The following is a 288,358-nucleotide window of genomic DNA, read 5'->3' on the forward strand; positions in this document are numbered from 1 at the left end:
CCTTAAGGGCGGATAATGTAGGGCAGACTCCTAATGGGGGACCCTCCCCTAAACTGATTTCCCTCTTCTTAACAAGTTGTTCTACACCATCCCATGTGGACCAGTCAAAAAGATTAGCGGCGGGAAGCCAAGGGGCCACCCAAGTAAAGGTGTCCCAGGCTTTTTCCACCTGTGTATCAGACCACTCAAGGCCCCTACTCTTCAGCATGAGTCTAAGAGCTGAGAGCGCAGGGTCACCATGTGTGGTGTGTGTTTGCCCCATCTTTTCAGGGATGCCTTACCTCGGAACTCGCTTGGCCCGATCTGCCGGTACTTTAGGTTTCGAAACTGCCTCTTCACTTTGGCTGCGGTTCAGCCTTGAGGGGCCCGACGTTGGGCACCAGATGTCGGGGTCTTAAGCCCCCTTGCCCTTCTCGACCAGCGGCAAGGGAAGGGGACACTCCCCAACAAGGTCAGACCAGGATAGGTAGGGCCGGCTGACTGCCCGCTCCCAGCCCTCCAGGTGGAGGATAATCAGACGCATCAGGGAGACCCGTCACAGCAGGAAACTCGTTTATTGAGGAAGTCACACAGTTTTTATGCAGGGTGGGGGCTAGGCGGGAACCAATCAGCTTAAAAGTCAGCAAGGCAGGGGGGGTTCATGCAGGCGAGAGTCCCATTGGACTATATGGCAGGCACAAGCTGATCACGTTGGTGGAACTGTTGTTAACCAATCCCTGACGGTGGTCCGGTTTATCGTCATTAACCTTTGAAACCGCCTTTGAGCCTTGATCTTGCTCACTCGCCAGTGAGTAAGGAGTCAGCCTGAGTTAGTTAACGTGTCATTAGTCCCAACAGGAATCACAAATGGGGATTTTTTTTTTCCCCTCATAAACTGTATGTAGGGAATAGTATGTGTTTCTTGCTAGAATAAGATTAGAATAGTGTATTGCTATGGTGAAATAAAGGTTTTAGGTTTTTTGACCAATGAAAAGGCTCTCTTCTCATCTCAGAATAATAGGCAAACCCTAAGAAAGTCCCTAAACCAATTCATGCCTGGGGGAAAGCCAAGGCATACCCAGTTGAAATTTGAGTACTATGTTACAATGAAAAGAATTTATTCAGAGATCAGAATTGGATTGGTCAGCATTGGATTCTCCTAGGATTCCTAGGTTGAGCTCTCTATATTTTTTAAAAGGAATAATAATGCCTACCTTACATGGTGGCCATGAGGATCAAAACAGATATAATTTGTAAAAGTTCCTGGCAGTTAGTATGATGAGAATATAATAACTGCTGAAGATTTAAAAAACTGCCTAAATTCATAGTTTAGAATCCGTCTCTATTTTGAATTCACGATCACATACAAGAGGAAGTCTGACAGAAATTTCACTTACTGGTAAGTGTAAAGCACTTAAAATGCAAAATCATGTGAGTAGAATATGCCTTTGACTTCTCTGTTCTCTCTCTCTCTCTCTCTCTCTCTCTCTCTCTCTCTCTTTTTCCTCTTATCTCTCTTGAAGCAGTCCTCTCTGTGTGGATCCTGACACCCTCGGTTTTTTGTTTGTTTGTTTGTTTGTTTTGCGGTGCTGGGGATGGAACCCAGGACCTTGTGCTTGCAAGGCAAACACTCTACCAACTGAGCTATCTCCCCAGCCCCTGACACCCTCTTTTAAAGGGCAAGGGCACCATTATACCTAGGGAATTTCCATTGGAATTGCAACCCTAGTCCCAGAGAGGTAATAAATCACATCTGTAATGCTGGCCTTGCAAACTCAAATCCATGAGTGATGGAAAATGTGTAAGAAAAACGCAGAAGGATTCCCTAATTTCAACAAATGTGAAAAAAAGAACACATATGTATATGTGTTTAAGAGAGATCAGTGGTCGTTTTAAGATGTCTGCACTTCGCCATTTTTATTGTTTGCACTTCTTTGGTTGATATGTTTGTTGCAAATATTGTAGCTGCAAATCCGATAAGTACCCTTGTTTAGGCTAAATTGTTGCCACAATAAAACCACAGTTTTATTCTGAATTTCCTCTACTATTAATAAGATTATTTATATTAATCATATCATCTCTTAACCCACAGGCATCAAGATTGCTAAACAATCTCAAATATGACAGTAATGAAAAAGACTGTTCAGTGAGTATGGATTGCATTTATCATTGATTAATGCTAACAAAATAGTGATGCTACCTTAGACTAAAAAAACCAATAGACATTTAAATTTTAGACTTTTTAAAAGTGGAGAACAAATAGCAAGTGAATATGTTTCATATGGACAAATATCTGATTATCTTCTCTTTTAAATATTTAACCACTGTTCTTCAAAATGTCCTCTGGATTAATGAATGTTTTAAAGCAAGTTAAAAATATTTTTCTACATTCTACAAACATGAAGAATTTATAACAAGAAGGTTCACTGATTCTTGCATTTATATTGGTGTAGTAAAACTAATCACAAACCACATCGAAGATGAATTTTTAGGTGCATTAGTGACATAGAAAATTTGACCCCAAACACTCAATTCTTTTCAAAATTCCTATTCAGAAATATGACAGACTCAGCAGTCACAGCTTCGGGCACTATGACATCTGGAGTTACAGTGAATGATGAAATCATCAAAGATTTTAATGATATGAAGGTAAGGAAATCTTCTACACAAGAGGAGATCAAAAAAAGAAAGAAAGCAATTCTCTTCTGTTTAAGTAATGACAAAAGACAAATAATTGTAGAGGAAGCAAAGCAGATCTTGGTGGGTGACATTAGTGATACTGTAGAGGACCCCTACACATCTTTTGTGAAGTTGCTACCTCTGAGTGATTGCTGATCTGCTTTGTACAATGCCACATATGAAACAAAAGAGTCTAAGAAAGAAGACCTAGTATTTATATTCTGGGCTCCTGAAAGTGCACCCTTAAAAAGCAAGATGGTTTATGCTAGCTCTAAAGATGTCATTAAAAAGAAATTTACCGGTATTAAACACGAGAGGCAAGTGAATGACTTGGATGATATTAAGGACCAGTCAACACTTGGAGAGAAATTGGGAGGCAATGTAGTAGTTTCACTTGAAGGAAAACCGTTACAGTATGACCATCAAGTGCCATCTGGATCTTAAGGGGGTTTCATTTCTCCAGCTCAGTCTATTGGAATAGCATTAGGTGTTTTGTTTTGTTTTTCTGTTTTTGTTTTTTTCCCTTTCCACTGGGCCCTTCCAACACAGTGAATGAAGGAGATATCATTCATTTAAGCAGCCTGTCAGTGATTGCCATTAGACTCTAATACGGTTACTTTTATACAGAACCCAAGGAATGCCTTCCTATATTATTTTAGCAAAAACAACTGGTTATGCCTCCCTTGCAGCAAACCCTACAATAAATGTGATTGTCAATGTGAATAGTCTACAATACTGCAAAGGGTTAAACAGATTGAATGCCTTGAAAGTATTATCCACTGGTCAGATGGTGAACTTTTTTCAGTATTATTTATAGTTGCACTTGATTGTAGTTCTGTGAGGCGCTGGAGCACTCATACACCTCACCTGCCTTGGCAAGCCTTCTTTTGTGACATGGCAGCACGAATATAACACTATATATTAGAAGCACTTTTTTTTTAAATGCGTTTAATCCCCCAAAAGGAATGCCAATTACGTTTCATTAACTGTCATCGATTTATCCTAGTACCTCAATTTTCATTCCTATTACCTGCATGTCTTCTTAAATAACTGTTGCTAACCCCTTTCCATTGAGTGTACACTACTGAATACGTGTAGGTGTTTTATGTTTACCATGTGAGTCTTCCAACACCAAAGATATTTTGAATATCAGTCATGATGGCAATTTCTACATAAAAGAGCCTTAAATGGAACATTGTTTTGAGATCAAACTCCCCACCCTCACAAAAATGGCCATATTGCAATAAAAATTGTGGCATGTTACAGAACGTTACCTTCTTTTCCTTGGAAATTTTGCAAAATGTTATGTGGAACCACTTTTAGGGTAAATGTGTTAATTTGTGCACTGGTCATTTGAGAACTTTTTTGTACCACATTCATGCATGATACTTTCAAGATTTATTGGATTTCTTTGGTTTAAACAATATTCTATCCCTAAAGCCACCTAACATAAAATACCATTATTAAAGAGTGGTATTTTTATTAAAAAAAAAAATACAGACTCTATAAAGTGCCAATTGTCTCAAGTTTGTAAGACATAACTCACAATAATGATAACAACAGTAGATTCTATTAAGCAGTTACTAGGGATTAGGCCCTGTGCTAAGTATTTTGCAAACAGGATTTATTTAGTCTTCAAAGTTAGTAACATAAACAGTATAATTTTCCCCATTTTACCAGAGAGCACCCTGAGGCTTAGAGAGGTTAATCAACTTGCACAAATCTACAACTTGTAAATGGTGAAGCTAAGATTTGAACCCAGGCAGTCTACTTTCAAAGCACAGACCACAACTGCTCTATGGTAAAGCTAAAACTGTCAATAACTTGTGGATTTCATCATTTTTACTTAAAGTTTATTTCTTTTAAAATATGGTTTTTTTAATTTTTAAAAGACTTTTCATTTTATCATGTCATATCATTATTTTATATTAAGCAGTGAAGAAATGAAGTGTGATGAGTCAATATCTAGCATCGCTCACTACTTCATTTTTTTCCTGTGGCTGGAGGATGGCATAACAGTGTTTTGTGCTATGGTATAGTAGGAAAGTATGTGTGTGGTATAAATGAAATAAATCTTAGTAATACAATTTAAATCTCCTTGGATTCAGTTCTGGAAAGAAATACTAATGGCAACGAACAATAGAAGCAGGCTTGATGACAAGTCTAAGAAAATCTGAAGTTGAGTTTATAGCTCTGAGTTTCAGACCCTTAGAGGAAAAGTATTCCAGATTAAAATGATGAATGCAACTTTTCAGTTCTCAATTTTTTCCTTGTTACTGCCTACCACAGGCTCTTTATTAGAACAATATTTCTAGGCTAAAGATTAAAAAAAAAAAAAAACAGAACAGCTAGATGGTAGTGTTTTTTTAAACTAAATTCCGTCTGCTTCAGACAGGTAGATTTTTGTTAGCTGAGACTTTCAGAAAATTACCAAAATAACTGCTATGTAATTATAAGAATCTATTCCCTGACAACTTCAAATTGACCCAATCTGCTTTCTTCAAGTTCTAGTTCATTCTCAGGATTTTAAGATAAATATTTAGCAGTTGTCAATCTTTGAATGCAAAAGGTGTTCACTGTGGTTTTTACTGTCCTAGTGTTCATATTATTGAAAAAGAAAAGATAAGCCAAAAGATAGAGAAAAATGCTATCAATATCCATTCTAAAACAAGTGTCAGGGGCAGGGGAGACTCTTGATTGGCCTTCTGGGTTTGGTGGTTTTTCTTTGATAGAATCCACTTAACAAACATATAGATCTGGATATGAAAAGATTAGGCAACAAAGATGTCCTTTCTTTGACTTGAAACAGCAATACCATCTCTCCCACAAAATGTGTATTGGTTTGAAGACATGTTTTTATCAGCCAGGAACAGTGGTGCATGCCTATAATCCCAGCAATTGGGGAGGCTGAGGCAGGAGGATGGCAAGTTAGAGGTCAACTTGGGCATCTTAGTGAGAAAAGGGCTGGGAATGTAGCTCAGGGGTAGAGCACCCCTGAGTTCAATCCACAATACCCCAATACCAAAAAAAAAAAAAAAAATTTAAAGATATGATTTACTTAGAAACAGTAAATAAAAGTATTGCATCTTTGTATAACTAGACCAGTTTGAGAAATTTTATGTTTAGTAGCAGCAAAATATTCACTGGTTTAATAATTTTAATAACTTGGTAAAAAAAAAAAAAAAAACCCTATTCTATTTATTATTTGTGATGTTTGGGGAATAAACAGGCTGATAACTCTTTCACAACTTTAACACATATGCAATAGGACACTTTTAAGATTGGAACCCTATGAGATACTGAGGAAAGCATTCACTTCTCTCACACTTGAGGTCACAAATTTTTGCAAGTCAAAAATGTTGGGCATGCCAAAAACATCATTCTGCACACTACCAAATAAAAGAACACTGTTATTCTTACAAGGAAAGGTTTGACAAGACAGGAAATAGGCAGGGTCAGAGAAGTTTACTTAATACCGAGACTTATTTAACCATCATGAAGCCAAAATACAATGACTGTTAAAAAAATAAACAAATAGCTGTTACACAAAACAAAACCCCAGGATACATGGTCTCTACTGGAACTGATTATTCGATTTTTAGCAAATACAGGAAGTGGATAACCCCAGAGAACTCTCACAAAATTTCTAGAGACCTCTGTTTATGTTTGTCACATAACATTTCACAGAGATGAGGATCAAAACAGTTTTAACTTTGTAGGTAGAAATTTGAACAAATAACTGATCTTAAAATGTTGCAAATGACTTCATTAAAGGGCAAGTCATTTTAAGTCAAATTCTGCTAAAAATGAGAGAGGAGGAAGAAAGGAGAAAATGGAAGATAGGAAAAATCTAGCTGTTCATTACAATTTTCCATTTTTGTTTAAACACAGCAGGAGGGCAAAGCTGCTGGCTTCTCTTCATCCTTACAGATGCCAGGAGGGATTATGCAAACCCTGCAACCACCCAAATCTTATTTAAAGTTATAATCATTGTTCTCATGTAATGACTTTTGCCTGCTTTCACTCAAATATTGCTGCATCTTGTTTTCTGCCAGGTTGGACTCACTGGGAGTTGTCGATTTATAATTGCAGATAAACCATTAAAAAAAAAAAAATTCCTACCTTTTCAAAAAAGCAGACATCAAGTGACATCTAGTGGATGTCTGCATATTATTTTCTAAGGCCTCTAGGTAGCAATGTTTTCAATATATTGTCTTAATATTACTTATATTTTTGTTTCTCAGTTTAAGCCTCTGTCTCTGCCTAACAGAAAAACATCTGATAGAAGACTATCTAATAAAGATAGGAAAGTTGTCATTCTCTTTTCTACAAGAAAAAATTCTTTCCATTAGAATATGAAGAATAATCTCAAACTATCCTGGAAATAACAGCTCTCTCTCAGGTTATGTGCTGCAAAGGTCACAGTATATTCAACATTGGATTTTTAGGGGGCAATTATCAACAATGTAGATGGGTCTTAAGATGGCATTTCAAGTCATAAATTCTGTCTATAAACTTCAAGAACATTATGAATATGACAAATCTATATATAGTTCCATTATTGTCACTTATGTGCTCCCCCACTCCCACCCCAGAATGCAATGGGAGAATTATGCAAGTATGTATGTCTGTTTTGATAATTTTTGCTGGTTTCGCCACATGTTGTTAAAGAACAGAGCTACACAGAAATCAGTTGAAAACTTCATTGGGATTGGAACTGCTTAACACTTCTCTCCTTTAATGATTTAGTGTTTCTGAAAGACTTCCTAGAGAATAAATGCCTTTCATGGATGTCTAGAGACTGCATTTGTGAAAGAGACAGAAAGGGAAGTTATTGACTGAGAAATTGAAAGATGGTGTTTAAATTTAGTATTTTCTTTCCTTTCAAGGAAAGGAAACTTGGAATATGCAACTGTAACCCAAATGCCAGCTGTCTGGCTGTCCCCAGCCTTCTAGTCTTCTAGAGTCACTCTTTTTAATAACACACACCCTCCTGTATAAAGCATTCATCCAACTTCCTGTAGAAAAACTAGCATCCCCTCTTTCCCTCCCCTTTCTGAATCATTTCAAGGGTTCTCAGGAGCTCTGCTCACTGAACTCAGCTTTGTATCGAGTTTCATTCTATTGTCTTTTCTTCATTCACTTTGGCTTAAATGCAGACTTTTTTCCTTTTAATTCCCTCCAAAGTACCACTGACATAAAAGTACAGCAGTCGACTTGACTGAAGCGCAGCAAACAAGAGGGAAGTACGCCCCAGAGTTCAGCTGTAGATTACAATACTGTGTGTGAAGCAGTACAATTCTGGGATTTGCTTCAAAATAATTCACTGAGGGTTTTGGGTGGGAAAGTAGGTGCAGATTCCCAGAAAGAACAAAATGGCTGTGGGATGACAATTGTTGAAGCTGAGAGATGGGTACATAGGTTTCATTACACTACTCCTTCTACTTTAATATTTCCATAGTAAAAATTTGAAAGAAAAGGTTCCTCGGAGAATCCTGATGCAAGAAAATTCTCCCTGTTCCCTTTCCATAAGCCTCCTATCATGTTTTGGGACCCCCTTTCTCACACCAATGAGTCTGTTACGTGTCCCTGTCTCTCCTTCTTTTTAGGCTGCCCAGGCCCTTTAACTGGGACTTAACTCTAATGCTTGGTAGCCCATCAAAATGGCTTGCCAGGACCCTAAAAATAAAGAAACCCATTTTAATCCTAAGAGGAATTCTATCCCAGGTTTAGAAAATATTTCCTTCAGGTAAAAGTAATACAATAGCATCATACTTGACTTATATAGCCTTTTATTTTTTTAAAATACAAAAAAAAATTTTAGATGTTGATAGACTTTTATTTTAATCATTTATTTATATGTGGTGCTGAGAATCAAACCCAGTGCCTCACACATGCCAGGCAAGCGCTCTACCACTGAGCCACAACCCTAGCCCATATATGGTACTTTAAAATATTAGCTCTTTGCTGGGTGTGTGCCTATAATCCCAGTGACTCAGGAAGTTGAAGCAAAAAGATCGCAAGTTCAAATCCAGCCTCAGCAACTCAGGGAGACCTCAGCTACTTAGAGAGAGCCTATCTCAAAAAATAAAAAAGAACCAGGGAAGTAACTCAGTAGTAAAGAAGCCTGGGGTTAAATCCTCAGTGTCCGGGGTGGGGGATTATCTCTCTTTCTCCTACTATTTGTATTCAAGTACTAACAATTTATTCTTTTAAACATGGAATTTTATGCAGACAAAGTTTTAATGATTATAATCTATGCCTACAAATAAGTTTTGGGGGGAAACCTAGAGTAAAGAGTGGCAAAGGTGGAGAACATGAAGAATTACTGATTTTGGTGGCTCCTATGGTCTGGTGGCAGCAAGGGCTACTGGATTTCAACTCCCAGGCCCTGAGGACAGATTTCTTGACCATCACAACCAAGGAAGGATATGATAGAAGGTCAGTGGATACTCCTTTAGAACAAAGAAATTAACTTTTGATACCCATGCATTGGATCAGGACTTGTAAACTTGTGGATTTGACAAAGCACGAGCAGAAACAATTATAGTAGCAATAACCACTTTATCAAATGTCAGCCTGGATACTATCTGTAAAGAGATGGTCACTCAAGCTCAACAGGAAATAACAGTATAACAGCTAGTGGCTCATTTGGATTCCATCAGGAAAGAAATGGTCAGCCTAAAGAAAAGTGAATTTGCAAATCTGAAAGCACAGTATGAAAAAATAAAAATTAAATTAGACCAAGTTAAACAACAACTAATAAATGAAACAAGTAGAATCAGAGCAGATAATACATTGAACATCAACCTAGAAAGGAGAAGGGTAGCACATGTTTACAGATGAAGAAAGGCAACTTTTGGAAGCAACCACAAAATTTACCAGAAAAGATTCTCAAACTAAAAATGTTATTTCAGAAACCAGTAATAAAATTGACATTGAAATTGCTTCCTTAAAAACACTGATGGAGTCAAACTTGAGAGTTTGTTATCTTGCAGCCTGTGTTCACTTGCCAGGCAATAGCATTGGGATCTTAGATTCTGGAAGTACTACTAATGATCCTGCTGTTGGCTTTGTAGAACATTACACCAGGACAGAATGTCTTTGAACATTTTCAGTTGTAGCAGAAACTTACTAATATTCAAAGTATATATGGATTGAAGTGTTTTTAAGTATTTTATCTTTATTTTGTGTTTGTATTTTATGTTGAAAAGCTGTCACCCAAAACCTGATTTGAGATAGAAGGGCATTTTGTCCTTATCCTTTTGAAACTGAACTAAAGTTTTCTTGTATTTGCTTGAAGAACTTTGCAAATCAAATATAATTTTTTGGGCATGTGCTGCACATTTGAAAACTATTCCCTAGCCTACATGCTTACTGGATTTAACATCCCTGATGACTGCACGGTTAAATTTTTATATAAAATATTATTATAAAAATGTGGCAAAGGGGATTATTTTGCCTTCTAACAAAAGATGTTCAATGTAGACATTGTGCTGTACTTGAATAAAACTATCTTTAAAAAAATAAACCATTCCCCCCACTCTTCCTGTATTAGCCAATGGACTAAGCAACTTTCACAGCCCTGGCTCATCAAAGGGGACTTGGAAGTCCAGTGAATCTGGACTCCCAGAATGTCCTCGAGGAGAAAGAGGGAGGTGCAGCGGGTGGAGCCCACGTGATTAACCAGCCTCTCTCCTACAATCCCGACATCAACCGGCCCCTCTCCTTTAACTTAACTTTGTCTATTTTGGCCTTGAGAACACAGGATTTGCTTAGTGCAGCTCTAAAGTCAGCTGAGGTTAATGTTCAAACTCACCAAAAGATGAACTATGAAGAGAGGGAGTGAAGTTTTTGTAAGGCAAAAAATTTTGTTTTGAAATATGTGTAGGGAAATAATAAGACAATTCATTCTGAATGATTATGTTAACAATACCAAGGTGGAAATTATGTGTCATCCCGTTCCCAGTCCCAAGAGGGAAGAAAGAAATTCAGGGATTTGGGGGTGGGGAGGGAGAATAAACTGTGGCTTCTGCAGCCTCCAGCCAGATGCCTCTGAGCAAGGGACTCAAAGTGGATGTGTTACCATTGGCATGTGCCATTGTCCCCAAACACATGTGAGACAATGTCAGCACTTACTTCTGGCTCTAAATTGAAAAAACACTTCCTCTTTCTGCCAGCACCATTTTCCCTCCCACTCACCCCCCCCCCCCCCGCCCCGACTGACACAGTTTCCATTCCAAGGAGCCGGGTAATGATTCCAAGGAGACTGGGTAACATATTCCAGAGAAAGAGCTGGCGGACAGCGTGAGACCAGCAAGGGGATCAGTTTAGGCTGAAATGAATTAGGAAACATTCTTAACTTGGCCTTTGAAGTTTTTATTGCCTTATCATCAAATGGTTTCTCTTCTTTGGCTGTATATTGATTTTTCTGACTATGAAAAAGTGTTTCATCTCTTCTATGATAATCAAATACAGTCTCAGTCAACAGGCACCTTCCTTTTTCTGAAATGTTATTCCACTATTACAAAATTATCCCACACTACCCATTTGACAGAAACTTCATACAGCATTTTTTTTTTCTAAATTATTTTTCTATCATCTCCATTCCAAATGTTTCCATTTCAAACATGTAGCTGCAGGGAATTATGTCATTATTTGCCTTTGCTCTTGTCAAAAGCATATTTTCTGAGTGCTTACTGCCATTTGTTCTGATCTATGCTCCTATTTGTCAAAACACTACCTCTGAAATTGCCAACTTATTCTAAGATGCCAAAAAATATATATATTTCTTCTCAACTAAAAGTTAAGTCATTATAAATCCTACAGGGATTTCAGAATGAGGTATACTTGAGATTTTTATTCTCCTTGTAGTATAAAGTGTTAAACTTATGGCAGAATATTTTGTCAATTTGCTCTCTAACCCTTGACACATATAAAAATAGCCACAAAGTCACTTTTGTATGTATTTGCACAGTGTGTGATATGAAGGCCAACCTCACATTTCAGTGTTCATACCTCAGTGGAAAGTGGGATTAACATCTGTCACCGGTGGGGAGCAGTGTTAGATCCAGAACAAGAAATTCCCATCCTACAACTGCTGTGGTTTGATTGGCATCCTAACAAGAAGTGTATCTTAGCTTCTTTGCCTCAGGAAGTTCATTTGCAGTCTAACCATGTCTCAAATCATCCTAGACAGTTTCATCCATAACTTGGGCTTTGCAGTTGCTTGGTGTTATTCCCATCCACCTTTCCTTTGTTCCTTCCCTGTGTTGGTGATGACTTTATCTTATCAGACATTGCTTTAGTGCCAATATTCCTGGAGCTCAGCTCTGGTGTTCTTCATTCAAACCTTTCATGACTGGCCATTATTTACCTGGAAGTTTGGGCCCTGGAAATGCTTATCAGAATTCCCTACATGTTCTTTATAAATCTTGTTTTGCTTTTTTCTGAATGTACCATGTCCCTTTGTATTTTCGTAGCACATTGCATGCCGCACAGATGTCTATGCCATACTGCCCTACTAAATGTTAATCTTCTTAAGGATAATTGCTACCATTTAGTCATCAAGTATTCTTTGCCATGCACTAAGATACTTTTTATCCATCATCTCTAGATTTTTTAATAATGTAAGGTGAAATTATTGTCTATTTTTTCAGACGGACAGATTCAGAATATAAATGTTCTCAAGGTCATATGGCTAAGATGTGCCTCACATCAGGTAGACAAACACTAAATTGAATGAATGATGCTGGCACTTGCCTAGCATTTATAAACATGAATGATGCTTTTATCCCTCACTTTAAATAGCTGCCATCAGGTGGCAGTAGTTTACCATGGTCATCTGGTCTTTCATAGGATGCATGAGTGTTGGAAGGAACTCCAGATTATGACATATTTTCCTTATTCTGTTTAAAAAAATTAAGATGTGCAAAGTTATTCTATTTATTCAAGATCTGTTGGTTTAAAAAAAAAAAAAGGTAGAACTTGGATGTAAAACTTCCAAAGTTAAATGTGCCTTGTCAATCTATTTGTTTTCTTCAAAACAATTCATAGTTTTTAGTGACTGCACTTCAAGATGTAGCTATTAAGTTAGTGGGTCAGAAATAGACCCACATAAATTCAAATAATCTTTTAAAACCAAAGGACGAATAATCTTGCTGATAAGTGGATGATGATACATAATGGGGGGTGGGAGGGATTGTGTTAGGGTTAGTTAGGGTTAAGGAGGGGGGCAAGAATGGAGAAAGGAAGGACTGTACAGAGGGAAAAGAGGGGTGGGAGGGGTGGAGGGAAGGGAAAAATAACAGAATGAATCTAATAATATTACCCTATGTAAATTTGATCACACAAATGGTACGCCTTTACTCCATGTACAAACAGAGAAACAACATATATCTGATTTGTTTACAATTAAAAAAAAAATAAAGGAAAAAAAATAAAGGTATTGTGTTCATCTAAAAAAAAAAAAAATCTTTTAAAAAGGAGCAAAGACAACACAGTGGAGCAGACAGTCTTTTCGACAAATTTTTCTGGAAAAACTGGTCATCTGCATACCAAGAAAAAACAACCAAGACACAAACCTTACCAAAAAAACAAAACAAAACAAACAAAAAACACTCCATTCACAAAAAAGTAGATAACAGACTTTCATATAAAATACAAATCTATAAAACTTCTAAAAGTAATTGAAGTACTTGATGTCGTTGGTTATGGAAATGACTTCAAATAAATACTGAAATAATTTATTAAAAATAGAGAAAAGCTGGGCTTCATGAAAATTTTAAAAACTGCATTGTGAGAGACACTGTAAAGAGAATGAATAGCCACACTTAGAAATATTTGCAAAAGACATATCCCATAAAGAACTGTTATCTAAAATACACAAAGCACACAACACTCAATAAGAAAATTAGCAACTAGATTAAAAAAATTAGCCAAGGTTGGGGTTGTAGTTCAGTGATAGAGTGCTCACCTGGCATGTGTGAGGCACTGGGTTCCATTCTCAGCACCACATATAAATTAAAATTTTTTAAAAAATTAGCTCAAGATCTTAACAGATATCTCACCAAGATACACAGATGGCAAAGAGGTATATGAAAAGATGCTCCATATCATGTCATTAGGGAAATGAAAATTAAAACAATAACACTACATGCCTTATCAATAGCTAGAATCCAGAAAACTGACAGCACCAAGGCCTGATAAGAATGTCTGGTAGGAAAATAAAATGGTATAGCCTCTTTGGAAGATGGTTTGGCAGTTTCTTCCCAATATTAAACATACTCTTAACCAAGTAGCCCAGCAAACACACTCCTTAACACTTACTTGCAGGAGTTCAAAATGTATGCTCACACCCAAGTATGCATACGGATATTTATGGTAACTTTGTCCATAATTGCTAAAACTTGGGAACAACAAAGATGTCCTTTAATATGTGAATGAACACACTCTGGTAAATCCAGACAATGGGATATTATTTGGTGCTTAAAAGAAATAAGCTATTAAACCATGAAAAGAAACAGAAAATTTATTATGCATCTTATTAAGTGAAAGAAGCCAAGTTGGGGGTGTAGCTCAGTGATAGAATGCTTGGCTAGCAAGCATTAAGTCGTAGGTTCAAGTCCAAGTACTGAAGAAAGAGTGCCAAACTTAAAAGGCCACATACCCTTTAATTCCAACTACATGGCATTCTAAAAGATCAGGGGTTGCCAAGGGGCTGGTGGGGAGGTAGAACAAGAGCTGAATATGAAGAGAACAGATAACTTCTAGGGCAGTGAAAATATTCTGTATGGTACAATAAAGAATTTGTCCATGGAACATACATGAAGAGTGAACCCTAAGGTAGTTTACCTTGGGTAATAATTACGAGTCAATGTAGGGCCATCAATTTTAACAGATGTACCATTCTGATGAGATGCTGATAATGAGGAAACTATGTATGTGTGGAAGCAAAGGGGAATGTGGGAAATCTCTGTACCTTACTCTCAATTTTGCTGCAAACCTAAAATTGCTCTAAAAAGAAGTCTTTATAAAAGTTGGAGAATAAGTCATTATAACTGTCATTTAAGCAGACATTATAGAACATAACACTGAAAATGTAAGGAAAAAAAACCCTGAGACTTCTAAAATGATGAAAGATATCAATACACAAATTAACCTAAATGACTTCTCCAAAGTTAATACTAATCTACACCTTGGTACAATTGCACAAAACCAAAACATGTACAAAGACATACTTAAAACCAACCAGAAGGAACACTAATAAAATCTTGGTATTGAGCAATGGAAACAAGACTTAAAAATTCATGATTCCATTTATATAAAATTTAAAAGCAGTCACAAATGAAACTTGACTCAGGGGGCAAACTTTAAAGGAAATTAGTTTAAAATGTCACAAGAATGGTTAATTCTTAGAACTGTTACATAATTAAGGAATGCACTCCTAGCATGGTGGCCATATTCTGCTTGGTTACTTGGGTAACTATTACTTAGGTGTTCCAATTTTGTATTCACTATACTGTACACTTTACAAAATTTACAAAAATTAGTCTCCAAAGGTCCTGACTGTAATATATTCTTCCATGTTTTTATTGGAATACTTGTTTTAATCCGTTTAAGGGAAGTTCCATGAGTCTGCACCTATGCCACCACCATCTTATAGGTTAATACTAATCCTAACTCCAGTCCAAATCACATGACAAGACTTATTTTGTGTCTTTAAAATATAAGAATGTTTATTCTATTCCAAGGATCTTTTCTAGCCACCTACCACCAAATTTCTCCCATTCCCCAAATACAATTTTCTTCTTCAAACAAAACATCCTGGGTCCTACATCTGCATCCATGGACATGGTGCCTAGCCCAGAAGAGTTTCCTATCTGAGGATATTCTTTAAAGCATAATACCCAAATGGGAACATATTCTATATATGAACAAACTAGAGCAGGACTTTCATCAACCATATCTTCCTCTATTTTGTTAACCTCTACCACTTTAGAGATTAGATACTGCAAAGAATATGGGCTCGAAGTGAAAAGGACCTGAATTTTAACAGTGGTTATGGTCTGAATGTGTTCCCCAATTCACATGTTGAAAACTAATCTGCAGGACAAGTATTGGGAGGTGAGATGTAATGGGAGGTGTTCAGGTAATGAGGGATGCCTTATGCCTTCATGGATTAATGCCTTTATAGAGTTCATGGGAGTGGCCTCTTGCCACAGGACACAACATTCCTCTTCTCTGCAACATACAATTAAGTGCCATCTTGGAACCAAGAATGAACCTGCTGTAACCTGTCTTGGATTTCCTAACCTTCAGAACTATGGGCCAATAAATTTCCGTTCATTATAAATTAGCAAGTCTCAGGTTTGTTGTAATATCACAAAGCATAGTAAGCCAACAGTCACCATTAGCTGAAATGTTATGAGTTACTAAACCTGAGCCTATTTTTGTCATCTAAAAAAATGGGTTTTATCTCACAGATGTGCTGTACAAAAAAAAAAAAGTGGGGCTGGGGAGATAACTCGGGTGGTAGAGTGCTTGCCTTGCAAACATAAGGCCTTGGGTTCGATCCCCAGCACCGCAAAAAAAAAAAAAAAAAAAACAACCCGAGCTGTTATTAAGTGCTTAATAGTAGACCTTCTAATAAACAATTACTTACCTTAACATAACAGTGTAAATTAAGACAGTATCGCTAGTGAAATTAGCCAAATTTGTATATGCATGTATGAATATCACAATGAATCCACTATGTATAATTATAGTGCACCAAAAATCAAAAGAATTTTTAAAGACCCTATCTTAGTAACCACATGGTTCTTACTGAACTTGTACTGGTCAGGTTTCAGTTGTACATTAGAAAATATACTGGCTAGTTCAGCAGAAAAGGATTTATCTAAATTTTATTGACTCAAATAATTCAAATACATGTTCATGTAAATATGTAATTCAAACGATCATGATATTTACCCAACACATGTTGTCCTCTATCTATACAATTTTTTTGAATGCTGTCTATGTCTCAAAGAATTAATTATGACCCACAGATGAAAAATTACATTGCAGGGTATTAAATGGACTTAAAACCACCAAAAGAGCCAAAGAAACGTTCTCTGTCTTATGCTTCCAGGAACCAAGTTCCCAAAATTGTGGTCACTCCAGAAGTACTCAATCTGTATGACCCACACCCTCCAACAATGCTTGAGGAATCTCATAGTATCTGATCAACAAAATTTAAGCGACATCCAAAATGTTGGTGCAAAGAAGTCTGAGAAATACACGAAGGAAGGTACACTAACAGAAAGTTACAAGTTATGCTAATTCACATGATCAGCCTTATATCTCAGTGAAATGCTTATATATATTTACTCAAGTTATGTACTTGAAATAGAAAAACCCAGTGACCCAAGTATGTACACCTACACATTTATTTTATACCTATTAAATTGCATATTTTCTTAAATACAGCTACTTTAGTGAAAGAAACTCAGCAATACAACTAGCAAAATTTGCTTAATAGGATGAAATTCAGAGGAACAAATCAACTATAAATTCTCAAGTGATATTTCACTTTACAAACATAAATCCAGTCAACCCATGGCCATTTTATAAACCTCTGCCCAGTCAACCCAGAGACTACCTAAACTGAGAACTGAGAATTCTCTTCTTATCTTCACATATACTTTTAATATTAAAAAAAAAAAAAATCTGAAATTGGTGTACATATATTTGGTTTTTAAAAAAATTTTGAATTAGATCACCACAAAGCAGATTTACACATAACCATAAACTGCAGAAAATACACTAACAAAGGAACTCTTTAGCATAAGAAAATACACTTTTAGAAGCTAAACCTAACTTTACAAACATGCAAAATGCTAACACACTTTAAGCAGGAAAGTCTTTAGTTTTAAGAAAAAAGTAACATTTTCATTTTCTATACTTGACCTAAATTTTAATTCTGTCCAGTAGAACCAAAACCTCCTGAACCCCTTTCAGTGTCATTCAACACCTGAAAGAAAAACAGTAAGTCAGTTAATTTTATAGCCTCTTTCAGTTCTTCTATCCAGCCTCTAATGTAAAACTTTAAAGATTACAAAAATAAAGTTAAACTTTAAAAAGACTCCACAAATTAGAAAACTGGATATTTTTCCAAAAAGCTAATGATATTAAAATTTCACAATATATTAAATAATTTATTATCCAAAGTAATACTACATAACATCTACACCAAAAACATGCTAAGAGCTGGGTACAGTGGTGCATGCCTGTAATCCCAGCAACTCACGAGGCAGCGGAAGACCACAAGTTCAAGGCCACCTCAGCAAGATCCTAAACAACTTAGCAAGACTCTATCTCAAAACACAAAATAAAAAGGGTTGGCAATGTAGTTCAGTCATAGAGCACCCCTGGGTTCAATTCCTAGGATCAAAAAACAAAACAAGCAAACAAACAAACAACAACAACAAAAAAAAAAATCAAGAAATTCTAAAACTAAGATTTTTAAGTCAAATACACCAACTAGCCACAAATAGCTAGACCCTCTAAACTGTATCTTTTCTTCACTTGCAATGTTGTATCATTCAATATTAAGTATTAAGTATTATTAAGTATTAAGTATTTATAATACTTACTTGAACTTCTTCTATATCTGGATAAAAAATCCGTTCACAAATGAGTTGTGCTATTCGATCACCCTTTTTTACTTCAAAGAAAAAAAAAGTTTATTAGTGATATTTTATTTTTTATTCATGTACTCTTTATCTTGCCTTATTTGAGTCTAAGAAGAATATTATTGACAGAAACTCGAACACTCACATTTATGTGAATAAGTATATATCTTCAACATACCTTCAAACTTTTCTTTGCCAAAATTAAATAGCACAACACCAACATTTCCTCTGTAATCTTCATCTATGACACCAGCTGGAGGAAAGAAAAAATAATATCTTGATTTATGCTATCAAAACACTATGAGTGTAAGATTACCTCAAAATCATTTTTATGTAGCTCTGAGACTTCTAGCCTTTTAACTTCAGTAAGTGAACCTTGCTTTTGAGGCACACTATGTATGCCTCAAAAACAAAGAAATGGTATTACTAAAATGTAGATAAGAATTTAGAAAATGGTTCCTAATTTTCAATCTGTCACCCTTATCAAATGGTGACCATTTCCCACTTTAAGCAAAGAATAGCAATTACCATCACTAAATTAGTATAGGAGAAAATTATGATTTGGGCTTCAAAGACCTTTCCTGGGAGCAATTTCTCACTAATACTCATTGACATGTGACCAAGTCATAAATAAAAATGTCAAAAAACCTAAAAGCTCTACAGCAGAATAAGTTAATGCTTACACTGTTAAGCAGCAGTCTTAAAAACACTCCATTTTTACAAGAAAAAGGGAGCTGAACTTTTCAGTTCATATCCTTCCTCTCCTTTTAATCTGAACTACCATTCTTTCTCAAATCACAAGCTCTCAGGAGGTATTAGCTCATAGTTAATCGTAAGTACACTTATATGTACAATTAGTGTTTGAGATATAAAAACATGGACAGCAAATCTTCTCAGGAAAGTTGAGCCTGGATCCAGCCATGATCCAGAGAACTACACTGACCAGACTTGACAGCATGTCTTTGGGTAAAGAACTTAAAATGCTTCCATAAAGATAAATACAGATATTACAGGTGCACCAGGCCTTCTCATTTCTTTTTATATTGAAATCTAATTCACATATAAAACATTCATCCATTGAAAGTATATGATCCCAAAGTTCAGTGTATTCAATATTGTATAACCATTACTACAATTGATTTTAGAACATTATTATTACCCTAAAAGGAAACTTATTAGTAGCAGTAACCACTGTCTCCTGCCCCCTAACTTCCTAGGATATATACTAATTCTTTCTGCTGAACAGCTAGATAGGATTCATATGAAACTAACTGAATAAAGCTCCATTTTACATCTGACTTCTCTTTATTAATACTATAGCTCCACCCCAACCAAAAAAAAAAAAATCTTAGGAAGCAGGGAATAAAAATAGGAATTTAGCTTGATGGGTACAAAGACTGGTTGGCCATACCAATTATTTTAAGGTCAAATGAAAAAAAAAATTTAAGGATAAAGGTAATTCTAACTATATCCTTTCAATTTTCTCACATAGAAAAACAAATGGGGTGGGAAGCAAATTCTTAATTCTACTATGGGGAAAAATACTCAGAAAAACAAAGATTTTAGATTTTTCTAGTGGATTACAGAAGTTTAAACGTGTTTTATGAAGGAATTACTAGGGACAAGTAAAAATGAACTTCTTAAAAGGTTCCTGATGCAACATTTACAAACTTGAAGATAAGATTTTTAACACTAGTATAGAACTAGTATAAAAAGGGGCTGATTAAGAGTTAGAAAATGCCTTTTAAGAAGGTACTTAAAAATGGGCTGAAAAGCAGCAAAGGCAGTTCATCTCATGTCTAGACAGAAGGAAATGGTCTACTCATTTCTAGTGGTACAGCGACAAAATTTGATCAATTCAAAGAATATTAAATCCTAGTTTCTTTCCCCATGGCCAAATGACCATTTGGTAAGGGTGACAGACTGAAAATTAGGAACCATTTTCTAAATTCTTATCTACATTTTAGTAATACCATTTCTTTGTTTTTGAGGCATACATAGTGCCAAAGCAAGGTTCACTTATTGAAGTTAAAAGGCTAGAAGTCTCAGAGCTACATAAGAATGATTTTGAGGTAATCTTACACTCATAGTGTTTTGATAGCATAAATCAAGATATTATTTTTCTTTCCTCCAGCTGGTGTCATAGATGAAGATTATAGGGGAAATGTCATTCAGTCCTTAGTAATTATGAAAAGAACTGAAATAAAGATGGAACTCATCAACTTACCTTTTCCATTAAAAATACTAGACATCCTTTGAAATTTATGTGTATAAATCTGTCACTCTTTCAGATATATGTAACAGAAATACAGTACCATTGTTTCTACTGTAAACATTCTCTTACATCTCAGACATTCAGGTTGCTTTTACATTTTTGCTGTAATAAACAAAGCAGCCCTTGACAAATATCCCTGCATAATATAAATGCTTTTTATTCTCATCAAATAGGTTCTAAAAAGCATTTTCCTGGGTAAAAGAGTGTATATATCTTACACTTTAGAGGATATTGATAGGTAACTTTACATAAAAAGGTATAGCCAAACTTCCATCAATATTTGAGAATGCCCATTTCCAAAATCCTTGCCAGTATGATGGTAGCAGTTTTTAAATTCTGGCCAATTTGATCAGTAAAAAATGGTATCTTCTTGCTTTACTTTCAATTTCCCTGATGACCTGTGATGCTGGATTTCTTTCCTTCCATGTTTAGTGGACATTTGCAAGTCTTCTTCTATATTTTGGCTATATATTTTTTTCTCACATATTCTTGTATGAGTTGCATATATTTGTTGGCTTAAAAAAAAAAAAAAAAAAACAACTTTGTAATGTTTTCTACCATACAGTAACACTTTTTGGAAAGGGCCCTGCTGCATATCTGTAAAGCTGTGTTGTCAGTAGCACTCAAATAGTTAGGAGTCTTCAATTGTACAGGGTCAAGTGACTTACTAAGACTTTATGCTTAGAACAGGAAAATGAGAAAAGTCTTTAAGTGACTGAAAGAAATGAAATTGTTTAAAGTCAATGAAAATATGGCAGAAAAAGTCTTCAATTAAAAGTTGTTTTTAGTATGAATGCCAATGTTATACAAAATTTAATAGGTTCTAGTTCAATTACTGCACAATTGCCACTTGACTTTCAAGAAAAACAAGATTTATTCATTCTCTGCATAAAGGATAAGCATCAGGGATATTTCTTTTCATGAGAAAGCAGAAAGTATCTTGAAGTTATCGCTGGAAAAATCATGCATTGGAACTGGCAGAGTGATTAACTGACTTCAGGCACAAGTTTTATTGTGTCAAGACTTTGGCATGTCAGATGCTGGAACCTTTAGTGAAACTATCCACACCTTCCAGATGTGAATTTTCAACAGAATCCTGCATACTCAACTTTTCCCTTTGACCCTTACTTAGACTGGGATTTCTAACAATCTCTCTTCAGAAATAAAAATTCTTGCCAACTCTGATAAACTTGTGCCTAACAGGCATTTTTTTTCTTTTTTTGCAGTGTTGGGGATCGAACCCAGGGCTTTGTGCTTGCAAGACAAGCACTCTACCAACTGAGCTATCTCCCCAGCCCCTAACAGGCATTTTAAAGATATCTCTGCATCCAAGAACACATCACAATGTAATTTTATGAATAACACAATACCATTCACCAGGCAAATTGTGATTTTCTAATTATGTGAATTTTCTCCCAGAGGGTTGTTTTAAACAAAGTAAAAGTTGGTTAAGATGAAAAAGAAAAAAAAAAAAAAATTTCCACATTTAAAAAAAAAAAACAAACCTTGTTAAGTCCCTAGGAGAGAAATGATAACTTAGTTTAATACATGCCACATACTATATCATATGGTTTACAAAATCATTAATCCTCCAATTCCTCAGACAAGCACACCAATTTCTATTATACAGATGAGAAAACAGTCTCAGCTCGTATTTCTTCCAAAACAACCCTTTGGAATTTTCTTAAAAACATATACAGTCTTTTACATTCTTAAGTTAGATTATAATTATATCCCAAATGATATTTGAACTGACAGAAGTATTTTTGAAAGTCAAGTGTAATGTACTCCCAGGGAACCTTCAACTCTAGAGGGGGCTGTCAATAGCAATCCCTGGCTAAGTAAAATTCAGCTCCCGGAAGAACTACTTTTGGTTCTGTCTGGCCCCACAGCACCACCTAGTGACACCACAGGGATATACCAGGCCCTTCCAAAATGTTAAGCTGGGCTTCTTCATAAGCATAACTCCACACCCCTAACCCACAGGGGCAGGGAACAGTCAACTAATTCAAGAATTCAAGACTCTGATTAGTTGGTGAGAGGGATGAGGCAGACTAATCCAGCATTTAACTGCAATGGAAAGAATGCAGTGTTGGAATCAACACTGATAGTCTCATTTTAAAAATAAGACTCATCTTTGAGTTTGTTTCCTCATCTGCTTTAAACAAACTTCATAGAATGACTCTAAAAATGGTCATAGGAAAATCTAGAATACCCACTTATTTGAGGGCCAACAATGCTGCAAGTGAAGCCCTCACCACCTTATTAATGAAGATTAAAAAAAAGAACCAGGACCTGGGGATTGTATCAGCAGGGTATATAACATAGGAAGAGATTAAATTTTCTTATCGAGAAGGAGGTTCGAAATACTTTACCAAGGGTGCCTAGCAGAGGTCACTGAGGCTTCTTCATAACAGGGGCCACATGAGGACCATGGGAGACAGGATTAAGATTTTGTTATAAGGGAAATATATGCACAGAGGACCTTCCTGGGAAGAAATTTAAAGAGATAAAGAAGCAGTGTTTTCTCTTCTCAAGGGAAAGATTATTTTGATATATTTTGCCAAACATGGACAACCTCCCTTAAAGAGGTAAGAAAGTCCTTAGTAGACAGATCTATATTTCTAGAACCTTTTGTTTTAGAATTATTTAATACTTATTAATAATTAGTCAAGCAAACTATAATTGCTTAAAATAATCACAAAAGTTTCCTTTTGTATAGTCATTTTTGGACTAACTACAGATTATCACTAAACCAAGATAAAAATCCTTTGTCAGATAGTGCCTTGTTAGCCTTTTAGTAAAATAACATGAATTTTACATAATGAACATTTAAAATTTAAACATTCTCAAATAGTATCTGAAACTGTATAACTGCCTATTATTTCAGATATAAAATTTTTGAGGTGGGGCACCAGGGATTGAACAGAAGGGTGCTTAACCACCTAGCCACATTCCTGGCCCTTTTTATTTTCTGAGACAGGGTCTTCCTAAGTTGCTGAGGCTTTCCTTGAACTTGGAATCCTCCGGCCTCAGCCTCCAGGAATATGGAAATTTATAAAGAGAGGACACTAAAAATGCAATCTGTCATTTGAATACCTATTACCTTTTAAGCAAAGTATATGCACAATTTAAAAGTAAATGTTACCTCCTACATCTATGAAGTGTTTTGCAGCCAAGCCAGAACGTGGAGCTGAAAACAAGAAGGAAGTCATTGGTTATTTTAAGTGGGTAGGAGCAATACTGGACATAATATAATTGACACAATTTAAGCAAATCTATTTTATCTTTATCTTAGCCTTATTAGATAGTTCTGATTTAAAGAATATGCTTAATCATAATGCATTATCAAAGCTGGAAACACTAGTTTAGAAAATTCAGCAAGGTTTTACTTAAGAAACAACAACAAAAAAACCTTAAACACTTAAAGCAGTCCCACATGACTTTAGTCAATTGAGGATTTGTGGTATACACCTGGGAAATAACGGCTGGAATGAAGTGAAAGATGACCAACTGGGAGCAATCAGAATGCTTTTGCAAGAAGTTTGGCCACAAAGGGGGAAAAGAAGGACCGTAGCTGGCAGGGACAAAACACTGCGGAAGATGATTTTTAAGATGGGAAACCTGAGCATGTACAACGTTGATGGGAAGAAAGAGGAAGGAAAGATCAGAGGGAGGAAGAAGAGGGGAAGAAAATGGGAAAGGAAGGAAGAAATCTAACCAAATAGTAGCAGCACTTTGCCTAGAACTTAGGACTCCTACTCATGATTCAGATGCCAAAAGACGCGTTAAACACACGAACCACAGTTAAGATAAAAGGCCTTTTATCAGTTAAGTAAAAAGCCAAAAGCTAAACATTCAACTCCTGTGGTTTTCATTCTAAAGAATAAACCTTATAACTTGCTGACTTAAGCATTAGATCCCCAATCAATTATTCTATTATTTTATATCAGAATAATTTAAATCAGGTACTTTGTCAATAAATGCTACCTCTTCTGCCTTGACTTTTATTTCACTATTTCCTGACCATCATCCCTAAAAACTCCAAAATAGAGACAGTGATGCTAAAAGGGAACAGGAGAAAACTCATTGTGTTCTCTTAAGGGATGAAGTACCAGCAGTTCTCCCATGCATGGCCAACAAAGTAGTGTTAGTCTAATTCTCCCAGAGGAGGGGCTAACAGTTGTATATGCCCCTCTGTGTACTCTACAGTTATTTAAAAGTATTTTAGTGACAAACCCATTGATTTGCAGTCTATTTTGTTCTAGGTCCTTGGAATACAGCTTTCTCCCTCTAGAACACTAGTGTTCCTTACCTTAACCCCACGGGAGGATACGAAACAAGATAAGGGTATATGGGCTGACATACTCTTGAAGAAGTTCTACTCTTGTAATATAAAATGCCATGTGCCATCACCTTAAGTTCCTATTTTCTAATATAAGAGGTATTAGCAATTCTCATCGCAATATTCATAAGAAACCTAATATGCAATCTAAACCTTGAAGGAGGAAACGGCAGCACGCTACAAAAAGCTCCAAACAACAATCACCTACATTTTTAGTTTTTCTGGGAGGAGTTATGAAAAGAATCTTTTGGGCCAACGTGAGCCACCCAAAACACCAATAAGGCATCAGAAATAAGAGGATCAAAAAGACCAAAACAGGTATGTAAATAAAATTTTTCAAATGCTGTTTGCCACCAAAGATGGCACTTCACTACCCAAACACTAAGATTAAAGACCTTATCACAAAGGAAGGGTTTGACAAATAGTTACCTGTTTCTTGAATTACTTACCTATTCTTCCATAGCACCCAGAAGGAAGAGCTATCTGAATGTCTGTTTTCACAAGGGCTTTCTCCATAGGTGGTACTATATAATCATAGGCACTAAAATATATTCAAAGAAAACAACCAGTGTTTGTTTATTTTTGCAGTGCTGGGGATTGAACCCAGGGCCTTGTGCTTGCAAGACAAGCACTCTTATCAACCGAGCTACATCCCTAACCTGACAACCAGTATTTATTTATAAAATTGTTTTTACATTCTTTCCTTGTGATAATGCATATAGAATTGCCTTAAATATATTTCATAAAATAATTAGTACAATCTTCAGGCTCTACAACTAATGGTGAATATCCAATTCATTTCAAAAAAAGTTCACGAAGGTAAATGTTTTATTTATTAATAAAAAAGCCGGTGTAGATGAAATAATTGTGAATCTTATGGTGGTAGGATGATACGTTGGCAATGAAAATGTCTTCATCTCTGAACACAATCAATGGGAATCTAACAAAAAGTCAGACTTTAAATGGTGTAAACTTCACTAAAAACTGCAAGAGAAAAATAAAGAACCAAGAAAATGGGCAAATATGTTTACATGTATTAACTCATTTTATTCCCACTACAATTCTCTTTGTGATTGGGAAAAACCTGAAGAAATTTTTTATTTTTTGTTTTTTTTAGTTGTAGATGGACACAATACTTTTATTTATTTACTCGTTTTTATGTGGTGCTGAGAATCAAACCCAGTGCCTCAGACATGTTAGGCAAGTGCTCTACCACTGAACCATATTCCCAGTTCCTGCAGAAGAAAACTGTAGGACAAAATAAAGATGGTGGTAGAGAGGGCTGTATTGTATCAGATGTGCCTGGCTGTGTAATTCGAGTTCACCAAAGCTATGGCCACGAACTTCACTGAGAAGTAATCACACTAAATGGCCCCTGGAGATCAAGGGGTACTGATTCTCTAAGGTCCACCCAGCAAATGCTGCTACTGTCACGCCCTCTTTAAAAATAAAAAGATTTTACAATGAGCAAAACTGGAAGTTTCTCTGAAGAACTTAAGTCTTGCAAAGCAGTACTATATTTTTGCTTCTTTCACTGGAATTTCCTTTCCTTAAACCATTAAGCCTTAATTTATTAAAGACACCAGATATTTCCATGTCAAGCTCAGTATTACAAAAAGCTGCCTATGTTTATTAGGAGGATGCCTAAACTATCTTAAAATCTCCCTTAGAACTAACAATGCCTAGTCATGTACTTTGGAAGGGTTTAAGTGAACTACATCACTCTTTCATTAAAATCAAAAGACATACTATATCTCTTTTAGCCACGATAGTCTCACTTTTTTTTCTTTTCCATTAATATCTTCACAGTCCTTTCTCTCCTTCTCTAGTACCCATTACTTACACCAGTAATTCTCAAATTGTAATGACCTGGAATGCCTTAAAAATAAACCATATGCTTGGAATATAGTCATATAATGAACACCCCCTCCCTCCCGGCATCATTTTTCACCTTTCTTAATGGTTCCAAATACTGAACTTAGTAGCCAAATTAAATTACACTCAATTCAGTGTAAAAATCCGTCAATCACACTCAATCGCTTGGGTAAATCACTCTTAACTCCCTCATCTGTAAATCAGTAACACTCGTCTACTTCAGGACTATTTTGAGGATTAACTAAAAGAGCCTATGGGACCAAATTCTTAGTACAGATTTTTTTAAAAGTGCGGTACAAATGAAAGGTGATGGTATTACTGGCATTCCCGTTTTTTTCACACTCGTAACCCTTTCTCAAAGTCCCAGCCTTTAGGCTTCATGGACGTGTCAAGAACTAACCCTTAAAGTCAGAAGTGGCCTTCGTTAATCTTTTTTTAGATATTTCAATGGTACACTGGCCTCTCGGCGCCCATCTTGGCTTTTGAGCCCGCCATCACCCTCAACGAGTCACCACAGAAAGCCAAGATGGGCCCTGCTGAACACCAACCTTCCACTTGGAACAAGTAGCGCAAATGTCATAAAATAACGCCTTGGGCATTTTACAGAGAATTATTTACCATTCTGCACGCTTTGCCCAAACCCCTACCGAACTCATGCCTTTTTTAAAAAGCCAAAATTTTCAAAATGAAAAAAGGCAGAAAATCTACATTAACAAAAAAAAAAAAAGAGAGAGGAAAGAAAAAGAAACAAACGAAAGCTGTTTCTGTCATCTTTCCAGCGAACGTTTCAGGCTGGGGCAGAGAGGCTGAACTCCAGCTAAAGCGACCTGGAGCGCGAGCAGCACCTGGGAGGCCGGCCTTCTCTGCGAGGGTGGCGCAACCTCCCCCAGGGGGTCCCGAGTTTCCCAACTCACCTGTACAGGTCATAGCCCGCGGCCCGCTTGGACCCTCGGGTCGGGGCCGTGGCGTGCTCCGAGAGCCGGACAAAGCGGAGCCGCAAGCCGCCCTCCTCTGCAGGCCGGGCCCGCTTGCTGGGGGAGACGGCGGTTACTTCTTCAGAACAAGGCATGGCAGCACCGGAAGGCGAGCAAAGGTGAAGAGAGGAGAAAACAGGAGAGCGCAGGATTAGCACCCCCACTGGCAGCCAGCCAAACTCCGAACTTTCCCGCCAGCCGTCTCCTGCCCCGGCCCCGCCCCCCACCCGGACGAGACCACCGTTCTGGCGGGGGAATGAGGGATTCACATTTTAGGTTGGAAGCCCTTCTAGGAAAGCTAGCTTGAGATCGGAAACTACTGACCACTGTTAAACATTGCAAATTCAGAGCTCCGGGCCAAGGCAGGGGACAAGTTTCGATGGTCTCGCCCGTAAACGGCAGGAAGCCAACCTTCCTCCCCACGGACCCGAATAGACTCGCTCCCGAGGCGCGAGACCCGCGCACCATCCCACTTCCCCTCCGCCCGAGGCCTCAGGGCTTCCTCTGCGCTCCAGCTTTACGCACGCTCGCGGCACAGCCTGGGCCCAATCTCCCACGCCGTAATGAGCGTGCCCATCCCGCCCGCGTCCCAGGCCTCACTGGCTTCGGGGCACGCTGTGCTGGCGCTGGACAGCGGCTGGGGTGTCACGAGCCGGGTGGGGCCGAGGGGCGGGCCTGGCCCCAAGAGTCTTGCCGCCCCTGGCTGCTTGCTTCGTGCGTCTTTAAGCGCTAAGCGGCGCAAAGACGTAAAGAAATGGCAGCCGAGCGCGGGGCGCAGGAGGAGGGCCGTCATTCCCCGAGGCCGGCGCCTCCAGACGCGCGCCCGGCCGGCAGCTAATGTGCCTGTGAACTCGGAAGCAGTCCCCGCGCCGTCAGATGGCTCCCGCAGGGAGGCGGCGCGAAGGCTGGCGTAGCCAAGGCTGGCGTAGCCTGGCTCCGGGAGCGCGGGTCCCCAGCGTCGGGAGCCTCGCAGCTGCCTCTTCTGCCGCTGCCTCCCGACCTTGCCCCTTTTAGTTTTCCTGACATCCATTTTTCTTCTAAAACGTCATCCAGACACAGACCCATACCTGGGGTGGCGCCGCCCGCTGCCATTATTCCCCGCTTCAGATATCAGGGCCCACAGGGCGACGGAATCGCATCACCGTGCTGCGCCGCAGGCTATGGCCAATACCACGTGCAGAGTTCCTTGCAGCATCCAGAGTGCAAGACTCTATTGTTTACTCTTAAAGGGGGTAGGGGAGAGTCTTCAAGGATAACCGCAAGGACAACTCAGCCCTTGAACTCGGATTACAAGTGATCACAGAAACACCAGGGCGGGTGGGCGCGCCTGTAATCCCAGTGTCTGGGGAGGCTGAGCCAGGAGGATCACAAGTTTGAGGCTAGCCTCAGCAATTTAGCAAGACTGTCTCAAAAAGCAAAAAGTGCTAGAGGTATAGTTCAGTGGTGCAGTGCCCCTGGGTTCAATCCCCAGCACCAAAAGGAAAAGGAAGGAAAAACACCGAGGTGAACCCAGTGGCTAGAAGCTTAAGATCTTGGACCAAGGTGGTAGAATTTACAGTGAGGACTGATGAATACCTTTCTAGATAATTGTATACAGATTTTTCTGGGATGCAGGAATCTCCAGTTATCTCTGGAGCTGACACAAAAACCGGAAGACTAAATTGTTATGTGCTTTCATTTCAAAAATACATATAACTACCTGTAGTTTAGAGAAATGACAACTGAAAATGGTGGAGAACTGTTTAAGTTTTCTTGCTTGTTATGTCTTTCCTTACAGGCCCCACCTTAACTGGCTTCTCAAATCTTGTAATTCCTTTGGAGGAGGCTATGCAATATACTGTCTTCCTCTAAATATTCTGTTCCTTGAGAATTCCCCAAACTTATACCCATAGCAACAATCTGACTCCGACCTCCTCTTAAATCACCATCCTGCGTGCCTTTGTCCACAATGACTTTCTAACATTTCTAGACCCACCAGTCAACTGCCTCATTTTCTGCTTCATGTCTTTCAAATCTAAAGTTATCTCAGAGGCCATCTCTGAGAAACTGAAGTAGCTGCCCTTACTTTCCCTCATCACCACTGTAAGGTATAAAGCCACCTTTCTCTCCCGCTATAGGAACCACCTGTCAATCTGCCTTATGGCCGCCTCTCCCGTTAGAGGAACCCGGCCTCCTCCGTTGGAGGAATTTCCTGCTTACTTGCCATGATCTTCCTGCCGCCCACCTTACTGTTCTAATATGTCATTGGTCCATCAGTCAGTCTGTAATAATTCTCCTCCGTGATTGGTTCCTCCCAGCCGCAAAATTCCGATAACTGAGGAGAAACCCTGCAGAGCGTTTTTCTGGGAGTTATAGACAACCAAAATTGCCCCTAACATCTGGCCTAACAACCACTTTTATCACAGTCTTTTTTTCCTATTTACACTACTTATTGCTCTAATTTATAGTACTTTTTATCTTTTTTCTTTTTTCTTGGTCATCCTCTATTTGCTGTAGTAGACGTGAGCTTTATGAAAGCAGAGACTTTATGTCTTCATTCACCTTTGTATTCCTGGTGCATGGCTCAGAATGATGACTGATAAATATTTGTTCTATGAATGAATAATAGTGATATTGTCTAGCCCATTAGACCCCTGTATGTTTGATATTGCCATTTACCTGTGACGTCCTGCTTCCTCAGGTTTTGAAGTATAAGGCCAGAGAAGCACACCAAGGCAAGCATAGAGTAGAAAGTAAGCTTTATTAAAGAGAAGTAAGGGCTGGGGAGATAGCTCAGTTGGTAAAGTGCTCGCCTTGTAAGCTATAGGGCCCTGGGTTCGATTCCCCAGCACCAAAAAAGAAAAAAAAAATACAGACTTCTCCTGGGTGGGAGAAGGGGACCTAAAGGCAGAATCCACAGGATGAGCAAATCTTGTCCTTTTTATAGGTTTTTATTCTCCCATTCTTTCCCCCTTATCTCTTTCCTTCCTGCCTACACGATTAAGCCCGCCTGGTTTTGCATAAAGTGAGAAGCAATGGGCAGGGGGAGGGCCAAGGTGATTCAGGCAGGTAAGGGCCCAGGGGGCATTAATTAGCAGCTCCTTGCCTGTCATCCCTGACAAGGGCAGGTAAATTTGGTAATCAATAGGCTCTGCAGGTCTTTGACATTCCATTCTCCCAGGGCGGTCTCCCACTGCCAGAGGCAGATGGCTTTCATGGCCCCCATTTCCTCCATCAGACCCGATCCCCTATTTCTACACTAACTGCTTGTCCCCAATTCTGGCTTCATGTTATTACTGCATCTTGATTTTTCTATTCATTCCTTTCATTTTTAAGCAAAGGTTTTCTTTATGTAGTGCTTTTTCAAAACCTACAATAAAAAGACAGCTATTCTTGCCCTAACCCTCAACAACCATTACCCCAAGTCTCATTCCTTAGGACCAACTCTCCCAATTTTTTTGGCTTTTGCTACTGAAATTTACCTCCCGTTTCTAGATCATGTGTTCCTATATTTTTGAATAGCATAGAAATGACCTTCTGAGATGAGGATTTAGATCTCTAACATCCCTCTCTCCCCCCACACCCGTTCTGTCAATAGTTTTGTAATGTTTGAATAAGTCAACAGTTGGTATATACTTTAGCATAACCATAAACCAATCACTTCTAAGACAAGGTGATATGACTATTTTTTACACTTGCCACCTTAAGTTAATAATTGCCTTGTTTTTCCATTTGTTTTTGTTTGCCAGGTATATTTAACTTACTTATTTTTTTTTCAAATGCTATAGTGGATCCAATAGTTCAAATTTAAATTATATCACACCTCCAATATATCAAACAGGAGTGAGTTATGTCCTATGGTATATATTATATAACATTATCCCCTTTGTTAGTCAACTAGCATGTGTTCTCCTTGTATAATCTTCTCATGTTATTAGTGTTTTATCTTTCAGATTGAGAGTCCTATCCTTTTATGAATTCTTCGAAGTTCCATTTTCCCTTAAAGCCTCCCTTCATGCCTCTGTTCTCTTGTTCCAGTCTATGCTTGTGACTCTACAGTCTTGCTGAAACCTGTCACCCTGGGATTTCCCTTCACCCATCTCTTGTATTGGAACCTTGGTTTATGGATCTGATATCTTCCTCTTAGTTTATTCACTCTTTTGCAGAAGTATTTTGTCAAATAATTTTCTTATAAAGTTCACATGAGAGACAAATTGAGTCCTCACTTATCCTAAAATGTAATGATTGTAATAACTTCCTTTTCATGGTCCCAGTTCAAATTCTTACTTTATTCATAACACAACCAGGAGTGCTTTCATCCTATCTTATCTATGATAACACTATCTCATTCTTTAACTACCTAGCCTCATATTCCCATTGCATAATCTTCTCATGTATATGCATTTTTATCTTTTAGATTAAGGAGAGTCATATACTTCCATGAATTCTTCAAAACATCTACTTCAGTGTTTTACACACACACACACACACACACACACACACACACACACAAATTGGCTCATAATACCTAGCACCAAAATGAGGTTCTGCAATTTCACCTGTTAGTTGGGTACAGTGTTTATTTATTATTATCACTTTTCATGATAGGTTATTTTAGACAATGGACACAATCCAACTGGAAAAGTTAACAGGGGTTTGAGTAAGTAAGCATTTAATAGGACATCATAATGGAAATAATAGCTTGATATGAACATATACATTAAATTCAAGATGCAGCTAAGAACTAGACATGTTCCATAGTTTATTTTATGCCATTCTCTTTATCAGAATATAGTTATCATGCTGAGTGCAGTGGCCCATACCTATAATCCCAGCAGCTTGTGAGACCAAGGCAAGAGTATTGCAAGTTGGAGGCCAGCCTCAGCAACTTGGCCAGGACCTGTCTCAAAAAATAAAAAGGACTGTGGCTCACTAGTTAAGCACCCTGGGTTCCATCCCCAATACCAAAAAAAGAAAAAAAAAAAAAAATACAATTCAGTATTTTATAAACAAAATTCTATTTTCTACTGTTAGGTTTTTGTTGCTATGACAAAATACCTGAGAAAAACAACTTGGTTCACAATTTCAGAGGTTTTTAGTTCATATTTGGCTGACACCATTATTTCTGGGCCTGTGGTGAGGCAGAACATGGCAAAAGGGTGTGGCAGAGCAAAGGATCTCATCATATGGCAGCCAGGAAGCAAAGAGAATGGAAGGGGCTGGGGACAAGACATAGTTAGATATATCAACAAAGGCACACTCCCTAGGACCCACTCTCTTTCTCCAACTAGATTCTACTTCCTACAGTTTGTTCCACCTCCCAGTAGTCTATTCAGCGATGAATTCCTCATGGGAATAATCCATTGATGAGGTTAGAGCCCTCACTTACCTTTGCCATTATAGAGATTCTTCTCTTTACTTTTAAAAATAGTGGCCAGGCACAGAGGCGCATACCTGTGATCCCAGCGGCTTGGGAAGCTGAAGCAGGAGGATCCCAGTTCAAAGCCAGCCTCAGCAACTTAGTAAGACTCTGTCTCAAAATAAAAAATAAAAAGGCCAGGGATTTGGCTCAGTGGTTAAGCACCCTGGGTTCAATCCCTGGTGCAAAAAAAAAAAAAAAAAAAAAGATGTACATAGTGATAGTGATTTCTTTATGCCAGGCATATTCTAAAGGCTTCTATAATATTGATATCTAAGTACAGCAATAGGAAAAAGCAAATGTTATTATTATCCGCATTTTACTGATGAAGAAACCAAAGCATAGAGAGGTTAAGATCGCATATATAGCTCACAAGTAGAAATAGGTCAGGCATCAATTCAATTTCACATAATCGGTCTTTAGAGTCCTTACACTTATCCACTATGGTCTGTTGGTTTCTATGCGCCCTGTTGAGACCAGTAACTTAATACTGAGGCTCCTGCTGCCTGGGTTGTCTAGGTCTGGGAGAGATGTTTGTAGTAAATTAACCAGGCATTCTTACTTTCACAGTTAATCATGTCTTCCTTGAAACACTTCACTGGTCCACATTCTCTGGTTTTCCTCTCACTTCATTGGCTGCCTCTTCTCAGTTTCTTTTCTGACCTCTCTTCTCAAGATCTTATTGCTCAAAATAAAAATTCTTGGAAACTTGCTTACCTCCTCTTTCTTTCTGGTCTACTCTTATCTAAAAATAGTCTCCCCTTAGATACCAGCTGACACTTTGCCCTATTTGATTTTTCTTCACTGCATATATTGCTATATTAAATTACATAAGTATTACTTGTTAGTTGCATGTTTCTTCCCCTAGCATGAAAGCTCCATGACAGATTCAACTTTATCTTAATTTGGGTTCTTTTCAGATATTTATATCTATTTATCTTTTTACCCTTTCTTGCCTCATTTTAAACTTAATAAATATTTATTTCACTTTTTCCTTATATTTATTCATATGTCTTACTCTCTGGTTCTGTTAATTTGAAATAAATTAAAACACATATGCTTGATTTATCAGTGCCTAAAATCTAAAATTAATGTTTCTCCTAGATGACACTAGGATCATAGAATGCATTCACTCCACGAATCTTTCTTTTCTCATATGCTATTACTATAAGGATTTTAAGTGCATCTTTTAATCTCAGTAAGAATTACTATTATTGATACTTTTTATAGCCATTTGCAATAGTGTTTACCCACACTTTTATTTGTTTCTTTGCTCTTCTTTCTGCATCTCAGACCTCCATCTGGGACCACTGTGCTTCTACCCTAACGGTCTTTGGAGAGGTTCTCCAGGGGATGAGCTTTCCCAGTTTTTGAGGTTTGAGCAAAACTCCTGAACTCTTCCCTAGAGGGATTATATTCTTTGGCAACCATTCAGGAATGGAAGAGGTGAGAATGTTAATAGAAAATTGTCATTGTTTCCCTTAACTGCACAATTCTATATTTGATTTCAGAACATTCCAGCATAGGCCAAAACATCTCATTATGCCACATTTCACCCTTAGTAGAAATATGTGTACACCAAAAAAAGACAGAAGCCATAATTTGAGTTCTGGAACCAAAATTCAGAAAGTTCCTTTGTTTCAAGCACAGAGGCTTATATACCATGGGACAAAACACTAATCAGATGAGAAGCATGTTATTTTGTAAAAGGGCAATTACAATAGGGGAGATGGAAAGAACTAATAGTATATTTGCGGATCAATTTCAGTAGAAAGTACTTATGCATGCTGACTAACTGAAACTTCATTCTTTAAAAAATTTTTGGCCCAAAATATCATCAGAATGTCTTGTGTTTACCCAGCAGTATATATAGTCAAATTTATAGTAGGAGGTGAACTAAACTGATGTTTAATTTGTGAATCCCACAAGAATATTTCTGCCAAGCTCATGAGAAGAACATGAAGATCAGTTAAGTATTTGTATGATTTTGATTTCATAAGACCAGCACAAGGATCTTAGGTATAGAAGTAACTCAGTAGATTGACACTAATTTGAGAGGTGGTTAATAGGTGAGAAGCTAGAAGATGGTCAAACAGCCTAGAAGAGAATCAAAATGTGCATCTCTTACTACAAAACTGCTTTGGACTAACTCATAAGTTACTGCCTCAATGCACTACAATAGTTCAAGAGGATTAGGATACTTAACACACAAACTCAGAATGTATAGTTCTCTCTGAAACACTGAATACCCAATCTCACTTAACTAACATAATGATCATGAAAAGCTGACTTGAATTATGTCAGTGGGTAGAAACACTAGGAGACAAAATTTCTGTAATTATGGTCCAGAGATGGATTATTGTTATTTCATTAGAAAGCATTGAGTTTTTAAGAAGTAGATAAAATAAAAACAGATGGTTTAAGAGAGAGAAGCAAATAGGCAAATCATCTAGAAAGCTGGGTTAAATGCATGTGTATAAACTTTCTATTCAGAATCTCCAGGGCAATCTCTTGCCCACTCCTTATTTAGGACCATTGCTTTGGGAGATTTTTTTCCTAGAGAATTTGCTGGGCAACACATCATGGAAAGAATTCCTTCACATTTAAGCAATATTACTAGCTTTACTAAACCCATTATTCTGAATATTTTGATAGAGGCTCCATTAACTTAAACATAGGAGCAGGGTCAGGGCCTTTGTTCTTAGCAATACATTTGTGGTATGATTTTAATAAGAATAATGATAGGCCAGGGAGCATTCAGAATATCTGCTTATTTCTTAATTAAACTGAATGGAGATCATTAAAGCACATCACAAAAGATAACTCACAAACAATTAAATGGGACAGAAAGATGGAAAGTTACTGTAAAACATTAAGTGAAATTTTGAGTAATAATGTACTCGGTATATTTAACAGTTTTAAATGTAAGATTAGACAAAGGGGTGTGTTAACTTTTTTGTCACTATAACCAAAATACCTGACAAGAACAATTTAGAGGTGGAAGTTCATTTTGGCTCATAGTTTTAGAGGTTCAGTCCATGGTTGGCCAAGTCCATCATTTTGGGCCCTAGGTTGGGTAGAACATCATGGCAGAAGGGTGTGGTAGAGGAAAACTGCTCAGTTCATGGCAGCCAGAAAGCAGGCAGTGAGTCGGGGAGCCAGGGACAAAATACAATCTCTAGGGACACAACCCAGTGACCTTCCTTTAGCCATGCCCCTTTTGCCCATAGTTGCCACCCAGTAGTCCATTCAAATTATTAACCATCACATCAATCTGCCATCAAGGTTACAGCTCTCATAATCTAAACATTTTGACTCTGAACATTGCTACATTGAATGTTTTCAACACATAAAAATTTCAGGGGACACCTCATATCCAAACCATACAGGGGAGGAAGATAACATAGACTAAACTTGAAAAGACTTTTAAGAATAAGTCAGCTCTAGGTTTCCTTTGTCTTTTCTGGCTCATATGATCTCCTTTATATTATATGTCCCTTTCTCACCTTTGAAAAGCTCTAATTGGATTAGAAAATAAGCCATAATCTCTGGTTCAGAGATTAATTGGATGGTTTCATCTGATGAGAGTAGCAGAACTAGTTTCACACTAGCACATCAACTATTTTTATCAGTGGGGCTGTGTAATTAGCTGTGAGATTTTGCTAACTTGGCCTCCTAAATTGCTAGGATTGTAGGCATATGCCACCATGTGCAGTTTCCTGGAAACTTCTGTTGATCAGTCTCTCTGAGGAATCTTTTCAGGTCATCCTCAGTATTACTCATTCACCTTTCAGCCTGATCTTTGGCTCTTAAATTTCAAAATATGATGTTGGAAGCTCAGGCAATGTCCCTGTCTATAATTATATTAAACTAAAGCAAGGTAAATGTGAACCTGATGTCCAAAACAATGATGTGCTGGAAATCTGTATTGTAAATAAAGAGGACTAGGCTGCAATAAAGACTTGGTAAGTAGAAACACTTTCGCCCATTTTGTGAAAGTTCAGGAATTAAGATAATGCTTAAAATACTTAGTCATGTTTTAGTTAGCTTGGACTCCAACAAGAAAATACTGTAGATTGAGTTTAATAGCATAAGTTTATTTTCTCAGTTCTGGAGAGTAGAAGACTGAGTAGAGAGTACCATCATGTTAGGATTCTTTTGTTGTTGTTGTTATTGTTCTAATTAGTTGTACAGGATAGTAAAATGCATTTTGACATATCATACATAAATGGAGTATAATTTCTCATTCTTCTGGTTGTACATGATGCAGAATCACACCAGTCATGTAATCTACATATGCACATAAGGTAATAATGTGCAATTCATTCTACTATCCTTTCTACCCCTATACTCCCAAACTCTCTCTTCCCTCCCCTCTGTCTAATCCAAAGTACCTCTATTTTTCCCTGACACCACCCAACTTATTGTGAGTTGGCATCTGCACATCGGAGAAAATATTCGACCTTTGGTTCTTTGGAATTGGCTTATTTTGCTTAGCCTAATATTCTCCACCTCCATCCATTTACCTTCAAATGCCATAATTTCATTCTTCTTTAAGCCTGAGTAATATTCCATTGTGTATGTATACCACATTTTCTTTATCCATCCATCTGTTGAAGGGTACCATTGGTTCCATAATTTAGCTATTGTGAATTAAGCTGCTATAAACATTGATGTGACTGCGTCACTGAAGTATGCTGATTTTAAGTCCTTTGGGTATAAACCGGGGAGTGGGATAACTGGATCAAATGGTACTTCCATTCCAAGTTTTCTGAGGAATTTCCATACTGTTTTCCATAGTGGTTGCACCAATTGGCAGTCATACCAGCAATGTGTGAGTTTACCTTTTTCCCCCCACATCCTCACCAACATTTGTTGTTGCTTGTATTCTTGATAATTGCCATTCTAACTGGAATGAGATGAAATCTCAGTGTAGTTTTGATTTGCATTTCTCTAATTGCTAGACATGTTGAACATTTATCATTTATATGTTGATGGATTGTATTTCTTCTGTGAAGCGTCTGTTCAGTTCCTTAGCCCATTTATTGATTGGGTTAAGTGTTTTTTGGTGTTAAGTTTTTTGAGTTCTTTATATATCTTGGAGATTAATGCTCTATCTGAGATGCAGGTGGTCTGCACCTCATGTTAGGATTTGTGATGAGGGCTTTCTCCTGTCTTGCAGATGGCTACCTTCTCACTCTATCCTCATGTGAATATTCCTTGGATTAGGACCCTACTTTTATTATCTCATTTAAACTTAATTACCTCCCAAAGGCCCCATCTCAAATTCCATAGAATGTGATTTAGGACTGGGCTGGGGAGATAGCTCAGTTGGTAGAGTACTTGGCTTGCAAGTACGAGGCCCTGGGTTCAATCCCCAATACCACAAAAAAAAAAAAAAAAAAAAAAAAAAAATGTGAATTAGGACTTAAATGAATGAGTCTAGTAGGGTAAGAGGACAAACATTTAGTTCCTAACAGAAATAAAGATATTTTCCTTTAAAATATTCTTGGAAAATCAGTATGCATCCTTAATCAAGTGTCTTAATTATTTCTCAATGTAACACACGTTCTTTTGCAATATGTTCAGTTTGGGAATAAATTCCAGGATACCAAACATATTTCTGTAATGTGGACCTTCTTTAAAGAGCTTGAAATTTTTCCTAGGAAAACAACAAACACCTCTTTTGCCTCTGTTTTTGATCTAGGAGTGATAAGGAGAGTAGCAAGGGAAAGATAGGATCTTCTATTGGATTTCTCTGATATATTTTTTCTTTCCATTGTTTCCTGTCCCTTACTTTTAATATCTTTTCTTTATAAATCTCATCCTCTCTTACACTGAAGAATAAAGAGAAAGTAAAGGGGGAAAAAACCCAGGTTAAGAAAGGTACTTCAAAAGTATTACCCCTTTTACTTTGAGTCAGTTTATTAATGCAAGTGATTCATAAAATGCCGCATGGAATGTGGCCAAGCTAACATGATAAATTCTTTTGGAGTAACAATGTAAGTGCCTCTAAGCATTATATTTGTAAGGGATCCCATGGAAACCACGCCGGACACGGGAAATCACGTAAGGGAGTTTATTAAGCAAACAGGGTATCTCCCTGCAGGGTAAGAGAGAAAATGAGAGGAAAGAAAGAGAATGAGAAAGGGCGGGCGCTAGAGAGTGTGAAAACCAGGAGGATAGAGAAAGTGAGGAGAGACAGAAGGATGAGAAAAGATGGCGGGGTAGCTACAGTAAAGCAATTGAATTCCGCCAGGCTAACAGGGGACCAATATCGAAGAAGGACACTTGTAAGCTGACTGATGAACCAATAGCTAGCTAGGATGTTCACAGATTGACAAGTGGTTGGGAGGCGGGGAAAATGGCTGCAATAGAAAGGGCGGAGGAGCAGCTGTGTACATTACAGTATTTATGTATTCCTTGAAATAAAATATTAGTTCTTCAGAAGGTTATTAAGAAAGTTTCATACTCACAAAAGCTTGGGGCACATACCTGTGGTAATGATGGATTAACAGTTAAAGCAGTTTCTATATTGCAGGACATGTCAGAGTCTTAGGATTTGGCTATGTGCTCTGTAACATTTCCCAAACATATGTGACCACAGAACCATTTCTATTTTTTTAATGCCATATTAGTAGTCTTCTGCTTATAGTAAAAACCAACCTGAAACCAGCTTCATCAAGAAAGAACATTATTGGAGGAGCAGTGGGGTATACTGTTTACTCTGGTGGACCACCAAGCTTCAGGAAGAACAGGCAGCAACAGAAACCTTGCAATTAAGTTTTTGTTTGGTTTTTTGGTTTTTTTTTTTTTTTTTTTTTTTTTGTTCATTTGTTTGTTTTGTTTTTTATTTTACCTTGATGTTTGTTTTGTTTGTGGTCAAATTTAGCATCAAGTCTTACTTGTTCTTTCCATTTTTGTTTTTACTCTGCATTATCTTCCTTTTCATTTCTTCCAAACCTTCATTAAATATGCTGCATGCAGGGTTAGTGGTATTTTAGGCTATGAAAAGACAAAGCATAAAATGGTAATATGCTCTCCAAGGATTACACCCCCTCTGATTCTAGCCTAATGATGACAACACTGTACCACCAAACATCCTAGGATCCACTCAGCAACCAGCAGTTTGAGGGGGGATGGGTGTGATTCTGAAAAAAAACTAGCAGCAGTGGAAGATTAGACTTTAGGACAAATTGACACTCAAATTGGAGGAAAGAGAGTCATGGGGTGGGAAAGGCATTCATGTGGGACACACAGTGACTTCCTGCAGCTCTGTGTCATTAAAGGCTCCCTGGTGTGAAGGAGACAGAGTTTATCTGGTAGAGATAATGGGGGAGTTGGGTTGGTTTCTTGGTGAAAAAGGGTGTGGAGGTGAAGAGAAAGGTTTTCCCCTCTGTGAAAGAAGATTTAGGAGTGAGTCTAAGCATTAGTATTTGCACCACCCAGGGTGTGGGTATCAACAGGAACAAACCTATTTGTAGGTATTATGAATAAATTTTCCTGGCTGATTGGAAGGTTACTTCTAAGTACTAAAGTAGTTAATAGACCAGCTGAGTAGAGTAGGGTGAGATTAGGCAGGTCTTAAAAATTGGGCAGAGTTTATATTTGATGCTATAGGTCAAAACTTTTAAAGCATTGGAACCTATTCTTTACACCTTATTATATGTTAAAGAACATATGTAGAACAAATTAAAATAGAGTTCTTGCTATTAAAATGGAAGTAGGGTGCCCTGAACCTCCCATCTTCCCCTCTTGGCAGGTCCAGGGACACCACAGATCTTTTGATGTTCAGAGGTGCTGAGTTTGGGGGTGGGGAATGTCATATGGAGGCTCTCAAATAGGAGTGTAGAATGTAGTTTGAAGAGTTTGGTGGAATAACATTTTCTAAGATGACCCAGAGACTAGAAAGGCTGGAGAGATTGGAACATTTCCATTGTGCTAATCCAAGCTTGAGGGGTGAAAGCTTTAAATTTACCATTGCTTTATCAAATTACTGCAAGGTTGGTGGCTTAACACAATTTTTTTTTTTTTTTAATTTTATAGCTCTATAAGTTGTAAGTCTGACATAGAGTTCAATGGGCTAGAATACACGTGTTGGTAAGGCTGCCATCCCTCTAGAGGCTGTGAGGAGGAAGCCATCTTCTTTCCTTTCCAGCTGCTGGAGGCTGCCAAATTCCCTGCTGTGACCTCCTTTCTCCATCTTCAAAACCAGCAATAGCAGGTTGAGTACTCATGCTGCCACTGCCACCTCTCTAGTTCTCTGACCAGAGCTAGGGAAGGTTTTCCTCTTCTGTGGACTCATGTGGTTAGACACCCCTCCCTGTGCTGCCCCCACTCTGCCAGATTATCCATTATAATCTCCCCAACTCAAGAAAGTACCTTAACCACATCTGTAAAGACTTTTTTTGCCATGGGAGGTAGATAATATATTTGCAATGTCTGGTGATCCAAGTGTAGACCTCTTTGAGAACTTTTTTGTTGATGTTGTCTATCAGGACTTAGAACAGATATTTTTAGCTATGGGTAGGACTTGCCTTTTAGCTGGGTTGGTTGCCCAACAAGTTGGTTTGATATGGAATGGGATAGAAGAAGTGGAGGAAGACATTGAGATTGAGTATTAGTCATTTGAGTAATTTAACCCATTTTCAAGCATTGTAAGACATGTAAAGATCTCTCGGTCTGCTTGCTGCCTTTTGAGTAATGGCCCTGTATGAAAGCAGGAATCTGGGAATCTTTGGGAAGCTTCCAGATCTGGGATCAATAGGCCTTCATAAAAGCAGGTTTGGATTTTAAATGCCTCCAAAGCTTATGTGTTGAAAACTCAGTCACCAATGCAGCAGAGTTCAGAGATGGGAACTTTGGGGTTGATCAGATCCTGACAGGGCTATGTGACCTCATGGATGAATGAATCCATTTATAGTTTCATAACTTAATGGTTTTGAGGGAGGGACTTTGTTATAATTAAAACCCAAAAAACTTAAGAGTGTTCTCTCTCTATCCCTCCCTCTCTCTCCTGGCCACCAGGAAATGAGCAGCTTTCCTTTGTCACACACTTTCACCATGATGTTTTGCCTTGTCACAGATTTAAAAGCAACTAAACTAAGTAGCATGGAATGAAACAATGAAGCAAAACAAACCTTTCCTTCTTCAAGTTGATTTATCTCAGGTGTTTTGTCACAGTGACAGAAAGCCGATGGACACACCAGGGATGGGTTTATTTTCCTATCTTCCCTAGGAGCACTGGTGCCTCCCTGTTGGCATCTTCTTCCCCTTACATGCACCATTATAGTCAGTCCCACTTCTTGTCTGGAACAAATGGAATCAGGGAGCAAGGTATAGAGAATGGTTGTCGAAACACTGGGGCCACACTCTACATGGGTATGTACAGATAGTATACATCAGGCAGGGGCTTTTGGATGTGAAGACTGTGGCAATTATTCTGAACAGATTACAAGCAGGAGAGTCTCTCAGTATTCTGGGATGACTTCAGGAGAAAGGATGCCTAGTTAAGTCACTGACTTAGATAGTTTTGATCTCTTTATTTCTCAGACTCATTGGTTGCACCTGATTTCCTCCATGACATTAACCAACTATTGTGTGATTTCTCTCTGTTGGTAGCACCTGATTTTTCCAAATTAAAAAAAAAAAGACAGGAACAAAGAGGTTATGCTTTTCATCTATGTCTGTGTAAACAAATCCAGTAATTACCATAACTCAAATTGCAGCTGAAACTCTACATATTTTAACAAGCACACTGTTGCTCTTCTTGCTATAAATCTCTGCATATATCCTGGGAAGCTAATCCTGAATTAGGAAACAGAAAAACTGATTAAAATAAAATTGGGCCAAGTCCATGATTTTTGTATTCATTAGATTCAAAATTTCTGTGAGGAAATGTGCAATGCAAATTGAATTATGTTCCTGAGTAATAACAAAAAAGAAAAAAAAATAACAAGGGAAACTGAAACAATGGTAAAATATGGGTATCCATGCGGAGAGAGTTACGAATCAGGTTCACTGTGGTTTTTGTTGATTGTGATTTAATATTCTGTGAAACAACCTTTTCTTTCCAGTCTGCACAAACTTAATTCTCTTCAGTATAAAGTGAATGTTATCTGGTTTTCACATACCAACAATTCCTCAAATGTTATGCTTTTTCTCAAAGAAGTTTTTACTGAAGATAATATCATTAGCCCTTATAAGTGCTTTGATCACTATTTTCCCATCACCTTTAAGACAAAATAGTAGTTGTATATATTCAAGGAAAAGTCAGGAAGGCAAGAGGTCATTTTTTTTTTTTTTGTGCCTATTATAAGCAAGGTGTATTAGTCAGGGTTACATATATATACATATATGTACACACACACACACACACACACATACATATATACATATATATGATTATAAAAAGGTATTTATTAGATTGACTTCCCCAACCAGAAGCTGGATAGTCCCACCATGGCTCAATGACTGTCTGCAAGTTGAAGAGCTGGAGGAACCAGAAACAGCTCAGGCAAGAAGCAGGAATTTCAGAATAAGAGGGATCAGTGATGTAGCCCCAGTTGGAGACTGAAGGCCTGGAAAGTCCCTGGAGAGTCACTGGGCAGAGTCTGCTTTAGAAGAGTGAAGGAGCTGGAGTCTGAAGTCTTCAGGCAGATAGCAAAAGCAATCAAAGAACCAATGGAGCTTGTATCTGCGGCTGCTGCTGCTTTGTTCTTTCAACTTTTGTTCCACCCAAGCCCCAACTATGCTGCCGACACTTTGAGTGGGTCTCTGCCTCAGTTTGCTGTCCTACATGCTAATGTATTTCTAGAAACACCCTCATTGAGACACCTCTTAATCTTAGGCAACTCTTAATCCAATCAAGTTGACAATTCAGATTAACCATTATACAGGACTAAGTGAAATTGAGTATTAAGGAAATTATGTTGCCCTGTGCATGCTGTAATCCTAGCTACTTGGGAAACTGAGGCACAAGGATTGCAAGTTTGAGGCCAGTCTCCTTAACTGCAAAGATAATCATTTTACATAAATTTAATTTTCCAGATAACTGAAGTTTAGCCAAACTTTTCATGTGAGTCATGTGGACCAGAACTTTTTTGAGAATGCTTTGCACATATCCTTGCTTCTTCAACAGGTCATGCAGAACAAGATGGAGTTTCTCTGTTGTTAGCATATCCCTCACAAAGTGATGATGTCTTCAGCTCTGCTGAGGACATTGAATCTTTGCCTTCCCAATTTATGATCTCAGGCTGCTGCATTTTTGAAACCTGTATTCCTTTCAAAATGCTTTTGATGTTTTACTGCATTGTTTCTGGTGTCATTTATTGCTAGTTATAGTTCATTAAACGTTCTATTGACTGAAACCCTATATTCAGAATTTTGCACAAATCTTCTGTTTGAGAACCCTGTTCTAGTACTAGAGGATCCTGAAGTCCTTTTCAGTTTTAATTTATTTTTATAGTTCTAGATTTCCCAAGAAATGGCCATTATCTAGTGTACATAGACAATGGAACTTTTATTTGGACCCTTCATGAAACGTTTCTCGCTTGTTATCTGATTCCCAGCATGTTTCTTAGTAGCTGATATATGTTCTCCACAAACGTGAGATAGCATTTGTGGTAGGCAGGTTTCTAAGATGGCCTGGATGCCTCCACACCCTCACCTTTTTACCCTGTGTAAACATCTCCCCTAGAGTGGGCATAATCTGCCACTCTTATGATTAGGTTTCCTTTTTTCTTCTTTTTAAATGGGATTGAACCCAGGGATGCTTTACCACCAAGCCACATTCCAACTCTGTTTTTTCATTTTTATTTTGAGACAAGGTCTCAATAAGTTACTTAGAGCCTCACTGAAGGATATAGAAATTAACATTCCCCAAGAAAAGGGAAATGACAGTCCCCAGGGAGAAAAGGAGGACAGTGTGATCTGGGAGGGGAAGTGGGGAAGGCAAATAGGCTCTGGGTGCTGGATTTTTATCCCAGTAACAATGAGATTCAAGCTTTTACAACTGTTTTCCCGAGTTAGATTTTTAATCTGCACAACTAGTTTCCTGACTGCCCAGCCAGGCTGTCCCAAGTCTCTAATGATTAAGTCATACTAAATATTCTGTTATGATTAACTCACATTAAAATCTATAAAAAACAGACCCCGCTTGTAACCATTCACCATTTTCTCCCCTGAAAATGTGCCATTCTGCCTATGCTTAATAGACAACTTGCTGATCCATTTGAGTTCTGCTCTCATCTCTGTTTTTTGTGCTTACACTCATTAAGTAGCTGATTCTGGCTTTGAACTTGACATCCTCCTGCCTCAGCCTCCCAAGCTGCTGGGATTACAGGCCTGTACCACTGTGCCTTGTTCAATTAGTTTTCCTTATCTTAAAGAGTTTGAAGAGATTTTGCTGACAATTAAGATCTTTTTTTTTTTTTATTGTAAACAAATGGGATACATGTTGTTTCTCTGTACATGGCGTAAAGGCATACCATTTGTGTAATCATAAATTTACATAGGGTAATGTTGTTTGATTCATTCTGTTATTTTTTCCCTTCCCCCCACCACTCCCACCCCTCTTTTCCCTCTATAAAGTCCTTCCTTCCTCCATTCTTGCCCCCCTCCCTAACCCTAACTCTAACCCTAACACTAACCCCTCCCACCCCCCATTATGTGTCATCATCCACTTATTAGCGATATCATTCGTCCTTTGGTTTTTTGACAATTAAGATCTTTAATCAGTTGACATTAATATTAATTATAAAGGAAATTGACAGGGTGGCCTGATAGAATCAGAAAATCCCTTTAACCCAGGGTCTAGAGGTAAGATATTTTCTCCCTGATGGTGTTAAAAGAAGCAAGCTGTCATGAGTTCTATGGCAGCATGGAAATTAATTCAGCCACCAACTACTTGAGCCTGACAGAGGACACTGAGCCTCAAAGGAGATTGAAGCCCCAGCCAACATGTTGAGGGCAGTGTAGTGAGATCTGAGCCAAGAACTCAGTTAAGATATGCCTGGATTTATGACCTATGGAAACTATGAAATAATAAATGGGTGCTTCTTTAAACTGGCAAGTTTGTGATGATTTGTTATGCAGTAATAGAATGATAATATAGCATCCTACTTGGATTTTATGTTCAAAAGGATGAAAGAACACTCTATATTTGTATTGCTTGGATTCATACAACTCAATTATATTATTATTATTATTCCCACCTGTTATAGGTAATATCAGTTTTGAGTTCTATTTGACCCAGGAAATAAAACTCAGAAATATATTCAGATTATATTTGTTCATTCTTGAGCTTCAGAAAATAAAAAACACAATACAAGGCTAATGTTTGCAGAGCTATAGAAATAAATCTGACCCAACATTTCTCTTTGTCCTTTTCGTTACCCAAGAGAGCACCATATGCTTTTTTTTTTTTTTTTTTATTAAAAAGATTTTGTGGGCTGGGGAGATAGCTCAGTTGGTAGAGTGCTTGCCTTGCAAGCACAAGGCCCTGGGTTTGATCCCCAGTACTGCCAAAAAAAAAAAAAAAAAAAAAAAGAGAAAAAGATTTTGTGTTTAAAAACAACAACAACAACAACAACAACAACAACAAAACAGGAGCAGTTGTGGATGTCTGCAAACTCAGTGACTTTGGAGGCTGAAACAGGGGGATCACAAGTTTGAGACCAGCTCAGTAACTTAGTTGAGACCCTGTCTCAAAATAAAAAATAAAAAGGGTTGGGGATGTAGAGGTAGAGGGGCTCAATGGTAGAGGGGCTCTGGGTTCAATTCCTAGTACCAAAACTGAACAAAAGAAAAACAAACAACAACAACAACAACAACAAAAAACTAAGCCTGTCTGTGAGTTGTAGTTGGATTAACTTTTCTTTTTTTACTTACAATGGTTATTTTAGTTACTTATTTATTTTATCAATAAGAATAATAATGCTGGTGCAATATTTTATACTTTCAAGTGCATTATACTTTTTAAAGTTTATTATATATGACCTTCACAGTTTATTACCATTTCAAGTTAATAATTAAATACATCTGGGCAAGCAAGTAGTTTATTTATGGATTTAAATTTTAAACTATTATTTTGGAATAGTTATTTTGGTATATAATAAAAATTAAATCTTTCTCTTATCTTTCATTCACCTCCTTCAACTCGTTTCTAGAGTTAACCCTTCCTGATTTCTTGTGCATTCATCTAGAGCTATTTTACACATTTACAAATATTTATTCAATTAAATATGAGCAAACAAATGGTAACTCATGCTCACTAAGTGTAATGAATTAAATTAACTGATTTCCTAACAATAAAGTATATGTATTCCTAAAATTCTTATTTCTGACTATGGTGGAATATTGTTTGAATATGTTGGTAAAATCATGTTGCTAGTATTTTATTTTGGATTTTTCGGTGCTTATTCATACAAGAAATTGACTTATAATATCTAATTTTTGTGGTCTGTTATATTTTGGAATCAAGTTTGTGCTAGTTTTCAGAATTACAGAGAAATAGGAAGTGTTTTCTCTTGTCCTCCTTAGCAATGGCTTACACAGAATGGTAATGGTATTTTCTTTTAAAGAAGTCAACTGGAAAAAATCCTTTGGGTTAATACCTTTTCAGAGTTGCATCTTTGACAATCTTCATTTATTCTGGATACATGAAATTGATATGTTCTTTTTTTTTGCAGTGCTGGAGATGGAACCCAGGGATTTGTGCTTGCAATGTAAGCACTCTACCGACTGAGCTATCTCCCCAGCCCTGATATATTCTTTAGGACTAAAAAATTTAACAGACTAGACTTTTTTTTTTTAATTTATTTTTATTATAAACAAATGGTATACAATAAAAATTACATGTTGTTTCTGTTTGTACATACCATTTGTATAATCATACATTTACATAGGGTAATGATGTTTGATTCATTCTGTTATTTTTTCCTTCCCCCCCAACCCCTCCCACCCCTCTTTTCCCGCTATACAGTCCCTCCTTCCTCCATTCTTGCCCCCCCCTCCCCCATTATGTGTCCGCTTATCAGTGAGATCATTTGCCCTTTGGATTTTTGAGATTGGCTTATCTCACTTAGCATGATATTCTCCAATTTCATCCATTTGCCTGCAAATGCCATAATTTTATTATTCTTTATAGCTGAGTAATATTCCATTGTATATATATACCACACTTTCTTTATCCATTCATCAATTGAAGGACATCTAGGTTGGTTCCACATTCTGGCTATTGTGAATTGAGCAGCTATGAACATTGATGTGGCTGTATCTCTGTAGTATGCTGATTTTAAGTCCTTTGGGTATAGGCCGAGGAGTGGGATAACTGGGTCAAATGGTGGGTCCATTCCAAGTTTTCTAAAGAATCTCCACACTGCTTTCCAGAGTGGCTGCACTAATTTGCAGCCCCACCAGCAATGTATGAGTGTACCTTTTTCCCCACATCCTCGCCAACAGCTATTTTTGGTTGTATTCTTGATAATTGCCATTCTAATTGGGGTGAGATGGAATCTTAGTGTAGTTTTGATTTGCATTTCTCTTATTACTAAAGATGGTTAACATTTTTTCATATGTTTGTTGATTGCTTGTAGATCTTCTGTGAACCGTCTGTTCATATGCTTAGCCCATTTGTTGATTGGGTTATTTGAATTCTTCGTGTAGAGTTTTTTGAGTTCTTTATACATTCTGGAAATCAGTGCTCTATCTGAAGTATGAGTGGCAAAGATATTCTCCCACTCTCTAGGCTCTCTCTTCGCATTGCTGATAGTTTCCTTTGCTGAGAGAAAGCTATTCAGTTTGAATCTATCCCAGTTGTTGATTCTTGCTTTTATTTCTTGTGCTATGGGAGTCCTGTTAAGGAAGTCTGATCCTAAGCCAACAAGTTGAAGATCTGGACCTACTTTTTCTTCTATAAGATGTAGGGTCTCTGGTCTGATTCCAAGGTCCTTGATCCATTGTGAGTTGATTTTTGTGCAGGGTGAGAGATAGGGATTTAGTTTCATTCTGTTGCATATGGATTTCCAGTTTTCCCAGCACCTTTTGTTGAAGAGGCTATCTTTTCTCCATTGCATATTTTTGGCCCCTTTGTCTAGTATGAGAAAATTGTATTTATTTGGGTTTGTGTCCATGTCCTGTATTCTGTACCATTGATCTACCTATTTTGGTGCCAATACCATGCTGTTTTTGTTACCATTGCTTTGTAGTATAGTTGAAGTTCTGATATTGCGATACCCCCTGTTTCATTCTTCCTGCTAAGGATTGCTTTAGCTATTCTGGGTTTCTTATTCTTCCAGATGAATTTCATGATTGCTCGCTCTATTTCTGTAAGGTACACCATTGGGATTTTAATTGGAATTGCATTGAATCTGTATAGTACTTTTGGTAGTATGGCCATTTAGACAATATTAATTCTGCCTATCCAAGAACATGGGAGATCTTTCCATCTTCTAAGGTCTTCCTCAATTTCTTTCTTCAATGTTTTGAAGTTTTCATTGAATAGGTTTTTCACCTCTTTGGTTAGATTGATTCCCAAGTATTTTATTTTATTTTTTTGAGGCTATTGCAAATGGAGCTGTTTTCCTCATTTCCCTTTCAGCTGTTTCATCGCTTGTGTATAAAAATGCTTTAGATTTATGTGTGTTGATTTTATAGCCTACTATTTTGCTGAATTCATTGGTGAGGTCTAGAAGTTTTCTGGAGGAGGTTTTGGATTCTCTGAATATAGAATCATGTCATCAGCAAATAGTGACAGCTTAAGTTCATCTTTTCCTATTCATATCCCTTTTATTTCTTTGGTCTGCCTAATTGCCCTGGCTAGAGTTTCGAGGACAATGTTGAATAGAAGTGGTGAAAGAGGATATCCCTGTCTTGTTCCCGTTTTTAAAGGGAATGGTTTCAGTTTTTCTCCATTAAGAATGATGTTGGCCATGGGCTTAGCATAAATAGCCTTTACAAAGTTCAGTTATGTTCCTACTATCCCTATTTTTTCTAGTGTTTTGAGCATGAAGGGGTGTTGTATTTTGTCGAACGCTTCTTCTGCGTCAATTGAAATAACCATATGATTCTTATTCTTAAGTCTATTGACATGATGGATTACATTTATTGATTTACGGATGTTAAACCATCCTTGCATTCCAGGGATGAACCCCACTTGATCGTGGTGCACAATTTTCTTAATATGTTTTTGGACACGGTTTGCCAATATTTTCTTAAGGATCTTTGCATCTATATTCATCAAGGATATTGATCTAAAATTTTCTTTCCTTGATGTGTCTTTTCCTGGTTTGGGTATGAGGGTGATATTAGCTTCATAGAATGAGTTCAGTAGGGTACTCTCCTTTTCTATTTTCTGGAATACTTTGAGAAGTATTGGAATGAGTTCTTCTTTGAAGATCTTGTAGAACTTGGCTGAGAATCCATCTGGTCCTGGGCTTTTCTTGGATGGTAGATTTTTAATGCCTTCTATTTCATTGCATGATATTGATCTGTTTAAATTGTGTATGTCCACCTGCTTCAGTTTGGGAGGAGCGTATGTCTCTAGAAATTTGTCAATGTCTTCGGTAGTTTCTATTTTGTTGGAATACAGATTTTCAAAGTAGCTTCTCATTATGTTCTGTATCTCAGTGGTGTCTGTTGTGATATTTCCTTTCTCATCATGAATTTTAGTAATTTGAGTTTTCTCTCTCCTTCTCTTTGTTAGTGTGGCTAAGGGTTTGTCTATTTTGTTTACTTTCTCAAAGAACCAACTTTTTGTTTTGTCAATTTTTTGAATTGTTTCTTTTGTTTCAATTTCATTGATTTCAGCTCTGATTTTAATTATTTCCTGTCTTCTACTACTTTTGCTGTTATTCTGTTCTTCTTTTTCTAGGGCTTTGAGCTGTAATGTTAGGTCATTTAGTTGTTGACTTTTCATTCTTTTCTGGAATGCGCTCCGTGCAATGAATTTTCCTCTTAGTATGCTTTCATAGTGTCCCAGAGATTTTGATATGTTGTATCGTTGTTCTCATTGACTCTAAGAATTTTTTTCTCCTCCCTGGTGTTTTTTGTTATCCATGTTTCATTCAATAGCATATTATTTAGTCTCCAGGTGTTGGAGTAATTTCTGTTTTTTATTTTGACATTGATTTCTATTCTCAGTCCATTATGATCTGATAGAACTCAAGGCAGTATCTCTATTTTTTTGCATTTCCTAAGGGCTGCTTTGTGGCATAACATATGGTCTATTTTCGAGAAGGTTCCATGTGCCACTGAGAAGAAAGTGAATCCGCTCGTTGATGGATGGAATATTCTATATATGTCTATTAATTCTAGGTTCTTGATTGTGTTATTGAGTTCTATGGTTTCTTTGTTTGGATTTTTTTGGAAGATCTATCTAGTGGTGACAGCGGTGCATTAAAGTCACCCAGAATTATTGTGTTGTGGTCTATGTGATTCCTGAAATTGAGAAGGATTTGTTTGATGTACAGGGATGCACCATTGTTTGGGGCATAAATATTTACTATCTTTCTTCCTGATTTATGGTTCCCTTAAGCAGTATGAAATGTCCTTCTTTATCCCTTCTGACTAACTTTGGCTTGAAGTCCACTTTATCTGATATAAGGATGGAAACCCCGGCTTTTTTACTGAGTCCATGTGCATGGTAGGTTTTTTCCCATCCTTTCACCTTTAGTCTGTGGATGTCTTTTTCTATGAGAATGAGTCTCTTGCAGGCAGCATATTGTTGGGTCTTTCTTTTTAATCCATCTGCCAGTATATGTCTTTTGATTGATGAGTTTAGGCCATTAACGTTCAGGGTTATAATTGAGATATGATTTGTATTCCCAGTCATTTGGCTTATTTTTTGTTTTTAAGTTGGCTTGGTTTCTCCTTTGAGTGGTTTTTCTCTAAGGTAGTTCCTCCCTTTGCTGACCTCCATTGTTGTTTTTCATTTCCTCCTCATGGAATATCTTGCTGAGAACATTGTGTAGCGCAGGCTTTCTATTTGTAAATTCTTTTAACTTTTGTTTATCATGGAAGGATTTTATTTCACCTTCAAATCTGAAGGTAAGTTTTGTTGGGTATAAGATGCTTGGTTGGCAACCATGTTCTTTCAGAGCTTGAAATACATTGTTCCAGGCCCTTCTAGCTTTTAGAGTCTGGGTTGAGAAGTCGACTGCTATCAGTATTGCTCTCCCCCTATATGTAATCTGATGCTTTTCTCTCGCGGCCTTCAAAATCGTATTTTTATTTTGAATGTTAGGCATTTTCATTATAATGTGCCTTGGTGTGGATCTGTTGTGATTTTGTGCATTTGGTGTTCTGAAAGCCTCTTGTATTTGATTTTCCATTTCATTCTTCAGGTTTAGAAAATTTTCTGATATTATTTCATTGAATAGGTTGTTCATTCCTTTGGTTTGTATCTCTGTGCCTTCCTCAATCCCAGTAATTCTTAAATTTGGTCTTATCATGATGTCCCATAGTTCTTGGAGATTCTGTTCATGATTTCTTACCATCTTCTCTGTTTGGGCAACTTTATTTTCAAGATTAAATATTTTATCTTCATTGTCTGAGGTTCTGTCTTCCAAGTGGTCTAGCGTTTTGGTGATGCTTTCCATTGAGTTTTTTATTTGGTTTATTGTTTCCTTCATTTCAAGGATTTCTGTTTGTTTGATTTTTTTTTTTTTTTTTTTGAGAATCTCTATCTCTTTGTTGAAATGATCTTTTGCTTCCTGCAGTTGCTCTTTCAGCTTATTGGTATTATCGTTCATTGCCTGCATTTGCTCTCTTTTCTCATCCTTTGCTTCGCGAATCATTTTAATCATATATAATCTGAAGTCCTTTTCTGACATTTCTTCCAACATACTGTCATTGGATTCTATTATTATAGAATCTAGATTTGTTTGGATCATTTTCTTCCCTTGTTTTTTCATGTTGTTCATGTATCTTCCCCTCTAGCAGTGCAGATCTGTGGTATTGCAGATTTCCCCCTATAGGTTTATTGTGGACCTATAGGTTTCCAAAACCCTTTCTTTAAGGGGAGATCAATATTAGCAGTGCCCAATTCAGACACTATGCAATCCTAAACCAAATGGCCCCTATGAGGACAATAACAAAATTGTCATAATAAATAGAATGAGTTGAAATATTATCTTCAGTAAAACAAACAGATTTGCAATAAGGTCTGCAGTTTCTAATGGAGGACAAAGAGGATGCAGAGAGATGTAGAATGTGGCTGTTAATGGAATAAGAAAAAAATATACAGAAGTTCTAGATGATAGAAAGGGTGAGAGTGTAATCAAAAGAAATTGAATGTTCCATGCAAAAAAGGGAGAAAGAGACTCTGAGGGAACAGGTAAACAAAAGGAAAAGAGAGCAAGAAAAGTAAAGAAATAAAAACTTAAATTTTTTCAATAAGGAGAAAAAAGAAAATCTACAGTATAACAGTCATATATTAATGAAACCTCCCAGAGTTCAGTAGCCTGATGCATGAGAGGTACCTGACAATGAGCTTCAAGCCTCCAGCAGGTGTCTCAGGATGGATTTTGCCCCACCTAAAGATCGGAGCTCTGGCTTCCAGGATTATCCAAGATGGCCGCTCTGGCTTCAAAATGTGTTGGCAAATGGGGAGCTGCTGCTCAGGGTGTGGACGTGGTCAGCAGGAGGTCCTGGAGATGGGATGCAATTGGTCAGGCAGGGGTCCTGGAGGTTGGGTGTGTTTGGTGTGGTTGTGGGATCCTGGAGGCCGGTTGCAATCAGTTGGTCTGGGGTCCCGGTGATAGGGTGCAGTCAGTTGGTCTGGGGGTCCTGGCGGCAGGGAGCAGTCAGTCAATGTGAGGGCCCCAGAGGCAGGGAGTGATTGGTCGGGCTGAGGGATCCTGGAGATGGTGCTCAGTCAGTCTGGCCAGGGGTCCTACGGGGCCTGGCTGTTGTCTGAAAATGGCGGCAGCCACGTGTAATCAAACTGCATGTACTGTAACAGTGAACTTCCAGGCAACAAGCAGGCAGCTGGTGCTCCACTGGCGGTTGGCGATCAGTTTGCTGACTGTTGTGGGACGATCGGGAGGTGAACCTCATATGTTGGGTGATGGATAGGTGTAAGGCAGGCGATGGACAGGCTAGAGGCAGGCAAATGGCAGATGATAGGCGCTTGACAGTGAGCAATCTGCACCCAAAAAAGGCGTCGATATGCTGGCAGACTGCAGGTGATCACAGCAGACAAATGGGGTAAACAGCAGGGGATCCATAAGCAGCAAAAACTGCCTTACCAGGAAACAGATATCCTTTGCTTGAAACCGGAGTTATGGAGCAACAAGGAACGCAGCCTCCCTCTAGTCCGCCATCTTGGATCTCCCAGACTAGACTTTTTAAGAACATACTTTTCCAATGTTGTACCATAGGCCCTTGCTCATTTGTAAATTTGTAACTTATGTTTTATTCTTTTACATGTCTAAATCTAAACAGTTTATTTGATGCCATTCCTTTACAAATTCTTTTAATTTGATGCCTTTATAATTATGTCAAAATGAATCCTGTTGTTATGTATCACTAAAAACAACCTATTTTCTTTCTTTTTTTAAGCAACAGTAAGAAATAGCAATGGATTTGTCATCATCCTTACTGTTATTGTCTTTTCTGGGGGAAAAAATAATGAAAAAAAAAAAAGTCTACTTGGGTGCACGACTTTAATCCCAGCAACTCGGCAGGCTGAGAAATGAGGATTGTGAGACCCTAAGTAACTTAACAAGACATGTCTTAAAATTTTTTAAAGTAAAAAAATTTTTGAAAAGAGCTGGGAAGATGGCTCATTGGTTAAGCACCCCTGGGTTCAATCCCTGGTACCAAAAAAAAAAAAAAAAAAGGTCTAATGTTAAGTATTTGTGCTATTAATACACATTATATTATATACTGCTAACAACCCTAAAGGGTAGGCTCTCTTAAAATCCACATTTTACACTGGGCACAGTGGCACATGCCTGTAATCCCAGCAACTCAGGAGGCTGAAGCAGGAGGGTCACTAGTTCAAAGCCAGCCTCAGCAACTTTGTGAGGTGCAAAGCAACTCAGTAAGACTCTGTCTCTAAATAAAATACAAAAAAGATCTGGAGATGTGGCTCATTGGTTAAGCACCCCTGAGTTCCATCCCCAGTACCGAGGGGCAGGGGGATCCCATTTTACATGTGAGAAAACTGATTCTTAAGGAGGCTAAACAATGATCCCCCCACTCGTATGAGGGGGAACTGAAATTCAACTCTCTCTCTCTCTTTGACCCCGGAGTTTGAGCTCTTAATTTTACTACCCTGATTTTCTTCATCAATGTATTCTTCCTGTTTTCCTTCAGTGACTTTGTGCAGTTTTTAATTCTTGAGTTGAATGTTAACTTTTTAAAATTATTGATTAATAAATCTATTTATAGTGTAAATTTACCTCTTGAGTCCTATTTCATCAGCATAAAATGTTTCACAATACGGAATTCTCAATGTTATTTTTTGCTAAGTAGTCTAAAACTGCATTATTATTTCTTTTTTTGACCTGAGTTATTTACAATTTTCTTTCCCCAATGAGTTTTTGGGACATTATTGTTTATAGATCTGTAAATAATGTCAGTTTTATTGTATCATAACAAAAATGTGATATTTACTATTTCTACATTTTGGAATTTACTGAGTTTTTCTTCATTACCTAACATATAATTTGTTATTATAAGCATTCTGTAGATTTCTAAAAGATGATGTATTTTCTATGGTGAGCACTATGGTACCCATTAAATCCATTTTTAATATAGTTTAAATTGTTCCTATATTTGATCTGTCAAAGATGGTGATATAGGTGAACTGTTTCCTAAGAAAATTGACTTTCTATAACTCCCCTTTTATTTCCAATAATTCTTGTGTTATTTATGTGAATACTATGCTATTTGTTTACATAAAGTTCCACTATTTTTATAGTTGCATCATGGCTGTATATATTTTATGAGTATAAAATGATACTCTTCTGTCCCTCCTAATTCCTTTAGTCTTAAACTTTGAAATTAATATTGCCAATTATATTCTTTTTGTTAGAATGTTAATAGGCATTTTTGGTTACATTTTTGCTTTTAGCTTTTTGCTTCCCCACTTCCAAATGTGGGCTTTTAAACCTTTTTGATATTCAATTTTTATATGGTGGTTACAGATAGAGTTTGATTTTATTTTCTATTAAATTTGGGAGTCTATTAATGAGAATGGTTAATGTATTCACATTTTGTTTCTTCTCTTGTATGATACTATCCTATTATATGACTTTCTTTAAATGAGAATTTTCAAAATACTTTTCTCTTTTGGATTACCTTCCCCAGTTTTCATGCTCTTTGTGTACTGGAATTTACACATAGTGGGTTTTGTTTGTTTGTTTTCCCGGTGCTGCTGCCAAAGGCACCCATGAGATGCTCTACTGAAACACTCAGGTCTGCTTCAAGCATCCACCAAGCACACCAGGTGTCCTGACTTGGAAGCGCTTTCTGAGCACTCCCAGTATCTGACTCAAGGGAGCCCCAAGAGGTGCTGCATTCTGTCCTGCGCTCTACTCTCACCTCTGGCTTCAAACAGGGGGAGGGATTAATGGCATAGCCCCAGGATCTTCTGCAGGTATTCCCTAAGATTTTTTTTCCCTTGGGAGCATTATTTGTAAACTGATCTTTGATATCTTCCACCATTTCCTCCCACATAAACTATATTTGATTGTGTTTCTAAAAATGTTACAACATGGATGGCATCCTTCCTTACTTTCCTACCATGATGAGGATTTTTCCAGTTTTTATGTGTCTTTGGTCATTTCAGGGGAGATTCAATAGGTGATGGGGAAAGACATTCCTTTACGTGTGTGGTGTGTGTGTGTGTGTGTGTGTGTGTGTGTGTGTATGCATGTGCGAACACGCAGGCATTTCTGCAAAGGTCATCCTGCATTTAGGGTGTCTGTAGGGCATTTAGGGAGAAGCACCAAGGAAATTAGTGATTAAATATATGGACCTGAGACTTAGAACAGATCTAAGGTCGAAAGATAAATTCGAGACAGAAACACATGATGGAAATCAAATCACAGAAATGGGAGGGAATGCTTAGAGCAGTTCTAAAATCTTGCAGATCATCAGAATATACAGAACACTTGATTTCATTCCTGGAGATTCTTTTTCTTTTTTCTTTCTTTTCCCTCCCTCCCTTCCTTTCTTTTTCTCCCATTCTGAGATTGAACCCAGGACCTCCGTTTGAATATTAAGGGAAGGACTCATAGGACAATTCTCCCATCATTGTTAGCACAAAAAGACCAGGGTGGACACAGACTTCAGCAATCAGCTCAGCTATTTATTCAGGAACGAAGTTTCACACAGGAACAGGGGATGCAGGGATGAAATGCCGATGGTGGACCCACTTTTCTGGTGGAAAATGAGCCATTGAACAAAGAAAAGAACTGGGTTTATATAGGTTATTTTTGAGGGGTGATCTAGTGAGCATATGGATTTGGGCACTTAGGAAACAGGTTTGTGAGAATTTGAAAATTTGTTCTTACTGGACAATATTTTACTTGGAGAATAATGGAGGGTCTGAGGTCAGAATTCAGTGTTTATCTCTTTCCTTTCAGGGTCCCATTGTACTGTCACTGGGAAAGGATTTATTTGGGGAAGGATCAATACTTTGGCTTCCTTTCTAGGGATTGTTTTGTCATTGGGAAAGAATGCACTGAGAAAGATATCAGTGTATGACTTTCTTTTTCATTCTATTTTCTTAGGCTTCCCTGTTTGGAGTCTTCTTCATTTTCCATATCTAATAATCATGGCCCTATTTATCTATCTATCTACCTATTTATTTATTTTGTGATGTTGGGGATTGAACCCAGGGCCTTGCGCTTGCAAGGCAAGTATTCTACCAACTGAGTTATATCCTCAGCCCATGGCCCTATTTATTTAAGTAAGTTTTATGAGTATATGACAATAGATATGTTGTGGGGATGGAGGAAACATTATCAACAGAAAAAGTGATGCAAATTTTGAAAAGTCGTGAGCAAAGAGGGGATGCTGATGAGAAACTATACGAAGTGCAGGGACAGAGAGACGTTGGACAACAGTTGGGACATTGAATGTTGCATGCAATTGTAGAACTTTTTTCCTCTCTTGCTTAGAAACTCGAATATAGACATGGAGATGATGGGTGGTTGGGTTTATAGTGTTGGATAAAGCAAAGGACAATGGCAGGGACACTAACAGTTTTAAAAATCTGCTGCTATCTGAGCATAGCCCCTTTTCAGTTTTCTGCTTTTACCTGTTCCCAATGTAGTGGCTCTTGATCTCAAACTTTCTCATCCCTTCCTGCCATCTAACCCACGTAACCTGTCCCTGGAACTCAAGGGATATCACTTCAGTCACTCTCTAGCTAATAGTCCTCAGAAAATTAAATAATTAAAGTCATACCACTGATAAATGGAGACCAAGATTTGAACTCAGGTTCATCTTTTTTTTTTTTAAAGACTACCATAATGATATAGTCCCTTTGACAGGCGTGGTGATGTACCAGTGCCCCCATCTTGTTTCACGAAGGGCTTGTTGCCCCTGAAGCTAGGAGAGCTATCAGCAGACAGACTTCAGCTCTCAGGCTTCAGCCTAGCTCAAGGCCACACCCCTTGGGTATGGACCCCATATCCAGAATGACTGATCAGTGGGGAAGTACAAAGGCCTGGTGCCCTCTGCTCTTCTGGGAACTACTCTAAAGGGTCATTCTAGTTCCAGAGCTCCTGGTGAGGTTGTCATTGCACCTGTAGCAGCTCACCATTTCCCTCCTCTGCCCTTCCAGCTTCTGCCCTTTCTCTCCCACAGGCATCGATCCCCAGGGTACTATGCACAGAGAACGTCTGCATCTCAGAGTCAGTTTCCAGGGGAACCCAGCCTGCAACAGTTCAACAAAGAAACAGGAGCCAGAATTTCCTGCCACAGAAGCTGTATTACTTCTCATCTTTCCTAGAGACCCTCTCAAGGATTTCAGAGAATGTCAGGCCCAGAAGATTCAGGCCCCTTTAACTGGTGGGTTTCAGGTAGATAGGGTTCAAAAGAGAGGGTTAATTTAGGGCTAAGTGAAACGGCCCTGGATTTGTGATAGGGATACCCAGCTCTTTGACCATCTTCATTTTCTTCTAGTCATGCTTCTGAGCAGGACGTCTGGGTTTGACAACCCTAATCTTGAATCCCAGCACTGAGAAACCTGCAGGCAAGGCCACTGATGATAGGTTTAGGCTCATATCTGATATACCATTGTATGGTGATGTTAGTGACAGAGAAGTAAAAACATGACCTAGGCCAAAGCAAATGAATTGCACTGCTTTTATTTCAGGTTCATTTCCCCCATATGTTTTCTCAGAACAAACAGTCAATATATGTTAGGAAAAAACCAAACCATTCATCAGAAAAACAATTTTTATTGGTTTGCCAATGTGATTAAATACTGTAGATAAACTAATAAAAATGAAAAAATCAGTAACCATATACTCCAAATTTTGCAAGTTTCTCCACTCACATTTTAATTATTCCTTTAAATACATGCAATCACTATAGAAAGTAACTAAATATATGATTCTGAATATATTTAATAATGGTTTGAAAATTTGTGATACTTAGTTTTCAGTTAGACATCTATAGATTTCATCTGTACTAACCACTTAATTAGAAGAAAATATGTAAAGTTACATCATCGTGGAAATTTCAAAATGTTTAGCAGGGAGAATAATTAATATTTATATGTTAAGAATAGGATATAATTAATTTAATTGGGATATATGTTGCTTTCAAATCTAGTTAATATACTTGAGCCAGCAGCAATTTCAAGCCGTATGTTATCAATAATCACTCAGATCACGCTAAGTATATTATCTGTTACATTAAATAAACCTTATTTAGGTAACCGCTTTAAACATTTTGTAGACTCAAGTACTTCTTAAAGTTTCCAGTTATTGATTTTTAAATCTTCTTTGTAGGCATAAGCCTCTCAGGAGGCCAAGCATAATCACGCCTCCTACCCAGTTGGTCTTTTCCTCTGATAACCACCCATGGTCACTGTACCAGCCTGTCAATAAGCATTTATGAAGAACCTGCTGTGGAACTGAGGCCTCTACCAGGACCTAGCACAAACTGCATTAGAAACAAAAGATTAAGTTTGCCTGGAGGAGCTTACAACCAAATTGGTAGTTTTCATGACCATAAGTCAGCACGGATTTGATTAATTTCTTGTTCATCAACAGGAATGACAAAAATGTTTTTCTTGGAGTAGTATTAACTGAGTAGGGTCTGGGGAAGCTCTCATTAACTAATAATGAGAAGAAAAAGACAAAATTTATGTAAAATCTGGTAGGACAGTGTTCAGAGGTTTGTATATCCATAGATCAGATGTTATAACAAAGTACTGGAACATGTCTCTTAATTATTCATACATTAAGTTAAAATGTATTCTCATCTTTCATGTTTTAAGAGTAAAATGTCAGAACATTTTTGTGATTTCCTCTAACCAGTAAGACAGGAGGGAGATTCTTTGTGAGTATTTCCAACCAAGCCATATACAACAAATCCGATATAGAACCTTTTCTTGCCACTGGAAGGCTCCTGGCAGCAGAAGAAAAATTAAAAATGAAAGTGAAAATTACTACAGATGGTAATATCATTAGCGCTTCTGAACTGTTTAATAACTAACGACCTACAAATTTTATTATTTCTCCCCAAATTTTTCAAATATAGATATTAAAGTGATATATTTTTTAGATAACACAAATATCTATAAAGAAGTAAAATAGACATAGACATTGTAAAGACAAATTAAAAGTATAAATTCTCAATTTTCTTTGAATAGAGTATTTGATCGACCCATACTCACCCACGCCTCTGGTGGACATGACTTTCCCCCAATAGTTTAAAGCTCCTATATTTGGGCGATAGCTTAGAAAATAGCTATTAAAACTCTACTACCCAGTTCAGGAGATCATTCTATGGTGTCTTAGATCACTTGAATCATCCTCCAGTCTAGACCATGCTTAAAGACATTTGTTTTCATATTTAGGACTCAGTTCATAAGGTAACAATGAAATAGTTAGATGTTTTCTCATGTTTAGCTAACAATCTTTAATTAAATTAATATTAATATTTTTAGTAGGCCCAGTCCTGACATTTGTAAAACCAAAGGGTAAAAAGTGAAAATGGAAAAACCAACTACCTTTTTATTGCAGTGGCCTCTTGCCATACTTCAGGGAGCCCACGAGTCTGCCATGGACATGTGGTGGCTCGGGAACACCCACCCAGGAAAGATGCCTGTGAGCCTTGGTGGTCAATTTGAGGCTGTTGCCAGGGAATTCCAGGGTCTCAGGTTTCTAGAGCATAGTCCAGAAGGAAGCCTGTGTTCTAGGTGGGCATGTGTCCTAGCCCCATGGTGGTGACATGACTGGCACAAAGTTCAGGCAAGGCCCTTTAAAGGCCATGGATATTAGTTGTCAGGGTCTCAGGGTGGCATTTATCCTCTTTCACTATCCAAAATCCTATATGGTGCAACTTTTTTTTTTTTTTTTTTTTAACTTCTCACCTGAAAAGTCATGAGCTTATAAATTGACTGATTAGCTCAGTTAACTTAAAACTTCTCTCTACCATTCTTTACTGCCTGCAATGATACTTACAGGACAATGAGGTTGGCAGCTCTTGAGTGCTCCTGTAAAAGTTCATTCAGTCGAACTTGGCGGTAACTCTGTGGACAACATTCAAATTTTGTTGAGTGCAGTACTAACAGAATTATGAAGGAGAATTTATCTTTTTACCTCAAATCACAGACAAGCAGAAAACGTCATTTTAAAAACAAGTTATTAAAAATTACAGTTTATTAAAAAAATTTAAATTCGGTGGTTTAAAATTTCTTGAGAAATTTTAGAAACATAAAGAATAAGACCAGATTGTTATTGTATTATAGTGGCTTATTAAGTTTTAGGGGGAAAAAACCAAACAGTATGGATAACAACCCAAAGAAGACAAGAATGACCAGTTTTGGGGAACAGGTTTTCAGCTAAAGAAAACTGATCAAAGCTTATTACCAAATTGATATCCTAAGAAAATAGATTATTTCCTACTCTCTTTTTCTCTGAATATTTTATCAGCTCAGGGGACTGATTTCAAATAAAACCACCAATAAACTCACTTGGAAAACTATTTGAGGGTAATGAAAGTAATATTTATTTTTATATTTCAGAACCTGAGCCTTAGATATGTGCTCTGCTCAATTAGATGGTATGACTGCTTTGGAACTGGTAGTTGATTACAGGCAGAGTTTATGATTCTAGTTCATTATTTCTTTCACTAAATCTGAAAGATTTTTAGTATTTCTTCCTCTAATTTTTTCAAGTTCAGCTCCAAATACCATTTATTCATATTTTGTAGTGGTCCCTTTCCCTTAGTGTCAAATTCAGATGTCAATTCTTCATTCTGAGTCCCTGCCTTTTTTCATTATCCTTAATATCACCAACTTCACTCAGCTCAGACCAGAAAAGAGTAACTCCTGGTGGGCACTCTAGGAAAACTCACAGTTTCACATTCATTTTACATTTTCCAGATCCAACTTTTTGTTGTCCCAACACATCATATATTTCCTTAGATACTTTTGTTAGTTTCTCACAGCTATTTTCATCAGGTTAAAATTCTTTGTCATTGTGTTAAAGTGTGGGTCAATCTACCTTTATCTGCATTGCATGCATATTATTTAAATTATTTCAGATTAATAATAATAAAGTTTGAAAGGAGACTTTACAATATGTACCAGTGACCTGTTTTTACAAGTTAAAAAATAAGTTGCTTTCTAGAAAAAAAGAAAAAGTTTTCTCAATCCTAATGTCCAGTAATGTGATTGAAAAGCACCTGACAAATACAGAAACCCTGGATCTTGAATAATGCAATTTGGTAATAGATACATTACATCTTAATCTTTAAATCAACCACTGTTTCGGTTTTCTGCTAGTTAGATAGCAAAGGAAAAATTAAGGCAGACAAGTCCTTACCTTTTCCTTGACGGCATCCAGTTCTGCATCTGTAATTTTCCATGGAGTTTCTCTTTTTAATTTCTCAGCAGTTGTTAAATCTTTGCAGCTTTCATGGAGACGATATGGTTCAATCATCTCTTCAAAGACTTTCCAGCTGAAATTGGAATTGTAAAGGAGGCCTCACAGTGGGAAACTAACTCATTATTTCACAGATACTCCAGGTATGACTGGCTCAGCTGGCTGTGGAATCAGAGCTGAATGTCATGCAAATCTTTTACGAATTATCTTTGCAGGGAATTTACTGTGAGTAAAAGCATGGTTATAGTGCTCCCTCCCTACCCATGCATGAGATTTAATGTGTTTTGGGCCTCGTTAGCTTACTGTGTATTAGATCTTCAGTATTAATGCACAAACACATAGGAGTAATTGTTCTGCAAATACATTTTCTATGTAATATAGTCAAAAACACACTGTAAACACTGTAGCCCATAAATAAGTTTCCAACTGCTTATCATACAGGCTCCATGGGAGACATTAGTCCATAAATGGAGGAGATGAACTAGGCTCTCTGGGAGTCAGATAGTGACCACCCTTACTTTTAGTCCATATGGCCTTACTTTTAGTCCCATTCATGCCAGGAGGCTGTGGGAAAGTACAAGAAGAGCAAGGGCTCTCACAAGTTGAATGGTTCTAGAATAATTTGGATGTCTGCTGCAAATAATATTGTTTGTCCTGGTGTTTGATGTTGCTGTCTGAGATTTTTCAAATGATTATTATTCAGGGACATGTTAAGGGAGAGAACCACAATCAATAATGTTTTAATGCCTACAAATCTGAGGATGTTTTAGAGCATTTAAAAATAAATTGAGGAGAAGAGTAGAAGCAGTGGCTAAGAGCTATAGAATATTTTAAAAATTGTGGAAAAAATGTCATTCTTGTCTTACATAAGAATCTCATAAAATTTATTTTTAAAACAATAGCACAAAGTAAAGCTTATAATTTATGGTAGCAGTTTCTTCAGTATGCTACTTAAAAATGATCTCAAGTATGAATAATTTTCTTTGGTTTTATATAATGTAGCTTACTTATAATTTAGTAACAGTGGAATGAAGGATAATTAGAATCCATATGCTGTTAGGTTAAGAAATTAAAATCTGAAGTGATGAGTTTAATTATCTCATCAGTTGACCTGATTTTGGGTTTGCAGATGAAAGTGCAGAGATTACAAAGGAGTAAAACCATCCCTGCCAGGGAGTCTTTGTTAAAGGACTGAAGAGATACTTAATGCAATAGATTGCTATTGTATTGACTTATTTAGAAAGGTAGATGAAGACAGGGAAGGAATGAGGCTGATGTGCCCTATTCTACTTTCAACTATATAATACTTTTATTTGCTATTATTTCCAAAAGTGTCAAAAAAAAAAAAAAAGTGTCAAAAGTGCCTTAGAGAGCTTTGGCAGTTGTCAGGAAGAGGCAAAGGTGGGGATCTGGAAACCTGGTTTTTGCTCTGGCTCTTCCATCATTGTCCTTGGCCTGGACAAACCTGCCTGTAGAAGGGGAGTGACAATGACTATTTGGAGCTGTGTGACAGAGTGATAATCTGAATGACAATGCTCTGAGAAGCATACAGGGCCTTGTAATAGGGAGGCATTCACTTTACTAAACATCCATAGGATTAAGGGTATCAATGGAAGTCCCTGTACAGATACTTATTTTGATTGGAATGAGAGTTTCTTTGTACCTCAGCCTAGATCCTAGAAAATACAGTACAAAAATGATTTCCTAGGAAAACATAAGCTGGAGGTTGTTGGTTGTCTCCTCAGCATTCATACTATGTTTTCTCATTGTAATTTGGATGGAAAGACTTTATCCCCAAGATCAACCAATTCAATTCTATACTTTCTGCCAAAATGATTAGCCAAGGTAGGTGCATAACTCATGCAGCTTGAACCAACAGAACCCAGTGCTATGCAGACCACCATGGATGACTCAGTTGCTTAGGCTGGTTCATCCTGAATTGAAGTCAGACCCGACTTCAATGACTAGGGAAGAGACAAACTTTCTCTCCTACTGAACATACATGAGCAAGTATGTAGTTCTGATTGCTACTGGCAGTCATACTTTTATAATTTAAATCAACTTTGATGATTTCATAATGGAAGGTAGAGTAGGAAACTGAAAGAGAATTAGTCCTAGATTACAAAATTTACCTTCTAGAACAAGATTAGCCTGAAAACCAAACTGTACTTGTATTGTTTAGTCATGTATGACAGTACTTTCTATCATCTAAAGTCACTATAAGGTTTTCTTTTACTTGCAATTGAAACATGCCAAGTGATATAGTAGGCTATAATGGATTTGCCTATTTCTGTTCTCTGAACTTCTACTGTTCCTTATCTATGTTTGTCTTTGATTTCTTCATCCTCAGGCTCATCCAGGAACTGGCCATTTCCATTCTTCTAACTAGGTGATCCTAAAGTAACTCAAGATTTCTATTTTAATTAAATCTGATTTTTCAAACAATGCTTTTTAATTCACTCTAAGCCAAGTAGCATGTTATTAAATACAAATGATAACTAATTAATTCAATTTTTTGAATTAATGGACTTAATAGCTGTTGTACCTTCCCCATCCTTTTTCTCAAAACAAAGTTTCAAAATTTTTAGCTCTATAAAACTTTCTCCCCAGTTCATGTAAGATTTCTTCTCTCAAAGTAATGTACTATACTTCCATTTGTAACTACTCTAGCATCTTTAAATTATCTAGTTAATTGCTTCTAGTTGCTCTTTGATTTTCATATACAGATTGTTGTCTTTTTGGTCTATGATTTTTAATTCACTCTGCACAATAAAATTGGAATTTATCTGCAAGAGCTTCTCTTTTTCTCCCACTCAATTATTTTCTCATTAACTCTGCTTTTGTACTCCCTTTCATCCTTGGCCTACCATATTTATAGATAACATTTCTTTGACAAAATACCTCTGCCAAGACTTACTGATGTTTCGTGGGGAGTTGAAAGGTTTACTAATGGAAATTCTGGGCATTTAACATTAATCTCCAAAATGGAAATCATTGGCAAACTATTTTCCCCATTTTGTATCACCTGGTGACTAAGAAAGAACAGTGACCAGGGGGATAGTTGTTGATGGTAGATAAGGGCTGCCTGGACAAGAAGGCCCCCATGAGGGATGAAAGTGAGCCAGTGTTCTGCCTGCTAAGCCTCAGCCCCTGGGCCCAGCCCTGTATCAGTCCAGAGGAAGAGTTCCCCTTCTCCATTTGTACCACCCAGAAGAGTTGCCTTATTTAAGTTGACACAATCATGCCAGATATGCGATCAGGGTCCATATGTGAGATTTACCCAATGACCATTCTTTGTTCTACATAGGATTAATCTCAGATGGAATAGCCATTACCAATATCAGACATGTGACTGTTTTATAAAGTAGTGTGGCAGAGGGCTGAAGAAAAGAGAATGACTCTTCAAGTACCCACTTCTGGTAGATGGCCTTTTTCCCTTGAGCCAGGATACATTAGCTGCTTCTTTTATTTCAGTAAGGATGGACTTTATTCCATCCATCTTTCTCATGACCTTGAAATAGGAGAGAGAAAATCTGCAAATTTTTTAACACAAATTCATTTGTTTCTTAAAAGTGGGAAGTTATTCTTTTCAATATGGGATAATGACATTGAAAAGCATCAAGTTAAAATGGTGTCAAAAATCAAATTTAGATGCCAGGACAAAAGAAAAAATGCCTGAGTACTTCATTTCTTCCCACTGCCCACAGAGTTTTACTCTTTGAGAAGAGGACAGCATGGGACAAAGCTCAGGATAGTAAGATGAAAAGTATCCACACTTGGACAACTACATAAAGAATGAAGTGGCCTAGTTGGTGTTCATCAATGCTCCCAGTGACTGACAGCTTAGAAAGGAAGTGTATGCAGGGTGATGACCATAGCAGCTGGACAGAGGTGAGTATGAAAGAAAGAGAAGAAATAAGAACTTGGGTAGAGATAACCAGAGTGATGGGTAAAGAGACAAAGGCATATAAGAATAATATAATCAGCAAGCAGGAATAGTCCCTAGCTATTAAGATAAACACCAGTAAGAAGAATCTGGCTACAAGGAGTAGGTTACTATTTGTGCCCAGCATTGAGCCAAGGCTTATCAAAAACCCATTGTTAGTAGGAAACACAGTGACCACCCTCTACACAACAGAAAATGGTACCCTCTTGCAGAGCAGTAGATCTACCCTGTCACTAAGTAGCACATGCTAAGAAACTGTTGGACTTGCTCCGTTATGAAAGAGAATGTGTCCCACCAATTAGAGCCATAAGATGAGCCTTTTGATCACATCACTGGAAATGTAAAAAAGCAATGACTTTAGGGTATTAAAATTCTTCAAATGTGGAACACTGCCAGGGATTACTGTATGACAGTCCAGATCTTATAAGAATGCTGATTCCATTTACCAAGGAGAAGTATAAATGTGTTCTTAATTTTTCTTAAGTATTTTTAACTGCAGAAACATAAAAATATAAGGCATTTGAGGTATATATAATGGAAAGAAATATTACAAAGTAATAACCAAATTAACCCTGTCAATTTTAGCTTTCTTATCACAGTTTAGGTATTTTGCAAAGCCATTTTAACTAACCCATACCTCTGGAGGAATCATGAATATCCTTAAGGAATACAGAGTTCAAGTTCATCTAATTAATGAGTAAATCTTAAATCTGAATACTTTAAGTTAGTTATTAAGTTCATATGGGATAAAAATAAGTTAAAGGAAAGGAAGAGGCAAGAAGACTTGAGGACTGTGGCATTACAGTTCATCAGGAATTGTAAGAGGAAGGAGAAATGGTGGTCAACAGAAAAGGGAAGAAATCCAATAGGACAGTGAGACCCAAACCATTCTGAAAAGTTCATGTCCACTTACCTTTGGAAGCCCCACTCCACCCTAAATCAAGCGTATTAAATTTCATCTGAATGCAACAGCAAATATTGGATTATAAACAACTGAAAATATTTTATAATTGTCAAATTATGACTCTAAGTAGTTCATTTAATTTATAATTGGCTATCACTTCTGGACAATTCTTTTGCATCTTTGGGATCTCTAGTGAGGATTTAACCCACAAATTATTTTCAAACATCATTGTTATGGGCTGAATGTGTTTCACCAAAATTCATATTTTAAGACCTTACCCCTCAGGATGATGACATTTGGAAGCGGGACCTCTGGGAGGTTCTTAGGTTTAGAGAGGTCATGAGGGTGGGGCCCCTATGTTGGATGAGTGTACTTAAAAGAGAAGGAGACCAAAGTTTCTTTCTCTTCACTATGTGAGAAAATAGAGGGAGGTTGCTATCCACATGCCAGAAATAGGCCCTTAACAGCAACTGAATCAACCAGCACCCTGATTTTGGATTTCCCAGCTTCCATAAGTGTGAGAAATAAGTCTGTTGTTTAAGCCACACCCAGTTTATGGTATTTTATCAAAACAGCCTGAGATAAGACAATAATTGAATTGATAAATTTAACAACTAATGAAGGTTAAAATTATGTTATGTTTCAACGATATTTAAATGATTGTTTCAATATTTTCATTTTTTAAAATTTTGGAGTCAATGTTTTTCCTTTTCATGCTTTAGTTTTATAGTTCCCTTCCCTCTATCACACCATAAAGTTCATAAGCCCTAAGAACTGAACCCTTAGTGCCTAAAAGCTAAAATGTCCCTTGAGGGTCCATGCTATCACTGTGCCAAAGAAAGTACAGCTGTAACTACTCCATCAGTACTTCTCATCCAAGAGGCCCCATCAGTAACTTTAAATAAGGAAACACTTTGACTGCTCAGGTCAGAATAGTACAATATTCTACTTCCTGTCATCTTTGCCAGCTTAGAAACCAAGAGCAGGAAGGACAATTCCAAACATTAACTGATCTGTATTTCAATAATTCTCCCACCAGGCTCATCTTCATCATAAAACCTTTCTTTCCATTAGAATGTACTTGATAGTTCTGTCATGATTATTTGAAGGCCCTTCTTTTTATATCCTATTGAGAATTCACTGCCGTAAACAGGTAACATTTTTACCCTTTGATAATCAACACAAAAGAGAGTGAGAGAGTACCACAGATAATCAATGGATCCTGTTAAATGTTTCATACCTCTCTTTGTTTGGCTTAATGTTGATGTCACCAATGATATGGATGTCTGCAAATTTTATCCTAAATTTGCTCAGGAGAGAAGCCATTCTGAAAATATAAGAGAAAAACAATTCATCATTGCATATTTAACTATTTTCAATCAAAGGGTTTTTGTGTTTGAGTTAAGATATCAAAAGCAATCATGTCATCTTTCAGCTTAGATTTCCAAGGCTTTTTGGATTTGATTTTCATTTTAATACTTGTTGAACATGTTTAGCGTGGAAGAAGCTATTCCACTGAAGGCAAAAAGAAACTCTAGCAGGTGCAGACACTGAGACACTGGAAAGAACAAGTCCAGCTTTGCATTCTTCTTTTAGGGAAGATAATGCAAATCTGTTCATATTCCCTAATTATTTGAAATAAAGTCAGCAAATCTGAATATTTATTGGCCACTATTGCTAATAATTAATATAGGAGTTACTGACAAACCAATAATTATCATGTTACATAGTTATATACTGGTGGTTTTTTTCCCCAGAAAACTGATAATTTTGATATGATTTTAAAGTTACAAAAATGTTGTAAGCATATGAAAGTTCTTTACTTCCATATTTTGTTTATATTCAACCCCATTTGATTTGCCATCCTTTTCCCTTTCTTTCTTTCTATCATTTATGTGCTATTTTAGAATAATTTGAGGTTATCAGGTTCTTTTATCCCTAAATATTTCAGTGAGTATTTGCGAAGGACAAGAACATTCTCTTGTATAAAGAGTATGATTTTTTTTGTTCATTTGCTTTCTGGAACTAGGGATTGAACCTAGAGGTGCTTTGCACTGAATTGCATCACAACCCTTTTTATTTTTTAATTTGAGATAGAGTCTTAGCTAAGTTTCTAAGACTAATTTAGGGCCTCCCTAAATTGCTGAGGCTGACTTCAAACCTGCGATCCTCCTGCCTCAGTCTCCCTAACTAGAGTACAATTTTTGAACTCAAAAAATGTAATAATTTTTTAATCTTCAAACCATCTTCAAATTTTATCAACTGCCCCAGAAAGATACTGGAAGTTTCAAGAAATTGAAATTATTATAGACATATTAGTTTTCATTTTAACATGACTTTTTAAGAGAAATTAAATATGTAATATTAATATACAAACTATTGTTTTAATTAAAATAAATATATGAACATATTTATAAATTCACTAATATGAGTATTTATATACTCACTAATATATGATGTGTATGTGCACATCATAATTACATCCTTCTAAAAAGGAGAAGAAAATATGAAAAATTACTGTATAAATGTCCCATCATTATTTTGTGAGTTATGGAAGTCCCAGGGCTCAGGACTCAAACATGCATGAAGGACCAAAAGCTGCTGAAGACTATGCTCCAGATTTCCACTAGAGGTTTCTGAATATGCTCCAGTCAAGATGGTATATCAGCTCTCAGTTGCTAAATTACTGAAAATACACAGAGATACACTGTGGGAAGTTTTCTTTTCTTTTTTAATTAGGAGGATTCTCAACAGTCACGTATTTAAACTTTTTCAAACTATAAAAAGAAAGTGGGACACAGATAATGTTTAGTGACTGTTGGAAAGTCCTGCAGCTCCTTGGTAGCAGGATTGGAACTAGTACCCATATGTATACTTTCAATTTAGTTCTCTTTTACATGTGCTGTGTTATGACTGATTGCCATGAATTAGCAGGTTTGGATTCTCCCAGAAGAAACACCAGCACACACATTCTTTTAGAATCTCTCTTTTTTAGCAGGATATGGTGGTGTACTCCTATAATACCAGCCACTTGGGAGGCTGAGGCAGGAGTATGCCAAGTTCAAGGTCACCCTCAGTAGTGAAATCCTGAGTAACTTAGTGAGACCTTGCCTCAAAATTAAAAATTAAAAGGAACTACAGAATTTGCAAAGTGGCAAAGTACCAAATAATATATCCAAGTATTTCAATTCCAAGTACCAAATAATATATCCTTTCTTGGATGCACTTACTTGTCAGAACAAAATAAACATTATGCAAGATAATGACACTCCCAAATTCTTTTCTGGAGACATTTGTGGCAGGGGATAAGAGGACTTGAAGACAGTGATTAGAAAAATTATGCAAATAATTTATTGGCCAAAAAAATCAAACATAAGGCCTATCATGATGACTTTGTTTATAAATCTATTGTGCCTCAAGCATACTTAAAGCTCTTAGAATTGAAGAATTGACAGATAAACTTCTGAAATGAGCAAACATGTGAGCGGTAAACTACTTACGCAATTTTTTCTTCCTCAATGCGATTGATCTTCCCTCCAACATAGATCCTTAATTTACAGTCTTTCCATTTTTTTCTGAGAGTCAAGATGTAGGGGATAAGAAGTGTTAACCCTGGAATGAAGAATAAATTAGGATGGAAAGGATGGGTATATCTAATAATATAGCTCTTCAGAAATTTACAACATTCAAGAACTCAAAAATGTTATTTTAACAGGTACCATTTTCATTTTATCTTCCCGACAGTTTGTTAAATTTATTGAGAGAGGAATTCTGCTCCCTAGTGTACATTCAGGAAGTTTTTACCTCCATCATCAAACAACCACCAGACATCCATTGTGCCTTTCCCTTGTTTCTTTTTAAATTGAGTGCTGGCTTCCACCAGTTTCTGGTTGAATTCCCCCACGTGCATCGACTGGATTGTGTTAATGCCACTGTCTGAAATGAAAGAGAAAGTGGTGCATGTAGAATGGCGATTATCAAGAACACAAGCAACAACAGGTGTTGGCAAGGATGTGGGGAAAAAGGTACACTCATACATTGCTGGTGGGGCTGCAAATTAGTGCAGCCACTCTGGAAAGCAGTGTGGAGATTCCTCAGAAAGCTTGGAATGGAACCACCATTTGACCCACTCCTTGGCCTATACCCAAAGGACTTAAATTCAGCATACTACAGAGATACAGTCATATCAATGTTCATAGCTGCTCAATTCACAATAGCCAGATTGTGGAACCAACCTAGATGCCCTTCAATTGATGAATGGATAAAGAAACTGTGGCATATATATACAATGGAATATTACTCAGCCATAAAGAATGATAAAATTATGGCATTTGCAGGCAAATGGATGAAATGGAGAATATCATGCTAAGTGAGATAAGCCAATCTCAAAAAACTAAAGGATGAATGATCTCGCTGATAAGCGGATGATGACATATAATGGGGGGTGGGAGGGGTTAGCGTTAGGGTTAGGGTTAGGTTTAGGGTTAGGGTTAAGGAGTGGGGCAAGAATGGGGGAAGGAAGGACTGTATAGAGGGAAAAGAGGGGTGGGAGGGGTGGGGGGGAAGGAAAAAAAATAACAGAATGAATCAAACAACATTACCCTATGTAAATTTATGATTACACAAATGGTATGCCTTGACTCCATGTACAAACAGAGAAACAACATGTACACCATTTGTTTAAAAACAAAAAAAAAAGTGGTGCATGTATTTGTCTTTTGAGGACACAAACAAAATAACTCTCCAATAACCTATTGATGAAAATAGAGGAAAGGTCACAAATTTTTGGTTTTTTATACTTACAAATAGTGAATTCTATTTTCCCAAGAGTGGAGAAAAAAATTGAATTCCACAATTTAAATCACTTTCAATAATAAATTTGATATTGATTTTATGATTATAATTTTCATTATAAAGCAGGGGGTTATTTTCAGATCCTCAGTAATCTATCTCAGAGTGAAATTATTATTTAGACAGGTATCAATGCTCAATAATTTGATATAGTAGCCAAACTATCTCACTCTGCTAAACCTCAGAAATCAATCTACTTAATAATATTAATAATATTTTCAAATTTACTTGAAAGTAGGACATATGGTGATTGGGTGTTCTAGAAATAAGCAAGAGAATCAGAAATATTCTTTTGTTGGAGAATTCGTTCATTTAAGCAGTTTTGGTGTAAATTCCATGATGGTCTGGATTATAAGGTTTGCTAGGGATGATGTGAATCTTAAACTCTATTTGGTTCTATGATTGGCTTGGTTCACTCTTCTGTGTTCTTTTCAAGGAGTCTTGTGGAGCTAAGGTAAAGTCATGTGAGCTATTTGAATCTTTGCGAATGAGATGAAAAAAGCCAGGAAACATGGAAAGAGAAAATACTTGAGTTATAATTAAGGGTACATATACTTAAAACAATTTTGAAATACAATTTCTGCCCTAACGTGGATACAATTGAAAGTGTGCCAGGGAACCAGACCAGTGTTTGAACAGTACCCTTGTTCCTATTTGGCAGTAGGAGTTTCTTTGCCATGCAGTATATACTATTTCTCATTTCCTGGCATTTGAAAATTGTGACTTCATTGCTCTATTTCAAAGAGGCGGTGTCAGTGTAGTGCTTAGCATAGACCTGACAGCCTCTTCAGAGCTTCCTCTCTGATCTAAGAGGTTCTGAAGATGCTTTGTTCTGTCTTTCTGTTTCCATGTTTTGGGCCTGTCAGTTCCGAAGCAATTATCTTATATTGTTTCTATATCCTTAGGACTGCTGAGGAAAAAGTAAACTTATTTGCAGAATGAACCAAACTCTGCCCTCACTTACATACAAATCAAAGCATCCAGAGGAGTCATTATGAGTGCCCAGAGGCAAGCTTAGTCTTGATCTAGAACTCCAAAGATTTGTCAGCCACCCAAAGCCCAGAGTAATGAATGGGCCCACTTTAGAGTTGTGTTTGAACTTTTAGGTACTGAAAACAGTACATAACATTATGATTTTACTTTTCTGAACACTGAGACATGTTGACTTTCAGCAGAGTACATTTTTTTGCCAAAACAAGTATTATGATGTAGAAACAGGCTTCCAGAGCAAATAACAAGTCCTGCTTTCATTAATGAGGACATCAACATTTCCCCCTCAGGATTTTAAAGGGGACAGTATTGGGCTCTGATGTTTTAATTTTCCATTGCTTTATCAACTATATCACTTAATAGAGCATATTTAATGGATAAGCTACTTTTGTCACCAATAAACCAAACAATAGAAAAGGAAGCCAGGCATAGTAGTGCATGCCTGTAATCCCAGTGGCTCAGGAGGCTGAGGCAGGAGGATCCCCAGTTCAAAGCCAGCCTCAGCAACATAGTGAGGCCCTGAATCAATTCAGTGTGACCCTATCTTTAAATAAAATGTAAAAAAGTCTGGGATATGACTCAGTGGTTGAGTGCCCCTGGGTTCAAGCCTTGGTTAAAAAAAAAAAAAAAAAAAGGAAAGGAAAGAAGGTAGCAGGAGTTAGCATTCAAAAAGAGTATTATTCTAATTTTTGTACCCTGAAAGTCCTGATGAAGTTCCAACTTTAGACTCAAACACATTGTTTTTGTGGCAAATGTCATTTAAAGGTGGGTAGTGAGTAGCAAGTGCTCCCATGCCCCTGGGATAGCCCAGGAACCCCAAAGTAACTCTAGTATTTTAGGTGGGATTATATTTGTATTTCCCATCATTTTCTGTAAACATATAAAAATGTTATATTACACATGAAATTTCATCCTTGGGCTATAGTAGGAAGACAAGCAAACGGAGCCAAACCATTTACAGGATAGAAGGTGGCCTCTTTGAAGGGTTGATTTTTTTCAATCTGTACCAAAAGACTGCTAAGTTCCAACTTGTATCTTGCTATTTGACTTGGAGACCCTCCCAGAGAGATGATCTTTCCTAGTGCATGACTTCCGTCACTAGGATACTTGTGCACGAAGAAAAGCATGTTAAATTCTGATTTTCTACCAGCAGAGGTCACTGTGGACCTCATTAAACTCAAACCTGCAGTGTTTTGGAAAGCAAGCTATTTTCAAAAATAAGACTTTTGAGTCACTTATTTATAAAATTTGTAACTATCTCATCCATCCAGAGGACCAAAGAGACATTCAGAGATAAGTCTACCACTCATCCAAAATCTACAGATAGTAATTAGTATCAGTGAAGTTTGTGATAAAAATATCTCTTTTGAAATTAGGGTTTTAGGTGGACCCCTCATTTACCTGTATACACCAACTCTAAGTCCACTGAAATATCTACAAGGTAAGGTGGATATAGATAAAATAGGTTCTTAAATTTCTATACTCTTTCCATCTCAACTAAGACATTTCTATTTTAAGTCACTCAATCTGCCTAAGTACAATTTAACTCCAAAATCAAATTTTACTATTTTTAAATAATTTCTTTACAGCAAGATCATACAAAATACTTAGTGATGTTGATAAATGACAAAGGCTTCTACCTTTTATTCATACTATCTTCTTGAAAGAAATCTTTTAGTTCTTCCCTATATTCAGTGCCATGAAAGTTTTAGATACTGACTTCTGACTCTTTACGGATGCTCAAATAATGGCTCATTTTGAAATTTTGCAAATTATTAAAAGAACTTACCTTTTTTAGGGGTTGGCTTAGTAATGTTCAACTTGCCAGCTTTTTTAAACAAGCCTCGGATTCCCCCACTTCCTTCTTCCTGCTCATTGTCTTTGATGGTGGCCTCCAGTGCCAGCCTCTCCTGTTCCAGTTTCTCTAATTCATCTAATGAAAGGAGGCAGAATCAGCTACTTAACTCACAGGAACAAAGTTTCCAAGAACAATCCTATAAACAACTTTAGTATTTAAAATGGTATATCAGTAATAAAATGATTATTTATAAAAACTTGTTTTTTCTGAATGATTACTAAAAAGTAATGTATTCCAATAAATTATATTCATAAAGTAATAAAAAATGGCTCAGAAAAAATAGTTCTATATATTAAGTTATAATACATGAAGTCATTGGGTTTTTATTTGTGAAGACAAGAGAGACAATTTAATTTCCTCCTGCCTGGCATGGTGGCACATGCCTATAATCCCAGCAATACAGGAGGCTGAGGCAGGAGGATTACAAGTTTAAATCCAGTCTCAATAACTTAGTGAGGCCCTAAGCAACTTAGCAAGACCCTGTCTCAAAATTAAAATATAAAAAGGCTGGGGATGTGGCTCAGTGGTAGAGTCCCTGGGATCAATCCTTAGTACAATAGAAATATATCTATATGTTAAGGTCCTCCTTAATCACCACCATCCAAAAACAAACAACCCAACTCAGTATAAGATCTTCCATACTATAAGCCACTGATTTGCTGACCTAAGCTACTGGGTCAGATGTTTTACAACTGGAAGTGACAGAATTACAGTACACTGGGTATATATCAGACACCCAACAATGCCACCTGAATTGAAACATAAACTGGAGACCAAGAGTTAACATAAGATAATCAAATCTCATAATAAACCTCTATGAACTCTGAATACAGATTGCAGTGGAAAATATCCAGCACCAATTGCTTCTGTTAAGTAAAATGCTTTGTGGAATGGGTGACCAAAGTCATAGCAATAAAATCGGAGGTTTCTGGGTGCCTGTCAGAGTTCAGACTGCTGAAAAATCTCTCACGACACTGGAGTCTGAAACAAGAGTCAAGCTGTGCAAAATTTCCTGCCCAAGGTTTAGGCCCACTCTCCAAGCTTTGATGTTGTGTCTGGCTGCCTTTTATCTTTATTGGATTCTGATTGAAATGAAAAATTCCTCACTACTATGTAATATGTTGAATCCCTCTTTGACCTCAACCTGCCCTGGACCAAGGTAAATGCGATTTTAAAAGAAGTCATGTGACAGTGCTAAACAGAGCAGGCTTCTTGCTTATATCCAGGCAAGGTGGCACTCTTGTCAGATGTCCTTTTCTTATTGCCTGCTGAGAACAGAGACTTAGAAAATGAGCAGTGCTCCAAGGGAAGGGGTAGAAAACCTAGATTCAGTGTTACAAAACACTGGTAGGGCTTTTGTAAATGTCAACCCTCGGAGCCTGTTGCCTTATCTATCTGAAGCGAAACTATACAAACTCTAGATTTATCAATTATGTACTAACTAAATCTGTCAGGACAGTCACATCCCTAGATGATGCTGTTATTCAGCTACACAGAATTGTCTGGCCCCTCTCCAGGTCTTAGCAATTAATCTCTTGCCAGTGGCACGAGATTTAAGGTCAAATCGCCCATGTGATTTCCCCAAAGCTTCAAAGGTTCTCAAGACCAGCAGCTATAGAAAACCTGGGAAATTAGGCTGATGGTATTAGAGCTCAGACAGAAGTTGCTTACCCCTGATGTTGAAAGGTGAAGACAAGCTGCACTACAGTGGGGTCATGACCCATTATGGCTCTGCAGCTGGCTTTGTGTGACATTAGGCAAGTCATTTACTTTTTTATGCCTCAGATTTCCTATACATGAAATGGAAAATTGTAACCCTTTCTCACCCTATTAGTTTTGCAAAAAGAAAAAAACTACTGTTTTTGCATAGCACTTTGGTACTTCTTACAGAACAGAACAGTGGCTATATCCTATAGTGTATTTATGCAACTTCTGGAAATGGCCCTACTTAAGCAAAGCAAACGGAGTATTTTCAAAAGCCTGAGAGTTAACAGCTACTATTTATTGTACACTTTTTGGGGTAACAGGGACTGCGTTGAATTTTATTCCTTCTCAAACAACTCTGAGATAGTTACTATTATTATCCTCATTTTATAGATGAAGAAACTGAGGCTTACAAGGTTAAGTAACTCATCTGACATCACCTAGCACGTTATAGCATTCAAATGCAAAGAGATCAGCTTGACTTCAAGTCTATGCTTCCCACCATGACGACTTTCTTATGCCAACTACTAGTACTTCACAGTTGTTTTGTTAACCTTCACCTCTTCATCACTGGATAAACTTAAAACACTTTCAGAAACAGTGTAATGCCAAGCTAATCACCCAAAACGATAACCCCTCGAACATGTCATTTTAAAAGGAGGACTTTACAAATCTGGATATATATGGGAGGCTGCCCCAGAGTAGAGCATTGGCAGTCAGACTTTGCTGTTTCTGCTCTGGGTGCAGCACCCTAGTTGTGTTATCCAGTCTTTTGGGATAAAACAGAGGCCCAGCTCAGGGTAGTGGGGGTAACCTTTTTGCAATCCTCTGGAAGGTGCTTATTTGTGAGCTTCTTTGGGGGCAAATGTAAGGGCTGCCCTAGGGAGAGAGTTCTCTTCTTTTTTTGGCAGGCTCCAGCATACCCTGTGATTAGCCACTAATTGCCATGCTCTTTGTCCTCTAGTTTGGACAAAGAAGGAAAAAAGATAAATCCTCTTTTGTAAAGGAGTCAGCTGTCTGAGCAAACTGGGAGCTGCTCCAACAGTTTGCTTGAAGGTATGTCCACAGCCCGGGATGGGCTGTGGACAGAGCAAACTGAAAAACCCCAGCCTGAGTGACAAAAACAAATTTTGCTTGAATGCTTTAGATTCAATAGTTCCCTCAAAGGCTGTAGAGACAGAGGCTGACAGACAGAGTCTACTGTAGAATCTGAAATGGCCTGCTTTGCCATCTTGGATTTTCAGATTCACATGGTGGTGTGATTCCCACTTGCACAGTGATTTTGCAAGTTCTTACTAGAGTTAATTCTTAATTATTCACTTTGTAGATGATCTAAGGCCTCCTTCTGTGCACTCCCCACTTCTCACATTTCAGTGCTAAACAGAAGTGATGTTTTGATTATCTGTTCTTCTGAATTATCTATCTGGTGTAATTTATACCTCTGTTTGCATGGGAAATCAAGAGTAGACTTTGTCAAAATGTTTCTTTCAACAGGAATACTGGCCAGATGATTCACAAAACATACCCTTAATCATGTGGAGAGCAAGCCAAGGGATTATGAATGGACAGATATAAATTGATTTCCACTAGGTTGACAAAGATTATTTATTCCATCACTACAACCCTCCCCCATTACTACCACATTTTAATGTTCACAAATTATAGAGCACTTTCCACATTGTGTCTCATTTGATACCTATGCTAGGGTACAGGCAGAGCTGATGTTAGTCTCTCTATTCTGCTAAAAAGGCAACTTGGGCTCAGAGAGTTCAAGTGATTTGTCCAAGGCTGTGCAGCTAATTGATCAAGCCTGGTGCTTCCAATTTTAGTGTGTACCCCTCTTTACTTTCTTCTTCATTGGTAGGCCCTGTTTCTTAATACATACCCCAAACAATTCTCAGAGTGAGAACAAAGAGTGATTCCTGAGCCATATCTTGATGCAAATGCCCAAACTGCTTTGAACAGTAGTTACTCTATTTTCAAGTGCTTCATAAATTGATTATATGATAACCAGTTGGAGTGCCTATATTTTGAAAATCAATTTTGTTGTCAAAATTGCCTCAAAATATTCTATCAGTCTTTGTTTTTATAAATTAAAAAAAAAGATGTATTTCAGAAATGGGTAGTGGCCTCAAATTACCATCTGCTTTAAATCTTAAGGATAGAGAGCAGTCAATTATCTGACAGCAGAAGGTAGAGCAGAGAAACCCACTGGGGAATCACATCCCCTCCCATTTTACAGCATCTTTTCTCTTTATTAATTATTAAATCATGATTCTTTCCTTGGTCAATCAACTCAAAGCCATAAATGCTCATATGAATCAATGTGCCGAACCCCAGGTGAAGTCTAGTTGAATTGAAGGCAGGAAGCAATCCTGCAGTGGTTGCCTTCCAATCAAGTAATTATTTACTACACTGCCATCTGTCTTTATTTTGCTAAGCCACTCGATCAGACACAGCAGTATCACCGCGCTCTGAGATGGTCATAAATCGTGCAGTGCTAACACGGAATACTTGACCACAATATATTGCAAATCACGTTTCATCACTTCATTTCCTATCAGTACAATTTGGACTCTTTGTTGTAGTTGGCAAACTTGCTAAATACCCCTGGGAAGTGAATAATATGAAATTCTGCATTTTTTATGTGTTTTCAGATAATAAATTAATTTATTAAGAGAAACTATTAGTCATCAATATTGGAGGGGATGCTACAGTGTACAAGTTAGAATGTTATGCATACTGATCTTATTTATATGAAAAGTTATTCTTTTCATATACGCCTGTGACACAGTATAGAAATAATTGTCATTAGTGGGTAAATTACCTATAAAGCTGATTTCTATTCACTGCTTTATTAACTGCAGTATATGGGCACTCTGCATTGCTAATATTTCCTTTAAATTATAATCTGTGATGACACTGTTGTGCCTGCATTGGAAAAGCTATGATGATAATCATTAACATAGTATAATGCAATACTTAAGATTTATCAGGCTCTTATTAAGCCCTATATTACAGTATAATATAATGAAGCACAAGCTTATTTCTTCCAATTCAAAATCTAAAATGAGATTTGGGTCATAAATTCCACAAACTTCAAAATAATGCATGGAACTGTGGTGTGAAGTTAATTTCTATCATTATGCTGTTGTTTTTCCAAATGTTCTTCATGTATTTGTGTAACATTGCTTTCTCTTTTGTTTACCCTAAATAGTTGTTACTTATAATTATTTTATTAGCATCTGATTGTATTTTCCCTTTCTTGACTAAGAAGCAGAAATATTTCAACCATCAAAGTTGATTTAAATAGGATATATCCCTTGGGAAATTAAAAGGGGATGCAGTTCACTGCTAGGGTTCTTTCAGAAATGCCACAAAATTTGGTGGCTGTGTTGCTTTATGGAAATAAATTGATGGTGAATTTTGGTGGACAGAACAGTGAGGGGTGGGAGTAATATTTTTCAGCTACATCACATCTTTCACTCTGAAGAGATCAACATGATATACACAGGAAATGTGTAATCTAAGTACAAATTATATTTTTCATTCTCATTTTTTACATGGAAAAGCATTATACCGTAAAAGCCAAAAAAAAAAAAAAAAAATTGAAATAAAAAATAGGGAGGGTAGTAACAGAACAGGTTTCTTAATGTTAGGTTTTGTTGTTACCCTCCAAGTCAGCTCTGTCGTACCAGAGATAAGCAGCCCCCAAGGTGGGCATTTGAAGGAGTACATGGAGATAGCCTTGCCCTATGCCCATTATCTCAGATACCACCATTGCCTCTTATTATGTAAGTCATCACTTTCTCAAGCTCTCCTTCTTAAAAGGTAGAATAGTAGCTTCAAACAGACAAAGGTCTGATCCCAGGTTTACCACACATATCTGCAAACCTCATCATCAATGCTTACTTCCTTTGCTCAAATTTTTGATGGCGCATTTTTCCTTGTTCCTCAGACCAACTCTTCTATTCATGCCTTTCTCTTGATTACCTCTTTCTCTTGGATCTTACTCCTTGGGCTGTCCATTTCTTTCCCTCTATTTTTAATCTCTGTCACTCTCTTGTGCCCACTTCCACAGTCTGGACACATGCTAGGTCTCCTGTTGTAAAGTCTATAGATCTCCCAAACAAACCACCTCAACTTCATTCCTCTCCTTACATCCTACCTTCTCAAAATGTTTGGCTGCAGTCGTATTCTCTGTTTTGCCATCTTATAGTCTCTCCTCAACCCACTGTGAAATGGGTGCTGACACTATTTCTCTAGAGAAGTGGCTCTAAGACTATCTGTATCATATCAGTTAGACTTTATTCATTTTCTTACTGGACTCTTCTATTCTGCTTCATAGTGTTGATTATTCTCCCCATTCTGAACTCTCTACTCCTGTCGCTTCTGTGACACCAGCCTCCTGGTTCCTCCTGGTTCCTCTCCTCTCATTTCTTCTCTGAGACCCTTTTCCTATGCCTTGGAGCTCTCCAATTTACACAACCTGGGCTCTATTTTTCAGAGTTATGGTTTCAATTTCCACCTTATCTATGATGTCCCTCTTTTACTTTGCTAGAGCTGCTGTATAAAAAACACCAAATATTGGGTGATTTAAATAATAGACATTAATTTTCTCAGTTCTGGAGGCTAGAATTCCAAGATCAAGGTGTCTGTAGAGATGACTTCTCTCTGAGGCCACTTTGCCTGGCATGAAGGCTGCTGTCTTCTCACCATGTCCTCACATGCTGACCCTTCGGTCTGTCTCCTATACTCTTTTTATAAGGACCCTATTAATACTGAATTAGCACCTACTAACATGACCCTGTTTATCTTAATAACATATTTAAAACCCTATCTCTAAATATAGTCACATTCTGAGGTACTAAGGTTAGAACCTCGACATGAATTTCATGGTTGGGGGCTGGGGCCTGGGACACAATTTAGTAAGTAATATTTAAATCTATATTTCAGACTCAGTTTACTTCTTTGAGACTGGAACTATTAACTGCCTAGTGGACACTCCCTGTAGGTTTTCCCATAGGATATTATCTGAAATTTCACCAGGTATCTATCTCCTTATTAAACCTGCTCTTCCTCTTGCATTTCCTATCTCCATTGGTAGCTCCACCACTCACTCACTCAGTCAAGGACTTTTTCTTTACCCCTCCATTTCCTGTATCCTACACATTCAACCAACTCCTCATGTTGCTCCTCTTAACTCTGAAATATTTCTCAATTCTTTCCTTTTCTCTCCATCCCTATGGAGGCATCTCTAGTTCAAGCTGTTAACCTTCTCTGTTATGGTTTGGTTGTGAGGTATCCCCCCAAAAGTTCACGTGTGAGACAATGCAAGAAAGTTCAGAGAAGAAATGATTGGGTTGTGAGAGACTTAACCCAATCAGTGAATTAATCCCTTCATGGGATTAACTGAGGGGTAACTGGAGGTAAGTGGGGTGGGCTGGGGTGGGATGGATATTTTGGGGCACAGCTTTGGACTATATATTTTATCTGGCAATGGAGATTTCTCTCTCTACTTCCTGATCATCATGTGAGTTGCTTCTCTCCACCATACTCTTCTGCCAGGTTGTTTTGCCTTGCATTGAGCCCTGAGGAATGGAGCAGTTGTTCTATGGACTAAGACCTCTGAAACTGTGAGCCCTCAAATAAACTTTTCCTCCTTTACAATTATTCTGGTTGGGTCTTTTAATCATAGCAGCAAAAGAGTTGACTAAAACATTCTCTCACTTTTTTTTTTTTTTTTTTGTAGAAATCTTTTTTATATGTCTGTCTGTTTCCATTCTAGTCCTCTTTGAATCATGTGGCATATAACTGAAAGAGTATGAACTCTAAAACCCAAGTTTGGCCACATTACTCTCTCACTTAAATCTCTTTGATGGTCCTCATTATCTACAGAATATAGCCCACATTTTTAAGATGACAAATGAAGCTTATAAAGTCTGGATCCTCATAGGGACAGCCCCATATTTCATTATTGTCTATTTCATATACTTTTCATTCTGTAACAGGAATCTGCCTCTGATTGCCCATGTATCCCATTCTGCTATATTCCCAAGTCTAAACCCTTACTGATGCTCTCCTATTTGCCAAGAATGCTGTCCCCAAACCCCCTCCTTATTTTTCTCTCCCTCAACATTGCCTAGTTGACTCTGACTCAACCTCTAAATCTCAAATCAAACATCCTCCAGGAAGCCTTTCAGGAGTTAACTTTTTTTTCCCCCTAATACTTTATTTATACCTTTTATACATTCCCCTTACTAGGATGTGACTCTTGTGGGGGGAACAGACCAAGTTATTAATCTACCCAGCATCTTCACCTACACTATGCCTATCACATAATAGTTACCCCAAAATATCCCCTTATCTTTGTGCTGTGTCATCAGTGGGTTCTATTGTGAAGTTCAATTGAAGAGAGGGATTCATGTCCTATTCTAATATTTTAGTAATTCTTTAAATATGTTTTCTATTTCAAACACAAAGAGGATATGTTTAAATTCTGAGACTAAACAAGTGTACCAAATTCTCTACAGGGAAAAAACAGAGTCACTAATCTGAATTAGTGTTTATGCCTCTGACTTAGATTAGTGATTCACAGCATGATACATTCAGATTCATTTCCATGTTAGCTACAAACCAGTTCATAGACTCTTAAAAGCAAAATGTATGTTTTTCTGAGGAAAGAATTAATCTTCATTTTCTGAAGCATTTTGCAGAAATTAATTTGGCAGGCTATTTTCTGAAGGTGCTATTTTCCTTGATGCTGGCTTTGTGGTCTTGTGATTAAAAAAAAAATTGATGACTACCATGAATTATCCTACATTTCTGATTAGCAGGGCAAAGTCCATTTGTGTTAGAAAAACACTGAGTCAGCCCAGAAGTGAAGCACCACTCTCAGGGAGTTTATCTATATTGTGCACTGTTCTGTCCCCACCACCTGGAGCAATGTCAGGCACATAGTAGATGCTTACTAAATATTTGTTGGTTGAATAAAGTACATACCTTGCACCTGAAGAACCTGAGAGATGTCAAACCCTTGACTGATTCTGACTATGACCACGCCAATCTCAAAGTCAAACGCATCACTGAAAAAGAAGCAAATTTATTAGCATTTTAAATGGATCTTGGAATACTCAAGCTTTGGAATAATATTAAACTTGCATCTAAGCTGAATGCAGTGGTGCATGGCACATGTGTGTAATCCCAGGGGCTTGGGAGGGTGAGGCAGGAGAATCAGAAGTTCAAAGCCAGTCTCAGCAACTAAGAGAGGCCCTAAGCAAATTAGTGAGACCCTGTCTCAAAATAAAAAAAAATTAAAATGGGCTGGGGGTGTGGTTCACTGGTTAAGTGCCCCTGGGTTCAATTCCTGGTACCAACAAACAAACAACAATAAAACCTTGCATCCAGGATTCAGATGTCATGAAATCATCAAAATTCACTTTAAAATTCAGCCAAATGCTAATGCTGTTTCTCTTTGTTTATTCTCTCCTTATACTTTTAAAAAATACATTCTGGGTAGAGTTAACTAAATCATTAACTCTGCAGTCAATTCAAATAGTATTAGCAACTAGAATTTTGTGTAAGAGTCTGTCATATACTTTTAAAATAACTAAATATTTTATAAAATGAGCAAAACAATCACTAATATATTTAGAACAGAGTGTTTACTGGTTGCAAAGAACTTTTGAAATTCTTAGCCTCCCTCCTTTTCATGAGGACTAAATTCTGACACCAAGAGTTCATGGTTAATAATGTCTCCAGTTCCTTTTTCCATTGAGTCTGGACAGGTCATTTAAAGCAGTACTTTTCATAGCAATCTCATATAGTTGAAGATGGTTCTTGTGCCTTCTCTGCACCCAACCAAGTGAGAGTAGACCATCTGGAAGAAAACTGAAGGCTCTTTCTTTTATCTCTGATCCTGTAGCATATGTTTCCTCTGGTTGAAAATATGGAAGAAGTCAATCATTTGAGTTCTCTAAAATTTTTTTCTGTGGGAGTTTCCTTGTTCAATCTTCTTTTGAGCTGAAACTCAGAATCCTTTACCATTAGGCTACCCTCCCCCAGAAACAATGCAGCTTGTGATTGTTTCACCATAGGCAAACAAGTTTCTGATAGACAAAATCAACATAAACGTTCAGATAATGTTACAAATAAGTTCAATGTAATATAAATATCCACTCAAAATTCAAACTATAGATGATCTTCATTTAACAAAAGATTAATTCTAATGCAATTTGCAACAAAATAAATTCCACACAAACAACCTTTGAACTCTGTTAGGCAGAATAATGGCCCCTCCCCCATGGATATCCTAATCCCTGGAATCTGTAAATCTATTTCCTTACATGTCAAAATGGACTTGGCAGATGTGATTAGTTTAAGGACTTTTGGCTAGAGAGATTATCCTCAATTACCTGAGCCAACTATAGTCACAAGGGTAGTTAAAAATGAAATTAGGAGCCTGAAGTGAACGTCAGAATAATGAGATGCAATCGAAACTTAACTGGTCATGGCTGGTTTTGCAGATTGAAGGAGGCTATGAGCCACCCCTTCACATGGACAACCTCTTGAGCTGAGAAACCAAGGAAAAGAATTTGTTCTAGAGCCTCCTGAAGGGAACACAGCCCTGTCCACACTTTGATCCCTGTCCACACTTTGATTTTGGTACAATGAGGCCTGTGTCAAACTTCTAACCCACAGAACTATAAGATGACAAAACTGTGTGCTCTTAAGCTGCCTGAAGTTGAGGTGATTTGTTAGGGTGACCTAAAAACTAAGAGATTCTAATTAAAATCAACCCATACTTAAGAATTTTAGGGGCTGGGGAGATAGCTCAGTCGGTAGAATGCTTGCCTTGCATGTACAAGACCCTGGGTTCGATCCCCAGCACTGTCAAAAAAACAAAAAGAATTTTATATGGACACTTAAAATCTTTTATTCAAAGAAAAATGATAAAAATACTATACGCTCATAACACTAGCCTCATGTTAAGTACAGTTAATAACACTGTACTGTACAAAAAAAAAAATCAAGCAAAAAATCAGAAAAGGAAATGCAATTCAGAGATGTATGATTGTCTTCCTTCTATATTAACACCATTGCTGTGTTAGTAAAGTCATTTCATTTGACCAACACAGGTAGATTCATACTAGTACAGATGTGAACCACCTTAATACTGAACTTTATTACCAAGAAGACTAATTACTAATTTGTTGTAAAAGCTAGAGGCCTCCTTGGTTCAGTGTTACTGGTTTCAGTAGGTCAACTGGCTTTTGATTCCTTCGGTATCTTACAATGTTTGGGATGGTGGGGAGTTTGGAAGAAAATCCCAAGTAATTCTGTATCAAAAATGAACTCCTCAAACACATTTCTTTTTATTTGCTTATTTTATTCTCTCTATCCCTTTTGTTCCCCCAGGTGCATATGAAATTTTACTGAGGAATCTGGATAATCAAAGGGCAGATCCAATCCAAGAATGTCCCATTGGTAACTGATCATGATTCTAAATATGTCAAAATTCTGTTTGCTGATCCTGGAAAAATTCTGATCCCGAACTCCTGGATTAGCTATTACCTACCAAATTTAAGAGTACCAGCAGGAGCCAGAAGGCAACTATGGATTACAGGCTTTATATGTTTGGCATACAATGTATTTAATACATAGGTTGCTTACTTTAGAAAGACTATTGAGTGAATTTGTTTGTCAGTAATGTATGTAATTTCAGAAAATGAATGTTAGTTTTTTTATACTTTCTTTTCAATAGAACTCAGAATGCTTTTGTTATAAATCTGCCTGAAATAATGACAAAATGCAATGCTCATTACATGCTGTTTTGAAGGGGTGAGGATTTCTGCCCTGTGTGGAGTGGATGTTTAAGTGCAGCTGTACCTCTTAGGTATGAAATCAGAGCCTGGCCTGATCCCAGACACAGGAAACCTTCCACTGTTATTGTTGACACAAAAGATGGCTATTAGGAATATCTCATATTGCCCCTCTTGTCTGACTGAATATTTTCAAGCCTAGAATAAAGGTTCAACTTTCTAGAATGTATCTCTCTGTTTGTGGACTTTGTTTCTCTTACTCAAAGGAAGAAACCAAGTCAGGTACTCTATGTATGCCCATGAACTTCTGGAGGCTACATAGCATTGAGGTCATTGTGTTTGAACTTTAAGTTTGTGTGATTCTGGTTTGGAAGCTCACATTGGTCACTTAGTAAACATACTAAACTTTTTCTAGCATATTCCTTAATTTTTACAGTGTCTCCCTTTATATAGTAGGAACAAGATAGTACTTATTTCAAAGATTTCTTAGGAGAATTAAATGAGACAGTCCATGTTAAAGATGTTAGCCTGGTGTTGCCTGTCTTTTCAGATCTATTATTTTTCTCCCAAGACTCTTGAAATGTTTAGCTATTAGTTCTCACATACCATCCAAAACTCACATTCTTTACATAAACCAATGCTGCTACCTGGTAGCAGAAGCACCTGGTATATGTGATTTCTCTATCAACAGAGGGAGATCTAGGGCTGTGGGACAGTGAGCACACTATACAACATTCAGAATATAATGTCTGAAATGAGCGTAATGACCAACCTCAGATTCCAGGTGTTTTGAAGGAAAATTCCTTCCTTCCCTCACTGTCCTTTGCTTTTTTTTTTTTTCAGCAGTTATCCACATTAATTTATTCAATAGCTTACCAAAGTAGTAATCCTCTTACTTAGGACACTTAAATTTAAAATTTTTATATATTATTCATTAAACCGCTTACAAAAGTTCACAATGAGACAATAATGAGGGCTGGTATTTCTCCTTGGACTACAATACTTTTTTTTTTTTTTTTTTTTCAAGTGGAATCATGTAATTGATTTTCATCCTTTTTGTTTCTGGCTCATTTCACTTAGCATAATGTTTTCAAGGTTCATCCATGTTGTAGCATCCATCAGAATTTTCCTTTTTTTTTTTTAAATTAATCTTGTAAATAGACTTTAAGGTTATAGCTCTTCTTTGACACTCATGTTACCCTCTTCCCCCAGCTTTCTCTGACATTCTATGTCTCTCCAGTTCTTATTGGTGGTGTTTTTTTTTGTTTTTGTTTTTGTTTTTGTTTTTTACTTTGGTAAAGAGTTGAAAGGACCAGGAGAATGTGCTCTTTTCGGCAATTTAATCTGGTACAACAGTGTTCTGTGCCGTACAGGTTATGTACTACCCGGTTAGTGCATTATAAACAAGAACTCTTCCTGAAAGCCATCACTTACTGTATGATTCCCACGTAGTTCTCAATCTCTGTCAAGGGAGCTTTCCTCCAGTTTTTTTTATATCCAATCACCAGAGTGTTTGGCTTCATTCTTCCTAAGCCTGAGGCCTAAACAGAGGACATAAACACATGGGCAATCCTACTGCACCGGAAAACTACCACTACAAATGAAAAATAATGTCCAAAGAGCACTGAAGTAATGTTCTGAAGATTCTGAAGATTAGATTACATTTAGTGCATGTCCTTCATGCCTGTACCCATGCATAAAATAGAAAGATTAGTTCTAAATCATCTCAGCCATAAATGGATTTTAGATGACAGAAATGTAGCTTTTCTAAATTAGCAGTCATTTGCATTTCTTCTGACATACTCATTAAAATGGTTCAATAATTTAAAATCAAGTAAGGGCCAGTTTAACTGTTGGTATGAATGTTATAACTTAGTGGTTCAAAGACCATTTCCACCTGTTATATCCATAATGTCATTAGCAATAAAATTCATGTTTGGGAAATTCTTATATACAAGGATCACTGAAACCTCTCATATTATTTATTGAAGAATGACTGTACTTTGTTTCCAGAATCTAATCCTCTTGCACAATGATATCATTAATAGTTACATTCCACATTAGAAATTTCATCCCCCCCATTAGATGACAGGATATGGCTCTCAGTTAATCAGATTTAATTTGGCAATACTATCAAGTATCTATTAATTGCAAAGTGATATGTTAGGTGCTATGAGAGATAGGGAAGTATATTCACTGGCATTAAGAAGCTTAGAATAAGATGGAGGAGACAAGGTATATACAAATAATTGTAATATAAGTGCAAATGTAGAAGGGACTCATAAAGAAGCCAAACTTGAAATCCATCTGAGGAGTCACAGGCAGCTTTGTGGGAGAGGTGGCGTTTGTTCTGAGTCTTGGAGCTTGGTTAGATGCTGACCAGTAAAGATAAGGAGAGCAGTGGGAGTGAAGAAGGCCATTCTGGCATGTGGCAAGAGTCAAAGCAATGACAGTTGGATATGTTAAAAGAGACAGTAATAAAAGGAAACAGATAGTCATTAAGGGGGGGGCCCTGGAATAAGCTTTGCCTCCAACGCATTGGGTAGACTGTTCTTAGAAATGCACAAAAAGCCCAAGAGTTCCTTGGAGCCATTTTTGGCCCTTGGCACATATACAGCAGTATGGGATATTGTCTTTTAGCTACAGTCTTGGGATACGGTCATTTGCATTGGAACTTAGATACAAAGAAGACTTTATTCAAAATGGTGCAACTGGCAGTGTTTAACTTCAGTGCTACTCTATCTTGCCCTTTTGCCATGACCCCTCTGTACTCCACGTTTATTTGAAGAAATTCATGTGAATTTATGCATGCTCATATTTTTTACCATTTATTCTGGACTAATCTAAGAATTCTTTTCCATGCCTGTGTCTTTTGTCTTCCTGCTCTTATTCTATGCCTGTATTCCCATTCCCAGATGAAATATTTTTTTACATTTTACAAATCTTCTGTGGTCACTTTATATTAAATATATAACCTTCCCAAGATATTTAACCAAGAGCTACTGCAAAGTAACTTACTACTCAAAGAGAAATCAGCTTTTTGCAACAACACTTATTTCCATGCTTTAGAAGATTAATAACAGATGAAAAGAAAAGAAGCTTATTGTGGATAACAGGCCTTTCAGAAAGAGTTCTCTGCATGTGCAGCTACTTTGCAATTACTCTTTGGACACATTTGAGTCAGGAATGCATCAAATACCCTTAATCTCCAAAATATTACTGCTTAACAAGTATTTTTTTTCTCTTGCCCACATAAACATCAGAGTTACCTGGATAGACTCCTGAATTCTGACCCTCCTAACTATGGCAACTCTGAAAGCCAAAGACTTCAATTGGTATACATAGAATTGGGGTTTTTCAATTGTATTAAAGCCAAAGTGTTTAGAAAGCCAAGCCCTACACTTTCTGAGAGTCGCTTGGATTGTTTAGGATTTTTTTTTTCTTTCTTTTTTTGCACCCTACACTATAGAGATGGGAACTATGGAAAGACTTTATGTATTTACTACTGAAGAGGTAAAGAAGAAGATGGAAAGGGGAAGAGCGAGGGGGAAAATGTGGATAACTGTAGGCTTTAATGTCAAGTTACAGAGATTATTATATTTTATTCAACATTCCGGAAATAATTCAGGAGGATAGGGAGATTTTTCTGCCCTGATCACCATGCTTTTATTTAGTTGAGTCTAGCAGCTGCCCTCACGCCATTTACAAAAAAAGAAAAAGAATGCCTGACTTGAGCATTGCAATATGCAGTATGAGATGCAAAAACAGTTTGAAGTTTTAATAGGATCCTGAATATCGTCAACCACCAGAACAAATTTACATTTCAATAAGTATGGGACAGAATGTATGCGGTGGCCAAAGGCAACCTCGTTTTCTGTTTCCAGTGTGTCATTCCTAGTTCACTGTAATAGAACCTCTCTGCTTTTGTTCTAGTTTTGTCTATTCCCAGGAACTCAGAATGAATTCCTTAACCATCTGCATTAATCTCTGATGCTGGGCTGCCTGACTGCGGCCATTCGCTTTAGGAGCTTCATTAACAGGGGAGCACTAATTACCTTTTACCTCTGTGCTCATTCCCTCAGTGCTAGCCTTACCTGAAGGAGACTTCGGACACCGTCTCTGAAGCAGTCTGCTGCCACCGCGGCATAGAAAGCCTTGATTTTGTTCTTTATAAGCCAGGCCTGTTTTTTAGCCATGCCACTGTTCATTTCCTTAACACACAGCTTGCGTGGTCCCTGTACGATACAATGAAATATTGGTTAGAAGCCTTGCTATTGTACATCACACTGCTGTTGTTTTCTAAAGGATAAAAATAACTAGCAATGCCCTGTTGAGTTAAGAAATGGGGAAGAGGGAAAAACACCTCCCTAAATAGAGTTCATGCAGATTCAACCTTTTGGAAAGGACCTGTGTTGCTCACATTCACTTCCCGCCCCAAAAGTCTAGGCTTATTAACACCTGCTTAATTAACTGAATCCTGCTGAATGGAAGAGAAAGCAGAGGGCATCATGACACATAAGAAAATATTCAAAATGTGATTGAAGATACTCAGGATAAATGCATGATTCAACCTTTGACTCAATAGTGGGAACCACTTTTAGGAACATCAAAGAAATCTCAGCTACAGCCCAGTTTCAAGAAATGGACAGAGCTCTTGGGAGCCAGACCACGGTAAGCTGCAAATCCTGTCATGAACTGTACATCTTGATAACTCTGTTAGGCTGATGCATTGCTTTTTTTGTGTGGCAAGAATACCCTTGTACCACTTTTCCCTATATAATGTTGACAGACTTCTACTCAAATATATTCACATTTCCTTCTAACTCAGAGAATTGTAGTGGGTACAAAAGTTCACTTATCTATGATACAAGAAAAGCAGAAAAGGTAAGAGACAAGGAGGCTTGTTGTGATGGTAGTGAAGGCATTTCATAATTTCAAGGTTTTTAACTAAAATTTTTATTCTTGTTTCTCCTTCCTTAAAGGTCCAAGCTAGCTCTTTTCTTCTTATGCTTCATTTCAATTCAAATGGCATTTCCAATTATCTAACGTGTGCCCGACAGATAAATCTATTATTTTCCCTGGAAATTCTTTTAGTTCATAGAGAGATTTGGTTTTGTTCACATGTCTTGGATTTCATATGAATCACTTGGGATTTGATGAAGTGCGTCTTGGGTCTAGAATGGGGCTCAAGATTCTGCATTTCTAATTCGGGTCCAGGTCACATGACTGCTGCTGGTCCTTAAGCCACACTTGGAGTGACAATCTTAGAGGAGCTTTGGTGGGAGAGAAAAGGCATTGGGATATATGAAAAAGAGTCCAGGCTTTGTGACCAGACAGAACTGATCTGAAATCTAAACTTGGCCATGTTGGAGGTAATTGATTATTTCTGCTCTTTGAAATCTTATTCTGGACATGGGGATAAACTCCCTTTTTTCATGGGTTAAGTAGTAATAAATAAGGTACCTCCTTTGTCTGGGAGGTGGTAGATGCTCTTCCAAACTGATTTTTATGATCTTAAATGAGTGTTCACAATCTTACTGGAGCCCCAGACTTAGTGGTAATTCTGCCATTGTGTTTGTTCAATATCGGAACTGAAAGGACTCTGAATCCAGGTTTCAAATTGGCTCCAACATTGACTGACTGATACCTTGGCTGTGTCATTTGTCCCTTCTTGATGTATGTTCCATATTTATGAAATAAGGTGGCTGCCTAAGTCCTCACTGCTCTGTGTGCCAGCCTTTACTCACATGTTGCTATTGAGTTTTTGAAATGTGCCCAGTTCGCATTGAGACATATTGGAAGTTTAAAATACATACTGGATTTTGAAGCATTGGTACAAAAACAGAATGTAAAATATCTCACAATTTCTATGTTGGTTGCATATTGGAATAATATTTTGGATGTACTGGGGTTAAATAAATTATTAAAAATAACTTTAACCATTTCTTTTTACCTTTTCCATTGGCCACTAGAAAAATTTAAGTAACACAATGTGTCACACATTATATTTCTTTCTTTTTTTGGTGGGAGAGCAGGAACCAGAGATTGAACCCAGGGGTACTTTACTGCTGAGCTACATCTCCAGTCCTTTTTATATTTTATTTAGATCTCAACAAATTGCTGAGGATCTTGCTATGTTGCCTAGGTGACCTCAAACTTCCAATCCTCCTGCTTCGGCATCCTGTGTTGCTGGGATTACAGGCGTGTACCACTGTGCCAGTCAATATTCTGTTTCGCTTGGATTAATCTTTATGTGCTTAATTATTTTCCAGAATATTTTCTAGAACCTACCAATTTTCTAATTATTGTCTGACATTAAAGTTAAAAAACAAAAACCTTCTAGGAAGATAAAAAAGGGCAGAGGCACAGGAAGGATAGTTACTGAACCAGAAGATCTAGACTAAAGAAAGGTACATCATTACGGATCAAGTTTAGCTCAGGTCTCCAGACTGTTGATACGTTTTGAACCACTAGTCTTTTCTTGGGCATTCTAGACGCCACCTGCCACAAATGAAAGAAGGAATATTTTACTGAAGGAAGTTCAACAGTAACAACAGCCATTAGAGTGAAGAAAAACCAATAGCTAAGAAAGAAGTTAGGCCATGAGGATATTGAGTGGTACCACAATGACTCTGAACCCCTGGGGAAAATGGCATTTATTTAAATAATACGGTCTAACGTATGTCTGTTAGTATTATAAAATCTAGATTAAACATTAATTGTGACAGAAAGATTTATTTAATGACTAAATTTCCCATACTGAGAAGTCATAAAAATATTTCATGCGGAATCTCTTTTTTGCTAAAAGCGATTATAATATCTTAGTAGCACACTTACTAATGTGAAGCAAGGCTGCAGTGCAAATATAGTAAGGATAAAACAAACTAACAACTAGGGAAGACACACTGGAATACAATTATTCATCTTTCAAATATGTCATACTCCCCTGAATGGATTTTACCACCCAATTAATGTGTTACAGAGATTAGCTGCAGTCAGCATAGAAAATATGAGCATATAAATTAATTCAGGATTTGAACAAATAACTTTTAAAATGTTGCATATATTATAACTTGGACAATGATTTGGAAAGGGGTAAAGAATTTCTAATTATTTAGTCTGGAGAAGAAGCTGATGTGACACTGCTTCAAATAAGTGAATATTATAAAAAAGAGTTTTGCAAGGGAGTTCCAACACCATTAGGATCAAATAGAGGAATGTAGGCCAAGTGCAATGTTCTCTCCAACTTTTATTTTTTAAAACATTGAGAGTCTTATTTGTCTGTCTTTGTTGTCATTGTTTCTCTGGTTGGAACTGTGAAAAAGAGATTTTTTTTTTCCCTTTCTGATTTGGTCCATTTTTCATCTCACCATGCATCCTAGTGCCCATTCATAGGTCATTTCATTCTTTCTGTATTTGGTCATGTCACTATTTTATTAACATCATGACAGAGATTCACTGACAAAAGGAGAACAGATGCATCTCAAAAGAATGCATTTTCTTCTTGGTGGGCGTAAAGGTTGTGATTAGGAGGAGATTGAAAACAGAAGAAAAAACAAGAATTTCAGTTTCCCCAGGGTTATCTAGGCTCCAATTGTCCTCCATTATGCCATAGAGTGAGGAGATGGTTGTTGTCTGAGTTTTCTTGAGATCTTCTCAAAGAGAAAATTCAAAAGAGAGCTTTAGATTTTATTAAGGTATTTTCTAATTTTCAGAAAAAGAAAAAGAGAAAGGGTAACAGTGGAAGTTGAACATTAAGAGGGGGTCTACTTGAGGAAGCTCATCAAAAGCCACCTCTTTTCTCCTTCACAGTGGCAAGAGAGGACAATTAAAGTTAAAGGAGTATTCAAGAGAAGGGAAAATAGGAATCAAAATAGATTTGCATCCTTTCACACATGGTGAGATAAAGAGAAAAATATCTACAAAACTCAGATAACGTTGCTAATGGAGACAGAGAACCACAGGTCTAACTGGTCATAAAGGGTACTTTAGTTTGATCTGTACTGGTTTGTTTCATTTTAAAAGTGAGTGGAAGCATCTAGGACAAAAGTGTTAACCATTCTTAAGTAGGAGAGGTGGAATGGCTCTCTGTAATTTTATGTCATTGAACCATATAACCTTGCTGGTATAAACTTTTTTTTTTTTTTTTTGCGTTGCTGGGGATTGAACCCAGGGCCATGTGCTTACAAGGCAAGCACTCTACCAACTGAGCTATCTCCCCAACCGGTATAAACGGTTTTGATCAACAAAAATGTAAATTTTATGTGATTCAATCTGTCATTTTTCTTAATAGTTTAAAATAAAAAATAGAAGCAATCTTGAGCAAAAATCTTTATTTTTCAGCCACCAGCACAACACAGTGTACATGGTTAAAAAAAAAAATGCTGTAATAGACTCAAAAGTCCTCTGCCATTTTAAGACAGACACAATTTAGAAAAGAGTAACTGGTATATTTTTTGGCAAGAGTGGTTATGTAATTTGCATTTCAATCCCAGAGCAACTGAATCAACTTTCACTCTTTAAAAGCACCTGTTTCTTATTTGTTGTTCTTTCAAAAGAGCATTGTCTTTTGATGTACAACTGAGAGGTATATGAGTGAAAGACTGCTGACCTCTGCCATGTGATGTCTTCTCACACAGGACAGTGAAGTGGGAGCTGATCCCACATGATTTTAGGACTGAGCACAGTGTACCAGAGAGATAAGGGGATAGAAACTCAAACTAAGTTATCTGCAGTAATTGGCTGTAATCTCTTTATCCACCATGATGACATAAGCAAGGAAACTAATTGGCGAAGAAAGACAGTGCTTACGTTTGTCATGGTACATAGGGTGGAATTGATAGAGGTCATGATTTGCAACTCCTAACACTTACCTCTTGCTGAGCCCACTGAACTTGGCTATGCTCAGAACTGTGAGTTGATACTAGAAGGTGAGTCCTACTCCCTCTTACCTTTCCATGGTGATAGGAATGAGGTACAAAAGTACAAAATTACACACATGTTGGAAAGAAAGCCTCTTGGGGTTGGAATATGTCACTGATTTGTTATACATACTTGAAATGAGAAGACCAGACAATGTTTTTTAAATATTCCAAAATGGATTTCTTAAAAGGATCATCAAGATTGTTTTAATGAAGGGTCCCTTATCTGAAATTGTAAGGCTGAATTAGGAAAAGGCAAGAAGAGGGAGAAAGAGGCTTCAGTGGGTGAGTGTAAGAGTTACTTGGATAATTGGTGCCCAGAAAAAAGTTTAGTTCTTTATATTTCATTTTTAGCAACTTCAAGGGCTATGATTTCTAGGGTCTTTAAAAATGCCATAGTTAGCCAGTATGGTGGTGTATGCCTTTAACGCTAGCTACTCAGGAAGCTGAGGCGGGAAGATTACAAGTTCAAGAGCAGCCTGGGCAATTCAGTGAGACCCTGTCTTAAAAACTAAAATAAACACCTCACGTGGTGGCACACACCTGCAATCCCAGTGGCTCAGGAGTCTGAGGCAGGAGAATCTCAAGTGCAAAGTTAACCTCAGCAAATTAGCGAGAATCTTGTCTCAAAATAAAAAAATAAAGAGGACTGGGGATATAGCTCAGTGGTTAAGTTCCTTGGATTCAATCCCTGGTATCAAAAATAAAATCAAATTAAGCATAAAAAGTGAACTGGGCATGTAAACTGGGCATAGAGTGCTTGCCTGGCATGTGTGAGGCCCTGGGTTCAATTCCCAGTACCTCAGAAGAGGACAAAACAGCCTTGGTTTCAGGAAATGGCAGCTATGACCACAAGCTCTTATCTACCCACCAATACCAAAATGCCAGTGAGTTGTGGGTCTTACTCCTTTCTGTAGTATGAGCACTTTGAGCAAGGGCTTTAATGGCTGAAGGTCACAGAGCAGTGGAGCAGAGCTAGCTGTCCCACATCTGCTGGGAGCACATATCTCAATATTCCATCATGACCAAATAGTTGGATACTCCAAAAGCTCAAATCCAGTGCCTGGACCTGGTTTTCTAAGAGAGGATTCTTTAGGGTCTTTGTTTTTGCCATATATTTCTGGAATGGAAATGGCAGCCAGAGTATTTCAAACATAATGATCATAACAATAGCACGATCGATAATAATAAAACTAAAGTTAAATGAGCATTTACTATTTGACAGACACCAAACTGAGTACTTGAAAGCTTACCTTATATGATTCTCATAGTAACCTTACAATATAGAGGGCATTTTTTTTAGTTTTATTTTAACAGAAAATTGAGTCAGAGTGACTAAATTATGTGCCTAGAGGAACTACAGCTAATAGGTAGCAAAATAGTGATTCAGAACTTGGCTGTTAGTCACAGGAAGTACCAACTTCCTAATGTTAAAAACAAAACTGTTATTCTCTTATCATTACTACTTAACATTTTCCACAAGGTTGGCCTAGCCATCAACCAATGCACATGCACTTGAAAAAAAATTCTGATGGTATGCTGACTCCCCCCATATCCCCTTCCATCTGTTTCTTTGCAAAAATGATTGACAGCTAGAGTCTAAAAAATGCTGACAACATCTGCAACCACAGGAGTTCATAGAAAGTAACTAACTGGAAAGTCATTAACTGATGCAGTAACTATTTTCTGTCCCCAAGAGAACTGCAACACCTTGGAGCAAGACTCTTGGGCCCTACATGGAGATACCAACACATTAATGTATAATGTCACCCATATTCATGCCAAAGAGCAAAGGTCACAGACTTAGGTATTTACTTCAAATGAAATGATATTCCAGCATCATGCTCCTTTATTACAGTTAAAGCAGCAAAGGGTTAATTAAAAGCAATATCTTGTCTCTGTCGAAGACCCTTTCTCCCTTGCCAATATATGACTGTTTATACTCCCAGTTCATTTCTCTAGTCCTGAAGATACTTATTGCCTGCTAAACTAAATTTTCTCTAAATTGCTAGAGAAGAAAAACACCTCAAACTGCTTATTCCATCAAAACCAGCTCCTATATTATATTGGCCAAAATGAAATCCACTAATCCAGGGCACCAAAGTTGATAATATGAGAGAAGGGTTCTTGATAAGCTTTTAAAAAATCCTCTGGAGTCATAGCTGGTTGTTAACTTAACCTGTCAATCTTATGTATTCAGTAGGATTCTCTCCACCCACTACAGGATAATTGCATTTAGTTATATTGTTTGAGTTACTGTCATATAAGCACGGAGAGGAATATGACCATCTCGTCTCATATAGCATTTAGAATATTGCCATGTGTAAAAAGAGGCTTAAGTGCTGCTCGTGGTGACATGTGGTAAACTAGCCCCTACATCATCACAGAGCTGACTGGCCCCAGGGTCACACAGCCTCCTGATGGCCTATTCTTTGTCTGACACTGGAAATGTAAGTAGTGGTACCTGAGTCTAACAGTGCTCCCAAGTACGCAAGTCTGCTGAGGTTTTCTCCACATCGCGTAATGCAGAGCACACTCAGGGACCTGGGCTGATGTCCTGATGCTGCCACTGTCTTGTCATGTGACTCAGTGCAGTAATTTAATTTTCTTGAATCTCACTTTCCCAACCAGAAAATTGAGAACAGAGCTTCGTTTCTTTTTTGCCTTATTAGGCTGTCATGTGAATCAAACAAGAAAAACTAGGAAAATGCTTTGAAGAATAGGTAAGCACTTAAGTACTATAAAAATACATCAGTAGATGAGGATTTTTAGCAGTGTGTGTGTGTGTGTGTGTGTGTGTGTGTCTGTGAGAGAGAGAGAGAGAGAGAGAGAGAGAGAGAGAGAGAGAGAGAAAGAAGGAATTATATGAGAATACTAGAAGTGGGCTAGTTTGGAGGATTTAGACTTTTTTTTTTCATCCTGGGGATTGAACATGCTTGGCAAATGCTCTACCACTGAGCTACAGCCCTAGCCCTATACATTATTATTTTAATCATTATTTTAAAGCTTTCTCTCCACTTGAGAATAATTATGGTTAAGATTTTAGCAACTATTTGAGTACTTCCTAAGAAAATCACCTATTAATTACTATTTGTCTACCACCTACTCCCTAAACAAAAAGTAATTCATTCAGCTGTGACTGTTTATCTAAGGAACAGAAAACTTGTTTTAATTCCCTAGAGACCTGTGGTGTCATCAGGTTCATCCAAATATTTCATCTAAATTTCACGTGCTGTCATTTAAGGCCATTATGTCTGGTTCTCTCCTCATCAGTTGGTCTATATAATAGTGCTCTCTCTGGCTCTTTCCATCCTTTCTCATTTTCGATGGACAGTTATCACCCCAAATGCTTTCATTTTATTTCCAAGCCAGGTCTGTTTTTCTTGACTCAAAGGCCATCCTTTGGAAATATTTATCACTTTTAGTTGGTCTCCTATGAAATCAGAAATACATTTCATCTACCCGTTAAAATTCAGGATCACGGGCTCTTGTTCATCCTTGATCTATGAATCAAGGAAGGGGGCTCTTGTGCAGAGTTTTCTGTTATTTTCCTGTCACTGCACACACCTTCCCTGCTCAACTAAATAACCCAAGGTGAGTAGGGAGGTAAAGCACTTTCTAGATGGAAGGTCTCTTACCACAAAGACTTCACAGCAGATACAAAGGCCACTGTTCTTGGTAAAGGCTGTGAGTTATGTCCAAGAGAGCAGGTCTTGTCATAGGTCCCCCTGTTAGAACAATGCACTGGGGCCTGAAAGTAAAGAAGAGAAGATATGCGAGTTGGCCATCACTGGAAGCCCCTGAGAACAGAAACACTCCACTGGAAACATCCGGTACAAAGGCTTAGAAAAACTCAACTGTCTCTCCCCTAATTATTTCTTGGGTTTCCCATCAGAATTCTTGAATCACACTACCTGTCTACCTTATCATCTTCGTATTCATAGTCCAGTTAGTCACGGCATAGGTATGAAGTAGGGAAAAGGCAGTTTTGGGCCCACCTGCCCTTTATCCTCTGGATACTGCCTTACCCCAAATCTCAACAAAACCCGTCCTTCTCCAGTCATTATTCAAGCTTCTCTCCTTCATCTGGTCCTGCAACTTGTGCTTGGAGGTTCCATTCAAAATAAGATATAACTCAAGAGCCCAAGTGTCTCTGAAGAGAATTCAGTAAGTTTAAGCTGAGTGGAGATAACACCAATAATTAAGACGTGTCTCTGAAATCACGTCATTTAGGTCACTTTTCCATCTCCATGCATGGAAGGTGACACTTGGCACCTTGGAGGGCTATGGTTTGGGGTAGGCATGACCCAGTGTGGAAGGAAGAAGCACTCATTCACAGGAAGTGCTACTGTGAAAGTGTGGCAGTACTGTTGCTCATTTTTGGAACATACTCACACAGCTTGTAACTACCCCATTCTTCCACAAAGGAAAAGATTCTTCTGATGTGGAACACAGCAGGATACCTGAGAAGCCAACTTTACCTGAAATTTTTCACGTGATCTTCCACTGTGGTTAATTCCAGAGCATTGTCTAAAGCACTCACGTAGGAAAGAGCCTGTGTAGAGGAAGCCCCAGTTCACATCTGTGGACCAAGGAGGAAATTGGCACACAAAAAGTTGTAACAAGCCATTCCCTTCTATAATTTTCCCTGGCTATGCAAGCAGTGATCTGTGCCCAAATTAGAAAAAAATGCAACAGTGTTTCCTAGAAAGAGTTCTGTGTCCTTCCGTGACACCATGTGAATCCTCAGAAGCAGGGCTTTTTTCCAGCTAAGGATCAGCCTGTAAAGCTGCAGTCCCAGAAATCTTGCCTAGTGGAAGAGGCTGTGCAATAACCACGTTGCAGCAGAAGAATTTGGAAAAATGGTCAACCCTGATTCAGTTCAAGGGGTCTTCACAAATTCTTAAACTGAAAGCAATTTCAGTTACACAGATAGTGTGCAATCATCTTTAGATTTTGAATAGTTAAAATGAGCAGCTCGGGCATTGGTACTTCTAGATGTCCAAAAATATGATCAAGGCTCTTTAGCCAGCATTCGAGTTTGAACTTTTAGAACCTAATCATAACAAGGGAAGTCAGTACTACCATCCATTGCCTGCCTTCCTTTCTTCCTTCCTTCTTTCCTTCCTTCCTTCCTTCCTTCTTTCATTTTTTTAAAAACAAATTTAAATATTAATGGACACTTTAATAGAATAGGAATGCATAGCCCCACTCCAAGACTGATGAATCTATTGTCTCCACTCTTGCTCTGAAAGGTCAGAAACTGAATTGGAGTTGATTAACTGGAGGTAAAACCAGGTTAACATAGATCAATATTGACAATGCACTTGGCATTAAGCATACCTTAGACAATTCATCTTTATAGGAATAAAACCCCCATTAGTCAAATGAACATTTATATCTAAAAAATGAAACTTGAACCATACCTCACACCACAAATAGAAATTAGCTCCAAGGGGATAGTAGACCTTAATGAAATTACCAAGCACTAAAACTTGTAGAAGTTTGTGACCTTGGATTAGGGGAAGATATCTTAACTCAAGAGCAAAATGCTAAACCATAAAAATAAAAAAGGAAAGATGACCAAGACTTCATAAAAACTAAGAACTTCTGTTATTCAAAACAAACTATAAGGAAAATAAAAATAGAAGCCACAAAACTGGAGAAGATATTTGTAAAACACATACTGCAAAAGGATATGTACCCAAATATATATAAAGAACTATCACGCCAGGCATGGGGGCACCCACCTACAAATCCAGCCACTTGATTCAGGAGGCTAAGACAGAAGGCTTGCGAGTTTAAGGACAGCCTCAGGAACTTAGGGAGACCCTCGGCAATTTAGTGAGACCCTTCTCAGGATTAAAAAAAAAAAAAAAAAAAAGGACTGGGGATATACTTCAATGGTCAAGCCCTCCTGGTTTTCATCCCTAGTAGAAAAAACTAAAAACAAAAATCTCTCACAATTGAATAAGAAAACAATTTAAAAAAAAAAAAAGAGCAAAAGATTGAAATAGACACTTAGCTAAAGAAGATATATGGATGGGAAATGAGATGTTCAACATCATTAGTCACTGAGAAAAAGTAAATAAAACCACAATGAGATAGCACTATACATCTATTAGAATGGCTTTTAAAAAAAAACGAACTGACAATTCTAGACAATGACAAAGACGTGGAGCAACTAACTATGACTCATTCATTGCTGGTAGAAACAGAAAATGGTACTGCCGTTAAGGACAAAAATTTGACAGTTTCTTTTTAGAGTTATATATATATATATACTTACTATATAAACAGAAATCCAAATCCTATTTTCTCAAATAAAATCAAAACGTAGGTCCATATGAAGACTTGTGTATGAATGTTTACAGCACATTTATATGTAACCATCCTAAACTGAAAATAACCTAGATGCCCATTGACTGGTGAATAGATTTTTTTAAATGTTATGATATATTCATAATAGGATGCTGCTCAACAATACAAAAGAACAAACCTGCAACAACATGGATGAATCTAGAAGGATTATGCTAAGTGAAAGGAGGCACATGTACAGGCTACATACTACATGGTTCTATTTATATGATTTTTCTGGAAAAGATAAAGCTATAGCATCCAGAAATTAGAAAAGCAGTTGCCAGGGACAAGTTCCAGGGAAAGGAGATTGAAGACACAGGGGTGTGAGGGAAACTTAGGGATGTCCTCCATCTTGATTATGATGGTAGGTACAGGACTGTGTAAGTCGGTTGAAACTTGTGGAATGTACATCAGAAAGGGATGAACAACTATCATATGTAAATTATATCTGATGTTAAAAATATATGAAGTAAAGAAAAACAAAACAAATCCATCCAAAGTTGTTTATACAATCGCCACCTCACTGGCGAGTGACTAAAGGGGAATTCTATGGTGGCCTGGGGCCTCTAGGTACACCCTGTTCCCTAATCACTTCCCACTTCAGTCCAACCTTTTCACTGGCTTTAAAGTCAACATCCAAAGTTTAGGTCCAGCTATGCTTCTCCAACTGAATACCCATGCATCTTTCTGTTGCTCTCCATATCCTGATTCTTTGGCAGGCCATATAAGTTTCTTATTTCCTTGGTCCCAGTCCACCCCTCCCACTTCACCTCATGCCCCTTCTCCTTAGTACTAAACAAATCTGCATGTTAAGGTCTTGGGGCTTCCCAACACAACACCAACTTATATGCGTCTTAACTTCACTCATGCTGTCCTTCTGCCTAGAATCTCACTCCCTGATTTGCCCCATTAACCATCTCTTAGTTGCTTGTTGTTTTCTTTATAACCTAATTTATTTGTTCACTCAACAAATACTTATTAAGTTTATACAGAGTACCTGACCCTGGGAACACAAGCCATGAATCCTGAAATTTTCTTGGACAACTCTAATCAAGGAAATGACTCCTTCCCTCCCCTTTTCTTAGCAATTTGTTCATCTTATTCTCATGGTGCTTACTATATTATATCATAATTAATCATTTAAGTGTGATTCTGTGAACTCTTGAGGACAGGACATGTATTTCATTTAGGACATAGAAGGAGAAGGTGCTATAATGGAAAGCTTCTGAGATTTGGGATCATACTCTGATTAAGATGTCAGCTCCATCACATCCTGACCATTACCTTGGCAACTGGTCAACTCTGAACTCCAGTTTCTTTGTCTGTAAAATGAGACTAATACCCAATGTACAACACTATCAGGAGGATTACATGAGTATACAACATAGTCATTGTCATTCCTACATTGCCTTACATTATTACTATCCACCTCAAACATGACACATGACACACCTAAGCTGTGTAATAAATGCCAAAATGCTGAAGTGGGTAGAGGGAGATTTGGAAACCCCATCCTGGACAGTCCTTATCTTACCTGGTTTCTTATACGTCACATAGATATAGAGGAATAACTCAATGACATAGGTGATGACAGCTGCCCACCAGTTAATGACAAACATGACAGCACAACACAAAATAGCTCCAAAAAGAGACACCCACATGTTGTAAATCCCATATGCAGGTCTCCATCCTGAAAGAAAAAAAATCCACAAGTTTTTCACACCACTGCTAACATGCTACTGAATTTTATAAGAATGTAGGCAATGTATCTTTTCCTGGTTCAAAGAATCAGAACTTTTAGTTTCATTTTCTAGTTCTGTTATTTATCTATCTATCTATCTATTTATTTATTTCCTGTGATCTTGGGTCCCTGGCCTATGCAAGTGGTGGTTAAACCAAACAGGACGCTGTAAAATTTGGGAAATATTAAACATTTGGAAAATTTACACTCGTAGACCCCTCCATACTTCCTGTATACCCCAATTGTGCTTCCCAAACCTTGGACTTCTAAAATCTAAGCCATTGGGGGTTGATAGGAGTCCAGAGGAATGAAAAGAGTGGGGTCTAACAAGTGGAAGGAGGAACTTCCTGGTTGTCCAGGAGAGAGATTAAGACATTCAGCTTTTGCACCTGACTATTCTTAGTCAGCAGGAGTCAATCTGCTTGACTTCCTGGCAGCTCTCCCATTACCCTAAGAGGATAGACTTGCCCTTTCAGAAACAATAATCCATGGGAAAAAGAGGAAGAGGTTTTTCTAGTAATGACTTCTTAAACCAAATACATTAGCATATCACACATTTTGTAAGGAAAATATTTCTCACAGTTCCAAATACATAGGTTTCCATGTATTAGTTCTCTGAAATGAAAGAAGCCAGGAGACAGTATGGTCAGGGATGGGGAGACTCTGATTGGGAGGGCACATTTGGTCTATGGATGAAGTACATTTTACTTTTGGAGTTGCCAAAACACAACACAACTGTAAAAGTCTCCAGAAGCAATTTTCTAAATAACCACAAGATGGAAATAGCACCTCAAGAACATAATTGAACATTCTGAGTCTGTCTTTTCTGTGTGTGTGCGGTGTGTGTGTGTGTGTGTGTGTGTGTGTGTGTGTGTGTGTTTTAAAGAGAATGAGAGAAAAATAAGGAGGGAGAGAGGGACAAAAAGAGAGGGGGAGGAAGAAGGAGGGAGGGAGGGAGAGAGAAAGAGATTGACTTATTTTCTGAGTTTGTGTTTCTGTTTCCTATACTTTTTTTTTTTCCTCTTTCTCTTTTTCTCCCTTCCTCCTTTTCACTCATTTTCCTACCAACCTCTATATCTCTGCCTTGTTTTTCAAAAATGGCCGTAACATGGCATGGAGTCATACATTTCTTTGTGTTAAAAGAATATAACAAAACTAAACAAAAGGTCCTTCTACAGCTCCCATCACCCAATAGACTTGGGTGGATAAAGATTCCCTTTCCATTTATCTTTCATCTTCATTCCAGTGGGTTTTCCAAAGGCTTGGGAAGGCAGCAGTCTCTAAGGCAGTTTTTAATATGTTTGACAAAGTCTTCATGGTGAGGAACTTTTTAAGGGTTGATGTTGACAAGACTTTATTCTGGAGGAAAGGCAGAAGATCTCTATTGGCCAGTTGAAGCAAAAAAGAGATGAGGGATGACTGCACAGGGGTAAGTTCTTTGGTATGAAATTCTGAAAGACTTTAAACCCAGCCCCAAAATGCACTGACGCTGCTGGCATCAACATGAGGGGCCCGACGTGAATCTGCATCGCCTGCACTCAGCAGGTAATTATGGGAGCTACTCATCCTTCTCTTCTGCACCATGGGCAGGAAACAAATTGATAGTAAGGAAGTCTCAAATATATACATTTATTCCACTTCTGTGGTCACTTTCACCCTGGAAATAAATAGTGGTGTTTTTCTACTGCTGAAATAAATGTGGTTTCTCTTGCAATGAATAATTTATTGCCACAGGAGAAAATTGACTTTACGGTTGGTCAAAAAGGCCATTGCTCAAATGATTCTTTTTCTATTTCAGAAGCCATCCCCCAACTCACCAAAATAAAGTGGATTACGCTGCCCACTAGGATATAAGAAAACATATAAACACAGATTGAGCACTTTTCACCAACTTATTTCATTTTATTGAGACAAACTAACTGTTTGCTTAAGCTTATTCTAGTTTTGAAATGTCAACTTACCTGGAGATTTAGCATAAGAGGCATGGAAGCAGGAGAAGTTAATAAGTGCATATGAAGCCAGGAAAAAGTTGGAGATGATGGGAGCAATGGTGTTCAGTTCGGCTGTAAGAGAAGCAGAATTAAACATGTACGTTGAGTCATGAGATCTGGGCTGAACAGCTGTTATAGCCTGGAAGCCTGACTTTATTTGGAAATTGAAAATATAGCTAGCATCTGTCAAAATTTAAAAAGTTAGTGATTTTTCTTTGGGGTGTCATCTATACTCTTAACCATGATTTCCATAAAGTGAGAATCAAGAAAAACTACCAATCAGAAAATAGACAATCAAGATTTCTACCTAGAAGATTTGGGGACTGAGCATATTCTATTTTGAAGGCACCAACAAATCCCATGTTTTTTGTCTGCCATATAAATAACCAAAAGGTTCTGCAAGGTGACAGATCAATTGAAAACCAGTGCACTAGAAACTACCAAGTGGAAATCTTTCTGCATATTCCAGGATGCTTTCTATGACTTTCAGGACTCCTGTGACTGTTTCTTACTTTTCTACATCTTTAAAGTACTTTGACCTCAGTGGCTAAATATATGGTATGATTTAATGCTAAGCAGATTGTTTACTGTATGACACAAGAAAAGAGAGACTTCCTCATTCATCTGAAATTCAGGTATCTATAAGCCTCAGTGATGCAAGTGTAGGTGGCAGCTGAGTATGACTCTAGAACACAGAAACACAGTTGGGAAATATGCAAAAAATGCTGCCATAAAATCTGCGCATGGAGCTAATCCATGTTTTTCTGAAAGAGTGATTTTAAAGGACAGTATTTAATTTATACACTAGTGTTTAAACTTCGGAGAATCATTTAAATGCAGCACCGGGCAATCATTTGAGGCCTTAAAGGTCACATTACATACTTGGAACATCTCTAGAGATACGTAATCATTTTAATTTAATTTTTTAAAAATCTGAGAGTTATATATTGCTCTCCTCAACCTCATAGAGATCTTAGGAGGATCCATGAACAACAGCTGCTCCCCGAGTTTCACAGGTCATGATGAGGAACACACATTGTTTGGCACCACAGTGCTGAGGAAGGTGCTGCCACCTGTGTGGCTCCCATCTGAACTTTGCCTTTTGCCTCCTTTCCTCCTGAGTGCTCAGCAGCAAAGGTGAGGCCTTGGGGAGTATTGAGGGATTTGCAAGCAATCGTTGATGAACACACTTTTCGAGCTCAGAGTTGCTTCTTTATTGTTTGAGGAGAGGAAGTCAAGAGTATAGTCTAGGTAAGTGGTTCTCAAGTACTAATGGCCTATAAGTCTTTTGAGAAGCTTGTAAAAAATGCAGATTTTTTATCCTCAGAGACTCTGGCTCATTAACTGTGGAGTTGGGTCTGAAAAATCTGCACAGGGTTCACAAACATCCTGGTGATTCTAAGTAGTTGGCCAATGAACCTTATTTTGATAAATACTGACATAGACAATTCAGTTCTGCTGTCAGGTTGGGAGCTATGGCAGCTGAAGGAAACTCTGAAGTGAGACAATATCAGGCAGTTAGGAGGACGGATTCAGTTGCGTTTGGTCGGATGGGTTTCTGACATTCACATTCAAAAAACAGATAAAGTCTAGAGTTTAGCTCAAGTTTCCCAAAGGCCTTCTACACACAAGGATTTCTCATTTTCTTCTTAGATTCCAACATTCCCAAATGGGATCTTAAACATAAAATAGGTAATTTCTCAAACTGAAAGGTAAATTCTGAGTAATCAGAAGAGTTCTTTGGCTTTCAGTAAGAACAAGAAAACTACAAACCAATAAGAATAAACGCCATGGCTATCACAAAAGTGAGAAAATATCCTCTCAGGGGCTCATTGTTTTTCCCATATCCCTTTGCAAAGAATTGCAGGCCTTTGAAGATGTTGTCCTTGCACAGAGCCTAATGGAAGAGAAGGAGAAATTTGTCACTTATATCTATGCACAGTCATTTTCTCTAGGTGATTCAAACAAGAAGATTTGGGGAAAGATTAAGTGATACACAACATGAGGCACGAGTTAACACTGCAGTTTGTCATTCTTTATATTATTTGAATCGATCTTGACTATGTGGCAGACATAGCACTTGAGCCAGATGCAAACATTAACTGTTTCAGAAAATGATGGAAAATGATTGCCACCGAGAACAAATATTTCAGCTTGATCTACATGCAGTGGAAGCAGCAATAGGGAGAAGCACAGCTCTTGTGCCTGTATTACCTGGAACACTTTGGGTGCACTGACGAGGGAGGCCAGGGCAGAGGAGAGAGTTGCAGAAAAGATTCCAGCAGTGATGAGGGGGCCAAACCCTGACACCATGCTCATGACCTTGAGAAGAAAGGACCAAGAAAGGAGACACTTCCAATAGATGTTTAAAACATTAGCCCCAGTTTTATGCAAATGATTCCCTCCACTTTCTGTAATTTGGAATCTTTTATAAGCTAATTGCTTCTAAGGAGATTTTACCTCTCCTCTGCTTCATTCTGGAGTTCTTAATATTTACTTTTTTCAAAATGGAATCAGCATTTTTGTTATATGTAAAATAATAAATACCACAATATTTTCAGAATAAACTAGAAAAAACAAAAAAGGAAATGGTTTCAAGGGTTTTGACTGCATTTTTCCCTGTTCTTTGTGGTCATATGACTTTTTTCTTTCACTTTTTTCTTTCCTATTTATTTTTTCAGTTGTAGATGGACACAATACCTTTATTTTATTTATTCATTTTTATGTGGTGCTAAGGATCGAACTCAGTGCCTCACATGTGCTAGGCAAGTACTCTACTACTGAGCTACAATTCCAGCACAGTTATGTTTCTTTGATGGTGGGAAATTCTATCCAGCAGAAAGTGGTATTTTAATAAGGTTTGGGGAGGGACCCAACTGTTTACCAGTCTTATTAGAGGCCTTTCTAGGTTTTCCTGCACACAGAGCCTTTTCAAATCTTTACTTTTTATGTGTTCACTAAACATAATTTTAGAGCTGAGACATGATGAGATTCTATCAATTTAATTCAAATTTTGGAATAATGACTTCAGCTGAGTTAATTTCTCTGCATTGGTTGTTAAAATAGATAAATGAAGACTTCACAACCCATTTAATTTTCTCTCTTCTCACCAGTCATGCAGACAGTCAATGTTTCAAGTCCTACATATTTCCAACTTCCCTTGTTCCTTCCTCCTCATTTTCCCCTTCCTTTCAGAGTTTCTTTCTTGCCCTGTCTTTCAGGCATTCCCTGGAGCTCCTCAGAGGCTTTTCCTAAGCCAAAGTCCACAGATGAAAAGCATTCCAAGTGCCAATTGATCCCAGCTTCTCCCCTCCGCCATGAAATCTTGCACTGCTGATCAAAAGGTACATAGAACCAAATGGTACTGAATCCTGGTAATGAAATTCATACCACTGCTATAGTCTCCCCACCACAGTAAATGTAACCCCAGGAAGTGCTACTGCATGATGCCTGTATCTCTCTTTTACTTCCCATACAAATTGCTCCTTGCTTGCTGAATTCAAATCAATCAATAATCAATCAGTTGGATGTTCAGAAGTTTCACTATCCATGATTCTAAAACAACAACAACAACAAAATAAACATTTTATACTTTTTTTTTTTTGGCAATTCAAACCTGGAAATTGTTCATCAGCCCATATTGACACGGTTCATGGCGACATCTTGAGAAATCATAGCCCAACCCACAGGCTGCTGACCCGTTGCAGTTCACCCCAGAAATGATGGTGTCATTCATGCTTCCGGTGGCATCACGGACCACACAGGCTGCTGTGGAAACAATTGTGGCTCGTCATTTCTTTAGAAGGATTCTGCTTCTCTATGATTTTCTTCTGAAAACACTAATTTGACTTTGAGTCTGAAAAGGGCTATTCCCAGTCTCTGTTCGTGGTCAATGTTTCTTGGGACATGGTCACTGGAGGCTCCCATCCTGTGAGTCCTGAGAGTGGCCCTGTCATTTTGACTGTCTTGGGTGGTTTAAGTCTTAGCTCTCAACAGCTGTTCTAAGAGATTTGGGGGTTGAGACTGCCTTACTTTCTGATCTCTGAAATGTACATGGCAATATTTTGCACATAGCATGTATTCAATTCATATTTCTGACTTAGTGCTACTGACCACATGTTTTTCAAACAGAAGGATATTATATTTTCTTGTCTGTGAGGGAACCAAGGGAAAGCATTATGGAATTAAATTTAATATTAATGGTCAAATGTTGTATCAAACATTTCTTTCAGTTAATCCATTTTATTATTTTCACACATTTGAATATTTATTTTCTACTACGAACATTCTATAATAAATATCTTAGTGTGTAAATTTTTCTTCTGTATTTCAAATATTTCTCTAGATTCTCAGAAATGGAATTTTGATCATTTTAAAGACTCTTGATATGTATTTTAATTACTGGCTTTCCTTATGAGTTTTTCTTGACTGTAGCCACCATTCTGTATTGATAGGATTATTGAAATACATGAATATATGTGTGAAATATAATTAACTTTTAAAAATTACACAAAAGATAAATATTGTACAAACTAAACGCCAACCAATAAAGCTGTTTATTTTGCTTTTTGAACTTCACCCAGAATAGGTTCTAATTAAGACAGGTCCCAATGTCAGGAACTAATAGGAACTTTCAGCTTTAGTCAAGGAATTCACATTCTTTGAGTCTGGAAAAGACTTAAAAAAAAGCACAGAATTTTTGAGTTGATGGAGTCACTAATAATAATCAGTGTAGGAATCCTTCTTATCAGAACCCTGAGAGGTGACCTGCCAGCCTTGCTTAAACACTCCAAATTATGGCTGTTGATTACCAAGCAAAATTATTCATTCTAGATTTTACCTCTTTGCATTGTTCATTTATGTCAGATTGACTTTTATGAATCATGTATTTTAACTTCTGCATAATAGGTCTCTCCAAATTCTCATAAAGCCAGGCCATGAGCCCTTATTTGCATTAACAACAGGATGTTGACTCTGGCTGCCATGGGAAGGGTATAGAAATTCAGATTTTTTTTCCTCCCACTTATGGGGGCAAAAACTAGAAGAATCTCTGAAATCACATCTCTAACTTGCTCCTTCCCTCATCTTTATTGGGTCTAAAAAAAATGGGGAAATTTAACTTTAAGCGGTTTCAATGTCATTTAAAAATGTGTTGATTTTCTAATGCATTGAAAGTCTCTTTACATGTAACTAAACTTGGAAATGACACAAGAATACGTTTACCAACATTATCCAATAAGAGGCAGTGGGATAGGCAAGAAAAGAAGATTTTTGCTTTTGTTTTTCTTTTTCTTCCAGAAACCAACTTAAGATATATGTATTTGCCTAGTTTCCCCTATAGGAAGCAGAGGACCACTGAGAAGTCCCCTTTGATAAAATGGCCATCAGGCCTCCATAGTTGACCAGCCAGATCTGTATTATCTATTGTACACAGAAAAGGGTTTTCTTCTTTGTATCTTGGGAAACCACATTTCTCTCTTTCATGGTATGGCCTAAATACGGGGCGGGTTGTGGGGGGGCAACCAGGAGTAGGTGTGACTGCAGGCAACAGGTGGAACCAAAGTCATACTCAGAAACAGCAAGAAAATACACATATTTTCTGCTCAGTGAGCAATATGGGGGTTGGCCGCCCACACTGCCTGCAGCTGGGTCTTATTCTGACTTCCTGCCAATTGGTGACAGTGACATTTCCATATTAGAGGTGGCAGTACAAAGATGAGATACTCTTATAAATTCCACATTTTTCATACTTTTCTAAGGCCATTTCTTGTTTTGGTTTGGTTTGATTTTTTTGCTTGTCTCTATTCTTCACCTTCCTCCTGCGGCAAGGGAGATGGGTGCTGGAAGCTGAGGGCTTTCTTGGCAGTGGAACTATCACCTATGGGAGCAGAATGGGGCCCTCTTTGGGTTTAGGCAGAATGACAATCTGATTAGCTCTGCTCTTGTACTGACCCAGGATGCCTGCTTTACAGCTCAATTTCATTAAAACCCATAAAGGATTCAAACCATTAAGATTTAGGTACCCAAAAAGGAATTAAAATTGTTGCCTTTAAAAAAAAAAAAAAAAAAAAAAATTCTTTCTACTTAGGTTCTATTGAAAGCCCTCTAGACATAAAGAATGAACGGGCTCCTTGTACTTCTGACATTCTGACACCAGAGACATACAACTTACCTACACAAATAGCAACCCCTATGTAGGCAACTGTGGTGATGAAAATGGCCAGCATGGTTCCTCTGGGGATGGCATCTTGGGGGTCCTTTCAAAAAATAATGTGGAGGAAAAAACAGGGCAGAATAATAAGCATAGTTTGCTTGGAGTTATTTCAAATTTTTAAGATACCCTTTCTAAGACAAATTCTAAAGACGTGTTGGAGAAAATGGCAAAGTGGTGAGCTTCAACTATTTTGGTATGGAGATAAAGTGTTTAGGGCAAATAATGAATCCTGTAAAACTTTGTGCTGAACAGAAGACATCTCTAACTGCCCCAGAGGGAGATTTCATAGAAAAGTACATTAGATAGTTCACTTACCAAGGCCTCTTCCTTCTCTTTGTCTCCTATAAATTTGTGTGGGAAAGCATGAGGGGAAAATATACAAATACATCTGGCATGTTGATGATATCTTCATATGTGTGTTTGTTTTATATTGAGCTTAGGCTTGCCTTTAAAAAATCACTTGTGCGTGAGCAGAAAGGATGGTCTACCAAATTCTCCAATCCCTATTTGGAATCTAGTTCAGAAATGATCACAATGGGAGATGTTTAATTTCCATAAGCAGGTATAAAGAAAGGTAAATTCAAGCTTATACCAGAAAATAGACTTCTCTCTTGCTTATAAACGTATATACATTCACTAAGTTGAGTTCACATCATATTTAATTTACCATTTTATATCCTATTTGGGGGCCTAAATCATATCAAATCAATTTCCAAGCAGCATATTGAATTATATTCAATTCAACTTAACAGGGATTATCAAATAGAGATTTTAATGCATTCATTGTTTATACAGGACAGTGCCTGGCATATAGTAGGAGTCAATAAATATTGAACTGAGGGAAGTACAATTCCAGTAGGCATTAGTTTCCCCACTAGAGGACAAGAGACTCATCAATACAAATAAGCAATCAATACAGTCAAACAAAGTTTGAGCTTTTTTAAAAAACTCAAATATGCTAATCAAGTCCATCACAAAGGTCATAGTGAAGGTAGATTCAACATGACAGCTGAAGTCATAATTTAACCAAGCAAACCTGCCCTCACATGGGAGTAAACCAGCCTGCGGAGCCACTCTGTGGTCACTACCCTCCACCCCTCCCACACTCTCCTAGGAATATCTGCACACATTACTGTCCACAAAAGTCAGTGTGGCAGGTATGCAATGGGACAACTCATAGAAATAAGAAGGTAACTGTGGATTTTATGGGCCCCAATCTCCCTATTCATGCTATATTTCAAAATTTATTTACTTGATTAGAGATTTCTTGGGATATGAGTGGAATGTGAATTAAGTGGGAAGGAAGGAAATGAATATAAGGATAAGAAGGGTGAAGATGGAAGGCAGTTTTGCACCTAAAACATGAAGACTAAGTGTTTATTTATGACTATTACAATCTCTAAAACAACAGAAGTTACATGAGGGTCAGACTTGATTTATATGTTATATGTATTAACATAAAAATTGTGATGACACTATATTAATGTACGATTCTATAAGATCAGAAAAAAAAATGTGATTGTCTAGTCTGGTCACCTGTAGACAGGGCTTGCCACTTTGATAGATTCTTAGTTTTCACTCTAAAATATTAATTTCCTTCCTTCAGCAGTAACCCCAATCTAACCTTCTTCTACCATTTTTTATTAAACATATATTCTTTCTTAAGACAGAATATAAGCAATCTATTATATTGCTGCTTTTTCAATATGAAAACCACATTCTGATTTTGCATTTCTGAAATCACATCTTAACTCTCTTGATTAGACTTGGGTATTTCACAAATCCTCTCCCAGGTATATATTTACAGACCATCTATAGTATATTATTAGCAAATGAAAGGCTCAGGATAAGAGCTCTGTAGTACCCTTTGTGCCAACTCTTTTTTTTTCAGGGGGAAGGGGGGTGACCAGGGACTGACTCCACCACTGAGCCACATCCCCAGCCCTATTTCATATTTTATTTAGAGACATGGTCTCACTGAGTTGCTTATTTAGCACTTTGCTTTTGCTGAGGCTGGCTTTGAACTCACAATCCTCCTGCCTCAGCCTCCTAAACCACTGGAATTACAAGCATGCACCACCGTGCCCAGCTCCCCCTTGTGCCAACTCTTGATGGGCCATCTTGAGAATTCTGAGTCTGAGCAGATGTGAGCAACTTGTACCTCTCTATATTGTGTAAAGAATAAATATTTACTCAAACTGAATCTCTTATTTTTAGTTTCACCTTCAGAGAGGAATAGTATCTGTATATCTATACTGAAGGTCTCTTGTTATTTCCCAGCATATTGTCACCTTTCAGTACATAATGTACTTTTCCACTCTGGCTTTTGGTCATGTTACTACTTCTCAAGGGATTCCCCTCTTTTGACTGTCATGACCCTAGTTTTTCTTGGCTTCCCGTTCCTCTTAGAAAGCTCTTTCTCTTTTTACATCATGAATTTCTTTTCACCCATTAATAATTTGAATGTCTGTGTTTCCCTGAGTGCTGTGTTGGACCTCTTCACTCCTCCCTCTTGCACATACCTGGGTGAGTTCATCCAGGTTGTGGCTTCTACTCCTGCCCTCTCTCCTTTTCAGAGCTCCAGGCTCATCAATCTAGCTACCTATTAGACATCTCCACACTGGTGATCTCCTGCCATTTCAAACTCAATGACCAAGTCTGTTTCTTTTTCCTCAACTGCTATGCCATGAATTCAATTCAATAGATTCCACTAGTGTTAAAAAATAGAATAGAACTGATGTGAAAATATCAGAAGACATTATTTGCAATGAGGAACCATTTGGAGAAATTTTTTAAGTGTGCACTTGATATATAATGTTTTCTTACTGTGGATCACTGTGAAAACATTCTTTCCATTTTTTCTCTCCAACTCAAATTAAAGATGACCTCTTTGGTCCTTTTCCCCTGCCTTGGTCTTAATTCAGGTACTTAGTGCTAGCTAAGCTGAATTGACTACCAAGCATCTGATACAAATTGGTTTTTAAGGAATCTAAAAAAAGCATAATAATATTTAATTTGAAAGTATGCTTACAGTTGGCAGAAATTTAAATCAGTGACCTTTGATTTCCAGTGCTGAGAAACCAGAAGTTCAACATCCATAACTAAATTTCATTAGGTGGTTAATACTTACTACTTGAATCATTTTGAATATGCTTCTTGACTTTTCTGAGCTTCATAATAATCTTTTTTCTGCCATTATCTGTGTTCAAGAATTTACCACAGCACTGTGGTCACTAATATAACAAATACAAATGCCTTAAATCATTGAACTCAATAAATATTTACCTACTAAATGCCTTAGTAGCTTTTGAGAATACAACAATGAAGGTGAAATAGTATGAAGGCTTGCAGGGAGTCAGTCACATTCTACGGCAAGCACCTCTCCCTCAAGTCCCTCACATAGTTGTTTCCCTTTGCCATGTAAGGTTATCCAGCCTCACCAGGGTTTCTCCTGTTGAAGTGTAAGAGACTCCTGTTGCCACAGTTCCCTCATGCCTGACCATTCCTTGTCTTCTCTGCCTGGAATTGCTTTTATTTCCTCACCAATAGTCAGTAACTACCCTTTGCTTTCAGTTCAGATTCAAAAGTCACCTCCTTGAAATCATCCCTGAATAACTGAACAATTGTTCAGTACTTTTATGTCACAATCCACTAGGACAGTGCATATGCTTTCCACTTATACACCTACTGATGGGGCTGGGGATATAGCTCAGTTGGTAGAGTGCCTGCCTTGCAAGCACAAGGCCCTGGGTTCAATCCCTAGCACTGCAAAAAAAAAAAAAAAAAAAAAAAAGAGCCATCTGCTGATGACTCTTATCTAATCTTCTGAAGTTGATTACAAATTTATTGAGGTGAAACCTGAAACTTTTATTTTGCTTATTTGTGTGAGGTAAAACCTATGTCTTCTCTTTCTTTAAAGATATTGATTATTTCCCCCTAATATCCATCCTCAATTTTCTCCTTTAAATACTAGAACTCCTTCAAATTTTATCTGGGCACATAGTACCCAGCTGAGTTTGTTTTGTATTTCACTTCATTATTTGTTCAGTTGTCCATATTTGTTTTCTTTTTTAAAAAAATCATATTACCTCTATCTTCCTGTATCTCTATCTTGTTTGTTTATCTATCTCATTTGCTTTGGACATGAACATCCTTTTGCTTTCTATTCTTTTCCCTCTTTCCCATTCATATAGTATTTTTTCCCGATGTTTTAAATTTTCTTTCCTTTTTGCATCTGATTCTTTCATTCATCATTTTCTCCTCCTTTCTTTTTCCCAGGCTCCTCTGCAACTAGGGAAGGTCTTGAGGCTAAATTCTAGCCCATGGAATGCCAGTAGAAGAGATACATGCAAATTTTGGGAATTGCTTGCCTTCTACTTTCTTATGCCCTTGCCTGTGGCCTGAAATGTGACTTTGGAAGTGATTGGTCTTCTTGGACCTTGCAGATATACATTTGCAGATGAGAGCAAACCCTAATGTAATAGTGAAATAAGAGAGCTCATCTGAGTTCCTGGGCTACCTTTTAAAGCAGAACTTTCTTTTCTGATGAATGATCTATGAATTCAAGTATTTATACACTAGAAAAAGAAACTCCTATCTTATTTTGGCCACTGTTAGTGATCTTTAATAAAAACATTAAAACCAAAATTCTAATATAATGATTCTTACAGTATTTAACAGGATAATATGAATGAAGCACAAAGTAACTATTATTTTTGTTTTGTTTTGTTTTGTTTATGCTTTTCCTTAAATGTTTCATTTTATTAATTATAGCTTGAAAAGATAAGGGATGGTTTGGATAGTTTCTCAATGAACTATATTCATTTTGTTGGAAAAATGACATCACGCCAATATACTCATTTCTTCTGATATCACTAATTGAGACTTTGGAAGAACTATTGGAACAGGAATTCAAATTTAGCATTAAAAGAGAGAACTTGTAAATAGCCAAGAAACCTTGCAGAAATTTTATAGTTTTGAATCTGTAGGGAAATGTGGTCACATTTAATCTCTGTAGCTCCTTGGGCTGCCCATCAACTGTACTACCATGAACTACAAAGCAGAGAAAACAGCATACCTCTAAATCTCCTGAAATATTGGCACCAGCAAGAATTCCAGTAGCTGCTGGGAAAAAAATGGCAAAGACAGAGAAGAAGCCTTCGCCTTTTGTGAAGCTGGGTCCAAAGTTTTCTGCAAATATTGAGGCTACAACACAAATTACAAGAAAATATCATGCAGACTTTTTAAATTTCAGAATAGAAAACCTTTGACTTCTATAACTCTAAATGCAAATACATCTCAAGAGTCTAACTGAAATGAACTTAAGGATGCTATTGTACTCCTGATAAATCTGTTAGTATTTGCCAATAGTCAAAATGTATATCATAAGACTTTAGATCTCTATGCTTTAACTCTGAAAAATTAGTAATTTTTGTGTCAACAGAGACCCAGGATGTCTGACTTCTTTGAATCTTGAAGAGATTGAAAGAGAAGATGAAGAATTCTTTTATCATCACACTGGCACATTCACAAATATACCATACACATTCACACATACCCATGCCCCCCACAACTACATTCTCACATGCATAAATACCTGAAACAAGCAACACTCTGTTTTTTATGCTTTTAAATTTAAATGATAGGAGAACTCTGAGGATGAGGCCACTTTAAAATGTTACTACTCATTTTCTAATCTCTTTGCCTCTTGCTGCAGAGTACGGATCTTAGATCCTTCTACAAATTCTTGTCCATAAAGTAATACTATCTCACAGGTTGCCATCATATTACTTAAGTGAAAGGAAACAATCTAGAAGAAAAACAGAGAGGAAAAAGAAAAGGAGGAGAAAATGATGAATGAAAGAATCAGATGCAAAAAGGAAAGAAAATTTAAAACATTGGAAAAAAATACCATATGAATGGGAAAGAGGGAAAAGAATAGAAAGGAAAAGGATGTTCATGTCCAAAGCAAATGAGATAGATAAACAAACAAGATAGAGATACAGGAAGATAGAGGTAATATGATTTTTTAAAAAAAGAAAACAAATATGGACAACTGAACAAATAATGAAGTGCAATACAAAACAAACTCAGCAGTGGATTCCTGAGTAAGCCAGAGTGGAAAGATAGGAACAAGTGAGTGTTAGAGCAGAATAGGAGAGAGAGGTCAAATTTCATGCTTGGTGATGTTATCACATGATGCTACACTAAGTAACCCTATATATCTTCATGCTTGAAAACTTGACAGTGATGTTCAACTTAGTAATGCCATAGCAAGGTAAGATGCCAAAAAATATACTAAAAAGGAAAAAAAATGTCTTTCTTTGACTCTAGTGCTCTGCACTGGTTGAACAAATTGTTCAGTATTTGACAGCAACAATTTGTTCAGTATTTTAAGGTTCACAAGACACTTTCATAACCACTATCTCATTTACTTCTCAAAATCCCCTCAGGAAGTTATTATTATTACTCACACAGTTAGCAGGAAAATCTGAGAACCAAACACATCAGGTGACCTGTCCAGCTGATAAGCAAAGGGGTTAAATCTCAACCCTGGCTCTTCCAAATCTAACTTCAGTATGGTCTCTTTTCTGGGCTCTGCTGGATTTCTGATGACTGGGATTAGGGGATAAGGAAAGTGATGTGGGGAGCAATGAAGAAGCATGGCTTGAGGAGAAACTAATTTGTCACCTGTACCTTGGTAATTGAAGAAGCCTCTGGACTTCTTTTCATTGTTGGATGGAATGACAGTCCCGATGAAGAAGTTTGCAATAGCAATGAGAAGAATGATCAGAAGAATCACTTGAGCCTGGAATGGCAAAGTGAAAGGAGATCAAATTAGATGTATTTAACAACTTTTCACATAATTGCAGAAGTTATTGTCCACTGGAGAAAGACTATCTGCTTATTTGGAAAGGCTCTATTACCTACTGTCGGTGACAAGTGCATTCTTGTGGACTATCATCTTTATTTATTTATTTTTTTATTAAACTTCTGTTATAAGGGTCTCAAAATTCTGCGACAGATTTTTGGTCAAGTTGTTTCCATTAAAAAGTACTGATTTTAAAAACTAATAACTTAAAACTGCCACACACAAAAAAACAAATGGTCCACAAACATTCTCCTTTCCTTCTTTAGGTTTTATGATGCATTGTGATCATTAACCAGTCTTTTACTATTAAATTTAAAATGGCCAATTGAGACAAACAGTTCTGAGACTGTTCTTCCCCCACTGATTAAGACTGGGGTGGCAGGTGTTAGGGGTAATATTCATTTAGCCTTCTGAGCTTTCTGGGCAGACTTGGTGACCTTGCCAGCTCCAGCAGCCTTCTTGTCTACTGCTTTGATGACACACGCCCACAGCAACTGTCTGCCGAATATCACAAACAGCCAAAAAACCCTGAGGAGGAATCAGAGGAGCTCTCAACACACAGGGACTTTCCTAGAACCAGATTTCAAGAATTGGACTATCATCTTAATAAGCACTCTTCTACTTGGATGTAGATGCTGCATTTTCAGTTGGAGTACGTGCTTGGGTACTTGCAGGTGACACTTTAAGAACATTTCAAGAAGTAGGTGGGTAACTGCTACAGTGCTTTCCAGGAATGTAACTGGAGCCATAAGTTTTAACTTGTACAGACTTGAGTTTTTTTTTTAGGCAGAGAACTTATTAATTCTTCCTCTTCTACTGCAGGTCTACCAGAGAACAGAATAGTTCATGGAATTCCCATGATGCCCTTAATGTCAGGCTGCCAATGTGTGTTCAATGTGCAGTCTACTCGCCAAATGGTCTTCCTTCAGTCCCTCCAACATTTCAACTGTGTACCGGCTTGGCATCAACATATGCTGTTTCCTCTGGCTGGATCTCACTTCACCCTAGTCTTCTTCAAGGATGTAGGAAATAGCTACATTTCCTGCATCTTTTAAGTCTCCATGACCTCCTCAAAGAGCACTCTCCTGGCCACTTGATCTAAACTACTAGCACTCATGTTCACTGAGGGCTTACAGTATAACGGAGAGAGTTTTAAATTCTAATTTTGAGGGGGAGCACTGGGGATTGAACCCAGGGGTGCTTTACCACTGAGCTGCATCCCTCAACCACACCCCCACCCCATCTTTTATTTGTTGGGACAGGGTCTCATTAAGTTGCTAAGTTAAATAATTTACTCAGATCACAGAGATATAAACCAGATTCAAATCTAGGCATTTTAGCTGCAGAGCTGGAGTTTGAAATACTACCCTCTACCGCTGTTGAACTACATAGTGTCCCTTGGGGCATAAAGTAATCTAGAGTCAGTGTCCAGTTATTTCCTCCCTCCCTTGCTTGCTGCTTGCTTGCTTGCTAGTCTGCTTGCTTTCTTCCTGGTCCTAGGGAGTAAACCCAGGGCTTTGGGCAGACTAAGCAAGCACACTACCTCTGTGTTATACACCCAGCCCCCTTGTTATTTTCTAATATCTCAGTGTCCTGTTATTTCCTTCATAGTCTATTACACCATTTACCACTTTCTATTTGTTTCTCTATTTACTTATTTTCTTACTCATCTATTCATAGACCAGATGCTGAACTGGGGCAGGGATTGTGCTTATTTTGGTCATAACTGAAGGTCCAGTACCTCGCAGAATGCCTGGCACATGGCAGACACTGTTTAATGTGTGAATATTGCTTAACTTGTGAGTGCATAACCCACAAATAGATGCCATGTTGGAATGTTTCCTATTCCCTTATGTGGGTGGGAGGCTATGCCTGTCCTTCCATTTCTGGTGACCACTTGAGGACCAGTTACTGTATCTCCAGGCTTGCAGAATATTTTCAGTGGCACTGACCCCTGTGTGGAGTTATAAAAGAAGTACAAGACATGTCCCCTGTCATTCAGAAATTTACTATTTGCTTTACTGCCAGTTAAATTCAGATATGTTCTGGTTTCAAAGCCTATGACGCACTAAAATTTGCTAGTGAAATACTGGGTTTCAGAGGAAAATAATAGTTCTGTCTCTGCTACCTTTTCCCAACACAATGTCACTTCTTTTGGGTTTTAGCACCCATGGGCAACTTGAAAAGGAATACCAGGACTTGTGGTCAAGACGTGAGCTTCCAGTGTGCACTGTGGCTAGGATTATAAGTGGTCTGTGCATGAAGGTGGAAGCAACTTTGGTGGCTATGTCACTGGGATGACACAAAGGGCAAAGCACAGGCCAATCATGTGACACTGTGAGGCATGATGGAACTTGGTGCTTTGTGGGCTTGAGGTTTCATCTAGCATTAAGTGGATCCTTTCACCATGGCAAGCAGCAATTCTTTTTGAATATGGGGTCCTCCTGATATCTGCAATTTGTTCACAACCTGATCCACAGTTGTTGATAACATGATTTTGAGAAATTCACCTTTGCTTCCCATTCCATTCCAGCTACTGATATTCCTAAAAGAATCACCACTGTGATGGAGCCTATTATCCGAATGTCATTGGTTGGATCCACCATCATTGAATCACTCTCCTGGGGGGAAAAATCACTAATGATTAGAGATTAAACTTTTTGCATATAGATATTATTGTAACATTTAACAGTAAAAAGAGATTTTGTACACTAATGCTTGGGACCACTAGAAAAATGAAGGGCTCATACATTTGAGAAGATAAAGAACCTATCATTATTTATTTTTTTTCTGTGCTAATAGGCCTTGAATAATCAAGATTAGGAGTTAGAAATTTCAGAGATTCAGTCTAGTCATAGCTTTTAAAGCTACTGTAACATTAAGTAAATGCACATATACATATATTGTGCTTTGTTTCAAAGAATGACTAATTATTTTGGGATATCAGGGGAAATCCTTGAGGAATAAAAATGAGTGGGTTAACAATGTTAATATTGGAAAATTAAGTATTATTCCATTTAAGAATAGACAACACAAACCTAATAATGCATTTCTTGGAGATAACACGTCTTACAAAGCACGTAGATGCTCATTGATTCATCTAATTTTCAAATACAGATCATTTTATTAATTGAGTTCAGTGAGCACCATTGTTACCCCAAGACAAAGATCCCAAGTTAGTTGGTTTGCCAATCAATTAGCATGCTTACACATATACCATCCTAAACTGGGCATCTAAAATTAGAAAATGCCTAGTTTTCTGCAACAGGTTATTCTAATGTTTGAACTTTCTTTTCCTTTAGAAATCTATAAGCATAATAGAAGTATGACTGCTGAATCATGACTATCTGATTTTTCATATTTTACACAGTTTCACGTACATCATTTCATCTAATCTATACCACGCTACTGGGAAATACATAGAACAGTATTATTAGCCCGTTGTATAGATTTGGAAAACACATTTCAAATGAATAGTGGAACTGGTCCACAGTCTCCCAGTTGGCAAAGTGAAAGCTGGAACTCAAAGGCAGACCTTCTGAGGCCATGTCTGGGGCTTCTTTCCCCATATCCAACTCTTCCCCTCTCATTTTACCATAATAATATCCCCATAACACTTAGGGTCCTGAAAAAGAAATGAATTATCTTGCTTGGCTGTATAAAGAAAATCCTTACTTACCTTAAGAAGATCTACTACAGTTTCAGCAAATCCCACCACATACATAGCAACAGCCACTGCGTTGGCAAAAGCAAAGATCAAGCCTATTGACCCACCGAACTCAGGCCCTAAGCTCCTGGAAATAAGATAGTAGGCTCCACCTGAAATAAGAGATAAACATGTTTTATACTGTGGAAATGCTAAGAATTTAATTTACATGATCAAATGATTTTGAATGTCTGAAAAAATTTAAATGTTAATTATTCTAATAAAGCATGATAGTTTCCTAATAATTTTAGAAATTGTGTCATCATAATGAATAACTTAGTCATTCTTTGTTCTCTGTACATAATCTACAATAGAAGTATCCTGACTTAGTGAAATTCAATTTATTGACACCTAAATGTAAAAAAAATGCCACAAGTGAGAAATTTTATAAGAAGAATACTTTGTCTTTAAAAAAAATCACTGTAGTTTTCAAATTAATAATGTGACTGGGATAAAATAAAACCTTATATCCAAAAATTTTAGAAATAAACAGACCTAGAAAGAAAATGAAGTGGAAGAAGTTTGTCTTTATTCTTTCAACTTCCTTTTGTGTTGCATAAAATTTTCTGGGATATACTTGCTGCATAAAACAAGGTATGAATATAATGCTACATGTTACTCATTCTAAAAATCAGACTTGGTTTTTGTTTTTAGCTCAACAAGGCATGATGATTGCCAAATACCATAACTGGGGACCAAGTGGGAGGCAAAGCAGGAAAGGTATGGAACAATTGCCTTTCCCTTGACCATGGCTGAGCCCTTCAGTGTACAGGAAAAACTGAACTGACTGATCAACAGCTTGCATTGTACCTAGAGCAAGTTAGTGATGGATTTTTTTTTTTAATGACTATATGAGACCTCTGATTATTAAAAAATCATTGCAACAAATTTCTACACTGAAGTAGTCTTGGAGGTAGGCACAGTTGACGTGGAAATGACATTAAACAAAAGCACTGAACAAACAGCCAAATCACCTTATACTGAGAAGGAATTTCTTTCACTAGAGTAACTGACTGCTTTGGGTTAAGTGACCGAAGTCTTCTCTGAAAATGTAATGTATTATCTGGGTGGAGCAAATCCATATTATTTCCTTAAACAAATTAGCTAACCAGTTACATAGGTAGGCTTGGTCAAAATAAGTCAGGCAGAAGTTGGGAGAGGAGGTGTTTTGTGGGTGGGATAGTGTTTTAGAAGGCCCTGAACAGGGAGACCTGGATAAGGTACCCAAAAGAGAGGACCCAAAAAGCCAAGGGGAAGAGGATGGGGAAAAAATGAAGTTAGAAGAACAATAATGAATTTCATCCACTTCATTATCTGCCTAGGCCTACCTGCTGCTGGATAGCTTGCAAACTTTTTGTCTTTATTTTCTTTTTGATGATCTTCCCATGCCTGTTGGCCATGAGAAGCATTTTGTTTGGGGTGAACCTTGAAGGCTGGGCACAGGAGTGATTTATTGAGGGGAAATCACCAACCATGTCAGCTAGGGTACTGTAGAATACCTATGCTAAGGGAACCTGAGAGAGAACCAGCAGGGATCTTCCATGTACAAAGAGACCTCATATTTTGCTGTATTTCATACTTTCTTACTAAACAATGGTCTCTCTAAAAACAAACATGTTTCATCACAGGAACTAGGTCAAAGAGGTCTTTTCTGTAGATCCCCTAATTTTAGTTGAGAAGCATGTTGCCTTGCTGTTTAAATTTTGGTTATTTTGGTTTGTTTTAAAACTTTGGAGGCTAATTAGCAACAAGAAAATTTCACTTCCAGTATCAAACCAACTCTAAACATTACTCTGTAACCTAAGCTTTTTAATCATAAGTAAATTAATTGACTTACCTCCTCTTACTACTCCATTTGTGCAAATAGCAGACATAGAAATACCTGTGAGTGTTGTCACCACCACACTCAGGCCAATGATGACGACTCCAAGACCTGCAAAATCCCCCAAGAAAGGTGTTTGGCTCCAGAACTGAGATAAGTCACCAGGGCTTCAGAATGCAGCAGTCAGAGAAGGGTCAGTCTCCCCATGAAAACCTGAAATGTGCTAAAAGATCCCATTCCATGGAGGTCTAGGAAGGACCTGAAATGTACTAAACTTTAAAACTGAAGCCATATCAAGGAGTCCATTTCTAAGAAACACCAGCAGTACGTGTGTAGATTGGCCTGCAAAATAAAATGTTCACGTGGAATCTGTACATCTGTGAAGCATGACCTGCAATGTGCCAGGGAGGTCCATTAGAAAGGCTACCAGAGCTGACCAGAGGAGACCTGGACTATACTCACCATACCTGATGCTTCCCTCTGCACCCGGATCCTCCAGACACTTGGTCAGGCTTAGAGGATATAGAGCTATGTCCTTGTTCCAATAAAAAAGAAGCATATAAAAAGTTTTTGCCTACCGGTAGCAAGTGATGAGGGTATTAGATATCTTAGAAATTTTACCTCCACGAACAAACCCGTTAGTTGCTATTGCAGAAGTTGACAACCCAGTAATAGAAGTTACCATGGTGGAAAGAAGAATTATGAGAACTCCAAGACCTGTTAGCAATGAAAGATAAAAGATATTACATATCACTTTTCTTCTTTGGTTTCCCTATTGCTGCAAACTATACAGCTTTTAATTTGAGTTTCCAGGTCCATGCCTTGGGCCCCGATGGGGTTTCTTGTGCTGAGGAGAAACTGGTATGCCTGGCATAAAGATCAAGTCAGAGAACCACTCATTATGATGAAGGATGGTTTCCAAAAGTAAACACAATCTAAAATGCAGCCCTGGAAAGGAAAAGTTGACTTATGCTGGTGTCCTGGGAGAGAGACTACCCTGGCTGTGAAAAGAGAAAACATGACATTTGACCTTCTCTCTTGCTTCAGAGGAACCTGAATGAGAAAGTTGGGGCTTTGACAAAGGTTAAATCCTTCTCCATTTTTCTTGCATCCCTTTGCCTGGGGGGAGGGGGAAAAAAGGAACCAACTTGTATTACCTTTGAAAACACTCCAGAAAGGTCAGTGGTGAGCTATTAGGGCCTGTGTTGCCTTTACCTTACAAATGATGTTGTGGGTCACAAGTTTAATTACCTCCTCTGACATATCCATTTGTGGCAATAGCAGAGGTGGATAAACCAGTGATAGCAGTCACTGTCACGGCTAAGCCGATGATAATCACACCAAGACCTCAGTTGAGAGAGGAAAAATAAAGGCAATTAAATGGTGGAACAATCTATTGGGTCATTTGCATAAAAGCTAGCAAACCTAAGGTCATCATTGAAGGACCACATTTGAGAATAACAAGTTGACCAGGAAATCATCAAACAGCAAATGCTCAGCTTTGAAGTTTTCTGTCAGTTTCCAAGAAACTCAAGAGCTAAAATGTGCAAAGCTATATTGCATGCAACTGAACAACCGAAACGGGTCAAAATGTAATGCGAACCCCGTGGTTAATGACATTCTAGACACCAATGAACATAAAAATGGATCTATACAATCCCAAGCTGTTAATATAACTGGAGATTAAATGTGATTCCTCCCAGGTAACTTTCTTTTTAGGTACATTTGCTCCTGTAGGGGTGGAAAATTACATACAGGATAGCAAACTGTTCATCAGACAGATGGGGTAAGGTAGAAAGAATCAAATCGAACTACATTAACTATTGGCAGTGTGACCTCTGGCAAGTTACTTATTTTCTGAGCCAAAAATGGCAATTAAATTAGAAAGAATGCATATGTTAAGTTGCTACCATAGTGCCTAGAATGCAGAACATAATCAAGTGTACTACTTTTTCATCGTATGTACAACAGTCATAAAAGCTATTGTTTATTGAAAGCCTTTAATATATCTAACTGTGTGGTAGGTAGTGTGAGAACTTCAAGGAACAAGTAAAATGAAATGAAAAAAGTTGCCCTAGAGCATCTTACTGTTCAGAAGATCAATGAGTACAATGAAATGAAGAAAGTGGTAGAGCCAGAATTCAGAGGAAAGCCTGACTATTTAGAACACTCAAAGATGGCAGAACATGCCAGAATATACTGCTTTGGCATAATTTTTTTTTTTTTTTTAGTTAAAGACATGTAACAAGATGAGGACACCAGAAGAGTTCTCTGTCCTTTCCTCTTTGCCTAAATGCAGGATATATATTTGTAAATGTCCTCCCCAGTCACTAGGAAGGACAGAAGCTAATGACCAGAGACAAAACTTCAGACTCTGCTCAACTTACAGAAGGCATCACAAGAATGCACACAAACCTTACCGTCCAGCCCTTATCTTCCTGTAGTTCTCCATTTACTTAGCTTCCTTCAGTTTGCCACCCCAGAAACTAAAAATCTTATTCCTTTGTCTTGCCACCTTCCCACAGCTTTATTGTTCTTTTGTTAAGATGATATATAAGCTCATGTTCTAATCATCCTTTTTGAATCACCTATTATTGGGTGCTCACATGTATGCACCATGAACATGTTAATAAACTTCTATTTGTTTTTTCTTGTTGATCTGACTTTGGATAGTTTAATTTTTAGGGACACAAGCAATGAGCCTAAGGTGGGAAGAGGGAAACTATTTCCCTCTCCTACAATCCCCGTGTCCAGTGGAGGCTGACCTAGAATTCAGGGAGAAGATTGTAGGATCACGGACGCTGCACTCACTCCGGCTCCACCGGGAATGCTCTGGCCTGGGCTGTTTGGTGTGTTCCCATACATAAAGCAGATGCTCTGCAATTGCTGATGGTAGGCTCTTTTGCCCCAGGAATGTCTTAGCTGTGATCTTTCTGGCGATGCCCCAATAAAAGGGAAAGTGAAGGGTGGTTAAAGGCAAAAATACTGAGATGCTCCCAGCTATACTGTGGATCAAGCAGGAGTCTCTAGGCTATTTTGCAGGATAAAGTGCAGTGGCAAGAGGTTAATTGTGGGGTAAAAGTTGCAAACTTGGATTATACTGCTTTGGCCTCTGCAGACTCTTAAAAACTAGCGGTTTTAAGAAACAGTTGCACTAAATGTGTTGTGTCTATTGCAGGGATCCTGTGGTAAGCATCACTTTTATACACTATGTGACCTCAGGTCCTTGCACTACTAAATGTGATTTATTTTTATCCTCTGTACTTTGTTTTATTCTTGACTTTGTTTTGAGGAAGTTTAAGATTGAATGTTTAACATACCCAGAAACTATAACAGGGCCATATAGTTTGCATTTCTTGACATTAAACCTACTCTAACTTTATTATTTCCCTATCCATATTTTCCTTTGCCTCTATTTCCCCCCAAATTCTAAATTTATCTTTTTACATTGTATATATTTCTGTAAGCCATTGTCCTGAAATCTCAGAACAAGGCTTATATTCTTACATAGAGAGGAATTGCTTCTCTCTCATCACACATAAAATCCCAGGGTAAAAGACAGCATAGGAAACATTCAGTTCATTGTTTTCTCAGAGTGTGGCCCTCCAACAGTCTGCTTCAGGAAATGCCTGGGGTGCTTATTAAAAATGCCCAGACCTACTGAGTTGGAATCTTTAAAAGTGAATCCCAATATTTTGCAATTTTCTAACCTACCTCTCAGATAATTCTTGCATACCCTACAGTAAGATGACTAAGCTACCCTCAGCTTATCTCAACTTGTGTCTGCCTGTTCAGCAAGGTCCTTTAGGTTTATCTTCAAAGAACTGATTGAGAAAGAATTAACCTAGATTCCTAAATTTTAGATGTGAAGTGAAGCTCACAGGGTATAAGTGACTTGCTTCAGGTCGTGCTTGCCTTTCACATCCATCTCACCTGCCAAATGGGTAAGTTTACTGGAAACCATCTTGCCTCAGCCAGTGTCTCTGAAACAGAGAACAGCTAGATGGCATTATCAGCCCTTCCTTCCATTTGCTTTTAGGAATAAAGCTGCCAGAACTCAGAGCCCCTGAATGGCTACCCCAGGGCTGTAGCTACTGTTGCTGCTGGTTCCAGATTCCTTCTGGCTTTATCCACAAGATCTAGGCTTGAATATTTTGTGTGAGGATTTCATCTCCAAACTACCCCCCAAAGCAAGAAAAAAGTCCTTGTATTTATTTCTTTTCTGTCCCAGGACAGAAAACCCAAATGGGAATAAATGGTGACTTACTTATTTAACTTTAGGTTTACAACAAAGGAAACAGCATGGTTGATAAGAAGTTTCTACTACTCACTAAAATTTATTTTCTGAGAATTAAAAAAAGAAAGAAAAGAAAAAAAAATGAAACAAAACAAAACCTGTAAACCTCCACTCAAAGGAAAATTCACTGAACAACCATTGGGTAGAACTCCAATCACTTCGAATATGTGATTTAACCACTTTAGTAAAGTATACTTATTAAAACAACACTAATGTCTGAAAGTGTAATACATTGTTCAGCAGAAAACAAGATTCTTCATATTTTACAATTTTGTAAGAAACTTGAAGTTGGACTAACTGTGAAGAGTAATGTAAGATCTGATTAAAGTTCAGATTATTGCCCAAACATATGGCTGTTAAATAAGTTGCATTAAAAAGAATTACTCTTGCCCTTGGCTACTCTCACACCTCCAAACAAAGTAATGTTTCTTGATGATCTCAATAAGTTACTAAACTGCCCTTAAAAACCTAATTTTGCATGAAACCCTGAGGCAAAACCTTGGCAATATTAAGATGCAGATTTTCCATGGAACAGCATATACTTATTTTAGACCCTGCGGCTGTACGCATTCATTTGATATGCATCATAAAACCAGCAAGCAGCCCTTTGTCAGGAACTTAGCAGTTGCCAAACATGAAACATGGAAAAACTATGGGAACTGGTTCCACTTTTCAATTTACAACTTTGCTCTTTCGTTTTTTGAGTTAGTCTTCTGGTGGTTCTGTATGAGTTTTGAGGAGCAAAGGCAGTAAAATGGTCACTAACTACTTTTTAAACATGAATTGAGATACCTTCTGGAGTAGTCTCTGAGAACACATCTGAACTTCTATGTTCTTTTTTAAAAAAAAAAAAAATTTTTTTTTTTTTTTTTTTTTTTTTTTTGTTGTTGTAAATGGACAGAATGCCTTTGTTTTATTTATTTATATGTGGTGCTAAGGATCAAACCCAGTGCCTCACATATGGTAGGCAAGCCTCCGCGGCTGAGTGACAGCCCCAGTCCTGAATTTCTATGTTCTTGATACTCATGATTTATAAGTCTTCCCTCAAAAGTGAATCCATGATGTATTTCACATATACAGAATAGAACATCATTGATTTTTATTACATTAAATCAGGATCTTTGATAAAATATCAAATAAGTATCAAATAAATTTTTTATATAAATTTTACTAATATGCTCTCAAAAAAAGATTTGCTAGAAGAAATAATATTTTAAATGGAATACAGCAATTTAAAAACTTAAATAATCACTCCTAGAATAATATCCATGTCTTCCATTTTCCCATTTAGAAAAAAATAACATCAGTTATATACATGATCTTAGTCATTTCCTCCATCATTTTAGGCTTATAACTGGTAATATCTTATTAACCTTTGTTTTCTAACTGCTGGTACTGGAAGGTAACACAATTATTTTCTCTGGAAAATGTTCAACAGTTCAGCACTTTTATTAGTCAGGTCACATTTTCACCAGTCTTCTCACAAGTAATTTTCAGGTATAGAAGTTTTGCTTATCATAGTAAGAGGGACACTGTTCAGCAAATAAAGGGCAAATGTCAACATATCCCCAAACATGAATATTATTATCTAAAACAAATGTGCTTTTGTGTACCTGTTTTGCTTTAAACTCTATCAAAAGATACATTTACATGAAAATTTACCTACATGGCGATTTGGAAAATTCCAGCCTTGCAGGAGCTAACACCTCACCTGTCCTCTCCAACAAACACTGTTAAAGAGGCAAAGTGAAAGGAGCTCAAGCGTAAGTCATTTCTGTGACCTTCATCTCATAGTCCATGTTAAAGGTGAAACCCAGGTGCTCACTGGGTTTATAATTTACATAAAAAATTATTTAGGAAGAGAACAATGCTTACCAATTCCAGCTTCTCCAACAATCCAGGAGAGGCGAATGAAGAGCATGACTCCCCAGATATTCAGCATGCATCTTACCTGTGAGTAAAAAAGGGGCATTGAAGAGACATGAGAAGCAAATATAGGGTAAAATTCAGTCATCTTTGTAATTCTAATGTCCAGGCCTTGCTGACACTGGATCCACTATATCACAGAGTGGATGGGTTTCATTTGTAAACACAGGAGCTTTCTCACCAGCACACCTTTCACCCATCCAAACTTCACGACACCAGTTTTATCTTCTTCCTCCTTGTTTTCTGCTTGTTCCTCTCCAGGCATCCCGTCGCCATTAGCAACCCTGTCAGCTGAACCCGGCGCCACGGTCACATTCTGCATTTTCAGATAGCAAAAACATTGAAGTCAACAGATACATGATTCCATAAAACTTTCAAAGGCAAATCAAAACAATTTTCATAAAGCTTTAGACAAGACAAAAACAAAAACATTCTTCCGGTTATTTTTGTAAAATAACCCTCCCCACAACCCATTCTCACCGCCCCCTGCCCAGCTGATGTGACTTTGGGCGTGGCTAAACCTACAGGGGTGGTGGATGGAACCTGGATGTCCTTCCACTAATGAGATTATGTCCTTAAATCTGTAGTTAGTAGGAATTTAGATGAGTTTGAAACACAAGAGGAACAAAGAGAAGAGATGAAAGAAAGGAAGCCTAGTAGGAGTAAACCAGAATCTTTTAGGCAGCTTTTTGGGAGGACCAGAAAATTAACTTTCCTCAGTATTGCAGGGTCTCTAGAATTCTTTCCCCATACTCCATTTTATTCACCCAAAATAATGACAATAAAATGTCTCTACTCACCTCAGATGGTCTTTAAGAGAATTCAGTGAAAACAAAAACAAAAACACATAGAAGTGATTTCTTTAAAAAAAAAAAAAAAAAAAAAAGTAGTTTAAAGTTTTCTCCAAAAGTTTAAAGGCATTATATAGCTATGTGAGTGCAGTTCCTATAAGACTACTTTGTTATAGGGTTGATGTGTCTTTGCCTGAGAATTGTTGAATGTACTAGCATTGTGTAGAAGGTAAAAAGGCCTCATGACCAACTAACTACCAGGAAGACTTGCTAAGAATAAAAAGTAAGTAGTATAAAATAATGATTAAAACCTTTATGCAGTTTTTTCGGTGACCTAATTTTGGGAAAGAAAAAAAAAACCCTTTCTTTTTAGTGCAATAGTCTCTGAGTTCAATGGGGAGAAAATGTCTGTTTAAAGTTGAGAAAAGCTCTCAATCTCCATTTGCTCTTCTAGATAGGACTTTGAATAATTTCAGATGCATCTACTTAATTTAATCTATCTGGTACCTGCTTGGTTCTTTACTCAGTAAACTACATCTCACTCAGCTCCCCAAAAGCAACTTTTCCAGGAGGGTTTTGAAATCACTGAAGTCCCTTTGATTCAGCACTTAATTATCATTATTATAGGACGAATTTATTTTATTTTAGTGATCTAAATTGTTTATTTTTGGGGGGGGAGGTGTTTTCATTTTTGGTACTACGAATTGAACCTAGGGGTTCTGTATCACTGAGCTACAGCCTCATCCTTTTTAATTTTATTTTGAGACAGGGTCTCACTTAGTTCCCCAGGCTGGCCTGGAACTTGCCATCCTCCTGCTTCAGCCTCCTGAGTCACTGGGGTGTGCCACCACACCAGGCTCTAAATTGGCTTAAACCTAGGATGCTATGTTCTGACATCACTGGCTAAGAAGAAATGATGGGACTGTTTTTTCCTTCTAAAATGAGACTGGTGTATAATAAACACTTAGTTTTTATTATAAAAACTTTATTTTGAAATAATTAATGTTCTCTTCTATCTTTGGGCTTTTGTATTCCATTAGCATGACTGCTATAAATTAATTCTAATTTGGGCTATTTAATTCCAGAGACTTTGACTTCTTGTCTCTTTTCTTCTAGCATGTTCTCTCCTTCATTATGTAAATAAGAATGTAGCCGGGCTTGGTGCACCTATAATCTTAGCAGCTGGGGCAGGAGGATTGTGAGTTCAAAATGAACCTCAGCAATAGCAAAGTGCTAAGCAACTCCCTGAGATCCTCTCTCTAAATAAAATACAAAATAGGGCTGGGAATGTGGCTCAATCCCTTGTATCAAAAAAAAAAAAAAAAAAGAAAGAAAAGAAAGAATGCATACCTAACTTTCTTCTCCCATAAGACTTTATTCATAATACTAGTGTGACATTTAGATAACTAATCTAATATAATGTGATAGAAGTCACTCCATGACAATTGAATCAGAGAAGGACAGTAGTGTTGGTTGCTCCTCAACATCAACCAACAGCCTATCATACAAAGGCACTAATAAATGATGTTGAATCCATAAAATGAACCTAAATGTCTCTGCTCTCCACCACATAGGAGCAGATGTTTTAGTTTCTTATTCTTTCTTATCTCCTATCTCTTTTCTCTTCCTTTCCTCTAAGTCCATTTCCTCTGTGCAGGGCCACATTTAAAAAGAGAGAAGAAGAAAATAAATCCCAAGTCAGTTCATCTTATTATTTTCTGAAAGTATTGGTGAAGAAGTTGAACAACAGAGGAAATTAAAATTAACAGTTAAACCAGGTGTGATAGGGCATGCCAGTAAGCCCAGACTCCAGAGGCTGAGGTAGGAGGATCTCAGGTTCTGAGATAACCTGTCAATTTAGTGAGGCCCTAAGCAACTTAGCAGTACCATGTCCCAAAATAAAAAATAAAAGAACTGGGGATGTAGTTCAGTGGTAAAATGTCCCTGGGTTCAATTTTCCAGTATCAAACAGAAGCAAACAAAAATCCCACAAAACAAACAAACAGCATGAAGAAAATTTAGTTTTGAATTACCTAAGTAATATCTTAATCTTAAGCATCTTCAATTCCTATTTGCATAGATAATTAAAAGCCAATATATTCAGACCAATGTAAAATAGAGATAAATAAAATTCAAAGAAATTGAGACCAACTTTTCAGGGCAGAGACTGGTGGTCTATACTAGCTACCAATGCAAGTTATGTATGTAACTCAAAATTTTCTAGTAACTACTTTTGTTTATTTATTCATTTATAATTGCTGTCAGGAATTGATCCCAGCACCCAGCACATGTTAAGCCTGAGCTTTACCACTGAGCTACGCTCCCAGCCCCTATAGCTATGTTTTAAAGAGCTAAAAAAAATTCTGAAAATGTATTTAACTCATATTGAAAATCATATTTTATATTTCTAGCATTTGTTATATAAATATTTGTTAATAGTAGTAGTACTTTACCTTGTGGAAGGGAACTGAATCATTGTTTTAATACAATATTTTATTTAATAGAATCTCTAAAAAGTTTTATTCAAACATATAATCAGTATAATAAAATACTCATGAGATATTTTATGCATTCTTTTCATACTAAGTCTTTGAAATATGGTGTATATTTTCTATGACAACACATTTCAGCTTGCACTAGTGACATTTCAACTGCTCACTAGCCACATGTAGTTAATGGCTACCATATTATAGGACAGCAAAGATCTATACAAGGTAGTCAATTTTGGATGAAACATTTGATGCTATTTTCAATTCAAATAAAAACTCTATTTTTCTCTTAACAAATTCTATATTGATAAAGCAGCTACATGGGTCAAACATAACTCTCTCTCTTTTTTTTTTTTTTTTTTTGCAGTACTGGGGATCGAACTCAGGGCCTTGTGCTTGCAAGGCAAGCACTCTACCAGCTGAGCTATCTCCCCAGCCCATAACTCTCTTTTTATAACTGAAATTTATAATCAATAAAGGCAGGAAATTCAGGAATGTGCTAAAATATCCATGAATGTTGAAGGGATTATTTGGTTAGGGGGGTTAATTTATTTGACTTAATTTGGAAAAAACTTCCAAAAAAATTATCAGTATTCTAGTGAATCAAGATTCTTACGACCAGATCATCAGCAGGTACTCATTCAGGAAGAAGACAATTTCCTTTGCCTAGTTTAATTAGGGATCCCATGAGACATAGCCTCAGTCACTTGCTTTTTTAAAGACAGTTTTGGGAACAGAACCATGTTTTCTGAAACTGAACTCGAGGGTTTGGGCCAAGAAATTGCTCTGGTCTCTGATGAACACCAATAGTGACTGTGACCCTTAGAGTCTAGATTAATGAGAATACCAATGACTGTGAAAAAAATACAAAGCAGGCTTAAGGATGAATAGGATAGTTAACATTTCCCTTAAATGAACATTTCTTCCTGATGAATGCCCTTTTTGGTCACAGTTTAGTCAACAGTTCTTTAATTTATCATAGGACTTCACAATATGAAGTAAAAAGAATTTTCTATGAGGACATGACAGAGAAACAACCACATGTGGAAGTCAGTAAAGCAATCATTTTCTAAATTATTCAAAAACAAAGTCAATGTAGGGTTTCAAGTCTCCTCTAGGTAAATATGTGTGACCTTCTGGAGTTTCAAAATTTTAAATATATTTATACTATGTATACTATGGGGGTGGGGGGAAGAACCTGAACGCATACTTTTTTGCATACTTTTTTCCCCCTCACTGGTCAGGTTTGATAGTATAAATACAAGTACAGATGCCATTTCCATTGCTTACTCTAATGTTGGAGCTGAAAAATCCTACATCTTACAAACTAGGAAACTTGGAATCTAGCTTTGACAGTGCAATTAATTTAGGGTATGACCTCCAGTAAGTTACTTAATTTTTCTTGGAAGCTGCCAATGAGAATAAATTCAATGGGTTTTTCTGAAAATCTTATCTGGAAATAATTTACTCTGAGGCAAAATCATTTTTCTATGTTGGCCACCTTTCTGTTCTGACACGGCAAAGCAAATCTTCATCTCACTCTTTAATAAATGCCTCCTTTTTAGGTCAGAACAACAATGATAAACTCAGTGCATCATCAAAATACTGAACCTGACTTTGGGCTGAGGGTTTGTGGGATTTGATGACTATGAGCTATGACCAGTGGCTCATAGACTCCTTGCTGGTACATGCTCTTGAAACCAAAGTCTCAGAGATCAAAAGTTTTATGATTGCTCCCTGAAACCAGTTTTTTTCCTTTATACTTTGAATTAATTTGTTTGTTCACACTCCATTACCATAAATGATCATAACCTTTCATAAATGCATTTTAAATTATATAGCTTTAGGGAAAGATTATTTATTTACCAAGAGTTTTACCTGGGCATTAAAGATTCAGAGAAGTTTTTTTTTAAGCGCTAAATGCACTTTTAAAAAAGAAGGAGCATTTGATAAAAGATTTTTCCTCCTTCAATATCGACAAACTAGTGAAGCTTCAATCACGTGCAGTTTAAGGGGCAAATCACTAATAAATTCTTCCAGATAATGAAAGATTATTTTATTTAATATATAATGTGTTTTTTCAGATCCCTAAAAATGTCTTTGTAGATATCATCAAAACAGAGGAAATTAAATATATTAATTCTTTAAGTTCCAACAGGTAAGTTTGTTACTTATACATGCTCTCTAGCTTTGAGCCTTTAATTTCAAGGTAATAGAATTCTCATAAATATTTAGTCCTAGATGATCTCCCCATTGTTTTAAACTTTCTTTTATTATTTAAATATTCAAGCATGTGAAGAAGTAGAGTATAATAAATCTCATGTATGTATTACTCAGTTTCAACAATTATCAACATATGGCCAATCTATCCCTCCTAAATCCCTCACTCTCTTACCACTGGATTAGTTTAAAACCAATCCCAGTAAGAACCAGAGAGAGTCCTCAAATTTCATTTCAGAATGAAAAACATATGATTCTAACTATATTCCATATCTTATTGAGCAATATTATTATGATTATACATTTTTTACTCGTTCATGATAAAGGGGAGTATTTTAAATGATGAAAGTGAGAGGGTTTTTTTTCTTGTTTTAACATACTATAAACTTTGCCTGTAAATCACCACTGATTGTCACAATTTATAATCATAGCATTTTTGCTGTATCTGAAAACATATTTCATACACAGACTGACTTGGATTTTTGATAACTTAGGTGGGAAGTTAACTATATGCAATAAACTGGCATGTGAAAAGGAAAATTGAGAGTTTAAAAAATATTTTTCCAAGTATACTTTTAAGAGAACACTCACTTTACTCAATATTTATTACTAAACTATATATATATAATGGGAAATTAATCATATTTTGTTTTTTTTCACAGATTATTTTAATAGCAAGAGTTCCTGGGGAACTGGCCTTGGGTACTTAGAAACTCAAACAAATATCAGAATGAACTCTTAGTTGCAGAGTTTTACTCTAGCAAATATTTTAGGAGTGACCTCTGATCATCACTGGCCTCTAAGGCATCAATTTCAATGTCTATTTTCTTTGTTCTTAATTTAGTGATATTTCTAATTTTGGATATCCCCAAGTTGAATGCTGAAGTTCCAAACTTGAATTTGGAAACATTTTTAGAAAAGATTATTTTCTAGGGAAAACATTTGTACATTGTTATTCATCTAAGCATTTAATACACTGATTTATGTGGTATAATATTTGGCTTGACTACCTGTCCTTTATTTTTATCCATAACAATGTCTTTTGACTTATAAAATTCCAGAGAGTATAGGTCAAATCTCTTCGACTCACTTTACACAGCAGCTCTTGTAAATAAATGCCTAATAAATGCTTTTGATGACAATGAAAATGATTGAGATCTGTAATTAATTCAGTAAAAGTAATATTATCTGTTGGTACAAGCTAGAAACAAGGAATGAATTGGGGCTTTCTGGTCAACTCATCATGACTTATATAAGATTTTCTTCATTGTGCCTGAGTTCCACCATTCTCTGTGGCAGTTGAATGAGCCAAAGCCATGTGCCACTGGAGAGCAGACTGACCATTGACAGCAGTGACATAGAGCATGGACTCGGGACTCATTCCACTATGGGTTCAACTTGTCAGCTATGTGACCTTGGTTTCTTGACCTTGGAAGCTTATTGACCTTAGTCTTTGTTCTCTTTTCTAAAAGACCCATAGCATTTGGTAAAACTTTTCAACTTCTATAAAATAGCAACAATAATAGTACCCATCTTGAGGGATTGTTGTAAATATTGAAATAATTTTCTTCAAGTGTGAACATGGTGTCTGATATACAGGAAACTCTCAATAAAAAGTTGGTTATTATTACACTAAAGTTAATCTTAATGCTCTTATTACAAATTATTTTTAATTGCAAACAAGACCAGTGTTCCAAATGTGAAGTTATTCCATTGGTTTTCATTTGGATCAGTTTGTATATGTTTGACTTCCTTAAGAATAACCTTTTCATTCTAATTTTTAAAATATTATTGTATTCTGTACTTTCCGTAGTTGATTTAAAAGACATTAGAACACGTAGCTTTGATAGGAAGGCTTAATGGTTTTGCTGAATCCTTTAAAATTATATTTTACTGAAAAACTAACAGCAATGGTGGTTAGTTAGGCTGAAAAGAAGTTTCATTTAGGTCAGCCCTGCAGTTAGGAATTGTTTATGAATAGGTGGCCACAAGAATTAGGTTGGATAGTGGAAGCAGAATTCTCTTAACAAAGCCAAAATACTAGAGCAAACCTTGCCAGATGTCAAATAAGCATTACATATGTTTTGATATAGAAAGATCTCCCAAAGTATATTGTGTGGTGAAAACAAGAGAGTACAGAATGAGTAAAATAGGTCCCATACATGTTTGAAAAAAGAATACAGACAGAAAGTTAGTTAGGAATACAGGTATTTATCGAGTTCCTGCCCATTGTGTCATTGTGCTAGACTTTATATGCATATGAACATATTCATAAGCATTTTACAAGATAAGTACAAGTTATGTAGCTTGTACAATATTGTAGAACAAGTAATGGACAGGCTTTTTTTCTCCACTTTTAACTAGAGTATTCAGAAATCTATCATTCATAGCTGCCTAGATGGGCATTTCACTCTTTACTACATAGAAAATTTAAAGGATTTTTTGCAACTATGATCTGAAATCATTGGGACTACAAATCTGTCAATATCTATCACTACTGGAGTTTCATTGAAGGCAGATACTTAGAATAATGTCTTTCAAATCTATTTTCCATTTTGCCTATTAGGAAAACCTTTGTTTATATTTTTTGCATACAAAATCTGTAAAGTGTCTGAGCATTATAGAATGAACATAACACAATGTGTTCCTTCTACAAATCATTTCTTGTTGTGATTTGAGGAATTACCATAAAAGTTTCAAGGAAGGGGCATCATAGATAAAATACATTGTAGGTATCTCTTATTTGAGGGAGAGAAAACAGGGAGTAAATAATCAATTTCACTGGCAGGAAAGAAGAAAAGAACCTGAAGAATGCCCAGATTGCTCTATCTGTCATTTAAGGAGAGCCCGGAGCAGCACATGGGGAGAGGCATACTGGTTCACAGAACTTCAGCAACACTAGAATGTCCCGGCTGCAGGAATGTACCTGCTGGAGATCCTGTGGTTGCATTTAAATTTTACTCCCTATTTGACTGTGTGGATACTTCTACATGATTTAAGGAAGTTGAAATCTCCCAGGTGAGGGTAAAGTTCATCAAAAAGAGTAACTTTTTTCTAGCTCAAAATGATCATTCAGCTTTGGGGATATAGCTCAGTTGGTAGAGTGCTTCCCTCATAAGCGCAAGCCCCCCTGGGTTCAATCCCCAGCACTGCCAAAAAAAAAAAAAAAAAAAAAGAAGAAGATCATTCAGGGCATTGAGCTTAAAACTTATTTGCAGTATCCCAAACAGCTATCAAATGTAGCTATAATATTTCTTATGTGTTCATTTAGATGGTTTGCTAAGGAAATAGTCCTTCAGAACTTTTTTTCCTCCTTAAAGTTTTACCTAAGCCGTGGCTTAAAGATTATAAATAAGCTATTTTTCTGTCTCTGGAATGTCAGTCCTAAGAACACATGAGTTTACTCCATTTTTTTTTTTCTCATGGGGACTAATATCTTATTTTCTTTTGATGTAAATAGGAAAAGGATAAATGAGAATATTTAAATTCTGGTACCCACTTTAACAAAGGAAGCAGTTTTAAAAATTATGTGTATTGTAGTGGAGTATGGTGAGATAAAATTTCAGTTTTTTTGTGTGTCAGGGGCACTTCAGTTCATTTGTTGCCTAATATAAATTGAAATCTCTTGCCCTACATTTCTCTTTGAGCCCCCTCCACATCTTGGAAACTCTTTGTGCTCTCTTCTGTTAACCCACTTTTCCTTTTCTTTCTTCCTCTTCTCTTTTCTGCCATTGTCCTTTCCTCCCCCTTCACACCGAAAAGGAAAGTGACACCATGGTTGGAATTTCAGGAGTGTCAATTACCTTCCTTCTCAAAATCTTCATGGAGCTGTCATTTTGTCTGAAATAAATACATCGCTAACTTCTTTTGAGTAAAGCACCAAGTATTCCAAATAAAGTCTAAATCTTAAGTCTATGAAGATACCAGCCATTTAGCAATTCAATAATGGTACATAGGATAAATATGTGGGCAAGGGGATAAGGGAGAAGGGTTAAGGACATGAGTTCCTCCTTGGGAAGCTGCAGGACTCAAAGTCAGGTATCTAAGCGGCTCAGGGAGATGTGTATCCCTGGGGAAGGAAGGACAAGCAGAAACTAAAAGGAGATCTCTTTTACTAGCATTTTTCCTGAGAGCAGTATTTCTAAAATCTCTAGAGTGAGTAATCATTTAATTAAAAGAATTTTTGAATGGACAAATATAAAAGGAACTGTTCCAGCTATTCTTTTTTCTTCTCAAAGCTTGAGCAAGAGTAAACTACCTTCAATGTCACATTGAATAAGTGACATCTAATTATTATTTTTATTAAAAAATTAAGTTCCATAAAGAATGATAGTCATTGCAAACTGTCTAATGGAAGAGTAGGAGGGTAAAGTTCATCTACGTATCTTAGAGCAAGTTTTGGAAGAGGAACTATACCAAGCTTCCAAATGATGTGCTACAAGTTTAGAAACAGTACTGCTTCATAGTTTTCGCAGATATGGGAGCCCTGGATATGTTCCTTAAATGATGAAAAGTTTAGTTGCTTCTGCTGCCTCTGTACTTAAATTGAATTTAGTTCTTTTTATATGTGTAGTTGCATTCGGGAGCCTCAGGCAGTTCTGAAAAGGAAGGGATAAATGCTGAATCTTATAAATTTCTGCTCTTTCTTTAAAGAATATAAAAAAATAACTCATGCACACTGGAGGCTGGCACCCCCCAATATTAACTACAAACAACCACGGTAATTTTTCTTTTTTTTTTTAACAATTGGTTTGGATGAATTAGTTCTAAGGTGTAAGCAGTTTAGTATTCAGTTCGACATGTTTAACTAAGTGTGAACCAAATAACTATAATTGTAAACAAGATGTGACGTATTGCCTAACTTTCAGAGTTAATTCTTTAACTCTCTATCCCAAGTCAGTAAACATTTGTGAAGCACTCTTTGTGCATTTGCTGGTTATGGGGAACTAGGGACAGTGTGTAAGTAAGATGGATGATTTGGAACAGACCTCTTCATTTGATTCTGTCATGCTGAAGAGTGTTACTAAAGAGGAGGAAATGGGGCTGGGGAGATAGCTCAGCTGGTAGAGTGCTTGCCTCACAAGCACAAGGCCCTGAGTTCGATCCCCAGTACCGCAAAAAAAAAAAAAAGAGGAGGAAATGACCTGGAGGAATACCTAGGAATACATAGGCAGGACACACGCCTGTGGCTTCAAGCTTACCTTTGCCAGTTGCTCATGAATCTCAAGCAGGCTGGGTCGGTTGACCTTGGGCCCACTGACGCTGCCAGTGTTGCGGTAGTATTCAATCTTGGGTACAGCGTCCATGGTGTTGTGACCAAAGGTTTGCAAGTAGTACGTGTTTGTGTGAGAATCGTAGGCATGAAAACTGGCATCTGTTTTAGCAGTTTCTCCATTTTGGAGGAAATTGTCATAGCACTCCTGATTTCCAGGCCTAAAGCTGATTCTCAATCTGTTCTGGGCTTCATCCCCAAAAGAGGTTTCTTCGTAATGTGGTGGGTCCCTGTTGTCATTCACAACTGCACTGTTCTCATGGCTCTCATTTATGACATTGACTTGAAAGCGACTGGTATTACTGGGCCCTGAATCCAGAAATACATTGGAAGAGTTGTTCAGTGACATCTTCCAAAATGGATTTCTTGGACTAAGCTATCTACTATACAGTTGTTTTTATTAAATTTCCACCTCAAAGCAAACACCAATGTGGTTACATTAGGTAGCTCTTGGCTTTTGTTTTCGATGAACTCAATAAATAGATTCTTGATACGTTGTCTCCTATATAATCTTCAGAATGTTCTTCAAAGCTGTCATTGAAAAAGAAAATTAAACTTGTTCCAAGGAATACAACTATATTTGAGTAAGGTTGGGGAATGAGGGAATGGTTTTCTTTTATAAGACATACAATCTTAAGTTCATTTCACTAAAAATTACTTGTGCAGAAACGCTTGTCACCTGAGCAATTAAATCCTGTAATAAATAACTGGGAACTTGCTTCAGCACACAGAATTTCCAATGGGGTCATTAAAATGTTACTGTGTTTGTAGTGTTTGCTTGGATTTCATGCAGTTGGAGCCAGCACGACTTTTAGAAAAGGTAACTACCAGTTGTATACAGTAAGGGCAGATGAGAATATTCTCAGCCTGAAATATAGTTCATTGACAGTACTAATTTCTGAAACTACTGAGTATTTAATGATTGTTGAGAATATACCTTATATGATAAATGAGTATTGAAAATTTCTAAAAAAGGCATTCTTGCTACTTCATAAAAATCTGTACATATTCGAGTAATAAATTTGTCCCAGAAATATTTTGTTGCCTGTGCAACAAGAGAAAAACCACATTTTAGAACAAGAATTTAAAAAATTACAACCCTTCAAGATGATGTCTCTGTAAATTCTTGCATCTTTTATTAACCTTCAGGATGTTTCATTTTCTCATGTATTTGTTTGTTTACTTTTCAAATGTCATTATGGAACCTTTAAAAAATCCAGGTATTTGGGATAAGAGATAAGTCATAACTATTAATAAAATACTATGCTTTATTTAGTTAAAAATCATGCTCTTCTGACTCCCTTTTATGAAATATTCTCAATAATTGAGATATTTATATTTGACCATGAGATAAACAGACCATACAATAATTTTCACAATTCTACAGTACAAACCCACTTAAAACACTTTTTATAGAATAGTATTTCTTTGAAAATACCTTAAATTTTGTTTTTTCATGGAAAGTTCATGAAAGATGAGATAAATACAAAAAGTTGCCTCTGTCATGCAGATATTAAACCTATTTCTTTGACTAAAAAGAAGCCAACAAACTTTCAAAAAAATCTTTCCTTGTGAAATTATAAGTGATGCTGTTATCTTTGTAGTTTTTACAGATCATCTCACTTCTCAAAGTCCTTGACACCCCTTTACTCCACTCCTCAGAATCTACTTTTTGACATAGTATTAAGAGCAATTTTTAATCCTGCCAAGAAATGTTTAACTTACCACCAAGGGGCTGCCTTCTGAGGAAGTGTAAACCTGTTCCAGCATCACACAGGCATATATGTGGCACTTAACTTTCAGCCCAGAGCAAGAAACTTCTTCTTATTGGTTAGAACCTTTCTTGAAAGAGATGACTTTGCCACGATTGGTCTGGAATAATACTGGAGGCCCCACCCAACTCATTAGCCCTGAGGAACCTTAAGTACCACATCAACTAGTAACTAGTAGTAAACCATTAATCCTTTTAGACAGGATATAAAATGGTTCCTTTAATTCATAAGGAGAATTAGATTGCTCAACAGCAATCATTCAAAAAATATTGCTTCAGTTGTTTGGCACTAGATTAATTGAGTCCCATGGTTTTTTTATGATGAGTCCTAGAGACCTCCTATTGTTCAGCCCTCTAGAGGTAATTCCTATATTTTTGTAACTAGAAAATGTTAGTTGAAATTATTTTATCTTACTTATAGTAAACATTACTTTGATTCTTCTTTGCCAAAGTATTTCTATCTAGTGGAAAAATTTTCAAGGAGAAATAGAGCTGTGGGTACACTCCCAATGGCACTACTAAATGGCCATTTTGTCTCCATCTGGGAAAACATTTTTATCAAACTTGTTTTTGAATTTCGTTGAGGAGAAGGTTTTACTCAAGTCTTGTGAGTTGGTGATTATTAAGACAGCACAAATAATTCTTCTTGCAGGTTCTGTTACTGGTTTTCAATCAAGTATGATTGAACGAGTGCTCCTTGTGTCTAATAAGAAACTGTCCAAGTTATTTCCAGTTGCCTGAGTAGCTTGGTTGTAGTGTAATATAGTGGTCAAGAGTAAACTCTGGCGTTAGAATGCTGAATTTAAACTCTGGCCCTGCTACTTCCTATCTGTGTGAACTAAGGGAAGTGAATCTCTCTGTGTCTTAATTTTTTTTTATCTGCAAATGTAGATGGGAATAATAATGATACCTACCTTGAAGTGTCATTATGAGGATTAAATTAGTATATTTCTGTTAGGTTTTAGAACAGTATATAGTCCTTGTTTTACTATTTTAGCAATATTTATACTTGGCTTGTGGTTTACTTAGTCATATCTGAGATTCTGAGGTTAATCATTGGAAGTCAGGATAGGTATTATGCCTGTGAGAATAGAGGGAAAGGTAAATTAGTGAAATGATACAGAATTAGAGAAAGGGACCTTGAGACAACTAAGTAAAACCCCTTGGATGCTCCTAGAAAGGTAAATGTCATGCTATTTAGTCAGGCTAATGCCATGAGGTTATATCAGAAATAGAAACAGAATTACAAGGATGTGCATCTAACTCAATCTTCTCTTAAAGGTTACTAATACCAGTCATTTATCTGTTCAATAAAGGGTTCTAAGTTCAATGAAGAAAGCCTTCAGGTATAGAAATTAGTCAGATTTCAAGGGCTGGGGATATAGCTCAGTTGGTTGAGTGCTTGCCTTGCAAGCACAAGGCCCTGCGTTCAAATCCCCAGTATCAAAAAAAAAAAAAAAAAAAAAAAAGTCAGATTTCAGATTCAGCTAGATGGGGCTGGTTTTTTAGATCAGGACTGGGGACAACTGGGATGGAGCTGGGTCCCAAAACAATTTCTATTCATTAGACTAGGACAGAAGCTAGGTACTGACATCATTCAGTTAATTCCCACTTTCAGAAGACATTTATTCTTTCTTTTTTGGTATCAGGGATTTAACCCAGGGGTGCTTAACCACTGAGCAACATCCCCAGTCTTTTTTATATTTTTTGTTTTGAGACAGGGCCTCACTAAGTTGCTTAGGGCCTCACTAAGTTGCCTAGGCTGGCTTTGATCCTCCTGCCTCAGCCTCCTGATCTGCTGAAATTACAGATATGTGCCATAGCACCCTGCCTGCCAATTTATTCTTTAATCTTTTTCCTCTATCAAAAGTGGTGAGTGTCTCCAATCCCGGTCAATTTCTTTTTTCTCACTATTGCCTGACTACAGTGTAGAGTGAATTAGTTTTAGTCTTGGTCTTACATCAAGCAGACATTTTCATTCTAAGGCTTTTATCTCTAACAGTGAAATGAACATCTTTGTTCTTTACTAAGGGAATTCAGACCTTCTAGAACAGATGGGAGATAGTTTGGGGGATGTGGATGAAATTATGCCATCCATAAAACCAACCTTGAAAGGTGAACCTGATTTAGACCTTTCTGACAGGAAAGTAGCAGGAGCCAGCCATCTGGAGGTATGTACTTCTATCTTCCCTCCTGTTCTCCCTGACAAAGCTCTTGGGAAGAGGTAGTATGCACTGATCCAGGTCTGACATTGGACATCTATTCCTAGGATTAACATTTCATGACATTTCCATATGGTATCCATACTATAACTACCATTTTATATTTATTATATCAATTCTAGTATTGTCTCTGAAAATACAGATGATAACCCCTCTTCTATTCCTGCAAATAAAAAGAACACACAATAGACCATTAATAAAAGTCATGGGTGAAGACATTTTTGGTTAATAAATTTTTTCTTTAGTGGATTGAAACTAATATTGTGGTGAAGTTGTTATCTGAGAAGTTTGTGGGAGATGAACTTTCAGAAATAATTCACGTGCTGCATGAGGTTTTCTTGCCTTTTGTTTGGGGGACTTTCTTCTTTTTTAAATGAATATCTGGCTTTGTTACATCTTAGAGTGTTTGGGTGAGTGTTTTCCCAGGGAGACAAACAGACACCTGGTATATGGACACATATCTTAGGGAGCACTTTAAAACCTTGGGTCACAAAGAAGATGCTAGAGTCTCGATACATACAGCTTTCAGCAAGTTCAGCTGAGCTTGACTCAGTGAGGTGTTCTTGGGTTAAATTACCACCTGGCTATCATGTATTCTTGTACAAAGAGGCTTCTTGAGGTGAGGGTTTGATCCAGAAGAGCAAAAGCCAACACACATGTTTTAATCTAACAGGAGATGGACAGCATCAGGGAACCTCACTGAGACAGCTGGTTTTGAGTGCCACAGACCTGAGAAGTCACCATGTTCGCAAGATGTGGAAGAGTTAAAGACATATAAGGGAGAACTGCAGATGTTGGTCTACCCAGGTTTAATTCTAAACACAGCCATCCCGTAGCTTGATGACCTTAGGACATTACTCAATCTCTCTTGACTTCAGTTCCTCATCTGAAAAACAGATAAAAATAAAATGGAAATAATAGTCCCAAACTCAAAGAATTGATAAGATTATGAAATTAATGGAAAGCACCTAAATTAGTGCTAATTTTCAGTAAATGTTAGTCTTATTCCTTCTAGTTATGTTTGGCTGTTCTGTTGTCTCAAGTGACACAAATTTTTTTGTTATTTATCTTCATTCAAACGAGATTCAGCAGGTTCAGTGTGGTATGACTGTAGACTATTCACCTTCATTCAGTGATCACAGTCAGAATTTTGTAAGTGGAAAGACTTAGAATGATGTCATTCTCTCTTTTCATTTTTCAAATGAAGAGAATGAAGACTGGAGAGGGTGAATAACTTATTCTACGTCATTGCTTCTTAGGATTTGAGCACTTTTATTACTACTACTACTCATGAAGATAGTAAACAATGATAGTAAGGGATGTTTAAACAGTGTTTTATGGTTTTCAAAGCACTTTCACATTCAATATACCTCATTGATCTTCCCAACATTCTTGCAGGATATGTAGGATGGGTGTCTTATTCTTATTTTGCATACTCAGAAAATAAGTTACCCTTAGGTAACTTTCTAGACCAAAAAGTTAGTTCTTGGGCCAACATTAGAATTCAAGTCTCTAACTTCAGGTTCCTAATCTGAAAAACTTTTCAGGACCTCTTAAATCCTCATTCTTAGATCTCTGGGTTTCAAGTTTTGCCCTAGGCATAAAATTGGACTCAGTTTAGTTTACCCTTGTAACATTTTTAGGGCACCAGGGACATTAACACTCTTCTGGATAGTTCCCAAACCAAGAACACAGAAGTAAGATGACTTGTTCAAGGTTGCATATAATGGTGGCAGAGTTGAGAGTGGACTTCTTATTCTGGTAGAATGCTCTTTCCACTGAACCTGCTGTAAATTCCCTTTAAATGTGATTTATCTAAGGGGTGGTGTAGAGAATATCAGTATGAGGCAGGTTCACTTTGAATCCCAAGCTATAGGACTTTATTGCAAGAGATTCTATAAGACGACTAGAAGGGCCAAGACTCTGTGAGTTTTGGAATATTTAGGGCCTGTGGATACTTTTAGGATTTAGGTGTTAGTGTTTTGGATTTGTTTTTGTTTTTGTTTTTGTTTTTAACCTGTGAACCTTTTTGACTGATGGTTATTATTTTTTTAAGAATCGTATTCTGTTTATTCTTTGGATTGAATGTTCCTTATGTTTAAGTCCTGATTCTCTAAAGTTAAATTAGAGGTCTAGATCTGGAATGTGAAGAGGGTGTCTAGACTTTGCAGAGAAGAGGAAGCAGGGTGCCTCTAGCATAGTTCACAAGCATATGGAAGGGAGCAGAGATTCAAGGCAAATGTTCAAGATAAGAATAAAGATAGTTTATAAGTGGAACCATGTTTTGTTTTATTCATTAGAAACTTTGATGCAGGGACAAAGGAAAGTGAGGAATCCTAACAGTGGTTTATCATTTACACAGCATGGTGGATAAATCAATCACAGATGTTTATTGAATTGAGTGACTGCAATGAGTTTCTCTCCAGCATACACAGGGTAATTACAAATGTAGCCACCACATGTCCCAATAGCACAATCATGAAAAGCATAAAGCTGAAACTCATGCGAGTGCATATTCAAATGTCCCTTTATCAAACTCTTCAACTTCATCTTCCCATGTAGAGGAAGGCATGCTACTATATGGGTCTAAGAGAATTTTGAAGCATCTGATAATTAGAAGTCCCAAGAAGATGCACAGAATTCCAACAAAAGCAAAGCCAGTTTTTTGCTCCAGAGTCAATGAGAAAGCTGAGACTTCGTTGACACTCATCTTAGCTGAAGAATTGCCACAGTAGGTACTACTCATTATTCACTGGCACATCATTGTGGCTCTTCAAAATTTCTGCTGCAGTCAACTTTTGGCCTAGGCATAAAATTGGACTCAGTTTAGTTTTACCCTTGTATTGTATCAGACAGGAATTCTTCATATAAAATCTGTCATATTTCTAACTTTCTTGATTTAACCGGCAAAAGATGTTTGACAACATTATCAGATATGGATCAGAACCAATTAGCATTGGAGATGGCTATTTCTACTGAAGTAATTACAGAATTACTTTTTTGCATACATAAAACCATTCCTACATATTTAAATATAAAATCAAGTATGAAGGTGGATATTCAAGTCTAACCCTAAACACTTTTGATTAATTTCTAGAAGGTTGTCATTGCTTCTTTGATATGAACTGTCATATACATTTCACTTTGATTTTGCACATACAGATAATACAATAAATAAGCACATACAGTGGTACATATACAAAATGGAATATTATTCAGTCATAAAGAAGAATGAAATTATGGCATTTGTCTGTAAAAGGATGGAACTGGAGATTATCATGCTAAGTGAAGTAAGCCAATCACAAAAAAACAAAGGCTGAATATACGTTCTGATATGCGGATGTTGACTCACAGTAGGTGGGGGAGAGAAGTAGAGGTTCAAAGAATTGGACAGGGGAGAGTGCGGGGAAGGGAGGAGGGATGGGAATGGGAAAGAGAGTAGATGAATTGGACGTAACTTTCCTACGGTCATATATGAATACATGAACAGTGTAACTCCACATCACATACAATCACAAGAATGGGAAGTTAAACTCCATATATGTATGATATATCAAATCATATCATACATTATGTATGTATGATATGTCAAAATACACACTACTGTCAACAACAACAACAACAACAACAAAAAACAGTAAGTAGTAATGTTAACCAACCGGGTTCTGTGCTGGTATTGACTGTCATATTGCAATTAACTGAAGACAATAGAGAAAACAGATGACAATTTAAAACTAACAGTTTTTTTCTCAAACACCATTATTTTATTAAATGAACTTTTCAGCAAGAGTCTGAGAAATAATACCTTTAAAGACTGCTGATCTTAAGAGGATAAAGAAGTTAAGCTTTGGGCTGAGGTTGTGACTCAGTGGTAGGCTTATCTAGCACGTGTGAGGACTGGGTTTGATCCTCAGCATCGCATAAAAATAATTAAAACAAAATAAAGGCATTGTGGCCATCTACAAAAAAAAATTTAAAAAAAGAAGTTAAGCTTTATTGTTGAAGTTATATGAGATTATTTTGTGAATCATCATAAAGAAGATCTATTGTGATTATAGACCTTCTAGGGGAAAAACATCTGAATCTAAAGTTATATTCATAAATGTATTTTGTTTGAAAATTTCTAGTACTTATTAGTGTTGTAAGTGTTCTGGAATAAATATGACCTGATTGGGGGTGGAAAAGCGCAGACATATGCTATTCATGCTGTTTAAAGTCCACACTTCAAGGTTTATATTCAATGCCATTTTGCCTGATGCAAATCCCAACTCTTTTTTTGTTTGTTTGTTTGTTTTTCTGCAGTGCTGGGGATTGAACCCAGGGCCTTGTGCAAGTGAGGCAAGCACTCTACCAACTGAGATATCTCCCCAGCCCCCAATTCTTTTAAACAGATGCAATTCTTCTTTCTCACCCTTTTAAATTTTATGCTTATGTAATTGTATTTTCGTATTCACTACCACTCCATACAATGTGAATTTCTTAGAAAACTTGTGTTTATTAAATTATGTTAATTCTAGAAGATCCCAACATAGCCGCTTACACAAAGCTGCAGTTGTGATGAGTCCTTAGTTACCTGCCCGTCTTCCCCATTAACTTTCAGAACCTCCTAAATAAACATAAAATTCAAGTCAGACAGCATGTTTTCTCTACAAATTCAGCTTTAACACTTCCCAGTCCTGACTATATTTCTACTCCTAAGCTCTTAGTATATTGAGATTCTAAAACTATAGCTAAAGTGTTCAGAAAGTGTATGCAGAATTGGGATTTCTTTCACATTTTACATCTTAATAAGCTAATCAAATTAATAAGTACAAAATAAAATTAGTTAATTACATCAAATACTTACTAATGTACAGCAACTCTTACTGCCCTCAAGAAAATTGTCACCAAATAACTTGTCATGCAATAACTGAAAATGTTAGACTTAGTGTCCTCTTTTTTTGTTGTTGCTTCTTCTGAAAGTTTTAAAATTATGTTTATTTTAAATGGCTGACATTAAGATTTTTTTGGACTCAATTTTGAGAAAACAATTAAAAGAGAACAAAGGGTGGGAAATAAGGAATGGAAAGAATAATAATGGCAAGAATTGTGGCTTTCAAAAATATTTAGTATTTTATAAAAGTTTGGATTAAAAAAGAGCACTATCTTCAAACCTCAAGTTGCAGAAATATTCAATATTCTAGAGTATGCTAGTTATTTGACCCTTTGTTTAATAAAAGGGAAAGATTGTGTCAAACTCCTCTGTTGACTTTTCACTAAATCATTTTCATGCCCTGATAAGTAAGAATATCATGAAATTACTATATATATATATATATATATATATTTTTTTTTTTTTTTTTAATTTAGATCACTTATGTGGCTCAGAATAATCTTTCTGAAGACCAAGTTCTTGAATTATCTGTCTTGTAAAAGGCACAGGAGAGTAAGCTGAATATCTAATGGCCCTGAGACTTAACAGAACTTTTTTTCTGACTAATTCTCAATTTTTTTGCTTTTGTCAATTAAAGATATTTGTTGAGACACAGACACAATCTAGTCCATTTGTTAATGGATGGAGAAAATGAAAAGGAGAATGTTTCCACATGGAGATGTAAACCAAGCTTTGCCATATAACTGACTGAATGTTTTTTCATTAGAGTGAATTCTTACTATTTGATATTTCAGTTAATATTTCAGGGTATGTGTGGTAAGAGGAGGCAATAAACCTGGATTATTGGTGGACATTGTGGTATGCCCAATAGATTATCTTCAATGAAGGAATCATTGCCCAGCAGCTGGGAATGTTGCTAGCAAAAAGTTCTCAATTTTCTGCTCCTTTCATGGATTGTCTCAACCTCAGAGTCTACCTCACCTAAGGTCATGGCCTTTTCCATGGAAGACCACGTTTGATGACTGATTGCTATGATAGTACAAAGGCATGGCCATCTTGACTCAAAGCAGAGTCAATGCTGAAGGATGATTCTAACTCCAGAGATCCACATGGGGTCAACTGAGTCTGTCATTGGGTCCACATCACAGTTTAGCTTCTGCCCTCTCCTGCTTAATTCTCCACTCTTCTACAGGAGTTGAGCCCAAGGGCTTTCCTTAATAAACCTCTGGCATACTAACTTCTGTCTCAGAGTCTGGTTTCTGGGGAACCCAGCAGGCAACAATTTGCATCATTAAAGTTAAACCACCTGGGTGTTTTAAAATATCAGTTTATTTTTAGCTAGTTCACTTTGCCATCATGTAGAAATAGCCTAAACTGACTATAGTTATATTAGTAGTTAAATTTATTTAAGTGTTTTTAAAAGATCATAGCATAGACTCAAATTCAGGGTCACTGAAAGAGTTAAATCACTAAAAGGGTTAAGTCAGTTATCTTTTGGCAAGTAATTAATCAACCATACTCTGTCATTTTAAGTACAACTTACCAACTGACAAAACAAACAAGCCAACAAAAAGAAGCATTTTCTAAATGTAGCAAAAATCCACTCATCTTAGTTACCTCTATTAAATTGAAGATATACCAGATAATACTCTATTCTTAGAGTCTTAGACAATGTGTGAATTAATGAGTTATCCTTTCTGGGTCGGGAGGTGTGGTACCAGAGATTGAACCCAGGGGTACTCTACCACTGAGCCACATTCCCAGCCCTTTTTTAGAGACAGGTTCTCCCAAAGTTGCTTAGTGCCTCACTAAGTTGCATTTTATGTGTGTGTGTGTGTGTGGTGCTGGGGATTGAACCCAGGGCCTTGTGTAAGCAAGGCAAGCACTCTACCAACTGAGCTATATACCCAGCCCTCTAAGTTGCATTTTTAATGGAAAAATAATTATTTCACAAGTAGTGACTATAGTTCCTGTTACATTGTAGGTATTCAATAAATATTTGAATTTAATTTAAGTAAATACATTGAAAAACATAATACTTGATGAAATTATTGTTAAAAAATCAGTGTAGGTCAGGAGTGGTGGCACTTGGCTATAATCCCAGGAGCTCAGAAGGCTGAGGCAGGAGGATCTCAAGTTCAAAGTCAGTCTCAGAAACTTAAAAAGGCCCTAAGCAACTTAGCTAGACTCTGTCTCAAAATAAAAAGTAAAAGGGCTGGGATGTGACTCAGTGGTTAAGTGCTCTTGGGTTCAATCCCTGGTACCCCACCACAAAAAATAAAATTAATCTAATGTTATAATATCCAGAAAAAACACACAAAAATGCATTTACTTTAAAATGAAATGAGTGAAAGAACTTGCATTTGATTTCAAAAATTCATCTTGAAACCCAGTATGATGGTGCACTTTTGTAATCCCAATGACTTGGGATCTGAGGCTGGAGGATGACAAGTTCAAGAACAGCTTTAGAAATTTAGTGAGGCCCTAAGCAACTTAGGGAAACAATGTCTCTAAATAAAAAATAAAAAGAATTAAAAATAACTACAGATGTAGTGCAGTAGTAAAGAACCCCTGTGTTCAGTCCTCAGTACCCCCCCCAAAAAATGGTCTTGAAGAGTCATATTAAAATTCAGCAACTTTTTCAGAGTTCAGTGTTTCTGCCCTTTTTTAAAAATCAAATTGATTAACATAATATTCCCAGAAATGTGATTTTTAGTGTTCAAAGGTAGAGAAAGTTAGTCTTTACTAATAACTTTGTAAGTGTTGTTTTTTCTTTCTTTCAGGAAAATATGTAGTCATCATGTTATTTTGGTGTTAATCTGTACCAGGCATTCTACTGTAGCAACTTTGGTTAGCATAGATTTCTGGCATAATTATACTTCCCTTTCTTTGCCCTGCCCTCTATAGTACTTGACTCTTACCCTTAGGCAAGAGGATTATTGTAAGATACTTCCCAGGTTATTGGAATCAGGTAGGGGTATGAATAATGAATGAATATACTGAATCACCTAGTAAATGACTAAAGTCACTATTTTTTATTATTCCTTGGAGGAATAGATAAATGGCTATTTGATGACATTAAAAATATTTATAAACACTGAATCTATTATTGGTACAAATATAGAAAAAATGCAGTGTAACTAGGGTAAATGCTGAAAAGTGACCAAAAACTTTAAATGTGTTTCAGGAATTAAAGAGTTGAATGAACTTAAGGTAACATATAATATGTTTTAAAACTTACTCATTGAACAGATACATGTTGACTATGTTATGTGTCAGTGCTGTCCTTGGTGTTAAGTAGTAGTGAACTTGATAACAATATATATCTATCATACTGAGTATTACATCCCAGTGGAAAAGATGGACACATTTTTTTTAAATCTAACTCTATATATCTTTATCTATACATTGTGCCATGTAATCATAGTCATAAATGTTGTGAAAGAAAGAAAGACAAGTTAAAAGGAAAAAGAATTGTGGTAGATGAGGGGTACTCCTTGAGTTTAAGAGGCTGCAAAATCTCTCTGGGGAGACAATATCTGACCTCAAACTTGAATGATGTCAAGGAAGGAGACATGAAAATATAGGGAGTGAAGAGCATGGAAGTTTCAGGAAACAGTCATTGCAAAATAATTGAAGTAAGAGGAGAGATTTCATATGTGATATGCTCAGATCAAGACATTGGCTGATAAAGAATTAAATCCCTCCATTCGTACAAGATAGTCTAATGTACCAAGTGACAAAGAAAAGACAGAATTATTATACCTACTTTTGTCTTTTTAATCAATGTAGAATAATCTTTAAAAATGATAGAAAAATCTAACAATGTAAGGGCAAGAATGTAGTAGAATAATGTTTAGCCCCACTAAATGATTTTAAATTCCTAGGTTCAGATGAAATGTAACTTGCAAATATGCTTTCAAGATCTTTCAGAAGTTACTGACCATGAGAGAGCTGCCAGGTTTACAGGTGTGGACAGACAGATATTTCTATGTTCAAAAGAATTAAGGGGGAGCTGGGCACGGTGGTGCATGCCTATAATCCCAGTGACTTGGGAAGTTAAGGTAGGAGAAGCATAAATTCAAGGTCATCCTCAGCAGATTATCAAGACCCTAAGTAACTTAGTGAGACCCTGCCTCAAAATAAAAAGATAAAAGAGGCTGGGCTGTAGCTCACTGGTAAAATTCCCCTGGATTCAATTCCCGTACCCTTCAAAAAAAGAAGTAAGGGAGAATTTTGAAAATTGTATATTGATAATTTGCAATTAATCTAATTTGTCAGATTTTAAGGAGGTACTAAAAGTTAATAGGAGTTTAATAAGTAATGTGGTGTTAATCAGCTTTCCATTGCTGTGATAAAATACCTGAGAGAATCAACTTAAAGGATGAAAAGTTCATTTTAGCTCATTGTTTCAAAAGTTTCAGTCCATGTTCAGTTGACTCCATTGCTCTCGGGCAATAATACATCATGGCAGGTATTATCTGGTGAAGCAAAATACTTACTTCATGGTAGCCAGAAAGCGGGGAGAGAGAAAGAGAGACAGACAGAGAGACAGACAGACACTAGTGTCCCAATATCTCCTTTTAGGGCTTGCCCCCAATGATCTAACTTTCTTGCACTAGGCCCCACTTCCTAAAGGTTCCATTATGTTCCAATAGCTTCTCCATCTGGCAACCAAGCCTTTAACACATGGGCTTTTGGTTGACACACAAAGTCTAAACTATAGCAAATGTCAAATTCACTTTCCTTTTGGAAAGTTTACTACTATCATGGTGAATTGGGGAAATAGCATGAACATGACTTGGTGTTTTTGGCAATGCCCTTAGCAGTTGCCTATGATTTTTGTGAGGAATAAGGGAGATATTCTTGAATAATAGCATTTTTTATGTGGATTCATACTTCAGTTACTACCCTAATAAATTTTTGGTTCTGTAATCATGGAGATAGGTCTACAATGTAGTATCACAAAGAACTATCTACATCCTCTTTTGTGTTTTTGAATAGTAAGTAAGTTGAAGGCCTTGGAGTGACGATTATTAAATTTGACACAATGCTTAGCTGAAACTATATGATAGCTCACAGAATCAGAACTCAAAACAATTCTGATGAGAATAATTCTGGACTGAAACCAGAACATAAAATTTAACATTTCTAAAAATCCTGTGTTTAATGGAAGGAATATGTACCATCCTTAAATGGCGGAGACATGGTGTGGCAGTTTATGTGAAATAAGTCTGCAAGCTGCAATTAATCAAATACTAGTACAAATCCAAGCTGTGAGGTGATGACTTAAAAAGCAGATGCTGGTCAGGAGTACTGGCACACACCCATAATCCCGGGAGCTTAGGAGGCTGAGGCAGGAGGATTGCAAGTTTGAGGAACTTAGTGAGGCCCTAAGCAAGACCCTATCTCAAAAATAATAATTTTAAAAAAGGGCTGGGTATGTAGCTCAGTGGTAAAGTGCCCCTGGGTTCAATCCCTAGTACCACCATCACCACCACCATCACCAAATGCTGTCTTAAATTGATGGAGATGCAAATGATAGAAAGTAGTAATATTATTATGCATCAGTCAGGCATATATGAAGTAATATATATGCACTATACTTTTACCCAAAAATATTTATTGTGTTGCTACTATATTGTACTAGGAAGGACACCTCTTACCCATAGAGATTCAAACCAGGAAAGGAGAGGAGCCATGCTCAAACAAGAATAAAACAATGTAGGTCTCTACCAAGGCAATAAAAAAGGGAAGAAAACTTGTATCTGACATAGACTGTGTATCAAATAGTGCCTTACTTATATTGTTTTATCCACACAACAACCATATGGGGTTGTTCATTACCCCAACATCTTGATGAAAAGAAAGAGATATTCCAAGGGGATAAACAAAATTTAGAGAGATTCAGGCACACTTTTGTAGTCCCAGCGGTTCAGGAGGCTGAGGCAGAAGGATCACAAGTTCGAAACCAGTCTCAGCAACTTAATGAGGCCCTGAAGCAACCTGGAGAGACACTGTCTTTAAATAAAATATAAAAAATGGCTGGGATGTGGCTCATTGTTTAAGCATCCTGGGTTCAATCCCTGGTACCAAAACAAAACAAAACATTATTTTCTAATGTCTGGACACTAAGTTGAAGGGTATTTAGGCATGATGGGCAATGAGAATGGAGTCAGGTGATGGAGGAAACTTGACAAAGTAAGTTTTACTTGCACAAAAGTTAAAGGTTCAGAAGCTTAAATCATTAGATTTATCATTTTCAATAATAAAGACATGAACATATATTCAGTTTTCAATAGAAAAAACAAGCCAGGCATGGAGGTGCTCATCTGTATTCCCAGCTACTTGGGAGGCTAAGGCAGAAGAATCACAAGTCTAAGGCCTACCTATGCAACTTGGTGTGACCCTGTCTCAAAATAAAAAGTGCTAGAATGTAACTCAGTGGTAGAGCACTTGCCTAGTATGTATGAGGTTCATAGTGTAATCCTTAGAACTGCCAAAAAAGAAGAAAAGGAAAAGCAAACAAACCAACAAAAAAGTTGAGTACCTTGGGTTCAAAGAACTATGAAAAATTTTTTTAACATAAAATTGGGTTGGGAAAGAACAGATATTTTGTTAATACTTTAAGAGGAAAAATTTAGATTTCTATATTCATCTTAAAATTCTACTCCACACTAAAGATGAAAACAAAATATAGGTCAAGGAGAACAATTGAAAAAATAATATTCAAAAGTTGAAAAAAAGTCTGTCTATTGCTGCAGGCTGCTTCTACACAAATAAAAGTTAAACACTTGCCTAATAATATAATTAGCAAATAGATGGTCTTGGTAGTTTAAAGAATATATGTAGCAATTGAAATACTGGTATTTGAGGCCTCAATTTTTCAAATAATTGCCCAAACTTTCCATTTCATTTGACTTATGAAAAGAACAACTTGTCTAATTTTGGCATGAAGTCTAAAGTTTTTTTTTAAGTCTAAGGATTTTGAGAATACATTGCTGAGTAGGGTCAGTTTTGTACCTTTTCTTTTGTGTGTGGTACTGGGGATCGAACTCAGGGCCTTGCGAGGCAAGCACTCTACCAGCTGAGCTATCTCCCCAGCCCTGCTTTGTGCCTTTCTATTGATATGGAACATAATACAACATAAAAATACTGTTAATAACATAATACAATTAAAAACAAATAAAAGTCTTCAATTAAAACACCGATTTCTTAAAAATTAATAAGGAATCCAAAGTATTTGATAACTGGAAGAAAGATACATTTTTACTTTCTCTAATTGCTGAAAGAGATGGGAAAGCAAAACATCATTAGGTTCTGCACAATAGACATTGTAATGCCTACCTCAGGAGGAAACATCATCTTAACATCCTGTTTACTAGGAAATAGAAAATGAAAGAAATATGAGAGAAATTTTAGATTATGAAGGAACAAAACCATAAATTTAAAAAATGAGAAAAAATAATTGAGAAAATTTGATGAATAAAAAAGATCAAATGTAAAATTAAATAGTGGTAAAATTATTTTAAATATGCTATACCATAAAAAATTGATAAAATTATTAACATTGCATAGTTTAAATATCAGGGTTTCTATTTATATTGATTAAAATGTTTTAAATACATTTTTATAGTTCTACTGGAAATAATAAATTACTGCTTTGAGCCATATTCATTGAAATTAATGTTTAGGCACTCAGAAACAAGCAACTGGGTTGAAAGTACTTCATTTCTTTCATGGCAAATGTCAGGAGCTGACATTTGAAGTTCTGATGAGTCATAGGATTGGGCCAAGGGTATACCTGTAGATATCAAAAGGCCCAAATTTCATAGATTCTGCTTCATAGTTGCAAATCAACAAATGAAAAAACAAAATCCTATGATTAGTCAGACTAATCATACCATTGTAAGTAGTCAAGAAATGTTAGTATTTGTATAGATATCGAGTCTTTCATATACATGAATGTTGAAGGTGATATTTATTTCTTCTATGAGATATGTTTACAGATAAAGAGATTAAAATTTCATTTTCAGAAACATAGGTATTAAACTTTCATGCAAAAATACATAATTGTGGAAGCCAATGGTGAAAGCATGGATCCATTAAAAAAAAAACTTCCAGTATTTTCATTTTAATCAACAGGTTTTTTCCCTTGTTTATTTATTTAGTAAAGGCATTACAAACAGAAAATCTCAAATAGTTACTATTAGAGTGAGATATGATGTTCTGGATAAAAAGTTTTAGTACTGGTCATTATACATAATAATTCCTAATACCAATGACATGACATTCATAATTTCATGAAAGGACACATATAAGAAAACCCCAGCTTAAAAAAATGAGCCCTCCCATACATAGACACACACACCCTGTACCAAATATAAAGGTTTTAAAATCCTGTTAAAAGTAAAGAGGGAGAAGAGAATTATTGAGGTCACTTTTGCATAGAGCTAGCTAATAATTAGTAATGGAATGTGTTGGAATCAAAGGAAAACCTTAAATTACAAACCTAGATGTCTTCATCATGGTGCATAAATTTCAGATTTTCCCAGAGATTAAACCTTAGGATCTTCCAGAATCCACCCCAAAACCCTTCAGATTTCAATCTTAAGAGAATTTTTCTCTTGAGACTCTTTTTGGATGGCTCCTCTGACATTCCTTCCCAAGCACTGGAAAACCTGATCTGAAAATTCTCAAAATGTCTCACTATAGAGAAACCTAGATCATCATTATTATTCTACGTTGTTTGTCTCCAGTTCTTTCTAAATATTAAACTGAAGAAGCATGGAAACTTCCTATCAAACATTATGGGAAAAGAATCAAAAATCCATACACACATTTTTTTTTCTTTTTTTTTAAACAAGAGGCGTCAGTAGCTGCAGAAGCATTAGGGCCCATTCCTCTTAAGAATTTGAACTCACCAGTCCCGCAGGCTCCCCCCACCCACCTCTCGCTCTCTTGCTTCAGAAAGGCAAGAGAATGAGGATATGCTCCTCATCTGGATCTGTACTGGAACCCTGTCAGTTAATGCGGGGAGAAGGAAGAGAAAGTTACTTCGCAGGCAGCAATGTCTCACCTTCCATGCTTGTTGTCATGGAGATGAAATCCAGCGAGTAGACTTAAGTGTTGGCAGGTTTGTCTGTGTTCGTTGATCGGTTCAGTAACAGTGTAAAAGACGTATTCTGGGAACCTGCGTGGAGTCACAGGACCGTGGTTAGCGCTTTCCTGGCCTAAGTGTGTAAATGTCTGTGTATGTCGGTGAGAGAGGACGTGGGCGCCCGCCGAAGTACGTGTGTGCGCGCGTACGGTTTGTAGGAAAATGTGTTGATTTCTTTGGTGTGTCACTGTAAATATTTGCGCGCGCGTGTGAATGTGAGAGCCTCTGACTGTATGTGTGTAAGACTGAAAGGAGGTGGAAAACGAGAGGGGGAAGGGCATCAGCTACAGCAGCAACAGGCTCTATTCTTCAGGTCTGCTAAAAAGAAAAAAAAAAAAAAAAAAAAAAAGGAAACAGGCGCTCATGATCGCTCATATCACACCCTGAAGATAAGCAATCAGGGTTCATCATCATTTTGCTTCCGAGGGCCGTGAGGGTTTCGTTAATTTATTGCGACAATCCTTGCTTTCTTTCCTCTCTTTGCTGCATCCCCAGATGTGCCGCGGGCATTTTGCTGCGCGTGATGACAGCAGCCTCCGCTGATCAGTAGGCTCTAGATTTCCTTTATCATCGGATAAAGGAAAAAACGGGAGTGAAAGGTGTATTGGTATAGCTGGGGACTGACTGCGTCACTTAGAGTTCTTTACCCCTATCCTTTCTGTTTTCTCTTCGAAACAAACCCAAACGAATCCCCTCCCATTCCAGGAGTAGGCGCCTAGGCGCTGTCCGTAGTCCTGAAATGTTACATAGTGAGACCTTGCTCCTAAATATCAGCTAGAAGAACGCTCCAATAAAATCTTTAGGTAGCTGCGAGGCAGTTTTCTAAACAGCGTTGAACATGTAGCTTGCAAACACACCACGTTGAAAACAAAGCAAAACAAATTTAAACAACAGAAATCTTCTTCCTTATCCCTAATTTAGGGCTCTATTTTTTTTCCTCCAAACTCAGTTTTAAGAATTCTGATTCCATTCATGTTTTGATCTATATCCAGAACCTACAATTTGCAAGCACCTGTAGGTTTCCTACAAATTATTCACCCGATGATCTAGTAAATTGTTGGTTTTTGGGGAAAATACAGATACAGAATTAGGACATTGTTCATTTTAATAATAATAATTCTTTAAAAAATTGAGAACACTTAATGTGTGACAAGTTTTAATAATAAGGTGAACAGAAATGTGATGGTTATTTAGGGTATTTAATAATTTAGGAAATGTATTGACCTTGAAAAGTTGGGCAAAGTATACCTGGGAGTTCATAAAAAGTCATACTGGAAAAAAATTGTTCTTTAATAGTCTTAAACGAAGACTATTAAAACATCCTAAAAAATAGATGATGTCATTGCCTATTATGAAAGAGAGAGGAAGATGTATCTTCTTCTAGTGACATTTTTCTTACTATTGTTTTACAAACTTGTTAAGGACCACATAATTTATTAGTACTGTGGGCTAGAACAGTGCTTCTTGAAATTTAATGTACAAATGAATCCCCTGGGGATATTACTAAAACACAGATTCTAATTTAGTAGGTGTGGTTTTGAAGTCTCAGATTCTTCATTTCTAACAACATTGTAGGTGTTGAAAAAGGTTGCTAGTCTTGGTTCAGTTCAACTAGCAAGTGCTAGAAATTGTATTCTGGAAACAAAGTTACTGTATAGTGTGAAAAGGAAGTAATTTTATTCCATCTATTTTTTTTTCTTTTACATTTCTAGACTGTTGCAAAATAATCTGTTCCAACCAGTCCAGAAGTTAGTTATGGAAATATTTTGCTGGCACAGCATTAACAAACTGTTTATGAATTTGATTCATTGGATTTAAAGATTTTGACCCTGCCTGGACCCATGCTACAGTTGACTCCATTCTATACTTCCATACTATGATCTGTAATCATCCATTCTTTTTGGAATTCTAGCTCAAGGGAACAGAACCGAGTTACTTGATTCTGCTGTTGATATATGGACCCCATTCCAAGAATTTGTTATTTTGGTTAGGGATTTTGACTTATCATTCTATGACTTTAAATATGGCCCCAAGGTAAATGATCATAAAGCTGATTTTTAAAATCTAGAAGTTATAGACCTAATTCTTACATGGTTTAGAAAGAGGGCTAGTTTTTCATAGATAATTTATGTGAATGTTGATTTGTTAAGTCACTTACATCATATGCACATACATAGATTTTGAAGGTTGCTCTGAATAGTTTTGTGTTTTTAAAAAAATCTGTACAAACATCATTTTATATGGTGCTTCCAGTTAATAATTTTGAATAGGTGCCAAAGGAAAGCTTTAACTATAAATTAGGTTCCTTGGTGTGTGCTAGTGCATGACCTTCACCTTTTTCAAGCTATGTAAAAGGTGACGATGTTCTCAAACATCTGCAATGTGGCTCATTCAGGAAAATATAATGGATTAAGGAATTCATTATGTTCTACTTCTTTTGCAAGGTTCTGGGATACAAAGATAAATGAGATTTGTTCTTTGCCCTTGAGATACATTGTAAACCTACATGGCAAGTTTTACAAAGTTCATAGAAGCACAGAAATTAATATGTAATTTATATTTTATTCTCCACTGCCAAATAAGTGAAGAATTATATAAAAATAAAACACCGAACACTTGCTTGCATTTCAAACCCTTGCTCAACCTCTATAAAAAATTTCCAAGAGGTATGAACTATATGAATGTTATTCTAAAACAATATGGCTTAACCTATACTTCCAGAGACTCCATGATTTATTTTCAGAGCAATATAAATTATTAGAAAGGTAAATATATGAGTGACATTGTTTATACCTTTCACACAGAATCATCTTTCTTCTTTTTTGTCATTACATTCTTAGTTTATACAAAATATTCTACATAAAACAACTCCTAGTTTATACAATCTTCTCTATGTCAACTATATGGTTGTCATTAAATCTTGTTCAACATATCACTTACTATTATGATTTGGATATGAGGTGTCCAAGCTCCCATTAATGCAGGGATATTCAAAGGTGAGATGATTAAATTATAAGAGCTGCAGCCTAATTAGTGCATCCAAGTTCACATGGACTGACTGACTGGTAAATGTAGGCAGTTGGGATGTGACTAGAAGAGGTGGGTCACTGGGGACAGCCCTGGAATGGTTGTTCTTCCTGTGGTCTTGGTCTCCTTTCTCTCTCTCTATCTCTCTCTCTCTTCCCTTCCTTCTGTCTTGAAATGAGCAGCTTACCTCCACCATGCCCTTCCTCCATGATGTACTGCTTCATCTTAGTCCCAGAGCAATGGAGTCAACTGTCTATGGACTGAGAACTCTGTTTCCCCCTCTAAGCTGTTCTCACTGGGTATTTTAATCACAGGGACACAAAAGTCAACTGAATCAATCTAATGCTTATTTGACTTTAGATGACATTAAACAATTAGCTAGGTCAAAAAGTTAACTGCTTATTTTTTTGAATGCACTCCTATTTTGAGTGTTATTTTTAGCTATCCATGCCTTCTTCCTATCTAAGTGGTTGTAATCTTTTTTTGGGGGGGTGGTGGGGGAAGGATTAAAAATGACTTTGAAATTATAGTAGGAAATATATGCCACTTCTCTAAAATACATATATACAAATGTTTTGCTCACAACTCAGGCATTCATGGACCTCCCAGAAATTCATTTCTATAATCCAACATAATCCCTAGGGAACACTTCAAAACTTCTTCTATAAATGAATGAACCATGATCTTAGTGCCAGTTTTGCAATTAGATATTGAGTGGTTTAAAGTCCTGTACTTTTAAAAATAACTCTACTAGTTTTATGTTTTTCTTCTTTTTTTCTTAGAAATTTTCCTCTAGGTCATTTTACCATCTTATATCTCAAGAGTAGCCAATGCTGAATGTGCTGAAATAGGATTAGAGAGGGTGGTAATAGAATGATTAGATTTGATTAGAAAATGACTGTGCTGGATTTTGTCAACAGTGAAGAAATTATCTAAGTGAGAAGACTCATAAGTGAATTGAGTATGATGACACTTCAGTGCAGATAATGATCTAATGCTGGCCTATTTGATAAGTCCCATTGAAAATGAGATTTTATGTTTTGCTGGTAAACTTTTCTGCAAAGAAAAATGCCCTAAGTGTTTCAGTTCTGAATGACCTATTTAAAATAAGTTTCATTTGATTGGTTTTAATTTTACTACACATAAGCCTTAAATTGTTTCCTAAAAGTATACTTCAAATCCTCTGCCATATTTACTGTTGAATCTAATTCATATGATAGGGTATCTTGAGCTCAGTGTCCACAAATGTGTGAGTTGTCACGTAGAAATTGGCTTAAATTAGTTTGCTTGGTTAAAGAAACAAAAGTCATTTTTTTACTGTTACAACATATGCTTCTGTAATATGAGTCAGTTAATACATAATTGAGAAATAGGGATGTCAATAGAATGTGGAAATCAATTGTTTCATGCACAATTTTCCCAGTATGTTAATGTTTTGATTATCAAGCAGCAGTAACTAATATTCAAGTCCACTAAGACGGTTGAATGCAGTAAGTTATGGAGGAAAGCAGCCTTGTACCCAATGTTAATTCACCTCCCTTTTTATCTCTTAGCACATGCTCTTTCTTGAAAATATATATTACACGGTTCTTCCTGATCTTTGTTTATTTGCCCTTGTTCTCATACTCAGTATTTCTTTATATTTTCCTATAATTTGTTCTTTTTTAAAAAATATTTTTATTATTTTATTTTATTTATTTATTTATATGTGGTGCTCAGCATTGAGCCCAATTTGAAAAGTTTTACGTATAGTGTAAAATATTTCTGAACTTGTATTTTTTTTTTTTTTCTTTGCAGTGACTGGGGATTGAACTCAGGGCCTTGTGCTTGTGAGGCGAGCACTCTACCAACTGAGCTATCTTCCCACCCCTGAACTTGTATTCTTAACTTTGCTAGCACTTTCAATAGGTGTGTAAACGTTTTTGGAGTGCTCTGATTGTGATGTTGCATAGCTTTTTCATTGTTTGTTATGGTTTGGATATGAGGTGTCCCCCAGAAGCTCACAAGTGAGATAATGCAAGAAGGTTCAGAGAAGAAATGATTGGGTTATGAAAGCCTTAACCCAATCAGCAAATCAGTCACCTGATAGGATTAATTGAATGGTAACTGAAGGCAGTTGGGTTGTGGCTGGAGGAGGTTGGGCATTGGGGGCATGGCTTTGAGGTATATATTTGTATCTGACAAGTGGAGTCTCTCTTTGCTATCTGATCATCATGTGAGCTGCTTCTCTTTGTCACAGTCTTGGGCCATGATGGAGCTGACTGTCCATGGACTGAGATCTTTGGACTGAGATCTCTGAAACCGTGAGACCCCAAATAAACTCTTCCTCTTCTATGTTTGTTCTGGTTGGGTCTTTTAGTCACAACAGTGAAAAAGCTGACTAAAACATTGTTTTTTTCCCCCATCATGATTTTTCCCCCCAAATCTTTTCAGTTATTTTATAAATTGAATAGACTTTAGTTTTTAGGTCAGTTTTATGATTACAGAATAGTCAGGCAGAGGGATAGAGAGAGAGTAAGTTCACATATATCTCCTTTCTCTTTCCCTCACAGTTTCACCTATTATTAACATCTTGCATTCAGGTGGCATATTTGCTACTAATTGATGAACCAATACTGATACATTATTATAAACTAAATTCTGTGGGTTATGTTATTCTTTATGTTGGTCAGTTCTATGGGTTTTGATAAATGCATAATGTTATGTATCCACCATAATACTGTTATGCAGGGTAGTTTCACATCCCTAAATGTGCTCTATTCATCCCTTCCCTTCTTGAACACCTGGAAACTATTGATCTTTTTCTACTGTCTCCATAGTTTTGTCTTTTCTAGGATGTATTTCTAGAGTCACAGAGCTTCTGTTGCATTTTCAGACGGGCTTTGTTCATTTAGCAATGTGCATTTAAACTTCCTCTATGACTTCACAGTTTGAAAGTTCATTTCTTTATATTACTCAATACTCTTCCCTTGTATGAATATACTGCAGTTTATCCATTCACCTAATAAAGGATGTCTTGGTTGCTTTCAATTTTCAGCCATTATCAATAAAGTTGCTATAAACATTTGTGTGCTGGCTTTTGTTTGGACAGTTTTGAACCCATCTAGGTAAATAAAAGAGTGATTGCTGAATTGTATGGTATGATTATATTTTCACTTGTGAGAAAGTGTCATATGGTCATCCAAAGTGGTTGTATCAGTTTGCATTCCTGTCAGCAACAAATGGATGAGAGTTCCTGTCACTGCACATCCTCATCAGCATTTGGAATTGTCAGTGTTTTGGATTTTAGCCATTGTAATAGGTATGTAGTGGGATCTCACTGTTGTCTTAATTTTCAATTCACTAGTGACATATGAGATTGATGATTTTTTTTTCACATATTTTTCATCTGTACCTTTTCTTTGGTGATGAGTCTGTTTGGATCTCTTTCTATTTTTTGATTTGGTTGTTTGTTTTCTTATTGTTGAGTTTTACCAGTTCTTTGTATATTTGGAATAAGTCACTTATCAGATACATATTTTGCAAAGAATTTAAATACCAGTTTATGGCTTGTCTTCTCATTTTATTGTTTCCAGTTATTTTTAGTGCATGATTTTGTAGGATATGAGATTTTTTCCTTCTTCAGGGCACATGTTGCTAAAGGAGAAACATCTGAGTACTTGAAATCATTTTTCTAAAACTAAGCTAGCCACATAAAACTCACGCTTGTCGTATTTTAGGCAAAGTTAAACTAAATGAATACTTATCTAGTAATACACAAAATTAATTGAGGTAACTATCGAAGGCAATTAAAAAGGCCTAAGAAAGGGCATCATTCAATATTATCTAAGAGTCAGTATAAAATAATTTGAAGTTAGTGGCTATTGTTTAAAAGAGCATTTAAAAATATGGCAATTTTAAGGAGAAAATATAAACCTAATGTTCTGGGCACTGATTAATTTTTATAACTGTTATATTCTATATTCACAGTAGTTCTTACATGACTGTCCCTGGAACTTCAGATGATTTTCAAAGCAATAAAAAGTTGGAAAGCAAAAGGTCCAAGATTTCAGAAATCTTTTTTTTTAAAGTTATTTATTTTTAAATTTTTTACAGACTGCATTTTGATTCATTGTACACAACTGGGGTACATCATTTCATTTCTATGGTTGACAAATTAGTAATGCAGATGCAGAGGTCTGGTTTCAAGTACACCTAACTTTTCTCTGTGACTTTGGGGCTATCAGAGCATCTATCCTATTAGTACTACCATGCAATCTCTTTAGGAACCTGAAGGTATTGCAGGCAACTCATACTTGAGATTTGTTAGTGCACTTAAGAGAATAGTAGGTCACAAATGTTGTTACATGTTTTATCTTATTAAGAGGGGCAAGCATTTCTAAATCTAACAGACATAATGAATGAATGGGAGACTGTAGCAAAGTAAAATGGAGACCAGGCTTGAGAATCCCTGGAGAAGACAAAAACAGTTTGACTTCCTGAACAAAACATTACTTAGGTTGTTTCTTATAAATGCCTCTGATAAGCATAAGTGAAACGTCTTTCAAAAATGTATAACAGGATCACTTTTAACCAATCTTCTACCATCTGGTAATACCCAATCATTGCAAAAATTGAAAAAACTTTCTCAGGCTGGGGTTACAGTTATGTGGGAAAGCACTTGTCTAGCATGTGTGATGCCCTGGGTCTGATTTCCAACACAGCAAACAAAAACAGAAATGACAAAAATTTTATATTATTTGTTTTATAAACCAGCCTGCAATGCTATGCCTCTGAGCTTTCAGTTTGAGGTCTCCCAGTTTGCAAACTGATCTCTGTTTGCACAATAAATTTAAACATTTTTTGATTTGATCTTATTTTATTTTGGCAGGATGAATGAAAAACTGAATGAGTAACTCTCCCTTGTGCTTGAATACCTCAGAAAGTATGCTAAATGACTTAGGAACTGTGCCAAATGCCACTTGTTAATACTCAACATGATCCTTACACTTCCAAGCTTATGGGACCTTTCTCTCTTATGGGACCTTTCTCAAACTTTGTTGTCAGTTGTATTCCAACCTAAATTCTGCCAATGAGAGACACTGTTGCAAAATTTGGGCGGCGGAAGAGAAGGAGAAAACATTAATTTCAGTTGCAGTCACAAGTAACTTTGTGGGTATCAGCAAATGGCAGATGGGATATTCTGCCAGCCTCTTCTGGACATCAGGAGTCCTGAGACCTTCCTCCCTGCCTCTGGTCACATGGATTGATGCTGCTGGTTCCTTGTGAGTCCTGTCTTTCCTAAGTTTTTAAAAATCTCGCAATAACTCCTAGACTGTGGTTCTTCCAGTTCTACTAATTGTTATTAAAACAAACAAACTTTTAAAACATTGTATATTAAATCCTTTCTTACACGAAACATCTAAATGTTTGACCAAATTTAAAGGCACACCCCCAAACTACTGAAAAACTTAGAAGTGAAAATCAAGGAAATACATGTTATTAAGTTTGTTTCTATACATATTGCCTGTATAACATGTACTTTTAACATGTTTAAACAGTTTGTGAATGGAAGTATATTGACATGAATTACTTCAGTTTATACTTTCATGATATATTATGACAAAATGAATCACATTTATAGTACTATTGAAAAACCATTGCTTCCAAAATCTAGGTGATGAGCAGCCATCAGGAATGGTGAAGTCCTTGCTGAAAAGGGCTGTAATAGAGCAAAGGTTCACTTTTCTTGGAATTGAAATAACAGAAATCCAATGGCGTTGCCAAAGGACAATGGAGGTCATTTTTCTTTCCAAACATGAAGTTTGGTTATGAGCAGTTCAGGACTGGCTCTTTGCTGTCATCAGTTTTTCAGTTTCTTATTATCCTCTCTGTCATCCTTAGCTTGTTTGTCCTTAGGGTTAACTCAAGGTTTCGAGATGTATAATCCAGCTTTGGGCCTCACAGGAAGGCAGGCAGGCAGAAAACTTATTAGGAAAGCAAACAACTTCCAGAATTCCTAGTATATTACTCCTTACAACTTATTAGATTTGTGTCTTGTGGTCACTACTGATATTTTAGTTAGGCACATTACTACTCTAAACAAAATTGTGGTTCTGTCAGTAAGGAAAATAAGGAGAATTGCTATAAGATTAAAAATTTGTAGTGTTCTACAGCACAAAACAAAGGAGCAAACAAAAACAAATGTAAATGATGTCTTCAGGACATTTATTTTTTTCTTCTTGGTACTAGGGATTGAGTACTTCACCACCGAGTTACACCAGTCCTTTCTACTTTTTATTTTGAGAGAGGGTCTCACTAAGTTGCTGAGGCTAGCCTTGAACCTGTGATCATATTGCCTAACTTCCCCAGTCACTGGAATTACAGGCATGGGTCACCATACCTGAGTTCTTCAGGACTTTTAACAAACAGTGTTTGTATGACCACAGCATAGAAGAGAATATTAGGCAAATCAATCATTTTGATTAAAAATGATGGTCATCAGAATTAAGTTCAGGTGCGTATAAGAAAAACCATCAATCCAAACTGAACCAGTCTGGGGATAAAAATGTCAGGGTTGTTACTGTGGTTTCAAGGTGTCATCAGAGACCTGGATTGTATTTTTGTCTACCATCATCAGTACTTAGCTTTCCATTATACAATAACTTCATGGTCCAACCTGGTTGCTGTTGCTTACAGACATCATTTCTCTATTCCAAGCTAACAGCAGGAGGAGGCAAAAGAGGAGAAAGGGATTGTTCTCAAAGTTAAGTCAGTATCTTCCAAGGAACTTCCTACATGGTCCTCACAATATTTCTGCTTATATCTTATTGCCAAGAATATTGTCACATGGGCAAGTGAAGCTAGGAATTATGGACTTTAATAATAATATTCATTGCCACTATAAATAAATTGGTTTCCCAACACCAAATAAAATGGGAAAGATTGTGTCCATTATTTTCTCTGTCATCACCATTATAAGATTATCTTCAAATATGCAGAGTGCATGTAGATTGAACCTTATTAATCTATCACTCTAAGAAATCTATTTTCTCTCTCAAATGTTGTAATTGAAAATTGAGAATAATGTTGCTAAAATGTGTAATTACTTAGGTTAAAAACAATATTTGACATAAAGCAATATCTTAATTAATGCTCTTTGAGTTAGGATACTAAACTGAGGATAGTTAAAAAATACTGCTACGTAATATCCATGGCTTTGAACAGAAAATGTCTAATTCAAGGAATTACTAAGAAGAAGGGAGTAGGTATGTCTATAAGAAGAAAAGTAGAGCAGGGCTCTTGGAAGTTTATTCTTCTAATGGAGTTACTAGGGTGAGACTGAGAAAAAGACAGGATGATTTAAGCTAGGAATTGGAAAGTAGTTAAAAAATTGAGACTCAAATAAATATCTAGGAATTTTAGAGTCCTTAGTCTTCAGAGAAAAAATTATGTACTAATATTGTTTACAAAAATCAAATGTGAGTCTATCACTGGGTAATGATGCTAGGATTATAAATTTGAAAACAAAACAATTACCTAAAGAATTCAAGCAAAATCCTTGAGATCCTCTGAAGCACTTAATAATTGAAGTGAAAGTGGCTTCTGCTCAGATTATTCAGATGATTGTCTTAATTCTAAAATCATTTGGCTGGTAGAGACCATTCTATAGGATGTATTTCTGGAATAATAAGTGTTGAAAAAAGAACTCCTATATTAAGCAGTGTGGTGGTGGTGGAATGATGAAAAGAGAGGGAGAGAAAAAAGAGAGTTGATTGTTAGAATAAGTTTAGGTTTTTCTTTCTATTGTTATTATTCTTTCAATAGATAATATCCACATTTTCATCACAGAATAAACTTCTTAGAAAAAAAAGGAAACATAAACGGGTTTCAAATATTCGCCATAGTATTTTTAAAAATTATGAAGTCTTTTTAAAGCTTCAGGAGTCCTGCCACAAAACTGTTTGCCAACCTCCCCTACAGCTGAATGTGTCACTTGACTATATTCTAATCCATCACTGGAAGTGCTATGTTAGACTTCTATATAGGATGCTTTCTTTTTATTGGACAGTTTCTGACCTAAATACAGACAAGATGCCTGCATCTCCAGCAGCCATCATGGGTCATGGGGCTACCTTATTGATGGGAGCCTTGCAAGAAAATGGTGAAAGATTAAGAAAGTAGGAACCTGGGTCCAAGATGGTTATGGAGCTGTTATACCTTCCCTTTGGTGCTCCCTCTGTACTTCTTTTTACTACAGAGAGTGATAAAATCTTGTTTAAGACTCCCTTGTTTCCAGTCATTGTTGCTAGCAGGTGAACAAAAATCATAAATGATGCATATATCAAGGAATTAACTGAAAAGATTTTGGAATTTTAGGGTTAAAAATTTGTCTCTCTCATAAGCACACATTCCAGTTTGTAAGAAAGAAAACCAAATTGTTAGGTGACATTGTATCAGAAATACATTTTGTGAGGGCTGGGGATATAGTTCAGTTGGTAGAGTGCTTACCTCACAAGCATAAGGCCCTGGGTTCAATCCCCAGCACTACCAAAAAAAAAAAAAAAAAAAAAAGAAATACATTTTGTGAAGTTGTAAAGGAAAATAATTTTGTAGCGGGAACTACAGGAAGATAAAAAAGTTAAGCATTATTTAAGAAATTTCCAATGTGCACATGTATACTAAAACAACAATGAAACAGGGTGGAGGGAAGGAAAATATAGAATTTGGATTCAGCAATAGATTATTAATAGCTATTTATCTTTTGCAGATATATTTGAGTACAATATTAATAGCAAGAGAGGAAGGAAATCAATATATAAATCAATGTATACAGCAATTTCTCTTCTCATCAGAAGCTGCCCCTATTCTCTCCACCTTTCAGGAGTCGGGTCTTCTAGGAAGTCCTTGATGATCCCACAGTAGGAACAAAACTCTGCTCTTCGTGCATTTATCAAGACCAGGACTAAGGTACAGCAAGTACAGTATTTATCTTAGGCACAAAATTTAAAGGGTGTGCCCCAAAGCTCAATAATCAAGATAAATATTTGAATGGAATATTTTAATTGGCCCACTATGATATGTGGTCCAGTCTCTTGATTTGTAAACAAGTTTTTAATTGTACTTGGCTTTGTATCTATTATAGCACTCAAATAGTACTTTTTATAAAAGCCCTCTCCTGGGGCTGGGTTTATAGCTCAGTGGTGGAGTGCTTGCCTGGCATTGCCAAGGCACTGGGTTCAATCCTCAGCACCACATAAAAGTAAATAAATAAAATAAAGGTATTGGGTCCATCTACAACTACAAATATTTAAAAACAAGCAAACAAAAAAAAACCCCAAAAGTCCCTCTACTCATTTTGTGTTCCTTATGTATCTACAACTCTGTTTTAGGCATAAAGACCTCTTTAAGACTATTGAATTAAATTGATTAAAGGAGTTTTGCAAGAATCTACTGGACTTGGGACTGTGAGATTAAGTTTCATTGTTAACTTCAACTATAGCAAAAGCATAACAGAATTCTGACTATTTAGAAAGTATTTAAATTTTAGTATTAAAGAATCATTACCTGGCTTCTTGTTGACTAAAACACTGCTGGAGCCTTAAGAGATAAAAAATTGTAATACACAGCACTTTGCTCTAGATACTTTCTTTTAATTCTCATCTTAATCCTGCAAGGCAGGTATTGTTGCCCTAATTTATTGTGAAGAGAGATTGAGAAGGAGTTATAGGCAGAAATGGCAGAGCTGGGACTTGAACCTTCATTCACTCTGCCAAAACTCCAGTGCACTTTCTTCTACTCCAAATACTTTGTCTCAGAGATGACTGAAGAGAAACAATTTTTGTAGCAAGTACAATAGCATTTGTTGTGCTTGTGAAACAATGTAGGCAGTACCCCAAGTGCAGTATTTTACCAAGCATTCTAATAGATTAAAATGTTGTGATTGTGTGCCTGTGAGTTTCATGAAATAGTTCAGGCACAGGATCTGATGTTTAATGGTACACACACACACACACACACACACACACACATATATATTCTTTTTTGGTAGAGGGCAGGTACCTACATATAGAGGAAATTAAGTGTTGAGTATTAGTTTCTAGTTACAACTTCGCTAATGTGTGTGTGTAATATTTTGCAAAGCACACAAACTGAATGTTCTTTTATGAAAGGAAACATTTGGGAAGGTCTTTGAACTTTTCAGCAGAAAAAGGTTATTTTAGTGCGAAATATAATTATAGTACTCAAGAGTTAGGAGTTAAGTTTAATGGGTTATCTTTCTCATACTTAAAGGAAAAAAAAATCTATGACTATATTTTAACATTTCACGTGGTAATTAGATTTGAGAGCCTATAACTGCTTCATTTCCAACAGCATATAATAAACACATAACCAAAACTCCAAATGTCTATTATCATCCAATGTAGAAGATTTCTTATGAAAATTATGAATTCCTCCCATTGATCACCAGCCGGAGAATTAAAAAAAAAAAAAAAAAAAAAAAAAAAAAAAATGCCCCCAAACCAAAAACTTTCAATCTTCTTTTTTTCTAAGTTGAAAACTGAGTTCCAAAGAAATCTTTTCCCTCAAGAACAACCAATCCTCAAATTCAAAGCCATTCAATTTGGTGAATTGCAATCAGTCATCAATAACTACATATTGAATATCCACAGGGTGCTTGGGCATTGAAATGATAAGTGATTTATTTGCATCATTCAAAGGATTTTCAAAGGGGATTGAAGATATGCAGATGTCTTTAGAGATGGTGTGGTGTGCTTCTCTAATTTAAACTGCCCCTACCCGGAATGAATTGAATTATCTAGGTGTCGAGGTTCAGAGGCTTCTAATCCCGTTTTGTAAGCGAGGACACCACTGGGTGCCAAGCGACAAGGGGGATGGTGGTCAGAACCTGCTACCCTAGGGGCGTCGGGACTGGTCAATTCCTTCCTGCAGGTGCAGGGTCGTCCGCTGCAAAGGCGGCCCTGACCCCCGCCTCATTCCATTCTCCCCTCCCCTCTTCCCCTCCCCCACCGCACTCCCACTCCCCGCACCGGGCTCACACAGTCTCCCAGTCGCCCAGCCTCGACCGGTTCTCGCGAGATCCGGGCAACTGAGCGCTCGGGGCCTTTTCAAATCGGGATCCGTTACCGCTTCCCCGGCCGCCGCCATTGTCGCGCTCGGAGCCCCTCAGCGCAAGCGGCCGAGGCGGAGCCAGCGGCGGCGGGATGGCGGACGCTGACAAGCCCGAGGTGCTCGGGGCCGCTGGCGACGATAGCCCGCATCAGCAGCCCGCAGAACCTCAGGGCGAACCGCGGCGAGAACCGCACCCCCCGGAGCCGGAGAAGCAGCCTCCGCAGCACAGCAGTAGCTCCAATGGCGTTAAAATGTATTGTCTTTTCCTCCGGGGGCCGGGGCGAGGTGGGGGGCGGGGAGGCGGCTGGGGACCAGAGGCCGAACTGGGCCTGGATGGGGAACATTCGCCGTTTGGGCCCCGGCCCGCCCCTGGGCCGTCGGCGGCGCGAGGAGCAGGTGCAACGGGCCGCGCCTAGGCCCTTCCCTGCCCCCGGGGCCCCGCCGTTCGCGGCCCAGGGAGTTGGGGTGGGGGCCGCGCCCCGCGCCCCTGCCGGGTTTGTCTTCACTAACTTCGCCTGGAAAACCGTTGAGCAGAGCTCGGTGACCGCCACGGGTTTGCAGGAAAATGGTCCCCGGCTTAAAGGCCAGTAGTTACTGTTCATCACTAGGGAGTATCTAGGGGTGACATCATCAGACATTTCCTCTTAACCACATACAACAAATTTAAAAGGAATATCCACTCTCTCCGGCCCCATCCCGAGTTTTACAAGTTTAGTGATTGTTGTGTTCTAAAGTGCATATTCATTTCTGAAATGTTATGTATCCAGAGGAAGTTTAATAATGTGCTGTTATACTGAATCCATTGTGTTAACCCTGGAGTTGACTCAAGCTGCTTTAAAGGGGAAATGTGCTTCCCTGCCCACCTGGTGATGTTTGTCAACTGTGCAGTCTGTTTTAAAAAACTCAGTGTGTGGTGGCCTTAATTTTGGTAAATAAATAATGGTAAAATGAGATTTTTTTTTAGTTGAAGAAAAGCCACTACTTTAATGTTGCATCTATCATTAGTATACCTATAAAGAATTTAGTTGACTCAACACCACCACAGTTTCAGTTTCTCAGAAAATGTTACAGAGGCATATTATGCTTACCTCTTGTCATATGGGGTGATATGGAAGTCAAGCATTTATTTTCATATACGTACCTCTTTAAATCTTAAGTTGTAAGTGTGTTAATAATTTAGTGAAAATGCCCTTTTCCTTCTCAGTTCTGCCTTGAGAGTAGAAGGCAGTAAATATGCTCATACTAAGATAGGAAAGGTAAATGTCATTCTGACTTTTTTTCTTTTGTGTGAAAATGTTTGAAACAGTATGATCCTACTTGGACCAGTTTGTATTAGGTTGATTGCAGATTAGATGGGATAGCTCTCTCCAGCTTCATTATGGCAGTCTGACTCTTAAGTGGGTTTGAATAGGCAGTATCTTCTAGGCAGAATAGAGATGGCAGGTGTAAGAGACTGGAATTCTTGAGTTTGTTTCTGGAAAGAAAGAGGGCAGGCACCTTGAGAAACCATAAAGTGAGTGAATCTCTTTCTGTCATACCTGCCTAAGTGTGAACTGTCAGGTGCTGGCATTAAAATTAGAATTGAAAAAGAATGGAACAGTTTAACAGTTGGCACTCAATATTTTTGGGTTCTGCCTCCACAGATTTAACCAATGGTGAATTGAAAAGTTACTCCCCTCCAAAGAAATATGTCTGTATTGAACATAGAACTTTTCTGGGCATTATTCCCTGAACAGTATAACAACTGTTTACATCGTACTAGGTATTATAAGTAATCTAGAGATGTTTTAAAGTATGTAGGAGTTTTGTATAACTTAAAATACAGTGCCATTTTATGTTAGAGACTTGAGCATCTCTGGACTTTTTAATCTCTTGGGGTAGGGTGGGGTCTTAGATCCAGTCCCACTTGGATATTGATGAATGACTGGTAAGTGCTGTTAATGAATAGCTAAACATGGGTGTGCCATCCCTTCTCCTCTTAAAAAAGTAAAGCCTTGAATTAGAGAGTAGCCCTATTACACTTGGGTAAGATTAGTGTTGTGTTGATACCAGTGAAACTGTTTTCCAAATTTCCTTCAGATGTAGGACTCTAATCCCTTTTAAAGTCTATTGAAGGGTAGGAAAAGACAGAGGAGAGTTGGGAAAAAGAAGTCTTTTCTAAGTTAGGTAGAGGAAAAAAATATATATAAAGTACAGGAAGTACAGGCCAATTTCCTCTATTTCTTTCTTTTCTTTTTTGTGGTGCTGGGGATTGAACTCAGGGCTGTCACACATGTTAGACAAGTTCTCTTCCACCAAGCCACATCCCCAGCCTGTTCTAAGGGATTTTTTTTTTTATACCGTCTTTTCCATAAGAAGGTATGATGGTTCAGCATGGATCATTCACATTGAACAACTGACTCTGTGAACCTGTAGAATTTAACAACACATTACCGTGTTTAAAAAATTTTTTTAAAGAATTTGTTATCTTCTTTTTAAATTTTTTTTTTAGTTGTAGATGGACACAATACCTTTATTTGTTCATTTATTTTTATGTGGTGTTGAGGATTGAACCCAGTACTTCACGTGCTAGGCAAGCACTCTACCACTGAGCTACAACCCCAGCCCCCATTACCATATTTTTAATGATTAGAATTTCTTGTGTTGATGATAAAAATAACCAAATATTGCCTTACAACATATCTGTTTAGAAATGAGAGTGCTTCTTGTCATCAGAATTTAAATGACTTTTGCTAATGTTAATTCATGGTCATTGAGGGTGGAGCCTACTCTCTTCCATACCCATGTGCCTCAGGGTCTTACATTTAAAGAGTTTTAGTGAATGTTTGTTGAAGAAATGCAGAAATGAACTTTTATGATCATGAAACTCATATTTAATTGGCATGTTCACATCTTTAGAGAAAAAAAATTGATGTTACATTTCCCCAGGTTTATTCTTTATTTTGGCATAAGCCAAAATGATATATAAGCTTTCCTTTTCTTAAAAGTGAGTTGGAAGGAAAACACTGATATTGTTATAACTCTTCATTGTGTATATATTATTAAGTAAAACCTGGGAGTATATGGAGATTTGTGAGTTACATTAAAGTACTTGTAAAATATTAGGTATTTGGTCAAGGTGAAGTGTTTGCTAGTAGAATAACAATTTTTATCATTTTAGGATTAAAGACTGGAATTGGGATTAGTTTTTTCCTACCTTTGTTGAAGTATAATTGAAAAAATAAAAATTGTAGTTAATGATGTTTTGATATACTATGTGATGTTTTGATATACTATGAATACATTGTAGAATGATTATCATAAACTAATTAACATCATCATCTCATATAATTAGTATTTTTTTTATGTGTGGTAGGAACACTCATGATCCACTCTCTCAGCCAATTTCAATTATATAGCAAGGATATTAACAACTATTGTCACTATATATTAGGTCACCAGAATTTATTTATTAATCTTATAACTGAACGTTTGTACCCTTCGACCAACATCTCCCATTTCTCCCCACCTCTTAATGTCTGGTAACCATCCCTCTACTCTATGAGTTTTAAGTTTTTTAGATTGCACATATAAGTGATGTCATGCAGTATTTGTCTTTCTGTGTCTGACTTATTTCGTTTAACATAATGTCCTTCAGGGCATAATGTTCAACTAGGTTACTGCAAATGACAAAATTTCCTTTTTTAAGGCTGAATAATCTGTGTTTGTATATGTGTGTATTTACACACATTTTCTTTAGCCTGCCATCCATCAGCAACACAACACTTAGGTTGTTTCCAAATCTGGCTATTGTGAATAGTGCAGTAAATAAGGAAGTGCAGATATCTCTTCAAGACAGTGATTTTTATTTCCTTTGGATAAATACTATGAAATGTAATTGCTAGGTCATGTGATAGTTCTATTGCTTATTTTTTGAGAAACCTTCATACTGTTTTTCTGTAATGACTACCAGTACACTTTCCCGCCAACAGTGTATAAGGTTCTTTTTCATCCCATCCTTGCCAGTATTCGTCATCTTTTGACCTCTTGATAACAGCCATCCCAACAGGTGTTATGTGATTCCTCGTTGTGGTTTTGAATTGTATTCCTCTGATCATTAGTGTTGTTGGGCACCTTTTCTTTTACCTTTTAGCCATTTGCATGTCATTTTTGGAAAAATAACCTGTTTAGGTTCTTTTTTCACTTTTTAATTAGGTTGTTGTTTTGCTTTTATTTTTTACTTTGAGTTGTATGAGTTCCTTATGTTTTTGACACTCCTCTTTCTTGAATATGTGGTTTGTGAATTCTTTCTCCCATTAGGTTGCCTTTTTGTTTTGTTGATTGTTTCCTTTGCTGGTTGGAAACTTTTTTGTTTGAGATAGTCCACTTGTTTATTTTTGCCTTTATTGCCTGTACTTCTGGTGTCATATCCAGAAAAGTCATTGTTAAGACCAGTATTATGAAGTGTTTTTCTCCTCTGTATTTTCTTGAGTTCCATGGTTTCAGCTGTTTCGTTTAAGTTTTTAATCTTATTGTTTTGATTTTCGTGTATGTTGTAAGAATTCAGTTTCTTTTTTTTGAACGTGGATATCCTCTTTTTTTGTCAGGACCATTTATTGAAGAGAATCTCTTTTCCCCAGTGTTAAATATTAGTTGACTATATATGTTTACATCTGTATGTATGTATATATGTTTTTATGTCAGTATCTTATTGTTTTGATTACTCTGTAATATAATTGAAATCAGGAAATGTGATGTCTCTAGCTTTGTTGTTCAAGATTGCCTTAGCTACTTAGGTTCTTTTGTTGTTTCATACACATTTGAGATTATTTTCTTCTATTTCAGTGAAAAATATCATTGGAATTTTAATAGGGATTGCATTGAATTGATAGGTTGTTTTGGGTAATATGGATATTTTTATAACATCAGTTCTACTGGTCCACGAACACAAAGTCTCCATTTATTTGAGTCATCTTCAATTTCTTTCATCATTGTTTTATAGTTTTTAGTGTCTTTCACCTCCTTGGTTAAACTTATTCCTAGATGGTTTTTATTTTTTGTTTATTGGTGCTATTATAAATGAGATGTGCTATTAATTTTTTTGATAGTTCATTGTTGGTATATAGAATTGCACATTCACTTTGGTGTGTTGATCTTGTATACTATACTGAATTTGTTTAAGTCTTTTGGTGGACTCTTATTAACACATATTGTACAATTTAATAGGTTTCACTGTGACATTTTCAAACATACATGTATCATGCATTCATCATGTCCACCCTTCTTTTCCCCTCTTTCCCCAACTGGTTCTCTTCCCATTGCCTAATAGTCCTTCTACTTTCAGCATCTTTTTTCTTTTTTTTTGTGGGGGCGGTACTGGGATTGAACTCAGGTGTACTCGACCACTGAGCCACATCCCCAGCCTATTTTGTATTTTATTTAGAGACAGGGTCTCATTGAATTGCATAGTGCCTTGCTGTTGCTGAGGCTAACCTGGAGATCTTCCTGCCTTAGCCTCCTCAGTTGCTGGGATTATAGTTTGTGTGCTACTGCACTGGCTCTATTTTCCTTTTTCTTTCTCTTTTTGGTGGACTCTTTAATGGTTTTATATATTTGAGACCACATCATTAGCAGACAGATAATTTTACTTCTTCCTTTCCAATTTGGATGCCTTTTTTTTTTTTTTTTTTTTTTTTTTTTTTGCCTAATTGCTCTGGCCAGGACTTTTTACTAAGTTGAATAGAAGTGGTGAGAGCAGGCATCTTTGTCCTATTCCTGGTCTTAGAGGACAAGTTGAAGTTTCTGAAGTGCTTTTCCCACATCTTGTGAGGTGATCATTTGTTTTTTAAAATTCATTCTGTTAATGTGTTATACCATGCTTTTTGCTTTGCATGTGTTGATCCATCCTTCATCCCTTGAGTAAGTTCCATAAAATCATGGCATATTATCCTTTTAATGTACTGTTCAATTCAGTTTGCTAGTATTTTGTTCAGGATTTTTACATCTGTGTTCATCAGGGATATTGGCCTATAATTCTCTTTTTATACAGTGCCTTTGTCTGGCTTTGGTATCAGAGTAATGTTGGCCTTATGAAATGATTTGAAAGAGTTCTCTCATTCAGTTTTTCGAAAAAAAATTTTGAGTGTATCGTAGAATTCTCCCATGAAGCTGTCAGGCAGGATTTTTCATTGATGGGAGATTTTGAATACTGATTCAGTCTCCCAGTCTCCATTCTCATTATTGGTCAGTTCAGATTTCTTTCTTCAAGATTTTTTTTTTGATAAGTTGTATGTTTCTAGGAATTTATCCATTCTAGATTTGTTGGTGTATAATTGCTCATAATAGGTTTGTATTATCCTTTGTAGTTCTATATCATCAGTTGTAATTTCTCTTCTGTTTGATGTTGATCCTTCTCTTTTTTCCCTTAGTGTCTAACTTAATATTTGTCAATTTTATCCTTTTTTAAACAACTTTTAGTTTCATTGAGCTTCTGTTTTTCTAGTGTATTTATTTGTGTTCTGATGTTTGTTATGACCTTTTATTAACTTTGGTCTTACTTATTTTTCTAGTTTCATATGGTGTGAAGTTGAGTTGTTTTGAGATCTTTCTTTTTTTCTTTATGTAGGCATTTATCACTTAGAATTTTCCTCCAGTATTTTTCTTCTAGAACTGGGATTAATCCTGGATCTCATTATAGCATTATGCTTTTAAAATCACACATTAATACTATGTTTCTTTCTTCTTCTTCTTCTTTTTTTTTTGTGGTGCTGGGGATTGAACCCAGGGCCTTGTGCTTGCGAGGCAAGCACCCTACCAACGGAGCTATCTCCTCAGCCCCACTGTGTTTCTTCATTTGATGTTAGATATTGATTTTTTTTCCTAGAAATTTGTTATAATTTGGGAAGTCATAATTTAGTCTTAAGAGCAGATAAAATTTTTTTCAACCATTCTGGATTTTTTTTTTTTTTTTTTTGGATTGGGGTTCTTTTTTATTTTTTTTATTGTAAACAAATGGGATACATGTTGTTTCTCTGTTTGTACATGGAGTAAAGGCATACCATTTGTTTAATCATAAATTTACATAGGGTAATGTTGTTTGATTCATTCTGTTATTTTTTCCCTTCCCCCCACCCCTCCCATCCCTCTTTTCCCTCTATGCAATCCTTCTTTCCTCCATTCTTGCCCCCCTCCCTAACCCTAACCCTAACCCTAACAGTAACCCCTCCCACCCCCCATTGTGTGTCATCATCCACTTATCAGCGAGATCATTCGTCCTTTGGTTTTTTGAGATTGGCTTATCTCACTTAGCATGATATTCTCCAATTTCATCCATTTGCCTGCAAATGCCATAATTTTATCATTCTTTATGGCTGAGTAATATTCCATTGTATATATATGCTACAGTTTCTTTATCCATTCATCAATTGAAGGGCATCTAGGTTGGTTCCACAATCTGGCTATTGTGAATTGAGCAGCTATGAACATTGATGTGACTGTATCTCTGTAGTATGCTGATTTTAAGTCCTTTGGGTATAGGCCGAGGAGTGGGATAGCTGGGTCAAATGGTGGTTCCATTCCAAGCTTTCTGAGGAATCTCCACACTGCTTTCCAGAGTGGCTGCACTAATTTGCAGCCCCACCAGCAATGTATGAGTGTACCTTTTTCCCCACATCCTCTCCAACACCTATTGTTGCTTGTATTCTTTATAATCACCATTCTAATTGGGGTGAGATGGAATCTTAGTGTACTTTTGATTTGCTTTTCTCTTATTACTAGAGATGTTGAACATTTTCTCATATCTATTGATTGCTTGTAGATCTTCTGTGAAGTGTCTGTTCATTTCCTTAGCCCATTTGTTGATTGGATTATTTGTATTCTTGGTGTAGAGTTTTTTTAGTTCTTTATATATTCTGGAAATTAGTGCTCTATCTGAAGTATGAGTGTCAAAGATTTTCCATTCTGGAGTTTTTAAAATATATTAAGAGGGAGGGCCTTGTCAAAATGAGTAGTTTGAGAATTAGAACATGAAATTCTGAATATAGTGCCAATATTCTGGTAGCATCATTTCCTTAAGAGTTTTCACATGTTTTTAAATTTTCTGTAATGTATTTATGACATAAAATTCAGGTCTTGTGTAATTATGGCTTAGTTTCTTAATAATCACATGACCCTTCTAGCCACTAAACTGTTATGCCTTCCATAGATAATTTGTGTCGTGGATGAACAGTTTTGTGTTTTTTTTTTGTGTGTGTGTGCGTGTGTGTGCTGGTTGTTGAACTCAGGGGCACTTGATCACTGAACCCTATCCCCCAGCCCTATTTTGTATTTTATTTGGAGATAGGGTCTCACTGAGTTGCTTAGCACCTCACTTTTGCTGATGCTGGCTTTGAGCTCATGATCCTCCTGCCTCGGCCTCCTGAGCCGCTGAGATTACAGGCATGTGTCACCTTGCCTGGCCAGTTTAGTGGCATTTTAAATGATGCTGAGAATTGGGGAAAAATTATAGAAATTGCTCTCTCTGGCTATCCTTTAAGTAAATATTTTAAAGAAGAGACATAATATTACTGCTTTTTAAATGGAATTATTAGATTATTGTAAGCAAATGTTTAGCACAATCAAGTAACCTCCACCCAGAATAGAACATTATATTTCAGGACTTAATGCATTTTCACAATTGATTTCCTGCTGAAAGAAAATAGACGGGGTGGGGCGGGAGGGGGATGGGAGGAATGGGATATTGATCTAGAGATTAAATGGATATCTGCTTACCTGAACAGAAACTTAGTTATTTTACAAACATACATTGAGTTCAGCCTAAGCCTATTATGTAAATGGGTCCTTTGGGGGATTAAAATGAAGGGTTTGTTGTTTCTTCTGTATCCAGGAACCAGAGAAAAAGCTTTTGGCTGTTCCTTTTGGCTGTTTACTACCTTTTTCAGAAGTCCACTGTGTTCTGACAGGGAGGTACTTTTTGGAGTTGAACAGTTGAGAAGACCTCTTCTAGGCGATGCCATTGTTCCCCCACATCCACATTTTTATTGGTGAATTATAGTTGTACATAATGGTAGGATTTATTGTTACATATTTGTGCACACATACAATTATATTATAATTTGGCCAGTATTTCCCCTCCATCCCCCACTCTCCCCCCTTTTGTTCCCCCGTCTCTAGCTTCTGTGTATGAGAGAAAAGATAAATAGGTTGTGCCATTTCTGATGAGGGAATATGTTTGACAGTGAACTTATCTCTGTCAAGGTCTGAAAAGGTGTCGAAACAAGTTTGGTACTAATGTCTCTTTCTTGATTTTAGCAACTTTTCTGGTAGACGGCATCATTTGTGCTCTGAGTATGGATTCTTTTTTTCCCCCAATACTGGGGAATTGAACCCAGGGGTGCTTTAACACTGAGATACACCCCCAGCTATTTTTTATTTTTTATTTCAAGATAGGATCTTGCTAAGTTGCTGAGGCTGGCCTCAAAATTGCCATCCTCCTGTCTCAGCCTCCTGAGTTGCAGGGATTCCAGGCATATGCAACCATGCCCGGCCCCTAGAAATTTTTATTAGTATGTTTATAAAAAGTGCTTTAAAATTGATGTTTTGTTAATTAAATAATTTTAAATTAATCAGAGTAATGACTTAAATTTATTGTAACTTCTGTAAAAAAGATCCTTTTGAAAAGTAAATTGCATTTTAAAATATAAATCCTGATTTGTACCTATAGCGTTTGCCATAAGTATAATATACCTGTATCTTCAAGTTTGGTGTGTAGCATCATAATAGTTGCATTGTGATTATAATCTCATAAATGCTTTTCCAGTTAGGCCTTATTAAAAAAGATTTATAAATGCTGGCTCATTTTTGCATTCAATGACTGCCTCTTTTACCTTGTCCCCTCATAGTAGGTAATCTTACTAATAAAAAAAACCCCCACAATTCTATGAAATACGTATCCTATTTAACTGTTTAAAACCCAGAAAAAAATTTCAGCATGAAGATGTTAGGATACCTTATAAATTTTCTGTTTATCAAAGTTGGGAATAGAAAAATTTTGAAACTAATGTGAATGTATAGCATGTAGATATGTAGATATATAGCATAGCTCTGCATTTTGAGGAAGGCGAAAGTTATGGGAAGAAGTTGTTAACTTTTAAGAGGGAATGTTTCTGGTGCTATTTTTAGAATTTTGAATGAAGCCAGAAAGTTAATTTTCCATTAAAGGTGGCATTTTTATGTACTGTAGAGTCCACCTGCCTCATAGAGTCTAATAACATTTATTAAGTATTAGGGGAAAATTGGGTGATTGATTGATTGCAGCTATTTATGTTGCCCTCATGCCAAACCCTTGCTTTGAAATGTCGTTGGGTAATATCAAAGCTATCAGGCTCATTTTCTAGCTGCTTTGCTGAGTTCTAGCTTAGTGGAAAGTTTTATGAAGTGATAAATATGAATTATTTAATATAGATTTCCATTCTTAGATGCATAAATGAGAGTTTTTTTTTTTTAATTCTTAGGGAGAATGATGAAACAGTGAAAGAAGAAAAATCTGACTTAAAAGAAAAATCTACAGGAAATAAGAAGGCCAATAGATTTCATCCTTATTCAAAAGACAAGAATTCGGGCACTGGAGAAAAGAAGGGTCCAAATCGTAACAGAGTTTTCATTAGCAACATCCCATATGACATGAAATGGCAAGCTATTAAAGATCTAATGAGAGAAAAAGGTAACTATCTCTGAAATAACCCACTACTGAATAATCTTCATGTAGGAAGGGGAGGAAATTATGCAAAACTTTTTTATTCCTCTTAGCCACACAGACTCAAAAAATTGATTTTTATTTCTTGACGTATGAATTAATCTTTTCCTCTTCTTTCACTTGACACAATTTCATTACACGCTAGTATGGATAAAAGAAGTTTTTTTTTTTTTTTTTTTTGCCATTTTAGTGGGATAGTAGTGAGCCAGCATTTGCATGCCACCAAGAATTTTGTTAAAGCGATTGCTTTGTCTAGTTGAAGTTTTTATAGATTTTTAAGGATTATTGCTTTAGTTAAGTAATACATTTAGCGTGTTAATGTATGAATAATAAGGTCTGATTATTTTTTTTTCCAAAAGCTGTTTTGTTATTATCTTGATGGAGTCTGGAATCTGGCTGTGGAATTCATTTTGTTTGCATTGTCACGACTGCCATGATGCTGTCTTTGCAGTTCTATATTAAAATTGCGTTACTGCTGTTGCAGTTTTGTTTTCAGAATAATCTGAAAACCTTCATCTTATATACATGGTTGGTTTTGGGGAAAAATAATTTTAATACTTGATCTTGTAAAAGATAGTTCTGTTATCTCTTGAAAACTTGAGTTTCAACAGTCCTGCAAATTATGTACTTGGCTTTGAGGCTGATCTCTTCTAATAAATTTAAAAAAATTGCATTGGTGTATTATCTGTTGTAAGGTGACAACTATTTGATTGGTTTTATTCATTGACTTTATTTAGAAAGTGTGTGGCTTGCTGTGAAGCATGACTTGTAAATTTAGTTTACTGATGGCAAACATGATTGAAGACATTCAGGTAGAAAGTCACCTTAAAACAGCTGTTGTGTGTAGGCTGATCAAAGTTATTTGAAAAGTGCCAATGTTGATGTTTTTTAATATGATAGGCTAAGGGGCCATTTGTATGTATATGTGCATTTGTTCACCAACTATATCATGCTGGCCAAAATATGATCTGTAGTATGAATTAGGTTAATATGGTTGTTAGCTTTTTTTAGAGAATGTGGATGATGTACATTTCTGAAAATTAGTTAAATTTACATAGCCATTTGAGGAGGTATGTTGGTCTGGTTTTGATTGTTGGTGAATAATAGGTGCTTTTCTGTAGAGTTGTGCACAGGTGTGCAGTAAAGCAAGATATTGGTGTTTAAATGTATTGTTTCTTGGTATCTTCCTTTTGTATGTCTTATGTAGTTGGTGAGGTTACATACGTGGAGCTCTTTAAGGATGCGGAAGGAAAATCAAGGGTAAGTGCTGTGGGCAATATCTGCTTGAGGTTTAAAAGTTCCTCAGCAGTTTACTTTTTGTATAATACTTGTACCACTTTTTGGAAACTTAAGTTTCATTTTGTTTTACTTTATTATGCAAGAGTTGAGGCTTTATCCTAGCAAGTTTGACACCTATACCAACCAAACTAGCTGCCTGGAAGGGATGGGTAAATGCTCATAAAGGGCATTCACTTTTCTAATGCTCTTAAGGTAATGCTTCTTCTTAGCCAATAAGATTTTAATATAGGATTTTTTGTTGTATTTCAGTGTCTTCAAGGATCTTTTAAAACTCACTAAATTGATAATATTCCCTAAGAGATTTATGAGAGAACTATAGCTCAAAGGTGTTAATTCAGAATGTATTTTTGAAACTTATTGAAAAGCTTAACTTGGTAGCCTGCAGGACTACATAAGAGGCAGTGCTCTGACCAATCAGTATGAATGCTGTTGATTAAATTGACAGATAAGGATTTGGTTGATAGTAGATTTTGATTTTTAGCAACAAGAGTGCAATGTGTAGAAGAATACAATGGAAAGCCCTTAAGAAAAAAACATGTAAACTTTGTCATTACGATCAAAAGGCACTTTGAACAGTAATGACAAAGAATTATTTTAAAAAATGATTCTCTTCAGCATAGGTGATTTTTTTTAAAAAAACATATTTACTACTGCATACAATTGTGTAGAGCCAATTTTAATCTAATAGAGAACTTTATTAAAATTATTATTCATTTGCAAGTTTGTGATTAGAGTTGAAAAATATATTGTGTCCAGTATTTCTATTGAAAATATTTTGGACTATGTCAGGTCATATACATGGGAACCTTGAGTTCCTTGAATTACTGTTGATTAAATTTGCACAGTGATATTAGTTTTAAGAAAGGTCCTCTACAAGTAAAAGTGTATCCCAAACTTTTACATGCATTCTGTTATTTCAGTAGTTGGACTTAAAATTTTATAGAAACTTTATGATCACTTGCCTATTATGTACTGGTGGTGTAAAAGATGAAAAGTGATTGTATTATTATTTTTGGTGACTTAAATGTTAGAATCTGCCATTAACTTCATCTACTGATTGAAAACTTTTTTTCTTTTGCATATATTGACAAATCTACCTGGATATAGGGTTGTGGGTAAGAATTTTTTTTTTTTAAGTATCTTAAGTCAAATTATACTTCTGATTGGAAGCGAATCTTAGTACATAAACATTTCTTATAAATTTTTCCCCATTAAGTGTTGTTGAATTCAAAGATGAAGAATTTGTAAAGAAAGCTCTAGAAACTATGAACAAATATGATCTTAGTGGAAGACCCCTTAATATTAAAGAGGTAAGATTTCTTATTTTTGGAGTTGAAACATTTGACTGTAAGATCATGCTTTCTTTGAATTTTCATTTTTGGTATAATGTATTTGTGTGACTAAAACTTTTTTTAAGCATAGATGCTTATTAAAGCATTGTCGTATATTGACAATAGTTTTACCCGCATATGACTTCTTTTGCCCTTAGGTAGTTATATGTATTAGATTTATCTCAAGTTGTTATAGAGGTGCATAATTTTAGAAGAATTAGGACTCAGAAATTTAAGCATGACAGACTTTAGGTGCTGACTTTATTTGATTTAGACATTTTCAATTTTTAGATTATGTTGTTTCATTTGGGAAATAGAATAGATATTCTTGTAGTTGATAATTAACTCTTGCTTAATAATGCATATCTTATGAATTTGAATAAAATTTTCATTCGCTTTTTAAAATGGTTTTATTAGGGTATTGTAGTTATACATAATAGTGGGGTTCATTTGGCATAATCACATATACATGCAATATAATTTGCTCCATTTTAGTTCTCAGACACCCCCTCCCCTGCTCCTCTGTGCCTTCCCCACATCTATTTATTGTTTTTATAAATTAGTCCTTTGTAGGTATACATACATGTGGCATTCAGTATGGTACATTTACACATGCACACAGCATAACCTTATTGTGCTGTTCCTCCCCTTTCCTGTGGTATTTACTTTTAGTAAAATTTATTTAGAGATTCTACCAGATTAAAATTTAGGAAGAATTATAATTCTGTTATTGAAACCTAAACTAGACCCCTACAGTGGAAAATGTTCTTTTTGTGTAGAATTCAGCAGTATAAATTAGTTGATAAAAGAGTGAGCAAAAGATACATTACTACTTATAGGTAGGTGTAAGTGACCTTGGGAATAATTAGCTCACATAGCAGTCATTTTTATGGATTCCTGTATTTTATATTGTTAATTTGTCCTGATAGTATGAATAGTTCTTTGTGACCTAAAGATTCTCTACTAACACTATTGCTAATCATTAGTTGGCTTTGGACAAGATAGAGTCCCAGCTTTACTGCTCTGTATCTGGGTGACTAGGCAGGTCTAGCCTTGGTAGTTGTAGTAGTACTATTGAAAAATACTTAACCTAATAGGACTTTTATGAAGATTAAATGAAATACATGGTAAAAGACTCAGACTCTGGCATCAGAAAGCCTATGGGAACCCAGGGCAAATTACTTAACCTCTGTATGTTTCCTTATCACAAAAATGGGTGTAATACTAGAAACTATCTAATAGTGTTATAAGGACTCAAAACAATTAATGTATGTGAACTGTTTAATTAATATTAGCTATTTATTTATACATGTGATATTATTATATAAAGTCCTTAATGCAGTGCCCAGAATATTTAACTATCTCATAAGTATTGGCTATAAAAATAATTATAATTCTTATTATTCCTGTTCAGGGCTCATTGGTCTCATGTTCTTTTTTGTTGGTTTCTTGTTCTTGAGTATAGCAGTAGTTTGAAATTAAAGGCTGTGCCATGAAATACATAGGGGTATCTCATTTCCCTTTGTTGGAATTTCTTCCATATTCCTCTAATCTGTTTGAGCCTAGAGGTTATTATTTTAAAAAAATTTTTGACAGGGGTGTGGAGAATTGATAGAGAAGGTTTAGATTTTGTGGTTTGTGCTAGGCATTTATTTGGTGGCTCTTTTGCATAAACCAATCTCAGTGCTTCAGAAATATGTTGGCATCCTAAATAATTTCCCTCAATTTGCTGTTTAATTTTTCTCTATCTCCTCAGAGGACAAATATGGAATCTCAGTGTTTTTCTGCTTTTAATTGAAAAAAAAAAAAATATATATATAATATATATATATATGTAATGCTAAAGCGAGTCCATGTTATTGTGTTCTTTTAAATTTTAGCTTATTGTAGATCCTCAGTATATTTCAGAGACCCCCAGAATAGAATTATATGATCCAAGTTGATATGGAATGCCTTGATTTTTTACTTTCTTTTAAGAGGAAAAATGGTCAAATTTCGCCTCACTAAGTGATGGGGAATTTATTTAAGTTTTTTAGATTAAGATCACTAAAGGCAGTCCTTCTGATTATCTGATTTACAAATGGATGGCTGGGGTAAGTGCTTAAATGAAAATCTAAGACAAGTATATATCCAGTATTCCTTAACAAATCTGAAAATTACATTTTTTCCTTTTAATTAAAAAGAGATTAGTTGCTGTTGTAAATGCATTTATAGACCCTCTGTTAGCAATAGCAGTTAGTGACTGGCAGTTTGACGAGAGGAAAAGAGAAATAAAAACCAAGTTAAATAGTAGGTGATTTGTTTTATATATATATATAAATATATAATATTTATATATATAATATATTATAAATATAAATATATATATTATAAATATAAATATATATTAATATATATTATAAATATAAATATATATAAATATATATATGAATATAAATGAATGTTTTGTTTAATCTGTCATATGTATGTGACAGATTAAAATATAGCCATATGCTTTATTAATGTTAAGCATAAGCAACCTGTGATAATAGTTCAAGAAGCATCTTCCTTCCTCTTTTGTTATCCTTCCCATATAGGTAGCCACTATTCTAAGTTTTATATTTGTATGTTTTTGACCCTTTAAACCTGAAGCATTTTCTAACTTAAGTTTTATTAGTATTGTCTGATAACTTTTCTTTCGTAATCCTTTACGAATACTTACTTTTTATTTTTTAATAGTGAAGCCCATTGAAAGCCAGAATAATTTCGTTCTTGCATTTACGTTCTAGCCATCCTAGAGAATTTATTAAAGTCATCCAAATTTATTTTTATTAATATTTTCAGACTGAGGCCAGCAAAGTAGAGTTGATGGTTGTTTAGCATAATCATTTGTCTTTGCAGATGGTAATCTATCAATGTGTTTATGTGGTATTTTGTTTTGGATGTTTTTTGCATCCTACTTAGTGGGATGAGTGAGAAGTATTTTTAAACTTCTCATTTTGTTTTTTTTAAAGATAGGATATCACTCTTACAAAATTAATGAATTTAAAGAAAAGTTTTCTATCATTCTTTAGTGGACACTAGCCTTCTTTTACTGCTCCCATTTCAGATCATAATCATTGTTGAGGAAGGTAAGAAGTTAGAAGATAGATAATTGTATTTTGTTCAGAAATGAAATTTGCCAATTATAGTATCCTCCCACCCTAGTATTCCCCAGTTTTATAAGTCTGTTTCACTACTGAAAAGCTCTGGATTGTCAGTTTGACATTCCATTGGTCATCCAGTGGTGAGACTTCACCATGACCGCAGTTTGGAAAGAAAAGAATCATAGTAAGTATTTTGCTTCTCTTTGAGTTACATGCTTTTATGTGTATGACGTGTATGCGCCATACTTATACACTAAAATGAGGGCAAAATTAAACTAATTTCAAGTTCTTAAGTGACTTTAGTGATTGGAAAGAGGTATTTAACTGCCATTCCTGGGACTGAAATCTTTTGTCTGTCCACAGGTTTTTTATGGGACTCAGTTCTCTGGATGAAAAAGCAAAACAAAATCTCACTTCTCAAGAGGGTCAATAATTTGAGCCAGATGGGTTAGCTGATGTCAAATTTGAAGTTGTTATTTTAATTATGTAGATTTACTGATGTATTCAGTGGCATTTAACATTCAATGTGTGTTATAGGATCCTGACGGAGAAAATGCTCGTAGGGCATTGCAACGAACAGGAGGATCATTTCCAGGAGGACATGTCCCTGATATGGGATCGGGGTTGATGAATTTACCACCTTCCATTCTCAATAATCCAAACATTCCTCCTGAGGTTATCAGTAATTTGCAGGCTGGTAGACTTGGTTCTACAATTTTTGTTGCTAATGTAAGTTTTAGTCTAAAATTTTATTATTCAGATGCGTAGTTCCAATTATCAGGTTGTTTAATCAGATGAATGGGTTATAGATTTATAGAACATTGTGCTTATTTTTAACTAAATTAAGTGAAGTTAATTATTTTAAGCTCAAACACACTTTTTAAGTCTACATGTATGTGATTAGCCTAAATACAATTTAGAACTTTTTACACAGAGAACTGTGGAATTTATGAACATTTGAGCAATTCTTGAAATTATGTAGTCATTATATGCCTTTTTATTTATATTGGTAAATGTGTTTTATTCTTGTCATCTTGATATTTGTGAATGTGCATGTCACAGTTGGTTTTTTATTTGTTCTGAGCCCTTGAAAGCAGTGACATGGAAAATAATTTCAAAATCTGAATTTTTCTTTGTAAAAGTAGATGTGCAAGTTTCATATGCAGAAAGCAGGATTGAGCAGTTGAGAGATAATTTTGGGAATTAAAATAATAAGAATATGGAATAATGTAGATGTGACTGAACTGATTTTAAGCAACTTGTTTTTTATTTGAACATTATTGGTATACTATTGAATGTGAATTATAGTTTTTTATAGTTTGGAGAGTTTAGAAAAGATTCTTTTGTATTTATAAATGGGGAAAGTGATTTATTAGGTGTGTAACTTTATACAATTTTATGTTAAGCTGGACTTCAAAGTTGGTTGGAAGAAGCTAAAGGAAGTGTTCAGCATAGCTGGAACAGTAAAGCGGGCAGATATTAAAGAAGACAAAGATGGGAAGAGCAGAGGAATGGGCACTGTCACTTTTGAGCAAGCAATTGAAGCAGTTCAAGCAATTTGTATCCTAATTCTCACTTAGCATTATTTAATGAAGTTGGAGAAGCTTGATACCATTTTGTGGGGGTTATGGAATTTAAGATTGTTCAGCTTAGAGATTTGTTAGTCTCCAGCTCATAAAAATCTTTACTGTGTCCAACTACTAAAGTCACTCTTAAAACTTGAATTAGCCAATATTGTACAGGACTGGTGTGACCTTTTTTTCTACTGTCCCTTCCTACCACAACTAATTGTATGTATATGCATACATATGCTTTTGACAGTTATGTACTCCATTGTACATTAATGCAGTTGATTTAGATAAAGCCTAATATTTTTTCACTTAAAAGAACATCTTATTTATAGAACTAAAAGAAGTAAAGTTTTCTTTGGAAGAGACTAGTATGAGTAAATATTAAAGGCATTATAAATGTTAGATATAGTTGGAGACTTCTTTAGTAAAATAATTAGTTTGTGTTCAAGAATAATTTTACAGTCATCTGTCTTTCCTTGACTGAACCAACAGCTATGTTCAATGGGCAGTTTTTATTTGATAGACCTATGCATGTGAAAATGGTGAGTTCTTATTTATCACTTTAAACCTCTAACCTCTTCAGTTCTTTTATCTGTTATGCTCACTGTGAACAGTCCTTTTTTTGTAATATATTAACCATATAATAAACTTTTTTGCAATTAGGATGACAAGTCTGTTCCTCATGAAGACTACCGTTCACATGATAGTAAAACACCACAATTACCACGTAAGTAAAAGTGAATATTTATATTTACAAATATTTAGAAACAACACACTCCATTGTTTTTCAGTTTTGTTGTATGCTAAGCAAAACTTGGTTTTGGGGTCTATATCCAGATTGTTCATTTGAAATTAGTTTAGAGTTTTAGAGACAGTTTGGTGAAATTGATTGGGAAGACTGAGAAGGTAATGTTAGGGTCTTTTTTTTTTTTTTCCCTATTTGGTAGTATTTCCTGACTATATAAAAGTATTTGTTAAGTTCTTAAAAGCGAAGGTAAAAACTTCTGTAATTTTTACCATGTTACCACCTATAGGTAGCCATAAAAATATTATCATTTTTTAATATTTTCTTCCACTCTTTCCATGTATATTTTTTTAGATAGTTGAGAACCACTGTATAAATTTTTTTTTGTTTGTTTAACAATAAGGTATAAGCATTTTTCCATGAAAATTCTTCCCAAATATTTTTATTGGCTGTTAATCTGTCATATGATGCTCTATAACTGTTTTACTGTTACATATTTTGTCTGTTTTAACTTTTATTTCTCTTAGTAACTAACAGAGTAACATGTGCCTTTTTGTGTAAAGATCTTTGATATGCTTTCGTTTATTTCCTTGAGATAGGTATCTTGAAGTAGATTTATAGGTGTTCAGTTGAAGACATGCCCATCGATTAGTGTTATCTTGTTGTTTTCCAAAGGATTATAAAACAACAGTGTAATATACTTAATATCTGTGTCTTAATGGCCTGTTTGAACAATGGGGCTGATGTTGTAGTACCTTCTTCAGGGGGGTGGCATAAGTAGCATGTGAGTAATATGTGTAAAGCACTTAGAATAGTTCTGACACAAGGTAAGTACTCAAAAATACTATTGTTCTTAATGTTTCACTATACCTTCTTTAGTTATTACTAAAGTTTTTAATATAAAATATACAGTCAAAATAAAATTATTCTTGTGGCTATTAGATGCCTTTTGTGTGTGTGTGTGTGTGTGGCATTGTAGATTGTACCCAGGACCTCATATATACTAAGCAAGCTCTCTCCACTGAATAACACCCACAGCCATAGATTGTTTTTACCTAAATAAAATTTTTTGAAGCTTACAGTTTCCCTCTTCCCTAACCTCCTTCCAGTATACACCTTGCCCAAAGGAAATAACTTAGGAAAGCCATGTTTACCGTTTAGATTTTAATAATTTGTTTACACATTTATATATTCAAAAGCATATAGAATTGTTTTGCTGAGTTTAACATTTAGTGTGATTTTGGTGCTGTTGATAGGAAAGACTAAGATAAGTGTATTATGTTTTTTTCCTTTTTGGTAGTTTTAAAAATTGTTGTATAATTTAATTCTGATTTTTTTGTTTAAAATTGTTTTTGAGATTCTTTTTTATTAATAGATGTAGCTCTAGAGTCTTCATTTTTAACTGTTGATACCACATCTTATACATTTTTCTGCTTTTTAGATTATTCTAATTTTTAATTATTAGAAATAACACTGAGTTGGGGAGTTTTTGCTGGGGAGTTTTTGCTTTTTTTTCCCCAGTAGATTTACCTGTTCTTAGTATTTGCAAGAAATTATGAGTAAAACTTTCTGGCCTTCATATATTGTTTGGGAGAAGATTTTTAACTCCCGATCAAATTTTATGTTTCTTCTTGAATCAGCTTTGGTAATTCCTGTTTTTCTTGGGATTTTTTTTTTCCATTTTAAAATTTACTGGCCTAAAATTGTCTCCTAAATTTTTGCTATATCCATAGTTCTGTGTCCTTTTGAATTCTGAAGATTCATAATTTCTCTTTTTCTGTCTCAATTTTACTAGAGATTTGTCATTTTTAATTAGTATTTTCAAAGAGTAGAATTTGTTTTCAGTATGTTTAATTTTTCCTCTTATCTTTATTGTTTCCCGTCTTATATTTTTGCAGGGGGTTTAGTCTGTTACCCTAACTTCTTAAGTCGAAGGCTTAATTCAGTAATTTCTAGCCTTTCTTTTCCAATATAAATAGTTAGAATTACAAATTTACTATGCAGGTTTTACTGTGGGGTATTTTTTATTGTAGTTCAGTTTTTAAGTATTTAAAAATTAGTGTTGCGACTTCTTTAGTCATTTTTTAATTTAAAAATAGGATTTTTTTTTTTTTTCTTCTAACTTCAGTGTGGTCAGAGAGCATGGTCTATATAATTGTGATTCTTTGAAATTAATTTGGACTTACATTATAGATGCTCTACCATATGTCCCATTTTTTAAAATATTCCAAGTGTATTTGGCGGGTGCAGTGTTCTTTGTCCATTAAATCAAGTTTATTAATCAATTTAATTGTCTTAAGTCCTTACTGATAATATTATCTGTCTGTGCTATCAGTTACTGAGAGATGTTTTGTCATAAAATCTCTCATTAGGATGACAGTTGTCTGGTGTTTTTTGTTCTTAAATGTTTTGAAGCTAACTTAGTTACTTCCAAGATTAGAACTGATATTTTTCTTAGTGAATTAACTTATCATTATAGCGATTTTATCTTTAGTAATTACCTCTAAGTCCTCTAAGGTAAATGTAGTAATTTTGTTATTTGCCTGTTTTATTTTCCTTTTTATTGTTTACTGTTTTAGATATACCCTTTATAAGCAGTATCTAGGATTCCATTTTTTAGAAAATTAGTTTGAAAATCTTTTCTGTGAAATTGAAGAATTAACTTATTCACATTTATTAGTTCATTTGGATTAATTTCCATTATCTTATTTTGTGTTCTGTTTTACGCATACTAATTTTTCTCCTGTCATTTTGTAAGTGGCTATTCTGGATATTTTAATGTGTCTGTATAAAGCCTGAAGTTAATTTAACTGTCCTCTAAGTTGTAGAATGACCTTAGAATACTTTACTTCTAATCACTTTGAATTATATGCTATTGTTGCTCAGTATTTTGACTATATATTTCTCCCCCCCCAATTCAACAAATTAGACAAATTTTCCATTTCTTGTCTCATCCTTGCTCTGTTTTCACAGACCCTGGAACTAAATTTTTCCCTTCGAAGTGTATATTTTACAAGTTTCTTTAGTGAGGATCAGTTGTTAGCAAGTTCTCTCAATTTTGGTTTGTCTTTTTGTTATGGAGTTTAAGATTGATAGTTATTTTCCCTCAGCACTTTACAAAATTTCCATTCTTATGGTTTCCATTGCTACTATTAAGTTTGCTCTCTGTTGAATTATCCTTTCTTTGTAGGTGATCTATGCTCTTCATGGAGATGATTTTAGTTTTCGGTGGCAGTTTTACTACAGTATGGGTCTGGACTAGTGTTTATTGGCCTTTCACAATCAGAGCATAAGTTTTTAAAAAGTAAATTCTGGAAAATTCTCAGTCATGTATCTTTGAGTATTATCCCTTTTCTTTTTATAGGGCAGTCCTTCTTCCTTCCTCCAAGTTTACCTTGTCAGTCAGATGTCATCTTTCAAGATCCTGATTTTGTATAAGGGCTTCCAGTTCACTTTTCCATTTTTAATATTCTTGTTTGTTTAGATCAAAAATGTCCTATTATGTTCATACTTTAATATTATCTCTGTTCTTTCAGGGACTTATATTTTTATATACTCTTCTCTATTAATATAATGGGAACTCATACATTGACAGAATCCCTTTATTTTCATTAAGCTAATTATCATAAGGCAAGGGGGGGGGCATTCCAGGTTTGTTTGCTCTCTTCCACCATTCCTTTTGCTCTTTGTTCAAATCACTATGATTTGGCAAGTGGGAACCTCCTCATTCCCTGTGCCTCTGATAGCCTTACTTTTTGATAAGAATAGTTTCCCAGATTTATTCTGATTTTTCTTGTTCCAAAGAAATGGGATGGGACTCCCTTCAAGAAGTCCTGATTCCTTTTAGTGAAGAATGACATTAGAGATGAAAAGATGATGTATGAATAAGCATTGGTGAGGGTCACATGTGCTGTTGCTGTTGATTTCAGGTAGACCATTTTTTAGGGACTGAGTGGGAAAAGGATAATTTTCCTCATTTTGGTCTTTATAATTTTAATATGACATGCTTCTGTACTCTAATTTTAAAAAAGTAAATATAGCATATGGTTTTCTCAGACCCTAAGACTTACTAATTGCTACTTTGGCTTAGCAAGAACATTTTTTTTTTTTTTTTTTTTTTGGGTGCTGGGGTTCGAACCCAGGGCCTTGTGCTTACAAGGCAAGCACTCTACCGACTGAGCTATCTCCCCAGCCCCAGCAAGAACATTTTAAAACCATATTAAAACTTAGTAGACTAAAACAGTCCTCATCCAATTACTATTATTGTTTATAAGGTCATCAAATTATACTTTTTTTTTTTTTTTTTTTTGGGTGCTGGGGATCAAACCCAGGGCCTTGTGCTTACAAGGCAAGCACTCTACCAACTGAGCTATCTCCCCAGCCCCCAAATTATACTTCTTAAAGTTGATTTCAATTATTTAAGAGAGGTAGTAGAAAAAATCCTGGATTAAAAGAAGGAAAACTTAAATTCTAGTCTTAATCACATTGCTAAATGAAAATGTGTAAGTAACTTAAAGTTTTAAAAAATTGCTCATCTCTGGATAATAGATATGAAAACACTTGAGGTACCATATACACATAATAAATATTTATGTTGAAGATAAAACCAGGTAAATTTTGCTTTATTCAATATTTTACTTTCATGGTTTTTGACTTTTTTTTTTAATGCTAAGATTTTAAGTACTTACACAAATTTGGGTAAGATGCTTATTTTCAGATATATATGCCATTTATAAAGTGATATTATTCAAAAATTCTTTTGGCATTTTGTTGTCCTTTATGTATCCCTTTAAGTGAGATACAAGCTGAACTTGCTTCATAAAATATTTCTCGTTAATAAATGATACAATTTATTAATAAATTTGTTAATAAATGATACAATTAATTTAGTTGGAATAAAAACAGAACCAGAGCTCTTATTTACAAATTTGCAAAATTTTAGAGATACTACTATAGGTGTATAGCTGTTTTTGAATTTTTTGTTTGTACCTATATGTATATACATACGTGTATGTGTATATGTATGTGTGCATATATACGTGCATTTATATATACATGTACATAAACACATATATATATTTATTTATGTAATATTCTTTTTTTGGTACTGGGGACTGAACTCAGGGGCTTTTGAACACTGAGCCACATCCCCCAGCCCTGTTGTATATCTTAGTTAGAGACAGTCTTGCTGAGTTGCTTAGTGCCTTGCTGTTGCAAAGGCTAACTTTGAACTAACGATCCTCCTGCCTTAGTCTCCTGAGCTGCTGGGATTACAGATGTGCACCACTGCTCTCGGCTTATAAATAATATCCTTATTTGTGTTTTAGGTGGTCTTGGAGGTATTGGAATGGGACTTGGTCCAGGTGGACAGCCTATTAGTGCTAGCCAGTTGAACATAGGTGGTGTAATGGGAAATTTAGGTCCTAGTGGTGAGTATTCTTTATTTCTTTTTAAATCATACATTTGCTATATACTGTAGCTTATATTTACTATTTTGTCATAATGTTTAAAGGACCTTTTCTTGTTATTTTGAATGTCACTTCAGTGTGAAAAAGAAATGAGACCTTGAGAGCAGTTAACATGCAGAAGGGTAGGCAAAGTTCAGAAATGCTCCTGTGAGACCAGTCATGTTATAGCTAGCTTTTTAGCACTGTGTTATTGAAATACCTTTAAGGCAGAAGGAGAATTCTCAACATAGTGTCTTGTGTATTATGAGTATCCGGTATTTGTGCAAGGGCTAAAATGCTGTCATAGGCCGTGTAAATTTGTTTAGTTAGGAAGGTAACATTTTAGGTAGCTCTTTGATTGCTTTATCTGGGCTAACTTTTGTTTGTCTTTAAAGAGCGTTTTTCAAACTTTTTGGTATCAGGACCCTTTTATGCTTTCAAAATTTGTCAAAAACCCCAAAGTGATTTTGTTTATGTGACTGTGTTTCTCAGTATTTACTGTAGAAAACCTAGAAATTATAAAAGTTTTCATATTTGTTTAAATTAGCAATAATTAACCCTGGCTATAAATTTAACTTTAAAGATTAAATTTACCATATATATAACATATGTAAACATAATATATAATATAGCACATATTTAACAACTCTTTACAGTACATTAAAAAAGTGAGAAAAGTGGCATTGTTTTTGTTCATGTTTATTAACTTAAGACAACCATGCTATTATTATCTACTTCTGCATTCAGTTTATGATATATATTAATCTCTAGAAATTTTTATCTTTTCTTGTGCTCATGAGAGAATAAGAGTAAAATAATCAAATGATGTCAGTATTTGATGACTGAAGTGGTTTTGACAGAATTACTTTTATTTTGATAGACTAATAATTGCCATCACATTCCTACTTTTGATGAGATGATATCATTACACTTTAAATTATAAGGGTAGTTATGGTAATCATTCTGATCCAGATTTTCTCCTTTACCCTTAGGCTGTCATACCCTCATCTTCCTAAACACATCACTATTTGTATTCTTTAATTTTTTTTTACCATTAACTATCATCTTTAGAGGAATCCTTACTTCCTGATCTGATCTCTGAATCTGCTATGTAATATTTCTGTGTTATGAAAAAGTGAATGATTTCCAATTTCTAGATTAACCGAATGTTTTAGGTATGACCAGTGAATTTTGATTTCTTGTCTATTGTTCAAAGAGGCATTTTGGGAGACTCATGACTAGGTATCTGCTCTCGCATAGCACTTTCCGTCTTTTCTGTATCATGCTCCTTCCCTAGTGTTCCATTGTGACTAGACCAGTGGTATCTGTTTTGCTATATGTCACTCTTAGTCATAGAAATAAGATGCACTGAAAGTACATACTGTGTATTTTATTTGAGGTATGGGAATGGATGGTCCAGGTTTTGGAGGAATGAATAGAATTGGAGGAGGTATGTATAAGTATTTGTTTTTTGCATGTCCTCATGACCACTTTTAAGAAACTAGAAACTGTGTTGAGAATTCTAAGAAAAAAAAGTCACAGTTTATTGTTGGCTCATGTCCTAAAGGGTGCTAGCAGAAATTGAGTCTAGTATATACTTAAGGGAAGGCAATCTATTAAATGAAATAGCTACACAAAGTAAGACAGATGAAGAGTTTATGGGTGAGACTTGACATTTACAGAATGTACCTTTCAGCTATATAACTGACAGTCAAATCTTAGAATTAATCTTTATTTCATAGGAATTGGGTTTGGTGGTCTGGAAGCAATGAATAGCATGGGAGGATTTGGTGGAGTTGGCCGAATGGGAGGTAGGTAAATGTATACAGAAGGATGTGTATACTATATTTACTTCTTTATTATTAAAATACCCCCTCCCTTCTTCACTTAGGAATGGGTGCTATAGATGTCTTCAGAAGGCATATGGGCACTAGGGGATAAGGACAGGCATGGCAGGAATGGGGATTGTATATGTGGTATGTGAGGTAAGTTGGGTAAATCATAGACTTTTGTATATATGACTTTTGTTGTCTTTTCAGTTTAGTTTAGATGTGTTCCTGAATGGTTTACCATGTGTTGATATACTTGAAAAAGGGTTAATTTGTTGCACAATCTTTTCAGAGCTATACCGTGGTGCGATGACTAGTAGCATGGAGCGAGATTTTGGACGTGGTGATATTGGAATAAATCGAGGCTTTGGAGATTCCTTTGGTAGACTTGGTAGGGCTGGCTGCATACTTATCTTTTCCTTTTTTTCAGGTTATATTTTTAAAAAATGGTTCTCTTCATATTTGTGAAAAATGAGAAATTTATAATATTTTATATAATTTATACTAGCTCTCTTTTCAGTGTGTTATATATTTAGAATCTATTTCTGGAAGACTTTATACTTTTCAGTTATTGTACATTTTCTGAGAGCATAGTACCTTAGGAATTTTAAAATGATTATTTAAATTAATTAGTATATTATCTTTCCATCCTTGTTTAGGCAGTGCAATGATTGGAGGGTTTGCAGGAAGAATAGGAGCTTCTAACATGGGTCCAGTAGGATCTGGAATAAGTAGGTTTAAATTTTACTAGAATTTATTCAGTAATATTTGAGTGCTTACAAAGACTTTGCAAGAGTTGTGATTATAGTAGTAATACTTTGTTCTTATGTTTATATGTTCTGTAATTTGAGAAACTTTGATAATTAATAAGCTAATAATAAGCCTTGCTGTTTGATCACTGTTTGACATTTCTAAATTAAACTGTTTAAATTTTACTTCTTTGCTGTCTCTAAATTAACATCAGACTATGTGTTAACTATAAGCCAGTTCAAGAATCATCTTTCCACCTAAGGAATATGGAGTTTTCTCTGTGTATCAGGCACAATTTTTGCTTTAGTGCCAACCTTGCTTGCATTTTACCTTCTGTAATGGCTATTAGTTGGCTAACTTATTTTATCTATAAACATCTGTGTCTTTTGGTAAATGCAGACATAATGCTTTTAGAGATCTCCTGGGGTTTAGGGCTAAGGTTTAAGGAGATACTTATTTCCTCTTTTCTTAAACCTTTCCCATGATAGAATCAGGAATAGTAGCAACACTGGAGAATGCTGAATCTCTCCCATCTGTTTCCATGACCACATTTTAGGCCTTACAGTATGCCTTAACACATGGCCTGTGGCTTAGTCTTTTTTTTTTTTTTTTTTAATTATTTTTTATATGGAACACTTTACAAATTTGTATGTTATTTTGTATAGGGACCATACTGTTTTTCTGTTTTGTTCCAGTTTTAGTATATGTACTGCCAAAGCAAGCACTCTTTTTTTAGTTTTTATTTTTTGAGGTGCTGGGGTACCAAACTTAGGGTCTTTATCTACCACAGAGCCACACCCTCAGCCTTTATTTTTTATTTGGAGACAGAGTTTCTCTAAGTTGCACAGGTAGCCTCCATCTTGGGATCCTCCTACTTCAGCATCCTGAGTTGCTAGGATTACAGGCATGCACACCTCCACCCAGCAGAAGCTTAGTTTTTGAACTGTGTTGCTGTCTGCGCCATGTATCTCCGAACCCTTCATACATACCTGATTAACTTTCTTTAATTATTAAATTTCACATACAGAAAATACAATCTACTTGACCTATTCTGAGTGAATTTTTAAGTCCAGTCAGCTGAAGACATTTACGTCATTGTACCTTTCTCCTCATTTTATTCCTTTTTTCATCATTTTTTAGCTTTGGCCCTTTTCCTGTTAATTTTAACTTCCTTACCTTCCTCTTTTATCTCAGTGTTTATACTTTTGTTTCCCTGATTTTGTACTTGCTGCTAACCAAAAGTCAACATGAAGGTGATGTTTTTAGACTTCATGTTTCGGGATATTAGGTACAAGAAAGAAAGGATAAGTTTTAAGAATGAATATGAGTAGAATAAAAGGGCAGTGAATAAAGTCAGTGTGTAAGAATGAAGAAGGAGTGAAACTGGGAGTTAAATTCTCAAGCTTTGGTTAAAAGGAAACAATTCCATTTCTTGTTCTCATCACATTTTCTGTATAATACTGAAATTCAAATCTATGTTTTTCTGTATTGAAATTCGAATTGATATTAAAAGAGCAATTATATGGGAAACAGGTGAAGATACTGAGATGAAAGATAAAGAAAATTATGTAGGAGAATATAAGACCAAAATGTGCTGGAATTGCAATAATTGAACTTATCTCCTTAAATCTTTGTTCTAACAGTTGTTCTTGGTATGATTGGAAAGTAAAAATGAGGAGTAAGAATAATATCTAATAAAATGATAGAATATATAATTTATATGATACTTTTATGATCAGAATATAATTTTGTAGAGATATGTATGTAAATGTTTTTATGTGGTAGTTAGAATTAAGATTTCTCAACTAGTCAGATATGTACCAAGTTAACTTATATTCCTTTGAAAATTGTTATATTGTCTGTATTGTATTGTCTGAAAATAATTTTGTTATTATATAAATGAATTTTTCTCTTCCCTTACTCAAAAATGATTCTCTTCTTTCCCTTCTTGCTTTTTTTTTTTTTTTTTTTTTTTTTTTAAATAAAAATACAATACTCTCAAATCCTCCTGCCCTTCTTGAAAATCCAGGTGGTGGAATGGGTGGCATGAACAGTGTGACTGGAGGAATGGGGATGGGACTGGACCGCATGAGTTCCAGCTTTGATAGAATGGGACCAGGTATAGGAGCTATACTGGAAAGGAGCATCGATATGGATCGAGGATTTTTATCGGGGCCAATGGGAAGCGGAATGAGAGACAGAATAGGCTCCAAAGGCAACCAGATATTTGTCAGAAATGTAAGCAAATAAATGTAAAGGATACTTAAAATTCTTTTTTTCCCTGTATATGTGTTACTAATACCTCTTTTCATTCTAGCTGCCTTTTGACTTGACTTGGCAGAAACTAAAAGAGAAATTCAGTCAGTGTGGTAAGTATGCTGATGACTGCAGATATGTTGATATTTATTGTTAAGGAAAAATTGGTTTGAAACTTTTAAACATTGCATATAGACCTTTACCTGATCCAGTGCCTATTTCTGAATGGTATGGATAGTGTGCCAGCTCTAACTTGACTTCAAATTAATTTGCTATCTTCTGACTTAAAGAAGTGCAAATTACAAGTAAATACTGAAGTTTAGTGGATAGCCTGTTGTCCTGTCAATAAGAAGGCTTTTTTTTAGTTACCCAATTTAAAAAAGTTTAATATATCATTGTTTGCATTAAAAGGTTTTTTTCCTCATATACTATATTAATAAGCAGTATATTAATTTCCTTGTTTATAGTATAGTGGATTGTCAGCATGACCCACTGAGATACTGACATTCAGCTGATATGTAGTTAATAGGTGAGAGCCATTCTGTACACTCTCTTTCTACAAGACATAGGAAACTTAGCTGGTAGCGTTGAACACACTGCTGGTAATGCTGTAGACACTGTACATTCTGGGAGCTCTTTTTAAAATCATTCTTGGCTCTTGAGATACTACCTATCCAACCTTAATGTATTCCTCAGTCTATAGAAGATTAGGTGGTTTATTACTTTTAAAAGAAGGCTTCTGTGTTCTCACTTTTTTTGTAAATGATGAAAGGATTAGTGCAAGTGCCACAAAGATAGATTTCCTGATGTTGTGTGAAATCCCAGTATATATACTTCTAATAGTAAGACATAGCATATAATGAAGAAAAAGGGCTAAAAATATTTGGAATATATCTTTAATTATTTTTACGGTCATGAAGGGATAAGTTTAGTGTACTTCCATAAAAATAGCCTTTGTGAGCCAATTGCAGTGATAATAGTATCTAGTGGGTTTTTACAGTCCTTTATAACCTAACTCTGATACAGCTTTTATTGTTTTGTAATTATTTGTTCACATTTTCTTCTTTTTTTGGGTACTGGGTATTGAACTCGGGCACTCCACCACATCTCCAGCCCTATTTTGTATTTTATTTAGAGACAGGGACTCACTGAATTGCTTAGTGTTTTGCTTTTGCTGAGGCTGTCTTTGAACTTGAGGTCCTCCTGCCTCAACCTCCCAAGCTGCTGTTATTACAGGCATGTGCCACTGTGCCTGTCCATTTTCTTCCATTTTAGATGGAGATCTTGAGGGCAAGAACTGTCATCTTTTTATCTAGCACCTTTCATTGCCTCTGTACATATAATAAGAGTTTATGAAATGTTTATAAGTTAAGCATTCTGAGCAGATCTTCCATTTATTATTTATTTATTCATTCACTCTTTAAGCCTGCAAATATATTTTGGCAGTCTGCTAGGCATTTTGAAGGTGAACCAAGTCAGATACCCCAGTCCTTAGAACGTATGGTGTGAATTTGTCCAGGATGTTCTTTCTGTTGGCTCCCTTTGTTGGTTGTCCTTTTATTTTGCACTAATTTTAAATTCATGGATGGAAACTTATTTTCATAAAAAAGTTGTTGAGACCAAATCAACTAGTAAATACAGCCAAGAGAAAGCAAAATAGTAAAGTTTTTTTCAAGGTGTTCATAGTCTTTAGGAGTAAATACATGTACCAGAATGAGTAAGTAGCTTGTGGTGGTGAATCCCATAGACCACAGTGAAATGAACATATTAGGGCCTTAGTGATTTGAGGAGCAGTGGTAGCAAGTATAGGTAATCTCTGTTCCTGTATTTTCAGTGAAAGCAAAGCAGAACCAAAAAACTCTAAATCAGATAAGACATGTTAAGTAGTAGAAATGAGTAATAAGATAAAGAGCAAAGAAAGCATGGCAAAAAAAGACAGTGAAAATGTGAGCAATATTGAGGTGACTGTTCTTTATCCTGTGTAGACAGTTGTCCTTTTGAGGTCAGGTATAAGCAAAGCTTCAGAAAACTTCTGGTTGGAATGGCATTGTTTTGACATGAGAACAGCAATTGAAAGATATTTCCTGAGAGGAGGAAGTTTCCAAATCTACATTAGAAAAATTTCTGTGGGGCTGGGGTTGTGACTCAGTGGTAGACTGCTTGCCTGGCATGTGTGAGGCGCTGGGTTTGATTCTCAGTACCGCATATGTATATATGTATGTGTATATATATATATATATATATATATATATAAATGTTCATTGATAACTAAAAAATATATTAAAAATTTTTTTGTTTTTTGGCTATATATAAAATAGTGATTAAATGATTATTTCTTGTTTCATTGTTTTCACTCTATTCTTCTCTTCCTGTTTGATTAGTCTGTTTATAAGACTAATGACTTTTGTATTTTCAATTCTTTTGTAAGAGCTTCTGATATTTCTAGTTGATTAAGGTAATACTACACTTGTACAATTCTCCCCTATTTTTAACCTTAAATTGCATTGATAGCAAAGAAAATAAGTTATGACTGTCTAGAGTTAAATGTACAGATACTGACAAATATAGATATTATCTGGCTTGTTTGAACCATCCATTTTTCTGTTCTCTCTTTTTTTCTTTAAATAAATCTTAGAGTTTTCCATTCTTAGTATGAGAAGTTTCTTTTAACTTGATACAAGCCAGTAATGGCCTCTTTGGCTTTAAAAGGCAGGGTTTTTGTTGTTGTTTTCCAGAGCTTAGGGTGAATAAGTTAATACTTTTGCTTGCTTCTGAAAAAGAGACTATTCTTCCAAAGAATATCTTATAGTTAATGAACCCACTGGCAAACCCCTCTGCTAATGAACTGTCTCTAGTAGTTAACTCACCTTGATGGAGCAGTTATAAAGGCGGAGAAAATATTATATTATGGGTTGTATCACCTTCAAGATATCATTTTCTTAGCCTTTATAATACACGAAAAGTTTTCAGATCTCCGATATAACAGGAGGAGAAATAAGTAAGTATAATTGCTGTTTCCCAGTTCCTCCTTCTAATTCCAGTAAGCCCTCAAAGGTCATGTTATTTACCCTGCCTTATGTAACGTGCATTTTTAATGAAATGCATAAGAAAGTTGAATATCAGTAAATTAACTGACCTATTCAGAGTTGGACCTCACATTAGTTCAGTTTGTGCACATTGTTCAGTTCACGTCGTTCAGTTAATGAGGTTAAACAGGTAGTCTTTCAAACTTGCTCCCCTGTTTCCTATATGCTTTAGTCATATTTTGGCCTTTTGCTCAGTATGATGCAGGTCTCAAATTTTAGAACTGCAGTGCAGGGAAGGCCCAGTCTTAATTTTTCCTTCTAGAAACCATGTAAACAAATATAACTTGTTCTACAGATTTCCATTGTGTAACATTTCTTTTTTGTGCTGGTTAATTGCATAGAATGGTGACTTGTGGTAGGTTTTACTGACTGCAACACTTACTGCTTCCAGAATGATTAGTGAACTTTGACTGTAAAATAACAGTAATAATAATGTAATAGTAAAAATAATAATAGGTAGAGAAAATTCATTGGTAGAAGCCCTTTTCTTTTGTTGTGAAGAAGCACCCAATGTTTTTTGTTCCTTTTATTATGAATGGTGCTTTCTTATGGAAGAATGTCTGATTTCATTGCTTTCTTCTGTGGTTATATTATTGCTTTATTTATTCAGTAGATTTTATTGAACTATTTATTTATTTATAAATGCTTTAATTTGATCTTTTTTTAGATATGCTTTGATCAGCAATTCTGAAAGTATACCCTATTGATGTTAATAGACTAGGTTAAATAAAGTAGAAGTTTCTCTTAATGTAAGATGAATAATGTTTATAGCTATTGTATATAACAGCAATGTGTTTAATCATGTTAAACACATTGATTTTTCTAGGCATACTATTTTATCCTATACTCTTGCTAAAAGTGCCAGTTTTATTTTTGTTAAGTCCTCAGAGTGTTTAAAAATTGTCTGATTTCAATCAATTATATTTGAATTGTTTTTCTTTTGAATTATTTAACTTTAGAAAATACCTCAATTAGCATTTTTTATGAGTGGAAAGAAAGTTGGAAAACTTAAACCCTTTTTGCTTCCATCCTACTGAGATTTTTTTGGGTAGTCTTAACTGTGACAAAAGTATCTGCGGGTCACGCTAGATAACTGTAAAAAAGGTTCAGCTATCTTAGCCGAGGGGTCTTGTCATCTAGAAAAGTGTCAAGATCATTTTGAGGTCATTGTGTGATTCCCAAACTTAAGGGACACAGTTTAAGAGAATTTTTTAAAAAGAGAATCTTGTCCTGGAGGTGGAGAAACCGATTATACAATAAATAGTATATATTTTCCTTTGAAGTTTTCAAGATTTCTTCTTTGATTGAACACTACTGTTGCTTAAAAAAAAAGTGTGGGATACCTAGGTTTAGAAAACCCCTTAATTTTTAGGTAAATTATAATGAAGAAGATTAATCTTATAGCCCTTAAATTCTCTGCAGTTCATTTCAAAATCACTGTAAAGAACTGCCATTTTCCAAAGTGTGCTTCTCTAATTCAACTTGTTTTTTTTCAGGTACAAGCTTTCAAGGTGTTATAAGGACTCGAAATTATACTGCATCTTTCTTAAAGATATTTGAATATATATTTATATATATGCTTATATGTGTATATGTGAGTGTGTGTACATACACACACACATATCTGTTAAATTTATTTATCTCCAAGTTTAATTCTATGTTCACTAGAAAGTGTGATTACTGTTTTTTAATTTTAAAAGATTTTTTCATTTTACCGTTATAGGCTAAATATTATTTGGACCTACTTTAACCATTAAAATATGATTTCTCTGAAGAGTAGTCTGTTTTATAAAACCTTTGAGAGCACATCTAAGAATTATCTGACCTGTATTATAAGATTATGGTTTTAGCTCGTATGACTTTTATTATCTTAGACCATTTAATTAGTGTCAAGAAGGTGTGCAACTGATGACCAGTTGGATGCACATCAAAAAATGTGGAAAAAGTTTTTTAAAAAATGCAGTGCAAAGGGGTGGATAAACAAACAAAATAAAAATGTAGTTTAGGATGCTATAGATAAGGATCAAGATTTCAGCAGGAAAATAATTTTATCCCTGCATTAAGATTAAAAATTGATTCTCTCATCTGAAAAGGGCTCATGTAATTTTTTGACAGGCTTGCTCTCTCTTTTTTTTTTTTTTTAAAACCTTTCTTCTTCTTCATTTTTTGTCCCTTTTTAGAATTAAATATGCCTGGCTCACTGTTCTGTTACCAGATTAAAATTAACTCATAGCTGTAATATTTGAAGTCCTCTAGTTTGTTTTGACATATAGGTTAAGGGGAGGGGGATATTATTGTAGTCACATCCTAAATTTATGGCCTGTTTGGATCATATGCCTCCCAAGTTTGCCTAAGTATAGTCTTACTTTACATTTTTAAATTTATGTGTAATTATTAATAATTTCCCTCTTTTACTTTCACTAGTATTCTGGTTTAGATGATGAATTTCATGAATACTTTATATTTGGATAAAGGATATCAATTTACTTCAAATGCCACTTTAAAAAATATTTTTAGTTGTAGAAGGACAAAATATCTTTATTATTTTATGTGGTGCTGGGTATTGATCCCAATGCCTCACACATACTTGGCTAGCGCTTTACCACTAAGTTGCAACCAGAGCTTTCAAGTGCCACTTTTCAGAATTAGCAGTGATATTAACTGTGTCAGGAACAATTGTCAAATGTCTGGTTTTTCTCCTCTTTTGAGAAACTTCTCTCAGGTTCTCTCTCCTTTTTATTAAATACTTCATTGTTTTTACTTTTATTAAATTTAATCTGTGTTCTCTTCAATGACTGCTTCCATAACATATATGATGCCATTCTTAAGATTGTTTCCTTGAGTTCAAGTTGTGTTAGTGAATAAATGACTTTGGCATTGTGGTAAAAACAGAATTAATGGGGCTTTTTGTGGTCTGATAGAAATTAGATTTTTCAGCATTTATTTGCATGAGATGAAGGAGCAAAATGAAGATAAAAGAGAAGGAAGATTAAGAATATTGGGCAGTGAGCAACTGTTCTAAAGACAATTTTGATTAAATGTATAGGTTTGTTTGGGGTCATGGTGAGTTGATATCTCATGCTAGCTAGTCTTTTTATTGCTTTAAAATTCATTCTAGGAACTAGGAATTTAACACAAATAAAACATAATTAAGTCCTAAGGATATTTATCCCGATTCCAATTTTTTCTGTACTAATATATGCATATATTAATATACACATATTACTGTATATTGTTTCAGAATATAAAATGAGAATATTATGATCATTTCTTTATGAATTGTATTATATTCATAATATAAACTAATACTCAAGATTTATTATTTTTATATCATTAATGTTAATGTTTTAAGCCACATTACTCATCACTTCATTGGCTGAGGAATTTCAAATATGTACAGTAAAATGGAACCCATTTAAACTGATTAGTAATTCTGTAACTTTTCTTTTACAGGTCATGTAATGTTTGCAGAAATAAAAATGGAGAATGGAAAGTCAAAAGGCTGTGGAACAGTCAGATTTGACTCCCCAGAATCAGCTGAAAAAGCCTGCAGGATAATGAATGGCATAAAAATCAGTGGTAGAGAAATTGATGTTCGCTTGGATCGTAATGCATAATTTCAAACCACGGTTGGAACATTCCTTCATCTGTTTTGCTGAATCTACTAGTAAAAGTCATTTTTTTAGTAATACTGTATGCTTACAAAAGCTGTAAAAATGAACTTCTAAAATTCCCACCAGCTTTTAACAGTATAATGTTAAAAATATACTGTGATTTTTGTTAATCTCAAGTTTGGGTTTCTAAAGACAGCAAGTCTGGTCATTCAGTTTAAATGAATGGTTATACTGTTTTTAATGAAATAAGCCATTTTCTTGTTGTTTTCAGTATGACATAGTAGTATTTGTTCTAGTTTCCCTAGCCTTTATCAGCTTATTGTAAGGTAAATGATAAATGGTTTTTTTCATAACTTGTGTTTTATAATATGTAATTATTCATGAAAAGAAAGGGCTCAGACAAATTAGGATGTGATTTTGGTTGGTTTTAAATTGCTTTTCTTTGGTGATAAAGAATTACTGTTAAGTAAGTTTTAGATTCTGAAGTTTAGGATGTTTTTATTTGACTTAAATGAAGAAATGGATTTTTCCTTCTCTACCACCCCCACCATTCACATTTTCCACATTAACACTATTAAGAATATCAATCTCCACAGCCCCTTATTTTATTATTTCCAATAATTCCGAGTTCATATAGAACTGATAATGAAGCAAGCCCCAAGTATAATAATAGGCAGACAACTCCCAATCTTCTGTCTAGTTTCCAACCATTGAAGTGAACTGCTAAAAAAAGAAAAATAATGGAAATGTTTAGAGCAATGGTTATGTAAGTGAGTCCTCTGCTGTTTACTTCTACAGGAGCTGATTCATTTGTAAATGCAGTTTTAATAAGCCAGGGAACACCTAGGCATAGCATATCAAACACATTGGATCCCACAATGTTAGACATAGCCATGTCTCCTTTACCTGCAAAAGAAAAGCATGTTGTTAAAATATGCATACAATACTGTGTTTCATTAATAATCTTTATAAGAAAAAAACACTGGATACATTTTTGTTGTTGGTAGTTTTGGAAAATTGTTGTTAGAGCAAAAGTCTTACTGAATTTGTATTTTAAAATTTTTTTTGGGTTAGTATTTAAGTTTTAACATTTATTTAATAATGATTATCTTTATTTATTAAACCATTTTTCAATAAGATATGTAGCTTACTTGTTGCTTTTCATTTTAATTTAACATAGGTAATTACCATTTAGTACACAATTCAGATAAATCATTTGGGGGATTAGATTGAATGAAATTAATTTGCTTTTAAATAATAAACTTGTCCCTTGAGTCACTTTTCTTTTTTTCTTCAAAGTATGGTACCGAAGAAATAAATATTTTTAACATTACCTTGACTCAAGTGTATTAAGCTAGGCTTAAAGAATGGGCACTGCAAGCATTAAGGACCCAGGTTTTACCTTTTCTTGCAACTAGCACACTTGCAACTGTATCTGGTATGCTTGTTCCTGCTGCTAATAGAGTAAGGCCCATTACTGTGTCTGGAATTTCTAGTGTTTCCCCTGTAAGAAATATAGATATTGCAAGTTATACATCTTACAGATTAGCTAACCACACTCTTTAGATATTTCAGCTATTTCCTCCTTGTTTAAAAGCAAAATAGGCATGTTTACATTTCTGAGCCAATGTGTATTTACTTAGTTTTTAGGTATCAAAATATTTGAATTGAGTTGGTAATTTGGGTAACCCAGGTAGTAGAGATTTTTAATGACATTTGTAAAGATATTTAGCAGCTGAAATTCTACCAATGAGAAATGTCTCCCATTTGGTATTTTTATAGAAGTTGTAGGTGTTCACTGTTACCGGGGTTGTTACTTACTTAATATATGCTAATGAGACTGCTCATTTTCTTTTTTTAAAAAATATTTTCTTAAAGTTGTGAGAGTTAAGCCAACTATTTATAGTCATTTTTAAGCTATAAATGTGTTCCCGTGTATTTATTTTAAAAGTCCTACTTTAATGATATATCTTAATTTGGTGTTTTCTTTGGAAAAATCCATAAATCTCAGAAGAAAACAAAAACTTTTTGTTTTCTACCTAAGTCTTTCTAACAAAAGGTCCCAACTCATGAATACTTTTGTTATATTTGATGTCAGTTTAACATTTTTCAGGAATGTGCTCATTCTAGGAAACAAAACCAGAGGGTAGTTAAAATGTAACTAATTGAAAACACAGTTTAGAGTATTTTTTTCTCTATTTCTTTTTTCCTCCTTATAATGCCAGTTAAAATAACTTAATTAGAAAGTAGCCTATTTCTTGCATGCTTATATTCTTGGTATTGGAATTGGTTGTTGATTTTTTGTTACTAGCTTTGCTTGAGTTCATATGTACGTAAATAACACTATTACTTATAATCTTAGGGGCTGTTTTGTGATTGCTTACTTGATTTTGCTTTCTTCCTGTTTTTCTTTTATCAAATATGTTCTGACTGAGAAAATTTGGGTACATTTAATATGTAAGATAATTGGAGTTTTTCATTTTCTTCATTAAAAAAAGAAAAAGAAATATTCTGCTTTTTGCTAACATACTATTTTAAGATATACTAATTTGGATAAGTCAGGGGCAGCAAATTTGGGGTGTGGAAGACCCAGGTAGTAATTATTTAAACTATTCAGGCTGTATGGTTTCCATTGCAGTTATTCATTTCTACTAGTGTAGTGTAAAGGCAATCAGATGACATGTAAACAATGGGTCTGAATGTCTTCAGTAAAATTTTACTGATAAAAATAGGCTGGGTGATTTTGGCATACAGGCAATGGTTTGTTCACCTTTGCTATCAGTCAATTCAGATTAACTTTGTGGTTTTGTTTTTTGATTTTTTTTTTTTTTTTTTGGGGTACCAAGGATTGAACCCAGAGGTACTTAACCACTGAACCATATCTCTAGCCCTTTTTATTTTTTATTTTGAGACAGGGTCTCACTAAGTTTCTTAGGGCCTCAGGAAGTCGCCGAGATTGACTTTGAATTTGTAATCCTCCTGCTTTAGCCTCCTGAGTCACTTGGTTTACAGTATTTGTCACCACACCTGGCTCAAGTTAACCTTTTTGAGAGACATTCTTAATATTTTGTCTGTGTTTATATTTAGTTCTTCATTTGGGAACCAGAGCAGATTATGGCCAAGTAGTAATAGTTAAAGTCTTAATCATGGAGATTGTAGAAATTTAAAAAGAAACTTTATTTTATATCCTTTCTGTCATTTTATATTTAAAAGTAAAATAAAATATAATCTAGTAAAATAGCACTCATCATTTTCTCAAAACACTGGATCTTTATTCTATTTTTCATTATGGAATAGAATTCAATATAGTTTACTGTGAATTCCTTGTAATGTATTTAATTATTGGCATAATAGATATCCTGTTAATTTGGTTTAATTTATAAGATAATTTCTTGAACTATACCCCAAGCTTTATAGTAATAAGAATATAGTTGATATGTAAGCTAGAATTCACAAAACCTGGATGATCCTGTTGTATTAATATTAATCGCTCTGTAAATAACACTTATAACTCATTAGTCTTGCTGACAAAGAAGTATGCTTCCTAGAGTACTTTAAGTGAACATATGCAATTTGTTTTTGCATGAAATTATTTTCTTGTGCTATTATACTTAAAATACATACCAGTTATTGTGACCATCCATACCAGGATATATGTAAATGCAGATATCCATAGTGCAGACATGAAAAAAGTTATCACAAAGTAGTTTTTCCAAAACTTTCTTCTGCAGTCTGGTGTTGTTAGAAAAAGTAATGTAATAATTGGAAGGGATAATACCCAAAATATTCTTTTTAAGTCTGCTTCAGGCATGTTGAAAACACTTGGTGGATCTGTTGTGGAAAAATTAAACAATTTTGAGTTTTCTCAAATGGCCAATTACATTGGAGATGCCCATTTAGAAAGCAATATTGAAATAAATTAGCTGTATCAGTTTTCAAAAGGCTATTTAAAACATTTGAATATCTCATTACTGATATTGCTGGCAAAAAGAACTAACTGAAAGTTGAGGGCAGACAGTGATACTCAGCATTTCTTGATTTAGGGCCTTAAGTCCATCAAAATATCTTGGACAATTCACTATGTCAGTGACAATGTTTATAAAGGGGGAATTGGACATCTCTTGGTTTTCTACATTAAGAATTGTCATCAGGGACTTTTTTGGGGGATTAACCTGGCTTCTACCCCTGCTATTTCATTTGCCTCCCTTTCTAATATTGATCTTGCCTCTGACCTGCCTTATAATAATGCTTACTTAGGAAGTATAAAAATATTATAGCATAATCTTCTTATTGAGTTGTATGTTTTAATTCTTATTTTAAGTGGGTTTTTGGGTCCTTTTTGTAACTTACTAAATTTTGACTTGCCCACAATTCCTAGAAAAAAACCTTAAAAGGGGTTGGGGAGGTAGCTCAGTGGTAGAGTATTTTCATATATATGTATATTTGGAGAGAGAGAAGGAATTAGTATAAAATCTACAATGTAACAACTTACAACATTTGAGTATGTTCTTTTGGTCACTTTGTTTTAAGTTAGTGGAGGACAAGGATAATAATATATTGAATAAAAATGAGAATTCGCTTTGGAATCATTGAAAATTTGTATGGCATTTACAAAATAATGTACTCGGAGCAAATTGCATTAAAATTAATGCTAGTAAAACAACTCATAAAAACATTTTACCAAGCTTCAACCAATGTGGCATTAGGTAATATTAGATATAATTTCAATGTAATAAAAGAATTTGGACTTGTTCTTTTGAGTTTCTTGTTACAAAACTTAACTTAGAGGTGTATATCTCTTATACCTTAAAGACTAGAAACTATATAGTTTTTGTAAGAAGGGCAAGAAGTCACGTTTTATTTTTTTTTTAAATGTTAGAATAAGTTCCCTTAATCACTTAATTAAAATTAGAATCTGGTTTGTACAACCCCTTTTTAAAATAGTAACTTAAAATTATATATTTGTGGCCACAGCTGATTTTTAGTATATGTAAAAAATATACATATGTGTGTATATATATATATATACATTAATGTAAATGTTTCACTACTGCTTCACATGACATGTTTAAACCTCAACAGTTTTTCCCACTCTAAACCAGCCTTTTTTCCTGAATTCCCCCCTCCCGTTTTTTTTTTTTTTTTTTTTTTTTTTTAAAGGAGTGCACCTGTTTTCTCATTCAAGGTGAAAATCTTGGAGTTGTCTTTGTTCCCTTTTCTCGCCCTATATAGTCCCTCTGTTGCCAAGTCTTAGTGAGACTTTTTCTACATTGTCTCACATCTGTTCTTTTATCTTTACTGCCCTCTATGTAGGCATCTGTTAAGCTTGTCAGATGTTGTAATAACCTCTTAAACACCTCCCTAATATCTCAGATTTCAGTTCTTCTGTGAACATTATTTCAGTATAATATTTCTAAAGTACAGTTCTAATAATTTCCCTCTCAAACCTTCCAAGATACAGTGCTTACACAGCATGTAAGACTCTTCCTACCCCTTCTTTTCTACCCCATTCCTCATCCTACCCTAATCCTTTCTATCCACCTTTCCTCTGTTTCCTTAATATGCACATACTTGATCAGACGTTTTGCTAATGTTGTTCCTTTGGCCTCAGTTCATAGAACATACTTCACTCTTATCTCTACATCACTTATATAATAAAGGTTTTAGTAGTTAAGTACTGGTTATAAGATCAGGTCATTGAGTTAAAAATCTTACTTGTCCCATGAGCAATTTAAATGCTTTTTTCTTTGCTAATTTCCTACCTAGCCTCACTGAATTTTATATGATCTGTCCAGTTTATGAAACGTGGTTATCTTTATGTTTGTGGTACTCAGACCTTCATTTTGTAGCTTTTTTTTTTTGGGAGGGAGGGTGTGGGATGTTTGTTCTTTGATTATGGAAGCTCCCTGAGGGCTGGGACTTTCTTTTCATAGTTTCTGAATCTCCAGTGTTTTTTTACATAATAAGTACATAATACTTGCTAAATTAAAATGAGATTCTTAGTGGTTTTTTTTTTTTGTTTTGTTTTGTTTTTTAGTGGATAGACTTAATAATGGGAAGAATGTAGTTATTACCTTCAGAAACCTGACTAAGACCATGTAAACTTATAGAAAGCTGGGAATAACCAGAATCTTCATGAAATATTCCACTGTCAGTTCTTGATTGCCGACGAATGAACAGTTGGCCCTCATCTTCCCATTCCATCAGTGTCTCTCGTTCACTTTTCTCTTCTAGAGCTTTGGCAAGACAAGTACAGCAACGACTGCATTTCTTTATAATATATTGGTTAATTTTAATATCAAAACACAGGACCAAAACATATAATCCATATACCAAAAGCAGTAAAGTTCCTTCATACCTATAAATTAAAAAGGAGAAATTTGTACTTTTAAATTAAAAACAGAAGTCATTTTAGACCTTATAACTTCTGGTCAGTATCTTTTGATAATTTTCTGACAAAAGCAGCATAAGCACAATCAAAGATACTAGATATATTTTTGTAGATTTGTCCAAACTTGGTTATGAGTATTACATATTCTTGGATAAAAGTCTTGACACTTTCAGTATTTAAAAAGGAGTATACATCTATTTTCTTCCAAATGTTAGGCATAAAAAGTGCCTTGAAAATTGTCATTGGAGATCTTCAGAATAAAATTAATGAGTACTGAGTATTTTCCACCTCAATTCATTGACAGTACATTCCCCCCAAATATATAGTAATTATAAAAGAACATAACATTTGTTAATTTATTTCAAATGTTCCAAATCAAATTTTCTGGCATAGGAAATTTGGCTGGGGCTTTTCAATTTATTATGTAGAATTTTTTTTTGAATGATTTTAATGTATCTGAATTTGGCTTATACACACAAGAAAATATAGTCTCTAAAACATAAGAGTTGTTGTTTCCCTATACATGTGTTTCCTACTTAACTGTGTTAATTCCATCACACTTGAACCATGCATTTACTTTTTATTTCATAAACCATGATCTCTTTGTGCTACAAATGAAGGACCAGAGTTCTGGTGTCCCTAAATGAGGGAATATTCCTTAGCTTGCATAGTTTCACAATTCCTGTCCCCTGCAGATAACTGCTGAATTCCAGAGGATCCCTATTATGATATCAGGATGATTAACTTGGAAATTTTCTTCTCTATTAGATTGTAAGTTTCTTGATAGTAGATATCATGCACTACTGCTGCATTGTAGTACTCTAAAGGGGCACCATTAACCTTGTTTTGTGTTTTTTTCTTATACTTTTTGGGAATTACACAATGTTCATGTGTGGCCATGTGTTTTACATTTTTTTCTTTTATGATGCCTAGCATAATAATAAATCCTAGTAAATGCCTGGTACTTAATTTGAAAAAGTTTATAGCTGTTCAGTAAGTCACTTTTTTTTTTCTTTCTCCATTTTCTTGTACCAGCTAGGCACAGAGAGATTACAGGGAAACAAATAATTTTTAATATTGACACCTAAACATGGTTGGTTCTTGGAGGAAGAAACCTAAATGAACTGCTAAATGAACATCGGAGAGAAATTTGAAGGAATAAAGGAATTTTTATTTCCTCCATCATCTTTCTCCAATCTTTTGTAACCATGGCCACTTCTATCTAAGGCTAAGTAAGCAATAATCTAGTAGAAGAAAAAGCCAGAAGTTGGGACTTTTTCAGACAACAAAACTTGAGGTAATTAATAAATGTCAGCCAATGAGAAGAACAAAGAGTGGTGGTCTCCAGTGACTAGTGAGTGAAACAGGGAGGTTATGAGGTGACCAAAAAGAACTTGCAAAAGTAGGAGAACCTATCAGCAGTTGTAATGAGGGAATTAGCCCAGAGACTCAACTGGAGTGTGGTGTGGAAGTAGATAAATGAGAAGTGACTGACATGACATTTCTGAAAAAAATATTACTGAAGCATCAGATTTCATGAAGTTCTCTTTGTAATTATGTTTCACATAAGAGTAACAATTATTTCAAGCTTACCAGTAAACTTGGTTGTCAAATATTATGCCAAAAACTGCTGCTACACTAATTGCATATGCTGCACAGTCTCTGAAAAGGGGCCAACATGATAGCGTTGAAACCTGTAAAATGATAGTTTGATTTACTGTTTTCATTATAGTATAAGTAATTCAATTATAATGCCTAACATAAAACTAAAGCTGTTTGTATATTTGTCGTTAAATATTGTTACCTTTTGCATATTGCTTAGAGAGAAAGGAATTTTAAAGAAAAATTGTTTCTAAACCTATACTGACTTTCATAAATTTGACCAAAAGCTAATTGTGGGTTAACTAAATCGAATAAATGTTTTTCTACTGATTAATAAATTTGATTGAATGCATTACTAATGCCTTGTTGTTCATCCCAGACAATAAAAAAATGTTTTTAGAACTTGTCAAGACAATTTTATTGAATAAAGTTTTCTTACGTACCACATTAGATAGTAAGCCACAGGCTGCACAGATGCCAAGGAGATTATAAATTGCAGATCCAAGAATGGTGCTAATGCCAATATCTCCCTTTGTGATAAATACACCTATGAACAAGATAGTGTAAATTAGTGTTAACTTAAAAGAATAAAGTCACACTGAGTAAGCAAAAAGTATGAGGAGCAATATTTACCTAGGAAAGCAGTAACTAATTCAGGAGCTGAGCTACCCGCTGCCATGAAAGTTGCGCCTGCAACATCTTGAGACAATCCAAGGGCTGAAGATAAATGAAATTATTATTATGCCTGGTAAAGTGACAAATGAAAGGTTTAAAGCTATAGCTTCATATAAGACTGATACTGATTTAAGCTGGGAAAAACATGCAGGTTTAGAAAATAGAGGGATCCACTGTTTTGCATTTTTTATGTATAACTTAATTCTGTAGAAGGAGTAAGAAGATCAAGAGACTATTAGGAGGAACTGTATTGCAACTCAGTTTTGGGCTCATTTCCAACCCAGAACAGATTCTAGCTATAAGTGTGTAGGTAAGTAGCAGCAACAAGACTTTTGGGTGGCACTGGGAATTGAACCAGGGGAACTACTACAGAGAAACATCCCCAGCCCTTTTTCTGTTTTAAAACATGGTCCTACTCAATTGCCCATGTTGGCCTTAAACTTGGGATCCTCCTGCCTCAGCCTCCCAAGTTGCTAGGATTGTGTGTGCCACCATGCCCAACCAAAGGATTTTTTTTTAAAAGTTTGAAAATATTCATTAAACTTGAAACGAGATCAAAGATAATAGTAGTTTTTAAGATCTATAAATGCAGCTTATTTGAACTTGTTCACAAGTTGACAATGTCAACATTGTTTAATTACAAATGAGAGGAAATTAAAAGCCCAATAAATAAGATGTAATACTGTTTAAGTATAGTGTATTGATTTGAACATGCCTGTTAAAACTTTAAGCAATATAAGAAAATACTATCATTCAAGTAGTTCATGTGTATTCTTGATACTTAAAAACATGTCAGTCTATTAACTTGATTGACAGGATGAGAGTCTCAAGACGATTCTGACCTTTTCAGTGTTGCTGAGACACCTATATACTATGGTAAGGAAAAGAGAAGGCCATGATGAAGATTCAACAATAACTCCTTTGCTTTGGGAATGCTAAGATAATGCTTTATAGGTAAACTGAAAACTAGTCAATGCTAGATGTTAAATTATCTTCCTAGGTTACAAAGCTGGTGTCAGTCAAAACTAGAATTCAGATTTTGAAGACGTGATGTTTACTCTTGTAAATTCTTGATGATCTTAACTTTGTCTACTAAACCTGTAGGTTCTTCACAGTTGAGTTTTCCTGGAACTCAGATTCTGCTATGCTTAGTTCAGTCCCTGTCAGTATTTCCTTATCTGTGGAGACCATCACCTATTGCCTGCTCATAGCTCCACCTCATTTCTTTACTTCTTTGCTGAACATTGAATTTTGACCTTAGAGATTCCTTCTTTGTTTGTTGGTGTGGCAGATTGAAATGCACAAAAATAAATTTCCATTCCACACGTTTTTCTAATTTCCACTTTCCTATTAAAAAAACAAAACAACAACAAAAACAAGGAAAAGGTAAAGTCTGTCTCCTGCTGAACTTGAATGTGTATTTATAACTGCTTTGGCTAATAGGGAATGACCATGGCAGAACCATTATATTTGAGACTTGGACATTAAAGATGATAAAATTTCCTCAGTTTCCTCTCTTGAGACATTTACTTTATAGCCCTAAACCTCCACATAAGTTCTTGAAACTCCCATACTGGAGTGACCTCATGAAGAGGCCATATAGAAATAGAGGTTTCATCCCCCGATTTGGAATCTTCCCAGCCTAAGCAACAGATGTGAGCTTTCTAGATGATTCCAGACCTATTCTGACTACAACTGAGAAGAACCACCTAACTGAGCCCAATAAATTCCCAGAACTGAGAGGTAGTGATTTAAGGTCACTAGTTGTAGGGTGATTTTTAAAGCAGTAATAAATCACCTGGCTGTTATTTGTTCATTTGTTATATTTACCAGGTACCTACTATGCCAGATGCTTTTTTTTATGTGCTAGGAATATGGCAGTGAACAAAACAGACAAATGTTCCTGTTCATGAAGTTTTAATAGTAGAGGAAAGAAACAAGTTAAATATATATTATTTTAGAGATAAGTAGCAAGGAGTAAAGACAGGATAAGCTGAAAACTAGTCTGTGTCATTGAGGAAGGATTGAAAATTTAGATTGGGTAACCAGAAAAGACTGAACCAAGAAGGTTACTTAAGATTTTAAAGTGAGGAACCTGACCACTTACATACTGCAATAAGAATATGCTCAACAGAATAAGTAGCTGCAAAGGTTCTAAGGTTGAATCTATGTGTTAAAAATAAGTTCAGTGACTGGAAGAAAAAGTGGGAAGACAGTGATAAGTGATGAGATTAAAGGTAATGGATAGAATATGTAAGTCCTTGTGGATCTGAGTGAAGACTTTTATTCTAAAATCAATGGGAAGTACATGAAAAGTCACAAACTGCCTGCTGATACCAGCTCCATTCTTTAATTTTTATCCCTTGGGGTTATTTGGTCTCAGAAGCTCAGCCAGTTCTAGTCTGAGCTGTTTCACCACTTGATAAACTTCAGGTTGTGAAAAGCTCTTTCAAGATAGTTGGAATTATCTAATTCAGGCCTTCTGATCTATTCTCCACTATTTTTACCTTTGACCAGGTCATTTGGTAAACATTTACCTGCAATAAATAATGAAGGAAAATAAATATTTGTGTAACATATTTTACACTTCATAGCATTTCTTTTACTGGTTAGAGTGATAATATACTTAACAACCATATATAATGCCTATATATAGTTGACCCTCCATTTCCATAGGTTTATATCCACAAATTCAACCATCTGTGGAACAGACATAGTCAAAGAAAAAACTGCATCTGTAACAGGATTTTTCATCAATATTCCCTAAATAATAAACTGTAACAACTATTTTGTATTAGGTATAAGTAAGAGATTTTGAAATATATGGAAAAATGTATGTAATATATGCAAATACTATGCCATTTTATATAAGGGACTTGAGTATCCTCAGATTTTGGTATTAGAGGGATCCTAGAATCAATTACCCATGGATACTGAGGGATGACTGCATATCTTATATGTATATAATCACTCTAATCAGTATGTGTATATCACATATATACAAATGCATACATTCTTATTATAACTTTTTGATGTGTAGTATGACCAACTGGTCATAAAATTTTAACAAAAAGACAAAGATTGCTTTGTGATTAATTTTTTTGAATGGAGTAAAATCTTATGGTATATGATCCACTCATACATATTATCAACTATGTTTAGGTGTGAGTGGTGGAATTTTCGTTTTACAGATAAACAGTTCTAGGGGCTTAGAATGTAGCTCAGTGGTAGATAACTTGCCTAGCAGGCATGAGGCTCTGGGTTTAATCTCCAGCACTGCAAAAGATTGTGTGTGTGTAAAGAGAAATGGAGAGAATGACAAGCCTTGATGACTGTGTGACAAAGGAGGTCACAGCATTCTAGATGGTCTGTTGGTTATTGTGTTTTTGTGTTAGCTTTTTGTTGTGACCAAAATACCTGACAAGAACAACTTAGTGGATGAAAAATTTACTTCAGGCTCATGGTTTCAGAAGTTCAGCCCATGGTCAACTGATTCTTTTCTGAGCCTGAGGTGAGACAGAACATCATGGTGGAAAGGCATGGCAGAGGAAAGCTGCTCAGCTTATTGCAGCCAGGAAGAAGGTGGGTTGGAAAAGAGAGAGAGAAGAGCCAGGGACAAGATGAAGTCGAAGGCCATGCCCACAGTAACCTATTTCCTGTAGCTACACTTTGCTTCCTAGTTAGCACCCAGTAGCCCATTTAGATTTTCAGTCAAATGGATTAATTCACTGATGAGGTTACAGCTCTTGTAATTCAATCCTTTCACCTCTGAACATCGCTACATGCCTAACATATGAGCTCTTCAGTGGACATTTTTAGAACCAAACCATAACAGATTGCCCAATGACAATTTGGTGGTTGTGTGCGTTTTAGAGTTTCTGCTGAAAAACAGATCAGTTTTTATTAAACGTGAAAATATATGAATTAAAGGAAAGAAATCAAGTCATGTCTCTGTTTCAAATACAAAAAGAGGTATGGATGCGTGAGTTTTTTAAGAGTGAAAAAAGAAATAAGAAATGCTTGGAGTTCAGGACCCTTGATTCCAAAAGGGTCTTGTTGGGCAGGGTAGCGTAGGCCTGTAATCCCAGCTACTTGGGAGGGTTGAGGCAAGAGGACTGCAAGTTTGAGGCCTGCATGGGCAATTTAGTGAGACACTGTCTCAAATTGTTAAAAGCACTGGGGACGTAGCTAAGTGATAGAGTGCCTAGCATGTGGAAAGCTCTGGTTTCAATTCCTGGTAGCAAAAACAAGCAAAAGTCACAGGGATAGTAAGGATCTTAAATGTAGGGAGATAGGGCATAAACCCTGAGCCTATTGGTTTTTATTTCACCATAGAAATCCAATATAAGAATGGTGCTTAGACAGGCCAGTTATAACCTAGTGGGTGATTGAACTATTTTTTTTTTTCCCTGTTTCATAGCACTGGCACCATAACTGTCCCTATTCACTCTTTTTCTAGGGGGGAAATGGGTGTCAGGAATACTTTGGAAGTTTTCAAGTATATTCCAGAGAATTTGTAAATTTATTGCTACTAGTTATTATCATGAATTGTCTTCTTTAATCAATTCAAGGCTAGATAATTTGTAGATGAAATTGAGAAATAAGACACTTTTTCTTGAAGTAATGGTCCAAAGTTGGTGCAGTTAAAGACTGATTAATCTTTCTTTAAGGCTAGCTTCATTAGAAAAATTGAATTTCAAGAGAGAGAAAAGGTGATCTATTGGGCCATTGCAAGGCAGGAAAATAGGAGACCCATTAGAACACTTTTGGTCTCAAAAGGCAGTAAGAATAAAGATTGTTTCTATTCACTGGGCTCTAATTGAATTATGAAAGGAAAGATTGTGTATAGATGGATGACTAAAACTTCAAAGATATTTTAGCAAGTTATATCTTAAGGTTCTAAGAATATTTTGTAAAATGGTTTATACCTTTGAACTTTAGAATAGATTGGCTTTGTCTTCCTCGACCTTTGGGTAGCATTTTTCTCTGCTATAGTTTATTATTAAGTATAAATTTTTCTGGGTTTTTTTTTTTCCCCCTCCATGGCTATTACTCTTTTCTCCCCCCACCCCCACTTTTACTATAAAAGGATAATCAAATTTCCTTCAAGATAAGAGTAGATAAAGTTTTCTTTATAGGTTTAGATACCAACACATTATTTATATAAAGTACAACTTCATGGTAATGAGCTGATTCTTAAAATTCATCAGACTTTCTCTTAAGTGTGTCCTCTTCTGTAATGCTGTGTTGGAAAGTTTGTAACAGTTTTTGAAAATCTCCTTCTGTATGATATAGTAGAAAAAATATTAAACTAAAATTAAGATATGAATTCTGACCCTGCCAGTAATTTGATGTGAGATTTTAGTTAAATCATTTAGACAAGCTTCATATTTTGCTATCTGTAAAATGGGAAGGTAGTATTTCACAATCTTTAGGTTATCTTCTAATTTTTTCAATCCTATAGATTGAAATGCACTCTATGCCCTAAAAGTATGCCTACGGTTTGTTTATCATTAATTAAATTCCATTTATGATTAAAAAATCTAATCTCAGATTATTGAAAATTTGAAAAATGAAGGGGAACAATGGAGGAAGAATCACTTATACTATTAAGCACTGTGTTTTAACCTCTACTATCATGTATTTTCAGTCCTTTTAAATCATACATTTTAATATAACCATAGGTTACACACAATTTGATATCCTCTGGCACAATTTCAAAAAGCCTGAAAACTTTCAGGCTCTATAAATGAAGTAGAATATTGAAAACAATCAAAAGTCATTCAACTTCAGTGACTTTGATGTATAGTCATTCTGAGTAATTCTATCTAATGTCCAAATAAGGTGTAACAACAAAAAGTATTTTTTTAATGTTTGGCAGAACTAGTTTTGAAATTAATTTCAAATGTATTTCTATAAATCTTTTTTGTAAGATCAGCATCATTGGTACAAACACCTGGCTTCTCAATAATATATAATTGTGTGTGTATACTCTCTGGTGTTTTTAACAATAAATAATAATTTGATTAACATATTTACCATCTCATATTTTGTGTGAGCTATGCAGGAAGTAATTCTGAAACACCTATATAATGCTTTTAAAGTTATAAGTCCACTGAAAAAGAAGGCCCTCCTACGCACAATCCAACAGCTATAACATTACAGTGGATTCACACCTATCCCACCTCTGCCCTTGCTCAATCATAAAGCACACAGAAAACACTTTGTCTCCAGTCCTCACTGGAAACTTGATCTCTTTGACACCAAAATGCCTTTTTTTTTTTTTTTTTTTTGCCTCTTCATTTGGGGCAACAATGATTAATACATAGCTAATATTACTGTTAAACTAGCTCTGAATATACCTGACTACTTAGCTTTTCGATCCATTCTCCTGATATAGATTCAGATGCAGTCAAAGGGGACTACTATTTAGATCAGAGAAAAAAGAACAACAAAGAGAATGAAATGCTTTTAGGATGCTGAGTGCCCATGTAGCACTGAAGAAGCACTATTCTTCGTCTTTGTTCTTTGGGAAAGCTTTTGCCTCTGTAAATATCATGAGGATTAAGAATCAAACAATCCCCTGAAACTGTAGGCTATCCAAATGTCATAGGCATAGAATTATTTGACTCTCCACTTTATCAATTTAAAACCAATTCTGGAATTAAATCTTGCATTTCTTATTTTCTATTTTTGAAACACAAAGTAAAACATAAGCACACATTATTCAAAGTACAGGGAATGAAAACATTTTTAATAAAAAGTAAATATTTAAGAATGTTTTCCTCAAATCTTATTAAAATAATTTTCCCTTAAAATATATTATAACTCAAAAGTATCAGCATGGTAGAGGGATTAGAATTTCTGATTGAATAGCATATTAGTGTAACATATAAAAAGAAAAGTTTTATAGCTAACGTTTTGGAATTTAGGCTGTGTCAAGTGACTAATCTTAAAGGGTTCTCAGAGTTTTGTGTATAGACATCTTGAAAATATTTTAAAAAAGCAGTTCCAAACATTGGTTCAGTACCTTAGAGATTCCCATTACATATCAAAAGGATTTTGTTCTTCATACTGAACTTGTGTTTTTAAAAATGAACTTCTTATAGAGATGATACCTAGTTTCATTTGGGCTCTAAGTTAATGCAGTTTATATTTTAAATATATATTAGTTTCTTTTTAAATATAATTTGAAGGTATCACTTTTTGAACAAAGTTTGCTAAAACTGGAATAAAATGATATGGATACTACTGTAAGAGAAATGGAAGTAACTTTAAACAGAATATTCCAGAGATATTTAAGATATAGTGTGAAGTGGCTACATGAATTATTAGATAAATAAAGGGCTTTATAAGCTTACTTCTTACTTTGTGAAATAGTACTTGCTTTTATGTACCTTAAATTGGGTACATGATGGATTTGGTATTTGCTGCAAACATACTCATATTGACTTTGATCATTCACCTCTATTCTATCTCTTCTGGATAAAGGATTCTAACTTCTTAGTCTGTTCTTCGTGATGGTGAACATTCAGTGATGTTTTCTTCTATGCTCGCAACGTGTACGCAGTTTACTTGTATGTCCTCATGTTCTTGGCACACAACTCTAGGAACTAAGAACCCTGTTTCACAGTCGACATAACTGAGGCAGAGAGAAGTTAGGCACTTGCCCAAGATCACAGAGCTAGGATTTGAACCCAGGCTATCTGACTCCATGGTAGGCACTTTCAGTCATTTCATAGAGTAATAAACTACTAGAGCATATGACAGCTGTGACCCCTTCAGCTCTCCAAAGATTCTCCACATTATCACAGATGATTCAGCAAGCACATCATCACAAAGATTTAAAAAATGTGTGAAAAGTCCCAAGTCAATAGTACCACATATAAGGTGGTAACGGTACCACAAGATATTGTGACCACCTTCACAAGCCACACATGAGAATCTTAGATAAAGTTTCAAAAGTCAGGCTCATGTGAATAACCTTTTCTTCCTTGTCATTTGGAATCCTTAGCACTCTATCTGGCTCTTACACACCATACCTACTCCTCAGAGTGTCCACTAACTAAGGGTCTAGAGTAGCACAATTGGTGGGAATGAGGGAGGTCCCTTAGGGCTTTTCCTTACCCCATTGCCTATTTCTAGGCTCTTGGCTCTAACTTGGTCTTCCATAATGTCCCTCTCTGATTGAATCTTCTATCTCCTTTTCCAAAATCTGTGTCTTATCTGTAACCACAGAAGCTAGTTCTTTTTGCCAAAGTTAAAACACTGTGGACAACTACAGTGTGATATATTTTTCCCTCTACAATGTGGATTAATTTCACTTTAACTTTCTGTGTTCAAACAATCACCATCAGCTTTCTTTCGTACAGAACCTAACTGAAAAAAGCAGCAGTAGAAAACAGGATTGGAAGAAAAGGAGTATTGCAAGCAATAGCATTTTTTTTTTTTTTTTAATAATGGTTTCACACATTTAAGATCATGGCAAAATAGTCTGCCCAGCAGAGATGGTCAGCATGCTTTACGAGGGTTGAAGTGTGAAGGAGAGATGGTGTGACTTTTTTGATCATTAGTAAAGAGAAGAAAAAATGCTTGCTGAAGCCTCTAGTGGCAGCAGCTCAAGGAGAAATTGCCAGATAACCATATATAGGTTAGAGCACCTGTGTGACTGAGCTGGGGCCCTGCCAGGGTGTCAACAAGAACTTCTGCCCTCCACTGTTTTCGGCTCATCCCCTGCATGCAGATTCCATTGCTGAGCCTCTTCTAGTCTTGCCTTTCTAAAAGATTCTGCTTCACTGCTGACAAAATGAGCCATTGTGATGGTTGAGAAGGAAGTAGTGGGGTGGTGATAGGGTGATAGGCCTGCTAATTCTTCCATTGTATTCTTGGTTGAAACTATTATCATGTACCCCCACAGGAAATTATTACTTCAAGTGATGATTAGGTTCCACAGTACAGTTCTAAGATCTCATGTGCATTTTAGACAAAATATTTAGACCTGGGAACCTAATTATTAAGAGGTGTTTATAATGTATTTTATAACCCTGTTCAGGTTGCCAAAAGTCTAAACTGATTCTCTTAAATAATTCAGTGTATTGTCTTTATTTTATATTGTATTTCCTCTGTACTTACAAAGTTTATTTGATATATGTTTTTGTCAAAATTTTCAGTGCCCTTGGGAAGAAAACCCATTGTAAGGTTGTTCAAATAGAACAGGTCTTCTGAAACAACCGTTTTACAGAGGCTAATCTCAAACAAGGATGTGTAGAATTATATCACATAGCAGTTGAGCTCATGCTTGAGTTTTGACATTAGAGAGATGAGGACTCTGCTGCATATTGGCTGTGTGGTCTTGAGAAATTACCCATCCTCTCAGCTTTGCTTATCTCATCAGTAAAACGAGTATGTTAGTTCTTACTCTGTAAGGTTTTTGTGAAGGCTGAATGAAACCATAGCTGTTCACACATATATGCGTACATATTATGCTGGATCTTCTGTAATTGTATCATAATAAATAGATGACTAACGACATTCCAGTAAATTGGGAGACTCTTCAGTAAACTGTTTTGAAGATTATATTAATAATTATTAGGTGACAAAATGGATGAAACTATTATGACTCAGTACTCATCAAGAAACTATGGGGACATGTGACATATTTGCAGACTTCTGAAGTGAGTTTCTATGGATGTAAATAAGTTGTAGAGGTTTGTTATTGCTGATGTCATAATTTGAATGAGGCCATGCTAGGCCTCGAAAAGAGAAATGACAGAATTAATGTATAAGCATTTAAAAATGAATTGAGCAAACACTATTTCTGTTTCAGTTTGTTGCTAGGATTTTCGATATTCAGAAACCAGGGTAAATTCTTAATGACTGAAGAAGATTTGGCAGTGGCATCGGCATCCATCAATCACACATTCATAATATCTACTATATTTTATGGCAGTGATTTGCTTGAGAAATGCATTTTTACTGATGGTGCTTCAGAGTAATTCCACATGTGGTATGATGAAAATCATTTCACAGACAAATCTTTTAATGAAGATTATTTGAAGACATAGCTATATTTTAATGTAGTGGCTTCTTCTGCAGGGCTAGAAAAGTTTTTTAAAAAAATTTTACCACTCCTAAAACAATTTTTTATAAATAAAATTCTCAATGGATTTGTTCTTTCAGTTCTGTCCTTGCTGAGTATAGTCATTGTTTAGCATGCATATAATACATTTTAATTTAAATTACTGAGTTGTATGCAATTAGCATTTTTAATCTTTACTTTTTAATATTTTTCTAATGTGTTGTACTGACACAAGAATGAACAAAATAGGCTATTAGAAATGAGTTGGGATTATAGAAAAAATATATACACACAGCACACACATACACTCTCACTTATATTCTATAGCAAGAGAAGTTTTTAGTGGAAGAAATAAATGTAGAAAAAAACTACAAGAAGAAAATATGCATGATTTTTGGAATCTAGGATTAAAATGATTTAAATCTAAAACCAAAAGAAGAATCATAAAAGAAGTACAAATTTAAAATATTTAATTTTCAATGTGATCAAACACACATAATATAAAAGCAAACAACCAACTATGGAAAATCATCTGATATAAAATTGTACTAGAAAAAGTTTATATATGACTTGGGCATGGTGATGCACACCTGTAATCTCAGCAGCTCGAAGGCTGAGGCAGTAGTACTGAGAGTTTAAAGTCAGCCTCAGCAACTTAGTGAGGCCCTAAGTAACTTGGCAAGACCCTGTCTCTAAATAAAATATAAGAAAGGGATGGGTTTGTGGCTCAGGCCTCTGGTACCCAAAAAAAAAAAAAAAAAGTTTATATATGAAATATCAATAATAGACAAATACTTTCCAATAGAATATGGGTAAAACACCCACAAAACAAGACCACAACTGTCAATAAGTGTATAAAATATTCAACCCCATAAATAAATATAAATTTTTAAAGATAAAATTCTACCTTAATTGACAAAGATAGTAAAAGTGATACTCATTGTTTTCTGGAATGGATGTTACACATTATGAAAGCTTAAATTGGTATACCATTTGTGTAATACATTTTGGCAATATAGATCATAAGTCTTAAAATATGTATAGCTCTGCTTCCTAATCAGAAAATGGTTAGAGAATGCAGAGAATTTCTAAGTGTGGGCATAACATTATTTAAAACAAAAGGAAATTTATGTCAAATCAAATCTTTAATGAGAGTGATAGTTTTAAAATGATAAATTTCTACTGGGTGTCTACAATAAGTAAAAACCATGTTTGGTGCTCACATGATTTCATAGAATTATGGATTGTAATGCTACCATTGAAAATCATGTTTTTGAAGTATAGAGTAAGGAAAAGACCCCAAACTCTGTGTGTGTGTGTGTGTGTGTGTGTGTGTGTGTGTATTAATTATAAAGATTGAAAAGATCGAAAGGAAATACCTTACAAGATTTTGGGATAATGGAAATATAAGTGATTTTACCTTTTATTTCTATATCTCTTGTATTCTATTTAAGTAAAAACAATTCATTAAAGAAAATATAAATGTCAGTGTAAACTGTAGTAGAAATGTAAGAAAATACGTATTTGCATCTACTTAGGTTAAATAGTAATTGGAATAAACTTTTTTTTTTTTTCATTAAACTAGTAGGGGTTGTAGTGCTTCTACTATTGCCAGGCACTGTTTTAGGTCCTAAGGATACTGCTCTACTGCAATAAACAGGAGAGAGAATAACTTGCCTTGCAGTTCAGCAGGTGTTAGAGATGGGGCAATGGGAAAAGGGAGAATTTACTTTCATGCTCTTTCCCTGTGTGAAGAAATGAAATGGTAGGTCACAGGATGTGCAGATGCACATGCACCCACGTGTGTGTGTGTGTTTGATGAAGGTAAGGATGCTGTTGTTTTTGTGCTGTCCTGTGAATATAGAATAGAAAACTCATCCCTTTGCTGTGATGTAAAAGTGCTTAACATATTAAACTAACAAAGCAGGAGACTGGAAATGTTGTTAATTTTGTTTATATGGTATTAAACATCACTGATATCCTGATTTTAGAGATGAAGGTCTACACTCAGGATTCTGGGCAATGTACACTGCTGGAGGAAAAGAACTCAGGCTTGGACTAACTGATTTTATTTTCAATAGCCAGTAGTGAAGGCTACTTTTTAATAACTGAATTCACAATTATCTGATTCCTGAGGCCAGGTTACATAGGATGCAGGATTTTTTTATTGGTTCTTAAATAGCAGTTCATTTTCTTAATGGAAGGATGCTGGGAAAGGAAGAGGGTGAGGGTGGTCCATAATTATTTTGTTTATCTTTTAAAGAAGTTATAGTGGTCTTAGAGTAAAAATGAAAAAAAAGTTTTCTGAAGTTTAAATGACAAGTATTAGGAGTTCCATTTATTTGCAATACACACCAAGTACATAGATGTGAAAGCCTGAAACAGTTGTTGTAACAGCCAGTCAGGCAGTGTAGTATATAAACAGGAAGTTTTTATAGATAGGCTGTGTAATAGTAAGTGCTAGGTACTAACTCTGCTTTTCTGCTGCATGTAACTACCAGTTGAAACCACATTTGACTAGTTGCTTAAAAAGCAGGACCCCATGACATAGAAGTTAATGCTCTGCAACCAGTTGAGCCTGACAGAACCATGGTTGTATCTGTGAGACACAACTTTTCTGGAAGGTCCTAAGGGAACTCTCCAGTCACTTACATTCACTGATGATTTCCAGGGAAGGCAGGAAGTACTCGTCACAGACAATCGACACGGCCATGAACATGTAAAGGATAATCAGGAAGTAGATTATGATACCTCCATCTGCACGCTCCTGTTTGGTGAAAAACCCTTCAGGAAACTCGGACGATGGAGAAACAACACATTGGGTGCCATTTCCTGGGAAGGATTAAGGAGGTGAACATTTGAAGAATGTTAGAGTCACACATCTCAAGTCTACAAAAAGCATTTCCTTAAGAAAACTGGGATATTGGGGTGGAATTTTAAGAACCCAGTGAAAATGCATAAAACACTTCTGAATATGATGTACTGTGCATCCTTGGAAGATTAGCCTTTGGATTGGAAAGAGATCCTTTAAAGACATCAACTGATGACGGTGGAAGAATTAAAAGAAATTATTAAATCACTCCTCCATGTCTCTTCCTAAAAGGGATTTCTGAACTTTTCTCACTCCCCAAGTAGAAACCGTGCTTCTGATGAATAAATATTTCTAATAACTGTACAATTTCATTTTTTTGTTTCAGAGATCAAGTTGTCCTTGGGCCTCCAAAGAATCCTTTATTGTTGCCAAGAGTGTTTTTAGGATGAAAGCTTTTTGTTTTTGTTTTTTCATGATTAAGTCTGACAATAAAAACTGGAGGTTTGCCTACTTTTTGATCTCTGTGAATTACTTCAGAGCTATCTTTAAGAACTTATTGGAGGAATCAAACATATTTGATATCCTTCCAAATGCTAATAATCAGAGCAAGTACAGGGATGCATAAGCAAAAGCAAATCAAGGGAGCATTTTCCTCCCTATCCCTTCACGTAGCTGTGGTAGCAGAAGCAGCGGGGGTAACTGACGGCAATGTCCACCTACCTGTGGCTCTTGGAAGACGCTGGGGCAGAGAGGCCCCTGGGAGAGGCCGGTGTGCAGTGGCCCAGATGATGCAGAGCAGCAGGGCCCTTCTTGCCCATGTGAAGCCCCCTTTTGTCTGCATTTCTGCAGTGCTTTTTCTGCAGTGTGCAGCTTTCGGAAGGGAGAAAAGGAGGATTATGCTGGATCATGTGAGGACTCTCCTTCCTGCCCAATGCCTGCCCAGGGCACATCTCAGCAAGGCCAGCACAGAGGGTGATGGGAGCCAGCCAAGCTTCTCTGATCAGGAGACACGAGCCCCAGGGAGGCTAGAGGAGGTAGGCAGGAAAGCAGACAAGCATTGTCTGCAGCTGTTCCTGTGGCCCACACTCTCTGAAGGCAGACCCAGGCAGCCTGCACTTTATGAAAATACACATTTTTATTTAATATTTTCATCGTGGTACTTCTTTTGACTTTCTCTAGGTTTTTAAAGACCTGGTTTGCTTTTGCTTACTCCTCTGTCTCCTGCCACTGCTCAAGTTGTCGAGGCTGGTATATATACATTCTTTGTCTAACTTGGCACCTTTTTGTATTTGTTTTGGCCTCTCATTCTCTCTTCTGGTTAGGGCTAGAGGCAGGAAAGTCAGGAGGTGTCTGTAAGAATCAAGCCAAGAAATTATGGTAGTTCGAAGGATGGCAGTGGCAGTGGGGATGGAAAGAAGCCCATAGCTTCAAGAACTATTAAGGAGACAGAGTGGATGCTACTTGATCATTGATTGATTGCACTTTCTGCCAAAGGGAGCTATCCAAAACACAATTTGGACGAGCCAGGTCGTGTTCAAATAGACTACTGGATTATTGTCCTCCCTACTCTGGCATTTCTAAGGCTTGCCTAGATGTTAAGAACTTGTGTAGTGTAGTAACCTGAGGCTAATAGCACAGGCTGTGGATTCAGACCACATGTCTTGAGTCCTAACACTGTTGTATTTGCTAGTTATGTGACACTGGGCAAATTATTTGACTTCTCTGCTGCTCTGCTCCAGTGTCTGAAAGACAGGGACCACTTCTGTTTGGAGTGTGGTGAATGAGCACAAATGAATGCATTTAATCTGTTTAAAACAGTTTCTGCTACCAGTGTCCATCTATTAAGCAACCAATCCCTCAGTTATTCTAACTCTTGATTGGGATAAAAGCTTTTCTGGTCATAAAGAAATTTCGTAATTTTGCAGCTTTCATGGTTCCTTTGCTTTGCAAGTAAAGTTCAAAAATTGATGTCCTTGCCAAGTTTTAGATTTAGAAAATGGGTTTATGTGGTGAAAAGAAGTAAGCTACTTCCTGATGTTTGTGGTCTAGGGTGGGTCAAGGGGTGTTCTCAAGTGCCCTTTTGTTTGGCTAGGAATTTCTTACCATTATCAACCTCTCTGAAATTGTCATTTTTAGGAACTAGATATCCAGATGTGTGGTGTGATGGTGACAGTAACAGCAGGCTCCCTGCTGCTTTCAACAAGCAGAGTCCCACTGCCAACATTCACAGACGCAGCACCTGAACTGCTAGACTGTGGCCTCTGTGCCAGCTGTGGCTAAGACAAGACAAGAGGCCACTTAGTTTTGCGCTGAGTGGTTATGTCTTTTGGGCTGCTCCTCTTCCAAACACAATACTTCAGTAAATTCATACAGTGAAGTATCACACAAATAAAATGTCAACAAACAGCAAAGCCTCAACCCCACAGTGAAAACTTCTGCACCTTGTCAACCAAGAAAGGGAGAAAGTGTCAGAAAGTACAAACCAATATCAGAAGTGCATTATACACAGTAGATGCTCAATCAACATTTGCTGAATGAAGACACTAATGTTTCTTGAAAACACAATCCTAGATTGTGGTCTAAACAAACTATCCAATTAAATATGGATTTACCAACAAGAGAATGCGCGAGGCTAAATACTGTTGCTTTATACATTCTTCATTTTACAAAATGTTCTGAAGAATTTGTAAAATAAAGCACAGATTTAAAGATATACAGTTTGTTGTTATTTTATAAGATGAATGTCCTATAAAAGCTCCACTTTAAGAAATAGAATTTTGACCTCCATTCTAGATGCCCCTTCATGTGCCTCAGTCTCAGCTTCTGTTTCTTTAAAGTAACCACTCTTGTGTGCATGTGCGTGTGTATGTGTGTATATAATAGTCTAGCAGCCCACCTTTCATTGGCTGCATCCTTAGAATGCTATAGCTAGTCTTGCCTTAATAAATATCTTTTAAGTTTCTTTTAGACTATAGGTCTCCCCTCCTTCCTCGTCCTATAACTTAGTTATTGGAGACCTCAGGGCATTTGATCTGTGCATTTTCCCACAGTCCTGGTTTTGACAATCAGGTCTTTGTGGCATAGTTCAATATGTTCTTGTGTTTATCATACCTTTGTAAAGTGGCAACTAGCTGCAGAGGTTTTATCAGACTCTGCTCTATCCCTTCAGCAGACTGTAGGTGGTGTGTTCTTTCACAGAAAAGCACACCCTGCCTGCTTTCTGTGATGTGAGCAACTGTTCACAAGTTCATTACTTACCTGGTCTTATTCTTGGGGGCTGCAAAATGGTGGCATTCTAATGCTATAATTTCTTCTTCATTTATTAGTTGGAATATTTTGCAAAGAGATGATTTCTTTTTTGTAGCACTAGGGATTGAACCAGGGGTGCTTTACCACTGAGCTACTTTCCCAACCCTTTCTATTTTTTATTTTTGAGACAGGGCATAATTACCCAGGTTGGTCTCAAACTTGTGATCCTCCTACCTCAGCCTTGCAAATTGCTGGGATTACAGGTGTATGCTGCTGCACTAGCTTCAAAGAGATGATTTCTATCATTTACTCTTTCAGTACCTAGAAATACCCAGTTTCTATAGGAAAGGTAAGATTCATGCTTGATTCTTTATAGTTATTTACCAATTCTCAATACACTTGGTTCCTTATTTTCCTCCCAAAATAATCAATTAGATTAAAAAGTTATTATAAATTAATATACTTAATTATATTTGATGGGTTCCAATCAATTGCAATTATTATCCTGTTTTTGAAGCTCAAACTGTCTCATCTTCAGCCTCTGGGAGTCTCTTCAAAGTGACTTCTGTGCATCTCACCATGATCTTAATTGTCTTTGATAGCTTCCTCATCATCTGGTATAAAAAATGTTCCAGACTTTTATACACAAAATGTTTCTCCAAAATGCTTCTTTAATTTTTTTCAAGTGGAAAGCATTTCAAGACCACAATCTAAGTATCTGGGTTGCTGGAGATACCCATTGTTACTGGGTTGGTCACTGTCTGTCTGTCTCTGTCTCTCTACACACACGCACACACACACACACACACACACATACACACACACACAACTCTTAATAAAATAACTCAAGGGATCATATGATATTTCTCATTCAAATTCAGAGATATAGCTTTTTTATTTTAAATTGAACTTTTTCTATATTAACTCTGTATCCCCTTTCTTTCATACCAAGGGTTCTGGATGTCAAGAACACAAAAGTAAATACAATTAAAGTTCTAATATTTCATAATTGCTCCTTTATTGGTCCCATATTACCTATATAATAATCTAAATATAACAATCCAGATATTATCACCATCAATATAATTACTGAGAAGAGTTAAACATTTTTGCATATACTCTTCCATTTTCTCTTTATTCCTTTTAAGATCTATAGTCTACCTATATTGCCTAAGCATATAGTCATTAATGTACTGTTTCTCCCTTTTAGCCTTCCTTTTGGTCTTGGGTTCTCTAGGTCTACATATATGTTTAATGCTCACCACTAGTCCTTGGATGAATGTTTATTTAGACATTTTGATGTATGAAACTTATTGTCTAGTAAATTCTTTGAAGGACACATGGAACAATAATTCCGGAGTTCTTTTATGTTGATATTAACTTGTTGATTGTCTTTATACTTGAAAGTCAACTTTGCTGTATACAAAACCATTGGCTCACATTTTTCCCTTGAATATCTTAAATATTTTACTCCATTTTCTTCTACCATAAACTATTGTTGACAAGTTGATAATTATCTAACTTTATTCCCCTAATAAGTCACTTTCTCTTTTTTTCAGGATACCTAAATGATCATTTCCCTCTTCTTTAAAGTTAGTCGATTGTACTAGACATAGCATCGTGTTGGTCATTCTGCATGAGTATTCTTAAGTATGTAGTTTACTCTTTATCTGTTTCATTTCAAAATTCTGGGACTGTTGTCATGAATTATTGTTTTTAGTATTTATTCTGTTTCCTTTCTTTGGATTTCTTCTTTAAGAGATGTCCATGATTGCTATGTTAAATTTTCTTCGAGTATCTTCAAAATTGTAAGTTGGCCACAAATACTTTTACCTTTCTCTATTTCTTTTTTGATTAAAAAAAATTTTCCCCTTCTATTTCTCTTAAAATGTCATCTATTTTGTTTATTAATCTTGTTTCCTTTTAATTTAATATTCGGTTTTGAGATTTTTTCCCCCTTTGGTACCTAAATTTTTTCCCGAATGCTACTACTTCACTTCTGAGTTTTTTTTTCTACTTCTGATTGATGTTGTTCTTCATGTCTTGCATGATTTCCACAATATCTTTTCAATTTTACAAGGTTATAGTTTTGATTTGATCTATAAGCATGTCTTCCCAGCATGCTCTTTTGAAGGGATGTTGTTCTGCCCCTTATTTCTCATTTATTGTGACAATAACTTTGTGTGGGATTTGACCTCTACACATTTCTTGTCTTGTTATTGCATGAAATTAATTTTTCCTGAACTTTTAGAAGAAGGTCTTGTTTAGTACAGTTTTTTTCATTTCACAGAGCTTCCCCTTCCATTGTTTTTCTTGTCATGTTAAAAAATAACATGCTTGTTTTCTAAGATTTCCTGGCTCAGTCCTACACCCTCTGGATACACGTTTTTTCCCCTCTATTTTCCTTATCCTGCTCATATTTTATTCCATCACTAGCTTCACTATGTAGTTTTAGATTCTATTTCTTGAGCCCTGTGCTGGAAGAACCCTGGTTGAGTAGTTTTGAGAGTTCTTATGACTCAGAGCTTACCGTGACTCTTGTATTCTCCCACTGTTGGAATGAGCCTACTTTTTAAAAAAGTTTTAACTACTGTTCTCAAGTTGTTCTATTGTGTTTCAGCAAATAACTGTCATCAATTTTGGGGTCTCTAGTTCTCATGTCAGTCAGATTCCCTGTGGTTTTCTTGTACTTATTCCCTCAGGAACTGACACCATGCATGTTTGGTGTTATGAGTGCGATTTGTCCCTCCTTATTTGCATTTGGGGTCCACAGAGATAACCTGATACATTGCACTTTAAATGTTGTCCACATGTCTGGTTTTGCTATATGGTTGCTTTGTTTGTTCCTATGCAATGATTTGTTGAGACTGAAAAACCATGCCACTGCTGTCTTCATCTTCAAAAGCTTTTTCTTTAACCGAAGGGATTCATAGTTGTGTCCTTTATCTAGAAAGTTCTTTTAGTACATTGAACATAGGGTTTGTTTTACAAAAACTCTATTTACATACAACCAGTAGGAAACCCATCTATTGTGTAAAGTTGTACACAGTTAAATTGTTATATAGGTTCATGCTGAGACCAAACAAAACAAAACTGTGAACCTATTGGCTGTTTGAGCTTGGGAAAACCACTTCTTAGGACTTCCTTGTTCTCATTTGCAAAATGAAGGGTCTGGGCTAGACAAATTCTTTATTCTTTTCCTTATTAGTGCTTGATAGTATTTAACTTCATTAAACTCTGATGGTTTGTTCTAAAAATGGAAAGACAGAAAGAAGAAGAAGCACTAGAATAAGACGACTACTAGTTTGCTATTGCACTTCCAGTATTCACAGAGCCAAGTGAGCTTACCAGTTAAAATTATTACATTAGGGCTGGGGAGGTAGCTCAGCTGGTAGCGTGCTTGCCTCGAAAGCACAAGGCCCTGTAGTTCAATCCCCAGTACTGCAAAAAAAAAAAAAAAATTATTGCATTATGATTAAGTTATAGTTATTTTTTTCTTTTAAGAACCAAAATCATCGGAATTATCCTCAGCTCTCTCTTGCTCACTGACCAGTTTCAGATTAACAATCTTATCCCAGATACCTCTGTGATTAGACAGCACTTGTTACAACCCATAAATCAAAGCTAGGTATTGAACATTTACTAAGTATGAGTTATTCATGTGCATTATTCAAGCAGTTCTCCCACCAACTCAAAGGAACAGAGTAGTTGTTCTCACTGGTTTCTCAACAGAAGTACCTGAAACTTTTAAAATTACTGATGCTCTGGTGCTTACCCAAACTATGGTGGTGCCAGGGCATGGGTAATGTTAGGAGAGTAGAGACTTATGGGGTGAATTTTGCTGTCCTTGCTTTATAAATGATAGATTGAATCAATTGCCTAAGATTTAAGGTTACATAGTTCCTACATAACAGAGTAGAGATGTGGTTTGACAAAGGCCTGTCTAATGCCAAAGCACATGAACACGCTTAACCACTAAGTTGAGCCAACTCTTTGGCATGTGTTTCATGAGGGTAAAACCATGTCAACTAGTTTTCTTGAACTTCCAGTTTTCACAGAGTCAGGCATAGGTAGGCATCTAGTAGATATTGTTGAATGAATGAATGCACAAAGGAATGAAATAGATAATGTAGTTTACATGGAATTTTCCTTAAAAATATCCACAGGACCTGTGAGAATACATCAGGTCTGACTTTTTGTTTCATCCAAAATGCTATCTGCCCACTTCTCCAAGCACTTGTTTGAGTTGTCCCCTAACCCAGCGCCACAGTTAACTCTTGGGCTCCACCTGCTGATGCATCAAGTAGATGTCGGACTTTCCCAGCTTTCTGTTGTAGGGAATACAGGAATATGTACTACTAGGAGCCTTGTGAAATCTGTCATTTGAAAAGATAATTTGAATCTTACATGCAATGAGAGCTAGGATTGCTAGTCACCCCTGCTCTTTATTATCTACACCCCATCCCTGAAACACAGGTTTTCATAGCCTAAGGACTCTGAGGACAGAGGAAGGTAAAGGAAACAGATAGCAATGGCTATTCCGATGCTCTGACTCCAGCTCGTTAATACTACCTGTTCATTTTTAAATTCTTTTTGGAATATATAACATACATATGTAGAAGTACATGCATTGCATTTTGCAACCTAAACAGGCAGATCTAATACCCAAGGGTAACCTGTAATAAGGTGAGTGATTATCACCATGTCACGAACAACCTGAGAAAACTAGAGTAGAGAGTGAGCATTGAATATAAATGCATTGCTTTATGGAGCCTTTGGTGACTCTATTGCTGCTTTCCCTTGAGTGACTTTCCCTCAGGCTTTGAGTCAGAGAGCAGCTTGGGCATCAGGATGACTAGAAGCTTCAGCTTAGTCTTCTCAGCTCCTTCACTTTTTGTCTCCAACCACCACACAAGTTGCTACTCCAGCTACAGCCATGGTTCTGAGTTGAGCAGCTGTTATGGTTTGGATGTGAGGTGTTCCCCAAAAGCTCACATGTGAGACTATGCAAGAGGATTCAGAGGAGAAATGATTTAGGTTGTAAGAGTCTTAACCCAATCAATGATTTAATCCCTGATAGGAATTAACTGAGTGGTAACAGAAGTAGTAGGGTGTGGCTGGAGGAGTTGGGAATTGGGCATGACTTTGGTATATATTTGTATCTGGCAAGTAGAATCTCTGTTTCCTGATCACCAACATGTGAGCTGCTTCCCTCCATCACCCTCTCCTGCCATGATGTTCAGCTTCACCTTGAGTTCCAAGGAATGGAACTGGCCTTCTGTGGACTAAGACGTCTGAAACTGTGAGCACTCAAATAAACTCTTCCTCCTCTATAGTTGTTCTGGTCAGCAGAGAAACAGCTGACTAAAACAGAGGTTTTGTACTCATGTTTCATCTGTTCCCAGACCTTCATCCTTCATGGAGCTTACCACCAAGGCCGAGCACTGAAACCGAGGTTGAGCACTGATATAAAGCACGTGTGGACATTCCCAGTTTAAACTGGTCTCACTGCACTGCTGTGTGAGTCTGAGTGATTGACAATTATTTAAAACATTCCCAATTCCTACAAAACCTTGAGAATATTCTCAAGATTTGTACTTTTTTTTTCTTTTATTGGTGGAGCATAGTCCAGTCCTCTGAATAAATATGGAGTTCAAATTACTGGCTAGTATTCAAGTCCTGTAGATCAAATATTATTTAAAATAAACAACACTTTTTCAGAGTGAAAATAATTGTAGAATTAGCCAAACCTGGGTTAGATTTTCCTTCTCCCATTCTTTCTGAAATGGTAAATGGGGATAACACCACATACTTTTTGAGCTGTATGATTAAAGGCTTAGAACATAGATATTAGTCCTTTTCCCTCTGCACTGTAACTCCATGAGAGCACATTTTATGTGATTAAAACTTGGCAGAGTGTTTAGCTCTCAATGAAATTGAATGCACTGGGCAGATCATCAACTGGGGGAAATTAACAGATAAGAAATTTTCATCAGCTATATTTACACAAAATGGAATTTGTCATTTTTGATTCTTGTTCCTTCCACTTCTTTTGAGCTAGCCTTCCTTGGTCTTCGTTCTCAGAGTTTAAATGAAAGCCCTCCATTGGGTGCTCCAGTACTCAGTAGTTCAGTGAGTGATCTGGAAAAGGCCTGCCTCCAGCTTGGCTTTACAGTTTTCTCCTCCTGCCCTATTTCACTGGGGTGTCCAGAGAGGGTGGCAAATGAGAACAAGAAGTAGAGGGGCCCTGACGCGATAGAGTGTGAAGATTTATTTTCTTCACTTTCATATAATAAACCCCCTCAGGGTCTGAGTTAGCATCATGATTTTTCCTTAGTCTGCGGAGTGAAGGCTGCCATCCCCGTGTGGGGAGATTGATGCCTCCTTTACTCTCAATAATCGGGATGAAGGAATTCATCAGAGAGTCCTCAAAATTTGCTGGGCTTAGAATTCCTGCCCTAGGCTTGAAAATCAAGAGTCATAGAGCTCATTAGGACTGAACATAAGAGAATTTGGTCCTGAAGAGAGAAGGCCAGAGAATGCTTTGTAATTCTCTTCCTGCTGGGATAGGCTGTCCAAATTACTTAAGTTACTGTGAAATTCTTCCTTAGCAATCAGAGATGAAAGTTGTCATATCTTCGTGCTTGTGGGGGATACAGAAATGAAGAAGTAGGGGAACTGACCAGAAAGGTATCCATTCGACCACTGTAATCTGAGCAACTTAGTACAACATGTCACACAGTCCAGGACTATTCCTGGGAGTAGGACCGCAGTCACTGTTAGTAAGTTCATCTCTTAAAGGCATGGCCTGCAGAAGTCTTTGCAAAAAGAGCCCTTGTGTTCCAGACAGTTGGGATACTCAGTCAGCTTTTTGGGGGGTTAGATTCCCAAAGAATTAAAGCTGTTTTACTTCTTTCTATAACTTGAGGATACACAGATTCCCACTTTGCCCTTCTCTTCTGTATTTTCCAGTTCTTCCTCAAACTGGAAGGACTCTGTGGAATACCTAGACATGCACCCTCTAGGTCCCCTGGAGTATGGAATGTTTCCCCAGTAGTCAGAGTGCTGGTCGCTCAGTGTCCAGTTCCCAGTCCCTTCATTCTGCCTGGGTTGCAGAATGCTACTCTCTCAGGTCACACCATCCACAGTACCGCCTGGAGCAAGGGAAGGCAGGGGCATAAAGCCCTCCTGACATGAACTCCCTGCTGGGTCTTCCTTAGACCTCCCTCAAAGGTTGATTTCTCCTACTTTCCAATCCTCCTTCCTCCTGCTTCCTCTCATAGGTGCCAAACCCCAGTATATATCTCAAAGCTCCCATTCTGGCTCCGTGGTGGCTTTGGAAGAATCTAGCTTGGGTGACTCAGTCTCAGTGATGGGTTCTAGCCTGGGATCTGGGCAGAGTTCTGAGCTCATATCTCTGGACTTTACTCTTGATAATATCAATAGTGAGTTCAAGACTTAGAAAATACTTTTTTCTCTCAACAAACATTGGCTCTCAAAACTGTTGTCCTCTAGGAATAGAAGAAAAAAAATTGAATTTTAAACTCGAATTGAGGAGTGGCTGTTTTGTTCTAGGACGAGTCTGCCCTTAACTTGAAGCAATAAATACCATTGATTCAATGGGCGAGCAGCCACAGGCAAAAAGAAATGGGGAAAAAAAAAAAAAAAAAAAAAAAAAAGTAAGAGGCTTTGCAATCTCTGGGTACCAGGCAAGGACTGGTTGTTTTTTATGGGTGAGCACTGTCCTTAGGTCATGTTGCTCAGAACCTCTGGGCTGGCCTCAGCAGACTTCATTGTTCCAAGCGGCTGGGGAGGCTGGGATGCGTAGAAAGGAAGAATCAGCAGCCATGATGGTAATCTAGCTGCAGTCTTTTTATTTCAGTGCCACTCTATTGTGCATCATGTTTTGTGAACTTCTTTCAACTCACTTGCTTGTTTTTGAGGCTCTGGCAGATTCTCGGTCCTGAGGCTTTAAGATCTTCCTTCTGGATACAAAGGGAAGAAGCAGTTCAGTTTCAGAGGGCAGCCTTTCTTTCGGTGCCTTCTGTTGGGATGGCACACCATTCATCTACCTGCCCATGTACTGGTGATTATGTCACCAGAGGGAGTGGCCACCAAGGAACCTCAAATGAACAGCAGCCTTGGATTCCTTCCTGAAAGAATGTGGCTTAACTGCACCATCGAGCATTCACTTGGCTTCCAGCCCTTAGCACCCTTGGCTTCCTCTGAGGTTGGTTTCATCAAGAGAAATGTGAGGGGCGCTGCCATGGAGATGGAATCTGACAGCTGATTTCTTCATGGGGTCCAGATCTTTGTGTGCCCAGGTGACTGAAGCAGAACTCAGCAGTTCTAGTTTTTCGGAGACTTACTCCCTGAAGACTTTCTGTTTTCTTTTTTATAATATCATACAAGTCATTTGGTCCTTTACCGTGACAAAGCAGAAGTTCCTGAAACAAATATAATAAATAAAAATATATATTTTTAGCATCTATTATGAGCCATGCACTGTTCTAAGTCTTTACAGGTATTACTGTATTTAATTCTCATAATAACTCTAAGAGAAAGTTGCTATGGATATCCCCATTTTACATACCAGGAGAGAGGCACAGAAAAGTCAAGTGAGAGGCGTCCATTCTGGTTCAGCTGAACTATTCATAAGGTGCTAATAATGTTTTCTTTTCAGTTGCTGAGGAACTATTCACAGAGCACCTGTTGTGTTATGGTTTAGATTTAGTGTCCCCCAAAAGTTCACATGTGAGACAATATGAGAGGGTTCAGAGGGGAAGTAATTAGGTTGTGAGAGCCTTATAATAATCAGTAAATTAGTTCCTGATGGGATCAACTGAGTGGTAACTGGAGGCAGGTGGGGTGCAACTGGAAGAGGTGGGGCATTAGGGGTGTGGCTTTGGGGTATATATTTGTATCTGGTGCGTGGACTCTCTCTGCTTCCTGATCATCGTGGGGACTGCTTCTCCATGTCACATTCTTCTGCCACGACATTCAGCCTCACCTGTAGCCCTGAGGAATGGAGCCTGCTGTCTATGGATTGAGACCTCTGAAACTGTGAGTCCCTAAATAAGGTTTTCCTCCCCTACAATTATGCTGGTCAAGTCTTTTAGTCACAAGAGCAAAAAAGCTGACTAAAACATGTTGTGTGCCTGGTGTGATACAGTGTTGGGGGACTGAGTACAGAACAGGTGTGTCCTGGCACTGCTGGAAATCAAGGAAGGTCATATCATGTAGTTTTGATGAGCAATACCTCTGTTTGGAGTGTCTTCCACCTCCAAAAAATAAACCTCAAACCCTTTTCTGCCCAATTCCACTTAAAAGCTCACTTGGGAAAAAATAGTTTTCTGGAAAATTTCTGAAGGACATATTCTATGCATTCTGTCTTCTTTCCAAGTTCCCAGTCTCAGTGAATGACACAACCCTGGTTGCCATCCTTGACTCCAATCCTCCTCTCCCATCTCTTATCACATCTGTCAATAACCAAGTCCAGATAACTCCACTCCTTACACACCTTGAGCCGATTCACTCCTCTCCATGCCCATTGCCACCATCAACTGCCACCCAGAGTTCTGTAACAGCCTTCTGACTTCACCTTGTCACCTCCCTTGCCCTGACAATTTTTTGAGCCCCATAAGTAAAGATGTTTTCCTATTTCTTCATTCAAGTGGCCTGGGCTCAACTTTAGCACATATACACAAAAGGTCTGGTATCTATTACTTAGGAATAATGGACCCTTTGCTTTATCTGCTGAGCTTTTCCTGATTCTTCTTCATCTTGATGATTTCTTCCTCTGCTTCTTTTTCTACAGTATTTTAGAAAATACAATGCTAAAGTGTGTTTCTTTAAAGTTTAGCTGGGCGAGATGTGTGGGGTCCACCCTAGAGCCCACTGGCCTTTCACATCTGTGTGTCAAGTGGGCAGTTGGATGCAGGATTACATAGCTCAGAGGTGTGGGCTGACAGAAGAGGAGGAACTGCCACATAAATTTCAGAGAGGATCATGGAGGTGGGTAGGAGGACACCCAGAGGAAGGTGGTATTGCCAGAATAGGAGGTTCAGTCAGAGGTTAAGGTGAACTACAAATCAACCCATTATATCTGGCAACACAGAGATCATGGGCATCCTAAACAGAGCGGTTGCAATGGAGTCCTGTAGGTAGAAGTGAAATTAAAATAAACTCTTAAGAAGAGGTAGAGATTTTTAAAAGCTGTATAAGGAAGAGAAATTGAATAGCAGTTGGGGGGAATATTTTTTTTTTTTTTTTAAACATTTAGTGTATTTTATTAGTATTCTTTTTTTTTTATTATAAAATTGTAAACAAATGGGATACATGTTGTTTCTCTGTCTGTACATGGCGTAAAGGCATACCATTTGTGTAATCATAAATCTACATAGGGTAATGTTGTTTGATTCATTCTGCCATTTTTTCCCTTCCCCCCCTCCCCTCCCACCCTTCCCCTCCATCTATACAGTCCTTCCTTCCTCCATTCCTGCCCCCCTCCCTAAACCCAACTCCAACCCCAACACTAACCCTTCCCACCCCCCATTATGTGTCATCATCCACTTATTAGCGATATCATTCTTCCTTTGGTTTTTTGAGATTGGCTTATCTCACTTAGCATGATATTCTCCAGTTTCATCCATTTGCCTGCAAATGCCATAATTTTATCGTTCTTTATGGCTGAGTAATATTCCATTGTATATATATACCACATTTTCTTTATCCATTCATCAATTGAAGGACATCTAGGTTGGTTCCACAATCTGGCTATTGTGAACTGAGCAGCTATGAACATTGATGTGGCTGTATCTCTGTAATATGCTGATTTTAAGTCCTTTGGGTATAGGCCAAGGAGTGGGATAGCTGGGTCAAATGGTGTTTCCATTCCAAGTTTTCTAAGGAATCTCCACACTGCTTTCCAGAGTGGCTGCACTAATTTGCAGCCCCACCAGCAATGTAAGAGTGTACCTTTCTCCCCACATCCTCGCCAACACCTGTTGTTGGTTGTATTCTTGATAATTGCCATTCTAATTGGGGTGAGATGGAATCTTAGGGTGGTTTTGATTTGCATTTCTCTTATTACTAGAGATGTTGAACATTTTTCCATATGTTTGTTGATTGCTTGTATATCTTCTTCTGTGAAGTGTCTATTCATTTCCTTAGCCCATTTGTCGATTGGATTATTTACATTCTTGGTGTAGAGTTTTTTGAGTTCTTTATAGATTCTGGAGATTAGCGCTCTATCTGCAGTATGATTGGCAAAGATTTTCTCCCACTCTGTAGGCTCTTTCTTTGCATTGCTGATAGTTTCCTTTGCTGAGAGAAAGCTTTTTAGTTTGAATCTATCCCAGTTATTAATTCTTGCTTTTATTTCTTGTGCTATGGGAGTCCTGTTGAGGAAGTCTGGTCCTAAGCCGACATGTTGAAGCTCTGGACCTACTTTTTCTTCTATAAGATGCAAGGTCTCTGGTCTGATTCCGAGATCCTTAATCCATTTTGAGTTTAGTTTCGTGCATGGTGAGAGATATGGGTTTAGTTTCATTCTGTTGCATATGGATTTCCAATTCTCCCAGCACCATTTGTTGAAGAGGCTATCTTTTCTCCATTGCATATTGTTGGAACCTTTGTCTAGTATGAGAAAATTGTATTTATTTGGGTTTGTGTCCGTGTCCTCTATTCTGTACCATTGATCCACCTTTCTATTTTGGTACCAATACCATGATGTTTTTGTTACTATTGCTTTGTAGTAGAGTTGAAGATCTGGTATTGCGATACCCCCTGCTTCACTCTTTCTGCCAAGGATTGCTTTAGCTATTCTGGGTTTTTTATTCTTCCAGATGAATTTCATAATTGCTTGCTCTATTTCTGTAAGGTACATCATTGGGATTTTAATTGGAATTGCATTGAATCTGTATAGCACTTTTGGTAGTATGGCCATTTTGACAATATTAATTCTTCCTATCCAAGAACATGGGAGATCTTTCCATCTTCTAAGGTTTTCTTGAATTTCTTTCTTTAGTGTTCTGTAGTTCTCATTGTAGAGGTCTTTCACCTCTTTTGTGAGATTGATTCCCAAATACTTTATTTTTTTCGAAGCTATTGTGAATGGGGTAGTTTTCCTAATTTCTCTTTCTGAAGATTCATCGCTTATATATAAAAATGCCTTCGATTTATGTGCATTGATCTTATATCCTGCTACTTTACTGAATTCACTTATGAGATCTAAAAGTTTTCTGGTGGAATTTCCTGGTTCCTCTAAGTATACCATCATATCATCAGCAAATAGGGATAGTTTGAGTTCTTCTTTTCCTATTCGTATCCCTTTAATTTCTTTGGTCTGTCTAATTGCTCTGGCTAGAGTTTCAAGGACGATATTGAATAGAAGTGGTGAAAGAGGGCATCCCTGCCTTGTTCCAGTTTTTAGAGGGAATGCTTTCAGTTTTTCACCATTTAGAATGATATTAGCAATGGGTTTAGCGTAGATGGCCTTTACAATGTTAAGGAATGTTCCCACTATCCCTATTTTTTCTAGTGTTTTGAGCATGAAGGGGTGCTGTATTTTATCAAATGCTTTTTCTGCATCTATCGAAATAATCATGTGATTCTTGACTTTAAGTCTATTGATATGGTGAATGACATTTATTGATTTCCTGATGTTGAACCAACCTTGCATCCCTGGGATGAAACCCACTTGATCATGGTGCACTATCTTTTTGGGGGGAATATTGAGTGAGGGAGGTGGTTTTTTGTTTGTGTCTGTTCTTTAACGTGGAAAATTCTAAAGCATATTTACACATTGGTGAGAATGATCCAATAATCAAAAATAGAACATGTGGCAGAGAGAGGGGAATCCTGGAAGTGTTGGGAACCAGAGTTCAAGAGGAGATGGGTCTGTCTTGGAGGAGCTGGGGTCGTCCCACTGAAATGGGGGAGTGAGGGAGATAGGTAGAGATGAAGGTAACTTAGATTTGCTGGGGAGGAAGATACGTGCATTCTTACCTGATGGCATCTACTTCTAAAAATCATAATGAACATTTAAAAAATGATTTTTTAATTCATATTGAAGGGGATTTGAAGAAAGAGAATACAGAAGGTATAAAATAATCATTTTGAGACTGAAAAAGGTAATTTATTAGAGAAACATAAAGGAAGTTCTGTTGATTTGTTTGGGTTTTAATCATGAGTTTAAAGTGAAATTGGTCAGCAAGATTGTGTGTTTCCCCACCTCCCAGTAATATTCAGCTTTTCAAATGCAAGTGCCGACAAACTGGGCTTAGGCAATTGGGTTTTAGTCTGGGCAAGAGTGACAGAATGAGCGGGAAAGGAGCAGAAGTCTTTGAGAAAGTAATTATAAGGATAAACTAAACCACCTAAACAAATAGGAGACAATTTAAAAAGAAGTGCTGCCTGGTGGATAATGAGAACAAGGTGGGTGGTTTGGGGATATCAGATTGTGTCAATGAGTTGGATTTAAGAGAGGAGGTGGGGTCAGAGATTAGGTTTTTCTAATACAGGTTTCTGGAAGTGGTGCTGATTTCAGTAAGAGCAAGGTAGTATGTGACCATAAAACAAGATAAGCTACAAGGAAGCAAAGGAAAAAGCAACTGCACCAGAGAGGGCCATGGAGCTGAAGACCCAGGGCGTACATGTCCTGCCCCTGTGTACACGTCCTGATTCTGTGTACACATCGCAATGCTTTGTACTTGTTGAGCTATTTTTACAACAAGTCTGTTCTCTGCTGGAAGGGACTACATTTGTCTTGTTGCTGCTTTCTCCCCAGTGCCCAGCATAATCCCTGACCCATAAAAATACTCAATAAATATTTATTGAGTGAACAAATAAAAGTCCATCCTTTAAAAAAAATTCTACAAGTTATTCCTGAATTGAGAGCTGCGTACTGGGACTCCATCCTCTCAACTCCACATGGACCACGTTTGTGAATGCCCTTTGGGTAATGACATTTACTGCTGCTGCGGATGCTGTTAGGAGCACTCCTGTTGAACTCATCTTGATATTTAGCATAGGAAGCTGCCTGGGAAATAGTTCACTCCCTTGCACAATAGTCCCTTCATTAGGAACCACCAGGGAAATTTTTCTAGGTTTCATTTCTAGGAAGTCCTGTAATTCCCTTAGATGAGGTGATACTGTCAGTGAGTCTCATAAGTAAAAATATTTTCCTCTTTGCTTTGCTCATTAGAGCCAGCTTTGTGGTCCAGAATTAACTTCAGCCAATATTCAGAAAATTTTAGTATCTATTTTTTTTTTCAGAAATAATTGAACTCTTTGTTTTATCTAATTATCTTTTCCTGATTTCCTAACATTAGTGATTTCTCCTTGTGCTTCCTTTTCTGTTCTAGAATCTTTCTCAAAGGTAAGTGCTAAAATGTTTTTCTAAGATTCAGCTGGGTGGCATGTTCTTTTGATGTTCTCTTGACTCCATCTGGTACAAGTTTCTGTTATCTTATAAACTATGATAGTGATGATACAGGTTATGACTATTTTTAAGTAAAACATGTTTCCAAAGAGTCATTCAGCTAATCTATTTGGATTTTAAATTAAAATTTCTGAAATCCACAATGTTAAAAATGCCACTTATTTTGGACTTAGTTCTCACAGGAAATGAAAGCACATCCAGTCATTCATGAATCAAAGATCACTATCTGAGCCTCTATTCATTTAATCAAGAAATTTTATAATTTTTTTAAAGCAGGTATTTGAAAGAAGCTACGGAGCCACAGTCCAAAGCAAATCACCGGGGAAGTTCTGCTTTATTCTGAAAATACATGCTCTTTTATAGGGCTGGGGAACAGCTAATAGTTCAGGGAGAGAGGCGGGGTGGCAGTTGATTGGACAGGGCCCTATTGCTGAGGCTCTGGGGACGGGGTGGCAAGGGCTGATTTGCTGCAGGTTCGCGCAGGCAGGAAGAAGTTATGAGAAGTAAAATCTGGAAGAGAAGCTCAGTCAGCGCAGTGTTGGCACCTGGGGGTGGGGGAGGTGACCTTATAGTATTTGCTTAGTCAAATAATTTAAGATACTTAATAAGGAATCTGGGGACCCTATAAGAAATGCAAATGCAATAACAAAGCCAGAGATCAAAGATGACAAGAGGCCCCTGCAGACAGTGAAGAATTAGTGGGAACAAGAAGACAAGTGAAACTCCATAGAACTAATCACAGAATCTAGATGGTCTAAAAGCAATGAAAGGGAAAACAGGGGAAATATACTACAGCCATGAGCTCGACAACACATAATACTGGAGAGTCATTAAACACATTGACTAAGTACATTAAAGGCTGTCATTATGGGAAGGTTTGTCCCAGAACACTAGTTGAGACACCTACAATATTTCACAAGGATTGTTTTCAGCAGATACAAGTGCAAAGTCTGCAAGGACAGAGAGTGATACATGAGCATGACTCAGCAGTGTCGCCTGCACCACAATGGAGTCAGAACCAAATCACTGCCTGTACTTCGGTGAGGGATGACTGTGGGCTTCTTTCTCCAAAGTTTGGTCACTAAATTCACTAAGCATTGCATATGGAAAGAATGAAATTGTTAATTGTGTTTCCCATGAGATGTATGAATAAGCAAACAAAATGCATAAAAATTCTATTAACAACTGTAAAAAACTGGAATAGCATAAATTATGTTAGTACAGATAGTTTTACATATTTTTATAAGTTATCTCAAATCTTTTCTTGGGAGAAGCTGGGTTATTTATTAAATAGCATAAAATATGACCATATAAAATCACATTTTCTCTATTGGATTTTAAAAAAAGCTGGTAATACAATGCTTATTATTGGTTTATTAGAACTATTATCCTATCATATCATGTGCTTCTAATATTTTAAGCAATATACCAAACATTTTTTGTGCATTATTGATTTAATCCTATAGCAATCTGATGGTAGATGCAATTATGATCTCCATTCATTCATTCAATAACTGAGTTCCAAATATGTCCTGGCCACTCTTGAGTGAATGAGACAAAAACCTTATTCTCTTAGTGCTTTGCTACAAGTAGAGGACAAAAACCAAATAATCTTACAGAATATTGGTAGTCATAAGTGCCAGGAGGAATATAAAACTGCACAAGGTGATGATGGAGAGTGACAGTAAGTGCCACTTTAGACAGAGTGGTCTGGGACTGCTTCTCTGAGGAAATGACATATGAGAAAAGACGTGTGTATGGTAAAAGGGAGTGAGGCAGTTTATAGAAGAGGTAACAGGACTCAAAAAAGGTAAGTAACTTGCCAAGGTTTACACAAATAGAAAATGGCAGAACTGAAATTAAAACTCAGGGGTTTCAGACCCTGGAACCTTCATTGCTTTAACATCCTGGGCTAATTCCACTGCTGGCCTAGAGGGCAGTTTTGAATGCAAGATCCCAGTTCTTGGAATTCTAGCTTCCCTAAATCGGGACTTGCTGCCTGCTGATGTTCAGTGGTCTTTCTGTGACAGCCGAAGTATGGCTATGCTATTTGCTATGGCAAATAAATACATCTTTGACTAGCACAGATTTGAAAACCAGCTGGGAATATGTTTTGCTGTGTGTCTTTGGGAATGGTGTATGAGGTATTGGCCACTGAGTCACATCCCCAGCCCTATTTTCTATTTTATTAGGGACAGGGTCTCACTGAGTTGATTAGGGCCTCACTTTTGCTGAGGCTAGCTTTGAACTCAAGTTTCTCCTGCCCCAGCTGCTGGGATTATGGCATGTGCCACCATCCCTAGCTAGTGTTATGCACTTCTAAAGTCTCAATGATGAGCATGAAGAATATTCATGTTGCTTAAGAAGCATTCACATTGTGTCCTTAGCCTGAGTTCTGCATTATCAAGTTAACTCCAGCAGAAACATGTTTCCTTTTAATCTCCTCTCATTTATTTCCCCTGTGTGCTATAGTCACTGCTGGAAGGGAATGTGAAGGCCCTGCCCACTTTACATTCACTGGTTCACCTTTGGTTCATCAAAGGACTTGGCTGATCCCATGGTATGTGTTTGGATGGGATTTAATCACCTCTTTCCCTAGTCCAGAGATGACAAATGGTAGCAGGTGCTTGTTCATAAGGAGGGAGGGCATGCTATTGAGAGGAACCTAGATTTGGGATAAGCCCCAGGAGAAACCTAGCTGTTATGTGCAAAATGAATCTTCAAGTGGTTTTGAGCAAATCTGAGGTTTTTGGAGATGTTATAGATGAACTTGAAAAGTTGTAGCCTGTTCTTTCACTTGCTCATTGCACATTTATCAAGTATTATTAAGCAACTTTTATATGCACAGCACATGTAACCCAGGAGATACAGTGATCTTATGGTCTCATGGGAGAGACAGACATGAACAAGATCATTGTATTCAGTGTCATAAATATAAGAGGCATAAACATGGTGATGTGGGAAAAACAGAGTGACAATTAGGGAACCCAAAAATGTTTCATAGAGGTGGTGTTATTAGAGGTGGACCTTCAAGGATGAGGAGAATCTGATGGGAAAGAAATAATATGCTGACATAGAGGGGATGATATTTTCAAAGATTCAGAATTCAGAACTAACCCTGCTCATTCAGGAGACAGCACAGAGGTATGAAGATGCCCTAAAGCAGACTAGGGGTTGGATGGCTGGAATGAAGGGTGGGTCAGATGAAGGACCAAGAACTTTTTCTCTTCCTCTGTGGAGTGGAACCATAGATTTTGAAATAGAGGGACCTTAGAAAACATCTAGTTAATAAAGAATGTGATGCACAGAGGATAGGTTAGTCGTATTTCTGTTATACCTGAGAAAATCAACTTGAAGAAAGACTTATTTTGGATCATGGTTTCAGGGATTTTAATCCATGGCCACTTCATCCTGTTGCTTTGAACCTGTGGTGAGGCAGAATATCATGGCGGGGAGCACATGGTGAAGCAAAGCTGCTTACCTCTGTGGGGCCAGGAAGTAAAGAGAGAGAGAGGAAGGGGCCAGGGTCTTATATCCCCTTCAAAGGCATGCCCCCAATGACCTTATTTCCTTCCACTAGGCCCTATCCACCTTTTTCCAATATCACCACAGACTGGTGACTAAGCCTTTAACACATGGACCTTTAGGGGACATTGAAGATTCAAATCATAACAGATGGTGACTTGATATACTATTTTTAAAAATAAAATATGGTTTAGGAGTTATTGCCAAATGAGCATTTCCTGAGGATTTTTGTTTTGATTAAACATATATACATATTGTTTATCAACACAAACATTTTGTTCATGGGTATGCTTGTGTGTAGACTGACAGACAATGTGTTTTAAGGGCTGAATATTTTTATAGTTATAAGAAGTTGGGTCTGTCAGTGAGTTGACTTCATAGTATTAAGATTAATGTTCTGGACATTCACCCACACAGCACAGGTAGGAGTATAAATTGGAATGACTTTTCTGTATATTGGAAGAACAATTTGGCAATGTACATCAAAGTAACCTATGGAATCTGAACAGTTTTGACCTCAAATTTCTTTCAAAAGAATTTGTCCTTAAGGAATGGCCAGAAATTCATCTACAGTATATTCATGTATTATAGTATTGTTAATAATGTCAAAAAGCTGGAGATAACCTTATATTTTCTAATAAAATAATTATGGTACAATGGAGTGCTCTGTAGATGCTAAAATGATTAAATGGAAGTTTATGTGCAAGTACATTTCTAAATTTAAAATAGGTTAGAAAATTATGTATATAATGACCCTGTTCTTCTAAAAATTAGATTTATTTTCTATTTATGTGTATGCGTGAAAAGAGTTTAGACAAATATATACCAAGATATGAATAGTAGTTATTACCAGGTGATAGGATAATAGGCAATTATTCATTTTTACTATTGGCTTATCGACATAATTTCTAGGATTTCTGTTAACAATAACCACATATTAGTGAATTACTTATGCAATATAAAGTTATACTACATTATTTCCCCATGTATGTACAGACTGAGTGGTTGCCTGTTCACCAAACCTATTTAAGAATCTTGTGGTGTTCCATTCAGGACCATTTGGCTAACAACTAGAGGGAAAAGAAAGATAAAGTTTGGGGACAATATGTTATGGTTGGAAAACTCCTGCCTTGTGTAGGCTGTATCTGTGATGGGAAAGATAAGCTAGGTTTCTCTCCATTCCTTTTTGGAAAGCACTAATCTTTAGATTAAACATGACTGGCCGACTTCCAGAATTCCCATTTCTTAAGTAATGGAGTAGTATAATAAATTGGATAATAGCATCTGCTACTTTGCAAATCAACTACGCTATGTGAAACTTTCACCCAGACTCCTGGATTATCTTTCAAAGGCTGTTTGATTTTCATATTCTGCTCATATGATAGAAAAAATCTGGGCCCAAGTCATTCCTCTCAGGGAAGTTGCTTATCTGGATTTGCCCACTATTTTGACTCTGTTCAAGTGGATATCACTCAAATCTCGTGTCTAGATTGAACACTTTTAGTAAGGGTTCTGCAACTTGGATTTTATGAAAATGGTAAATGTAATGTTGAGAAAGAATGGAATCACCATTCACTATATCCTCTTTAGGCAGGGAAGGTCAGATGTGGTAGTCCTGCCCTCTTTTCTTCCCTCCTCCCTAAGAAACTTTGAGATCATCTTTTGCTAAACTAGCTCTGGTCCAAATTGGTTTCTTTTCTGTATGTCTCATGTCACTTATCCGACAGGATCTGGTCTGCCCTGGGATATCTGCATCCTGGTTATGTCTTTATTACAGAGACTTTATAGCAGAATAAAACATTGAGATATTAATTGGTGTGCATATTTCCCTGCTTTTTCTCCTTCCCTGTTTCATGGGAAACAAGGTTATTTGTGTTTCCTGGAAATGTAAATTTTCCTTAGAAAATTTTGCTGGGTAAAGAGGAGAAGCTGCCAGAGAATCGATGTCCCCAGTGTTTTACAAAACATTGAACTTATCAACCAGAGGGTATTGGATGGGGAGAGTATTGGTGGACAAGGTGGGAGCAGGGGAGACCCAATATTAAGAAGGGCCTCAGGACTGGCCAGGCCAAAGAGCCACTGGGGCCTGGCAGCCAGTGTCCTGGGGAGGCACTTACAAGGGCAAAGGTTACTGGAGCCTCTGGGCAAGATGGGCTTTAGTGTCATGCTTTGGGAGAGTCAGACTTTGAAGGAGCATACTAAGCCTTGAGGATATCAAAAGAAGCCATCTGAGAACTGAGGACCTGCCCTATTTTCAGGGTTCCTTGTAAATCTTCTAGATAGTAGAGGAAAAATAAGCTGGCATAAAGTCTGAGAGGCCATGTATCCCTAACCCTGAATGACACTAGCTTTGAGGTTGATTTAAGTTGACGAAAAGGAAACAAAGAAAACAATATTTCTGGCTCTGATGTCACTAGCTCTGAATTCATCAAACACATTTTTTAGACTTTGTTTCCCATCAATATTCCCCCACATACTGCCTGTGGTCATATAGATTTCCAACTTTAGTGGTTCTAAGAAGAGATTGATTGGACAGCTGTATTCCCTCTGTGAGGATTAGTAATTTTGGGACCAGAAACTGAAATTTGAAGGGCTGTGTTTTTAAGGGTCATGGTTATTGATGGAGTCTGTAACCCCTGTGTGGGAAAAGTCACTTCCAGGTTAGAGCTAAGAATAGAGAATGTATTTTTTTTTTCTGTAGCATCATGAATTTTCCCACATCACATTATTAAACATCATCCCTTCTCTCTAGAAGCTTCAGCTGTAATATAAGGTCACCACTCTTACTTTTCCCAATCAGTGCTTGACACCCCGCCTAGATCCCTAGCAACAAGGCTCACCCAATCAACCATTGCCCTGTCCCCCAGCAACAAGGCTCTCCCAATCAACTTTCACCCCGTTTCATGCCCCAACCAATCAGCCTCTTCCCGGTCCTATATAAGTGTGCATTTTAAAAATAAAACGGATCTACTCGGCGCTTAGCTTTGACCCGTGTCTTCTCAGTGTGGAATTCTTTCATTGGTGCTGAAAAATGGGAGGGGAAAACCTCTACCAAGGACCCCCTCCCCTGCATGGTCAAAGCTTCTCGCCCACATCCACCTTTTTGAACACTGGCTACCTGGCAACCACCACCAGCTAATTTCTAGGTGAGTCACCCCTCAAGAGGCAACCACCCTTAACTTGACTATCATGGGGTATCTGACCGTGATCGGCAGCCCCCGACGTCTGGTTATAGGGAGGAGATCACACCCCACCTCAGTCTTTATGGTCTCAGTGGACTCCTAGATGCCTCATCCGTTACCTAATTGGGTGGGAGGGAACAACAGACCCCTTCTTATTCTCTCTCTCTTCTCTACTCTCTCCTACCTCCCACCATTTTCTGGTGAAAACCTAGTGCTAGGTCCTCTGCAGCCCCCGGCATTTCTGCCTGGCAGGGGAATCCTCAGGTGATGACCTGACTTTTCCCTTTGCCCCTGACCCTACTGGGTCCCATGAATGGTTTCTCTCCTTGGGGACGCCTAAGTGAGCCATCTATTCATTTTCCTGCCCAGAGATTTCTCTTTCTCTCTCTCTCTCTCTCTCTCCCTCTCCCTCTCCCTCTCCCTCCCTTCTCTTTCTTTCTCTCTCCCCCTCTACTTTCAGAGGATGATGGGGGCCTCTTCTTCCCTCTCAAGTGATTCCCCTTTAAAGTGTTTACTCTCCAATTTGGCTTGCCTCTCACTGACCCCAGACATTAAGTCAAAAACTCTCATCAAATTCTGTACTCAGGACTGGTCTTCCTATCACTTGGATAATCAAAATAAATGGCCTCCTGAAGGCTCCCTTGACCCTCAAATTCTGTGAGATCTTTTTAACTATTGCCAGCGCTTTAAAAAGTGGAAGGAGATTCCCCACATCGAGGCTTTCTCCCTCCTCCGGTTCCACCCTGACCTCTGCACCCCTTGTAGCCCCCACCAAGTTCTTTTAGCCTGCAAACCCTCACTTCCCCCTTCTGAATCCTCCTCCTCCTTTGACCCGGCGGATGAACCCCCTCCTTATCGTCTCCCTCATTCTGCTCCCACTTCTCCGGCCCCTTCATCATCTGATTCTGCTTCATCACCATCTTCCCTCTCGTCTCCCCCTCCATCTTCTTCTCCTTCCGCGGCGCCATCTTCCGCAATGCCATCTTCTTCCCCTTCAGCCTCCTTTAGTCCACCAGCCACCAGGTCCTGCACCCACAACCAAATTACCCAGCCCCATACAATGGCACCCTTATGAGAGGTTGCTGGACCCGAAGGTGTTATTCAGGTTCATGTTCCCTTTTCTATGACTGACCTCACTCAATTGGAGAAACAACTAGGTTCCTTCACTCTGACCCTACTACTTACATCCGTGAATTTCAATGGGTCCTACAGGCCTATAGTCTTACTCAACATGACATTTACATGCTCTTAGCTAACACTCTACTTCCTGAGGAACGCAGATGGGTCTGGGAACTAGCCCAAGCTCACACAGATGACACTCAACTGAATCAACCCCAACCACCCTACCAGCCCCCATGCAGTCCCCGAACAAGATCTAAGCTGGGACTATAATACTGCAGCCGGACTATAATTAAGAAATCAGTTTGCTGCCTGTATAGTCGCTGGCCTAAAAAAGGCCACTCGCAAGGCAATAAATTTCCAAAAAATCCAGGAGTTAATCCAAAAAAAGGATGAAACCCCCTCTGAGTTTTTAGATCGCCTCACTAAAGCTCTCCAACAATACACTAACTTAGATCCTGAAACCCCCGATGGCAGGCATGTCCTTATGACATATTTCCTATCCCAGAGCTTCCCTGACATAAAGGCTAAATTAAAAAAAACTTGAGCAGGGGCCTGCAATACCTCAGACTGAAATTCTGGCTATGACTTTTAAGGTTTTCCATAACCGGGATGAGGAAGCTGAACTCCGTAAGTACCATAGGTACGAAAAGCAGAAAACAACAAATTTCAAATGCTCGCCCAGGTTCTACAGAGAGCCCCTCAGGGCCGATGCCAACAGCCTATAGGAAACACCAATCCCCTGGGAGCCTGTTTTAAATGCGGCAAAGAGGGTCATTGGGCTAAAGCATGCCCTACTCCTAGGACCCCCAAAACACCTTGCCCTAAATGTCAGCAAATGGGTCACTGGGGTTCAGACTGTCCCACCTCCTGAAGGGGAGTTGCGGCCACAAACCCCAATACTGACCTCTTGGGCCTTGCGCTCAATGACTGATGGGGCCTTGGGTCCTCCTCCCCGGCCGTTACTATCAACAGGCAGGAACCCAGGGTGCAAGTCCAAGTAGATGGGCGCAGCATCAACTTCCTCCTAGATACAGGGGCCACTGTTTTGGTCTTGAAGGAGTTTTGGGGACCCACTCTGTCCTCATCTTCTCCTATTGTCGGGGTATGGGGAAAAAACCATACTCCCATTAGGTGAGGTGTCCTCTCACCTGCTCTATAGACAGTTTCCCTTTTTCCCATTCTTTCCTTGTAATGCCCCAGTGTCCAGTACCACTTCTTGGCAGGGATATCCTCTCACTCCTCAAAGCTACAATTTCTATACAGCCTCCATTGTCCCCTGCACCACATTGTTTAATGGCCCTCTTAGCTGATGATTTCACATTCCCTTTGTGCTCCGATTGTGCAGGTCCTACCCAAAACCACCCTAAACACAAGCACTTCCCCATCTCTACCTCCCTTGTAAACCCCATTGTCTGGGATATCTGTAACCCTTCCACAGTTACCTGCCCCCCTATTAAAATCCAATTCAAAGACCCCACTCATTTTTCTAATCAGTCACAATACCCATTACCCACCACCTCGCTAATTGGCCTCCAGCCCATCATACGGGATCTCCTGAAGAAAGGATACTTATGACCCTCTCACTCCCCTTTCAATACCCCTATCCTAGCAGTCAAAAAACCTAATGGTTCTTACTGCTTAGTGCAAGACCTTCGCCTCATCAACTCTTCTGTTATTCCCATCCACCCACTAGTCCCTAACCCCTACACCCTTCTCTCCCAAATCCCTGTTACTTCCACTCATTTCTCTGTAATCGATCTTAAGGATGCTTTCTTTTCTATTTCCCTTGCACCTGAATCCGAAGACATTTTTGCTTTCACCTGGACTGACCCAAAAACCAGGCACTCTCAACAGCTTACATGGACAGTACTTCCCCAGGGCTTTGGGGATAGTCCCCATCTCTTTGGACAAGTCCTGGCAACAGACCTAAAGGACTTCCACTCAACTTGCCCTGACTCTACTCTCCTTCAATATGTAGATGACCTCCTCCTCTGCAGCTCCTCCATGGGAAATCTCAAAACAGGATACCATATCCCTACCGCGCCTCCCCTCAAAAGGCCCAACTATCCTGTCCCACGGTCACTTATCTTGGGTTCTCCATCTCCCACAGAAAGAAAGCCATCACTACTGACAGGAAGCATCTCATTAGCTCCCTTCTCATGCCCATAACTAAAGCCAAAATCTTATCCTTCCTGGGCTTAGCAGGATATTTTAGGGCGTGGATCCCCAATTACTCCCTCCTAGCAAGGCCTTTATACGACTTGGCAAAAGGCCCTCAAAATGAGCCATTACTCTCCACTCCCCGTCAGCCTTTCCACATATTAAAAAGGGCACTTCTCCAGGCCCCAGCCCTCCACCTGCTGGACCTAAAAAAACCTTTTCTTCTCTATGTTCATGAAAAAGGTGGCCAAAGTTTAGGAGTCCTTGGACAGAACTATGGACCAACTTTTGCCCCAGCAGCCTATCTCTCCAGGCAGTTGGATCCTACCGTTAGAGGATGGGCACCTTGCCTGTGCGCCTTGGCAGCCAGCCATGATCTCCAAAAGGAAGCCCAAACTCACTTTTGGGTCTCCTCTCACAATTCTTTCACCACATCACCTGAAGGACCTCTTAACCTACAAAGGGTCACAATCTCTCCCCCCTTCCAGGATTCTCTCCTTACTGGTATCATTTTTACAGAACTCCACTATATCTTTCAAACCCTGTCCCCCGTTGAATCCCTCCTCCTTGCTCCCTATCACAACTGACTTACAAGAACCCCCAGTCCACAATTGTACTGAAACTCTGGAAGCTTTTCTGCCCTGCCCCACAACAATCTCTGAGGGGCCTTTGTCTTGTCCCAACTTCACATTGTTTTCTGATGGCAGTTCCTTCATACAGGATGGGGTCAGAGTGGCAGGATATGCCATTGTCTCCCTCTCCTTCATAATCGAGGCAAAACCCCTTCCACCAAACACCACTAACCAACAGGCCAAACTCATGGCAGCCACTAGGGCTTGTGAGCTAGCAGCAGGAAAGGCTCTATCCCTTTACACTGATTCCAAATATGTTTTCCATATTCTCTTGTCTCATGCTGCCATGTGGAAAGAAGGGAACTCCTAACAACCAAGGGCACCTCTGTCACTAATTCAACACTCATTTCTAGCCTCTTAGAAGCTTCAAAGCTACCATCTAAACTTGGTATCACACACTGTAAAGCTCACCAAACTGACTCCTCCCCTATCACAGTGGGCAATTCCAAAGCTGATCAGGCCACATGATCGGCCGCCCTCCAAACTTCCAATCCCTCTCCAATACTCACACTCGCTTCTCTGGAGAATATACATGAACCAGATCATCAACATCTTTTCCATTTTCTTCATTCCCTGTTTCACTCTAGCCCCCAAAGTCTTGAAATCTTTCTTGAATCCTTTTTCATCCTCTCTGCAAATGATAGAGCCCTCTTACAGCACATCTTCTCAACATGACACATTTGTCAACGAACCAATTCTAACACACCCTTATACAGCCTAAACCCTTCCCTTCCCACCAGGCTCGAGGGCACATCCCCGCAGCTGACTGGCAAATTGACTTCACCAATACGCCCAGAGTCAAACACATGAAGTACCTACTAGTACTGGTGGATACCTTCTCTGGATGGGTCGAGGCTTTTCCTACATCCAACAAAAGGGTCTCTACTGTCGCTAACATCCTAATGACTCAAATCATCCCTCGATTTGGGATGCCCACATCAATACAATCCAACATCGGCCCTGAATTTATTTCACAAGTTACTCAGGCCCTCACTCAAGCCCTATCATTCCCTTGGCATTTTCACTGACCCTATTGCCCACAAGCCTCAGGAAAAGTTGAAAGAACAAACAGGTCCCTTAAAGATATCCTCACTAAACTAACTATGGAACTTAGTTTGGACTGGGTTAAGCTACTCCCTTTAGCCCTCTTATGCTTGCGAGCTTTACCAAAAAAACCCTCATCTCTCTCCCTTCGAGGTCATGTACGGCCGCCCCCTCATTCCCCCTGGACTATCGCCCAAGCATTGGCCTATCTCTAACAAATATTCCTTACCTCTCCTCTTCCACCTTCGAAACGAATTGTGGAAATACCAGAACTGGCTCCTTCCTGACCCCAACCTCTCTCAAAACACTTTTCCCTTGACACCTGGTTAACTGTCTACTTCTGCCCTCTGGGGAATAAAAACCCATTACAACCAAAATGGGAAGGACCAACTAAAGTCATCTTATGCACCCCACAGCTGCCAAGCTGGCGCTCCCCCACAATCAACTCTCTCCCTGGATTCACATTTCTAGGCTCAAACCTGCCTCCTGCCCTGCCAATCCAAAGGAAGCTCATCAGGAGACTCCTCCTCACAAAGTCGATCCCAAATTCTCCTGTTCCCCCTCCCCTCAAAACCCTCTGAAACTACACTTTTCTCGCATCTCACTCCTTGAACCCATACCCGAAAATACTCAAACTATACCCAAAAATGCTCAACTCTAAACTGTTCCTCTTCCCACTCCTCCTAGCCCTCCCAAGTCTCCCCTCACATGCCACAACTTTTGTCTGGACATTCAAAATCAGAAAAACCTATACTGAACATAACACCAAAACTACTCATCTACTTCCCACCTCTGTCTCCTGTCTACCTACGGGATGTTCAGCCCCAATAACCCTTATGTTCCCACCAACAACCAAGGTCTTCTTCAGTCAGCCCCTCCTCCTTCCCTACCTCTGCTCCATATAGGCCAAAAGAAAGATTACTGTCATTGGTGGCCTGATATTTATGGGAGCTGTCCACATTGGTCATGTAACATTCACTACCTGGGAGACTGCGCCTATGGATATTCCCCATACTCTACCTCCAACAATCTCCAAAAACAGAGGAATGGCTCAATTTCACTCACCATCAAAGACCCCTGGAACCCACTCTGGGCAATTGGAGAAACAGCCTTCATCTATTACGGACACTGGTCTAAACCTCATGGAACCCTTCACATCTATCACAAACTCACTCTTGTGGGGTCACAAATCTCTCAGGTTGCTTCAGATATACAACACTCAGAAAAGGTTCTTATCCAAACCTTACAAAATACATCCTCACCTTCTGGTCATACCTATTCTTGGCTACATCTTTTCCAAGAAACAGCTAAATTTCTAAATCTCACCTCCATTGACCTAAAAATTGCTTCTTATGTGCCTCCTTGCAATGACCCCTCCTGGCCACAGTCCCTCTGAACCCCTCTACCTACTCATTCCCAACCTCTGCAAAACCGATAACACCTATCCATGCTGTTCCCTTATGGAAACCTGAACCAGATCACTTCATTCATTGCCTTCTCACATCCTCATCCTCAATATATCCTTCGGCTATAACCTGCCACACTAATACTATTACAAGCACCATATATACCCACCCTGGGCATTTCTTCTGGTGCAATGCCACCGTCAGTAACCAGCTCCATGGCATTTCTACTTCTCCCTGTGTCCTTATCACATTTGTGCCTCAATTAACCCTCTATAGTTCCTCTGAACTTCAATCTTTTTTCCTTCCCTCCCCACGGCAAAAATGAGCTGCCTTCCTACCCATACTTGTGGGAATATCACTAACCTCTTCTATCACCGGAGCTGCTTTTTCAGGTGGAGCCCTCTGTCACTCTATGGGCCACGGAACAACTGAACACCAAACTTGAAGGCGCCCTCACTTCAACAGCTGAATCCCTAGCTTCCTTACAGAAACAGGTAAGCTCTTTGGCCCAGGTAACACTGCAAAACCACAGGGCCATAGATCTTTTTCCAGCTGAAAAAGGAGGTACTTGTTTATTCCTCAGGCAAGAATGTTGTTACTATATAAATGAATCCGGGGTGGTTGAACAGAACATTATTAAACTACAGGATTTGGCTGCGGGGCTCTGAGGACATACTCCTAATTCTCCTCTTTCATTCTGGCTTCAGTCCTCCTTCCTTGCGTGGGTACTCCCAATCCTGGGTCCAATACTTCTCATTTCTCTCACCTGTCACCCTGCTTGTTAAAGTTCCTTCAATGTCAACTTCAGACTATTTCTAACCAAACTTTCAACCAGCTTCTTCTCAGGTACTATCAACCACTGGCTACAGATGACTTCCCCACATCCCCCCGGGAACATCTTACCACCACCTGTTAAGGAAAAACTACTCAGCTCATGGGACTCTTTCCCCACATCCCTTCACCAGGATGCTTGGCTCTTTCCACTACAAGGGACATTCACCAACCTCAGCCCCCCAAGAAACCTTCCCTTTTTCGGCCTTGTTATGGGATTTCCTGACCATATTTCTCCCAAAACCTTCTACCCCTTCCCAGACTCTGCCCCATCCAGCAGGAAGTAGCCAGATTGAGTGACGCCCCATTCCATAATATAAAAACAAAAAGGGAGAAATATAAGGTCACCACTCTTACTTTTCCCAATCAGCGCTCGACACCCTCCCCAGACCCCTAGCAACAAGGCTCACCCAATCAACCACTGCCCCGTCCCCCAGCAGCAAGGCTCTCCCAATCAACTCTCACCCCATTTCATGCCCCAACCAATCAGCCTCTTCCTTGTCCTATATAAGTGTGTGCATTTTTAAAATAAAATGGAACTACTCGGTGCTTATCTTTGACCCGCGTCTCCGTGTGGAATTCTTTCAGTTTCCTGGCTTGGGAACAGGCAATCCATTTTTAGTCACACTCCTCAAAACTATGCCATTGATTACTCTTTGGGTTATGTCCTGGTTTTGAAGTTGTGCTAATGTAATCTCACTGGTCTAAGTCATTTTAAGTTTGAGTCTCATATTTGTTGCTCATACAGCAAAAGGGGCTGTCAAAGGAGGTGGAAGTCATGACAGTACAACATGAAAATGGACATGGGTAACACACCATGGGTGAAAAATAAAGGCTAGAGACCTTACCTCAGGCTCCTGACAGTAGAGGGGAAGAGTCTGAACACAGTCAAAACAACCATAGCACACATATGACCTTAAAGGGGGAATTAACAAGGTCTTCCATCAAAGTATGAAGCATTATGAGTGTTTAAAGAAGAGATGATCTATTTCTGGATGGAACATGTATAAAGTAGTCTTGGATAGTGGGTAGGATTTGGATAGGGAGAAGTATAGATAAGCATCCCGATGTCTGTTTTTTTTTTTTTTCTTTTTTTTTGTGGTGCTGGGGATCGAACCCAGGGTCTTGTGCTTGGGAGGCAAGCACTCTACGAACTGAGCTATCTCCCCAGCCCCTGATGTCTGTTTTTTTTTTTTTTTTTTTTTTTTTTTTTTGCAGTGCTGGGGATCGAACCCAGGGCTTTGGGCTTGCAAGGCAAGCACTCTACCTACTGAGCTATCTCCCAGCCCCTGATGTCTGTTTTTGATGAAGTATTGAAGCTAAAACTTGTGGAGTTGCTTCTTGAAACATCCCACGGGCAATCCACTCCATTGTATCTTTCCACCATACCTTTAGTCTGAGTTTGAGGTAGTCTAGAATAAGGTGAAGTTGTACTCCATTTCTTTTTAGGAAAGTCTTAATTTTGTTTTTCTCTTTTTCACTCTTTTCACTGAAGATTTAACCACGCCAATGTTCTAAGTCCAGGCATTCCCTAAGGATCATGGGTGATGGACTGTGCAGGCTGGAGACCTCCTCATCCCTTGGAATGAAACTGTACCTGTCGTCCTAGTTTGCCTGAACTGAAAAGCAATATCAGTGGAGTAGAGCAGAGAGGAGGAAGGGGCAGAATACAGTCCATGTCTCCAGTGGATTCTTACTGTGGTTTGAAGGTCTGTGTCCATCTGAGTCATGGAAGCTAAAACCCAATGTGATAGCACCAAGAGGTGGAATCTTTAAGAGGAGATTAAGTCTTGAGGACTTGACCATCATGACTAGGATTAGTATCATTATAAAAGGGTTTGAATGGAGCTTTACTCTTCCATTTTCTGCTACGTAAGGACAGAGTGTTCGTCCCTTTTGTAGTGTGAGGCTGCAGCAACCAGGTTGCATATTGGAAGCAGCCTTACCAGATGCTGAATCTGCCAGTCCCTTGTTCTTGAACTTCCCAGTCTCCAGAACTTAAAGGAATATAGTTCAGTTTTTAAACATTACCCAGTCTCAGGTATTTTGTTATAGGAGCATAATGAGGTAAAGACAACACCAAACATGAAGTCACAAGGTGGAATGACGCAGTGAGAAACATGGTAATCAAGAGAAAAGTTCTCGTCATGCATAAACCATTAATGGCCATTGCAAAATAGAGAAGGTACCTGGATAGACAAGGTCTCAGCTAAACTAGCAATGAGTCGGCTGCTGTATTATAACATAAATATAATAACTAATATTTGAGTGCTCATTTCTTGCCAAGTTCTTTATAATACATTATCATATCTCCACATAACTACCCCAAGAGAGAGGTACAACTGTTACCCCTAGCTTACAAATGAGAAACTTAGGCAGAAAAGTTAAGAAAATTGGCCAAGGTTATTGGTTGGTAGCGAGTTTAGCATTAAAGTCTGATCCCAGAGTTTCTAAATTTAATTCTTATGCCAGACTCACTGATTTCAACAGAAAGGATCAGGGGAGCACATAGGGAATTTCTGCTAGTGTTCCCAGAGTTCTCGTGGGTAAAGGAGTTGTCATTTACTTTACTTGCATCAGAAGATAATTTAATCTCCGACATTAGGACAAAGCAGTGGTGGTGCTCACAGGATTCATGTCTCACATTTCCCCAGATAATTTCTCTTTTATCCTCTGCCATCAAGAGGGTGGTGACTAGACAGTAGCATTTTAACAAAAGCATCAATAATGAATTAAAATAGCTTTCTGATGGAAAACTATTGATAGCCTATAAAAAGAGTAATATTCTTATAACCTGCCTGGAGTTGACTAAAGAGAGCAAATGAAACAAATTTGCAGCATGCTATCTTTTGCAGGTTTAGTTTCTGAAAAATAAATAAGCTAATAAACCACTATTGTGAGATTGTTGGCTGTGTGTCTTGAGTTACAGGTCTGTATTATGTATTCAGCAATTAGGAAACATGAGCTTGAATTCCTAAAGATGTCTTTGCTTCTCAGACACATATTTTGATAATTCTTCAGCCTCCTAAAGGAAGAATAATGTTGAATCTATATCTTGTGTTCAATTGCTATTTACAAGTTCATAGCCAGTTCTGAATTCCACCTCCAATATAACAAATAGAAAACACTTTTAAGAGAGTCTTCTAATTTCAGGTTGATAAAGCTATGATTCAAATACATTGAAATTAATGAGAATTTTAGCTTTGTACCCTCCTGGGCTTGATGTGTATTATTCTTTGGGACCCCAAATGCACTGCATCTGCTAAGGATGTACAATAAGGAAAACTTATTGTTTTATATTTTGATGTAAACGTAATTCATGCACACAATACAAAATGCAAAGGGTATTAGTTATATATACTGAAAATGAGGATCTCTCTGTCCCCATCCCCAAGCCACTGTGATCATTGTTTTCCTTTCCCATGTCACAAGGTCTCTCAATTCAGGGGATTTGATATCATCAGAATACTTTTGACTTGACTGAGAAACAAACCATTAAGTCCTCACCTTTTAGAGTTACTCTGTAACACCCTGTACAGTGCATTGTGATACTTCTTTATAACCTTTTGATCTCTGCCACAGCTCTGATCTTGGCCTCACTGCAGACATGGAAAGGGAGAAGGTGGTAGAAGTTAGGGATATTGTGAGGCACTGTGAGGGGCAAGGATGATGAGAAATCAGAGATGGGCAGGCATGAGAGATGGGGGTAAGAATCAGGATTATGTATTGGGCCATTTAATTTTTAAGATCCAATTTTTAAAGCTCAAATTGACTGTTTCATGAAGCCCTGTTTCATTTATGCAAAGCTTTAGTGACAGCCCTCAGATGAGCTTGGAATCTGATTAGAATATTTGGTTGCCTAAGGTAACATAGTGGGAGCTCATGACTAAACCCTGATGGTGAGAAATCCTGGAAGGCTCCTGGCAACAGAGGGCCTGAGCTACTACCCCATGCCAAGCAGCATGAAGAAGGGGAAGGTAGGAGGCTGCTGAAGGATGAGCTCAGACTTCACTGAAGGTCTTCGGTGCCCACAGGCCACGAGTAGCTCTGAAACACCTTGCTACTGCATGTTCTCCCACTCCGTAAAGTCTAGCTCTGATTAATTGCAATGTGATATTGCGAAAATGAAAGTATATAATATATACGATCACATTCCAGTGGGACAAGAAAAGATGACTGTGCCAGCAGGGGAACAGGATGAGCTCAGGCACAGAGGAGGGCTAGGCTCCTGTGTGTTTGTACAATGGACAATCAGGGTGTGGGTGAGAAACTTGGAACAGTCCATCTCCCTAGAAGAAACATGGGCTTCATATGATCTGGGGACCATTTGAATCGGCACAGGGATGTGTCAGAGTTCAGAATGACCTCTTTGCTCACAGTGTGGAAGGTTTGAAGAAAGAAGTCAGGGTTGTCTGCTTCTACCATGCCTACTGACCAAGAGCCCCAAATGTCACCCTAACAAGAATCCAGGAATATAATTAAAATAAATTAATCATCTCTCACCAGAGTCATAAAGGATTTTAAAAAAATATTGTAGATGGACACAATACCTTCTTTTTTTTTGTTTGTTTTTATGTGGTGCTGAGGATTGAACCCAGTGCCTCACGTGTGCTAGGCAAGTGCTCTCTGCCGCTGAGCTGCAATCCCAGTTTGACATAAAGGATTTTTAATACTGGTTGTCTTATATGATATATTGGACTTAAATACATTTGATGTGGTATATGACTATCTGTTTGGAGGTTGGAACTCAGGTACTTTGGGACTTTATGTCTTGGCTGTTTATGTCTTTTTAGATCTTTGTGGCAAGAATTTAGTTAGTTTCTGTGATTGGGCAGGTCAGGATTGCTGTATACAGGTAGATTTTCCATACCCTAAATATGACAAAAACATGCCTGTGCAGTAGTGTGGGCATGATAGCCATGTCAAGAGTGGGAGGAGGTGACCAACACTGGGCTCTGCAGTGCTAATTCACCCCTTCAAGGCTGTGCTGGTGGGACTCAGCCCTCCCAGCGGGGCATGTGAGGATGGTGACAGTGGTAAGGTGTTCGGCTCCTTTATGGTGGGTAATAGAGCATGCTGGCAAGAGATGTTAATTTCTTAACACTCAAATTCTAAGAATTTCACATTGAACAACATGAATGAGAAAGGACCAGTGAGAAGCTATAAAACAGACCTCAAGCTGGCTTGCAGTAATCAGAGCTGTGTGGGTCATTCAACGGACTGCAAACATTTACTGATCACCTACTGCATGCCTAATACACAAGACAGAGATGGGGGAAAATAAAATACACATTTGTTCCTCCAACAACTTTCCATCTTAGGGGAAATAGACATGAAGTCAAATAATTATAAGATAGAATAGAATAGGGTAAGTGTTAAATAAGTATAAATAAAATGAGTAATTCAGGATAAGATTAAGATTTGGAGAGGAAATTGAATTACGTTAGAATGATAATAATTGAGCTAAGACTTGAAAAAAAATTGAAAAACTGAAGGAAAAAGGAAAAACTCTACACAAAGAGAATGAACAGAACCCTGGCATCTGAATATGCACGCCGTGATTTGGAAATGAGACTTCTTCCTTTCGGGGTGTGTCATGGGAGAGGAGGTTGGACAGGCTGCCTGGGGTTAGATACACAAGAGCCTTTATTGCCAAACTAAGCAACTGGACCTCATTCTGAAGGCAACAAAGGACCATTGCAGGATTTTGAGGAGAGGGATGTGAGGAAAAGCAAGGGTTTGTGCAAACCAGGAGACCAAAGGAGTGGGGGAAATAATAATAAATAATAATAATTTCTTTATTTTTTATTTTTACGGACTGCATTTTGATTCATTGTACACAAATGGGGTACAACTTTTCATTTCTTTGGTTGTACACAATGTAGATTCACACCATTCATGTAATCATACCTGTACATAGGGTAATAATATCTGTCTCAGTCCACTATCATTCCTCCCCCCATCCTCTCCTGCCCCATTTCCTTTTACACAATTCGAAGTTCCACCATTATTCTCTTGCCCACCCCCCCACCTCATTAGGTATCATCATCCACTTGTCAGAGAAAACATTTAGCCTTTGTTTTTTTGGGCTTGCTTTATTTCACTTAGCTTGATATTCTCCAGTTCCATACACTTACCAGCAAATGCCATAATTTTATTCTTCTTTATGACTGAGTAATCTTCCATTGTGTATATATACCACAGTTTCTTCATCCCTTCACCAACTGAAGGGCATCTAGGTTGGTTCCACAATATGGCTATTGTGAATTGAGCAACTATGAACATTGATGTGACTGCATCACTGTAGTATGCTGATTTTAAGTCTTTTGGGTATAAACGAAGGTTTTTCTGAGGAATCTCTATACTGCTTTCCAGAATGGCTGCACCAATTTCCACCAGCAATGTATGAGTGTGCCTTTTTCCCCACATCCACGCCAACACTTATTATTGCTTGTGTTCTTGATAATAGCCAGTGGTGACAGTGGTGTGTTAATGTCACCCAGAACTATTGTGTTGTGGTCTATTTGGTTAGGTTTACTGAGTATAAGATTCTTGGTTGGCAACTCTGTTCTTTCAGAGCTTGAAATATGTTGTTCCAGGCCCTTCTAGCTTTTAGGGTCTGGGCTGAGAAATCTACTGATATCTGTATTGGTTTTCCCCTATATGTAATCTGATGCTTTTCCCTCGTGGCCTTTAAAATTCTATCTTTAGTTTGGATGTTGGGCATTTTCATTATATGAGATTGACAACAATAATCAATAGTAAGCAATAATTATAATGATATTCTTACTATAATAAAAGTTATTTGAATCTTATAAATTTTTTATTTCTACCATTTTCCATTTAATCTTTTAGTTTTGTAACTGCATGTGGGTAACTGAAGCTGCAGAAGTGAAATCACAGATAAGGAGAAACTTGTAGAGAACTTGCAAATGTAATTCATTAGCATACAGATTAGGGTGGATCCTATATCTGATGCCTGGTATTTTTCTAAGAAGAGATAAGGACACATGGAGACTATTTCAGTTTAAGTTCTTCAGAGAAACCCAACTCATAGGATGTGTGATTATAGGGATATTCATTTTAAGGAATTGGCTCATGCAATTATGGAGACTGACAAATCCAAAATCTGTAGGGTGGGACACCAAACTGTAGACCCAGGGAAGAGAAGAGCTAATGTTGTAGGTTAAGTTGGAAGACCATTTGCCATAGAAGTCTGTCTTATTTCGAGGAGGTCAGTCTTTTGTTCTGTTCAAACCTTCTCCTGATTGGATGTGAACCTCCCATGTTATAGAAGACAATGTGCTTACTCCAAGTTCACTGATGTAAATTTTCATTTTGTCCCCCAACGCCCTCACAAAAACATCTGGAATAGCATTTGGCCAAATATCTAGGACACATGGCCTTGCCAAGGTGATTTACAAAATTAATTCTTAGGGAGACCCAGGCACAGATTGCTGCATGTGCTTTGAGGATGGAGGCAGAGGTGAGAGTGATTCGTCTGTGGCTGACATGTGCCAAGGATGGTTGAGACCACTAGAGGCCGGGAGAGGAGTGGGTTGCCTCTTTCTGAGATACTCTGGAACAAATTCACCACCACCATCTTCAGTTTGGACTTCTGGCTTGAACTGTGAACATGTATATTTCTGCTGTTTTAAACCATCAGTTTATGGCAATTTGTTATGGCAGACCTAGGAGAATAATACATAACCATGCACTGCAGAGACACAGCAGTAGGAACCAGGGCCTGATGTGCAGCTGGGAGAAGGTTGGGATGTTCACGATGCCAGGTGCTGAAGAGCTTTGTATGGACACTGTGGAGAGCCAGGGAGGGAAAAGATAAACCTAGATGTGCAGTGTCCACACACAAAATTCAACGGTAAGTGGCAAACTGAAAATGCAACATGTATGACAGAAAAACAGGGGTTAAATTCCTTAAATATGAAGAGCTGCTACAAAAACTCAATAAGAAAAAAAATATATAAAATGTCTATTGGAAAAGTGAGTAAAGTTGAGAAGTAATCGATACATAGAAAGAATGACAAATGACCACCGAACAGCCACCTGGTTTATCCGAGTTCATTGTTCATGCTGCCCCATTAAACTTGTACTCAGGATTTGCTTTTTGAAGTGCATGCCAGGCAAGTCATTTAGAAGCCCATCAGGGTGGACCATGAAAAAGGCTCTATTGGGTCAGAGGCAGTAAAGGTCTGTGCTGTGCAACTTGGTCCATAAGTGAAGGGGTGCTCCTGCATAACATGGTTTCCCCAAATATGGATCAGAGGGCAAAGGAAATGTGAAAGCATAATCAGCTGACTAATCAAGACACAGGTGTCCGTGGAAGACACACGGAGCACAAGAATCCCATGGAGGAGCAAGACTGAAGCATAAGAAATTATAGGACAACAATTCAATGTGGAATGAACTATCTGGCTTAGATTTTATCAGTGGTTTTCAGTTCTGGCAGTACATTAGAATCCCTGGAGAGCTTTATAAAAATAGAGATGCCTACTAGAATGTTCATTGCAGCACTATTTGTAAGAGCTACAAACTGGAAACTATCCAAATGCACATCCACAGTAGTATGGATAAATAATTATGGATTATTTACATAATGGAGTACCATTCAGCAATGAGAACAGAAGAGCGACAATTACAGACGGCAATGTAGATAAATCACTCAAATCAAATGTTTAGTGAAAGAAATCAGATGGAAAAGGGGTCACCCTTAAACATGCCATAGTTGTGTAAGATTTTAATGATAGGGGGACTGGGCATAGTGTATACAAGAGTGTACTGTCTGCATTTTTGTCTGCATTTTTTCTGAAAAACTGTTCTACGATTTAAAATTTTCAATAAATATTAACAAATCATAGTGGCCGGGGCTGTGGTGCATGCCTGCAATCTCAGTGACTCATGAGGCTCAGGTAGGAGGACTGCAAGTTTGAGGCCAGCTTCAGCAATTTAGCAAGACCCTTAGCAACTTAGGGAGAACCTGTCTCAAAATAAAAAATAAAAGGACTAGGGATGTGGGGATATAGCTTAGTGGTATAGTGCCCCTGAATTAAACTCCCAGTACCAAAAAAACCAAAAAAAAAAAAAACAACCAAAAAGTCATACTGTATGATTTATTTTATGTCAGTTACAAAAATAAACAGAATTAATTTATATTGTTAGAAATCAGGATAGTTACCCTGGGAAGAATGGGAACTGGTAGGGTAACAGGGAGACTTTGGAGCATGGTAATGTTCTGTGCTTCAACCTGTGTTCTAATCTCATGGGTGTGTCCCATTGTGAAAATGTACTGGACTGAGGAATGATGTGCCCCTTTCGGCACATGTATTTTACTTCAATAAAAAGTTAAAAGGTATTCTTTTGGGGGTGGGTACCAGGGAATGAACTCAGGGGCACTGGGCCACTGAGTCACATCTCTAGCCCTATTTTGTATTTTATTTAGAGACAAGTTCTCACTGAGTTGCTTAGGGCCTTGCTTTTGCTGAGGCTGCCTTTGAACTCACGATCCTCCTGCCTCAGCCTCCTGAGCTGCTGGGATTACAGGCGTGGGTCACTGTGCCCAGCTTAAAAGGTGTTCTGATGTCTAGTCCTACCCAGACTAAGCAAATTAGAATTTTAAGGGGAGATCCTGGCATTAGTATTTTTAACACTCTAGATTATTCCAGTGCACCCCTGGGATAGTGTGTCCCTGCTTTTAGGCCTGTAGGCAGTGAGAGGACAGGAACTAGCACAGGCTTTGAGTCCACACTTCCTTTCCACAGGAGGTGGAACCTGTATGAATCCTCAAAGGCTGCAAGGGATTGACAAGGCCAGGAGGACTCCATAAATAATGAGCATCTTCAGCTCAGAAAATACTCAATTCCTAATTCTCCTGTTTTTTTCTGGTGGTAGATACATTTTTTGCTTGGGAACTTAATTCCCATATTAAATGCTATTGTCATATGTTGGTCCCTTAGGGTCAAAAGTTTTGAACAGTGTCTCACCAGTCTTTATGCAAATTGAAAGAATTAAAAAGCAATTAGTCCCGGGTACCCTGAGCATTATATTTTATCTAATTTGTACTCCTTCTTGTATTTCTACACCAGATTCAGTAAGCCTTCAAGAAAGCGTGGGTGAAATAAATGAGTGGAAAAACAAACCCCAGCACTTAGGTTGATGGCAGAAGCACTTGGTAGCATTAGCGATCAACTCCTCTCACACAACACATGGGTGTGAGGGAAGGGAGGTTTCTTAGGGGCAAGGATTGATGGATTCCAGGCCTGTGGCTGGGCCTGTTCTCTGCATGAGTGTGTGTACCTTGCACGATTCATCAGTGGTCCAGGCAGCAGACTCACTGGTAAGTTTCTTGCTTAGGAGAGGGAGCTGTAGAATAGCTGTAGAATATCTATTGGGAGCACTTATGAATTTATAGTTGGCATTTTCATTCTGACGGCCTTACTTTCTTGGCCTTATTCTCGTTTACAATAATACAATGAAAATCATAATGACTGGCCTTTATTGAGAAGGCACATCATGCCAGGCACTTTCTATGAATTTTCACTTTTAATCCCCAGTCCAATCTCATGAACTCCCACTTGACAGATGAGAAACTTGATGCTCAGGATTAATAACTTGTCAAGGTCTCACCGCCTGTCAGAAGCAGAGTCAGTTACGTCAAAGCGGTTGAGTCCTCAGACCACTCTTTTACTGTAATGGGGAACTGGTTAATAATGGGATGATGTGACCTTATAATTAGTCCTTATAGCCCTTCCCTCCTGTCCTTTCCCAAACTAGATTCATTCCCGCTTAGTATGGCAATTTGTCACCTTGTCCCTTGGTCTTTCTATTTCCATCTCCTGACATTCACGTTTATCTGAATGGTTGTTTCTCCTTCTCTTCCCACTTCTCATCTCTAGAAGAGTGGATGACAAATTAAGTCATGCTAAGACATTGGGGATCTGCTGTGTAATTGGCTTGAAGAGAAGTTGTCATTGGGCTTGAAGAGAAACTCCACAGGTGAATAATGCTTACCACAAAAGGTGCTCCTCAAGGTGGCCAAGCTAACCCAGGGCACCCTGTGGCCTGCAGGCCAAATCCTGTTTGGGTAAATGACAACACAGTTACACCGATGACCACTTGGGTGCCAGCAGGGCAGGGTGGAGGCCCTGGAAGGCCTCCCCTGCTTGGGCCTCACAGGAAGGTGTTGCCCACCTGAGTTCACCTCGGGAGAAACTATCAGGCAGAATTTGGTGCACAGGTGCTCTGTAAGTGCCAATCTTCAGCACATCACAACCCCTTTCTGTGGGTGAATTCTGGGTAGGAGGATCACTCTGAAATCACATCACATGGGTCATCACTGACTCTGCTTGCTTGTGGTGAGTGGTGGTGGCGAAAATCCTCGCTGAATATTCATTGGCACTTTGGCAAGTGGAAGAGTGACAAGGTTCCTCTCAGAAACAAAGTGATGTGTTATTCATTTTTCAGTGAGCGTTTCCTGGTTTGAAGCAGCAGGGCCCTAGCTGGGGTAGAGGGGTGTCATCTCTGTGCCAGGAAACGTGAACAGGCAGGAGGGGATGGTGCCTCCATGCCACAGACACAGGATGGTTATGTGACCTGAGTGTTTTCCTTTTGCTAGATATAGATTTTGCATCAAAGAAGGCATTTAAGGTCTCCTTTGAAATATGTTCAAAATATCCAAAATGGAAATAAGTCTTGAAACACCTGAAGTTAACTGCTGTGTCTGCTGCTTTATTACACTTTGTTCAGGACCATTGTCTATCAAGCATCATTGTTTCTACCTGGTCAGGGCTGGGATGGTGTGGGGTTGTCCCAGACAATATCAAATTGTGTGGCTGCGGAGATACTGCCTCTATCTCTATTCCAGGAATGGAGCTTCCAGTCAAGCAAATACTGAGCCCCTCTGTGAGTTCTACTTTCTCTGGTTTGGGGGAAGCAGGTATCTTGTGTTCGTGAGTTATTCTCCCTAGGGATTCTAGTTCCCTTCCTAAGGGGTACCCTGTAGTACTAGGATTTCATATTTTCTCCTAGATGATTTGGAGGTTTTATGGTCTCAGGTGCCCATGTGACTTGATATCCCACTCTATGCCTCTTACCCTAAGTCAGTCTAGGTTCTATGAAATTCATAATAAGATGTATATTTGGAATTAATAAGAAATTGGCCCTGTTGCCTGGGTTCCCTAGAAGGCAGAGCTTGTGCACAAAGTCGGTACAACTTTATTCTTAGGAGCGCGAGCAAGGACTGTGGGTGAGGCAGGAAGGAGGAGGGGTGAGATAAATATTGTAGAGCTAACCTCCTCCACATGAGCTGGATTTCTCAATCTCATGAGACTGTTTTCCAAGACGTATAAACTGGGTCTCAGGATAGTCCACTCTGAGGAGATAAAGGGAGAAAAATTTATCTACAAGCACTTGTTGTTCCCAGCAGCTCCTGAAAGGTTAATGCCACATGTTCTTAATTGTCTGTGAGCTCTGGCTGCATGCACAGCCCCTGAATGGAGTCTTTCAGAGTTCCAGGCCTCAGAGGTACAGGGACGGCAGCTTTGTGCTGTCTCTACTCTCAGTGCTGTTTCCACACACCTTGGCTCTCTAGGGCAGCATCTGTAACTCTCTGCCTGAGGTTTTTTTTTTTTTTTTTTCAGTGCTGGGGATTGAATCCAGGACCTTATGCTTGTGAGGCGAGTACTCTACCAACTGAGCCATCTCCCCAGCACTGCTTGAGGTTTTTGATGCAAGGTAGGCCTGTATGCCAGGGAGTTGGCATCTGAGTAAACACCCCACCCACTTTGTCCCTTGGTTCAACCAACTATGAAGCACATGGCATGGAGTCTCCCAGAGGCTTTCTGTGGGATGGTATTTATTCAATTATGCACTGCAGCGACTTGCTAATTAACACACCTTTCTTCGCATCACTGTCTCACTTTCTTTCTCCCTTATCAATGTTCGTAAGACACCACCACATTCTTATCTCAGCATCTGCTTCTGGGAGAACCCACCCAAAGTCAACAGAGAGGCCCCTGTGGAGGTGAGAGGGGTACAGAACAGGCACGCTGTGTGTGCTGCATACTGCACCTGTGTAAAGGTACTCAAAGGCTTGAAGAGATGGTTGTGGCACAGGCTATGGGGGCAGCAAGCCGCTAAGACCAAGAGGATCCAAGGTGTCATGGGAGAGTGTCTGATCCACCTGGAAAAATGTGATAGTTCATTGATTTTTAAGCTGATCATAAGGCTTGAATTAAATGTTTACTTTGTGCAGTGATTTTGCTAAATAAAACAGGTGGATCACTGCCTTTAAACCTCACCATTTGTGAAATGGGTAGTTTTATCATTATCCACATTTTACAAATGGGAAGACTAAAGTCTAGAAAGATGAAGTAAGGCCTAAGAGAATATAGCAGGAAAGGGTGGAACCAGAATGTGAGTCCCAAGCAACTGACATTTCTTAGTTCTTTGCTCAGAATTATGTGTCCTTGCCATTACTATTTATTATTGTTGTTGTTATTACTACTTGTAGTGTCGGAGATTGAACCAAGGACTTTCTACACGCTAGACAAGTGTTCTACCACTGAGATACATCCCCATCCCTTGCAAACTAAGTTGCTAAGGCTGGCCCCAACTTGTGATCATCCATCCTCAGCCTCCTGAGTGGCTGAGATTACAGGTGTGTACCACGGTGCCTGGCAGCCATTATTATTTACGTGGCTGTTAGTTGGGATTCGTGCTATTAACCTCTGCCAGACTCAGTTCCTTAGTTGAGTGTGTGAGTGTGAATGTGAGTGTGAGTTCCTGTCATGTGAATTAGTAGAGGGGAAAGATTAAAACCAAGACTACTTTCCCTAAAGTGGTACCCAAAGAAATCCCCTCCCCCCACCATCATTTGTAATCAAAGCAGAAACTGGGTCTGAGTGTTGGATCTTGGTTTGGGTCTTTTTCCAGATCCAGAGGCTGTTTCTAAATTAAACTCTAACCTACTGGCCATCAAAAAACACAGAGCAAAACAATTTTTGGTGAGTTAAGTGTAAATGAGTCAGAGGCAGAGAGATTAAATTTTCCCTCAAATACACATGGGTTAAAAAAAATTATAGTCTCCAAAGAGGCTGGCTCCTTGAGGACAGAGTTTTTGCCAAGTCAGCACTTTGGAGAAAGAGTTTGTGAGTCTCTGCCAAACCCCAAGCACCACTGGCCTCCTGGCCTCAGCTTCTTGCTGAACCCAGGAGGAATCCATCTTCCTAAATCCTTGCTGTCTGTCAGAACTGAGGGCCCATTTCTGTGCAAATGATTCATTGTTATAATTTGTGCCACCTCCTCACATTCTCAGGGACTTTTTATATTTTACATCAATTCCTATGTAGTATTTCAACAAGTCTCTTTTCCTCCCCTGTCTGTTTCCCTGCTGCCCTTCCACTGTCTCTTTGCCAAGAGATTCAAAACAAGAGTCTGTGACAGGCTTTCTTTGAGTCTAGCCCTGAATCTCACTCTGCCTCTGGCAATATATTTCTGACAGGTGCAGAGCAGGCAGGAGAAATGGCAGCATCATGCAGAATGCAAGCAAATATAGCACTGTGAATCATCATTTCTCCTGCCTGCATCCCTTTGGGTTACAGCAAAATCACCTTTGGGGACAGTTTTTGTTCTGTTACTTGAACACAGAATTCACTGTGGGTATCATTCATTCTCCAGTTTCATTGGTAAGAATGTAACGATTAGAAATGGATTAGTATGATTTCGAGTGCCTTGATGCTTCTCGTTCTGAGTGTTTATGGTAAAAACATAACTTATTGCAGTGCAGCTATAAGTGAGAGTGCAGTAGGACCACTACTGTGTCCCTGAATTTGGGCTGCAGAGGGCAGAGGAACAGCATTTACACACACAGGCAGCTTGATGCAAGAAAACAGTATAAACTGGACTACCTTGCTTCAATTTGTTCAGTTGCAGGCAATTCTAGTTTTCAGGGTGGAAATGACAACTCAGAGCCAGGAAAACAGATCTTTCCTCTTTGCATTTTAATGCCAATTGATACAGTTTCCGTAACAGAGCCCCTGGCACTGGCCAGTTCCTTTGCTTTTGACTTGGGTTTTTTAGGAGTATCCAAAGTGTCATTGCCTTTTAAGTACGTTGCTGAACACACAGATAATGCCTCAGGAGAGTTCCACTTGTGGAACCTATGGCATTCCACCTGTGACATTCCAGAGGGCTAGTCCATTCTGGCACTTTTTTTTTTTTTTTTTTTTTTTTTTTCCTGGGGGTTCTAGAAGGTGGTTGGATCTGAGAGCAGAACAGATTTCAGAGAAGATGCACATCAACCTGTCAGACATTCTGCTGGGTTGGTGGCATATGCTGGCTTAGAATAGTGCCCATGTAACAGCCTGCATACAGCTCACGAAAGGACTCTGAAGTGCAGCCCGTCCTGACACTGAGCTGTGTGCGTGGAAGCCATGGTAAAGTTGAACAGCAGATGGAAAACTCCTCCGAACCTTTTATTGGCCATATGTCACTTTTGAGTGTTGGCCAACAAAGTACATTTGCAGCTTAATATATAATGATTTAAACAGTGAAAAAGAGCAGCTGCACTTTGATTTCTGATGCCATTCCTCCAGGCTCCCCTAGCTTGCTGGAGTTCCTGGAGCTACTTTCTTTAACCCTGTGCTGTCTCCCTGCATCTTCACCAGGTGGCACCATCTTCAGAGCTACTGAGCTTGCTACCTGCAGCTTAGTACATCTCCCTCTTGCTTCTTCCCTATGGGCTGAACTTGCTAGATTTTTTTGTCATTATGCTTTTTAGTTTGATAGGACATGCTACAAAGCACAAGACTTCAGTATTTCTGTACTTCTGCCTGCTTGATGGTTTCTCTTCTTCTTTTAAAGAAAATCCTCTGTGAATATAGGGCCTTGCCTTTGTTTTGAGGGTGCCTGGGTTGACCATCTGCTCAACCCACAGGGCTTATACTTGGAGTGGACTGTGGGAGGGCAGCTCAGTCTGATTTATGAGGACATGACCTGGGAGGGAGCTCCCCTGGAAAAACTCCACTCTCTTGCTGTCAGAATCATCTAGAAGGACATGATTGATGTCAGGAATAAGGAGAACAGGCCACTTTCTGGCTCTTTATCCTCTTTTGGCTCTTCTGCCCCACAGTAGAAGTGCCAAGTCTCCCCATCCAGCTGCCAGGGGCAAGCTCTGACTGAGTGCTTGAGGCCTCCTGGAAGGAGAGGCGTCTTGTGTTTAAGTGAGTGGTATGCAGTTGTTTCTGGGGCAAGAGTGCTGGGAACAGCAGGAAAGGAGGGAGGACCATGTGACTTTAAACCTGTATGCCTGCCAACCACTAGCTCGATAATTCAGTTTATGAATTTTTAATTGTCAGAGTTGTATGATCATAAAATGGTTGTCATTCTAACCAACTCCAACTCGGGTTTCCTACATATTCATTCCTGAAAAATCCAGTCACCTCCCTAATGTTATTCAAAAGACTTTGAACAGCATCTGAATAAAAATTGTAACAAATACATCACACTCAATGATTTCTAGAACATCTGGGGCAAAACATATTAAATAGGGAGTAAAAGGCATATTCATCATGAATGTTTGGTTTTGTTTTCTGGTTGTATGAGGAGAGGAAGTAAGAAACATCTTCCTGGAGGGTTTTTAGTTATCTATTCCTGGCTAAAATGAACACCTCCCAGAAGAATTACAGCTTTGGGTTTTGTATTGTAGGATAGGGTTCTCTTTTTAGGTCTGATTAAGATTTTGTCCTATGGCAACTTCACTTTGGGGAATTTATTCTACAGGCAGATCCACTATGTGAAATAACAGGTGTATGTGGTTAACTACTCCAGTATTATCTATAAACAGGAGACTGGAAACAACCCAAATGTTCATCAGTAGAGAACAAAGTTATAATATTTCTGTACACCAGAATGCAGCTGTTTAGAGGAATAATATGGTCTCTGCACACCGAGGGCGAAAGAGCTCCAAGACATCTGTGAGTGAAAGTCGGGTGTAGAACAGAGTGTGCAGTGCACTATCTTTCAGGCGGTGAAATGTTTATTTATACTTACAAAAACACACCTTGCAGGGACACATAAGAGAATAGTCTAAGGGGACAGCAAGAATGGCCAGAGGAAGAAATAAGCTACTTCTTTGCCTCTTGGAATCTGGCCTTTTTAGCCACCATTCTGAGAAAAACTTTCCCCAATGGCTCACCTCTAATTTCAGGTGCCAAACCCTTGATGTCATGATGTCTCTGCCCACTGTCCAGGCACTCCTTCAGAGTGAGGCAACTCCAGGGTAGTGCAATCAGGAGTGCCACTTAGCAGCCCTGCATGCTGGGGAGGGAGCTAGGATTTGAGTGTCTGCTGTCTTTGCAGAGGTATCTCTCTTAATCATTACAGTGGCCTGTGAGAGGGGTACTATTATAATCTCCATTTTCCAGATGAGGAAACTGAGGCTTAGAGAGTTTAATTAGCTTTCTTTGAGTAATTTAAATCCTAGGTGATGGCATCATGACTTGAGCTCCATGTGACTAATCTCTACTGCAAAGTCACCAGAGCATTTGTGAATGAGAAAGAAAGCAAGGCTTTCACCCACCACTAGGTCTTCTCTTCTCCCTGACTCTGCACTGGCCTGTTTCTTTTACACTCTCACTTTCACATCCTAACCCCTTCACTGGTTCTTCCTTATCAAACCATGGTATCTCCAAGGTCCTGCCCTTGCCTGGCTTTCCAGTCACTCTCCGCCTTCTACAAAAAGTTTTGACACTCACCCAATGGATTCACCTTCCACGCCTGTGTCCACATATTCATTCATTTTTACCTGAACATCTTCCTGAAACCTCAGGGTCAACATTTACCAAAACAAATGCATCATCTTTCCACTCAGCTTGATTCATCTCCTAATATCCCTTTTCTGATAATACCACTTGCCCTAAACTTTCTACCACTTAAACTCATATCCTGACTCCTTTCCTGGTTGTTCTTTCTTCTCCTCAGACAAGGGTGTGTTCTTTGTTTGAGAAGATGAAAGATCAAAACCTTAGAGAAGGTTTTTGATTGTTGTTTTGTCTCCCCCCCCATTTCCAACATCTAAAAGTTCTGCTTCTTCTGGCTTCTACTATTTCCACATAGCTCCCTTGCTCATTACATCTTGCTGGGAAGTGCTTTCTCTACTACCATGCCATCTCCAGTCTGCTTCCTCTCTTACCTAATGAATAATGCTTACCTCATAGGGTACCCTCCATATCCATGTGAGGAAAACTTTCAAATGCTGATGAGGGACACAAAAAACGTCTTCATAAGTGGAAAGTTCATAAGCACAAGTTATTATAAAGCTACTAATCTCATTAAATCACTCTATAAATTTAATGGGGTCCCGATAAAAATAACAACAGGGCTTTAAAGTGTATTTCTGTAACCAGACAAGCAGATAGGAGAGTTCTAGTGGAAAAATAAATATACTAGAATGTCCAGGAAAAATTCTGAAGAGGAGTAATAAAAAGAGAGAACCAACCCTACCAGACGTTATTATAAGGTGATGGTCATTGTGTAGCTTATATTTGTGCATGAATAAATGAGCAGAAAAGTAGGATAAAATCAGAAATTGGTCTCCATACTGATGATGATTTAGTATTTGACAAAGGTTGAATATCTTTCTCAGAGTAGAATAATTTTAAAATTCAATAAATAATTTTGGGACAATTGGGTTGCCATCTGGAAAATAATTAAGTTGTATTTCTCATATCTCTTTCTACAAAAATAAGTACCAGATGGACTATCACCATGAAAGCTAAACTATCAAGTTTCTAGGGAAAAATTTTTAATGGTCTCTGAGTAGAGAAGGCCTTTCTAAGCATGATAAAATTCAGGAGCCATAAAAGAAAAGATTAATAAGTGTGGCCCTAAAAATCAAACATTTCTGCCTAGTAGGAATCACTATAAAATAAAGTCAAAAGACAAATAAAAAAATAGGGAAAATATTTGTAACAAATACATCAGATGAAGGTCTAAATTTGTTACAATATAAAGAACTTCTGGAAATCAATAGAAAAAAGATCAGCACTCAAAGAAAAATTGGCAAAGGACATGAACCAATAGTTTACAAAAGGAAACGTGAATGATATTTAGATACTTAAGGATTCCTAGGTTCCACACAATAGACATATGTTAAAAAAATTGTTTTACTTTTTTTTATATAGTTGTACACAATGATGACATCTGCCATTATGTGTGCATTCATGCACATAACACAACAGTATAATTTGACCAGTATCACTTCCCGGCACTTCTCCTCCCCTCCTCTTCTTGCACACTCTGGTCCTTTTCTTCTTTTGATTTTCATGAGATCCCTGTCAACCCCCTTCTTTTCCATTTTTCACTCTAGCTTCTACATATAAGGGAAAACATATGACCCTTGATCTTCTGAGTTTGGCTTATTTTAACATAATAGTCTCAAGTTCCATCCATTTTCCTGCAAATGACATATTTAATTTTTCTTTATGGCTGAATAAAACTACATTGTGTAGATATACCATATCTTATTTATCCATTCAGCCTTTGGTGCATACCTAGGCTGATCCATAGTTTGGCTATTGTGAATTGTGCTGCTATAAACATGGATATGCATGTTATCACTGTAGTATGATGGCTTTAATTCTTCAGGAACTAAATACCAAGTAATTAATACCAACAGGTGGTATTGCTGGGTGGTATGGTAGTTCCTGCCTAGTCTTTTGAGGAACTTCTATGCTGATTTCTATGCTTAGTGGCTATACTAAGTTACAATCCCATCAATAGTGTAAAAGTGTTCCTTTTTCTCCACAGCTTTCCAGCATTTATTATTGTTTATATTCTCAGTGACTGCCATTCTGACTGGTGTGAGATAAAATCTCAGTGTAGTTTTGATGTGCATTTCCCTAATTGCTAATGATGTTGAACATCTTTTTTGTATAGTTCATGGCCATTTGTATTTCTTCTTTTGAGAAGTGTCTGTTTCATTCATTTGACCATATATTAATTGGTTTATTCGGTGGTTTTTTTTTTTTTTTGGTGTTAAGTGTTTTAAATTCTTTGTGTGTTCTAGATATTAATCCTGTCAGAAGAGTAGCCAGCGAAGATTTTTTCCCAATCTGTAGATTCTCTGTTCACTTTCTAAGTGGTTTTCATTGCTATACAGAAACTTTTTAGCTTGATGTCATCCATTTATTAATTCTTGGCATTATTTCCTGAGCTTTAGGTGTCCTGTATGCTGGAATTTTCCTCTAGTTGCATAGTTTTTGGTCTAATTCCTAGGTCTTTGAACCATTTTGAGTAGATTTTTGTAGATACCTGTAAATTAAAACTTAATTTTCTACCTAATAACCAAAGGTTTTAAAATGTATTTTTGACTACCTATTTTTGACAGAAGTGTGGGAAAATAGACATTCATATATTTTTAGGGATACAAATTATAACACCCAAAGAGGGCAATTTCAGAATATCTATTAAAATTTAAAATGTCTGTGCCCTTTCACATATCAGTTGCATGTTTGGGGATTTTCCTTACAATTTTGTCAAACCTGTGCCTGAAGAAATATATAAGGATATTCACTGCAGCACTGAGTGCAATAGCATATTTTATCACCTCACCAAAAAAAAAGAAATGAAGAAAAAGAAAGAATTAATAAAGCATGGAGCCTGCCATGCATACCCTGTTCTAGAAACCTCCTAATTGCGTCTCATCAATTATGAAATGTTTATAATCTGGCACAGCCTACATTTGCTCTCCTGCATCTTGCTTTTCTCTAATACTCCTAGCACTCTGACCAAATAACTGCATTGTTTGCTCTGCACGTTCCCATCTGCATCTCTTTGTGCTGATCCTGATGCCTGATGTGCCCTCTCCCCAGCCTCTCTCCTTTCCTTATCTGTGTGAATCATAACCTGCTCACATGCTGCCTCCTTCTGAAGACATCCTTGAATCCTCCACAACTCCTCATCCCCAGGTGAAAATTTCTACTGGTTCTCACTTTGACATGACCCTCTGACATGATAGTAATTTGGGGTGGTCTCTGGAACAACAGCGATATTTTGATTCTCTTTCCTTGATGCAAATTGCTTTAGTGCAACTTACATAAGATAACATTCACTTACATTTTCTCCCCAAAATGAGAATATATTCATTGTTTTTTTTTCTGATTGTACTTTAAAAATGTTAAACCTCAGAGCTCATTCCCACGGGCATACTTACTTGTGATGTGTGTATGTATGTTTATAATAGAATAAGTGAAAAATAAATTTCCTGAAGTAAATCTCTCAAAGATTTTATATATATAAAATCTTTATATTATCTTATTTCTATATAAAATTATATATATTATATATTATATAAAATTATAAGATTTTATAGATATAAATATATAAATATATGTATATATATGGAGAGGGAGAGAGAGAACAAGAACATTACACACACACACACACATATACACACGCACATTATTGAGAACATAGGATGTGGCAAGAACTATGTGTGAGGCACTTAGGACACAATGGAGAGCAATGCCAAACATGTCCCTGCCTGTGTGGAGTGGTGTGATTCTAAGATACACAGTATCGTTAGCACAAAGGAGAGGATTTGACCTATTTGGGAGTTCAAGGATGACTTCCTGGAGGAAGTATCATTTCAGGTAAGTCTTGAAGGTTAAGTGTGAACTAACTAGACTATAGTTACATCCCACATAAATGTGGTTGGGCAAAGATTGAAGAAAGCTTGCGTGGTTGTGGTAGAAATGAGGGGGAGAGTGGGCCATGAGATCGGAGATAGGTAGGCAGCACGCCATGGTGGATTCAGAGGTTTTGTTAAGGATCTTATTATTTGTTTTTACCAGTAAGCAGGGCTTAGGGGTATCGTTTGTGTTTTGAAAGGAGAACTTTGGCTGAGTAGAAAGAACTGATGAACAGAGGCAAATATAAAGACAGGTTGACAAGTTAGAAGGCTATTGCGGTAGTCCAAGTGACAAATGACAGTAGCTTAAACTACTCTGAATTACGACCTGCACCAGGATGGTCAAGGCAGAAGTATAGGAGAGCAGATGATTTTTCGATTTCACCAATTCATATAGCTACCAGAAGTCGATATCATTACCATTGATTGCCCTTTGCCAATCTAAGAGGAGGTGTGTTTGCATTTGTACAGTACATATTTTATGTATATTATATAATATAGATTTATAGTATTATATATAGTAATATATGATTTATAGTATTATATATGTAATTTTTCCTTTCTTTGATAGTTATTGTGATTGGACATAGTTGTCATCAACTATTTTCATTTTCATTTTTTTCTTTTGAAACATCTGTACATATCTTTTGTCCATTTTCTCATTGAAGTGTACACTTTTTTTCTTTTCAGAATGTAGTCAGGAATCCTACACTGCATTTCATTATCATGTCTTTGCTATCTTCACTGATTGATGATAGTTTCTCAGGAGTATATCTTTTAATTAAATATTCAAATAAACTATTATATTGTTGCAGGGCAGAGCTTAGTGGGAATCCAACTGCAGAATCGAGGCAAACTTAAATCAATTTAAAAAAACCAAGCAATTGACAATCTGTGATATATACTGCAAATATTTTCCCCAATCTGTCTTTTGCTTGCTTGTTAATTTTGTTAAATTTGTGTGTGTGTGTGTGTGTATGATATCATAGTCAAATCAATATTATTTCTGGGTTTGGTATGGTGCTTACTGTAGCTGAAGGTTACAATGAGTTATCCTCTATCATTTTTACAACCATACATTTTCAGGTTATAACAAAGAAGATGCAAAACAGACATCTCTATCCTATTCATTCTCTCCACACCCACTTGTACCAGATGGGACCATAAAAAGCAGTACTGAAATGGTACTTCTGATGTAAAATCAGTATGCTAAAACTGGTCACATCAGAATGTCTTGGGCTACTCTGAACTGCCCCGACTTTGCACTTCCCCAGGAAACTGATCAAGGTCTTTTCCACACCTATTGCTACCAGATCCCAAGTTGCTTGAAGGTGAGAACCACATCCATTTCATTTTGTGTAATACAAATGTGGGTGGGCCCCCCTTGACAGTCTCTGACAACATAACGTTTTAGTGTGTTATTCCCCCAAAAAACACAAACTCTCAACACAGTGCTAAAACAGATTTTTTCCCCTCAGTTTTATGAGGTAGTTATTGGAAGTGAGGGTGCATCATAAAACATACACTAAGACAATCAGATTTCTACATGGAGTAGTATTTCTACCCACTCTCTTTTCTCTCCTCTTCAACCTCTCTCTAGGAGAGCAAAAAGCCTATTTAACAAAATATGGCTCCCCTCCACAACCAAGAAAGCCTAATAATGACTACATATTTTTCACCTCAAACTTCCCTTAAGAGTTTCATTTCAACATAGCTGTATCCTCTGACATTTTAATCAGGAAACTTTGGGTATAGCAGTGAGTCAGTAAATGCTGTGGGAATCAATCAGTTGGGGGGTAACCCTGTTCTTACACTTATTTTATGCAGTGATTTAGTTGAAATCTATGATGTAAAAAAAAAAAAGAAATATTTCTTTTTCTGATTCTTCTTTGTTTCATTTTAGGGAGAGAATTTGGAAACCCAACACCATCTTATAGGCCATTTGGTCAAGTTAATTATAAAAAGGATCCATCTAAAATTCTCACTAAAGAGCTTAGTTACTCTAACAGCATTTTCTAAAGTGGTCCTCTTAGCACAGACCCAGAGGACCAGGTTGGGGCAAAGTGAGCAGATGCTAGGCGTGAGCTGTAAACCAGAATTTCACTTTCTTTTCTGGGTGGCCAGGATGTCCAGATCCATTCAGGGTAAAGTCATCAGTCTCCATGTGGGAAGTCCATTTCTTCTTGGAGGGTAGAAAGAAGAAAAGGGTTGAGATGCTTGTGCAACCCTGGACAAAGTCAATGTGAAAGATTTGTGTATAAGGAGCAAGCTGTTTTCACATAGGTGAGCAAACCAGAGCAAGTTAGCTCCTTGGCTTCAGTTAACCTGATGAGCTGGATTAAAAGAGTAGCCATGGGACATCCGAATCACCACTGAGTACCAGTGAACAAGACGAAAGTCAAGTGCTAGTGATTAGAGGACTGATGTTGTTATGACTTAGATGTGAAATGTCTCCCAAAAGTTCATCTGTGAGACAATGCAAGAAGGTTCAAAGGAGAAGTGATTGGTTTGTGAGAGTCTTAACCCAATCAGTGATTTAATCCCTGATGGAATTAATGGAGTGGTAACTGAAGGTAGATGGGGTGTGGATGGAGGAGGTGGGGCATTGGGACATTGGTATATATTTGGTATATGTTTGTATCTGACAAGTGGAGGTCTCTCTCTCTGTTTTCTGATCATCATGTGAGCAGCTTTCCTCTGCCACACTCTTCTGCCATGATGTTCAGTCTCACCTTGAGTCCTAAGGAATGTAGTCTGTTGTCTATGGATGGAGACCTCTGAAACTGTGAGCCCACAAATAAACTTTTCCTCCTCTACAGTTGTTCTGGTTGGGTCCTTTTAGTTACAGCAGTGAAAAAGCTAACTATCACAGATGTCCAAGCATGGAAATCCAGCCTAATTGTCAGTGGCCTCATTTTCCCTATTTTCTTCTCCTCTTTCATTTCCTAATAACCCATCCTACTTCCTGAGTTTTTCCTCAACTTTAATTCACCTATAACAAGTTTATCTGAGATGAAACTATCTCTTGTTGGCAAAGTGATCTCAGGCAATCACTGTTTCTCTCTTAGCCTCAGTTTCCTCAACTGAAAACAAGAAAGAATGAGAGATAATGCGGGTAGAGTAACCAGCAGAGCACCAGAAAATCCATAGATGGGCTTGTGATTCACATTGAGGGAACATGATTTTTCAGCTATCTATGTAGGCGAGGCTTCCTTTTTCTCCTGGCCTGTTGAAGAGGAGATTTTTTTGAGCATCAGTAAAACAAGAAGCATGTTTTTTCCAATTCCTTGCCACAGTAGAGTTCTCAGAACGAAGATTTCTTGCCGTTTTGGAAGCCTAGCTGATGGCTCCCTGGTATCTCTTCAAATGCTGTAGCTGGTGAGTTATGGCTTCCGCTGACCTCTCTGCAGGGTGGGACAACGGGCAGGCAACAGCTGCGCAACCATAGTAAAGAGCCAGCAGAATCAAAGCTGCAGCTGGGTTAATGATGCTGTGGTGTTGGGGTGGCTGTCTTGAGGACTATAAAAAGAAAAAGAAGGTAAAATAAGAAAAAAAAATCCCAAATCCCAAAGCAAAGAC

The 288,358-nt window shown here is 37.1% G+C and overlaps 5 protein-coding genes and 2 pseudogenes across 17 annotated transcripts; 3 read left to right on the plus strand and 4 right to left on the minus strand.

Moving 5' to 3' along the window:
• The first annotated feature begins 2,571 nt into the window (after window positions 1-2,571).
• Window positions 2,572-3,102, plus strand: LOC124976383 (cofilin-2-like; annotated as a pseudogene).
• A 5,902-nt stretch (window positions 3,103-9,004) lies between these two features.
• LOC124976384 (coiled-coil domain-containing protein 90B, mitochondrial-like) lies at window positions 9,005-9,766 on the plus strand (annotated as a pseudogene).
• Window positions 9,767-16,535: 6,769 nt separating this feature from the next.
• Window positions 16,536-28,988, minus strand: Dut (deoxyuridine triphosphatase). Of its 5 annotated transcripts, none has more exons than XM_047542025.1 (7): window positions 28,869-28,988; window positions 27,742-27,880; window positions 25,402-25,493; window positions 23,756-23,800; window positions 18,511-18,585; window positions 18,294-18,364; window positions 16,536-17,671 (listed from the first exon to the last, which is right to left on the minus strand). In XM_047542025.1, exons 1-7 carry the CDS (start codon window positions 28,891-28,893, stop codon window positions 17,615-17,617), a joined length of 504 nt encoding a protein of 167 aa, XP_047397981.1. In that variant the 5' UTR covers window positions 28,894-28,988; the 3' UTR covers window positions 16,536-17,614. The 5 variants fall into 5 exon arrangements, with proteins under 5 accessions (XP_047397981.1, XP_047397979.1, XP_047397978.1 ...); XM_047542023.1 differs by lacking the exon at window positions 28,869-28,988 and adding an exon at window positions 28,402-28,652 and having other exon boundaries at window positions 27,742-27,877; XM_047542022.1 differs by lacking the exon at window positions 28,869-28,988 and adding an exon at window positions 28,402-28,652.
• Window positions 28,989-60,560: 31,572 nt separating this feature from the next.
• Slc12a1 (solute carrier family 12 member 1) lies at window positions 60,561-142,323 on the minus strand. Its single transcript, XM_047539705.1, is given in 28 exon segments — window positions 60,561-60,796; window positions 61,855-61,922; window positions 63,220-63,355; window positions 69,370-69,456; window positions 71,630-71,741; window positions 71,934-72,065; window positions 75,760-75,903; window positions 84,535-84,617; window positions 88,788-88,894; window positions 91,448-91,588; window positions 99,913-99,960; window positions 99,962-100,025; window positions 100,756-100,841; window positions 100,843-100,856; window positions 104,169-104,324; window positions 106,337-106,438; window positions 108,140-108,263; window positions 108,581-108,688; window positions 109,983-110,134; window positions 112,539-112,623; window positions 117,658-117,785; window positions 119,277-119,388; window positions 121,962-122,072; window positions 123,131-123,270; window positions 124,995-125,090; window positions 131,152-131,227; window positions 131,384-131,518; window positions 141,904-142,323. Coding segments are annotated over 28 exon segments (3,303 nt in total). The 3' UTR covers window positions 60,561-60,660.
• Window positions 142,324-148,282: 5,959 nt separating this feature from the next.
• Ctxn2 (cortexin 2) lies at window positions 148,283-160,096 on the minus strand. Of its 4 annotated transcripts, none has more exons than XM_047542195.1 (4): window positions 159,920-160,096; window positions 158,188-158,221; window positions 149,627-149,665; window positions 148,283-148,770 (listed from the first exon to the last, which is right to left on the minus strand). In XM_047542195.1, exon 4 carries the CDS (start codon window positions 148,711-148,713, stop codon window positions 148,468-148,470), a length of 246 nt encoding a protein of 81 aa, XP_047398151.1. In that variant the 5' UTR covers window positions 148,714-148,770; window positions 149,627-149,665; window positions 158,188-158,221; window positions 159,920-160,096; the 3' UTR covers window positions 148,283-148,467. The 4 variants fall into 4 exon arrangements, with proteins under 4 accessions (XP_047398151.1, XP_047398152.1, XP_047398148.1 ...); XM_047542196.1 differs by lacking the exon at window positions 159,920-160,096 and adding an exon at window positions 159,353-159,479; XM_047542192.1 differs by lacking the exon at window positions 158,188-158,221.
• A 14,035-nt stretch (window positions 160,097-174,131) lies between these two features.
• Myef2 (myelin expression factor 2) lies at window positions 174,132-211,065 on the plus strand. Of its 6 annotated transcripts, XM_047541248.1 has the most exons (17): window positions 174,132-174,392; window positions 184,630-184,838; window positions 186,079-186,131; window positions 187,278-187,285; window positions 187,387-187,480; window positions 191,164-191,355; window positions 192,033-192,186; window positions 192,690-192,739; window positions 192,861-192,924; window positions 198,270-198,371; window positions 199,789-199,839; window positions 200,132-200,200; window positions 200,511-200,609; window positions 200,878-200,949; window positions 202,998-203,206; window positions 203,286-203,337; window positions 209,764-211,065. In XM_047541248.1, exons 1-17 carry the CDS (start codon window positions 174,232-174,234, stop codon window positions 209,925-209,927), a joined length of 1,803 nt encoding a protein of 600 aa, XP_047397204.1. In that variant the 5' UTR covers window positions 174,132-174,231; the 3' UTR covers window positions 209,928-211,065. The 6 variants fall into 6 exon arrangements, with proteins under 6 accessions (XP_047397204.1, XP_047397206.1, XP_047397205.1 ...); XM_047541250.1 differs by lacking the exon at window positions 200,878-200,949; XM_047541249.1 differs by lacking the exon at window positions 199,789-199,839.
• Window positions 210,426-232,323, minus strand: Slc24a5 (solute carrier family 24 member 5). The gene is made up of 9 exons (XM_047541254.1): window positions 232,203-232,323; window positions 231,323-231,502; window positions 218,551-218,634; window positions 218,361-218,464; window positions 217,909-218,009; window positions 215,999-216,282; window positions 213,549-213,755; window positions 211,327-211,428; window positions 210,426-210,830 (listed from the first exon to the last, which is right to left on the minus strand). The coding sequence occupies exons 1-9, from the start codon at window positions 232,321-232,323 to the stop codon at window positions 210,508-210,510; spliced, it is 1,506 nt and encodes a 501-aa protein (XP_047397210.1). The 3' UTR covers window positions 210,426-210,507.
• Window positions 232,324-288,358: the final 56,035 nt, after the last annotated feature.

The sequence above is a fragment of the Sciurus carolinensis genome, chromosome 2 (genome assembly GCF_902686445.1).
Source record: "Sciurus carolinensis chromosome 2, mSciCar1.2, whole genome shotgun sequence".
NCBI lineage: Eukaryota > Metazoa > Chordata > Mammalia > Rodentia > Sciuridae > Sciurus > Sciurus carolinensis.

Coding starts and splice junctions, on each gene's coding strand:
- Myef2 (XM_047541248.1), top strand. CDS start 174,232: ATGGCGGACGCTGACAAGCCCGAGGTGCTCGGGGCCGCTGGCGACGAT. Junction 199,840..200,131: donor AATGAATAGAATTGGAGGAG/GTATGTATAAGT, acceptor TTTATTTCATAG/GAATTGGGTTTGGTGGTCTG. Junction 200,201..200,510: donor TGGAGTTGGCCGAATGGGAG/GTAGGTAAATGT, acceptor CAATCTTTTCAG/AGCTATACCGTGGTGCGATG.
- Dut (XM_047542022.1), bottom strand. CDS start 28,594: ATGACGGCCCTCCTCCTGCGCCCCGCGCTCGGCTGCCATTTCTTTACG. Junction 25,494..27,741: donor GCGGGCTATGACCTGTACAG/GTGAGTTGGGAA, acceptor AATATATTTTAG/TGCCTATGATTATATAGTAC. Junction 18,586..23,755: donor ACACTTCATAGATGTAGGAG/GTAACATTTACT, acceptor TCTTTCCTCCAG/CTGGTGTCATAGATGAAGAT.
- Ctxn2 (XM_047542193.1), bottom strand. CDS start 148,713: ATGAGTAGTACCTACTGTGGCAATTCTTCAGCTAAGATGAGTGTCAAC.
- Slc24a5 (XM_047541254.1), bottom strand. CDS start 232,323: ATGCAGACAAAAGGGGGCTTCACATGGGCAAGAAGGGCCCTGCTGCTC. Junction 231,503..232,202: donor GCGTCTTCCAAGAGCCACAG/GTAGGTGGACAT, acceptor AATCCTTCCCAG/GAAATGGCACCCAATGTGTT. Junction 210,831..211,326: donor TGTGCTAGTTGCAAGAAAAG/GTAAAACCTGGG, acceptor TTTCTTTTGCAG/GTAAAGGAGACATGGCTATG.